Source organism: Hyperolius riggenbachi, chromosome 1 (genome assembly GCF_040937935.1).
Source record: "Hyperolius riggenbachi isolate aHypRig1 chromosome 1, aHypRig1.pri, whole genome shotgun sequence".
Lineage (NCBI taxonomy): Eukaryota > Metazoa > Chordata > Amphibia > Anura > Hyperoliidae > Hyperolius > Hyperolius riggenbachi.
Genome location: NC_090646.1, coordinates 111394907 through 111642442, shown reverse-complemented (window position 1 = coordinate 111642442; position 247536 = coordinate 111394907). Strand labels below are relative to the sequence as shown.

At 44.6% G+C, this 247536-nt stretch overlaps 4 protein-coding genes across 8 annotated transcripts in view; 2 read left to right on the top strand and 2 right to left on the bottom strand.

The window, feature by feature from the left end:
* LGI2 (leucine rich repeat LGI family member 2) overlaps positions 1-45552 on the top strand; it is a 73410-nt gene extending 27858 nt beyond the window's left edge. For both annotated transcript variants that reach the window (XM_068278211.1, XM_068278206.1), the window contains 7 exons: positions 6167-6238; positions 20221-20292; positions 27999-28070; positions 28169-28240; positions 39876-40045; positions 43275-43439; positions 44406-45552. In XM_068278211.1, coding sequence (XP_068134312.1) covers positions 6207-6238; positions 20221-20292; positions 27999-28070; positions 28169-28240; positions 39876-40045; positions 43275-43439; positions 44406-45223 — 1401 coding nt within the window. In that variant the 5' untranslated portion in view covers positions 6167-6206 and the 3' untranslated portion in view covers positions 45224-45552. The remainder of the gene's footprint in view (positions 1-6166; positions 6239-20220; positions 20293-27998; positions 28071-28168; positions 28241-39875; positions 40046-43274; positions 43440-44405) is intronic.
* Positions 45553-62387: 16835 nt separating this feature from the next.
* Positions 62388-175202, top strand: CCDC149 (coiled-coil domain containing 149). 3 transcript variants are annotated; one of them, XM_068278173.1, is made up of 13 exons: positions 62388-62581; positions 83998-84159; positions 100547-100585; positions 101955-102062; positions 106521-106637; positions 107851-108023; positions 116222-116294; positions 118082-118166; positions 140571-140715; positions 141756-141832; positions 145945-145977; positions 168237-168350; positions 172745-175202. In XM_068278173.1, exons 1-13 carry the CDS (start codon positions 62468-62470, stop codon positions 173269-173271), a joined length of 1767 nt encoding a protein of 588 aa, XP_068134274.1. In that variant the 5' UTR covers positions 62388-62467; the 3' UTR covers positions 173272-175202. The 3 variants fall into 3 exon arrangements, with proteins under 3 accessions (XP_068134274.1, XP_068134283.1, XP_068134293.1); XM_068278192.1 differs by lacking the exon at positions 62388-62581 and adding an exon at positions 72967-73579; XM_068278182.1 differs by lacking the exon at positions 145945-145977 and having other exon boundaries at positions 62389-62581.
* Positions 175203-182406: 7204 nt separating this feature from the next.
* LOC137564359 (extracellular superoxide dismutase [Cu-Zn]-like) lies at positions 182407-216707 on the bottom strand. 2 transcript variants are annotated; one of them, XM_068278149.1, is made up of 2 exons: positions 216616-216707; positions 182407-183604 (listed from the first exon to the last, which is right to left on the bottom strand). In XM_068278149.1, exon 2 carries the CDS (start codon positions 183589-183591, stop codon positions 182860-182862), a length of 732 nt encoding a protein of 243 aa, XP_068134250.1. In that variant the 5' UTR covers positions 183592-183604; positions 216616-216707; the 3' UTR covers positions 182407-182859. The 2 variants fall into 2 exon arrangements, with proteins under 2 accessions (XP_068134250.1, XP_068134242.1); XM_068278141.1 differs by lacking the exon at positions 216616-216707 and adding an exon at positions 193386-193754.
* Positions 210998-226944, bottom strand: SOD3 (superoxide dismutase 3). Its single transcript, XM_068278160.1, has 2 exons — positions 226839-226944; positions 210998-217064 (listed from the first exon to the last, which is right to left on the bottom strand). Exon 2 carries the CDS (start codon positions 217049-217051, stop codon positions 216368-216370), a length of 684 nt encoding a protein of 227 aa, XP_068134261.1. The 5' UTR covers positions 217052-217064; positions 226839-226944; the 3' UTR covers positions 210998-216367.
* Positions 226945-247536: the final 20592 nt, after the last annotated feature.

The window sequence follows — 247536 nt, the reverse complement described above, 5'->3', positions numbered from 1 at the left end:
ACTGCGGGCATGCTCAAAGCAATCCAAACCTGTTCGCAATCTTAATTCTGTGTTGAACCAATGACAAATAGTAAAACCAGGTAAAGGAAATTATGTACAATGGATGCAACAACCATAAGCATACTTCTTGCCAAAAAAAATCCTGGAGTGCATAGGCGTCACTTCCTCCGCATCCAATGCGGAAGAACAGCCACTCAACAGAACCAAACTAGAACACATAGATATACGCGTCCCTTCCTCCGTGGCAAAGGTGGAGAAACAGCCACGAGTGACCACTAAGGCGCATCAACATACGCGTCGCTACCTCTGCGTGTGACCCGCAAACAACCAACAGAACCAGACTGGAACGCATATAAACATACGCTTCACTTCCTATGCGTGTAATACGGAAAAACAGCCAAACGACCAATAATAGTGTATACATATATGTACATCTAGCTATAGATAAAGTCAGTATAAGCGCCCATATTTCCGCAATCCACACGGCAAAATGGACACATCTAGAGATAAAGAGCTGAAAATTAGAAAGCTGGGAAATAGAATAAAGAGCCATATGAGTTGCCCAGACCCTGTACCCCCAAAAAAGTGTGTTAAGAGGTAGAAAATGTTCCACACCAGTGAGATCAAAGGAGACTAAAAGAGAATGGAGAAAAGGAGAAACAATGATTAAAGCACTGATTTTACAGTAAATAACACAAAATAAATATTAACACAAAATAAATATTACAAATAAATATTTAAAGAGAACCCGAGGCGGGGTTCTTACATCGCACTCCTTATACAGAGGCTGGGTCTGCCTATAGAGCCCAGCCTCTGTTGCTAGTTAGTTTCCTCCAAAGACCCCCCTGCGCGCTGTCAGACCCCATAAATCACAGCCGTGCTATGCGGCTGTGTTTACCTCATGAATGTCAGTCTCAGCTGCTCCCCCGCCTCCTGAATCGCTCCGGTTCCCGCCCGCGTCCCTTCCCTCCAATCAGCGGGGAGGGAAGGGATGTGGCCGGGGACCGGAGCGATTCAGGAGGCGGGGGAGCGGCGAGACTGACATTAGTGAGATAAACACAGCCGGCTGCGACACGCTCCGTGTTTTATGGGGTCTGACAGCGCGCAGGGGGGTCTTTGGAGGAAACTAACTAGCAACAGAGGCTGGGCTCTATAGACAGACCCAGCCTCTGTATGCGGATTGCGACGTAAAAACCCCGCCTCGGGTTCTCTTTAAGGACAATATTCGATGTTCATGCCATGGCGGGTCAGTGTGTTCAGGTACCTTATCCAAAACCTTTCTCTCTTTAGAAGGTAAGCCTGTTGATCACCTCCTCGTCTAGACCTTTCCACAACCTCCAAAACTAAAAATCTAAGCTGGCCAGCGGAGTGTTTTGCTTTGCTAATTACAACAGAGAGAAAATGTGTGCATCAACCAAGTGGAACCTGATAATTCTGACTTTGCAAATTTGGCCTATTGGCTAATCACGAGACATTGCTCATGCAAATATGCATTTGCTTTTGCATGGCAAGTTATGCAGGGTCAAAAACCAATACTGCAAAGCGGTTGCCCTGCGGGAATTAGTTCATGCTACATAAGCACTATCCAGGAGCACCACGGGGAGGCTTCCCAATGCCCCCATACAACCGGGGGGCTGGGTCCCAAGCCAGCAGATTGATGGCCCATAGAGTTGCATTGGGTCTAATGGTCCAATAATGCACTTAGATCAATTTCCAATAGATTTCACTCTGAAATCTATTGGAAATCTGTTCCTAGTGTGTGGCACACATCAGATAGATTCCTGTCAGATTTGACTTGACAGGCATTTTTCAGAAATCTATCTGATGGTCGAGTCTGCTGCAAATCTATAAGGGCCCATTCACACTTGTAAAACGCAAAACGCTAGCTCTTTTGCTAGCGTTTTGCTCAGGCGATTTTTTGTGTTGAACTTGGCGATTTTTTGCGATCGCATTTAGTGCTTCTACAGCACTGAAACGCGATCACCGGGAAATCGCCTGATAATGGTGCAGGCTACACGTTTGCGTTTGACGATTTGCGTTAATCACCGGCGATTAACGCAAATCGCCCAAGTGAAAACAGGCCCATAGGGTACTATTGCACTAGCGCTTTAAAAAGCGCTAGCGCTTGAGCATTTTGCAGAAATCGCCAGCAAAACGCTGTAGTGTGAATGGGCCCTAACTGTATGGCCACCTATAGGCTTCCCAGTTCTCAGCCTATGCATATTGCTACACCACTGCTATGTCTACCTGTTGAGGAGATTTACCTCACTTCCTGTCTGGATGTTAACTAATGACAAACCTCCCAAAAGGGAACGAATACAGCAATGGTAACCCAAAAGAGGCACTGCCTCCTTTTCCATGCTGTGCAAATAATAAGAATCATTTACTGAATGTCATGTGAGGCAAAATTAGGGTACATGGAAGTGTAATAAGAAGCAGAGATCACTTTTCTTACATTGCTAGTTACATAAATATCTGTGGAAGATTACTGCTTACCGCTCTGTGCCTAGACACTGCACAATATTATTTAGAATGGCTGCATTCTGTATGATTATTTTAATTTGTTTTGCACTGTAACATTAAACCAGGCAATGACAGTCAGCGGAAAGAAGTTACTCTATCTAGTTATTGATTTCCTGCATGTCAAAGTGCTTTTTTGTGGGTGACAAATCCCCTCTAAGGATGAGCACTCATCTGTGACTAATCACCACTGTAATTTGATCTTTCGGCTGTGTCAGCTCAGGAATCTCTCTTTTGCCAAGGCATGGCAGCTAATCTGTACATAAGGGATGTTAACCCTATGTCTGCTTCCACGAAAGCAAGAAGTAGACACACTGCATATTTATTGCAGGATTTGTATCAGCTGTAACAAAGAAATGTTTTTCTTTGAAGGTTATTATGCTGTTGCTTATCTTTTAGTGCAGAAGTTCTTAGTTCAGGTCCCCTTTAACTGATGCTTTTATCAGTTAAAAAAAGAAATGACGTAATCAAAGTACATCATTTATATGAGAACAACTCCGCCCAGCGATGTGTGATGGTGGGTCACTGGAGTGGAGATGGGTTAGGGGATGACAAGTTATACTCACTGAAGACTTCACCACTTTTTTATGCCCTGTGTTCTGCTTAAGGGCCTGTCCACAATTATGTGTTTTGTCACTGTTTTTAGCAACGCAATGCTAGTGCGATCTGCAAGGACATCAGACAGTCCATAGACAGCGCTACATGATGTCTACACTCAAGTGCTGGAGCCACAATCGTACACAGACAAGAGCATGGCCACAAGAACATATTCGACAAGCTCTTGTTGAATATGTTCAGCTGATCCCGGGGCTGGAACGGCTATGCAAAGAATGGTGTTGTACCAATAAGTGCAAAAAGCACCTCAAGAATAGTGGATTACTGTGCATACAGTTATTAAATGACGTATTTGTGTCCTTTATTTTCATCAAAATGAAAGTTGTAGAATACTTTTTTCTGCGTTTTGATGCGTACACACAAAAATAAGTAGGGACAAACTCTGCCTATCATAATTTTCAAAATATAGCAAAGTCCCTAATATCTAGCACAGGAAAGGATATCCTGGTGGCAAAAAAGGGAAAACGCTGCACTCTTTCCGTCCAATAAAATCCACGTTATTATTAAATCATCTGTCACAAATTTGCGCTAAAGCATGACAGCATGCAAGCTGACGAGTTTCTGACCTTACCGGGTCCTTAGTCATAGCTCCTGGCTTCAGGATATCCTGATGCCAGGTATGTGTGCTTGCTGGTCGCATGAGCAACTGGCTAAAATATCACAAACCTCTCCCCATGCAGTCCGCCTAAAAGACGGTAAGTAGTTTATGCCCTAAAATCCCCCAAACATTGTGTCCCCATTATCCCCCTCAGGCATGACGATTAACAGGGACTTTGCTGTATGGTCAAACTTAAAGGAATACTGTAGGGGGGGGGGGGGGGGGGTTGGGGGGGAAATGAGTTAAACTTACCCGGGGCTTCTAATGGTCCCCCGCAGACATCCTGATGTCACCAGGAGCGTACTGCGCAGGCCCAGTATGGTCTGGGCCTGCGCAGTACACTCCTGGTGACATCAGTGGGAGCGAGGACACGGCAACACAGGTGCAGTGGTTTTCAGACTTTAAAGTCTGAAATTCCAGAAGTGAACCGGAGCATCAGTGAGTGGCTGCACGGGCACAGGATGTCTGCGGGAGACCATTAGAAGCCCCGGGTAACTTTTTCTGATGTCCTGGCTCTTCTGGGGTTGTGCAAACAAAGAATGGCGCTGTAATAATTAGTGCAAAAAATGGCCTGCAAAAAATCCATAGGCGCACCTTGAGAATAATGGATTGCTGTACATATAGTTTGTTATGAGGTATATGTGACCTTAAATGTGGTATATGTGACCTTATTTTAATCCAAATGAATTGTTTATGTGTTTTACAGCTTAGAACTGTCACATAAAAAATAGGTAGGGACAAACTCAATCCATTTTAAAAAAAATAATTTTCAAAATTATGATCAAACTTGGGAAAGTTTCAGCAAAACTACGAGTCAGTAGCTTACAAAACACCCAGTATTGAATAGATCTGGCTGTTAAAAAAAGGCCCGGCGGATCGCTCAAACTCACTCTTATCAAACGACCGATAGTCTGTACACACGCCCGATTTAGCGGGCGAACGACGGGACGTTCAAACGACCCGTCGTTCGCGGAAATCCGACATGTGTATGGGCCTTTATAGATAGCTGATGTCCTGACTGGTGGGCTATGAAAACAAAGAATGGCTCTAAAATACTTTGTGCAAAAAAACAAAAAAAAAAAAAATCGGTTTGTAAAAATCCACATGCACACTTTAGGGTTAATGAGATATCATTTTAACCGTGATAAGTTGTAGAACAGAGTTCCCCAACTCTGTCCTCAAGGCCCACCAACAGTACATGTTTTGCAGTAAACCACAAACATGCACAGGTGGGGTAATTAGTGTCTCAGCAGAGCTGATTAACTACCTCTGTGGATTTCCACAAAACATGCACTGTTGGTGGGCCTTGAGGACAGGGTTGGGGAACACTGTATGTAGAATAAATATTAAGGTGTTTTAGAATTGAGGTCTATGTCTTGTGATTTTTTTTAGTGACAAACTGAATCAAAAGCAACAACATTGTTATTTTCATATACTCTGTACCAAAACAGAACACTTGTTAAAAAGAACTAAAGTGAGGGAATGTGAAAAGAGAATACATAATTTGTTAGCTCAGGAACTCTAAATTTTCAATATGTATGTCATGAGGTCATGTTAATGTTATTTTTGCAAATAAGGGCTTGTGATTATCGATACCGTGCAATAAGAAAACAAAAACCACAACACAGAAAAGAAACAAAACCTGATTTTGAAATAATATATTGTCCTCATACATCGTACTAGGAACATAATTTAGATGTTGTGATAGCTAGGACAAATGGGCAAATAAAATGTGTGGGTTTTTATCTACAGTAGCATTGTTTATTTTTTCTGATTAATAATTCAGTGTACAACGACTACTGTTTACATTACAAAAATTAGTCAGCAGCAGTCTGTCTTCCATTCTCTTTTTTGTAGATATTTTCAGCACCTGAACAGCAGGATACTTCTGAGAGTACATAATTAACCCTGAACAAGCAGTAGAGAAAGAGTCAAACCCATTTTTCAATAATTCTTTCCAATCAAGAAAGTAAGCAAACCAAATCTTGCTGACCTTGGTCGTTTTTTAGTAATTTTTCACTGACCAACAGGATAATGTAATGAAAAAGGATTGGGTGATGGATACACCTTGGGAGAAAAAAAGGATAATGTTGGCTGTGTAAGCCCTGTCATTAGGCTTCTGACCATGGTTCCATCCCATGTTCTTCATGTCACTTCCTCTTGTGCTTAAGCATGTAGAAAGAGAGAGGTTTAGTTATTCACAGAAAGAAACGTCCACTTTTGTGCTCAATATAATAATGCTATTTGGTGATAATGACATATAGAAATCCCCGTTAAATCTGACACAGTGTGATTTTATTTATAGTTTCTGTTTGGTGAACAGCAGAATAGAGAAGTTCTTGATTTCCAGCATGTGAAAATATTCATACTGTTTTTCCCCCGACCCTGCGATGCATTACAGAATGTGACTTTTGTTTGTCTATACTTTTGTAGGAGTCTGGTGAATGGGACATTTTCTGAGATCAAGGATCGAATGTTTTCCCATCTGCCCTCCCTGCAGCTGCTGTGAGTACTACACTCCACAATACACTAACTAAAGCTCCTTTCATTGCAGCTGGCACTGGGCATCATTGCCATTCCAAACACATCACTGCAAGTAGTGTCTGAGGAAGCATGTTAGCTGCTTCATAATGTTCTCTCTAAACAGGCAGTCACTGTGGCATCACTGTAACTTGCAGCAGTAGTTTTCTGTTCCAGTAATATTTACTAGTGTATAATATATGCGACCAGGAATATGTGCAAAACTACAGTTAACCTATTCTCACATGCACACCATCTACAAGTTTATTCAACAAAGAAACATCATGATAGACAATGTTCAGTAACCCATAGCAACCAGTCTGATAGCAGTTTGTTTAAAGTCAGATTACACTCAAATTTCAACTATGGTCTAAAGGTGCGTAAACACGCACTACGGCCGCCAACGACTGGTCGGGGGGACTTTCAGGCGACAGTATCGCGTGTGTTTAAATTATTTAAATAAAAAACGGTTTTACACTATGTTGGCCATGTTTGAGTCTTAGGAATTTCGGTGTTGGAGGAACACGCTGATGGTGTCTGCAGAGCGTTACTTGCTGGTCTGTGCTGGGTCAGCCATGACCTGAGGTGAGAGGCTTTGAGTATATGGTGAAGTTGCACTGGGTGACAGTGTAACAACTGGGAGTACTGGAGAAGTTATTTATGCCCCAGACATGCAGTATCACACCAGTGCAGTGCCTTTCTGTTTTCTATGTTTGGAGTACTCGAGAGGAGAAAAGACCACATTGAAAAGAGCCTGTATACTGGCTAGGCCAGAAGCACTGTTTGCTGATCCTGAGAAGGGCAGCCCAAACATCTGGTGAGCGTATAGTGTAACCATTTACCACAGGAAGATTGGGAGAAGTTCCTTACACCCAAGGACTCTGGGAGGAATTTTATATGGACTTTGTGAATGTTTATGTATTAAGGGACATTGTTTTATGATTCTTCTGTATCTGTAGAGCGCCCTGTTATTACTCCCCTTTGATGAATACCACAGTCAAGGTGCTCATCTGTCTGGTGTCACATGACAAGTGTGGCCTTCATGACTACCGCACCCATACGATAACATGTGTGACCAGAACACCTGATCTAAAAGGAGGACCATGTATCTTAGTAACAGTAAGACGTTGGACCCCCTGCAGCTGTAGGGGCTGCTCCCCCAGTAGTTCCGTTACTAACATTTTTATGTAAAAGTGTAGTAAAGTGACTTATGTACCTGCTGTTTCAGGGCCTCAATTCACTAAGGTTAACTCCTGTCTTTAATAACTCTTCTGAGCTGTTTTACAGTTATCACCATGGTGATATAATTGTGATAACTGTAAAACAGCTCTGAAGAGTTATTAAAGACAGGAGTTAACCTTAGTGAATTGAGTTGCTGAGTGTAGTTAGCTCTATTTCAGTGTTAGCTATGAACACAGCCCAGTCCTCTCCTGGCTCTGCAGGAGATATTGGGTTGTTATATCTCTAGCCATTAATCTATCACTCCATTAGGGCTGCCTGCAGAGCCAGAACAAAGTAGAGGAGAGAAATGGATCCAAAGCTACAGCTTAGGAGGCTATGTTTTTTTTTCTTTTTAACAGCAGAAGAACCCCTGCCAAATTGACTTTGTCGCTTACAGGAAAACATGACCAAGATGATTCACGTAGTGAAGGTTGTGAAATTTTGCAGCCATCCCTTCTATTTCACAAAGTTTGGAAATGTTGTGCAGAAATAGTACGAAAAGTCTTCTAATAGTAAAACGTTTGATTACTTTAATTGCTGACTATGAGGTCTAATGGACCCTTTCACCAGTGTGAATTTTATTTGCCAAACGGCAGCTTTGTTTTATTGAGCAGAGACACCTGGCCCAAACCATCTGAGCAGAACTTTAGTCAGCTGTCTGCTGTTCATGGTCACGTAAAGCAAACCAGCCATGATAAACCGCAGCTGACTAGAGCTTATCAGTCGGTCAGGTGTGTTGTGAGGCCCATTTGAAAACACCGCAAGTTTAAACGGGCGCGCCTATCTTCCCTATTGATTTTAGTGGCTGTACACAAATCTTGGTGCAAACAGTATTAAACCGGCAACTGCTATAATAGCGGCAACAGATTGTAGCCGGTATTTGTAGCTGCTATTTTTTATGTGTAGCCACTACAAGTCGGGGCAATTTGTAGCCACAATTTGGGTGATCTTTTAAACAAGATGTTGGGATTAGGTGGGGGGTTAAGGTTAGTTGGGGGGTGTTAGGGGTTAGGCACTACTGGGGGGGGGGGGTCTTAGGGTTAAGCACCACCAGGTGGGTCTTAGGTTTAGGCACCACTGGGGGGGGGGGGGGGTTCTTAGGGTTAGGCACCACCAGGAGGGGTCTTAAAGTTAGGCACCACCAGGTGGGTCTTAGTGTTAGGCAGCACCGGGGGGGGGGGGGGGGGTCTTACGGTTAAGCACCACCAGGGGGGTGTTAGGGTTAGGCACCACCATGGAGGGAGCTTAGGGATATGCACCACCAGGGCGGGGGGTGTTAGGGTTAAGCACCACCAGGGGAGGGTTCTGTGTGAGAGTAGGGAGAGATTAGGTCATAGTGAAATTTCAGTAATTATTACTGATATTTTACTACATCAATGTTGTAGCATATCGGTAACATTACTGATATTCTACTAACGTTATCAACCTGTGGCTTTTTCAAATGTATACCTGTTGTGGAACAGCATACAGGATTTTTTTATTTGTGAGGGTTTTTTTTTTTTAATAAACTGAGTGCTTCTTAGCTAGGAACCCTGAAAACCTTTTATCCATCATTTAGAAAAAACAAAACAAAAACATTATTAAATGTTTGAATATACTTTTTCATTGTAGCAGTGATTATAACTATTCCCTGCATCTGACTTAGAACACATAGGGGCCTGATTCACTAAGTTGCGCTGCTGAGAGGAGAGAGTGTTTTAATGCCCTGCGCATGCTATTGCTGTGCACTTGACAGGCAGCCTACAGGGCCAAAGTGGCAGGCAGCCTATAGGGCCAATCAAAGTGCAGGAATCTTGTACTCTGAAGCTACGAGACCCACTGGGCTCTGGGTGGGTTCAGTGGAGTGCTCGTTAAGCGTAACAAAGCGCCCTTTACAATATCTGAGCACAGAGTAATTTCACTGCGCACGCTATGACTACATAGCGTGCGCAGGGCATTATAGCACTTTCTCCTCTCATTAAAGTGATCCTAAAGTCAACCAAAAAAAAGAGTTTTACTCACCTGGGGCTTCCAATAGCCCCCTGCAGCTGTCCGGTGCCCTCGCCGTGTCCCTCCAATCCTCCTGTCCCCGCCGGCAGCCACTTCCGGCTTTCGCCGTCAGGACCCGACAGGCTGGGAACGCGAGTGATTCTTCGCGTTCCCAGCCACAATAGTGACCTCTATGCTGCTATATGCTTGCTATAGCAGCATAGAGGGTCCTGTCGGCTCCTGACGGCGAAACCGGAAGTGGCTGCTGGCGGGGACAGGAGGATCGAAGGGACACGGCGAGGGCACCGGACAGCTGCAGGGGGCTATTGGAAGCCCCAGGTGAGTAAAACTCATTTTTTTGGTTGACTTAAGGTTCACTTTAAGCTGCCCTGCTGTAGCTGCTGTTAGTGAATCAAGCCCATAGGGCTAGGTTATTTTCACACCTTGGCCTTTATGCAATTAATGTTATTTTCACAGCAGTTTTTACCCTGGAGACAATTTTTTTATCTTTGATTTTTTGGTACTTTTTTGATTTGAGTGTTGAAAAGCTTTAACCTCTTGAGGACCATGGTGTTAAATCCCCCTAGTGACCAGGACATTTTTTGAGAAATTGGCCACTGCAGCTTTAAGGCCAAGCTGCAGGGCCACACGACACAGCACACTAGTGATTCTCCCCTCCCCCCTTTTCTCCCCACCAACAGAGCTCTCTGCTGGTGGGGTCTGATCGTCCCCGAGATGTTTGTTTGTGTATGTTTGTTTGTGTGTTTATTTTTAATAAAAAATGTTTTTTTTTTTAATATTTGATATACTCCCCCCTCCCTCCCTGCCCCCACCAGCCAATCCATGTGATCAGCTGTCATAGGCTTCAGCCTATGACAGCCGATCCCCCCTGTGCCTAAGGAGGGGACAGCCGCGTCACACGATTGTCCCCAGTACAGCGCTGCTGTAGATCGCATCGCTGTACCAGTACTTAGACGGCTATTGCCGCTCGGAGACTGAAGGCGGAGCTCAGCTCCGCCCACCAAGCAGGAGATGCGCGCACATCCTGCGCGCGATCTCCTGCAAACCAGAGCCCCAGGACTTTACGCCGATCGGCGTTAGGCGGTCCTGGGGCTGCCGCCGTGACGCGGTCGGCTACTGGTTAAAGAGAATATGAAGAAATATCTCCTAGGAGAAAACTCTGGAGAAAAAGTTTATTACATACAGCCCTAAATTTTAGAAATGAATAGAAAATAAATATAGATTTTGGATACTATGGGCCCAATCCAGTTCACTTTTTCTCCTAGGTTTTTCAGGAAGTGAACTTTTTGACCTGGAACTGAATCTATTCAATGTATATTGTATTGAAATGTGCTCACAAAATTGTTTATACAAGTGCTTTTCAAAGCACTTAGCGATTTTCTTCAACCTTCCATTGAAGCGCAAACGCTCTGAAAATGGTGCAGGAGCCGTGTTTATGATTGGAAAGAAAGCTCATCGCTCATGTGAGAATACTCACATTGGCTTTCATTGCACAATTGCTTTTAAAAAATGCCATCGCTTAAAATAATCTCAAAGCGGTCATAGTGTGAACAAGCCTTTAAGGTAGCTGGCCTGACAGAGAACCTGAATAAAAAAGTGGTAACTGCATGTTCTGCAAATGCACTGCTCAGAGTGTGTACAAAGATAACGTTGGGTGCACCATTTACCAAACAGCGTTCTGCTGTCATGGTTATAAGTAAAAATGCTATACAGCAGCAGCTCTGGATGTGCCTGGCTTTTCAGTTAAAGTGATGCATTATGGGAGGACCTTTTTCCTCATGTGAAGCTAAATATTAGCAAATGTCTCCTGTTTTAAGAAGGCACAATTTTTATTTAGCATAACTTGTTAGTGTGGTGTCTTTTTGGCTCCTTCTTGCTCTTGTGAACTGGGCTGTCAGGCTAGCAGGACAAGGACTAGGATGACAGGTTGTGGGATGGACTGACAGGCTGGCAGGACAGGGACAAGCATGACATGTTGTGGGATGGACTGGCAGGACAGGGACAATAATGACAGGTTGTGGGATCTGGGATGGGCTGTCAAGACAGGCATAAGGATGAAAGGTTTAGGGCAGAACAGGAACTAGGATGACAGGTTGTGAAGTAGACTGACAGGCTGGCAGGACAGGAACAAGGATGACAGGCGGTGAGGTAGACTGACAGGCTTGTTAACAGGACAGGCACAAGGATAACAGGTTGTAGACTGGACTGACAAGCTGGCAGGACAGGAACAAGGGCGACAGGTTTGAGGTAGACTGACAGACTGCCAGGACAGGGACAAGGATAACAGGTTGTAGACTGGACTGACAGGCTGGCAGGACAGGAACAAGGATGACAGGCTGTGAGGTAGACTGACAGGCTTGCTGACAGGACAGGCACAAGGATCTCAGGTTGTGGGATGGACTGAAAGGCTGGCAGGACAGGGACAAGGATCACGGGGTGTGAGGTAGACTGACAGGCTTGCTGGCAGGACAGGGACAAGGATCACGGGTTGTGAGGTAGACTGACAGGCTTGCTGGCAGGACAGAGACAAGTACCACAGGCTGTGAGGTAGACTGACAGGCTTGCTAGCAGGACAGGGACAAGGACCACAGGCTGTGAGGTAGACTGACAGGCTTGCTAGCAGGACAGGGACAAGGATCTCAGGTTGTGGGCTGGACTGACAGGGAGGACAGACTAACCAGATAAAGGAAAGAATTGTGCACTGTTTACCCAGGTTAAAAAAAAAAGAGCAGAATTCTGATTGGTTTTTAAATTTTGCTTACACCAGGGCCTAGATATCTGTAGAAAAAAAGAAAGAAACTGTTAATGGCCATTATGTTACAGTAAGAAAGTGCAACGTGCTTGAAATGTCACATATAATTTATAAGGGAACTGTCCAGCTGGTTCCTTTTCTAACCTCATTTATTACTGAGTGTAAATAGTAACCATAAATCCTATACTGTAGAAGCTGACTGTTGTGACTGGCATTTGCATGTTAACCTTCCAGCCTTTATCATACTCCATCTCCACAGTCCTAATCATATTCCGTACATACTTACTACACAAAGAGAAGTTTTTTTCCAATGGTGGCATTTTCACAAATCTGCAGTTAACATTTAATACAGCCCATAACAGTATAAAAAGAAAACTGCTCTATCCTATCCCGGCCCAATCTCATTAATCTCAGAAAACAATTCAGCGTTTGGCAAATATATGAGAGCGCTCTTAGCATTCATCATGAAGCCAGCATAGCAGGTAATTACACAGATACAGGCCCAGGCATAGCTTGCTAGTTTTAAAGTGTAAAAGTAATGTGTATTTATTTATTGCTGATGTTCTCAGCATCTGAATAAAACACTGGCGAAATGGCAACACACTTCGGTCTGTTTATATTTCTGCATAAAAACATATTTCAGGCAGAGGTCTCATTCATTTCTGTGTGTCTAGTTCCTATTGCCCTATTGATCTTCAAAGGGAAATCACTTTTAGTATGAAACTCACATGGTGGCTCATACATTTATGCGCAATTTAGTACAAATTATGTTTCAATCTGTAGAATTACAATCTATATCCTTTACTATTTATTCATATAGCGCCAACATCTTCAGTTGCGCTGTAAATAGTGAGAAACAAATATTGGGGAAAATATATTAATGAGAAGTCACTGTATGTTAAAGACATCCAGCAATACAAGTACAAATACATACATAGGTTTGTTTTTGTTTTTTTGAAAGAATATTTTAATTGATTTTTTCATTCAAAAGGCAGCGAACAACGCCACAACAAGAACAATACAACATTACAGTCCTAATAACAAATATCCAAACATGACACCATGGTCAAGGGATACAAACGTAGTTAACCTCCCTGCCGTTCTGGAAAGGTTTTTTTTGCATATTTTTTTTCTATCATGCAGCTAGCCTAGTGCTAGCTACATGATGCCCCCCTCCCTGCGGCGTCCCTCCCACCCCTCCGATCACCGCCGGTGCGTATGCCCATAAGGAAATCCCGTTCTGAACGGGATTTCCTTTAGGGCTTCCCCCGTCGTCATGGCGACGATCGCAATGACGTCACCGATGTCGTGACGTCAGCGGGAGTCCCGATCCACCCCTCAGCGCTGCCTGGCACTGATTGGCCAGGCTGCGCATGGAGTCTCGGCGGGGGCCCTCTAACGCAGTGGGTAGCAGCAAATCGGCGGCGAGCGGCGGCGATCGCGTGATACACACAGCTAGCAAAGTGCTAGCTGCGTGCAACAAAAAAAAAAATTATGTAAATTGGCCCACCAGGGCCTGAGAAATCCTCCACGGCGGGATAACCAGCAAGGAGGTTAATGTGTGGTTTGAGATATTACTGATATTGGAACATGTTCATACGATGAATTACAGCAAAAAAAAAAGAAACAATAGGAATAGGTCCCTGCCCTTGTGAGCACTAAGCAGGGACTCGCAGTAGCGATTGCAGCTGCTATGGGGCCCTGAAGCACAGGGGACCCAGGTGGCACTTGACATATTTATTATTAACTGTCTTGTGTTTCTCCACCCCCTGAGTCTCTGACTGTGTCTCAGTGTCCATGGACTACATGCAGTGTATATAAGAATGAAAATTGGCCACATATCCATAAATCTGATGACGCCATGAAAGTTATGCGGTGGGCCCCATAACCTCTAGCTACACCACTGCTTTTGAGCTTAAAATCTAGAGCAGTGATGGCTATCCTTGACACTCCAGCTGTGACAAAACTACAAATCCCATCATGCCTTTGCCTCCCTGAGTTATGCTTAGAGCTGTCAGAGTATTGCAATGCCTCATGGGACTAGTACGGTAGTTCCACCACAGCTGGAGTGCCAAGGTTAGCCATCTCTGATCTAGAGGGTAGTGGGGTGGAGACAATAGGGACGGAGACACAGGTGTTAACAGATGAATCTGGGAGCCTCCATTGATAGGATTGTCTGTAAAGGTGTGTTGTGAGTACAGGGACAGAGCGGGCCTAGGCTCTGAACACATGGAATGTGTACCTCAGGGCTACTTCAGTTGGGCTCGAGGGACTTCAGCATGTCATAGTCAATCCAACATAAAAAGTATTGAGATTTAAAGAAAACCTGGACTGAAAATAAACTCAATAGATAATTACATGCATTTTTAGTAGTAAAACTATATCAAATTGTCCCACTGTCTAATATTTATATTCCCATTATGAAGGAATGGTAAATGTGCACAGCAGCCATGTGACTTAAAGGGAACCTGAAGTGATGGCTATATATGGAGGCTTCCATATTTCCTTTTAAAAATGCCATACAATACTTTAATCAGAGCATTGAGCATCTGTTCTGCATGTTTAAGGGTCTATAGCTGAAAGTATTAGTGGCAGACGATCAGCAGGACAGCCAGGCAGTATGCATTACTTAAAAGGAAATAAATATGTCTGCCTCTATATCCCTCTCAATTTAAGTGTACATTAAAGAGGAATTTTAAGTCAGGTTTAAACTTCATCTCAATATTTAGCCAATACCCCTTTTCTCGAAAAGATCATCAGGATCATCTGTATGGCTGATATTGTGGTGTAATCCCTCCCACAATGTGATGTCAGGGCCATGGCCCTGACAGTTTGCTGGCTGTGAACCTCATTGCATTATGGGAAATAACGGCTATTTGCAACTGCCAAGGGAGCAGTATCTCCCTTCTGTGCATAGAACTCTCAGTAAGCAAACTTTCTGCACAGATCACCTAGCAGGACTAAAGATGCCACCATCTGTTATACATTTCGGGAATGTAAATCAGGAAGAGGAAACATTTTGCAATGGGCAAACAAAAATAATTTATAAATGAATTTTGTAAAAAAAAAAAAAAAAATGTTATTCATTATGTTACTGTTATCAGAGATATTCAAAATAACAGGTGAGGATCATACTTTCACTAGAAAAAATTACGGTATTTGTCAGACTATAAGACACACCTGACCATAAGACGCACCTAGGTTTAGAGGACAAAAACCAAGGGAAAAATATATATACTAAACCTGGTGCATGCATGGATTATTCCCCCTTTGTACCTCATGCCCCCCTTGTATCTCTTGTGTCTCACTGTGTCCTCCTCTGTCCCACTCGTGTCCTTCTGTCTCCCCATGTGTTCGCCTCTGGCCTCCTCTATGCCCTTTTGTGTCCTCCTCTATGCCCCTTTGTGTCCCCCTGTGTCCTCCTCTATGCTCCTTTGTGTCCCCGTGTCCTCTGTTTGTCCCCGTGTGTCCTCCTGTGCATGGGCACAGTACAGGGAGTCCCTGACATTGCGGCAGGTTGGAGGTTCGTATTGGCAGGCGTTCACAAGTTAGGGACTCCCTGCATTTGAATTATAAGGCGCAGTGACTTTTTTTGCCACTTTTGGGGGGCAAAAAGTGAGTCTTATAGTCCAAAAATTACAATTGTCAAACCATCTCTTACATTATGCGCTCTATTAGGAAAATAATTTTAATACCTTTGGTATTTTTTACGTTTTTAGCAATTTTTTGTGTTAAAAGGTGTAATTTTTAACAATAAAAGGAGTGATTTTTTTTTCGCATCAGAAAAAATGTATTCCATTGACCATATTGCGAAAATACAATATATTTTTGCAAACATGTTCTCAAAATCAAAAATAGCATTTTCCATGTGAAAATTGCTTCAGCGAAAATTTGCAAGCAACACTGAAAGCTGCACTGAACATGTATCAATAGACTGTCCACTTGCAGCCTGGTTATGTTTGTTCCCATTTGTGCTGAGAAAAGAAAGATTTAACTCTAGATGGTGATGTCCGCCCCCCTGCAACAGCTCATGGACATGAAAACGGTCATGGACATGAGTACGGTTGGGTAGTTCTGCATCTGTGCCTGTTTGTGCTGCAAAATTCAATTTGCTATCTCTAACAGTTTTTGAGTTATTAAAGGTTTTATAAGCGTCACCCAGTCCCCCCTACAACAATGTTTTGCTGGGTAAAATTCTGACCTTTATAAATTTATTTTCAGAATGAATGCAGCACTAACCTGTATGTGTGAGGCACAAATAGGCACAAACACAGCGCTAACCAAACATGATGGAATTTTTATTTGTGCTGATTGTAGGAAGAGGTAAGCTGCATGGCTGTTCAAATTAGTAGGTGAAGCTCTAAACAAATATCCTATTTTCATTTGAGATATGTGTTATTTTCCAGATTAAAAAAAAATAAGATACTTTTTACTTTACATTCATTTTAACCTTCCTGGCGGTATGGACGAGCTCAGCTCGTCCATAGCCGCCAAGGCTGATATCTCTGGCCCTGCTGGGCCGATTTGCACCAAATGAAGTGCGCCACACGCAGCTAGCACTTTGCTAGCTGCGTGTGATCTTCGATCGCCGCCGCTCAGCTGCGATCCGCCGCTTGCAGCGGCGGAAGAGGGCCCCCCCCCCCGCCAGAGCCCTGCGCTGCCTGGACCAATCACTTTCAGGCAGCGCAAGGGGCTGGATCGGAGGCGTCTGACGTCAGGACGTCGGCTGACGTCCATGACGTCATCCCGATCGTCGCCATGGCGACAGGGTAAGCCTAACAAGAAATCCCGCTACTTGTGATCGCCGACAGCGATCAGAAGGGCGCACCATGTGACGATGACGAAATGGCGAAAAAAAACCCTGTCGCCACCACCCTGGCAATTTAAATAGAATGCCAGGGTGGTGTACGCAATGGCTAATGTAGGCGTTTTCATTGTATCATATTCATTTTTTTTTTTTTTTTTTAGTTACACTGGAGGCAGCTCTCTTGTAAATGCATCATTAGCCTTTCATTTTTGTCATACTTTGGATGTATAAATGTCACACAGACAGATACGGAACTGCAGACATCATAAATAATCAACTTCTCTTTCAAAGCGAATTCATGAAACGGCAGATAATTAATTTATTAAAGCAAACCTGTGGGTGAAATAAGATCCAAGTTAGATACTTACCTCAGTAGAGTGTAGACTCTGGAACATCCAGTCTTCTCACCGGATGACCGCCTCTTCTTTGCCGCTGTGCAAGAGCAAGTACTGCCCGCACCAGCACAGTAGCACAAAGCTGATGTACGGAGGAAAAAGCTGTCCACAAGCGAATCCTGCACAGGCACGGGCCGTACTTGTGCCTGCACAGTGCACAGATGGGAGCGCGGCCGCGAGTGCGTATTCAGTATTCGGCTTACCTCTACTAAGGCAAGTATCTAACCTTCTGCCTCACATGTACACTTTAAGTGTCCAATACTCCAACCAAGAATTGAACTTTATTCCAATCAGTAGCTGATACCCCCCTTTTACATGAGAAATCTATTCCTTTTCACAAACAGACCATCAGGGGGCGCTGTATGACTGATATTGTGGTGAAACCTCTCCCACAAGAAACTCTGAGGACTGTGGTACTCCTGGCAGTTTCCTGTCTGGGAACCTTGCTGCATTGTGGGAAATAGCTGTTTACAGCTGTTTGCAACTGCCAAAAAAGCATGCAGCAGCTACATCACCTGCCAACAGTAAAAATGTCACCATGTAATAAATGTCAGAATGTAAATCGAATTTAAAAGATTTTACAATGGGCAAACACTGACTAAATCATTTATACATAATTATTGTAAAAATGAAGCACTTTTTTTATTACATTATTTTCACTGGAGTTCCTCTTTACAGGACCACTATCATGAAAAAGTAAGCAGTTAAAACCTGACAGAACCCGACAGGTTTTGGACCAGTGCATCTCCTCATGGGGGATTCTCAGGTTTTTCTTTGTTTTCAACAGCATTTCCTGAACAGCAGTTTAACTGCCAAAATAGTAAGATACCAGCCAGCCTCCCTACTAAGGGCCCGTTTCCACTATCGCGGAAATCGCCACGGTTCTGCCATAGGTGAGAATGGCGCCGCCTGCCAAATAGTGATGGCCCGAACCGTTCGCCTGGCGAACCTTTCTGGGCCTATAGTGATGGCCCGAACCGTTCGCCTGGCGAACCTTTCTGGGCCTCTTACTACTTCCGGGTCGCAATGACCCGGAGTAGTACGCCTGCGCTGCCCAGCGGGGCGCGTCCTAGATCGCGCTCCCGTTGCCGGGCACTTTCTGCGCATGTGCGTGACGTCATGAGTGACGTCACGCTCATGCGCAGAGAGTGCCCGGCAACAGGAGCGCGATCTAGGATGCGCTCCGCCGGGCAGCGCAGGCGTACTACTCCGGGTCATTGCGACCCGGAAGTAGTAAGAGGCCCAGAGTAGCAGAGCGGTTCGCCGGCGAACGGTTCGGGAACCGTTCGCTACATCTCTACTGCCAAATCGCTTGTGGTAGCGATTCGGCGGGAACCACCCCACAGAATTCGCGGCGGAGGCTGCGATTCCCATAGCCGTGCATGGCACGGCTCATGGGATTCGCCTGCGATCCCACCCACCCGCTCAGTGCAGTCTGCGAGACGCACGCCGCACAAGTGGAAACGAGGCCTAACTTGCACAGTATTTTGACAGTTAGACTTTGCAACTGCTGTTCATGAAATGCTGTTGAAAACAAATAAAACCCTGTGAATCTCCTATGAAGAGATGGACTGGCCCAAAACCTGTCAGTTCTGTCAGATTTTAACTGCCTACTTTTTTCGCGATAGTGGTCCTTTAATTGGCTGATCATGATCATGTGATCACATTTGCTTCCTATGTAGCCTGTCCATGACCGGCTAATCGGAGCTGTACAAGCCGATTACCTGACAAATCAATTGTGCGCTACACAGAGGATTCTTGGATGATCAGTTTATTTAGTGACTAATTTGTATGTCTCCAATTGGCAGGCCATTATCATGTGATCATTTTTGCTCCCTATGCAGCTTGATTATAACTGGCCAGTAAGAGAATTACAAGGCAGTCACCTGAAAACAGTTGTATGCAGGGCCGGATTTACCATAAGGCACTGTAGGCACGCGCCTACAGACGCCTGATGATGGAGGGGCAGCTCACTCTGCTTCACTAGCACCTCCCTCCTTCCCTATGCAGAGTCCTGAGCAGAGTGTAAAAGAGTTTAGTCACCTAACTCTTAGCATTCCGCTGATAAGATCTCCCTTCAGTCGTGGCCCCACTAGCAGGCTACCTAATGCTAAGGGACACCTGTAGCTACCTATGACTAGTAAGGGAGAAGTCACAGCTGGGTAAGCCAGCACACTTGTGGTGCGGTTCGGCGGGGGTTTGTGGGTTTCTGGAGGGCAAAGTCTAGGATGCCAGAACATCTCTGCCATAGGCTCCTGTAATGTAAATCCGGGCCTGGTTGTGTGCTTCTCTGTGAATTCTGCTAACAGGAGAAGTTCTCCTACGGAGCCAAACTCTATTGAGCCTCTGCCATGAGCACCAGAAATAGAACACAGACACACATGGATCAGAAGGCACTGCTTGGGTCCTCATCACTCCATTTGTTTGCTGTTACATCACATAAACACAACTGCTTGCTTCAGTAATCACTTATAAGGCTATTTAGTAAAGTATTATTTTCTGCATTTTCCTGGTGTAAAAAGTACTTGATAAGCAAAACTGTTCACATTCATCTAGATGACATTTTACATTTAGTGCGCCCTGTTACATCAGGAAGGTGAGGCTGGCTTATTTTCTGCTAAATAGCTTCCTAAAAGCTTTAATGGCCTGTGTCAGCTTGAAGCCACTGCAAGTTGACTCAGCAGCAGCTGAAAGGTAGAATATTGCAGGCATTGCATTGCTATAGCGGTCAATAGATTCAGCTTGACTAATTCTGAGCACCACAAAGTCTGGTTCACTTCTAACCTGCTGTCTTCATTTTCAGCTTGCTGAATTCTAACTCATTTACTGTCATTCGAGACGATGCCTTTGCTGGTCTCTTTCACCTCGAATACCTGTAAGTGCTACACTAAATGTCATGTGCTGCTTTTTTTATTTTTTTTAATCCTTATCTGGTCCTCATTCAATGACCTGTGCAATAATAAGGAGAAATTTTGCAGAGCTATCCAGTATTATTGCTGGTAGGTTCTATACATTGTTAAGTACCGCATGGTCACACAATTGTTTTATGTTATTGTATCCAGCGCACAGAGGCGTAGCTATGGGAGGGCAATGAGGGACATATGTCCCTGGACGCAGCACTGTGAGGGCCCCTAGCACGGCTGCTGTACCCCCACGTGCGGGAGAAGCAGCTCATTTGCTGCCCAAAGTACCCCTGTTTCTCTTCCTCCCTCTGCAGAGGAATGCAGAAGCATTAACGGCAGCAAAAAAAGCGGGACACATTTGTCTATCTAAACAGGGGGAAGGGGGGCACATTTGGCTATTTTAAAGGGGCATACAACTGGCTATCTGAACAGGGGAAGGGGGCACATCTGGCTATCTAAACAGCATTTGTACATTTGACTCCACCCATGACCACGACCACATTCTAATGTGTGGCCATGCCCATTTTGTCCAGAGGGGGTACAAAAACTGTGTTTGTCCCCGGGCGCTGAAAACCCTAGCTATACCACTGCCAGCACAAGTTCAAAAAACACTGTTTATCACTTTTAAAAAAATGCTTCAATATGTAGTTATTTTATTCAATACTTACATTTAATTTTATGCTGTAAGTAAAGATAAATAACCTTGACTAAAACCTGTATCGGTCTGTGATAAAATCAGAAAGACAGATCAGTCACTCTGGCTATTGCGTTTGTCAAACTGGATTGTTAACTGTAAGAGCTGCCACAAAGCAAGTAGCTGTTGTTGCTTTGAATGGTGACTAAAGCCTCATACAGACGGGCTAGAACTGTCGCCACAACCACGTGGCACGCGCGTGTTGCGGCGACAGGTCGCCCGTGTGTATGAGGCGTGCGTCACGAACCGTCGCTTGTCAGAGCTGTCGCCAGGCGATTGACTTGGCCAATCGCCGGCAACAACTGTCGCCGCAACTTCGACACAACTGTCGCTAGTCCATCGTGTGTATGCGGACTAGCTACAGCAACTCCATACACAATGTGTGGAGCTTACGGCGGGGGGGGGGGGGGAGGAACCTTCGGTGACAAATCTCTGTCCCTCTGTGCGCCGTGTGTACGGCTGTTGCACAGAGGGACCTGGTGACGAGCTGTGGCTTTTTAAAAAAAAAATATTGGCTCTTGCCACAGCGGTGGCTCGTGTGTATGAGCCAAAAGCCTGGCAGCTACTAAGATATAGGAGGTAGATATGAAAGATTCATATTTAATATTTATATTATTTTGACTAGAGTGAGAGTCAGGGGAGTTGCTAGGATCCTAAGAGACCCAGGGCACTTTTGGGCAATCCATCCAAAAAATGGGTATGGCCATCCACTCGAATGTGGGTGTGGCCATAGGTAGAGTCAAATTTACATGAACTTAACAGCGGTCTTAGTTGGCCTGCCCAGCAAAATGTTGGATGAAGCTCCCCTCTCCATTAATAAAAAAAACTTAAACATAATTTGGCTTCTGTGCTGGCTGGGCTGGTTTTCTGCTGGGTGGGCTGGCCTGCTGCCAGGTTGTCTGGCAGTCCCCCTATAGCATTTCTTTACCTTTTAGTGGACCGCCTCTCATGCTGCCACTCTCCAAGTCTGAAGACATCCTCTGAACTTGGCGATTCTCCCCTTATCGTCCTAGAAACAGATGCTAGGTGCTCTAGAATCTGATTCATTCTCAGACAATAGGGGGAGAAGCCCGGAAGAGAAGATGTCTGCAGAATCTTGAGACCAAGCAGCCGAAGGTGAGTACTGCCATCTGCTGCCTGCACCCCAGAATAGATCCGGGGCACGTGCCACTGATCTTTGGGGCTAGCAACGCCCCTGGTGAGAGTACATAATTATTATGGGAATTGAATTATAAAAATTGAAATATAAAATTATCAGTATACATTGCCTTTAAAGGATCCTGCAGTGTAAGGAGTATGAAAGCTGGCATCTTTATTCTCTTAAAAATACAATGTCTATTAATCTGGCCTGTCATCACGGTTATTGGCTTCAGAAGTGTTTCCCCAGCCAGTAAAGTCAGACTTGTACAGTTGACCAAAAAGGTAAAAAAGCATGTTTAGTTTGACTTTCTTCAAAGTAGCCCTGGAAAAAAATGTGAACTAAGCCATTAGTGGGCTAGGTTACCTGCTGCTGACACTCCTTATACTGCTCTTGGTCTTTGGGATCCCCTCTGCTCCCCATCCTTTTAATATTCAGCTGGCCCCCTCAGTTGAATTGTCCACGGGAAGTGGCAGCACGGTGGTGTAGGGGTTAACTCTCTCGCCTTGCCGCGATGGGTCTCCGGTTGGAATCTCAGCCAGGGCACTATCTGCACAGAGTTTGTATGCTCTTCTTGTGTCTGTGTGAGTTTCCTCTGGGTACTCCAGTTTCCTCCAACATCCCAAAAACATACGGATAAGTTAATTGGCTTCCCCCCAATTTGGCCCTTGACAAAGATGCACATATGACTATGGTCAGGTTTAGATTCAAGAGTTAGAAACTGTGGTCAGAATAAAAACGGTACTTATTGGATCTGTAAATGAAGTCATAAGTAGTTCCAAAAGCTTTACCATACTGTAGTATAAAGATTTACTTCCAGGCCATGCAAATTGTAGGACTCATTTGTATAACAAGCCTGGATTTTATAAGCCATCATATTGCACAGCTCTTAGAAAATGAGGACCATCAATGAGGACTTTCAGATTGTATTGTGACTCATTCATTACAAATGATGTGAAAGTCATGCTAAATCGAAAAACCTGCCATGCTTTTCCCTCCTAAACATATTTGTTATATCTTGTATGAATGATTCTTTCTGATGTCATTTACCAATAAATCCTCATCACAGTGTGTGAACTGTATGGTATTTCTGAGCAGTGATCTACAGCATCACATTGTAAACATTCAATAATCAGAGTCTATAGCCTGAAGTTAGTGGCTGCTGATGCTGAGCATTTGCTGTGGGATACTGTACACCATTGCTGTTTGCACTGATTATCAATAAGCCTTTTCTGTATATTTCTGTTAAAACATACTGTAGCTCTTGTAAAAATTCAAAAATGGGGGTGGGGGCGGGAGTGCACTGGGCAGGCGCTGCCTGGCAACGTGTGTCCTTGATCGCGCACCCACGGCCAGGAGCGCTCTGCGCATGCGCACTATACCTCTTGAAAGTGGGGTGTGATCAAGGATGCACGACGCCCCGACCAGGAAGTGGCTTCGGGGGGACATTACTCAGTACAGATGAGGACAGAGCAGAACAGGGGAGCAGTGGGCATGAGGACAGCCTACCACAGATGCCTGCTCCCCCCGTTTTTGAATTTTTACAAGGGCTACAGTATCCTTTAAGCTTACACCACAAACATTACTTTTAGTAAGGTCCCTGCAGACCTTGTCATACATCCCCAATATGCCTGCATAAAGCTTATTTCCAGGGTTTTTATTTATTTTAGATTTTAATAGTGTGGAAAGAGGGTTAAAGACAGGGGCGTAACTTCAAATCATGCCCTGCTAGCAAAACTTTGATAGGGCCCCCCACAGGGCCTCATTTGTACTCTTTACTGCCCTAGGCCACTGTCAGCAGCCTGCCCCCCCCTCAGTATAGGTAGCCAGATGACTCATCCCTCCCTCCAGTATGCATAGCCCATTGACCCTTCTCTCTAGTATAGGTAGCCAGATAACCCTCCCCCCCTCTCCAGTTTAGATAACCTGGTGACCCCCCTTCCCTCCAGTATAGGTAGCCTGATGACCCCTCCCCCTCCCTCTAGTATAAGAAGCCAGATGACCCTCCCCCTTCCTTATAGATAGCCAATTGATCCCCCTCCCTGCCCTTGATCCTGTAGTGCCCTAGGCCATGGCCTAGGCTATGTGGCCTTGGCTTAAACCCGGCCTTGGCCCCCCAATGTTCACAACCCTTCCCTTGCCTCCCATTGGTTACCCTCACAACATGGGGGTCCAACATACAAGGGTTATGAAACAAGTATGAGCATCAGGATCTTCATGCCCATAGCATATGTAGCCACAAAAACACCTGATCTGGAGTATCAGAGAGAGGGAAGGATAATAGTTGTGGCCTCTTCCACACCTCTGGGACACCCTGGTTAGAGTTCTTCCTGTCCATGGGACCTCAGTGGAGCATTGTGCATTTAATATGAAACTGGTAGCCCCAGGAACAGAAATTGAGGGACGGCAATAAAAACTAGTCAGTGATTCCAACTTTTCCTTTCTCTATAAAAAAAAAATAAGGAAAAAAGTGTTATTGGTTGCTGTCTCCGACCCTCTTAGAAAGACTGCATCACTTCCTGTTTGAACAGGAACAGGATGTGATTGAGGTTTTCACAGACTGGAATACAGGACAGTAATAAAAATCCAAAACAAACTCAAACCTCTACCACACTATCTAATAATAAAAATCCTGGAATTAGGGTGAAATAATTATTTTCTGCTTGCGAATTCTATGCATGGGCTTTGCTAACCTACGGCAATAGGTTCCAGCCAGGAAAAATACATACAATACTGCTGCTATGTACATCTCACTGAACAGAGCTCCGTGAAAATATCTCACAACTGTAGGCAGAACAATATTATTATCATTATTAATAAATATTTTATAAAGCACCAACATATTCTGTGATTATTGTATACTGCTATATGTACATGTTACTTCCTCCTAACCTAACTTGTCATGTAATGGTTGTCCCTTGTCACGTACAGCATCTCTGTGCAAAAACTACCTATGCCATGAATATATGGAAAGGCTAAAAGGGTTAATAATCCCCTTTGGACCATAAAAGCCAGAGGCTGAACCATATACACTATGTTCCATCCCTCATTCACATATACTATGAACATATTTAATATACAGTCGTGACAAACCAAAGTACACACTTCTATAGGTTTTGCTCATTAGGACATAATAAAAAAAGGCATAGGGTTAACATCCTGTGTTTACAAATTAGCAGCTCTGCTGTGGCAGATGAGATTCCTGAGCTGACACAACTGACGAGATCACATTACAGTGGTGATTAGTCACAGAGGAGGGGGTATTGGACAGGCTAAACTCCCTAAATACTTACAGGGTACATATTTTTTCTCTGTTTTCCTTCTGTCCACTTTAACGTCAGGGTCACACTTGGCAGAATTGCATGAGTTTTCCCCATAGCACATAGTGGAAAACATATGCAATTCTGCTAAGTGTGACCCTGGCCACAAAGTGCTCCAGCAAAGGCTAACTCATCACTAGAGTTACACACAAGATAAGAAAATGTGCACATCATATTTTTCTAGCAAGTAACAGTAATGACTATACACATAGCTCCCAACTGTCCCTCATTTGGAGGGTCAGCCCCTCTTTGGGAGCAATGTCCCTCTGTCCCCTTTTCTTCCTCATTAGCTTGTTATTGTTCTTATTTTCAAATGTTAATACTTAGGAAAATGAACCAGGATAGAAAGGACCAGTATGGTCTAAATTATAAAAAACATATTTTTCTCATGAAGTCTTTATAGTATGCATGACTAGGGGTGTGTAGGTTAGAGGTGTGTTAGGGATGTGGCTTAAGCGTCCCTCTTTCTGATCTCAAAAAGTTGGGAGGTATGACTATACATACATGTTTTAAACTGATCAGCAACCTGCCTAATATTGTGTAGGTCCCCCATGTGGTCTCACCTGCCAAGGCTTGAACCTCACAAGATGTCTGTGGGACCTGCCACCAAAATGTTAGCAGTAGAATCCTGTAAGTTATGAGGTGGGACCCTTGTGGGTGGATCAGACTTGGTTTTCAGGACATCCAGCAGATGCTTGATTAGCTTGAGATCTGGGAAACTCTGAGACCAAAGAAAACATAAGCCCAAGCCCACCTTCTTCCATCACTCCATGATTAAGTTCTCAAGAAAGAAATATACACTAATCACATCCACTTTGAAAAAAAAAATCATAAAAGCCCTAGTTCAGCCTTTTTTCAAATGCATATGACAGTGCAGTTTTATTGGAGAGACAGCTGTTAAAACCCCACCCCTTATCCCATCATCACCCACAGGAGGTAGTCAGAAGGAGCTGGGAGGGGCCAGCAACAAGTCTTTCACTGTGAATCCAGATTACCTGACTTCACCCATCTCCTCCCACTTCTGAAAGTTTAGCTTTTTGTGGCCACAACTGCAGCACTGAGTCGTATTTATTTGTGTGTAAAAAGAAAAAAAAAAAACCCTTAGTGGGTTTATGCTCCATTGTGCTTTCCATCTGTGGTTAATGTTCCCATTACAAGACTATATGCGTCACATTTATTATTTGGTGATTGTACTGGGTGTCAAGTCATTTTGCATAAACTGCCTATAAATAATGAATGGCACTAAATATAACCTTTGTTCCCTGAAGAAGTGGTGCAGCTACCAAAGCACTAGAATATAACATTTGCCCCCTGAAGAAGTACGGTAATGTAACTACCAAAGCACTAGAATATAAGCTTTGTCCCCTAAAAAGGGTTGTGTAGGTATCAAGGCACTAAATCTCTCATCAGGCATCCCTGGACAACATTTTTTGTACTCCTCGGGGGCTTTTTTCCTTCATTTTTTTTTAACTTTCCACCTCAATCGTACCCATTTTGCTATCATGGTCGCACTCTATATGCTATTTCATCACATTATATATCTCGTACATTATTTTGGTGTTTTTGGTTTTGTTTAATTACTAGATAGATAGATAGATAGATAGATAGATAGATAGATAGATAGATAGATAGATAGATAGATAGATAGATAGATATTATTTGGACACGCATTTATTTTTTCTCTAGGCTGCATTATAGAAACCTGAATTTCCTTCCAAGATGGATCATTCATGCCTTAGTTATAATTGTAAACTATTCGTACAATGCTTCATTTTTTGTTTATTTTTTTATTTATTTTGTATTTATAGAACACATTCATTATATAACAATGTGTTATATAATGAATGTGTTATATAAATACGAAATAAATAAAAAATAAATAACCAAAAATGAAGCATTGTACGAATAGTTTACAATTATAACTTAGAGTCATTTTTATGCTAGAGAGAAGCCAATTTTGGGAGAAGCCAATTATTGGTATGTTTTTTGGGGATGTGGGAGGGCGATAAAGTGCTCAGAGAAAGCCCACGTAGACATTGTGGGAACGTATAATCTCCATGCAGATAGTGTCCTTGCCCAAGTTTGAACCGGGGAGCCTGCACTGCAAGGCATGTGTGTTGTCCACATCACAGGAAATATCTTTTAGGTGTTTTTAAGAGTTATTATTATTTATTGCATTTATAAAGCGGGAAGGCCATCATAAAGAGGTGGGTTTTGATGGCTTGCTTGAATGTGTTGAAAGAGGGAGCAAGTCTGATGGGTGGTGGAAGGGCGTTCCAGAGGGTGGGGGCGGCTCTTGAGAAATCCTGCAGGCGGGCATGGGAGATGCGTGGGTTGGTGAGGCGAAGGTCGTTGGAGGATCGGAGTTATATTTTTTGTTGTCGCTGATATATTTAATGTTCTTCATTTTTGAGAAGTAACAGATATTAGAGGTTTAGCACTGACACTTATAGGGTGGTACAGACATATATTTATTCAAGTGATTTAAATAATCTCAGCAAATGAAGCATGTATTTTTCTCTCCAGGTTTATTGAAGGAAATAAAATAGAGACCATTTCTAGGAATTCTTTCCGCGGCCTCCGAGACCTCACTCACCTGTAAGTCCAGCCGCAGGAAATCTTCCTGTAGCTTTTTATTCTAGCAATTCATTTATTTCAAGAGCAGCCAATACTAAATAGTTCATGTCTGCTTCCAGCTCTTTGGCCAATAACCACATTAAGACTCTGCCAAGAGATATCTTCAGTGATCTGGATTCACTCATTGAACTGTAAGTATGAATATTTCAGTGAGTATGAAAAATGTGAGCATGCAGAAAATTAATATATTCTTTATCATTGTTATATATGTATTGTATTGTTCCACTTTGTCCGTTTTAAAAGCCAACCACTGATTGAGAGAAAACTATTTTACCCGCGTAAAGAGGCAGTATAGTCTATACTGAAAGGATTCTCAAGAGGACATAGTATTTGCATAAACTCATGAGTTGTTCAGAGGATCCTTCTTCTAGTTTATTGACTGGGAATATCTGACCACAGGCCTGCTAATTAGTTATCTTCAGATTTTCATCCTCTCCGAGTTAGCTCAGGCCTTTGGAAATAGTGATGTAATAAAAATGGTCCCCCTACTGTACTTTATTTTACACGCAGTGTATAAAGCTGTGCAGTAGTAAACTGTATTCAAAATGCAGCAAAATAAACTCACACCGATAAAAAGCAAGTGTTAGAAACTTTAAAGAGGACATGGGGGTGCAAAACAGGGGCTAGGCATATGAGTTTGCCAGTGTAGAGTTATAAGGAGAAGAGCATAGGTCTGAGGACTGAACCTTGGAGAACACCAACAGGAAGGGGAGTGGAAAAGGAAGTATTACCTTTGTTAGAGATTTGGAACAATATGTCAGCTAACCAGGAAGTACACAAAGAGAGGGCAGTGTCTCCAATACTAATAGACATCAGGGTTTGGAGAATAATAGTGATTCAAGAGAAGGAAGAGAGAGAAGATGCCTTGTGATGTGGTTCTGAAGAGGTAATTGGACACCTGAGACATGTGTTTTTGGCGTGCGCTCTCAGATGTGTAGCACCTGCTTTGGGCGCTGACATAGACCGTAATGTTATACAGTCTATAGCGGTGCAGAGAAATTTATTCCCAAATCACTGTAATTTTGGTGCTGGCAATAGAGTTTCTACAATTTGGAGGGGAATAATATTTTACATGGCCTCGGAGTTTCAGTGGAAGTGCCCAACTCAACAACAGCTGGACCAAACACATGCTTAAAGAGAACCAGAGGTGGGTTTGAAGAATGTTATCTGCATACAGAGGCTGGATCTGCCTATACAGCCCAGCCTCTGTTGCTATCCCAAACCCCCCTAAGCTCCCCCTGCACTCTGCAATCCCTCATAAATAACAGCCACGCTGCTGACAAACAGCTTGTCAGAGCTGGCTGTGTTTATCTCTATAGTGTCAGTCTGCTGCTCTCCCCGCCTCCTGCAGAACTCCGGTCCCCGCCTGCATCCCTTCCCTCCCTGCTGATTGGAGGAAAGGGATGGGGGCAGGGACCGGAGCTATGCAGGAGGCGGGGGAGCAGCCGAGACTGACACTACAGATGTAAACACAGCCTCACAGCACCGCTGTGATTTATGGGAAGTTGCAGAGTGCAGGGGGACCTTAGGGGGGTTTGGAATAGCAACAGAGGCTGGGCTGTATAGGCAGATCCAGCCTCTATATGCAGATAACATTCTTTAAACACACCTCGGGTTCTCTTTAAGCGCCTTTGTGAAGGTTGTTTTAGCGGAATGTGTGGCTTAAAATCCAGACTGCAAAGGGTTGAGTAGTAAGCTGATATTCTGTCTTTGGTACACAAAGTGCTATAATCCAGCATACTTCCATTACTTTCTATGTAACCTATTGCAAGTCCAGGCCTGCAACAAATTCCTTACATATTATTTTCCAGTTGCTCTATTAATAATGTTGTTGGTGAATGTAGAAAGTCATAGTGGGTAAAACATGCCCAGCCTCTATAAATACACCCTCCCCCCCCCCCCCCCCAATTAATATTAGCAGTACATTATTATCTGTGCATAGACTGTTGTTTACACCTGTGACTTTTCCCAGTAATCCCTGAACCTGCTTCTACAAACCCCTCACTGGCTTAAATTACAATTTTACTCAGAATGAACAGCTCACGTCAATATACTATTATTTTTTATGGAAATCTTGATGTAAGTGCAATGTGATGCTTTGACTAATGTACTTTTAATGTACTGCTTCCTGCAACATAAATAATGCAGTTTTCTGCCAAGACTGCCTGTCTTGTATCCTGTGTAGGGGAAATGTTTAGTTAAGGCTGAACACCAGGCAAGAATTACTGCAATATGCATGAGCTGTCATACCTACCATACCTGTAATTCTCTTCAGTCAGTCCTGGCGTACACCTAGGCCAGCCAAAGGGCATAGTCAGCAGTAACCTGACCTTGTTTGTCTCCACTCTAAACTGGCAAACAGGATCTGATGAATGAGTGGTGCATGCAGAGCAGCGGCACTCTGATGAGTCATCACAGTGGACTTTCCTCCTGTAAGCAAGTTACAGTGCAGATCTAGGCATACTCTGAGATTTAAAATAAAAATTCCTATGCGCTTAGGATATATAGGATAAAATTGCAAACGTGGTTCGCGTCTCACTATTGCTGTGTCCACAATAACAATAAATCAAATAAGTCCGCGCTCACAATCAAAGGCTAGCTAGATACACAATAGTCTCACTGTCCTTATTCAGGTTGTCCACAGACCGTCCCGATCAAAGTTCACACTGCATGTGTACTCCAAAATGTATCAGTCAAGATTCACGTTATATGCAAAATAGAAAAATAAAAACAAACATAGTGTAATACTGCATTGCACTGTAAAATCCTCCAACACCTCTCCAAAGTGTCAGCCTCCGTCACCCAGCACGCCACACCAACTGTGCCTGGACACCCCCCAAAGTGCCCGCACTCACCCTATTAACCTCCAAAATATCCGGAGGTGGGAATGAAAGCTTTTGGGGGTAGGGGTCATCCACAGTTCAGCTGTATCCACTGGGGTTCCATAAACAGCACTATAACTGAAAAATACTCTGATAGTGTAAAACCAAACGAGTTTAATAGCTTAAAAAGTAATGCACTCACAAGCGATGGAGGTATCAAGCGCATATAAGATACAGACAGTCCCCGGGCGGCTGTCCCGATCCACGCTGTCTCAGATCCACGCTCCTCCGCTCGTATCTCCGTGCGCTTCCGCTTTTCCATGACTGAGAAATGATCATCAAATGTTTTACCAATTTTCAGCATTTTATCGATCCGATATCAGCAGATATATGATTGCATATCGATTGGCACAGTGCCACTGGTAGCTTTATTCTGCTTAAGGGCTCGTTTCCACTATCGCGAATCCGCATGCGTCCAACGCATGCAGATTCGCACATGTAATGCAAGTGGATGGGCCTGTTTCCACTGTAGCGTTGTTGAGGTGCGGTTTTTTCAGCGGTGAAAAAACGCTCAAAAGAGCCACAGAATTCGCCTGCGAGTGGAATGCATGCGAATCGCATGCAATGTATTTAATAGGGAAATCGCATGCAGTTTCCCCATGCGTTTTTTGCCGCGAATTCGCATGCAAATTCGCATAGGTACCAATGTAAATTTACACAGGCAGTGACATGGTTAAAATCGCATATACCCTCACCTATGCGAATTCGCGGCAAAAAACGCATGGGGAATCGCATCCGCATGCGATTTCATCAGCAGTGGAGTCCAGGCGATTCTGCACCGCAATAATGGAAACGAGCCCTAATGCAGTATAAGGCTGTAGGAGCATAAACTGTCACTCTGATGAAAATGGGTGTGTATAATCAAATATTTCTATTTTTGACAGATAAAATGACCAAAAAAGATTTTCGTTATGTTAGATCTTTTCAAATTTTAACCAGTCTAACATAATGACTAGTGTATGCATGCTTTAGGATCTAATTGTATGCAAATGCATGCAGCTTAGAATTGTTCCAATCAGTGCTGTAGTGTAAGGCTGCATTTCCACTTGTGCGGTGGGAATCGTCGCGGGAAAAATTTGCATGCGGATGCGAATTTCGCATGCGGGTCTATGCAAATTTTTATGCGAATTCGCATGGATGACAATGTATGCGAATTTAACCATGGCAGTGCTGGTGTGATTTTCCATTGTTTCTATGCGAATTCGCATGCGAATTAGCATGAAAATTCGCATACCCAAACCGCATGCGAATTTCCTATTAAATACATTGTATGCGATTTGCATAGCGGTATGCGGTATGCAAATTCTGATGGCTCTGCAATGGGAATTTTTCTGCACAGAAAAACGCAAAGGAATCCTGACAAGTGGAAACAGTCCCATTCACTTGTATTGCTATGTGAATTCGCATGTGAAAAACGCATGCGAATTCGCGGTAGTGGAAATGGGCCCTCAATGTGCATACAGTTAGCACAAAATTAGCATCTGCGAATTATTAGCAAATGCGAATGTAGAAACATATTTTTTATGAAGTGACATTTAGGCATTCTGTGTACTAAGCTGTTAGTTGGTGTATTTGGAGGTTGATGTTGAGTTTTAGGTTTGGTTCACATTGAGCCGGATCATAAATCGCCCATTTGGAGTGGACAGTGCAGTGTCGGCTCCAATGGTGCAGTGCGGTTCATTTGGAGTCCAGAGCAGATGCATTTCTGGCACAGGCTTCACCGGCCACTGGCGAGTGCAGAGGCATTGTGGCGCGTGTGTGAGACCAGAACTGCCATCAGAAATATCTGGGCCCCATACTGGAAAAACTTACTGGGCTCCCCTCCCCCCCCCCCTATATTTAAGGTGCACCCCCTATATTTTAAGGTGGTCACCGGCAATCAGCAAAGAGCAGTGGCGCATGCAATCCTATGGGATTACTCTCACGGCAGTGCTTGAACTGTGCTTAAAAATCGCCAATGCACTGCACGCAGCATTTTCTTGGCGGTTGTGATGCAATTCTCATGCACTGAAATGAGGATGGCAAAGCTCAAGCATGGCAAAATCACAAAAAATCGCAACGCTAAATTGGCAGGTGAACACAGCCACACTCACTGCCAGTCTGTACATTCCGTGACAGACTTGCAGCTGGGGCCCATGTTTGTGGCATTGCTTTCTGGGCCCCAGACTCACTCGGGCCCCATACTGCAGTCTCACTTGTGATGACCTAAAGGCGGCCCTGTGGAAGACAATGCCAGGAACTACAAGATTTGTCAAATGTGGCCGGTCTGTGTGGAGAAAATGGCACATCTTATACAGGCCAAGTTACAGCGGAGCAGCACCCCATAGATAAGTAGCAAGACCTACCAACTCCCCCCCCCCCCCCCCCCCTCTCTCAACTGCACAAACCATTATGTAGTTACCTTGTGGGGAGTTTTTTTTTTTTTAAATGAATGCTGTGGGGGGGGGGGGGGGGTAGAATTGAACTTACCTGGGGCTTCTAATGGTCCCCCGCAGAAGTCTTGTGTCCGCGTAGCCAGATGCTCCACACCCCCCGCCACCAGTTCACTTGCAGAATTTGCAACTTTAAAGTCGCAAACCCACTATGCCTGTGCGTCCGCGTCCTCACTGCCGCTGATATCTCTGGGAGCGTACTGCTCAGACGCAGTGGGTTTGTGACTTTAAAGTTGCAAATTCCGGAATTAAACCAGCGTCGGGGACCGGAGCATCCGTGACTAGCAGCGCCGGCACAGGACGTCTGCAGGGGACCATTAGAAGCCCCAGGTAAGTTCAACTCTTTTTCCCCCATCCCCTACTGCATTCTGTTAAGGGAGAGTAAAGTCAGATTTCCCATTTAATTGACTTTTGTGAATGAGAAACATAAATGACATTTTCTGCCCATAGATTATCTTGTACACTGTATATAGTGCGGCTGCTTCTCCACACGGGAGTCACTACCTAAATAAGCACTGACAGCCCATTGTCATCATGACAGAACATTCATTATTTAGTTATCTTACTTTCCACCCAGATGAAAAGAAATCAGCACGCTGTCAGTCTCACCTCATAGGCTGATGCTGAATAGACTCCATTATGTGATATATCACCCGCTGTATGACACAAGCTGCAGCCAGGGTTTCCGTGAGATGTATTGTATGGAATTAATGAATGGGATGAAAAAAGTGTAATGAAGGGAAAACCAGTCTGAAAATCATCTCCCTCCAGTAAATGTCTAGGTTATGTCATTGCTATATCAACTGCAGAAATTATATTTGCTTTAGTCCAGTTATCACAATAGACCAAGGCTATGTGAGCTAATTGAAGATTTAAAGAAAACCTGCAATAAAAGCTAGATGCTCTTCATTCGGGTTAAGGCGGAAAACCCAATTGATCCATTCTACTGCGCAGCAAGAGTCCTTTTGCGTCTGCGCAGTAGAGTGAATACGATCGGGCTGGGCTATTTCTGCCTTACCCGAACGAAGAGCCGCTACTGCGCCAACGCAGGATCCCGGAGAGGTAAATATATCACAGCTTGTCGAGGAGGATTTGGGGGAGCCAGCGCTGGATTTCCTACAGGGGAGGGGGAAGCCTCATTGGGACCCTGAGGCTTCCCCTTACCGAGGTAAGTATCCCCCAGAGAGCTTTTTTTTTTAAAGTACAGAGTCTCTTTAAAGTCCCACCCCATAGCTTTTTAAGTGGGGCACCAAAAAATGAAGCTTCTTCAGTTACAATGTTGTTTTAAAGGTAACCTGAAGTGAGAGGGAAGTGGAGGCCGCCATTATTATTTCATTTATAAATAATAACAGTTGCCTGGCATCCTGCTGATCTTTCATACATCTGGTAAAGTCCGAATCACCCATATGAGACAAGCATGTGGCAAAGCCAGTCACAGATCTGATCTGCATGCTTGTTCACAATCTGTGACTTAAAGTATTATGCTAGATACACATGATACAATTTTCTGACAAATTTACTGCCAGATCGACTATTTCCAACATGTCCGATCTGATTTCAAATCAATTTTCCATAGAAGTGAACAGAAAATCAGATCGGACATGTTGTAAATAGTCTATCTGTCAGTAAATCTGTCAGAAAATTGCATAGTGTGTACCTAGAATTGGAGGTAGAGGATCAGCAGAATAGCCGGTCAACTTGTATTGTTTAAAAGGTACTAAATATGGCAGCCTCCCTATCCCTCTCACTTCAGGTGTCCTTTAAAAATCTGATCACATGATTTGAACTAGGTGAGTTGTAGAAGTTGATGGTATGCTCCAGAGGTAGAGCTGCTATTGCTTTCTGACTGGGCATCATCGTGCTGTTCAGACTAATTGACAAGATTGCAGCCTCGAGCTCTGGAAGTTTGTGACACAGGAAATGTCTGATAAGGGGGCTCCTGACCAGGTATTGGTTTGACATCAGCTAATTTATGAGCTTATACATACAGCGGTTTGCAAAAGTATTCGGCCCCCTTGAAGTTTTCCACATTTTGTCAAATTACTGCCACAAACATGAATCAATTTTATTGGAATTCCACGTGAAAGACCAATACAAAGTGGTGTACACATGAGAAGTGGAACGAAAATCATACATCATTCCAAACGTTTAAAAAAAAAAAATTAACTGCAAAGTGGGGTGTGCGTAATTATTCAGCCCCCTGAGTCAATACTTTGTAGAACCACCTTTTGCTGCAATTACAGCTGCCAGTCTTTTAGGGTATGTCTCTACCAGCTTTGCACATCTAGAGACTGAAATCCTTGCCCATTCTTCTTTGCAAAACAGCTCCAGCTCAGTCAGATTAGTTGGACAGCGTTTGTGAACAGCAGTTTACAGAGCTTGCCATAGATTCTCGATTGGATTTAGATCTGGACTTTGACTGGGCCATTCTAACACATGGATATGTTTTGTTTTAAACCATTCCATTGCTGCCCTGGCTTTATGTTTAGGGTCGTTGTCCTGCTGGAAGGTGAACCTCCGCCCCAGTCTCAAGTCTTTTGCAGACTCCAAGAGGTTTTCTTCCAAGATTTACCTGTATTTGGCTCCATCCATCTTCCCATCAACTCTGACCAGCTTCCCTATCCCTGCTGAAGAGAAGCACCCCAGAGCATGATGCTGCCACCACATTTGACAGTGGGGATGGTGTGTTCAGAGTGTTGTGCAGTGTTAGTTTTCCGCCACACATAGCATTTTGCATTTTGGCCAAAAAGTTCCATTTTGGTCTCATCTGACCAGAGCACCTTCTTCCACATGTTTGCTGTGTCCCCAACATGGCTTGTGGCAAACTGCAAATAGAACTTCTTATGCTTTTCTGTTAACAATGGCTTTCTTCTTGCCACTCTTCCATAAAGGCCAACTTTGTGCAGTGCACGACTAATAGTTGTCCTATGGACAGATTCCCCCACCTGAGCTGTAGATCTCTGCAGCTCGTCCAGAGTTACCATGGGCCTCTTGACTGCATTTCAGATCAGCGCTCTCCTTGTTCGGCCTGTAAGTTTAGGTGGACGACCTTGTCTTGGTAGGTTTACAATTGTGCCATACACCTTCCTTTCCTGAATGATCGCTTGAACAGTGCTCTGTGGGATGTTCAAGGCTTTGGAAATCTTTTTGTAGCCTAAGCCTGCTTTAAATTTCTCAATAACTTTATCCTTGACCTGTCTGGTATGTTCTTTGGACTTCATGGTGTTGTTGCTCCCAATATTCTCTTAGACAACCTCTGAGGCCATCACAGAGCAGCTGTATTTGTACTGACATTAGATTACACACAGGTGCACTCTATTTAGTCATTAGGACTCATCAGGCAATGTCTATGGGCAACTGACTGCACTCAGACCAAAGGGGGCTGAATAATTACGCACACCCCACTTTGCAGTTACCGGTATATATTTGTAAAAAATGTTTATGTATGATTTTCGTTCCACTTCTCACGTGTACACCACTTTGTATTGGTCTTTTACGTGGAATTCCAATAAAATTGATTCATGTTTGTGGAAGTAATATGACAAAATGTGGAAAACTTCAAGGGGGCCGAATACTTTTGCAAAGCACTGTAGATGAAATCAAGCTCTGCCACTGAATGCCTTCTTAGAACTATACAATATTTGTGCTTGACACTGGCTTGAAATGGAATCCGAGGTGAGAGGTATATGGAGGCTACCATATTTATTTCCTTTTTAACAATGCAAGTTGCCTGGCTGTTCCCTGATTAGAGCCAGCCCTGCCATTAAGGCAAAGGAAAAAGTTGCCCCAGACTGGTGCTGCTCAACCAACCCCTCCCCCCCCCCTTTCCCCTCCCCATGGGTCGTATCCCCGACTGCTCCCTGGGGCCTTGCACAATGGGTGACCGCATTGTAATAACTCACCTGCCCTAGCGCACTGCTCTGTCCGTGCTCCGTCTACATCCCCACTGCCTGCCTCTTCTTCATGAGATTATTTACATAACATGCGGCGCATGGAGAAGAGGCAGGCAGCAGGGCTGAATAGTGAGCATGGATGAAGCAGCGGGCAGGGACAGGTGAGTTATTACAATGCAGCCACACATTGTGCAGGGGCCCCTGGGGTGTGGTTGGGAGGAGACCATCCGGGGAAGGGGGTGTGGTAGCTGGTTCAGGGACCCTGGGGGCTGCCTTTGATGATTGGGGCCCAGGTGACTGTGCCGCTTAAACCGGCCCTACCCCGATCCTGTGTCTCTTAAGCTGGCCACTAACTGTCCAATTTCTAGTGAAAAATCGTTCGAGCGATCAGAAATTCTGATCGGATTGGTTGTAAATAATCTCCATTGGTGGACACAATCGATTATGAACGAGTGAAAAAAATGTCGCCCGAATGAATTTTCATCGAACGAAAATTTGGATTTTCTTGGTGGTCGTGATAGATAGGAAGCAATGATTGGTTAGTTGATGGTGTAGTGAACGATTTTTCGTCCGATCAGAATTTCTGATCGCTCAAACGATTTTTCGCTAGAAATTGGACCGTTAGTGGCCAGCTTAATACTTTTAGCCATAGACCCTGAACAAGCATGCAGATCAGGTGCTCTGACTCAAGTCTGACTGGATAAGCCACATGCCCGTTTCAGGGTTGTGACACTACTGATGACAAAAGATGAAAAGAACTGCAAGGCAACTAGTATTTTTTAAAAGGAAATACATATGGCAACTTACATATCACTCTCACCTCCAGTTTACTTTAAATTTGGGAGAAAGGCAAAATCAGAAAAACACAGCAGTCTAAACTAATAAAACTTGAGAAAATGATATTTACACTGGCTGCCCCAAGTGATCCATACAATATGTCAGAGGCTGCTGTGCAGGCATACAGCTGTTCACTCTCTAGCATTCAAGGCTGGATGAAGCTTTGTCTGTCACCCCACCTGTATAGCAGTATTACACTAAATATTTACTTTATGCAGGCTGATGTTGCAAGTCCACGTAGCATTCATTGGAAGCCTCCCCGTGGACAGAAACATGTGTAGAGCTCCAAGGCTCTATCAGCGATGACAGCAGTGCTGCCGCAGCAAAGTGATGTCATCACAATATTCATGTAATTATTTATTTGGCATCCATTCTGCTGAAGCAAGGTGCCCCTGGGCAGTGTGAAATCTACAATTGTTCTACATCTGGATGTAAGCAGAGCAACGCTTCACATTTCATTCTGCCATAGATCAATCTATGTGTTGTGTATTACATCTAATGGTCAAGCTCCATTCCGTGCTGTCCACAACATTTAAACTTCAACTCCAGGCTTGGAAGTTAAAGAGAAACTTCAACCTAGAATTGAACTTTATCCCAATCAGTAGCTGATACCCCCTTTTACATGAAAAATATAATGCTTTTCACAAACAGACCATCAGGGGGCGCTGTATGACTGATTTTGTGCTGAAACCCCTCCCACAAGAAGCTCTGAGTACCGCGGTACTCTGGGCAAACTGCCACAATGTAACAATGTTCACAGACAGGAATTAGCTGTTTACAGCTGTCTCTAACAGCCAAAACAGCTAGGAGCAGCTACATAACTTGCCCACAGTAAAAATGTCACCATGTAATAAATGTCAGAATGTAAATCGGGGAGAGGAAAGATTTTACATTGAGCAAACACTGACTAAATCATTTATACATAATTATGGTAAAAAATGAAGCACTTTTTTTACTACATTATTTTCACTGGAGTTCCTCTTTAAAATTGCTTACAGTGTGGCAGGCAATACAATATGCTTATCATTTTAGAAATTGCTGGCACCATGTGCTCAAATGTTAAGGCACACATTGCTGCATGAAGGTCCTCTCTTCTCTTGTCTGACCCAGTTTCCTGCATGCACAGACTCTTAGTGGAATAACTCAGGGCAACATCTCTCTAGATTAAACACTGAGTATTATCCCCAGGTCAAACAACTGTATTTATCTCGTTTTACTCAAGGCTGATTCCTCACTGTGCTGGTTCACACACTGCTTGTGAATAGGACTTGCTTAACCACTTCTGGACTGCGCTAATTGAAATCTACTCCCTGTTTGGGAGCGGTTATCCCTGCCAGGACGTAGATTTCAATTAGCACACTGCATGGACCTGCCATTACCGCCGATAGTGTCACTATCCCACCGCTACTGCCCACTCGTTCTGCTGTCGGTATGACGTGAACCAATCAGGAGCTGATTTCATTGGCTTCTGACCCCCCCATGATCACTGTGAGCCAATCTCATTGGCTCACATACTGATCACAGGGTCATGAGCCAATGAAATTGGCTCCTGACCTGCTCACAGAGCTCTGCTGTCATAGCAATGGCAGAGTGAGTGACCTTCAGCAACGGGAGAATGGCGTGATTGGCGGTAGCTGCGGGTCCTTGCAGCGTAATGTTAGTAGGCCACTGGTATGAAAGACTTACGGTATACTTAGTTGTCCTATTATTTTTATGGTCTAGTGATTTGCGGGGAAACAAGTTTGAGTGTGACTGCAAAGCCAAATGGCTGTTCTCCTGGCTGAAGATGACAAACTCCACCGTGTCTGATGTGCTGTGTTCTGGCCCTTCTGACTATCAAGGGAAGAAACTCAATGAAGTGCCAAGTTTTGACTCAGAATGTATAACAACAGGTGAGTCTAAGATAAAAACCTATTGTGATAGAAAGAGGTATGTTGTGGTTGTTCTGTGGGTAATGTGAAGGTTGTCCTCTCAGTCTAAGATCTCAAACCCACTAGCAGCCTTTTCTGAACGTTAGGGATTTTTATAAAATCACATTTCTCTAGTGGGATCACACCCATAGCATTCCATTAGCAAGAGTTTTTCAAATCACAAAGCGCTCAGAAAATCACTCCTAGTGGGTTCCAGGCCTCACTCTGCACAAATATATTGCGCTCTGGACAGTGTTCTAAAGACACATGCATAATTAAAATTGGCTGAGGCGGCCGATAACAACTAGTTATGCTTGTGTACCTGCAAGCGATCTGCCCGGCAGGTCATCTTGACCAATCGACCCAGGGGGCCGGGACGAGTGACAACATCCACTAACTCAAGAAACAACATCACTGCACCACTCGATCTTGCTCTGTGTATGTGGTGAAGTATGGAGAACGGGATGGGTGGGCAGAATGGGACTTCCCATGTAGCCCACCCATGCAGCTCTCTATGCTCCAGGAGCGGGAACCAGCGTGACACAGTGCCTAATGAGTTCCAACTGGCTAGCTGACTTCAGGTCAAAGGTCATACTTGCTAATTACACCAGAGAGAAAATGTGTGCATCAACCAAGTGAACCTGACAAATCTGGCTTTGCAAATTTGGCCTATTGGCTAATCACGAGACATTGCTCATGCAAATATGCATTTGCTTTCGCATGCCTAAATATGCAGGGTTAAAAACCAAAACCGCAAAACAATCGCCCTGCGGGAATTAGTTCATGCTACATAGCACTATCCAGGGGCGCCACGAGGAGGCTTCCCAATGCCCCAATATTTAGGCATGCGAAAGCAAATGCATATTTGCATGAGCAATGTCTCGTGATTAGCCAATAGGCCAAATTTGCAAAGCCAGATTTGTCAGGTTCACTTGGTTGATGCACACATTTTCTCTCTGGTGTAATTAGCATTGCATTTTCTTTCCTTTGGAGGCAAGTGGTGTAATTAGCAAAGGTCATACTTGCGCTAAGCTATCATCGGTCAGTTAGTTATCAACTTTTGCAAGCAAGCAAAATCCCTGCTGAAAGTCCAAAATACCCTTCATACTGGCTAGAAAACAGAATTCTGTAGATTAATTCCTCACAAAAGAGTGTAGAGCATTTTCAATGATTGCGCCCCCCCAAAAAATAAATAAAAAGGAATTAGGAAATTTCCCAAGCACCAATGAATTCACCATTTGTATAGTCAAACACCATACTAATGGTATTATGAGGTTAATAGTGATGGGCAATGTTTGTATGTACTGTTGTCAGAGTATTACAATTTTTTAAAGGGAAATTCCAGTTTTGTTGAAAATGTTACCTCTTTAGTTCTGTATATTACAAGGATAATTAGCAAAGTATACAGTAATTTCAGCTTGCTTTCATTGTTGACCTACATACAAAACAGCCATGCCATTCCGTTCCTCACAGAAACTGGCAGATGGTACTGTTGACGTCTGCTGCCAGGCAGTGGCTTGGGCCAGGTGCTGTAAAAGTGTCCGTTTTGGAAAAATTTACTCTAGAGCACTGTGTTGCCATAATTACAAAGCAGTGCATTTAGAGCTTACTGGTGTGTCTGACAATTTTTAGTGGTGATGAGTGTGAATTTTGCATAGGAGTAACTTTGCAGCAAAATTTGCACTTACAATGTGAATTTTTAAACGTATTACTTATTGCAAAATGAGTTCTTCACTTGAAGGAAATGTGAAGTGAGTTTAAAAAAAGGCCGATACTTACCTATAAACTGGGAAGGCTCTTGATCCTATAGAGCCTTCCCTTGCACCGCTCGGTCCAGCTTTGTCACCACTGGCATAACAATAGCCTGCCATCGCAGGATCTCCAGGACCTGGAGGCTAAGGGACTCGACAGTTGCAGCTCCTTGTGTGTGCTTGCTTCCACCTTCCGAACTCCTCTTCTCCCCCTGCACCTCCGAGACCATGGAGAGCAGCAGCAGAGCATATATAGTATTTTACCTAAGTCCGGTGGGACCGGTCCTCTTCACCACTCAGTGTAGCCATGCCATGCAGTCTATTAGCTCGTGACTTTCTATCACGACATGCATTGTCAGGAGAGCCGCAAGCTAATAGGCTGCACATCACGGCTACACTGAGTAGTGACGAGGACATGTCCTGCCAGAATTAGGTAAAGTATTATGCTGGGAATACACCATACAATATTCTGTTAGATTTACCTGCCAGATAGATAAAGTTCAACATGTTGGAAATTTGGAAATGTATCTATCTCACCATCTATCTGCCGAGCAATTAGGCATTGTTCTACTCCGCAGGAGATAAACAGAAGACAATGCACCAGAGATAATGACCATTCTCTACAGAAAATAATCTAATTATGCATTCTAACAGAAAATCTAACAGAAGAATCTAACAGAAAATTGTATGGTGTATTCCCAGCATTATGCTCCATTGCGGCTGTCTTTGCTCTAGGGAGAGGGGGGGGGGGGGGGGGAGAAGACGTGTTCGGAAAGCTTGTGTTCGGGAGGGGGTGGCCGTCTGCCGAATGTTGCTGGGGGGCCCGGGCTGTGCAAGACGCCCCTGGTTGTCACTCCCGTTATGTGAATTCAACAAACTGGTTGAATACACGTTCGCGAGCCCTTGGGAGGTTTCCAAAGCACTTGTGTCTTCAGTGCTTCTGAAGAGGTGCGGCTCTGTACTGCATATGTGTGAAAGTGCTCAGGCATGCACAGTCCAGAGCCGCCTGTCTCTGGAAGCTCTCAGGGACACAAGTACTTCTGAAGACGTGTGGCTCAGTACTGCATATGTGTGAAAGTGCTCAGGCATGCACAGTCCCGAGCCGCCTGTCTCTGGAAGCTCTCAGGGACACAAGTGCTTCCAAAGCCTCCTGAGGCAGCAAATTTATTTGCTACACAGTTCTGTGCTGTACTTGCATGCTTGAGGCTAAACTCGTACCACATTTCTTGACCTACCAGATATTAAATAGGATTGACTAGATGTGTGCACTGCAGCAGGTGCCAACTGCCAAGGATCATATTATGGCATGCCACAGTCATTCATAGTGTGGTCCATATCCCTATCCAGTGTTGACCTTACTATATTTGTTTGTTTATATTTACTGCTGGAATAACAGCATACACTACGCAACAGTCAGATACAAGATATTTTCATTACTATTGTTCTCTCTTTATTTATAGATTTTGTTGTCCACCAAATATTGACTTATCAGTCTGTGTCAGTGGACACATTTCAATATAAAAATGATGTTTTTGTGGCGATAGCACAGCCAAGCATGGAGAACTGCATGATTCTGGAATGGGATCACATTGAAATGAATTTCAGAAGCTATGACAATATAACAGGTACTGTAACACCATTCAGAACTAATATTTCAGTTTAGGTTTGAAAGGGTTTAAAAGATAATGGTCCATACGAAATTCACTTTTTCTCCTTGAAGATAGTTTTTCATCTTCTCTTTAAAATAACTTTTCAGCACATTGCTTGGTGAGTGTGCACCTAGAGAAGGAACAAAGAGCTTAGTAAGTGTGCACCTAGAGAAGGAGCAAAGGTCTCCGTGAGTGAGCTTGGTGAATGTGAAACCTACAGAAAGAGTAAAGGGCTTGGTGAGTGTGCACCTAGAGAAGGCGCAAACTGTAAGTGTGCACCTCGATAAGGAGCCAAGGTCCCAGTGAGTGTGCACCTAGAGAAGGAATAAAGGGCTTTGTAAGTGTGCATCTAGAGAAGGAGCAAAGGGCTTGGTGAGTGTGCACCTAGAGAAGGAGCAAAGGGCTTGGTGAGTGTGCACCTAGAGAAGGAGCAAAGGGCTTAGTAAGTGTGCACCTAGAGAAGGAGCAAAGGTCTCCGTGAGTGAGCTTGGTGAATGTGTTAGCGCCGGAGTAAAAAATAGTTTTCCGGCGCTAAGTCGGTTAGTGTGCCTTATCTGAGGATAGTGTGCCTTATCTGAGTTAGTGTGCCTTATCTGAACTTAGTGCCCCTAAAGTAGCTTTGTGCACACTAAATAGCTTTGTGCACAATAAAAGATGCACAAAGCTACATCGCACACTGCAGATAAGGCACACTAACCTCAGATAAGGCACACTAACCTCAGATAAGGCACAGTAACCTCAGATAAGGTTAGCGCTGTCGTTTGTGCCCACTAAGTGATAAGGCACACTAATCAGCTTAGTTCCGGGTTAGTGAATCAAGCCCTAAGTGTAAAAGGGCACTAAATCATACATATACTTTAACCGAAATAAAAATGTGTGAACTTGTAGCTGCTTACATTGCAATATCTTTAGGATGATTAACTTACACATTATTTTTGACAGGCCAGTCCATTGTTGGATGTAAAGCAATACTTATTGAAGACCAAATTTTCATGGTGGTGGCCCAGTTGTTTGGTGGCTCTCACATTTACAAGTATGACGAAAGTTGGGCTAAGTTCACAAAGTTTCAGGACATTGAGGTTTCACGCATATCCAAACCTAATGATATTGAGCTTTTTCAAATTGAGGGCGAAACATTTTTTGTGATTGCCGATAGCTCGAAGGCTGGTCTCACTACAGTGTACAAATGGAACGGTAAAGGATTTTATTCATACCAGTCTCTTCATGAATGGTTTCGAGATACTGATGCAGAACTAGTTGAAATCAACAATAAGCCTCATCTTGTGTTATCTAGTCGGTCTCAAGTACCTCTCATTTTACAGTGGGACAAAAGTACAAAGAAATTCACTCCACATAGTGACATCCCGAACATGGAAGATGTCCTAGCAGTCAAGAGCTTCAAGATGAAGGATGAACTTTACATTGCCTTGACCAGATTTATCGGTGACTCAAAAATAATGAAATGGAATGGCAAGCAATTTACTGAGATTCAGGCCCTGCCATCTCGTGGAGCTATGGCACTTCAACCGTTCACATTTAAGGATAGACATTACATGGCATTGGGCAGTGATTACACCTTTTCACAAATTTATCAGTGGGACCTCGAGAAGAAGACTTTTGAGAAGTTCAAGGAAATCTATATCCAAGCGCCTCGTTCTTTCACAGCAGTTTCAACTGACCGACGAGATTTTGTCTTTGCCTCTAGTTTTAAAGGCAACACACAGATTTTTGAACATGTCATTGTTGACCTGAGCTTGTAACATGTTTATTAATGTACACACAGGATGGACCAGATTGTCTGAAAAAGAGGAACAGAAAAAGACTGATGTATGTATGGCTGGGTTTCATATCTGAATGTATATCTAATCTGCATTTTGTTTGGGTGCATATTCTGGTTGTTGGCATGGCACCTTTGATTTACCACTTGTAATAGTTTCAAACCTTTTTTTATACAATACAGAGCACCCGTTATTACTGTATAGTGTCTGGCTTGCTGTAGTGTGGTCATAGCCCTTGAGCTATGGTCAGATTCCAAATTTAGACTAACAGACTAGATCCTGCACTCTCTGGGATCCATCATCTTGGAACTTGCAGCTTATACTGGGAGGTAGGACTGGTTCATATAACCTGCGGGGGGGGGGGGGATGTGAGTGTATCCATATAGCAATATAGCAGGAATATGTTGTGCAATCCATCAGTCCATGGCAGTTCCCACTGGACTTGGATGCAGATGTGTGCAATTCTATGGCAATGTTTCTTCTCTGCAAAAAATTGGGCAGCAGGTCGGGTTTCTATAGACATTGCAATAATTGAGCAAAAGATAGGGCATAATGGCCATCTTTGATTACTTTTTTAAAGTTTGGGTTTAGGGAAGTGAGTGTAAAAGTTCAGTTAATATTACAATGAGATTTGTGGCATTCCGGGTAGTATTAGTCAGGGCCGGCGCTACCATAGAGGCAAAGGAGGCAGCTGCCCCAGGGCCCCAGAGCTTGTAGGGGCCCCCAGTGGCTACAAGAGGGAAAAAAAAATTTCAAATCGGCCTTATAGTTTTTGAGAAAATCGATTTTAAAGTTTCAAAGGAAAAAAATACACATTTAAAAACCTGCTGACTTTAATGGTTAATAGCAAATCCACCTTCAATGCTAGAAACCCTAAATTTGCAGGATATGTTAAGGAAATCATTAGGAATAAGAGGAAAAAAACAATTTTTCAAAAAGACCTTATAGTTTTTGAGAAAATCGATTTTAAAGTTTCGAAGGGAAAAAATATACAGGATCGGTAAATGTCACTTTTAGTAGCAAACGGTAGTGTAATTTTACATGTATCAAACGAAAACCCAATAAATTTCCTGACGGGGTTTCCAGGGGGTCAGTACGCAGCCACAGCGCTTTGGCCAGGGATCACTATACAGCCGCAATATGGCTGCATGAAGATCCCTGGCATTTTTTCCTATTTTCACAATTTTTTTTTTATGTTTAAAGTGTGGGAGTTAAAAAAAAAAAAATTATGTGGGGTCCCCCCTCCTGAAACTTTTTAACCCCTTGTCCCCATGCAGGCTGGGATAGCCAGAATGTGGAGCTCCGACCGATTGGGACTTCACACCCTGACTATAACAGCTGCAAAAAAGGTGCCCTAATGCCGATTTTTGTTCCGGGGTATATGTTGGGGGGGCCCCCCAGGTTTATCTTGCCCTGGGGCCCCATTGTTGCTTAAACCGGCCCTGGTATTAGTGGAAATGTAAGGTAGAATAAATGCCTAAAAGTGTACCTGAACATAGGTACAAAAAATGAAATAAAGATAAGGCTGCATTAGTTCGGCCTTTCTTATCTCCTCCCCATTGGCTGATTAACTAAATTAGCCTGCTGGGACTTTTACCTGGCGAAGTAGTAATCAGTTGGCAGGGTGGGAGAACAATGATGAAGAATTGATGCAGGATTAGATAATTTTTGTAGACTTCAGGTCTTTAAATTAGTCTTTATGGTTTGGGCCTAGTTTTAGGCTTAAAGCGGAATATAACCCTGCATTTCAACTTTGCTCTAAAACATTATTTACAGTATGTTATATGCAACCAGCATTTTTCTTTTTACTAGACCAGCATTGGAAGGGTTACACACAGCTTTAAAGTTCCTGGAGATTTCTGCAGAGGCATCCGAAGCTGACAAAGATACATTTTGTTTACATAAATGTATCTAAGTGTTGAATGTGACTCACTCTCTCAGGACAGCCAAAGAGTGTGTAACATTTCTCAATAGATACATTTAACTAAATAGAATGTACCAATCTGAACTTCTGCATATCTCTCCACGGAACCTTAAACCTCTGTGTTTAACCCTTCCAATGCTGGTATAGTAAAAAAAAATGCTTTTTGCATATAATATGCTGTAAAGAGGTACACACCTCTCCAGTAAAGTTCTAGATGGTCCCTTGTCCTCCTCTTCTGTAATCTGGCCCTTCACCCTCTCCTCCCTCCACTGCCAACATGAATGTGACAGGAGTGTCCACACCTTCCCATGCCTCTTCTGTGGATGCAAGCACTGCCACTTCTGGCTGTTTGAAAGTACAGTGAAACCTTGGTTTGCCAGCATAATTTGTACCGGAAACATGCTTGTAATCCAAAGCACTCTTATATCAAAGTGAATTTCCTCATAAGAATTAATGGAAACTCAGGTCGCTCCACAATCCAAAAACAGTTATAGTACAATAGTGTAAAATAAAAATGTCACTACAACTAACAGCATCATTGCCATCTGTTGGGCTCACATCATCCATTTTTTTGTGTGGCTGTAACAAGGAACCTATCCATGGACAGTTGCTTTTGCATACCTTTGAGGATTTCATGGATATGTGACTTTGCACAGTCTCTACACTGAGATTAACCCTCCTGGCAGTGTATTAAAAACCGCCAGGGGGCAGCACAGCAGTTTTTAAAAAAATTTCTTTTTTACAAATCATGTAGCGAGCCCAGGGCTCGCTACATCATAGCCGCTGTGCAGCGGCATCCCCCACCCTCTTCGATCGCCTCCAACGATCTCCGATCAGGAAATCTCGTTCAAAGAATGGGATTTCCTGGAGGGCTTCCCCCGTCGCCATGGCGACAGGCGGCATGACGTCACCGACATCATCACGTCATTGGGAGTCCCGATCCACCCCTCAGCGCTGCCTGGCACTGATTGGCCAGGCAGCGCACGGGGTCTGGGGGTGGTGCGGCGGCTATTTGGCGGGTAGCGGCGGCGATCGGAATGCACACGCAGCTAGCAAAGTGCTAGCTGCATGTTGCAAAAAAAAAAACATTATGCAAATCGGCCCAGCAGGGCCTGAGAAATCCTCCTGCGCGGCATAGCCTACCGCCAGGGAGATTAAAGGACTACTGTAGGGGGTTGGGGAAAAAAAGAGTTAAACTTATCCAAGGCTTTGAATGGTCCCCCGCAGACATCCTGTGCCACGCAGCCACTCACTGATGCTCCTGTCCCCACCTCCGGTTCACTTCTGGAATGTCGGACTTTAAAGTCGGAAAACCACTGCGCCTGCACAGCCGCACCCTCGCTTCCGCTGACGTCACCAGGAGTGTATTGCGCAGGCCCAGTACAGTCTGCGCCTGCGCAGTATGCTCCTGGTGATGTCAGCAGGAGCGAGGACACGGCCGCACAGGCGCACTGGTTTTCTGACTTTTTTTTTTGCATGTACAGTGGGTTGCAAAAGTATTCGGCCCCCTTGAAGTTTTCCACATTTTGTCACATTACTGCCACAAACATGAATCAATTTTATTGGAATTCCACATGAAAGACCAATACAAAGGGGTGTACACGTGAGAAGTGGAACGAAACTCATACATGATTCCAAACATTTTTTACAAATAAATAACTACAAAGTAGGGTGTGCATAATTATTCAGCCCCCTGAGTCAATACTTCGTAGAACCACCTTTTGCTGCAATTACAGCTGCCAGTCTTTTAGGGTATGTCTCTACCAGCTTTGCACATCTAGAGACTAAAATACTTGCCCATTCTTCTTTGCAAAACAGCTCCAGCTCCGTCAGAGGACAGCATTTGTGAACAGCCGTTTTCAGATCTTGCCACGGATTCTCGATTAGCTTTAGATCTGGACTTTGACTGGGCCATTCTAACACATGGATATGTTTTGTTTTAAACCATTCCATTGTTGCCCTGGCTTTATTTTTAGGGTCGTTGTCCTGCTGGAAGGTGAACCTCCGCCCCAGTCTCAAGTCTTTTGCAGACTCCAAGAGCTTTTCTTCCAAGATTGCCCTGTATTTGGCTCCATCCATTTTCCCATCAACTTTGAACAGCTTCCCTGTCCCTGCTGAAGAGAAGCACCCCCAGAGCATGATGCTGCCACCCAGGGCCAGGCCGAGGCATAGGCTGGAGAGGCTCCAGCCTCATGGCGCAGTGTAGGAGGGGGCGCAGAATTCATTCAGCTGTCATTCCTAATTGTGTTTGAAGCAGAAAGAAATAGGAGAAGGGAATACATGGCAGTGACTGCAAGCCAGATAACTTGATATTAATGTGTTGGGGAGGGTGTGGGCCCTGTGGCGCATCTTAGTCTAATAGCAATCAGTGTGTGATGGCTGGGGTGGCAGGGATGGAGGGGTGCACTTTGGTGTCTCAGCCTTGGGTGCTGGAGGACCTTGTCCCGGCTCTGCTGCCACCACCATATTTGACAGTGGGGATGGTGTGTTCAGAGTGATGTGCAGTGTTAGTTTACCGCCACACATAGCGTTTTGCTGTCATCTGACCAGAGCACCTTCTTCCACATGGTTGCTGTGTCCCCCACATGGCTTGTGGCAAACTGCAAATGGGACTTCTTATGCTTTCTGTTAACCATGCCTTTCTTCTTGCCACTCTTCCATAAAGGCCAACTTTGTGCAGTGCACGACTAATAGTTGTCCTATGGACAGAGTCTCCCACCTGAGCTGTAGATCTCTGCACCTCGTCCAGAGTCACCATGGGCCTCTTGACTGCATTTCTGATCAGCGCTCTCCTTGTTCGGCCTGTGAGTTTAGGTGGACGGCCTTGTCTTGGTAGGTTTACAGTTGTGCCATACTCCTTCCATTTCTGAATGATCACTTGAACAGTGCTCCGTGGGATGTTCAAGGCTTTGGAAATCTTTTTGTAGCCTAAGCCTGCTTTAAATTTCTCAATAACTTTATCCCTGACCTGTCTGGTGTGTTCTTTGGACTTCATGGTGTTGTTGCTCCCAATATTCTCTTGGACAACCTCTGAGGCCGTCACAGAGCAGCTGTATTTGTACTGACATTAGATTACACACAGGTGCACTCTATTTAGTCATTAGCACTCATCAGGCAATGTCTATGGGCAACTGACTGCACTCAGACCGAAGGGGGCTGAATAATTATGCACACCCCACTTTGCAGTTATTTATTTGTAAATGTTTGGAATCCTGTATGATTTTCGTTCCACTTCTCACGTGTACACCACTTTGTATTGGTCTTTCATGTGGAACTCCAATAAAATTGATTCATGTTTGTGGCAGTAATGTGACAAAATGTGGAAAACTTCAAGGGGGCCGAATACTTTTGCAAGCCACTGTATATCAAGACATTGCTTGTATATCAAATCAAACTTTCACAATAATTTTTGCTTGTATCGCAAAGCGCTCCTAAACCAAGTAACTCTCAATCCAAGGTTGTACTTTATAGAAAACATAAGTAAGAGGGTAGAGGCCAGGTTAGTTAAAGTTACATACCTTACCTTTCCACAATTCCAGTTACCAGAGGAGGTGGGATGTGCGCTGCAAAAAAAGGATGGAAAATAATCAACATTGCCATTGTAGAGCTGAGGAAGAAAAAAAAATTGAAGCAGAAAAGAGAGGAACTGTAAACTATTGGGAACCTTACTAAGGCCTCTTGCACATTACGGGCTTGATTCACAAAAGCGTGATAACTGATAGCACAGAAGTTGTCACGCGATCTGCCGCACAAAGGTTTGCGCACGTAAAGGATTGTGTTTCACGTGTAAATGAAAGTTTGCGCAAACGCACGCTAACCCTCACTGATAAGAAATTCCCCTTTTGATCTCTTTCTTTCTCTCAGAAGCCATTTTCTGCTAGGAAAGTGTTTTATAGTTGGAATTTCTTATCAGTGAGGGTCACACTGTAGTCACTTCCTGTCTGAGTCAGGACTGAGTCAGCCACTTACATACCTGATATTTAACTCTTTCAGACAGTGAAAGAAAAAAAAAGGAACACAGCATTGTTATTTGTGTGCTAGGCACTGTACATACACATGTCTATCTCATCATGTCACATGTCACTTGACAGATCTACTCACCCTCAGTGATGCCAATCCCCCGCCGACCCCATTATTTGCGCTGCTCCCTCACCTGCCGCGTGACCTCACGCACGTGCAGCTCGTCATCCCTCCATTGTCCTCCCACCCCCCGCCCAAGCTGGGCTGCAGCTCTCTCAAGCTGCTCCACATCTTGTCTCAGAAATTTGACTATTTAAATACATTTGGGCATGGACAGGACCAAAATACAGAGGAATCCTATGCATCACCTCTCTGGCAACAACTACAGCTCATCAGAAATTATGGATCACTTTGGATGGCTGAGATTTAAACTGGATTAAAATTGGACTTGGACTGAAAATGCCTAGCCTGCTAGGAGCTGACCTCAAACTTTGAAATTCTTCAACTTTCTTCAACCCTCAGCTCCTGATCCTTCTGTAAGTAACGGAAATGGCAAAAAACACCTTGTGAGCTTTCTATGTTATGACTATCCTATTTCTACATTTATTCCAAACTTTTTAAATTGAAACAAGGAACTGTCTTAATTTGTTTTAATCTGGAGCATCTCCTTTTTTTCTGAGAAGTACAGCTTGCAAAAGACCCCTTCCCTTTGATCTCAGCAGGGTGTCTATCAGCTGTCCAAATGCCACCATTAAAATACTCAGCTGAGATGCTTATCTATATTGCAACCTCTGTTCCCAAGAAACTCTTACAAATAGATTCTGCTTTGATTACCCCTCTAAAATCCTTTGGGATTCTCAAGAAAACAAGGCGCGGGAAGAGGGGAGGAGGTGCAGGCACCCATAAATCAAAGCCAAAGCAATCATCACATATCTATAAATCAGCTGTATCAGTAAAGGACCCAGATAACAGAGACAGCTGCCACACTCCTGATTACAACCCCCAGCCAGGAGCTAGGAACACAGACCTCAAAGTTAAGGGAAACAACATTAAAGCAGTACTCTGCAATGCCAGGTCCATAAACAACAAAACAGCAGTTATTCATGATCTAATAGAGGCTTCAGATCTAGCTTTAATTAAGCAGCCCATACACTCAGCCGATTTTCTGGCCGACCGATCGATCGCGATCGATCGATCGATCGATCGCAAATCGGTTGGCCAATCGACCGATCGACGGCCGATTTCGATCGATTTCGATGGATTTCCATCGAACTAGCAGGGTGGAAAATTTAGGTCGATCTGATGAGATTGCTTATCAGTTTGCATTGACCTTAATGGAAATCTGATGGCAAAAAAATGCCATCAGATTGAATTTCAACAGATTTCAAACTGAAATCTATTGGAATTCTATCCTGGTAAAAAATGTTCTAAAAACGCATCAGATAGATCATCAGATGCATTTCTTATCTGTCTGCTGCCAATCTGACGAGTGTATGGGCACCTTTACAGAGACATGGTTGGATCAGAACTCAGGACCCACTCTCGCGGCTGTGGTACCAGACAATTACTCAGTTTTACACTGTGAAAGGCAAAACCGCAAGGGCGGAGGATTAGCTCTGTGCTTCAAATCCAGTTTGAATATTAAACCCCTTGCTGTAGCCCCCACCCACTCTTTTGAATGTCTAGCAGCCCAGCTCTCAGCTGGAAAAAAAATAAACATACTGCTTGTCTACCGACCCCTGACGCTGGCTCAGCTTTTCTCAAGGAAATAGCAGAACTTGTATCTTGCATAACACTGAAACACCCTAGGTGGATAATTCTTGGAGACTTTAACGCACGGGTCGATACACACTCTTCCCAATTTGGAACTAAGCTACTTCTCTCCATGAATGAACTGGGCTTCTCTCAAGCCGTCAACCTCCCTACCCACAAAAAAGGACACACTTTGGACCTCATTTTCCATTCAGAACTCCTAATATCCAATGTGGAAATTGATCCAGTAGTTTGGTCAGACCACCACACTGTCCACTTCTCCTTTACAGCACCGGCTACAAAACACTAAGTGAAAGAACTAATAAAATATCGTTCCTTGAAAGGTTTGACACCCCAACACCTTCAGAACAGCCTCAATCTAGGTGGACTGACAGATCACAACTTAGGCCTTGAATCCATGGTCCTTAAATATAACCACGATGTCTCAGCCGCTTTTGACGCCATAGCTCCCTTAAAGATTAAACGTTCCGCACCATTACATCACGCTCGCTGGTTTGACAACTCTATAAAGGAACTAAAGAAACAGGGACGCAGACTGAAACGAAGGTGGCGCAAACATCAGTCTCCTGATGACAAACTTTCCCTAATTGCTCACCTGAAAAAATATCAAACGATGATTAACAAAAAGAAGTCCTTATTCCTGTCTCACGAAATTGCAAATGCAGCCAACAGACCTGCCCAACTCTTCCGCACGGTTGACAGTCTCTGCAATCCATCTTGCAGGAAATCCAGCATCAGACCTTCACAGGAACTGTGCGAGAAATTTGCCCACTTCTTCTCAGACAAAGTCTCCTCCATACGATCTGCCATTCAATTCACAGCCCCAGAAACTCATGCAGAGCCATATAACAGGTGCAAAAATAGCCTACCACCATGGTCTGATTTTAAGGTAATCACTGAAGAAGACATCTTGGATATCCTCTCAAACCTTCGCCAGACTACCTGCGATCTGGACCCTGGCCCCACTAAGTTCATGTTGAAATGCCCTGAACTATTTACACCGGCATTCCACAAAATAGTCAACGGCTCCTTACAAGAAGGGTGGTTTCCCTCTACTCTGAAAGAAGCAATCGTCAGGCCTCTACTCAAGAAACCATCCTTAGACCCAGATGCTCTAAACAGCTACAGACCTGTCTCAAACCTCCCCTTTCTGGGAAAAGTTATTGAAAAGGCTGTCTACCTCCAACTTGAAGCCAGGCTCTCCAGAAACAACATCCTTGACCCTCTTCAATCTGGTTTCAGGAAATATCACAGCTGTGAAACAGCCCTCACCCAGATTTGCAATGATCTGCTCATTGCAAGAGACAAGGGTCAATGTTCCATCCTGATTTTGCTCGACCTCTCAGCGGCTTTTGACACAGTCGATCATGAAATCTTACTCAACAGGCTACAAGAGTACTGTGGCATAGATGGCATTGTTCTCCGGTGGTTCAACTCCTTCCTGGCTGGCAGAACACAAAGGGTAGCCTTAGGGCCCTTCCTCTCCAACCCTGTACCACTAAAATACGGTGTACCTCAGGGCGCAATATTATCCCCTTTACTGTTCACCATATACATGCTGCCACTTGGAGAAATCATACAAAAACATGGCCTGACATATCATTGCTATGCTGATGACACCCAGCTATATTTGTCATTCAAACCTGATGTCACAGACCCTACTCCACAAATAAACGCATGCTTAGCTGAACTTCAGGAGTGGATGAATAATAATTGGCTAAAACTTAATGCTGACAAAACTGAGGTTCTTGTTATCGAGGGCCAGGGCTCAACAGCAAAGCAGCTCCAGTCTCAACCAACACCGCTAAGGATAGGGAGCTCAGACCTGAACAACTCAGACTGTGTGCGCAGCCTGGGAGTACTGATTGATGGGAAATTAAGCTTCAGGAATCAAATCTCAGCTGTTGTGAAACATTCCTTCTTTCACCTAAGGAATATTGCAAGGATTAAACACCTAATTCCTTCAGAGGATCTTCCAACCCTAGTTCATGCCTTCGTCACATCAAGGTTAGACTACTGCAACGTCCTCTACACAGGCCTGCATAAGAAAGACTTACGCCGCCTGCAATTAGTACAGAATACCGCCGCAAGGCTGTTAACGAGCCAACCCCGCCATTGCCACATAACACCAACCCTGAGCTCACTCCACTGGCTACCGATAAAATGGAGAATTCTGTTTAAGATTGGCTTACTGACATTCAAATCCTTGCACAATCTGGGCCCTGGATACCTGAAGGACTTGTTGCAACTACATCACACCCCCCACAATCTTAGATCAAAAGGACGTAACACCTTGGTCACACCCAGAGTCCACCTCAAAACCTTTGGAGACAGAGCCTTTTGTCATGCTGCCCCTACACTTTGGAACTCCCTGCCACACCCAATCAGGACAGCCCCATCCCTGGAAGCATTTAAGTCTAAACTGAAAACCTACCTTTTCAGTCTGGCATTCATGAACATCTGACTATCTCCTCTGTAACACAACCCAGCCTGAAACCCTGTATTAATCTGAGACACAGCTATGCGCTTTGAGTCCTATGGGAGAAAAGCGCTTTACAAATGTTATTGTATTGTATTATTGTATTGTATAGCAACACAGCTGACACGGGTGTCTGCAGTCCAGCCTAGGGATGTTGTCATTTGTGATAAGGTCCTGAAACCCGACGGGCGACATCTGTCAAAGGTGTGCACATACATTTAAACATTGTCTTCAGCTTGTAACCCTGACCTTAATAATATATCATAACACGGTGAAAAATGCAACAACAACAAAAAAACCAGATACGTGAAATAATGGCCAGGGTTGGTTGAGACGGATGTCTGAACCAGCCACCCGCAGCAGCCCAGCATCTCACAGCAAATTGTTTGGCATTGGTTCCCTGCATTTTATGGTAGCACTTTGAGCCCTATAGGGGAGTACAGAACAACTCAAATGCAGCCATCGCATCCAAGACGAGACGACGGGTTCTACCGTGTCGTTTACGTGAATAACGCAAAAAGCTGTACCTGGCTTTAAAAAAAACAACCAAAAATACTTCCATTCATTTGAATGGAACAGCGGTTGGTCACATTAAATGTCGCTTTCGTCACCTTCTGAAAACGTTGCATTTACCGCCATGCAGAAGCCTGTGTGAACCAGCCCTTATAATCAGGGCCGTGCAGAGGGTCCTTAAGTGGGGCGTGCTCAAATTTAAAAAGGGGCCTCGCAATGAGTACTGGGTGCAATGTCTGGCCTGGGTGCAGGTACCTGAGGTCATATGAGCGTGAATACAGGGTGCCAGCTATGGGGGAATGGGGTGGATGTTTGGAGAAGTAGAGGTCAATGTGGGTGCTACAGGAAGGGGAAGTCAATGGGGATGCTGGGGAGGGGGAAGGTCACTTTAGGTGCTGGAGGAGGTCACTATGGGTGCTGCTGGGGACAGGAAGGGTGCTGTTGGGTGAGAGAAAAGTTAATGTAGGTGCAGGTGGAGGGAGGGGTCAGTGTGGGTGCTGGGGGAGGCAGGATCACTGCATTGCTAATGCTGGGGAGGGAGAGGTCAGTATGGGTGCAGCGTTAAGCACAGGTCACTGTGAATGCTGGGGGGGGGGGGGAGAGGTCACTGCTGTCAGAGAGACACTATCTTACCTGCTCCCACACCGCTGTGGAGATGGTTACACTAGGATTCCTGTATGGCACCTCTTTACTCCAAAGTGTCCCAGATGGGGGTGTGGGGGGACTTCCCGCAGGAAGGTGCAGAGCTTTGTTTTTACAGCCAAAGGGACCTTGTTATGGGAATTTAAAGAGGGGGAGGGGGTGCTTGGGCACCCAGAGCCAACACGTGCCCCCCACTTGACCGTGCCTGCTTATAATCGTGTATGTCACGGAGTGTGTACCGGACATGGAGTATATAATCAATGCTTTCTCTTATGCTGAACTGATTGTACTATGCAGACAACATCTTCCCATCTCAAGGATCAAAAAAAAAACAAAAAAAGATTTCCACCTTACAAAAATAAATTGTTACAGTTTATAAAATGCACTAATGTAAATGTAGTTTATATAAATATACTATTTAATACAGATTATAACCTAATAAAAAGATTTTGAGACTGTACATATATTTATCTTTTTTGCTATATTAATATGTTTCCAGTGATATGACGTTAGGAATCTATGCACTGATACAAATAAAATCATTAGAATTCAGTTCTGTTTGGATTATTTTTCCCTAATAAAATAATAATACAATTTTGTGTTGACAGTAATCATTTTAATACGATATTTACCGGCGCATATTACACAAATGTAATATCTTGTTATTTTTAAACAGTCCTCATTTATCTCTTTCCAAGTAACCCAATCAATGCTGAATTTTATGTCTAAAACACTGAAGGTAAGTTAATGCTGCCGTTTGCAACATGTCACAAGACATTCCAGCTGACATAATTCTAGTGAAAGCTATAAAGGGAACACTAAAACGCAATCAGATGTTATTGGCAATATCTCCAGCTTTCCCCGCTCTCAATTTCCTATCGACTGGTATTGCTATATATCTAACTATATCCAAATTCTATGTGGCTTATACTGTATTCCTGTTCTTTCTTCATAGGATATCTATCATACTGTCTTTAGAGTCTTGCACAGATGGGGCCTAATGGAATTCCAACAATTGGCTATGTTAAAGTGTCACTAAAGCGAAAACAAACTTATGATATAATGAATTGTATGTGTAGTGCGGATAATTCATAGAATATACTGTAAGTAGCAAATACAAGTTTCATATTTTTTAATTTCAGTTATATAGCTTTTCTTATTCTAACATTGATCATTCTCTAATATTTGCAATTTACAAACTACACTCTGCATTTTAAACTATGAAACAGAGCAGAGCTAATGATCCTTTGAGCTTCTCTGCAGTAAAATCTTATCTGAAGTGGTCTTTCACTGTTTCTTTGAGGTATAATTGCTTCAGAAAATAGCATTGCTCTCTGACATAGGCCCAGTGCACACCAAGCGGTTTTTGGAGCGATCCGCCGGCCGCATCCGCCTCTAAAAACGCTTGTCTAATGTATTGCAATGGGATGGTGCACACCGGCGGTTTGCGGTTTTTGCCAAGCCACAAACGCGCCTCCTGCTGCGCGTTTGCGGTTTTCGGAAGCGTTTCGTCCTCAATGTAAAGTATAGGAAAAACGCAAACCGCTCTGAAAAACGCTAGTTCAGAGCGGTTTGCCAGGCATTTTTGTTACAGTAGCTGTTCAGTAACAGCTTTTACTGTAACAATATGTGTAATCTGCTACACAAAAACGCACGCAAAACCGCTAGGTATGTTTAGAAAACCTCTCTAAACATACCTAGAATTGCTCTGAAATCAGCTCCCAAAACCGCTAGCGTATTGCGGATCTGCTAGCGGTTTTGGTGTGCACTGGGCCTAAGTTAGTCAGAGAGCTCAGAGAAGTTATTTTGTATAGATAACCAGTGAAGTTTATTAATTCTTCCTGTACTGAAAACAATATGAGATTCATATATTTGCTACTAATGTTCTATTTCTTAGCTGTACTACACATACAGATCATTATATTATAAGTATGGTTTCACTTAAGATTCCCTTTAAGAGAACCCGAGGCGGGGGGTTCTCACAATGAAATCCCCATACAGAGGCTGGGTTTGCCTATAGAGCCCAGCCTCTGTTGCTAATCAGATCCCCCCTAAATCAGCCCTGTGCTCAGCCAGACCCCATAAATCACAGCCGCGCTGTGCGGCTCTGTTTACCTTTGTAACGTCAGTCTCGCCGCTTCCCCCGCCTCCTGAATTGCTCCGGTCCCTGCCCACGACCCTTCCCTCCAATCAGCGGGGAGGGAAGGGACGCGGGCGGGACCGGAGCGATGCAGGAGGCGGGGGAGAGCAGAGACTGATGTTAGGAAGCTAAACACAGCCGCTGCTGACACGCTGTGTGTCGGCAGCGCGGCTGTCATTTATGGGGTCTTGCTGAGCGCAGGGGGGATTTAGGGGGGATCTGATTAGCAACAGAGGCTGGGCTCTATAGGCAGACCCAGTCTCTATATTGGGATTTCGTTGTCAGAACCCTGCCTCGGGTTCTCTTTAACCTCCCTTGCGGTTTGATTCCCGCGGCCGGAGCCCCGATCCACCCCTCAGAGCTGCCTGGCACTTATTGGCCAGGCAGCGCACGGGTCTCGGGGGGACACCCTCTGATGCGGCGGGTAGCGGGGAATCGGCGCGGGGCGGCGGCGATCGTGAGTAACACGCAGCTAGCAAAGTGCTAGCTGCGTATATAAAAAAAAAATTATGCAGATCGGCCCAGCGGGGCCTGAGAAATCCTCCTGCGCGGCTTACCCCGTGTCCAGCATGGGGTTACCGCTAAGGAGGTTAAAGGACAAGTACTGTGAAAAACTGTAAAATTAAAAAAATTAAAAACAAAAAATATATATATATCATACATATATGTCGGGAATCAGGCCCCCACAGCAAGCTTGCAGAGTGGAACAGTGCAGATAGAATATATATAAAAATAATATTTACAAAAACAAAAGTAAAAATGGCGGTGACACAACAAGACATTTGCTTATAAAATAAAAGGAAATAAAACAGAAATAGAACTTTACCCTGCCTGATGTATTTGTCTCTCCATTTTGTTTCAATCTGGAGAGTGATGGCAGCAAAATACCAGATTTCCAGCCCGAAATAAATGTTTTCCAATTGTACATACAAACCGAGATTGTATCACGTATGGGCACACACTGTGGCATAGTAGAATGGGATTGGCCGGTTAACAATTAGACTACTAGAGAAAGCTATAGGGGTGGGAGGGACCACTAGACTACCAGAGAAAGTTATAAGGGCTGGTGGGACCACTAATTAGACTACCAAAGAAAGCTATAGGGGCCAGGGGACAATTAGACGATCAGAGAAAGCTATAGGGGTGGGAGAGACCAGTAGAATACCAGAGAAAGTTATAAGAGCTGGTGGGACCACTAGACTACAAAATGAAGCTATAGAGGCCAGGGGACAATTAGAAAACCAGAGAAAGCTATAGGGGCGAGCGGGACCACTAGACTACTAGGTACCACAACCACAATTTTGGCCCAGTGATTTCTAGCTATGCCCCTGGTTTAAAGTCTGATTCACAGAAATATAATAGTGACCACAAGAGACATTTAGGGCATTATGTTAGAGGGGATCCAAGGAAACGCAGCATGATGCATATAGGCACTGTAAAACAAACAGAAAAGTGCAAATGTGACCATAAGTCCCCATTGCACATGCATTAACCCTTTAGCATCTTAAATAACGTTATCTCTTATGAGAGAAGTGTACTGCTTTTGACCTCAGTCAGAACTTGTGCTGTAAATTCTTGAAATGCTTTGATCTCTCTCTCTACTAGCAGAAAATATAGAAACTGATAGCAGTCTTCTGTTATTGTCTCACACTGCCCCCTGGTGACAAGTGACCATAAATACACCTTACAGCATTATTAATTAAATGCAAGGAAGTGTAACGAAGAAGAAATAAAAGTGTGCTAAAATAAATTGGCCTGGAGTCTCTAAATAACTTGGCTGCTAAAGGGTTAAAGAACACCTGAAGTGAGAGGAGTATGGAGACTGCCATATTTATGGCTGTTCCACTGATCCTCTGTAACGAATACATTTAGGCATAGACCCTGAACAAGCATGCAGATCAGGTATATGACTGGATTAGCCACATGCTTGTTTCAGGTGTGTGATTCAGACACTACCGATGCATGAAAGAGCAGCTGGACAGCCAGGCAACTGGTATTGTTTAAAAGGTAATAAATATGGCAGCCTCCACTTCCGGGATCCTTTAAAGAGAATCTATTAAAAAAAATGCCCCTGGGAGGTACTCACCTCGGGAGGGGGAAGCCTCTGGATCCTATCGAGGCTTCCCCCGTCCTCCTCCGTTCGACGGTGGTCTTGCAATTCCGCTCCGAAACAACGGCCATGTAAATATTTACCTTTACGGCTCCAGCGCAGGAGCGGCTCTCAGCTTGGAAATAGACGGAAATAGCTCGTCCCCGTTGGGTCCACTCTATTGCGCAGGCGCAAGTCTCCTATGCCTGCGCAGTAGAGCGAACCCGACTGGAATTGTCTATTTCCACCTATTTCCGAGCCGAGAGCCGCAACAGTGGCCCCACGTTAGCCAGAAAAGGTACATATTGCACAGCCTGACAAATTGTCGGCTGTGCATTCAGTGGGCTGCAGCAAGACCACCATGGGACGGAGAAGGCGGGAGAAGCCTCATTAGGATCCGGAGGCTTCCCCATCCCTAGGTGAGTACCTCCCAGGGGAACTTTTTTTTTTTTTTTTTTACAGAGTCTCTTTAAAATTCTTGGTTTAGACACCTGAAAATGCTAGACAGCACAATAAATACTTGAAAAGCACCTGGATAAGCATACTGTATTCATAAAGTTATTATTATTATTTATTGTATTTATATAGCGCCAACATATTACGCAGCGCTGCACAATAGATAAAAGGGTTAACATACAAGGTAGGACATACAGGAAACTCACAACAAAACAAGATCATGCAAATGATCTGATAATACAGTGTTATAGGTCAAAATAGAGACTGTTCTAGTCCACAAAAGGGGTGATTGTCAGTGAGATTGCATAATCAAGCTGGAAACACTAATGCTGGGAATACACGGTTCGTTTTTGCCTTCGTTTAAACCTTCGATTCGTTCGGTAAACGAATCGAGTGTTGAAAACGTATGTGAAAATAGTCATAATCTCATTATAGTTTCGATTAATAGACCCCAAAAACGAACGACTAGTGATCGAACATGTTTGATATTATCTCTCTTTATCCATCTAATCGAGCCATTGGTAGGCTTGATGGCTGTTCAGATCGATTATATATTCGTTTATGCTAGTCCGTCCCTGTAAAAAGGGATTTTCGCTTCGTTTCTTTGCAGCCTTCGATCATTGGAAAAACGAAACCATCAGAATCGAGAAAAAAAACGAAACCGTGGGTGGTGATATTAACCGTATGACCGATTATTTCGGGATCGAAAAGGACAAAAGGCACAATCGAAACGAAGGTTTAAACGAAGGCAAAAACGAACCGTGTATTCCCAGCATAAGGGAGATGGCCCTGCCAGAGGCTTACAATCTAAAGGGTGGGGGTGGAGACAATAGGTGCATCTGTTGAGAGGGTGTCTAACAGAACATATTATCGTGCTGGTGTAGGGGGGTATGTGAGCATGAAAGGGTGAGTCTTGAGAGCTTGTGTGAAGGTATTAAAAGTGGGGGCGAGTCTGGTGGCTGGAGAGAGCGATTTCCGGAGAGCAGCTAATTGCGGGTGGACCTGGCACAAGTTATAAGCATTTAAAAAACATTTGTGTAAACCCAGCCTAAGGCCGATGCAGCCATGATGCAGAGCAATAAGGAGGCCTGGCTGCAGACAGTGACACAGACTGATAAGTGTGGCAGGCAGTGTAACAGGTTTATCACCCATGCTGAGTGCACACCCCTTCCTCACTAGAACAGGTAAAGCTGACGTAGAATAAACATTGCAGGGAACATCAAGCAGGCTGAGGAAACTGCAGCTTATGGATGGCAGGAATATTACATGATAGCCGGGCTGCAATGCAGAATCCTACAGCGGCAGGGCTGTCAGTCATGCACAGTGACCGTGCAGAGAGTGACTGGCAAGGGCTGGTCAATGAGGTAAGTGTTCCACTCATGGATCCCAGGTTTTCTGTCATCTGCTTCCATATGCAAACACACCAGTCCTTATCTAGGACAGAATTACATATATACTAGGGTGTTGTAGTAGCAGATTCATCTCTCTAGTTTTCGGCCTAGTAGACACTAGGGGCTTGATTCACAAAAAAGTGCTAACTGTTAGCATGACCATTTTCGCGCAAATTTTCGCGTTTGCGCGCAAAACCGATAACAATTTAGTGCGAACATTTCACTGCGCGCGAAAATTCGTGATCGCACGCAAATGCGAAAACGCCCGTGCTAACAGTTAGCACTTTTTTGTGAATCAAGCCCTAGTAGTTGCTCTAAAGGTGCCCATACATCAGGCAATGTATGGGCAGATCGACCATCAGACAGATCTGTCTCTAATCAAACATGACCAGAGAGAGGATTGTTGCCTGTCCATACACTGCAGACCGGTTTCTGTGAACTAACAAGTGGCTAGCTAAGGAGCTGTGGGCCCCAATGCAAGTTTTACAATGGGGCCGCAAGCACTCTATACATAACAATTGAGACGGCGCACCAAAACCTGCCAATGGCAACTACAGTGTTAGAGGTGCAAGAAGGGGATGGAGAACAGTTCGTTAATGATTACCACTATTCAAAGCATCTATAGAAGTGATTATTATGAGCACCGGACCAATAGAGAGCTAATACTGTTAAGGGATGGCCCTTCAGGGCCCCTCTGGCCCAAGGGCCTAATGCAGTCACAACCTCTGCAACCCCTATTGCTACGCCCCTGGACCTAACGATGCCTGCCTTGGTGCTAAATGCCCCCCCTTCCCCCAGTGCCCGTGACCTGTATATTCTCACAGTGCCTGTACCACGCTAGAGATGGCTCGAACCTCCGATTTTAGGTTCGTGAACCTCGAACGCGAACTTCTGAAAAAAGTTTGCGTTCGCGCAAACTTTGCAAACCGCAATAGACTTTAATCGGCAGGCGAACTTTCAACACTTCAAACATTAATTCTGGCCACAAAAGTGATGGAAAAGATGTTTCAAGGGGTCTAACACCTGGCGGAGTGGGATACACACCAAAAGTCCCGGGGAAAAAAATCAGGATTTGACGCACAGCAGCGTTTTAAGGGCAGAAATCACATTGCATGCTAAATTGGAGGCATAGGGCTTGATTCACTATGCGGTGCTAACCTACTTAGCACGTCTAAAGTCTTTAGGCGCGCTAACCAGGGTGCTAAGTAGGTTAGCACCGGTTTTCTCAATCAGATCGCGCGGTACTTAGTTTTGCACGCTAAGTCCCATAGGCTTTAATGGGCACTTCGCGCGGAGCGCTCTGTGCAGTGCACGCGTAAAGTTTTGCGCGCATAACTTTGCGTGCGATGCGGTTCGCGTGCAAATTAGCGAGCGAAAAGCTCTTTTAGGCGTGCTAAGGGGGTTTTCACAGGCGTGCTAACAGTTAGCACCGCTTTGTGAATCAAGCCCCTAAAGTGCTTTAAAACATCTTGCATGTGTACACATCAATCAGGTAGTGTAATTAGTGTACTGCTTCACACTGACAGACCAAACTCACTGTGCAACGCACCGCACACAGCTGTTTGTGTAGTGACGGCCGTGCTGGACCGGTGCGCACCATGGCGAGATTGCAGGCGATGGTGGTTTTCAAGCCCACATGGTCGGTCGCCGGGCTGAGGTAGCTCAATGACAGAACAACAGTGACTGTCCAGCTGATCGAATTTGGTCTGTCCACAATAAAGCAACAACCTTTTTATCTTGGGTGTGCCCCCCAACACACTCATATAGCCGGCGGTCATTGCTTCATTGTGATACGCAAGCGCCTTCACCGCGGCAATGATCACGAAAGGGAATTGACACATGTACATGCCTTTTGTTTTGTTGTTGCAGCCGCAGTGCAGGCAGAAAAATTATACAGGCATGTACACGCACCAGAAAAAATTATTACTGGTTTTGTTAGCGGCCCCTGCCAGTAGCATCCTTAAAAATTTGGGAATCCATCTGGAGTCCTGGACCCTGTTAGTGGTGGCGGAGAAGGCAGTTAAGCGGCCCGCAGGCAAAGATGCTGTGTGGGGACCGACTTAGTCTTGGGGCAGGCAGTCACACGGCGCGCAGGCAGAGATGCTGTGTGTGGGGACTGACTTAGTCTTCGGCATGCCTGACCATGCTTTGCAGACTATGTGGTCAGATGGACCTTTGACCCAATGCTGTGTGCCAGAGATGACACCATTTGCCTTTCAACATCATGGTACAGTTTGGGTATCACCTTTTTTGAGAAATAGTTGCAACCTGGTATCTTCCACTGCGGTGTGTGGCTTTGCTTTTGTGTGATGCTTTTCCTCAGGTGGTTATCCCATTGCAGTTTGTGCTTTGTCATCATGTGCCTTCGTAAGGAAGTTGTCCCTACTTGGGTCTTGGTCTTTCCACGGCTCAATTTTCAGTGGTAGAGTGTAGAGATGGCATTGCTCTCATCTGAGGCAGACACACAAAAAAATGTCCACACCGCTGAGCCCTGGGTTGATGGCACTTTTGTGGCAACTGAGTGTTGAGTGGGGTGCCAGAATCAGAGCAGGAGGAGGAAGATATGTCACGGTTCCGTGCGGAAGCTGAGGAAGATGAGGTGTTCTGTGTTAAATAATCAACTATGCCTTGACAATCTTGGGGGTTGATGGCATATGCCTTCTGAACACTGTACTTTGGTCCAGGGCCACACAAAATCACGACAACACGACCTCGAACAGACCTGCCGGGTGGCCTGCCTCTTTTGTCTATATTGGGGGGGATGAAGTCAAAGGTATGCACTGACTTGACTAATACAATGTGCAGTCACATAGGTACACTGAACAGGTTTGAAGTGACTGGTATATAACACTGCATGCTGTCACGCAGGTGAAGTGAACATGAACAGGTATGCATGGACTGGTATTACAAATGTGCAGCTGTCACACACACAGGTAACACTGAACAGGTATGCAGTGACTGCTATATAACACTGCGTGCTGACACGCAGGTGCAGTGAACATGAACAGGTATGCAATGACTGGTATTACAAATGTGCAGCTGTCACACACACAGGTAGAATGAACAGGTATGCAGTGACTGGTATATAATACTGTGTGCTGCTGTCACGCAGGTGCAGTGAACATGAACAGGTATGCACAGACTGGTATTACAAATGTGTAGCTGTCACACACACAGGTACACTGAACAGGTATGCCATGACTGGTATATAACACTGCGTGCTGCTGTCACGCAGGTGCAGTGAACATGAACAGGTATGCACAGACTGGTATTACAAATGTGCAGCTGTCACACACAGGTGCAGTGAAAAGGTAGGCACTGAATGTGCTGGGCCTGGCATAGTATAGCAATTACTAAGGGCCAGCTGCGACTGACAGGGCTGTATATGTGGGCCACAAAAAAAACAACACAGATCACAAGAACATTAGCTCTCAAAAGAGCTGTTTTGGGGTGCTTTTTAGCAATAAGTATCAGCAAGGAGCAAGCTAACAAGCCTAACAACAGCCTAACTAAGCTTTCCCTAATCTCTGCAGCAACTCTCTCCCTTCTCTCACTAACTACGCAGCACACAGAGTGAGATGATGGCCGACGCAGCTGCCTTTTATACGGGGGGGGGGGGGGGCCTCCAGGAGGGGGTGCAGCCTGATTGGCTACCGTGTCTCTGCTGACTGTGATGTAGAGGTTCAAAGTTTAGTCCAACGATGTAGTATAGGGGCGGGTCGAACTCGCATAAAGTTCGCGTTCGGTCACGAATGTAAACCACCGATGTTCGCGCGAATAAGTTTGCATGCGAACCGTTCGGGCTATCTGTATAACCACGCACACACACAGTCACACACACGCCTGCTGTCATGTGATACATGCACTTGTGGTGTCAGTGAACGAGGTCAGGAGTCGCAACAGCGGTCAGGTGAAAATATACAAACCACATGCACCCGATCCATTACGTGAAACAGATTTTCAAGCATGTCCGAACGATGGATTCAACCAATTTAAACATCGATCAGGCGGATATGTTGTGGCACTGATTTTCTTCTGATTGGATAAAATTATTATATTTATGGTCGTTCAGGCCACAAAACTGATGGATGTATGGCCACCTTTAGGCCTTGTTCACATTATCACACGCAGATGGCCGATCGGAACCCAATGCATACGACCACATGCCATCTGTGTTTTCATGCGTTGAGTGGCTGTTCCCATTCACTTGTAGAGAATGGGTCAGCCGCTAAAAAATGCTTGCAGCATGCGTTCGCGCACCGCGCTGGTACGGAACGCATGCAGTGTGAATATCAGTCTGTGCAGTCTATGCACTTCTGATATTCATGCGTGTCTGCCACCTACACGCATTTCCGAAATACGGACGGCAACGCGTTAATGTGCACGAGCCTTAGTCTAGATTGCAAGCCAGCATTGAAAGGAAACTGAGATGAAAGACATATGAGGGCTGGCATATATATATTTCCTTTTAAACAATACTGGTTGCATGGCAGTCTTGCTCATCTTTCTGGTTACAAGTGCCTGAATCGCACTCCTGAAACAAGCATGCAACTAATCTCAGATTTTTGTCAGAAACATCTGATCTGCTGCATGCTTGTTCAGGGTCTACGGATAAAAGTATAAGAGGCAGAGGATCAGCAGGATAGCCAGGCATAGCTTAAAAGGTAAGAAATATGTCAGCCTCCATGCGTCTCTCACCTCAGGTTCCCTTTGAGTCAGAGTCAGCCTCTATTGTCCAACTAGCAGGCACTACACATTGGAAGTGTTCCTGTTGCTGAACCTGTGTCAGACTCTGCATGCAGTAAATCGGATGTGTTCTGAAAACAGGCAGATGGAGATGAATATAGTTCCTGGATCTAACACATAAAGAATCCATTTGTCAGTCTGAACATGTGACTGCAGGTACAGCTATGTAGGCGATCTGCGCTCACAGCAAAATAAAACTATGCAGCTTATGACTACAGTATATTACTAGCGGTAGTGTGCTCTTTTTCAGGAGGCAGGAAATATAACAAGAATGAGCTATAACTTTATGAGGCCAGACAGGCAAGAGAGGGAGAGAGAAAGGTAGTGAGAGACAGCCAACACAAGGAATGAACAAGTGAGAGAGACAGCCAAGAACGGGAGAGAAAGAATCGGCAAGACAGCCAGCAGCATACATGTAAAAAAAAAGGCGTCTGGAAAAAGGGCACAGGGGATTGCCGCTAGTAAAGTATCTCTAAACTTAGCGATATTCTGCTACTGCATTTTGATAGTAAAATATTGGTAATATTTACTGATATTTTACTATGGCTAAACCTAACCCTACTCTCACACAGAACCCTCCCCCTGGTGGTGCCTATGCCTAAGATTCCCCCTGGTGGTGCCTAACCTTAAGACCCCCCCTGGTGGTGGCTAACCCTAACTCCACCCCCCCCCCCCCCCCGGTGGTGCCTAAACCTCTGAACCCCCCCCCCCCCCCCCCCAGTGTTGCCTAAACCTAACTGCCCTGGTGGCACCTAACCCTAAATCCCCCTCCTAAAACTAACCTCCATGTTCCGCAAAGCCGCGATATGCAGCTATGAAGACAAATGTGGGCGTAAAAATTGCATGGTGTGTACCCAGCTTTATGCAGGAACCTGTAGGTGTATGAAGAATCGGCTTTAACTCATAGATTCTTCATGAATCCCCCCCCCCCCCCCCCAGTATGCAGAGGCGCCTGTTGCACCAGGCCGACCAGGCAGTCGCCTGGAGTGCTGTGCGGTGGAAGAAAGGCGTCGCTGCGGGGGGTGGGGGGATTGTGCTCACTACCTTGCCAGATTGTGGGACCCCCCAGGTCGTGAGTATGTAGTTTCCGGCAGGCAGAGTAGGGCTACGGAAAATGGCGCCCGAAGCCCTGCACTGGAGACTATTTGTGTCTCCAGTACAGGGCTTCGGGCGCCATCTTCCTGTAGCCCTGCTCTGCACCACGGGGGAAGGATACAGGTTTTCTCACCTGGAGTGACAACATGGCTACAGGTGACCCTTGCCAGTATGAGTAGCCAGATGTCCCCCACAGTGTAGGCAATCAGTTGTAGCTCCCTGAGAATAGGTAGCCAGACATACCCCTTCAGTGTAGGCAGATGTATCCCCTCTCCCCATCATGCAGAGAGTGCAGCAGAACACAGGACAAAGCTATACAAGGCAAACAGGGTACAAAATACATGATTGTGTGATTTTGGGCTGGTTAGGTAGGCCCAGTAATTCAAGTAAGAGGTGGTCATAGGAAAGGAGCTCAATGATGGGGGCACACGATCATGCAGAATACATTAGGGAAGGGAGAACCCTGTAAAAAGGCCTAGAATCAAAGGGGAGATTGGCAAACTAGGTAGGGTTGTAGAATAAGTATTCAGTAGAGAGTAGTGATGGGAATTCCGTCTCTTCTCAGAGAATCGGCTCTTCTGAATCGGCTCCCATTAAAGAGCCGGCTCTTACGGCTCTCAATCGGCTCTTCATTCAATATCACTAGACACCACTCAGAATCGGCGTAAAAGCTCCGCCCCAGTCTCCATGACAACTCCAGACTGCTTCTCTGACTAGGGCAATCCCTCCTGCTACTGCTCTGCTCCGCCCCATACACTCCTACAAGCTGCAAGAGGAGGACTACATCTCCCAGCATGCCTCAGCGCCCTTTATTACATAGCAAAGCAGGGCTATGTGGGGTGGCTGAGGCACCGGCTCTCCTCAAAGTGAGAGTCGGCTCTTATCGTTTGCAGCAAAGAGCCGGCTGTGTGGTAGAGGGTTGGTAGGCCATCCTGAAGAGGTGGATTTTGAGGGCTTGCTTGAATGTGTTGAAGGAGGGAGAAAGTTTGATAGGAGGCAGAAGAGGGTTCCAAAGGGTGGCAGGGAATCTTGAGAAATTCTTCAGGTGTGCATGAGAGTGGGAAATGCGTGGGCACTGGGCAGACTTAACCCTCTGGGCGATATAATTACATCGCCCAGGAGGGGGCGCAGCACTTTTTAAAAAAAATTTATTTTGTATATTATGTAGCGAGCCCTGGGCTTGCTACATGATAGCCGCTGCGCAGCGGCATCCCCCCACCTACTCCGATTGCCTTCGGCACGTCAGAGGGAGTCCCAATCCATCCCTCAGCGCTGCCTGGCACTGATTGGCCAGGCTGCGCAAGGGGTCGGGGAGAGGGGGGGCTGCGCGGCATGGCAGATCGGCGCTGATCGGAAGTTACACGCAGCTAGCAAAGTGCTAGCTGCGTGTAACAAAAAAAAATTACGCAAATCGGCCCACCAGGGCCTGAGAACTCCTCCTGCGCGACATACCCTGAGCTCAGCTCGGGATTATCGCCCAGGAGGTTAAATTATTGGGTCTTTAAGACATGCACTCCATCGCATGCTCTCATATCTTGTCTATTTTGCACCATATATGGCCTAGAACTTGTCTGTCGTCCCTCTTTATCTAATGTTTAACACTGCATAATATGCTGGCACTTTATGAATACAATAACTAATAATAATGAACATCATGTACATGTGACAGGGCAACATAAGTCCTTCTATTATACTAAGGAGCCCTCGTCACTCTGTGGTTAACATAATGAGACTTCCTGGTGTGGGGAGTGCCCTTGCTAGGAGGCTCCAAGGGACCCTAATTTATTAAGGAATGAAGAAAAGCAGTCGTTTTAGTGGTACACTGGATCTTGCCCCCATAACTTTTGGGAAGGCTTCTGTGACAGTGTACAAATTACTCCTCACCCAGTATCGTAGCTTAGGAGCTCTGGGCCCCAGCGCAGGTTTTACACTGGGCCCCCTCTATACATAGCAATTGGTATGGAGCACCAAAACCTGCCAATATCTGCTGCAGTGTCAGAGATAGACCATATATAGAGGTGATCATCACCAGCATAGAACCAATAAAGAGCTAATAAAGTGGTTGGACAATGCCCCTCTGATACAGGGGTCCTGATGCGGTCGCTTCTGTGACAGTGTGCAAATTACTCCTCACCCAGTATCGTAGCTTAGGAGCTCTGGGCCCCAGTGCAGGTTTTACACTGGGCCCCCTCTATACATAGCAATTGGTATGGAGCACCAAAACCTGCCAATATCTGCTGCAGTGTCAGAGATAGACCATATATAGAGGTGATCATCACCAGCATTAGCATAGAACCAATAAAGAGCTAATAAAGTGGTTGGACAATGCCCCTCTGATACAGGGGTCCTGATGCGGTCGCTACATCTGCACCTCCTATTACTACATTACTGTCCCCATTCCATTCACATGATATCTCTGGAATGGTGGGCTATACAGATATTTTACTGGTTATCCAGGGTTAGTTGTTAGGTTATCCAGGGTCAAGGTGCGTACACACATGCGACTATAGTCGTTTGTAACGATCGTTCCCCGATCTTTACCAACGACGATCGTTACAAAAAACGAACCACCGACTATTACTGTAAGTCTAACGACGAACGAGCCAAATCGCTACAAAAGAAAGTTCTGTCTCGGCGGATTTTAACCAACGACGATCGTTTGCAAAAGTAGTACATCGTTGGAAACGATCGTTTGTACCAGGCTGGACATGCGCATTTCACTTTTTCTCCAGGGAACTTTACAATTTTATGAGCAGGCGCATTGAGTGCTTTTACGTGGTGTAACGTTCGTTCTAACGATGTGATCGTTACACACTTTTTAGAACTAACTTTACTCCGGTCGTTCTTTCGTCAATTAAAAGATCGTTTGTCGTTAACAACGAACGATCGTAGTCGCATGTGTGTACGTAGCATTAGTTATCCCAAGGATAATTGCTTGCACAGCGATCGGATGGGTAAACAAAAACAAATCTCAGTATCCTGATGGGATTTTGTTCTGACATTTGGCATGCATGTAGGCATGGGGATCCCTCCATATCCCATCATTCTGGGGTCTGTAAAGTGTTGTCAAATCCCTCCAAAAACAATGGAGGCACCAGCTTCAGTGCCCTGATAAAACAAGTGCTTCTTTACATCTCCTGAAAATTTGGAGTACATGGGACCCTATGGGGTTTTTTAGGGACCCATAGAAGGCACATCCTAGTAATCACTATAGGACTACAAAAATGTCTGACATATTTTCCAGTGTATACCGAGTATACACTCTGGAGGCCATTTCTTTGTAGTCCTATAGTAAAAAAAGAACAGAGGGGGAGGCAGAGTGGTGACACAAGCTGGCCCTAAAAATTAATGCACGTGGCAACGCAGCAACGACCTACGGGCTGCATGTAATTAAAGGGCAACTAAAGCAAGAGTGATATGGAGGATGACATATTTATTTCCTTTTTAACAATGACTATTGTCTGACTCTCTTGCTGATCCTCTGCCTCCAATACTTTTAGCCATAGACCCTGAACAAGCATATTCAGATCAGGTGTTTCTGACATTATTGTCAGATCTGACAAAATTAGCTGCATATTTGTTTCTGGTGTGATTCAGACACTTCAGCAGCCAAATAGATCAGCAGGGCTGCCAGGCAATGTGTATTGTTTACAAGGAAATAAATATGGCAGCCTCCGTATTCTTCTCACTTCAGTTCCCCTTTAAAATGTCACAAGAGCTTAGAGGGCCACTGGAAAAGACTTGGTTGGCCACGTTTGACCCTCAGGCCAGACTTTGGACAACCCTGCTCTGAATAATCTTAATTTCGAAGATTGTTCTGGTCTGTGCTCCCCTTCATGTACGAGTGCAGACATAAATTACTCTCCGCACCTGCGCAGGCAGGAACCCACTGGCACCTGCGCAGTGTGGCTGCCAGGGCCATATTTACCATAAGGCACTGTAGGCATGTGCTTAATACAAGCGCTTGATGATGGAAAGGAGGCTCACTCCCTCCTTCTGGATGCAGAGTCCTGAGAAGAGCGTAAATGAGAGGTTACTCACCTGGGTCTCATCATTCAACTGACAAGATTTCCCTTCAGTCAGGAGCACCTCTCGCTATGTAATACTGAGGGTACCTCTGGCTACCTAAAATGTTAAGGGGCACCTGTAGCCACCTATGATGGGCAAGGGGAGTAATGGAGAAGAGACAGCTGGGACAGCCAGCATACGTGCAGTGCGGGTCAGCAGGTGTAAGTTTGTAGAGGGCAAAGTTTAGAGTGCCAGGACATCTGTGCCTATAACCCCCCTGGAGGGAACAATCCCCCTCCTAGGTCAATAGGATCTGTGGTGGTTGCAAAAAATTACAGGCGTGTTAACAGAGAGGAGCCACGCCTACACAGTCATACACTGTCCTCTATGGCAAGTTGCAAAATATGATGGGTAGCAAAATTTTTCACTACACCGGCCTGGTGGCCACGCTTGTAGACAACGGAGAAAACGGCCGCAAGAATGAACAGGGTCCCAGTCAGTGGCCAGTGCAACAGTTGCGGTGAATAGAGGAATCCCTCTCCTTTAGTCAATCGAACTTTTTCCTCCCCTTATTGCAGAACATTGGCTTGCATTAAAATTATATGCAGCAGCTTGGTACTGGGCCAATTAAAATCTATAGAAAGCTAATTTGTGCATTTCAGTTCCATGCAATACTATTTGCATGAACATTGCATGCAATTATTAATTAATTTTATAGACCATCTCTAGAAATCAACTGCATGGCGTAGTTTCCTTGAAATGCACACAGCCTGTACCCATAACCACCTAGTATGCAGAGGCAGTAACCATTCCGACTTATTTATATGATCCCCTCTGAAACGGTAGCCGTCCAATAATCGAACAGATAAGATATCAGAGCCCGCGTGCGCGGTGACGTCACCTATGCAGGGGAATCCTGCCTGGCTGGGGTTAACCCACGCACGTTTCCTGCTATTCTCCTTCCTATTGGCCGCAGCCTGATCCAACCCAGCTGGCAAACGTCGGCATGGAGAGAGTACGCATGCGTAGGCCCCGGGAACCGAAGGTGGGATGACAGGTGGCAGGTGTGGCGTCATGAGGAGTGGAGTGCTGGGTGATGCAGATGATGGCCGAGACTGGGAGGTGAGAATAGTAGTAGCGCCCGACCTCCTGCACGTCTCTCCATAGAGGCTGCCTGTGTGCTGCACCCTGTGCCATGTATATACACTGCATGCACGTCTCTCCATACAGGCTGCCTGTGTGCTGTGCCATGTGTATATACACACACTGCACACCTCTCCATACAGTCTGCACCCTGTGTGATGTACACACACTGATGGACACCGCTCTATACAGGCTGCCTGTGTGCTGCACCCTGTGCCATGTATATACACTGCATGCACACCTCTCTATACAGGCTGCCTGTGTGCTGTGCCATGTGTATATACACACACTGCACACCTCTCCATACAGTCTGCACCCTGTGTGATGTACACACACTGATGGACACCGCTCTATACAGGCTGCCTGTGTGCTGCACCCTGTGCCATGTATATACACTGCATGCACACCTCTCTATACAGGCTGCCTGTGTGCTGTGCCATGTGTATATACACACACTGCACATCTCTGCATACAGGCTGCACCCTGTGTGATGTTTACACACTGATGCACACCTCTCCATACAGTGCCTGTGTGCTGCACCCCAAGTGATGTATATACACAGCACATCTCCCCCTACAGGCTGCACCCTGTGCAACGTATATACACTGCACATCTCTCCACACAGGCTGCCTGTGTGATGTCTAAACACTGCACATCTTTCCATACAGACTGCCTGTGTGCTGCACCCCATGTGATGTATACACACACTGCACATCTCTACATTCTGAGGGGGATGTCCTCTGCTGCATCCTATGTCCTTATGTATACACACTGCACATCTCTCCCTACAAGCTGCCTGTGTGCTGCACCCCATGTGATGTATACACACACTGCACATCTCTCCATACAGGCTGCCTGTGTGATGTCTAAACACTGCACATCTTTCCATACAGACTGCCTGTGTGCTGCACCCCATGTGATGTATACACACACTGCACATCTCTACATTCTGAGGGGGATGTCCTCTGCTGCATCCTATGTCCTTATGTATACACACTGCACATCTCTCCCTACAAGCTGCCTGTGTGCCGCACCGTGTTATGTATACACACTGCACATCTCTCCATACAGGCTGCCTGTGTGCCGCACCGTGTTATGTATACACACTGCACATCTCTCCCTACAAGCTGCCTGTGTGCCGCACCGTGTTATGTATACACACTGCACATCTCTCCCTACAAGCTGCCTGTGTGCCGCACCGTGTTATGTATACACACTGCACATCTCTCCCTACAGGCTGCCTGTGTGCCGCACCGTGTTATGTATACACACTGCACATCTCTCCATACAGGCTGCCTGTGTGCCGCACCGTGTTATGTATACACACTGCACATCTCTCCATACAGGCTGCCTGTGTGCCGCACCGTGTTATGTATACACACTGCACATCTCTCCCTACAAGCTGCCTGTGTGCCGCACCGTGTTATGTATACACACTGCACATCTCTCCCTACAAGCTGCCTGTGTGCCGCACCGTGTTATGTATACACACTGCACATCTCTCCATACAGGCTGCCTGTGTGCCGCACCGTGTTATGTATACACACTGCACATCTCTCCCTACAAGCTGCCTGTGTGCCGCACCGTGTTATGTATACACACTGCACATCTCTCCATACAGGCTGCCTGTGTGCCGCACCGTGTTATGTATACACACTGCACATCTCTCCCTACAAGCTGCCTGTGTGCCGCACCGTGTTATGTATACACACTGCACATCTCTCCATACAGGCTGCCTGTGTGCCGCACCGTGTTATGTATACACACTGCACATCTCTCCATACAGGCTGCCTGTGTGCCGCACCGTGTTATGTATACACACTGCACATCTCTCCCTACAAGCTGCCTGTGTGCCGCACCGTGTTATGTATACACACTGCACATCTCTCCATACAGGCTGCCTGTGTGCCGCACCGTGTTATGTATACACACTGCACATCTCTCCATACAGGCTGCCTGTGTGCCGCACCGTGTTATGTATACACGCTGCACATCTCTCCCTACAAGCTGCCTGTGTGCCGCACCGTGTTATGTATACACACTGCACATCTCTCCCTACAAGCTGCCTGTGTGCCGCACCGTGTTATGTATACACGCTGCACATCTCTCCCTACAAGCTGCCTGTGTGCCGCACCGTGTTATGTATACACACTGCACATCTCTCCCTACAAGCTGCCTGTGTGCCGCACCGTGTTATGTATACACGCTGCACATCTCTCCCTACAAGGTGCCTGTGTGCCGCACCGTGTTATGTATACACACTGCACATGTCTCCATACAGGCTGCCTGTGTGCCGCACCGTGTTATGTATACACGCTGCACATCTCTCCATACAGGCTGCCTGTGTGCCGCACCGTGTTATGTATACACGCTGCACATCTCTCCATACAGGCTGCCTGTGTGCCGCACCGTGTTATGTATACACACTGCACATCTCTCCCTACAAGCTGCCTGTGTGCCGCACCGTGTTATGTATACACACTGCACATCTCTCCATACAGGCTGCCTGTGTGCCGCACCGTGTTATGTATACACACTGCACATCTCTCCCTACAAGCTGCCTGTGTGCCGCACCGTGTTATGTATACACACTGCACATCTCTCCCTACAAGCTGCCTGTGTGCCGCACCGTGTTATGTATACACACTGCACATCTCTCCCTACAGGCTGCCTGTGTGCCGCACCGTGTTATGTATACACACTGCACATCTCTCCATACAGGCTGCCTGTGTGCCGCACCGTGTTATGTATACACACTGCACATCTCTCCATACAGGCTGCCTGTGTGCCGCACCGTGTTATGTATACACACTGCACATCTCTCCCTACAAGCTGCCTGTGTGCCGCACCGTGTTATGTATACACACTGCACATCTCTCCCTACAAGCTGCCTGTGTGCCGCACCGTGTTATGTATACACACTGCACATCTCTCCATACAGGCTGCCTGTGTGCCGCACCGTGTTATGTATACACACTGCACATCTCTCCCTACAAGCTGCCTGTGTGCCGCACCGTGTTATGTATACACACTGCACATCTCTCCCTACAAGCTGCCTGTGTGCCGCACCGTGTTATATATACACGCTGCACATCTCTCCCTACAAGCTGCCTGTGTGCCGCACCGTGTTATGTATACACACTGCACATCTCTCCCTACAAGCTGCCTGTGTGCCGCACCGTGTTATGTATACACACTGCACATCTCTCCATACAGGCTGCCTGTGTGCCGCACCGTGTTATGTATACACACTGCACATCTCTCCCTACAAGCTGCCTGTGTGCCGCACCGTGTTATGTATACACACTGCACATCTCTCCCTACAAGCTGCCTGTGTGCCGCACCGTGTTATGTATACACACTGCACATCTCTCCCTACAAGCTGCCTGTGTGCCGCACCGTGTTATATATACACGCTGCACATCTCTCCCTACAAGCTGCCTGTGTGCCGCACCGTGTTATGTATACACACTGCACATCTCTCCCTACAAGCTGCCTGTGTGCCGCACCGTGTTATGTATACACGCTGCACATCTCTCCCTACAAGCTGCCTGTGTGCCGCACCGTGTTATGTATACACACTGCACATCTCTCCTTACAAGCTGCCTGTGTGCCGCACCGTGTTATGTATACACACTGCACATCTCTCCCTACAAGCTGCCTGTGTGCCGCACCGTGTTATGTATACACGCTGCACATCTCTCCCTACAAGGTGCCTGTGTGCCGCACCGTGTTATGTATACACACTGCACATCTCTCCATACAGGCTGCCTGTGTGCCGCACCGTGTTATGTATACACACTGCACATCTCTCCATACAGGCTGCACCCTGTGTGATGCGCACCGTGTTATGTATACACACTGCACATCTCTCCATACAGGCTGCCTGTGTGCCGCACCGTGTTATGTATACACGCTGCACATCTCTCCCTACAAGGTGCCTGTGTGCCGCACCGTGTTATGTATACACACTGCACATCTCTCCATACAGGCTGCCTGTGTGCCGCACCGTGTTATGTATACACACTGCACATCTCTCCATACAGGCTGCACCCTGTGTGATGCGCACCACATGTGATGTATATACACACACTGCACATCTCTCCATACAGGCTTGTCTGTGTGCTGTACCCCATGTTGTGATGTATATGCACTTCTCTCCATACTGAGGGGGATAATCTCTGCTGCATCCTATGACTGTCCTTATGTCATGTACTGTATATACATACTGCACATCTCTCCATACAGGCTGCACCCTGTGTGATGCGCACCCCATGTGATGTATATATACACACTGCACATCTCTCCATACAGGCTTGTCTGTGTGCTGTACCCCATGTTGTGATGTATATGCACTTCTCTCCATACTGAGGGGGATAACCTCTGCTGCATCCTATGACTGTCCTTATGTCATGTACTGTATATACATACTGCACATCTCTCCATACAGGCTGCACCCTGTGTGATGCGCACCCCATGTGATGTATATATACACACTGCACATCTCTCCATACAGGCTTGTCTGTGTGCTGTACCCCATGTTGTGATGTATATGCACTTCTCTCCATACTGAGGGGGATAACCTCTGCTGCATCCTATGACTGTCCTTATGTCATGTACTGTATATACATACTGCACATCTCTGCATACCAAGGGGATGTCCTCTGTGAGTACATTTGAAATCGTCGCCGGTAGACTTGGGCGCAGGATACAGCGGTATATGGCTGGTCCTGCTTCTGCACAAGTCCGGGCCGTTTTAATTACTATTCCCCCTCCAGGCCGCCATGAATAGTGGGGGAATGAAATAATTCGGCTTCCAGCGATTGCTGGAGGCCGAATTATTATGTTTTTCAGCAACCTCGGCTCTGTCTTCTGACGGAGCCGACGTTACTCACTGAGCGCTGCAATAGGAGTGATTCCTATTGAAGTCTATGGAGGCGCCGGCTGCGCCCAAATCTAGCAGCGCTGAAAAGCACTGCTCCGTCCTCTGTTGCTAATGCAGGTGTCCTTATGTATATACACACGCTGCACATCTCTCTATACATGGGGGGAAAGTCCTCTGCTGCTAATTCTGCAATCCTATGTCCTTATCTCATATGTATATATACAGTGCTTCCCATAATTATTCATACCCCTGGCAAATTTTGTCTTAGTTACTTTTGTTCAACCAGCAAGTAATTTTTTGACGGGAAATGACAAAGGTGTCTCCCAAAAGATAAGATAATGTACAAGAGGCATTATTGTGGGGAAAAAACATTTTAGATTTTTCCCAGAGACTGAAAAGTATGAATACTTTTGGACTGGACACTTTTTATTTAAATGTAAATAAAAGCTGAGAAATGTTTTTTTTTTTCCCCACAATAATGCCTCTAGTACTATTGTCTTATCTTTTGGAAGACACCTATGTTATTTCCTATCAAAAATCTACTTCCTGGTTAAAAAAAAAGTAACTTTAATTCCAAATTTGTCAGGGGCATGCATAATTATGGGCAACACTGTACGCACTAGTCTCAAAATTTAGCAGCAATACTATGGTATAACGTGTAATACTAAATAATGTTAATAGTACAAAAAGGTGACAACAAACATTGTTAAAAACATGAGCAAGTGGCAGGGTTCACACTAGCTGCATGTTGCTGGCCAGCGTCGCTACAATTTGTCGAAACCACATACATACTCTAAGCACTCTGCACATGCACCTAATGCTATTGTGGCAGCCAATAGCATATTGCATTGTTGCCCTTTAAGAACAAGTTCAGTTCATGTTCCTGATTTCAATACGTCCTAAACACCAGGGATACTGTGAGCTCAGACCGACAGATGATAGAACAAGCAGTGCAAGATATCAATATTGCTTGAAAGGGGATATGCATATATTGTTCCTTACTTGGCTGCAGCACAATCATAAACCGTTACTTACAATACATTTATATGATGTATAATCAGAAGCCCAGTTTCATGGTATATACCAGCAAGTGATAAACCAGACAATTCATCATTGCAATGTTAGTGGTTTAGTATAAGCATATCATTTTGTTTGGCTGCAATATTATCACAATTAATACCTTCACAGTCCTGTCACCCCACTGTACACACTGCACATCTATCTATCTATCTATCTATCTATCTATCTATCTATCTATCTATCTATCTATCTATCTATCTATCTTATATTATATTCCTTGGTGCTAGTCTACTTTAGGGGACCCAGCAGGAAACTGCATAGGGGACAGTTCTCCAATCACAGCACCATCTACAGCATGAAGCGTTGTGATTGGACAAATAGTGTGGATGGCCATAGTTTACTACAACCTATCTGAAACCTAAAACTTTGAGAGTGCCAACCACCCAATTATGTTAGCATAGTGCCCCGATGAGGTCTCCTAGAGTAGACTAGCGCCCTTATGTCATGTGTATATACACACTGCACATCTCTCCATACATAGGTGGGTGTTCTCTGATGCTAATGCTGCACTCTATGGCATTTACACAGTATTTCACACTGCACATATCTCCATATGGGGCGTGTATCCTGTACTGCTAATGCTGCACCCTATGTGATGTATACACTACTACAGTGATCTGCAAACTTGGCTCTCCTGCTGTTAAGGAACTACAAGTCCCACAATTCATTTGCCTTTATGAATCATGACTGTGGCTGTCATGCAAGGCATTGTGGGAATTGTAGTTCCTTAACAGCTGGAGAGCCAAGTTTGCAGATCACTGCACTATTAAAGAGACTCTGAAGCGAGTCTAAATTTACTTTAACGGCAGTATAACCCCTGCTAAAATGCCGCTATCCCGCGGCAAAACAAGGGGTTTATACCCCCCAAATCCCCTCTCCTACCTCCGGGGAGCGCTTCCTGATGAGGCAGAGCTTATGGCTGTAGCTCTGCCTCTCAGCGCGTCAATCACCGCTGATCGCCGCCTCTCCCTCTCCCAATCTGCCTTCACAGAGAGGGGCGGGGGAGAGGCGGAGATCCGTGCAGCGAGTGACGTGCATGGAGGCAGAGCTGCAGCTGAAAGCTCTGCCTCCATGAGCAGCAAAATCCACGACAAAGAAAGTCGTGGATTTTGCAGGGGGGGATTTGGGGGTATAAACGCCTCGTTTTGCTGCGGGATAGCGGCGTTATAGCAGCGGTTATACTAATTAATATGACTGCATATTAAAGTAAATTTATATTCGCTTCAGAGTCTCTTTAAACCCTGCGCATCTCTTCATATAGAGGGGGTATGCTGTACTGCTAATGCCGCACCCTGTGTCATGTATACAGTATTACAGTTTGCATTGTCTTGTCATGTATACTATACACTGCACACCTGCAGCCATCAGCCTGCTGTGACAGCTCACAAAGTAGAAGATTGGTGGCCGCAGAGTGACTGCATTGCTCCTCAGCATCTCGCGAGGAGCGAGATTTGACGGGAGCTTGCGTGAGCATCCATCTGTAAAAGCAGCAGGGAACAGCAATCGGCCTTCCAGCCCGTGAGTGGCGCTGGCAGGCTGTTTCGTTTATATCTATAATTTAAAAAAAAAAACATTTCTATAGCGCTGTGATCTTGCACAGCACTGTACAAAAGATTGCCTTGTCACTTAACTGTCCCTCTGAGGGGCTCACAATCTAATCCCTACCATAGTCATATGTCTATGTATGTATAGAGTGTAATGTATGTATCATAGTCTAGGGCCAAATTAAAGGGGCTGGGGGAATAAAAAAAATATACATTTTAAAAAATGCTACTTTTTTATTCATATAAAAAAAAAATACAAATAGCAGCAGCAATCAAATACCACCAAAAGAAATCCTATCTCTGAGAAGAAAAAGGGGTAAATTTAATTTGGGTTTTTAAGTTCATAGTGTTGGAGAGCTGCTCCAACACTATGGAACTCCCTACCTCCACCCATTAGGGCAGCCCCCTCTTTCAACATCTTCAAAAAAGCCCTCAAAACTCACTTTTTCTCTCTGGCCTACTACCCCTCAAAGGTCCTCTAAACCCACAGCTGAACTCTGGTCCCCTACCTTTCGTGTCCTTACCTCTCCCTCCACATTTGGGATCTACAAATAATAGGATTGGCTTGAATTTTGTGCATGGCCAACATTTAATGAAATGACAGTTTGTATAATTAACCATTAGCTTCATGCAATCTTCTAGCTCACCCTCCGCTAATTCTTGTTCCTACAAATTAAATTCAAAGCTACTGGAGAGGTATTGTCATAATCAAATCAATATCTCCATAGCTTGGCTTCACTTTTTCCCATATATGTAACTCCTGTTGACTTGCGTACATTTATGTTTGGATATGTGTATTGTTGATTTGTAGCCAATAGCTGTCAAAATAAAGAGATCAATAAATGTTTTTAAGACCAGAATAGACAGTAGATGGGTGATGAATGAAACAATCCTAGGAGTGCTCTAGCTGATTGTTTGGCACTAGTCTTCTTTAGGGGACCCAACAATCAGCTATAGGCGTCCGGGTAGCTACAAGTTCGTAGCTACTCGGAATTGAAATTGTAATCAAGTTTGATTACGCCAGATGTGACCACGGAAGACGGGGCTTAACTTACCCATATTAGTCCATGGGATCCTCTGCCTTCCATTCGCGTCACAGGCAAAGTGTTGTCCATGTTCCACGACTCACTACCGCGCTTCCTCCTTCCGTCTGGACATAAGTAAGCAACCATCAGGTGGCAATCTATAAGTACATGGGTACATTAAGGCTAAGTTCACAGTAGAACGTTGCTCTTTGGTGCGACGTTATAGGTGCAGCGCAGAATCGCAATGCAGAGTCGCACAAAACATATTGCTTTGACGCACTTTAAATCGCATTGCGGAATGGCATATATGGTTAGGTCATAATTAGGTACGGCAGATTTTTATCATTTACATTTTTAAACCACCAATGTTACGACCATAACAGCGCATGTGCTGTGCAGATAAAAAGCACACAGTAATTTGTGTAATTATGTAAAGAAGAGCGGCGAAAGAGAGAGAGCTCGCACTCAATGTTGGCTAAATGCAGTGTGACCTGGATTGCTCAGCTGCAGTGTGCTCCCAGCTTGCAAATTTCCAGTGTAGTAATAGAGAAGAAAGCGTTGTGCACCAAAGCGTATGCGTGCATATTTATTTCCACAGGATCACATACAGACAGCAGAAGCGCTGGGGTGGGGGGGGGGGGGGGACGGACGGACGGAACGGATGGCCTAACGGCTGTTTCGCAGGATAATCAGCCCGCTTCCTCAGAGACCTCTCTCTGAAGAAAAGGGCTGCTTATCCCGCGAAATGGCTGTTAGGCCATCAGTTATGCCCCCACTTGTGCTGTCTGTATGTGATCCTATGGAAATAAATTTGCAAGCATACGCTTTGGTGCACAGCGCTTTCTCTATTACTACATTGTCTATTTATGTGGTGTGTTTTTTATCTTATTTTTTTTTTTTGCTTACTTATGTCTTTTATTGTGCCTGTACTATTAAAACCACAAAAGTAATGGATGAGTGTTGATTATATTTTTAATTTCGGCACCTGCTATAGGCATTACTGTGCATGTGCAAACATTGTAAAGTCTGCAATAGATAGTTTTAATGCACTGCATGCACTACTTTAGCCTAAAGTAAGACAAAAGACTAACTTATATCGCGCTTTTCTCCTGGCGGACTCAAAGCGCCAGAGCTGCAGCCACTAGGGCGCGCTCTATAGGCAGTAGCAGTGTTTGTTAGACTTGCCTGAGGTCTACTGCTGAATAGGTGCTGGCTTACTGAACAGGCAGAGCCGAGATTCGAACACAGGTCTCCTGTGTCAGAGGCAGAGCCCTTAACCAGTACACTATCCAGCCAGCAAGTAGCAAGTTCAACGCAACATGTGCACTCTGGCGCATAGATTTTTCATTGCAGTGCGCAATTCTGGGTTATAAATATTTTTAAAGTTCAACTATAAAGTCCCACCATGAACCTAGCCTCAAGAGAAACTGAAGTAAGCTGAATATAGAGGATGAGATATTTATTTCCTTTAAACAATGCAGATTTGCTTGTCTGTCCTGTTTATTTTCTGCCTCTAATACTTATAGCCATAGACCCCGAACAAGCATGCAGAACCGATCTGATTAGCTGCATGCTTGTTTCAGGTGTGCGATTCAGCCACCACTGCAGCTAAAAAGATCGGCAGGACTGCTAAGCAACTGGTATTTTTTAAAAGGAAATAAATATGGCAGCACCTCCGTTTTAAGGCTACTAAAGCTAGGTTGGCAGTATTACGCACATCTGTAATACATACCATACCATACTATAGCAACATAAAAGAATTAGTGGTGTGGCTGACAAGGCTTCTTGTGAACAGTTGGAGTGTAAAGAAATGAAGTACATTTTGATGGATGTGTTAACCTGTCTCTCTCTGGTTTTCCACAGTACCTGGTGTATAAAAGGAAGCTGGAAAGCAAGAAAGAAGCATTACTTATCCTCTCCAAAGAACTGGACACATGTCAGCAGGAAAGGGATCAATTCAAGCTGATGGCAAACCAGCTGCGGGAGAGACACCAGTCCTTAAAGAAGAAGTACCAGGAGCTCATTGTATGTCACATGATTATTTACCTTATATAAAACAGAAATAATTGAAATATTCTATGTGTATGTTTTTATCAAAGCTGAATGATTCTTCAGATGTATGTCCTATATTGACTTAAAGAGAACCAGAGATAAAGCACCCTCATGTATTTTACCATATATATCAGTGGGAACATTAGAGAAAACACCTACCATGCTTTCTGTTTCATTCTGCACTGCACAGCTTGCTTCTTATAACATCCCTAAGGGCTGGTGCACACCAAAACCCGCTAGCAGATCCGCAAAACGCTAGCAGATTTTTAAACGCTTTTTTTTATTTTTATGAGGCGGTTTGCTAGCGTTTTGCGGATTGCTGCTGCGGTTTTCAGTATAGTAGATTTCATATATTGTTACAGTAAAGCTGTTACTGAACAGCTTCTGTAACAAAAACGCCTGCAAAACCGCTCTGAAGTGCCGTTTTTCAGAGCGGTTTGCGTTTTTCCTATACTTAACATTGAGGCAGAAACGCATCCGCAATCCAAAAAATGCCTCACCCAGGCATTTTTCGTTTCTGCAAAACGCCTGCCGCTCTGGTGTGCACCACCCCATTGAGATACATTGACCAAGCAGATCCGCAGCCGCAAGCGGATCTGAAAACGCCCAAAAAGCCGCTCGGTGTGCACCAGCCCTTTCTGAGCATTCAGTCTGGCTTTGCTCAGGAATATTTATAGCCCAGTCTGTCTTCTCCTATGTCTTTTCAAGCCCAAGCCTGCCCCCTGCTGTCTCTGCTCAGGAATCATTATAGCTGAGTCATTATAGCAAAGCCAGGCTGAATGCTCAGTCGGGGATTTTATCAGGGTTCATAAGAAGCAAGCTGTGCAGTGCAGAATGAAACAGAAAGCATGGTAGGTGTTTTCTCTAATGTTCCCACTGATATACAGTACATGGTAAAATACATGAGGGTGCTTCGTCTCTGGTTCACTTTAAAGGACCACTATCGCGAAAAATGTAGGCAGTTGAAGTCTGACAGAACTGACCGGTTTTGGGCCAGTCCATCTCCTCATGGGGGATGCTCAGGGTTTTCTTTGTTTTCAACAGCATTTCCTAAACAGCAATTTAACTGCCAAAATAGTAAGATACCAGCCAGCCTCCCTACTCACTTGCACATTTTGACAGTTAGACTTTGGACCTGCTGTTCAGGAAATTCTGTTGAAAACAAAGAAAACCATGAGAATCCCCCATGAGGAGATGGACTGGCCCAAAACCGGTCGTTTCTGTCAGATTTTAACTGCCTACTTTTTTCGCGATAGTGGTCCTAAGGAGTATTACAGTAAACATTACATCAGGTAAAGTCACTTACTGCTGCACCTGCATTTTTTTTTTTTTTTTTTTTTTTTTTTTTTGAATAGTCGTTTTTGGAAAAATATCTGTGACCCTGGGGTTAAAATGCTGCAGTTGTATCAACTCTCTACTTCTCATCAGAGAGGTGGTGAAGGGGCGGGGAGAGGCAGTGAAGGGGCACAGAGAGGTGTGAAAGGGGTGTGATAGAGGCTGGAAAGGGGCATTCCTAACCCCAGAGAGGGCGTTAGAGGACTTACGAGGCGGAATTAAGAAAAAAAGTGAATCACCTGCCTCATTTTTTAAGGCACGGAGGACGCCGTCCGCGCCCTCCGTGCCAATCCGCCGGGTCACCCCGCTCATTAGCCCCCCGGGTCGGGCTCTCCTGCCTCTCGTAAAATGGCCGCTTGCTCTGGCTGCGCAGTCCGCATAGCCGCGAGTGCGGCCATTTTACGAGAGGCAGGAGAGCCCGACCTGGGCCGTGGGGTCGGCAGCCGGCCCGGGGGACCCGGCGGATCGGCGCGGACGGCGTCCTCCGTGCCTTTAAAAGATGAGGCAGGTGATTAACTTTTTTCCTTAATTTCGCCTCGTAAGTCCTTTAAGTCAGACTGCTTCTCTTAAAGTGGACCCAAATTAAAAATACAAGATTTCAGAAATCTATTTTCTAAGTTATAATAATAAATAGCAGCCTTTTTTCAGCTGCATGATGTCAAATATAAAATATTTTACATTTATTGGAGGAACCCCTCCCTTCCTTTTCAAATTGCCGGGATTTTTCCGGCAAATTGGTGGAGTAGATGGTGTCTGGCAATGGAGGAATTGCTAATGGCTGCCCCCCAGTATAACCCTAGCTATGAAAAGAGAAGGGTGAAAAGCATGCACTGAAATGATCATAGGTTTGAAGGAGTGTTTATTTATCTTTGTATGTGTTAGAGTGGTGCAACTAAATATTTTTAATTAAAAAATGTTTGGTTTGGGTCCACTTTAAGAGCCCGTTTCCACTATCGCGAATCTGCATGAGTTTCCTGCATGCAGATTCGCATAGCCAATACAAGTGAATGGGCCTGTTTCCACTTGTCAGTTTTCCTGTGCAGGATTTTTCTGCACAGCAGAGCCATCAGAATTTGCTTGCGTGTGGAATGCAGGCGAATCGCCGCTAATGTATTTAATAGGGAATTTGCATGCTGTTTTGGTATGCGAATTTTCATGCGAATTCGCATGAAATCAATGGAAAAGCACACCGGCATTGCCATGGTTAAATTCGCATATATCGTCAGCCATGCGAATTTTCATGCGAATTCGCACGAAAATTCGCATGCACATGCGCGCGAAATTTGCATCCGCTTGCGAATTTTGCCGCAGCGATTTTGCAACGCAATAGTGGAAACGGGCCCTAAAAGGACAGCCCTTTCCCTATTAGGCTCCCAACAAGCTCAATGTCAGTATATATGTGTGTATGTGGGGAGGGCAGAGAGTGGCACCAAGAAGACACATAGGCATGTCATGGAGCAGGGAACATGCCTCTGTATCTCCATACACACGGTCTCCATACACACATTAGGCTCCATACACACGGTCGTCGGAAAACAACGATCCTTGGTGGTAAGGGAAAAGCAAATGTGTTGGCGCACATTTAAATGCAGCAACAGCACAATGAGGGTCTGCCAATGGGATCGCAGAAGCACCAAAATCAGGACCTGGTGCGAAATTCACCACACATAAATACTTTGAATGGATCGATTGTTATCATTTAGTATGAATGAATAACACTGGTATTCATCTGAACCGCAGCACACCAATGAAAATATCCCTGTGTGGTCTCCAGTAGTTCAAGGTGTGCCTAGCATTCTGTGATCTGATCATAATCGGATCATAAAACTTACTTGTTTTTTTTAATGTAAACATAAAAACAAAGTAAGAGAACAGAAATGAACCTCCTTAGCGGTAACCTCAGGCTCGGGACTTGGCTAATCCCAAGCTGGATCCATGAGAGGTGTGTAATGTGTAGGACTGCTGCTGATCTATCTAGCAGTATTATTTTTAGGGTATAAAAGCTTGAGAAATTAATTGCACTGCATTTAGACAATACAATCTGGAAATAATCATACCTCCAGGGAGGTTTTAAAGAGAACCTGAAATGGCACAAAAACAAAAATTCATACATACCTGGGGCTTCTTCCAGCCCCCTCTGGCCTAAACGCTCACTCAGCGCCATCCTCCGCATCCTGGATTTTCCGTAAATGCTCCCGGTATCTTCAGCAGACGGGGCTTACTGCACATGCGCGGCCCGTCCGCACGTGCCTGCCCGCCGCGCTCCCGTCGCCGTGAGCTTTCTGCACCTGTGCAGTACTATTGTGCAGGTGCAGAACTCTCCTGGCCGTGGGAGCGAGATAGGGGAGCACAAATGACCTCTCTGTGAATGCGCCGACTGGCCAAAGATACCGGGACCCCTTACAGAAGATCGAGGAGGCGGAGCACAGTGCCGAGGGGGCTGGAGGAAGCCCCACGTATGTATGAATTTAGGTTTTTTTTCCTCACCTCTGGTACACTTCAAGTTTCTTTTTGTTATCTCATCCACTTTCTCTTTGGGGATTGGCTGCTGGGCACAGAACTGAGCGACTATATTTGTGCAGGGGGGTCACTGAAAAGAATATCATCCGACGCAGTCACATCACCTATTCAGCTGACAGAGATATGTAATCTTTGTATGTGGCTAGATCAAGCAATAAATGCTTTGTGACAGAATGTCCAAGTAGCTCAGGGTGACCCAGAACCACTAGGTAAATATTGGAGACAAAAAAGAGACCAAGTGGTTCTGGGTCACCGTGAGCTACTTGTGTATTTTGTTGCACTTGTCCAAGCCCTATGCAACAGAGCCATATCAATCCCTGTCATGCACTGATGAGGTCCAACGGACTGAAAACAGACTGTATGCATGTTGGGCTGATGTGGTTCTGTAAATTTTATAAGCTATTGGCTTGTTATACACCACCGGCTCTGCACGTGAGCCTGGCTTAAAGAGACTCTGTATTAAAAAAAAAAAAAAAAAACCTCTGGGGGACACTTGCCTCGGGAGGGGGAAGCCTCAGGTCCCGTTCAGATCACAAATGCGGATGGCCATGCGTGCGGAACGCAACGCGTACGAACGCACGCCATCCGCGTTTGTGTGCGTTGCGTGGCTGATCCTATCACTGAAAAGTGAATGGGACAGCCGCGCGTTTTTACAAAATCTGCGTGCAGCATGCGTTCCCGGACCGCACAGGTCAGGGAACGCATGCAGTGTCAACATCAGACAGTGCACTCTATGCACTGTTTGATGTTGTGCGTGTCTGCCTCCTGCACGCGTTTCCAAAACGCGGCTGGAAACTCGTGCAGTGTGAACGGGCCCTTTTCTCTAAGTTTACTTGCTTAGGAGCGATGCATCGTGTAAAACCAAGTAGCTCCCCTTAAGCTGAATTATCACAAATACCTTTTGGTTTGGTTCACTCATAAATTTGTACATTTCTGGTCCAGTCTTGTCCTGTTAGTTTTGCATTCATTTTCTATCCTTTGTACCTGACAGGATTGGAACTGTACACCTTTTATGTGTGAACGCACCCACAGAAAACTGATACAAAACAGGACCGGACTGAATCAGAAATGTACAGATTTATGTGTGAACCAAGCCTAACTCACTCTTTGGCTGTAAGGCCCCTTTCAGACATGCGGCTGCTGCCCACCAGTGCAATGTGGGTGCAATTTAAATGCAGCCGAATCGCAGAGGTTGCAACACTACGTATGTCAAGTGTTCACACACTGTGGCATTACTGGGCTGTGGAGGAACGCGACATGTCGGCTGTTTTGGCAGCCCTCAGATCTCGCTCGGGGGGCAACCTGTACAGTGCCGGTACTGGGCTCTAACAAGCAGGAGAGCAGCTCCTATGTGAAAGGCCCCTTGAGTACGCCATACATCAGGTGACTTGGCAGCTGATCGACCATTTGATTCAAGAGTCTTCTGAAAATCTGTGCTGCCAAGTCATTCCCGATCGACAATGCGACCTATTTCGGCCTAAAATTGGTCGCATGTATCGATCAGATATGCTTCAAAATGTCGGGCCTGAAATGTTTGATTGGGTGCGCGGTGGTAACTGCGTGCGATATCCTTTTGCCCCGTGCATGAATAATTTACCTTCCTCAAGTACACTCGTCCCTTGTTTTTACCAATGTATTGTACATGGGCGCATGTGTGACACCTGCATATACGATGGCAACCACGTGGGACGCGTGTGTATGTGGGCAGAGGATATAGCACGGAGACACGGGGAATAGGGCACACTAGGGGGGACATCGCTGGAGGGGGCATCACTAGGCTGATTCCCAATAAATTTCATGTTGAAATTGATCGGGATCTGGTCCTAAGGAGTATTACAGTAAACATTACATCAGGTAAAGTCACTTACTGCTGCACCTGCATTTTTTTTTTATTTTTTTTTTTTTGAATAGTCGTTTTTGGAAAAATATCTGTGACCCTGGGGTTAAAATGCTGCAGTTGTATCAACTCTCTACTTCTCATCAGAGAGGTGGTGAAGGGGCGGGGAGAGGCAGTGAAGGGGCACAGAGAGGTGTGAAAGGGGTGTGATAGAGGCTGGAAAGGGGCATTCCTAACCCCAGAGAGGGCGTTAAAGGACTTACGAGGCGGAATTAAGAAAAAAAGTGAATCACCTGCCTCATCTTTTAAGGCACGGAGGGCGCCCTCCGTGCCAATCCGCCGGGTCCCCCCGCTCATTAGCCCCCCGGGCCGGCTGCCGACCCCACGGCCCGGGTCAGGCTCTCCTGCCTCTCGTAAAATGGCCGCTTGCTCTGGCTGCGCAGTCCGCATAGCCGCGAGTGCGGCCATTTTACGAGAGGCAGGAGAGGCCGACCTGGGCCGTGGGGTCGGCAGCCGGCCCGGGGGACCCGGCGGATCGGCGCGGACGGCGTCCTCCGTGCCTTTAAAAGATGAGGCAGGTGATTAACTTTTTTTCTTAATTTCGCCTCGTAAGTCCTTTAAGTCAGACTGCTTCTCTTAAAGTGGACCCAAATTAAGAATACAAGATTTCAGAAATCTATTTTCTAAGTTATAATAATAAATAGCAGCCTTTTTTCAGCTGCATGATGTCAAATATAAAATATTTTACATTTATTGGAGGAACCCCTCCCTTCCTTTTCAAATTGCCGGGATTTTTCCGGCAATCTGGTGGAGTAGATGGTGTCTGGCAATGGAGGAATTGCTAATGGCTGCCCCCAGTATAACCCTAGCTATGAAAAGAGAAGGGTGAAAAGCATGCACTGAAATGATCATAGGTTTGAAGGAGTGTTTATTTATCTTTGTATGTGTTAGAGTGGTGCAACTAAATATTTTTAATTAAAAAATGTTTGGTTTGGGTCCACTTTAAGAGCCCGTTTCCACTATCGCGAATCTGCATGAGTTTCCTGCATGCAGATTCGCATAGCCAATACAAGTGAATGGGCCTGTTTCCACTTGTCAGTTTTCCTGTGCGTTTTCCTGTGCAGGATTTTTCTGCACAGCAGAGCCATGAGAATTTGCTTGCGTGTGGAATGCAGGCGAATCGCCGCTAATGTATTTAATAGGGAATTCGCATGCTGTTTTGGTATGTGAATTTTCATGCGAATTCGCATGAAATCAATGGAAAAGCACACCGGCATTGCCATGGTTAAATTCGCATATATCGTCAGCCATGCGAATTTTCATGCGAATTCGCACGAAATTCGCATGCACATGCGCGCAAAATTTGCATCCGCTTGCGAATTTTGCCGCAGCGATTTTGCAACGCAATAGTGGAAACGGGCCCTAAAAGGACAGCCCTTCCCCTATTAGGCTCACAACAAGCTCAATGTCAGTATATATGTGTAGATGTGGGGAGGGCAGAGAGTGGCACCAAGAAGACACATAGGCATGTCATGGAGCAGGGAACATGCCTCTGCATCTCCATACACACATTAGGCTCCATACACACGGTCGTCGGAAAACAACGATCCTTGGTGGTAAGGGAAAAGCAAATGTGTTGGCGCACATTTAAATGCAGCAACAGCACAATGAGGGTCTGCCAATGGGATCGTTAGCAGAAGCACCAAAATCAGGACCTCGTGCGAAATTCACCACACATAAATACTTTGAATGGATCGATTGTTATCATTCAGTATGAATGAATAACACTGGTATTCATCTGAACCGCAGCACACCAATGAAAATATCCCTGTGTGGTCTCCAGTAGTTTAAGGTGTGCCTAGCATTCTGTGATCTGATCATAATCGGATCATAAAACTTACTTGTTTTTTTTAATGTAAACATAAAAACAAAGTAAGAGAACAGAAATGAACCTCCTTAGCGGTAACCTCAGGCTCGGGACTTGGCTAATCCCAAGCTGGATCCATGAGAGGTGTGTAAAGTGCAGGGCTGCTGCTGATCTATCTAGCAGTATTATTTTTAGGGTATAAAAGCTTGAGAAATTAATTGCACTGCATTTAGACAATACAATCTGGAAATAATCATACCTCCAGGGAGGTTTTAAAGAGAACCTGAGATGGCACAAAAACAAAAATTCATACATACCTGGGGCTTCTTCCAGCCCCCTCTGGCCTAAACGCTCACTCAGCGCCATCCTCCGCATCCTGGATTTTCCGTAAATGCTCCCGGTATCTTCAGCAGACAGGGCTTACTGCACATGCGCGGCCCGTCCGCACGTGCCTGCCCGCCGCGCTCCCGTCGCCGTGAGCTTTCTGCACCTGTGCAGTACTATTGTGCAGGTGCAGAACTCTCCTGGCCGTGGGAGCGAGATGGGGGAGCACAAATGACCTCTCTGTGAATGCGCCGACTGGCCAAAGATACCGGGACCCCTTACAGAAGATCGAGGAGGCGGAGCACAGTGCCGAGGGGGCTGGAGGAAGCCCCAGGTATGTATGAATTTAGGTTTTTTTTTTCCTCACCTCTGGTACACTTCGTTTCTTTTTGTTATCTCATCCACTTTCTCTTTGGGGATTGGCTGCTGGGCACAGAACTGAGCGACTATATATTTGCAGGGGGGTCACTGAAAAGAATATCATCCGACGCAATCACATCACCTATTCAGCTGACAGAGATATGTAATCTTTGTATGTTTCTAGATCAAGCAATAAATGCTTTGTGACAGAATGTCCAAGTAGCTCAGGTTGACCCAGAACCACTATGTAAATGTTGGAGACAAAAAAAAGAGACCAAGTGGTTCTGGGTCACCGTGAGCTACTTGTGTATTTTGTTGCACTTGTCCAAGCCCTATGCAACAGAGCCATATCAATCCCTGTCATGCACTGATGAGGTCCAACGGACTGAAAACAGACTGTATGCATGTTGGGTTGATGTGGTTCTGTAAATTTTATAAGCTATTGGCTTGTTATACACCACCGGCTCTGCACGTGAGCCTGGCTTAAAGAGACTCTGTATTAAAAAAAAAAAAAAAAAACCTCTGGGGGACACTTGCCTCGGGAGGGGGAAGCCTCAGGTCCCGTTCAGATCACAAATGCGGATGGCCATGCGTGCGGAACGCAACGCGTACGAACGCACGCCATCCGCGTTTGTGTGCGTTGCGTGGCTGATCCTATCACTGAAAAGTGAATGGGACAGCCGCGCGTTTTTACAAAATCTGCGTGCAGCATGCGTTTCCGGACCGCACAGGTCTGGAACGCGTGCAGTGTCAACATCAGACAGTGCACTCTATGCACTGTCTGATGTTGTGCGTGTCTGCCTCCTGCACGCGTTTCCAAAACGCGGCTGGAAACGCGTGCAGTGTGAACGGGCCCTTTTCTCTAAGTTTACTTGCTTAGGAGCGATGCATCGTGGGAAACCAAGTTGCTCCCCTTAAGCTGAATTATCACTAATACCTTTTAGTTTGGTTCACTCATAAATTTGTACATTTCTGGTCCAGTCTTGTCCTGTTAGTTTTGCATTCATTTTCTATCCTTTGTACCTGACAGGATTGGAACTGTACACCTTTTATGTGTGAACGCACCCACAGAAAACTGATACAAAACAGGACCGGACTGAATCAGAAATGTACAGATTTATGTGTGAACCAAGCCTAACTCACTCTTTGGCTGTAAGGCTCCTTTCAGACATGTGGCTGCTGCCCACCAGTGCAATGTGGGTGCAATTTAAATGCAGCCAAATCGCAGAGGTTGCAACACTACGTATGTCAAGTGTTCACACACTGTGGCATTACTGGGCTGTGGAGGAACGCAACATGTCGGCTGTTTTGGCAGCGCTCAGATCTCGCTCGGGGGGCAACCTGTACAGCGCCGGTACTGGGCTCTAACAAGCAGGAGAGCAGCTCCTATGTGAAAGGCCCCTTAAGTTGGCCATACATCAGGTGACTTGGCAGCTGATCGACCATTTGATTCAAGAGTCTTCTGAAAATCTGTGCTGCCAAGTCATTCCCGATCGACAATGCGACCTATTTCGGCCTAAAATTGGTCGCATGTATCGATCAGTTATGCTTCAAAATGTCGGGCCTGAAATGTTTGATTGGGTGCGCGGTGGTAACTGCGTGCGATATCCTTTTGCCCCGTGCATGAATAATTTACCTTCCTCAAGTACACTCGTCCCTTGTTTTTACCAATGTATTGTACATGGGCGCATGTGTGACACCTGCATATACGATGGCAACCACGTGGGACGCGTGTGTATGTGGGCAGAGGATATAGCACGGAGACACGGGGAATAGGGCACACTAGGGGGGACATCGCTGGAGGGGGCATCACTAGGCTGATCCCCAACACATTTCATGTTGAAATTGATCGGGATCTGGCCTGCGGGTTATGGCGCCCAGCAGATCTCTCTCCTATCCCATTCGCTCAGAGAGAGACCTGTCCCTTAGTCGACCTGCCCATACATCGTCTGATGTATGGGCAGCCTTCCACATCCGTGATCTCTGCTAGATCAGTTGTTGACTGTGTCTCCTATTGCTGTCTGGAATACACTTATTAAGTAGTCATAAAATCCATCTCTGAGACGCCTAACCTCTTTCAGCAGACCTAAACGCATTGTTTAGTGGGTCATTATTGTCCCCGGGTACAGCCTGGCACAGACCTATTGTTCCAGCTGATGTCATTGGTAGCTGTGGTGTCAGCTCAATCATTCTCACAGCTTGTCTGCTATGCCATGTGATAAGGCAACACAATAGCAGCCTGATTCTGAGGCTCATGCTTGAAAACAAGCTCCATATAATCCAGAACAGAATTGAGGATAATTAAGCTGCACAAGGGAGCTGTCACAATACGGATTGTAGGGTGTTATTCAGGGAGATATCTGTGGACAGCTGAGATTAGAGAGGTGAGGGAATGCATGCATCTCCATTACTAGTGCCTGATACTGCAGTTCAACACAACTGATCTTACTTTTTGGAAGAATAAAAATAACTGAAGTTTATGCTAAATATAACTACCACTGTATAAGATTCTCCGGAATACAAGATGCACCTAGGTTTAGAGGGCAAAAACCAGGGAAAAAAAATATATACTAAACCTAGTGGATCCATGTTCCTAGAGCATCTTGTACATGTTCTGGCCTAATTGCTGACCTCCTGTGTCCCCTTCTGTCCCCAGGGGGGCCCCCATCTGTTCCCCTTCTATCCCCATGTGTCCGTTCCCCCTCCATTTGTGGCCGCTCTCCTCCGTGTGTCCGCTCCCTCCCTTAAAGAGACTCTGTAACATCAAAAAGATCCCCTGGAGGGGTACTCACCTCTGGTGGGGGAAGCCTCGGGATCCCAATGAGGCTTCCCACGCCGTCCTCTGTCCCACGGGGGTCTCGCTGCAGCCCTCCGAACAGCCGGCGACAGACCCGACTGTCAATTCAATATTTATCTTTGCAGGCTCCAGCGGGGGCGCTGTGGCTGCTTTCGGCTCCGAACTAGACGGAAATACCCAATCTCCGTCGGGTCCGCTCTACTGCACAGGTGCCGGAAACTTGCGCCTGCGCAGTAGAGCAGACCCGACGGCGATCGGGTATTTCCGCCTACTTCGGAGCCGACAGCCACCAGAGCGGCTGCGCAGGAGCCGGGAAGGTAAATATTTACGTCGCCGCTGTACGGAGGGCTGCAGCGAGACCCCCAAGGGACAGAGGATGGCGTGGGAAGCCTCATTAGGACCCTGAGGCTTCCCCCACCCGAGGTGAGTACCCCCCAGGGGACATTTTGATGTTACAGATTCTCTTTAAGTCTCCTGCTCCCCCCGTATACAAGTAGAAGTGTAGGGGCAGCAGGGTGTCTTACCTAATGTAGCAGCTCCTGCGGGGATCGCAGACTTCTTCTCTTCCACACGTTTCCTGTAGTAACCGCTTCTGCTGATCCCGTCATCAGCAGGAAGCCGTCACTAGGGTGAACCGTGCGTGAAAGTCTGCAGTCCCTGTGGGAGCAGCTGGATTAGGTTTGACACCCTGCTGCCCCTACACTTGTATCCTATTCTATTTCATTGGAATTCTTCTCTCCAGAGTGTTTTGGGAGACCAGACATTCTTTTCACTGGCTTTGGAATCCTCAGTAAACACACATTCCACAGAGCTGCACCTGAGAGGACTAGATGTTGCCACCTGTGAAACAATTCAGAATGTAAATCGGGGTGTAAAAAGATTATATATGGGCAAACACTGACTAATTTTAAAATGAATATCGTAAAAAAAAAAAAACAAAAAAAAAAACTAACCAATCATACTCGCTGTATTATTTTCACCACAGTTCCACCTACAGTACGTGGAATAAGGAAGTTGGTGAGGTTTTGTACCTCTCCTGATTTTATTGCAGGTTTGACACTACCAACAAAAGCCAAACACAACAAGTCAATTTGCATCTCTGCCACAGGCAAACTGAGCACTCCTCCAACCAGCCATCATCTCCACCCCCTTCAGTGCCTCAGTATGTACACAACACAGCAGGCCAGACACAATCTGCTAACCTGTCCCCAGATGTGCATGCTCTAACAATATGCCAATCAGATGTAAATAGACTCTTTAAAAAACAAAACACCAGGAAAGCAATGGGACCAGACGCTGTGTCTGCGAAATGCTTGAATCTCTGTGCCGACCAATTAGCGCCTGTATTTACAGACATATTCAAAGCATCTCTAGAACTCTCAATTGTTCCTGCCTGTTTTAAAAGCTCAACTATTGTACCAATTAAAAAAAAAAAAAAAAAAAACCTACATGTTTGATTACAGGCCTGTTGCCCTGACATCACTGGTCATGAAAGCATTTGAAAAACTGATATTGGCCTCAATTCACTAAGGTTATCTCCTGTCTTTAATAACTCTTCTGAGCTGTTTGTACAGTTATCACAATTCTATCACCATGGTGATAACTGTAAAACAGCTCAGAAGAGTTATTAAAGACAGGAGTTAAGGTTAGTGAATTAAGGCCATAATGACTTAACTGAAATCCATCACAGATCCCCTGCTGGACTCTTTGCAATTTGCCTACAGGCCTAACAGATCCGCAGACGATGCCGTGAACATGTGTATGCATTATGTACTACAGCATTTAGATATCCCAGGAAGCTACACCAGGATTTTATTCATAGATTTCAGCTCTGCATTTAATACCATAATTCCATCACTGCTGCACAGCAAGCTCTCCCAGCTACACATACCTGAATCCCTCTGCAAATGGATAACCGACTTCTTAACCGACAGCGTGTTAGACTTGGTAAGCTCTCTGACAGTCAGTACTGGTGCACCCCAGGGCTGTGTGCTTTCCCCACTGCTGTACTCACTTTACACCAATGACTGCATCTCCACAGATCCATCTGTTAAGGTTCTGAAGTTTGCAGATGACACAACAGTTGTTGGTCTCATTCAAAACGGGGATGAGTCTGCATAGAGGCATATGGTGGGACAGCTTTCCTCCTGGTGCAGCAGCAAGAACTTGGAACTAAATGCTCTCAAAACCATCGAGATGATAATAGACTTTAGGAGATCTCCCCCCCAGCACCTCCCCTTAACCATAAATGGATCCACAATAACCCAAGTAGAGTCATTCAAGTTTCTTGGGTCCACGATCTCAAACGACTTAAAATGGGACAACAACACTGCCAATATTGTCAAGAAAGCACAACAGAGAATGTACCATCTACGGCAGCTGAAAAAGTTTGTCCTACCTCAAAATCTAATGGTGCAGTTCTACACTGCAATCATCGAATCCACCATAACATCATCTATGACTGTATAGTTCGGCTCCTGCTCAGCATTAGAAAACGGGAGGCTGCAGCGCATCATCCGATCAGCGGAAAGGATAATTGGCTGTAGCTTACCTTCCCTGCAGGATCTTTACACTAGCAGGTGCAGAAAGAGAGCAACCAAAATTGCCTTTGACCCCTCTCACCCAGCTCACTCCATCTTCCAGCTCATGCCTTTAGGAGTAAGATTCCGGTCAATCGCTACCAAAACCTCTAGACACAGGAACAGGTTTTTTCCTCAAGCGGTAGCCATACTTAATGCTGAACCACGTTAGAGCTGCTAGGACTGAAAGTAATCAGCACAGAACTAAACATGAACAATTCTCACATTGCTTACTACCACTATACTTATAATGTCCTTAACTTGTTCACACTGTCTGTCCTTGTATTGTTTTTGTTTGTGTTTGTTAAGCAACTGCCAAGACAAATTCCTTGTAGGTGCAAACTTGCTTGGCGAAAAATAAATTGATTCTGATTCTGATCTACATGTACCAGATGAGTACTAACACATGAGTGAAATAGTGCTCATCCCCTAAGGACTGCCTTGTACACATTACAAATCACCAGCTCTATCGAAAGCGCTGGTGATTTGGCAAATGCATTTCAAAGCGCTTTTCCCTGCACTTTTTGCTTAGAAAAGCGCATTTCTAAGCCATTTATCTTTTCACACAGAGGTGCCTGGCTCTTCTACTGACCACATATGCTATTGCTCCGTTGTTATTGCCTGATGAAGCGGGATCAAACCTGCGAAACGCGTTGCATATTTGGAGTTCATAAATAAAATATATTGACTGTAGTCCCATTGTAGTCCCTTACACACTCCAATGAGTTCTGGGTCACCATGAGCTTGCTGGTTAGTCTGTACCTCTCGGTGTTACAAGCCCTACTCCATAGAGCCAAATTAATCCATGCCATGCACTGATGAGGATCAAACAATCCGAAACAGCCTGTATGCATGTTGGATTATTATGGCTCTGTACAAATTAACAAGCTGACACATCATTGCATTCCAGCGGTTCTGGAGGTGTGTTTAGCTTCTAAGGGTAACAATGGTTAATTAGCATATTTTCAGCAGTGTTGCTCTGGAAGACATCTCAAGCTCACTCCAACCTGAATTATCACAAATTCTTTCTGTTTTAAGAAAGCAAACTTTGGATAGAGTGGGCCACAACCTATTTTTCATGTATTATTACTGTCCTGCATCCAGGGGTGCTGCTAAGGCTTTTTGGCCTTGAGCAGCCCAATACCTATAACAACTCCTCCCCCCCCTCCACTCCTGCTAAGAACATGTATCAATGCTGCACAAATTTAGGTTTTTCCTTTTTCGCAATTGACTGTAACCACAAACTGCACTTAACTTTCTAGCCTCTTTCAGTGGAGCCTGCCTTATTTCCTCTTTCTGCACGAGCAATCGACTGCACAAAGCAGGTAGTATTGGTAGTTAGTTTTAACACCTGCACTAACTGAATGACTGAGAGCACTAAGGACACTCCCAAATTAAAAGCCTGTTTTAGGATCATGGTGGAGGAGCTGGCCAAATCCATGTTCAGAATCTAGGTATGGCGTTGGAAATATCAGGCGGTGTTCATACTATCAATGTTTAGATTCGAGCTGCGGCTGTTGCATATTACTAAATAAAGGTGGAGTTTAATGGAGAACTGAAGTGAGAGGTATATGGAGGCTGACATATTTATTTAATTTTAAGCAATACCAGTTGCCTGGCAGCCCTGCTGATACTCTGCCTCTAATACTATTAGCCATAGCCCCTGAACAAGCATGCAGCACATCAGAGGTGTTTCTGACATTTTTGTCAGATCTGACAAGATTAGCTGCAAGCTTGTTTCTGGTGTGATTCACACTACTGCAGGCAGATAACTCAGGAGGGCTGTCAGGCAACTGGTATTGCTTAAAAGGAAATAAATATGGCAGCCTCAATATCTTTCACTACAGTTGTCCTTTAACTTTAAGGGCCACTATCTCACTGGACCAATATAGACAGTCACACAAGAATCAAATTGTCAGCCATATCCCATTGCTTTGGTTATACAGGTCAGTGTTGCCAACTCATCCCTTTAATTACTGACACATCTAAGTTATACAGGTTCTGGGGCTACTTTCACATAATCAGTACCTTAACTGCATCTACCTAGCCACAAACCTGTATAATTCATATGTGTCAGTAATTAAAGGGATGAGTTGGCAACACTGATACAGGTAGTCCCTGACTTACGAACTACCCGCCAACACAAACGGCATGGATTCTGTGTTTCCATGGGAACAAGTAAAAAAAAAAAAGTTTTCAAATTGGACTTGTAGTTTTTGAGAAAATTGATTTAAAAAAAAAAATCAAAGGAAAAATGGCTTTTAAACTTGTATAAGCAGGTGCAGAGGTGACACAGAGGGGGACACTGGGGGCACAGAGGAGGTATAGGGGACAGAGATAGCACAGTGTTCTAACTTAAGAACAAATTCAGGTTTAGAACGAACCCACAGTCCCTATCTCGTTTGTTAACCAGGGACTACCTGTACTGCTTGCTTGGCAGTTGGAAACAGCTATTACTCTCCCACAATGCAACAAGGTTCACAGTCTGGTAACTGTCAGTGCCATGGCCCTGACATCACACTGTGGGAGGGGTTTCCCCACAATACCTTTTCTCGAATAGATCAGAGATTTCTGTATGGCTGATAAAGTTTTCTTGTGTTAAAGTGGGTTATCCACTACTGATTGGGATAAAGTTCAATCTTGAGTTAAAGTTTTTCTTTCAGTGGGTCAGTTTGTCTTTTTTCATGCTTTTTTCTACTCTTGTGTTTTGAAGTGAAAGGGATGATTTTTGTTTCTTGCAGGATGGAGACCCGTCACTTCCACCAGAGAAACGGAGACAGGTACTGTTTTATTTATTTATTTTTTTTGCATGCTAGATTTTTGTCTTCACATATTGTTTTTCTATGTCTGCTACAAAACCTGTAAATGTCATTCCTGTATTACTATCGGAGAGGCTCCAAGTGACTACTTCAGACTTATTCATATAGTTCTATTTGGTGAGGCTGAAACTTACTCTAATATTATTAGTCATGGTATCTATTCGGTTCACATTCTGGGTTCGGCTCAAAACGTTTCATTTCACAGAGCAGACCGCCAATGGCCATATCAACAAATCTTATGTTGGTCATGGGATTGGGTCAGACCTGTGCCTACGTTTCCGTTGTGTCCAGTGCAGTGGCGCAGCTCTAAGTTGTCCCAACCTGTTTGATTTTCATTGACCTCCAGAAGGAAGTTGGACACTTACTAGATTACATGCTATCTAGTGTATTGAATGTGGGATTCAATCACTACTGATGCTAGAAAGGTTAGGGTTGCTAGGCAACTGTTGATGTATAAAAGGAAATAAATATAGCAGCTTCCAAGTCCCTCTCACTTCAGGTTCCCTTTAAAGTGTACCCGAGATAACATGTGACTTGATGAGAGGTGTATATACAGTAGCTAGAACACAGACACCTATGCTGTGCTCCTTTTCTCTTTTCCCTGCCTGAAAGCGTTAATATCCAGCTATGCATCTGATAGTTTTTCTCTAGTTGGGATCCAGTCAGGCCATAGTGTCCCTCACTGACAACAAATTACAGCTATAAAACACTTTGCTAAACAGATAACTGGACTTCTGAATGCAAGGGATAGATAAAAAGGTCAATAGCTCATGTATTTTCCCTCTGGGACTCTTTAGACACTGCAATTGAGCAGAGACAATAAAACATAAAATATACTTTGTAAATGTTTATACATAAAATAAAACCATGAGATGTCTAAAAAAAAAAAAAAAAAAGTTTTAGGAGTAGGAGGACAGATTGAATTGTTTCTCATCAGTTTAGTTTCACCTCGGGTTCACTTTAAAACTGTGCAAAATTCAAAGCACTGCTGGTTCCCTGTAATTGGATGGCAGCATCGACAGCAGGGGCATTGCTGGCTACAATTGTTTGGACTTCGATTTAATCCTGTCTTGCTGCTTTGATGATAGAATAGATGGTTACTCAGAAGCGTTGCAGTTTTGTGATAAAATAAAGACTTTCCATAAGTGATTATTTATGGTGTGTAGGCTGTAACCAAGAATAGCGCTACAAGCTTCCTTTAAGGGACCTGAGTAAACACAGATCTCTTCATTGTGTGGCACATAATGCTTTATTTCAGCAAACCATTCCATAGGTCTGTCAGCCTTTATCCTCCATCCAGCTCAGAGGATTACCTCTTCTGTCCACACAGGTGAATCTGGCGGAACTGCTGGGAGAATCTCGGGAAAGGAGTAAAAAGCTGGAGCAGGATGTGAAGGAGCTGCGGCAGAGACTGGGAGAAGTACAGGGAGATAATAAGGTGATTAATTATTATCTCTTGTTAATGGACACAGCTTTGTGCAGTTTGATTTACTGTAACCCAGCCTGCCTGTTAATTCTCTCTCGCTGTACAGAGCTAAGCCTCTTTCTGCAAATCCAGGTGCTCCGGGGATTAGAACACAAAGATGAGTGTCCCTGTGAATTATATTGGCCATTGGTCCCAGTGCAGCATCATTTGTCTGGTGGAAGGGTTATGTATTCTGCAGTGACAGCTTACTAAACATATCCACAGAAATGTTGTTTGCCCATGGCTTGTATAAATCACATCTAGAAGATTGAGGGGAATCTATTGAAGTTGCTCATTGGCTAAAAGTTTTTGCATTGGGAAAAACTTGTATAATTGGTCACACCTAGAAACTTTGCTGAGTGTGATTTGCCTTGAAACAGAAGGTATTTGCAATAATTTAGCTTTAAAGAGAGCCCGAGGTGGGCACCTAAAGTTATAAAAAAACAAAACCAAAAAAACCCCAAAAAACTATTCTATTCTACCTGATCCGGGAGGCTGTGCGGATCAGGTAGCCGCCTTCTCCGCTGCTCCGTTGGCCTGCAGCAAGTTGCTTTCACTTTCAGTGACCTCTGGGGTCACAATGCTGGAAGGAGAGAGAGATTCTCTCTCAGCGTGCAGTAAAGTGGGGGAGCTGCAGGGGGCGTGGCCAGGGAGAGACAGCTGCCCAATGGCAGCCGTGGAAAGCTTGCAGGAACTTTGAGCAGGGAATCCCTCTCCTTTCATTACCCTCCGAAATAGCGCAATAGTGCCTACAGTGCCTTATGGAAAGTCCAGCCCTGGAAATCAGTGCTGCAAGGCGAGAGTGCTAACCACTAAGCCACCGTGCTGCCCACAGGCCACTGCGCTGCTCACATTGATATAATCAATTCCATATTTTCACTGTGGCAGTTGTGGGATCATTTAGACATAATGCTCTTTCAGACAAAAAGATACCATGGGCAGTGGTAGGCATCTGTTGCCGTAGGAGGAAGAGGAATGCTGTGCTGCAAACAGAGGGGCTTCGGCAGGCAGGTTGAGGAGAAGAACCGGGCACTCAGAGGTCCGTCAGGTCAGGTGTGCCTATCTTTAGCAGAGCAGCTGGGATAGGGGATCCGGCTCACTGCTGTAAAGGTGAGTCATGTGACATCTGGTGCGTGTATAAAGATAAAAACATGTTCATCTCCTCCCTACCTACATAAGAATATGGAGACACTTGTGCCGGGAGTTGATGTCCATTTATTACAATCTCTGGACTGTTATGTGATTGTTGTAATAAAGTCATTGTTCTCTTGAAAGTGTTAATAATGCACCAATATTTTTGATAAGATTAACTACTGTAGTTAGCAACTGACAGTTGTTTCCCCTTTAGGACCAGAGCAATTTTCACCTTTCAGCACCCCCTTTCTTTCGCCAATTACTTTATCACTACTAATCACAACAAAATGATCTATGCATTTTCTTTTCTTCTCATCAATTAGGCTTTCTTTGGGTGGTGCATTATGTTAAGAATTATCTTATTCTAAATGCATTTTAACAGGAAAAATGAGGGGAAAAAACATTTTTTTCTCAGTTTTAGGCCATTTTAGTTTTAAAATTATACGTGCTAGCTTAATTGAAACCCACATATTTATGTAGTGGCTGGATGGTGTAATGGTTAAGGGCTCTGGCTCTGACGCAGGAGACCAGGGTTCAAATCTCAGCTCTGCCTTTTCAGTAAGCCAGCACCTATTCAGTAGGAGACCTTTGGCAAGTCTCCCTAACACTGCTACTGCCTATAGAGTGCGCCCTAGTGGCTGCAGCTCTGGCGCTTTGAGTCCACCAGGAGAAAAGCGGGATCTAAATGTTATTTGTCTTGTTCATTTGCCCATTTGTCCCAGTTATTGCACCGATTGAATTTTGTCCAATATTTTATTTGAAAATAAAGGTGTATTTTTTCAGTTTTGCGATAAAACAGTATACAATCTTGACATACACATTAAAAAAGTTTAGTCTCTAAGTTAACTATTTATGTAATTTTTTTAAAATGTTACTTTTTTTTCTTAATTTTATTAAAGAGAACCCGAGGCGAGGTTCTGAGAATAAAATCCCCATACAGAGGCTGGGTCTGTCTATAGAGCCCAGCCTCTGTTGCTATATAGATCGCTCCTAAGCCCCCCCCCCCCCCCCCCCTGCGCTCTGCAATACCCAATAACTCACAGCCGTGCTGCTGACACGCAGCTTGTCAGAGCGCGCTGTGTTTACCTCTCCTCTGTCAGTCTCGCCGATCCCCACCTCCTGCATCGCTCCGGTCCCCGCCCAGTCCCTTCCCTCGCCGCTGATTGGAGGGAAGGGACGCGGGCGGGACCGGAGCGATGCAGGAGGCGGAGGAGCAGCCGAGACTGACAGAGGAGAGGTAAACACAGCCGCACAGCACGGCTGTGAGTTATGGGGTATTGCAGAGCGCAGGGGGGGGGGGGGCTTAGGAGCGATCTATATAGCAACAGAGGCTGGGGTCTATAGACAGACCCAACCTCTGTATGGGGATTTCATTCCCAGAACCCCGCCTCGGGTTCTCTTTAAGTTTTATTTGGGTAACCATTGGAGGAGAGGTAATGAGTTAATCAATGCGATTTTAAATGTATTTAAAATAGCATTGAAGTTTTAAGGTGTAATTTTACATTTTAGCCACTAGATGTCCGCCACACTTTTTGATTGAACTTTTAGAAGGCATACACGCGGTACAGGAAGTAACGGGTGTGCGCAATATTTATTTTTGTCAATGAACGTCGGCATTTCATTGATGCCGGTATTCATTGATATCGGGCACTTAATACAGTGAATGGGAACTGTGTATGCTAATGGATTGCGACGAACGGCGCATGGGAGCTGACGGGAGCGCGCATAGCGACGATCGAGACAATAGACTAATATGTACATCCCTGGGACTTCAGATAAAGTCCTGTGTGACGTAGATATACCGCCTCCGGGTTGCGGTAACTAGTGGCAATCTTAATTGTCACAACCAATTTTAATGGTTATTTAACTGTAGACATAGTTGGTGACATTCAGACAATCTGTCCATACATCAATGATGTATGGGCAGATAAACCAAGAAACAGCTCACTCTCTGATCAATCTGATCAGAGAGAGATCTGTTGCCTGCCCTTACACCAGCAGACCGATTCCCGAGAGATTCGGGCTTGCAACGCAGCATCCGCCTCCTCCGTCGCTTCCCTCTAATGTAAATGTGCCCCCTGCCCATGCATTTAATACTTTATCTGTCTGCTGTCACCCCCATGCATCTTCTGCATTGCAGACTAGTTTCCCACATTAACTATTTAAGGACTGCACTAATTGAAATCTACACCCTGTTTTGGTGGGCTCCTGGCTGGCAGGGCGTAGATTTAAATTAGCCGCCGCTGCGCGCATCTGCTGCTGACCGCGCCGCTCAAACCCGACAAGTCTCGCAGCATCTCACAGGCTCTGCCTGTCCTATGACGGCAGAGCCATGTGAGCCAGTCAGGAGCCGTTTCATTTGCTCCTGGTCGTGTCTATCAATTTAAGCCGCTTACATTGATAGACACGGTCAGGAGCCAATGAAAGCGGCTCCTGACCAGCTCACATGGCTCTGCTGTCATAGAGACGGCAGAGTCTATGTCCTGGGGGTCACGGCATGCGGCGATGGCGGCGGGTATGTGCAGCGATTCGCCTGTATTTCGTCGGGATTCCACGTTCCTGTACAAGCGGTCTCTGGTCCTTAAGGGGGCAGAGACCGTTGGTACTTAAGTGGTTAAACATATGTGACACGTGTGTGGTATCACACACACGCGGTGCATGCTCTACGGAAGCCCAGCAGCAATGCGGACGATGCATATGGACCACGGCGAGAGACAGCGGACAGGTAAAGTGTTAAATGCATGGGCGGAAGGGAAAATTCACATCAGGGGAAATGCCACCAGGGGTTCTATCGTGTTTGTCACTCATCCCAATCGGCCTGACGTCTTGCAGCTTGTCTGATTTATACATTTAACCAATTTTGGGCTGAAATTGATTTTTTTTTAATTGTCGATCAGGCAGCTTGTGGCAGCAGCGATTTGCATCCAATCCGGTAATAATTATCTAATGGGATGCTCAATTATCCACCAAGTCGATTAAATAAGATTGATTGTATGCTTAAAGCAGACAGAGCAGTGGGCTTCTGCATGACAGACAATGATTGTAAGCAGGCAGCTGCAATTTTTCTTTCTGCACAGTTTTCTGGTTGAACTGGTTTTCATATTGCAATATAACATGGGTGCTTCCAGTGCTAGCTGTACTGTGAATGAGGAGAATCGTGATTATATTGTAGGTGACATTACACTGGACTAAAGGCAGGTAGGATAACTATATGCACAGTAATGACTTTGTAGGTGTTTTATATGTTGCGCCAGACTCCGTTGTATAGCTTTGTTTTATATTTATTTTTTATCCCAGTTGCTAAGAATGACCATTGCCAAACAGAGACTTGGAGATGATGACGTTGGAATTCGCCATTTTGCACCTCATGAACGTGAAGATCTTGTACAGCAGCTGGAGAAAGCGAGAGAGCAGGTAAATACTATCTTGCCTCTGAAGAAGCAGGTTATCCTGCGAAACGGCTGTAAGGCCTAAGATTGATCATGTTTGGAAGGTGTCGGGAACTTAATAAAGGGTGACTGCAAACCATTGGTGCCCGGAACCCTTGTTTTCTCTTGTGCACTTTAGCTTGCATCACAGAGGAGTTCCAGCTTTTGATCAGAAAAACGCAGTGCTTACATTTGGCTCTATACGTTGATATACCTGATTTCACCCTGTGTATTTTGTTTTTGTATGATTGCAGTAAAACATAAGAATTCCTCCATTCCTCTCATAGAAGCTAGTAGATAGAAGTGTTGGTGTTTTTAGCACTTCCTGGTGACAGATGCACCAACGCTACGGTTATCCAGAGTTCAGCTATACTGTAGCTGAACTCATGGCGTATTAACAGGCTGTACCGCCATTTGTAATAGCCAAACTCCCCACTAAGAATCTGATGCTGGAGTTTGGCGGGAGAGATGCCAGATAGCAGTGTTGAACTATGGGTAGCATAAAGGTTAGTTTTACAGATGGTCATTGAGATGCTAATTCCAGTTGCATGAAAAGTGTTTGCAGCCGAGATTTGAGACTCTCAGAATCGCCAGTCTCCATGTACAGCAGTCCTGCTCACAGGCATCACACAAACAAGAGAAGCAATACTCATCCTTTTGAGGTCCTAGGATTTAAATGGGAAAAGAGATGCTGAGGAGAGTGGTCAATTTAAGTATGAACAATGATTAACCTGGAACTCTAGTAATGAAAAAAATAACTCTCAGGAAATTTGCATTCAGTTGCACTAATTTGCATGAAATGTGTATTCAGTTGCACTAATGGAGGATATTCACTTCCAAAATGGTTTACATGCAAAAGCATTCCATGCTAGACCCTTCCACCAATGTTGAGGTACCATAGTTGCAAGGGTCCCTACTGTACCCTCACCAGTCTGCAGGCATCAGCTGCCACTGCTACCTCCACCCACTTGTTGTTCATAAAAAAAAAAAATGCATTATGTTAATTTGAGGTGAACTATAAAACATGGTGCACAGTATTTGCCATATAACTTTTATTTGTCAATATTTTTGAAATAAAAATCCAACAATGATGGTCATAAATATCAATGGGTTGTGCTTATGATTGCACATTCTGTCTATTGCTCTTCACTGGGGAGATTGTTGGGGGGGCAGATATTTGACAGTGTGATTTTGTTTAGTTTGAGACTCTGGAGCATGAACACCGAGCTGTGCTGGATGAGCTGGAGGACGTCAAACAGGAGCGCTCCTTCTTCCAAGACAAAGCTGATCGGCTCAACCAGGAGCTCAACCATGTCCTGGGTGGCCATGAGAAGAGGATCATAGATGTGGATGCGCTGTGCATGGAGAACAGGTGAGCACTGGAAATATAGATATCCAGAGCTGGAGGCAATCACTGTATTCAAATCTGGTAGAAATCAGTGCTGCAAAAGATGCCTGATTGAATTCCATCTGAAATGGATCGATTTGATCGCACAGGATGGAATTTTTTTTTTTCAATCGGTGGCTGGTCAGGAGCACATTGCTAGAAGCGTTCCATTTGACTACTATCAACGCAGAGCTAACTCTCACCTCTCTGCCAGCACACCTCCTTCCATGTCCAGTGTCTTCTGCCTTGGGGCTCCTCCTCCCTGTGTCTTCTCTCCCTGTCATGTGACAAAAGCTGTAGTTCAAACCATAGAGGTCCGGCATGTATGCTGCCAGCGTCTATGCTGCCGTACCTCTAGTATTTCAACTCCAGTTTTTGTCACGTGACCGGGAGAAAAGACATGGAGGAAGAGCTAAACGGCATAAAGTAAAATCACCAGACACAGGAGGATGCACTGGTGAGAGCTCTGCTGCCAGGGGGAGCACGGAAGGGAGAGACCTGGGGATCCAGGCAGGTGGTGGTGTCTCCATAGATTTTCAATCAATTTCGTACTGAAATTGATTGAAAATCTATGTACAGTGTGTGAGCAGCAATAGATCGATCAGAGAGGGTTCTATCTGATGGTCGATCTGGTGGCCATCTATAAGTGTATGGCCACTTTAGCGGTTGACATTCAGATAGATCTGATTCTCTGTGTTGTGGCAGCGACAGGATGAGACTCAAGGCTGCAGTCGTATGGCTGACCATATGCTACTTTCATTTCAGCATATGCTTTGTGGGAGTTAATGTTGTTGCAGGCAATGAGCTGTTAAGCCACATATATTACATTTCTGGTTTGTTTTCAATCTCTGTACTTTGTAATCACATAATTATCTGTTTCTTAATTAAGTGCTCCATTCCTATTTATAAGGCTTATGTGTTTTTTTTTTTCTTATAAAGCGGCATGCCGTACTCAGTTTGAGCAGTCCGGTGATTCAACTTAATATGTTGGTGCTTTATAAATAAATACAATAAATAATAATATTATGTTGTACATGTTGTTGCACGTGTTTTCTCATTTCAGCTTATGGTACATACACACTTGAGATAAAAGTCTTTGGAAAAGGCAAGATCCCAGACCAATGTTACCCCATTCCATGTAGTATGAGAGCCATACTCTACACAGTCTATTCTATTGAGCTGAACTCGCCATCAGATAAAAATCTTTGCAAGATGCTGCACACAAAGATGCTGTACACATTCAACAGATCAGTATCTGCAAAAGATCAGTTCCTGCAAAAGATCCATTCTTGCAAAATGCATTCGTAGTCTATGAAATTTGCAGATCTCTTACACACCTTGTTTAATGGACAATCATCTGCAGATCAGATCCACCAGGATGGATCTTCAGATCCACCAGGATGGATCTTCAGATCCACCAGGATGGATCTTCAGATCCACCAGGATGGATCTTCAGATCCACCAGGATGGATCTTCAGATCTGCTGATGATTGTCTGATCTGCAGATGAATGTCTGTTAAACAAGGTGTGTATGAGATCTGCAGATATCCTAGACTATGAATGCATTTTGCAGGAACGGATCTTTTGCAGGAACTGAGCTTTAGCAGACACTGATCTGTTGCATGTGTACAGCATCTTTGTGTGCAGGATCTTGCAGAGATTTTTATCTGATGGTGAGTTGAGCTCAATAGAATAGACTGTGTAGAGTATGCTCTCATACTACATGGAATGGGGTAAAAAGTGGTCTGTGATCTTGCCTTTTCCAAAGACTTTTATCTCAAGTGTGTATGTAGTATTTCTGTGTTAAGCCTGGTAAACTCCTTCAATTTTGATTGGCCAATGATTATGAATATACTATTAGCAGATTGTGTAAGCAAACTCTTGTACTACATGATGATGGTAAAATTGGTCAGTGATTGGCTTATAAAAAATGTTGAAGAGGTTTGTCGGGCTTTACCCCACCTACTACAGTAAACCATCACAATGAATACTCATAAGCACATAGGTGACACAGGAAGCAGGAAAGCATAAACTGGGAATCGTGGTGTTACCTGACTGTACGGGTTCTAGGTGTAACCTTCACTTTCGTAAACAATAGAATAGTTCTAAAACCAATTTTTGATAGGTTGAAACTCAATGGAGTCATTATTTGAAACACAAGTTGTAAATGTTATTGTGTTGAGTTGTTCAACTTGAACTGTTCAAACCAGTCTTTCTCCATTGATTTGTCCTTGACCTGTCAAACATCTAATTGTCCTTCTAGGCCTGAAGTGGTCCTCTCTTGACCTCATCCATGCCTTCACACTACTTGAACATCACCTTTACAAAAGAAGATACAGAAGTCTTTACAAGACTTACAAAATATCTCAACTGAAATGCTCTATGTGATGCTATTTCAGTCTGGCATTCAGCCAAAAAACTCTGAATTGGCTCTTAGGTGGTCAATGACCTTCTCAGAGCCAAGTCGCAGCTCTTCTCTTCTCATTCTCTTGGATCTCTCCTCTTGCTCTCGACACTGTATTATGATTATTGGAAATTCTACTTTCTCTGTTAGCTTCCTACTTATCCCACCACTTGTAGTAAATGCTTTTCATTGATTACTCAAAGAATAAGCACAAACTTTGAATATCCCTTTGCCAAAACAATTGCTTCCCATATTTTGTAGGATCCTCGTACATGCAGGTTTGTCATCTGCACCCCTGTTTAGATAGTTGCATATAGTTATTTAGGTTGCAAAAAAGATGAGTCCATCAGGCTCAGTCTTTGGAGCCTCCTGTACCTTGATCCAGAGGAATAAAAGCCATAAGGGCAGACACTACACTATTGATTAACCACTTTGAAACCCTTGCTACGCTTATCTACTCCCCACAGAACTTTACCTGGGGCTCAGGGGAGTAGATAGGCGTACTTGTGGTAAACAGTTTGCTGTATGCCCAATAAGCTATCTGATTATGTATATAGGGTATCATTTTAACCGTGACAAGTAAGAGAATAGATTTTGTGGTGTTTGACAACTGAGGGATAAGTCATGTGATTTTTTTTTTACCGGAAAACTGAATGAAAAGCAATAAAACTGTTATTTTCATGTACTCTATACCCCTAAATAAATACTTGTAAAAACAACAAAAGTGACAGCATTGAAAAGAGAATACATAGTTACCCTAGGGACTTAGCTTTTAAAATATGTATGCCATGAGAGTGTATTACTGTTAATCATGAAGGAAAGGGCTTTTAATTACTGATAGAGTACAATGAGAAAACAAAAAACACAAACCAGAAACTAATATATTATTTGCCATACATTGTACTAGGAACATTATTTAAATGTTGAGATAACCAGGACAAATTAGCAAATACAATGTGTGTGTTTTACCTATGGTAACATTGTTTATTTGAAAACTATAGTGGATGGAAATGGAGAAATAGTGTATTTTTTCTTTTTTTTTCTCATTTTTCCCTTTAAAATGCACAGATAATAACATAATTACTAAAAGCAATTATCACCCTCACAAAGCATAATTTGTGGCAAAAAAACAAGATATAGATCATTTACATCTGATGAGTAGCAATAAAGTTATTGGTGAATGAATGGGAGGAGCGCTAAAATGTGAAAATTGCTCTGGTTTTTAAGCAAAAAACCCTGTGGTGCTGAAGTGGTTAAAAGTGTGCCTCTTTCTGGCCCTCATGCCTCCCTCTGTCCCCCATTCCTCCTCCATTCCTATTGTGCCACTATCTGTCCCCATTCCTCTTCCTGCACTCCCCCAGCCCAATATGTAAATGCAAAAGCTGTGCTCTCACCTCCCCGCTGCAATCCAGTGCAACCATCCTTTATTTTTCCTGCTCCTTCTAGTGCTGGCATCTCACTCTCTCCTCGTGCTGCATGTAATCATGCTACATGTGATAGGACTAGGGCGAGTGGTAAATGGATAAGTGGAAGCACAGCACTGGACTCCAGCGGAGAGATGAGAGCACAGCTTCTTCTGCACTATACTCTGCATTTACACACTAAGCTGGTAGTGCAGGAAGGGGGTGTGCAAGGAAATGCGATAGGACAGGCGGGATGTTTGTATCTTGGGGACCCCCTGTATTAAGCATCCACCTGATACACCACATAGTTCAGATACTTTAGTGCATACGTTTTTAGTTTGTTTTTTTGTCTTTTTTTTGGGGGGGGGGGGGGGGAGGAGGCTGACACAGGCAGTGATGTAGCTAAGCGTCCAAGTGCAAATGCAACCTCTGCATCCCCTATTGCTACGCCACTGGACACAGGACTTCTTGCTTGGAGTGACAAAAAAGGCTAGAAGTAGCCCTGGATCTTATTCTAACATAGTGCTGAAGCTCATTTATTAGCTGAGAAATTGCTTGCTGAAGTTAATACTAAGAAAATAAATCCCCCCCCCCCCCCCCCCCCTCTCTCTCTGTCGGAAAGTGGAGCACCTGTGTGATAAAGTTTAGTTATAGCCATCATTTGCTGAATCATCCGTGACCAGTTCCCTTAAATGCCCTGAGAAGTTTGTGAGGTTTCCTTAGCAGCATAACTGCAGAAGAAGACAAACCACAAGTAGAGAGATATCATGCAGTGCTGTACACATGTGCAAATGAGCCTATACAAAAGGAGAAAGGAGTTCTGGGTAAATCTTCATTTTGCATAAAGAATCTTTGGGTAAATATGCAATCACTGGGCTTTTTAAAGCAATAAACGTTAGCTTTGCTGAAATAGAAGACTGATTTACTTGCAGTACTGTTAGAGCCTATTGGGCTTCAGTGACTGAGACCACCACGAGGAAACTGCAGTTATCTGGAAGTCCATTCCCCGTTAAGTCTTCTCTCTTTAGCAATGTGCAGAAGGCAGAATTGATTTCCTATGTGGGCAGATTGTTCTGTTCTGCAAACTGTCAAAATCAGTTATAAAACTTTTCCGAATATCTGAGATGTTTTTTGAAACTCTTTAATTACATTAGGCAACCTTCAGCGTCCTAGACATGAACTTCAAGCTTTATTCTTTCCCGGTATATTTATAACTCGCTCAAGTGGAGTCCATTAACATCCAATCTTCCATGCAAACAGCTGCAACCTCTCTGGCCTTGAGCTGCAGTGCAGCCTGATTTCTCTGAGGGCGAGGGATGAAATGCTGAAATAAACCTTTTTTTCTCTGCTCATGTTTGTCTATTTGACTTTCAAAAATCTTCTATTAAGGACTTTATGCTTTCAGTGGAATGTGTCTGTATTGCCCAATGTCCATCGTAACGAAATATTCTCTACTTTGATATTAAATGTTCTTCCTAATCTGGTTTCATTATTCATAATCAAGTCTGCTGTCTACTTTTCAGTCCATACAGAGCAGGAGGTCCATCACTGCCTCACAGTTCTCACTCTGAGGATAAACTAAAGGCTTTGACTATTTAAAGTATAACTCCACCTGCTTCTAAGAATTCATGTTATGGGTCATTCATACACAGGCACTTAATCATTTAAAGGGAACCTGGAGTGAGAGGATTATGGAGGCTGACCTATTTATTTTAAACAATACAGATTGCCTCTCTATCCTGCGGATCCTCTGCTCTGATACTTTTAGCCATAGCCCCTTAAAGAAACACTGAAGCGAAAAAAAATATATGATATAATGAATTGGCTGTGTACTATGAATAATTACTAGAAGATTAGCAGCAAAGAAAATATTCTCATATTTTTATTTTCAGGTATATAGTGTGTTTTCTAACATTGCATCATTCTCTAATATGTGCAGATTACACAACACTCTCTGCATTCAAAATGATTCTTTCAGAGCAGTCTGTGAACTAATGACCTCTCCTCTGGCAGAGAAAAAGAAAACTGTTCACTTACAGTTGAGATAATAAAAGTCAGACAGCCCTCTCCATGACTTTGAAAGTCGTAGAGATTAATGGCTTTTTTGCATAGAGATAACAACTGGAGTCTCTTAACTCTTCCTGTACTGGAAACAATTACACTGATGTATCTGATCTTAATGTTTTATTTCTTAGCTGTGCTACACATACAAATCAAATTATCATAATTTTTTTTTCGCTTCAGTGTCTCTTTAACAAGCATGCAGATCAGGTGCTCTGACTGGATTAGCCAAATGATTGTTTCAGCTGTGATTCAGACGCTGCAGCAGCTAAAGAGATCGGCAGGACAGCCAGGCAACTGGTATTGTTTAAAAATAAATATATATGGCAGCCTCCATAGCCTTCACACCTCAAATTCCCTTTAAAGTCCAGTTTTAGGGTTTTGTTTTGTTTTTTTTTGTTCTGTTTAAACATACCTTTTAAAGGGAACTTAAAGTGGTAGGAATACAAAGGCTCTCATCTTCTTTCTCTTATAAACCATGCCAGAGCTTTTTGTGTATTTGAGACACACAAACAAGCATGCAGCCATTGCAGTCACAAGAGTCACAGTATCTGATCTGTATGCTCTTTCCGGCATAAAGAGATTATTTGCATATTTGGGAGGGAAGCATCATGAGAAACCACAGTTGCTCACATACCGAGGAACTCCAGTGAAAATTATGTAATACAAAAAAGTGCTTAATTTCTACAATAATTATGTATAAATGATTTAGTCAGTGTTTGCTGATTATAAATGCTGTCCTCTCCCTGATTTACATTCTGACATTTGACATGGTGACATTTTTACTACTGGCAGGTGATGTCACTGGAAGGAGATGCTGCTTGCTTTTTTTGGCAGTTGGAATCAGCTGTTATTTCCCACAATGCAACAAGGCTCCCACAGTGTGATGTCAGCACCTCAATGCTGTGAGGTGCGACATCACATTGTGGGAGGGGTTTCACCACAAAATCAGCCATACAGAGCCCCCTGATGATCTGTTTGAGAAAAGGAATAGATTTCTCATGGGAAAGGGGGTATCAGCTACTGATTTGGATGAAGTTCAATTCTTGGTTACGGTTTCTCTTTAAGTTGAATTATTGTAAATACCTTCTGTCTTAAGAAGCAAAAATTATATTTAGCATCCCTTTTTTTTCTTTTTCTAATAAGAGGGCTTTTCATGGTCTTTTAGCCCCTTATTCTCTCAGTGGTTCTGCATCACCATGAGCTATCTGGGTACTCTGTACAAAGGGATAGATGCCCTATAAAAATCAGGTTTTCAAAGCCTCCTCACATCTTCTGCTGTCATATTTTGCCATCCAATCAGAAAGCTCCATTCACAGAGTTGCCCTGATTGGCCGTAGCAGATGTTCTAGCACAGAGTAGAAAGGACATCAGCAAGTACAGAAGTGGCGGTGGAAAATGTTAAAGGATACCTGAACCAAGCGGTATATGGAGGCTTCCATATTTATTGCAAGTGATTGGAAAGACGATTGGAAACCTGATTGGACCTGTCGGAAATGATTCATTTGACATGTTCTGACAGGAAATTGTGAGGTGTGTACCAGGCATTAGAGACAGAGGATCAGCAGGACAGCTAGACAATCTGCATAGTTTAAAAGGAAATGGGTATGTCAGCCTCCATATCCCTCTCAGTTCAAGTGTGTGCATTAAAGGACATCCGAGGTGAAAATACACTGATAAGATAAACAATTGTATCTATCCTCCATCTCCTAAATTTTTTTTTTGTTTTTTTTTGTTATCCAAGTTTTATTTCATATTTAAATCTAGTTTTTAAGTTTTGTTTTTTTTTTTTTTTCTTTTTACTGTTTCATTGTCTCTGCTCAATGACACCTTCATCGAAGTATGCTAGAGTTAAAATCTATGAACTATTGACCCTTTTTATCGCTTTCTTGCTCTCAGAAGCCATTTTCTGCCAGGAAAGTGTTTGACTGCAACTACTTATCAGTGAGTGTTACGCAATAGTCCGAATCAGTTCCGACTAAAAGAAACACTAGGAGAAGGTCCCTGCCCTTGTGAGCTTACAATCTACATTAGATTGCATGAGCTGAAAATATTTGAAATACTTGGAGAACGTTTAATTTGTTGCTATATATTAAGTTATGGTGTAGATGGGAATGAAAGTAATAAAGTAATAGAAGCTTCTCTTGTATAAGCATGCCTTTGCTTCCCTTGTGTTCAGTATCTCCTGCCTACATATTGCTGTCACATCTTGTCTGTTTCTCTCCCCTGCATATTGCTGTGATCATTCTATCACATCTTGCCTGTTTCTCTCCCCCCACAGTGCTGCTATGTAATACCAATTTGCTTTTCTCTAGGTATTTGCAGGAGAGGTTGAAACAACTGCAGGCGGAAGTTAACCTGCAGAAAAGCAACATCGTCAAATACAAAGTAAATGAAAAGCGTGTGTATTGATAAATAAAATGTCCGTGTCAGTTTTTGTTTTCAAATGAGAAGTGAATGTTGTGCTGGGGCAGAATGTGTTTCTCAGTGTTTATGAGCTCAGACGCAGGTGGGGAAGGGAAGATGGATTGCTGCAGGAGTGGACATGTAGTTTGTTTTGCTGTACAAAACTCCAAGGGGAAGCTGCGTGGGGTACTGCGATCAGGCCAGTTATTTCTTACCTTTAGGTTGGGATACGTTGAAGAAAAATTACTCTATTGTTGAGAAAAACTTCAATTCTTTCAGTTTGACTCTGTGTATTGAAAGCATATATTTACAAAACACATTGGACTGCTGTATCTCTCCTGTGCTAGCAAGATAGAATAAATGTAACAAATAAGTTATAAATAAGTTAATGCAAGAAATTTGTGAAAAGACAAATTTATGGATCAATACTACGGTTTATAAGTATTAAGAAACTATGTGCCCAGTAAAATAAAATGCCCTTATATACTCGCGTATAAGCCTAATTTTTCAGCACAAAGAAGGTGCTAAAAAGTTACTCCCCTTGGCTTATATGCGAGTCAGTTGAGCAGAATCGATGGTGGAGCAGGCTTTGTTACTGGCAGAGGAGCGTAAGGATCTTGCACTAGTGAACCTGCTTTTGCCAGCTTGCACCCTGCTGTGTCCTTGCCCCCCACCCACTGCAACATGATGTGCAGAGTGCACTGCTCAACACTACCTGTGGGCTTGTGGAGCAGAGCCTGCAAGCAACGTGTCAGCGGTGCAATGGGATTCTTCCTGTGTGGCAATCTGTGTCTCATATCTGATGCCATCTAGTGGCATCTTGAGACACCGCTGTATCATCCTTGGGGCACCCCTGGCTATGGGGAGAAGGAATGACTTGTACTGGGGGCACATCTGGCTACTGTGGAGGAGGCTATACTGGGGAGGGGGCTTATATGCAAGTCAATCACTTTTTCCTGAGAGAAAAGTGGGTACGTTTTTAACGTTGTATTAACCTAAAGCTATGTATAGGTTATTAGGGCTAGCTACACCCCATTTGCAGCATACAAATTGCACACAAATATAAGCAAAGAAACCCGCCTAACACAGCTTATTTCATATTTTGAAGCAGTTTTTAACTTTTAATTATTCTTATGTGTTTTTTTTAATACAAATTTTGTGCAATAAGGGGTAGTGATACATCTACCGTACCTAATAATCTGTACAAATAGGGTTTATCGAGTCAGACCATGACTTACGTGTTGCAAGGAAAAGTGGATACCTCGGCTTATACGCGGGTCGGATTATATGTGAGTATATACGGTACTACACCAATGGCTAATTAGTATAACCAACTTGCCCTAGTGTTCTTAAAGGACAACTGGCCTTAGAGAGATATGGAGTCTGCAATATTTTTACAAAACTTGGGTGGCGCAGCAGATACAAGATGCCTAATTTAAGCTATATACACCCCTTACTATAGACAAAATAAGGCACAGATCATTTATATCTAGACTCAAAGAGCCAGAGCTGCAGCCACTAGGACCAGCTCTATAGGCAGTAACCGTGTTGGGGAGCCTTGCCAAAGGTCTCCTACTGAATAGATACAGGCTTACTATACAGACATGCCTGACAGATCTGTGAGCATATAATCCTCTTCTATGTGGCTGACCCTGTTATTGTGAAGTGATGAGGAAAGATCAGCATGTAGACTTGGAAACAGCCATGCTTCTCTAGGCAGTGGCAGGAATTCCTTACTGTATGCTACTAAATTATATTTTATGTTTTAGAATGCTTTGGAGAGGAGGAAGAATTCCAAGTCAAGCAGCAAGGCAGACAGCAGTGCTCTAACCGGAGTGCTTTCAGCTAAACAAGGTACCTGCTAACATCTACTAGCTAAGCATTATGTGACCCTGGAACTTGCTTATTGTGAAAACAATGGCATGGCAGTATGGAGTGCAGTACAATGATTCAGGTGAAAACGCAACATTTTATACAACAGATTATGAGCAATGTATAAAGTATATTTCAGTAGGCTTTGCTTAATTGGAGAGGCACTTAGGATTTTTTATGAGGATCATGTACATTTACAGTGCCTCCGGAAAGCATTCACAGCACATTACTTTTATTTTATTTTATTTATTTATTGTATTTATAAAGCGCCAACATATTACGCAGCGCTGGACAATAAATACTTTTTCCACATTTTATGTTACAGCCTTATTCCAAAATGGACTAAATTCATTTTTTTCCTCGAATTCTACACACAACACCCCATAATGACAATGTGAAAAAAGTTTACTTGAGGTTTTGGCAAATGTATTAAAAATACAAATATTGAGAAAGCACATGTACATGGGTATTCACAGCCTTTGCCCTCAAAATTGAGCTCAGCTGCATCCGGTTTTCCCTGATCATCCCTGAGAGGTTTGTGCAACATAACTGGAGTCCACCTGTAGTTAATTTAGTTGTTTGGACACTATTTGGAAAGGCACACACCTGCCTATATAAGGTCTCAGAGTTGTCGATGTCAAAGCCCAAACCAAGCATGAAGTCAAAGGAATTGTTTGTAGACCTCCAAGACAGGATTTTCTCAAGGCACACATCTGGTTGCAGAACAATTTCTGCTGCTTTGAAGCTCACAATGAGTACATTCTCCTCCATCAACCATAAGTTGAAGAAGTTCAAAACCACCAGGACACTTCCTAGACCTGGCTGGCCATCTACACTGAGCGATCCCGGATGAAGGGCATCCCACTCGAGTTTGCCAAAACGGCTTATTTCTACTATTACATTTCTGGCAGCAAGTAAAGTGCAGAAAGAGAAAAACTGGTAGGACCTCCATTTCTGGAGTGTCTGCTAGCAATTGCTCCAGCCACGCCTAATGGAGGAATATAACCATAGTAGTATTCAAATAGCATAGCAGTTGTACTAGTGAGTCTGTTATTTTCAGTGTACCCAGTAGTGTGTCCCTTCTTTGCAGCCCTGGAGAAAGATAGACCATGGGAATCTATTTATTGAGAACACAACGGAGACAATACCAGGAGCCAGTAGTGCAATATATTGTAAACACCAGGATAAAGAATGTAGAGTCGCTCACAAATTTCAGGTTGCAAAAGAACTGCAACCACCAATCTGGCTTAGTGAAGAATTTCCACTGCCATTCAGGCTTGTGAGGATCCTCCGTGCTCGCGCTCCTGGTAATTAGGAAGGTCACAAGGGTATGTTGTATAGGGATATATCAGCTTAAGAGGGTCAAATATAGAGGCCGACTTAAACACAAGGTCGACTTATATTCGAGTATATACGAATCAAAAATGCACCGCAATACAGTTGATCAATCAACATTAACAAGGATTACAGCTGCGATAAGCATAACATCAATATAATTGCACCAACCATCAGGTTTGAATGACCTGATATAACCTCCAAATAGATGTACCATTGCTTTAGGATAGACCTGATAAGCGCTTGTAAAGAATGTGTAGGTCGGTGTTACCTGTATGCGGGGATCCGATTAGCCTGTTATTCACCTCTGGAGATGCAGGTGACCGCAGAATGCGTAATGCAGCCCTGGGAACTATACCTTAACCCTCCTGGCGGTTTGGCAAAATCCGCCAGGGGGCAGCAAATGCGTTTTTTTTTTAAATTTTTTTTTTTTCATGTAGCGAGACGAGGTCTTGCTACGTGATAGCCGCTGCTCAGCGGCATCCCCTCAGCCCCTCCGATCGCCGCCGGAGATCAGGAGATCCCGTTCAAAGAACGTGATCTCCTGGAGGGCTTCCCCCGTCGCCATGGCGACGGGGCGGGATGACGTCACCGACGTCGTGACGTCAAAGGGGACTCCGATCCACCCCACAGTGCTGCCTGGCACTGATTGGCCAGGCAGCGCACGGGGTCTGGGGGGGGGGGCGGCTGCGGCGACGCGTATAGCGGCGGATCGGCAGGTAGCGGCGGCGATCGGGCACTGCACGCAGCTAGCAAAGTGCGAGCTGCGTGCAGCAAAGAAAAAATTATGCAAATCGGCCCAGCGGGGCCTGAGCGGTGCCTCCCGGCAGCAGAGCCCGTGCTCAGCACAGGCTTACTGCCAGGGAGGTTAAGCATACAGGTAACACTGAGCTACATTTCACTCTTTACAAGCGCTGATCAGGTCTATCCTAAAGCGATGGTACATATGTTTGGAGGTCATATCTGGTCCAGGGTGCTACTTCAGTGCAGGTGTTGCAGAATTGGTGCAGGTGTTGAAAATGAGTAACAAAGCCCCCTGCCCTCTGCTGCTAATTACTTCTGCAGAAAGGTGAGAGTTCTGGAAAGTCTTTTATCAGCTGTACTCCAAACAAGAGAACACAGAATACTGTTGGTAAAGGCCCATACACACCATACACTGTTGATGTCTGAATCCATCTCTGCAGATTGTTTTGCTAGAACATTTTCATACCTCCCATCTTTTTGAAATGAGAAAGAGAGACACTTAAGCCACACCCCTGACCACGCCCCGTCACACCCCTAGTCACGCATACCATAAAGCTTTCATAAGAAAAATGTTGTTTTATAATTCAGACCACACTGGTAATTTCTATCCTAGTTCATTTTCCTTTGTTAACATTTTAAAATTAGAAATATATCAATTTTTAAAGGATGAGAATAAAGTTTAGAGTCAATCAGATTTCTTTTAGTAGAGAAATCTATATATTTACATAGAAAGAGGGACAAAGTCCTGAAAGAGGGACAAATAAAGAGGACAGAGGGACAGGGCTCCCACAGAGGGACTGTCCCTCCAAAAGAGGGACAGTTGGGAGCTATGCAGTTTGGATAAAGAAAACCTTGTTTGGGTCTGTAGAGAAGTGGGAGGGGCATGACCAGAAGTGAGCTGTGACAGAGGAAAACAATACCAATTGAACATGATTACTGGTGAGTTGTCAGCAGGCTTTTGGGCACTCCTGACTGTACATGCTTGGCTAATGCTGGGAATACACGGTTCGTTTCTGCCATGCGTTTCTGCTCTCGATCGTTTTTGCTGCTCGATTTTGCAGTGGATTCTCTTCCGCTCGTTTTTCTTATCTTTATCCATTCCCTTCTATCAGAAAACGAGCGGCCAAAGAATCGAAAGGGAGAACGGACATGTCGGAAATTATCTATCGAACCATCTAATCGCCTAAAAAACGAACCGTGTATTCCCAGCATAAGGCACCCAAATACTGATCAAATTATCACTTTTTTTTGTTTTTGATACAGCTCAAATGAATTGATGGGTCTGATTCAGGAAAGGTGTGGTCCATCAGGTAGAACACATTCCTTTCTTTTTCAGTCCATCCTAAACAATGGCAGGTATCTGGCCCTCCAGGCCTGGAGTTCGACATGTGATTTAGTCAGTGTTTGCCCATTGTAAAATATTTCCTCTCCCTTATTTGCATTCTTAAATTTATCACTGGTGGTGGCCTATTTAGTTCTGTTAGGTGATCTGTATGGAATGTTGATTACAGAGAGTTCTATGCACAGAGGGAGATGCTGCTTGCTTGGCAGTTGGAAAAAAGCTGTTATTTCCCACAATGCAATGAGATTCAAACAGCAAACTGTCAGGATCATGGTCATGACATCACACTGTGGGAGGGGTTTCACCACAATATCGGCCATACAGACCCGCCTGATCTATTTGAAAAAAGCTAAAGATCTGTTGTGTTAAAAGGGATATCCGCTACTGATTGGGATAGCGTTCAATCCTTGGTTAAAGTTCCTCTTTAAGGCTGCAAAGAAGAGGAATTGAGCTTACTGTCAGTTTGGAAATCCTTAGGCACAATATTTCTCCCAGTCCCATGTAGACAGCCCTGACAGAGATTTTGTGTACTAGATGCTTCATTTGCTCACACACAGTAAATCGGTACCTTGGTCTGGAACTTGTGCACCAGCCACCAGAATTTAAGCTGCAGAAACATTATTTCACACAAACCGTGACATTTGCCCACTGATTACAATGCTATTAGACTGTATATTTTGATCTGTCCATGTTTGAACCACTTAAGGACCAGGGGTGCTTTGCAGGATCTGTGCTGCGTGGGCCCTCCAGCCCACAGCCAGCACAGATCAGGCATAAGGCAGGGCGACCAGACTCCCCACCCCCACCCCCCCCTTTTTTTTTTCACTGCTGGGGGGGTCTGATCGCCGCCACGCTGTGTGGCCGAGCGGGGGGGGGCTCCTCAAAGCCCCCCTCCGCAGCGCGATTCCTTCCTCCCTCCCTCACCTTCGCTCCATGAGCAGCACAGGACGGCGATGCATCCTGCGCCGCCTCTAATAGGCTTCCGCCTATCACGCAGCGGCGATCCCCGGCCAATCAGATGCCGGGGATCGCCGATCTCCTTAGCGCCGTATTGATGTAAACAGCGAGGATTTCTTCACCATGTGTTTACAATTAGCCTGCGAGCTGCGATCGGAGGCTCGCAGACTGTTCACGGAGACACCCTCTGTGCCCCATGCGCCGCTCTCCTTCATGCATGAAGTACTATCTCCTCCTATAACAGCGCGTCTTGCGTCTGCTGTAAGGAGGGATGGAGGCGGGGCAGCGGTTCCCATGGTAGCGGCGATGCATATCGCCGCTGCCCCGCCTCCTTCCCTCCTTACAGCAGACGCAAGACTCGTTGCTGTTATAGGAGGAGAAAGTACTTCATGCATGAAGGAGAGCGGCGCATGGGGGAATCCGGAAGCGGCCTCCCGCCCGCTTATAAGGTAACAGAAGCGGCGGGGGCACCACCTACGTATACTGGGCACTATACTAGCCATGCTGGGGCACTATACTAGCTATAGCTGGGCACTATACTAGCCATGCTGGGCACTATACTAGCCATGCTGGGCACTATACTAGCCATGCTGGGCACTATACTAGCTATAGCTGGGCACTATACTAGCTATAGCTGGGCACTATACTAGCTATAGCTGGGCACTATACTAGCTATAGCTGGGCACTATACTAGCTATAGCTGGGCACTATACTAGCTATAGCTGGGCACTATACTAGCTATAGCTGGGCACTATACTAGCTATAGCTGGGCACTATACCAGCTATAGCTGGGCACTATACCAGCTATAGCTGGGCACTATACTAGCTATAGCTGGGCACTATACTAGCTATAGCTGGGCACTATACTAGCTATAGCTGGGCACTATACTAGCTATAGCTGGGCACTATACTAGCTATAGCTGGGCACTATACTAGCTATAGCTGGGCACTATACTAGCTATAGCTGGGCACTATACTAGCTATAGCTGGGCACTATACTAGCTATAGCTGGGCACTATACTAGCTATAGCTGGGCACTATACTAGCTATAGCTGGGCACTATACTAGCTATAGCTGGGCACTATACTAGCTATAGCTGGGCACTATACTAGCTATAGCTGGGCACTATACTAGCTATAGCTGGGCACTATACTAGCTATAGCTGGGCACTATACTAGCTATAGCTGGGCACTATGCTAGCTATAGCTGGGCACTATGCTAGCTATAGCTGGGCACTATGCTAGCTATAGCTGGGCACTATGCTAGCTATAGCTGGGCACTATGCTAGCTATAGCTGGGCACTGCACTGGCCATGCTGGGCACTATACTAGCCATGCTGGGCACTATACTAGCCATGCTGGGACACTATACTAGCCATGCTGGGCACTATACTAGCCATGCTGGGCACTATACTAGCCATCCTGGGGCACTATACTAGCTATAGTTGGGCACTATACTAGCTATAGCTGGGCACTATACTAACTATAGCTGGGCACTATACTAACTATAGCTGGGCACTATACTAGCTATAGCTGGGCACTATACTAGCTATAGCTGGGCACTATACTAGCTATAGCTGGGCACTATACCAGCTATAGCTGGGCACTATACTAGCTATAGCTGGGCACTATACCAGCTATAGCTGGGCACTATACTAGCTATAGCTGGGCACTATACTAGCTATAGCTGGGCACTATACTAGCTATAGCTGGGCACTATACTAGCTATAGCTGGGCACTATACTAGCTATAGCTGGGCACTATACTAGCTATAGCTGGGCACTATACTAGCTATAGCTGGGCACTATACTAGCTATAGCTGGGCACTATGCTAGCTATAGCTGGGCACTATGCTAGCTATAGCTGGGCACTATGCTAGCTATAGCTGGGCACTATGCTAGCTATAGCTGGGCACTATGCTAGCTATAGCTGGGCACTATGCTAGCTATAGCTGGGCACTATGCTAGCTATAGCTGGGCACTATGCTAGCTATAGCTGGGCACTATGCTAGCTATAGCTGGGCACTATGCTAGCTATAGCTGGGCACTATGCTAGCTATAGCTGGGCACTATGCTAGCTATAGCTGGGCACTATGCTAGCTATAGCTGGGCACTATGCTAGCTATAGCTGGGCACTATGCTAGCTATAGCTGGGCACTATGCTAGCTATAGCTGGGCACTATACTAGCTATAGCTGGGCACTATACTAGCTATAGCTGGGCACTATACTAGCTATAGCTGGGCACTGCACTGGCCATGCTGGGCACTATACTAGCCATGCTGGGCACTATACTAGCCATGCTGGGACACTATACTAGCCATGCTGGGCACTATACTAGCCATGCTGGGCACTATACTAGCCATCCTGGGGCACTATACTAGCTATAGCTGGGCACTATACTAGCTATAGCTGGGCACTATACTAACTATAGCTGGGCACTATACTAACTATAGCTGGGCACTATACTAGCTATAGCTGGGCACTATACTAGCTATAGCTGGGCACTATACTAGCTATAGCTGGGCACTATACTAGCTATAGCTGGGCACTATACTAGCTATAGCTGGGCACTATACTAGCTATAGCTGGGCACTATACTAGCTATAGCTGGGCACTATACTAGCTATAGCTGGGCACTATACTAGCTATAGCTGGGCACTATACTAGCTATAGCTGGGCACTATACTAGTCATGCTGGGCACTATACTAGCCATGCTGGGCACTATACTAGCCATGCTGGGCACTATACTAGCCATGCTGGGCACTATACTAGCCATGCTGGGCACTATACTAGCCATGCTGGGCACTATACTAGCCATGCTGGGCACTATACTAGCTATAGCTGGGCACTATACTATTAATGCTAGGCACTATACTAGCCATGCTGGGCACTATACTAGCCATGCTGGGCACTATACTAGCCATGCTGGGACACTATACTAGCCATGCTGGGCACTATACTAGCCATGCTGGGGCACTATACTAGCCATGCTGGGGCACTATACTAGCCATGCTGGGCACTATACTAGCCATCCTGGGGCACTATACTAGCCATCCTGGGGCACTATACTAGCCATCCTGGGGCACTATACTGGATATACTGGGGCACTATACTAGCTATAGCTGGGCACTATACTAGCTATACTGGGGCACTATACTAGCTATAGCTGGGCACTATACTAGCCATGCTGAGGCACTATATTAGCTATAGCTGGGCACTATACTAGCCATGCTGGGCACTATACTAGCCATGCTGGGCACTATACTAGCCATGCTGGGCACTATACTAGCCATGCTGGGCACTATACTAGCCATGCTGGGCACTATACTAGCCATGCTGGGGCACTATACTAGCCATGCTGGGCACTATACTAGCCATGCTGGGCACTATACTAGCCATCCTGGGGCACTATACTAGCCATCCTGGGGCACTATACTGGATATACTGGGGCACTATACTAGCTATAGCTGGGCACTATACTAGCCATGCTGAGGCACTATATTAGCTATAGCTGGGCACTATACTAGCCATGCTGGGCACTATACTAGCCATGCTGGGCACTATACTAGCCATGCTGGGCACTATACTAGCCATGCTGGGCACTATACTAGCCATGCTGGGCACTATACTAGCCATGCTGGGCACTATACTAGCCATGCTGGGCACTATACTAGCTATAGCTGGGCACTATACTAGCTATAGCTGGGCACTATACTAGCTATAGCTGGGCACTATACTAGCTATAGCTGGGCACTATACTAGCTATAGCTGGGCACTATACTAGCTATAGCTGGGCACTATACTAGCTATAGCTGGGCACTATACTAGCTATAGCTGGGCACTATACTAGCTATAGCTGGGCACTATACTAGCTATAGCTGGGCACTATACTAGCCATGCTGGGCACTATACTAGCCATGCTGGGCACTATACTAGCTATGCTGGGCACTATACTAGCTATGCTGGGCACTATACTAGCTATAGCTGGGCACTATACTAGCCATGCTGGGCACTATACTAGCCATGCTGGGCACTATACTAGCTATAGCTGGGCACTATACTAGCTATAGCTGGGCACTATACTAGCCATGCTGGGCACTATACTAGCCATGCTGGGCACTATACTAGCTATAGCTGGGCACTATACTAGCTATAGCTGGGCACTATACTAGCTATAGCTGGGCACTATACTAGCTATAGCTGGGCACTATACTAGCTATAGCTGGGCACTATACTAGCTATAGCTGGGCACTATACTAGCTATAGCTGGGCACTATACTAGCTATAGCTGGGCACTATACTAGCTATAGCTGGGCACTATACTAGCTATAGCTGGGCACTATACTAGCTATAGCTGGGCACTATACTAGCTATAGCTGGGCACTATACTAGCTATAGCTGGGCACTATACTAGCTATAGCTGGGCACTATACTAGCTATAGCTGGGCACTATACTAGCTATAGCTGGGCACTATACTAGCTATAGCTGGGCACTATACTAGCTATAGCTGGGCACTATACTAGCTATAGCTGGGCACTATACTAGTCATGCTGGGCACTATACTAGCTATAGCTGGGCACTATACTAGCTATAGCTGGGCACTATACTAGCCATGCTGGGCACTATACTAGCCATGCTGGGCACTATACTAGCCATGCTGGGCACTATACTAGCCATGCTGGGCACTATACTAGCTATAGCTGGGCACTATACTAGCTATAGCTGGGCACTATACTAGCTATAGCTGGGCACTATACTAGCTATAGCTGGGCACTATACTAGCTATAGCTGGGCACTATACTAGCTATAGCTGGGCACTATACTAGCTATAGCTGGGCACTATACTAGCTATAGCTGGGCACTATACTAGCTATAGCTGGGCACTATACTAGCTATAGCTGGGCACTATACTAGCCATGCTGGGCACTATACTGGCTATAGCTGGGCACTATACTAGCTATAGCTGGGCACTATACTAGCCATGCTGGGCACTATACTAGCTATGCTGGGCACTATACTAGCTATGCTGGGCACTATACTAGCTATAGCTGGGCACTATACTAGCCATGCTGGGCACTATACTAGCTATAGCTGGGCACTAGCTATAGCTGGGCACTATACTAGCTATAGCTGGGCACTATACTAGCTATAGCTGGGCACTATACTAGCTATAGCTGGGCACTATACTAGCTATAGCTGGGCACTATACTAGCTATAGCTGGGCACTATACTAGCCATGCGGGGCACTATACTAGCTATAGCTGGGCACTATACTAGCTATAGCTGGGCACTATACTAGCTATAGCTGGGCACTATACTAGCTATAGCTGGGCACTATACTAGCTATAGCTGGGCACTATACTAGCTATAGCTGGGCACTATACTAGCTATAGCTGGGCACTATACTAGCCATGCTGGGCACTATACTAGCCATGCTGGGCACTATACTAGCCATCCTGGGGCACTATACTAGCCATGCTGGGCACTATAGTAGCCATGCTGGGCACTATAGTAGCCATGCTGGGCACTATAGTAGCCATGCTGGGCACTATACTAGCCATGCTGGGCACTATACTAGCCATGCTGGGCACTATACTAGCTATAGCTGGGCACTATACTAGCTATAGCTAGGCACTATACTAGTCATGCTGGGCACTATACTAGCCATGCTGGGCACTATACTAGCCATGCTGGGGCACTATACTAGCTATAGCTGGGCACTATACTAGCTATAGCTGGGCACTATACTAGCTATAGCTGGGCACTATACTAGCTATAGCTGGGCACTATACTAGCTATAGCTGGGCACTATACTAGCCATGCTGGGCACTATACTAGCCATGCTGGGCACTATACTAGCCATGCTGGGCACTATACTAGCTATAGCTGGGCACTATACTAGCCATGCTGGGCACTATACTAGCCATGCTGGGCACTATACTAGCTATAGCTGGGCACTATACTAGCTATAGCTAGGCACTATACTAGTCATGCTGGGCACTATACTAGCCATGCTGGGCACTATACTAGCCATGCTGGGGCACTATACTAGCTATAGCTGGGCACTATACTAGCTATAGCTGGGCACTATACTAGCTATAGCTGGGCACTATACTAGCTATAGCTGGGCACTATACTAGCTATAGCTGGGCACTATACTAGCTATAGCTGGGCACTATACTAGCCATGCTGGGCACTATACTAGCTATAGCTGGGCACTATACTAGCTATAGCTGGGCACTATACCAGCTATAGCTGGGCACTATACTAGCCATGCTGGGCACTATACTAGCTATAGCTGGGCACTATACTAGCTATAGCTGGGCACTATACTAGCTATAGCTGGGCACTATACTAGCTATAGCTGGGCACTATACTAGCTATAGCTGGGCACTATACTAGCTATAGCTGGGCACTATACTAGCTATAGCTGGGCACTATACTAGCTATAGCTGGGCACTATACTAGCTATAGCTGGGCACTATACTAGCTATAGCTGGGCACTATACTAGCTATAGCTGGGCACTATACTAGCTATAGCTGGGCACTATACTAGCTATAGCTGGGCACTATACTAGCTATAGCTGGGCACTATACTAGCCATGCTGGGCACTATACTAGCTATAGCTGGGCACTATACTAGCTATAGCTGGGCACTATACTAGCTATAGCTGGGCACTATACTAGCCATGCTGGGCACTATACTAGCCATGCTGGGGCACTATACTAGCTATAGCTGGGCACTATACTAGCTATAGCTGGGCACTATACTAGCTATAGCTGGGCACTATACTAGCCATGCTGGGCACTATACTAGCCATGCTGGGCACTATACTAGCTATAGCTGGGCACTATACTAGCCATCCTGGGCACTATACTAGCCGTGCTGGGGCATTATATTAGCTATAGCTGGGCACTATACTAGCCATGCTGGGCACTATACTAGCCATGCTGGGCACTATACTAGCCATGCTGGGCACTATACTAGCCATGCTGGGCACACCATACTAGCCATACTGGGGTAACCACACTAGCCATGCTGGGCACTTTACTAGCTATAATGGGGTAACTATACTAGCCTAGCCATGCTGGGCACTTTACTAGCCATACTGGGGCACTATACTGGGCACTTTACTAGCTATACTGGAGCACTACCTACCCATACTGGACACTATATTAGCTATACTGGGGCACTACCTACCCATACTGGACACTATATTAGCTATACTGGGCGCTATACTAGGGCACTACCGACCCATACTGGGACTATACTAGCTATACTGGTCACAATACTAGCTACACTGGGGTAACTATACTAGCCATACTGGGGTAACTAAACTCCCTATACTGAGGCAACTATGCTAGCTATGCCGCCGCACCCCAGCCCCTCCCCCCGTAACACGCTGCGCACGACACTGTCCACTAGGTCGCGCGCACAATAACACCCCCCCCCCCCCCCCCTCCCGGGCCTCGGAGAAAGATTTGGTCAGTAAGTGGTCCCCGGGCCGGAAAAGGTTGGGGACCCCTGCTTTAAAGGACCACTATAGCAAAAAAAAAAAAGAAAAAAAAAAAAAAAAGTATGTAGTTAAAGGACAACTGTAACAAGAGGTATATGGAGGCTGCCATATTTCCTTTTAAGCAATATCAGTTGCCTGGCAATCCTGCTGCTCCTCTGCCTTTAATACTTTCAGCCATAGCCCCTGAACAAGCATGCAGCAGATCAGGTGTTTCTGACACTATTATCAGATCTGACAAGATTAGCTGCATGCTTGTTTCTGGTGTTGTTCAGACACTACTGCAGCCAAACAGATTAGCTGGACTGCCAGGGAACTGGTATTGTTTAGAGGAAATAATCATGGCAGCCTCCATATTCCTCATACTACAGCTGTCCTTTAAAAAATTGACAGAACCGACAGGTTATGGACTAGTCCATCTTCAGAATTCTCTGGGTTTTCTTTGTTTTCAAAAACATTCCCTGTATGGCAGTTGCTAAGTCTAACTGCCAAAATAGCAAAATACCAGCCCGCCTATCTACTCGCTTAGACTTAGCAACTGCCGTTCAGGAAATGTATTTGTAAACAAAGAAAACTGAGAATCCGCCATGAGGAGATGGACCAATACAAAACCTTAGCATTTAAACCACTTGCCGACCGCCCACAGCCGATGGGCGGCGGCAAAGTGGATGCCGAAAGGACCGCAATACGCCTATCGGCGTTGCGTCCTTTCGGCATGCCCAGGGAGTGATTGCGTCACTAGTGACACGCGCTTTCCCCCGGCAACTGGCTCCGCCCACCCGCGACGACAATCCGTCGGCCGTTCGGAAGCGCCGGCGGATTGTTAACCCCACGATCGTTGCATACAAAGTGTATAATACACTTTGTAATGTATACAAAGTGTATTATACAGGCTGCCTCCTGCTCTGGTGGTCCCAGTGTCCGAGGGACCACCAGGGCAGGCTGCAGCCACCCTAGTCTGCACCAAACACACTGATCCTGCCCCCTCTTCCCTCTGATCGCCCACAGCACCCCTCAGACCCCGCCCTGCCCACCCCCAGACCACTGTTTGCACCCAATCACTCCCCTAATCACCAATCAATCACTCCCTGTCACTATCTGTCAACGCTATTTTTTTATTTTAGGTCCTAACTGCCCCCTGGGGGCTCCTGATCACCTCCCCACCCCTCAGATTCTCCCCAGACCCCCCCCCCCCCCACCTCGTGAACTGTATGCACCTATCCCCCCTGTAATAACCCACTGATCACCTGTCAATCAACCATCAATCACCCCCTGTCACTGCCACCCATCAATCAGCCCCTAACCTTCCCCTTGCGGGCAATCTGATCACCCACCCACACCATCAGATCACCTCCCAAGTGCATTGTTTACATCTGTTCTCTCCTCTAAACACCCACTAATTACCCATCAATCACCCCCTGTCACCACCTGTCACTGCTATCCATCAGATCAGACCCCTATCTGCCCCTAGGGCACCCAATTACCCGCCCACACCCTCAGAACGCCCTCAGACCCCATCCCTGATCACTTCGCCAGTGCATTGTTTGCATCTATTCCCCCCTCTAATCACCCCTTGAGACACCCATCAATCACCTCCTGTCACCACCTGTCACCCACTAGCACCCCTACTCATCAGATCAGGCCCTAATTTGCCCCATGTGGGCTCATGATCACTCGGCCAAACCCTCAGATCCCCCTCAGACCCCCTTCCGATCACCTCCCCCAGTGCATTGATTGCATCTATTTTCCCCTCTAATCACCCCCTGAGACACCCATCAATCACCTCCTTTCACCCCCCCCCCCCCCTAGCACTCCTATCCATCAGATCAGGCCCAATACAACCTGTCATCTAAAAGGCCACCCTGCTTATGACCGTTTCCACAAAATTCGCCCCCTCATAGACCACCTGTCATCAAAATTTGCAGATGCTTATACCCCTGAACAGTCATTTTGAGGCACTTGGTTTCCAGATGACTACTCACGGTTTTGGGCCCCTAAAATGCCAGGGCAGTAGAGGAACCCCACAAGTGATCCCATTTTAGAAAAAAAGACACCCCAAGGTATTCAGTTAGGTGTATGACGAGTTCATAGAAGATTTTATTTTTTGTCACAAGTTGGCGGAAATTGATTTTTATTGTTTTTTTCACAAAGTGTCATTTTCTACTTACTTGTGACAAAACAATAAAATCTTCTATAAACTCAATATACACCTAACGGAATAACTTGGGGGTGTCTTCTTTCTAAAATGGGGTCACTTGTTGGGTTCCTATACTGCCCTGGCATTTTAGGGGCCCTAAACCGTGAGTAGTCGAGAAACCAAATGCCTCAAAATGACCCGTGAATAGGACGTTGGGCCCCTTAGCGCACCTAGGCTGCAAAAAAAGTGTCACACGTAGTATCGCCGTACTCGGGAGAAGTAGTACAATGTGTTTTGGGGTGTATTTTTACACATACCCATGCTGGGTGGGAGAAATATCTCTGTAAATGACAATTTTTTTGATTTTTTTACACACAATTGTCCATTTACAGAGGTATTTCTCCCACCCAGCATGAGTATGTGTAAAAATACACCCCAAAACACATTATACTACTTCTCCTGAGTACGGCGATACCACATGTGACACTTTTTTGCAGTCGCTAAGGGGCCCAACGTCCTATTCACAGGCCATTTTGAGGCATTTGCTTTCCAGACTACTCCTCACGGTTTAGGGCCCCTAAAATACCAGGGCAGTGTAGGAACCCCACAAGTGACCCCATTTTAGAAAGAAGACACCCCAAGGTATTCCGTTAGTAGTATGGTGAGCTCATAGAAGATTTTGTTTTATCACAAGTTAGTGGAAAATGACACTTTGTGGGAAAAAAAAATCAATTTCCGCTAACTTGTGACAAAAAATAAAATCTTCTATAAACTCACCATACACCTAAAGGAATACCTTGGGATGTCTTCTTTCTAAAATGGGGTCACTTGTGGGGTTCCTATACTGCCCTGGCATTTTAAGGGCCCTAAACCGTGAGGAGTAGTCTAGAAACCAAATGCCTCAAAATGACCTGTGAAATCCTAAAGGTACTCAAAGGATGTTGGGCCCCTTAGCGCAGTTAGGGTGCAAAAAAGTGCCACACATGTGGTATCGCCATACTCAGGAGAAGTAGTATAATGTGTTTTGTGGTGTATTTTTACACATACCCATGCTGGGTTGGAGAAATATCTCTGTAAATAGACAATAGTGTGTAAAAAAAAATAAAAATTGTCATTTACAGAGATATTTCTCCCACCCAGCATGGGTATGTGTAAAAATACACCACAAAACACATTATACTACTTCTCCTGAGTACGTCGGTACCACGTGTGGCACTTTTTTGCAGCCTAACTGCGCTAAGGGGTCCAAAGTCCAATGAGCACCTTTGGGCTTTACAGGGCTGCTTACAACTTAGCACCCCCCAAAATGCCAGGACAGTAAACACACCCCACAAATGACCCCATTTTGGAAAGTAGACACTTCAATGTATTCAGAGAGGGGCATGGTGAGTCCGTGGCAGATTTAAAAAAAATTTTTGTCACAAGTTAGAAATGGAAACTTTTTTTTTTTGGTCTCAGTGTCATTTTCTGCTAAATTGTGACAAAAAATAAAATCTTCTATGAACTCACCATGCCTCTCATTGAATACTTTGGGATGTCGGAGATGCTTCAAAATGGGAAAATTCACTTTTTGCACCATAGTTTGTAAACACTATAACTTTTACCCAAACCAATAAATATACACTGAATGTTTTTTTTTTTTTTATTTGGCCAAAAATGTATACAGAAATTTTTACATTATTTGACAAATTTTATCACAGAAAGTAAAAAAAAAATCATTTTTTTGACAAAATTCATGTCTTTTTTGATGAATATAATAAAAACTAAAAATCGCAGCAGCAATCAAATGGCACCAAAAGAAAGCTGTATTAGTGACAAGAAAAGGAGGAAAATTCATTTAGATAGTAGGTTGTATAACTGAGCAATAAACCGTTTAATCTGCATTGGTCTGAATGGAAAAAAAGGCTCTGGTCCTTAAGGGGTAGAAAGACTGTGGTCCTCAAGTGGTTAAACTCACTTTTTTTTTTTGCTGTAGTGGTCCTTTAAATGCAGGCATGTATCCTAAGCTGTGGCTTCCTTATTGGCAATCTCTGAAGCTGTGTGTATTATACTCTGAGCTGTCACTTCTCTGCTTGTCGCTGAAGTTCTGTGTTGACGCTCAGTTCCTGCCCAGACTTCCATTTCATGCTTCTGTAGTTTCACTTTTCTTTGATTCTGTAACATTTCATTCTGTGTTTTCTGCATCTTTTTCTTTCAAATGACTTTTTTTTCTGTGTGTTTTTCCCTTATATATTTTATTGCTACAATGATTTGAACTTGTTTCACATGGACAGAGGCAAGCATCATTTAAATGGAAAAGTATAGTTTGTTAAAGTTTTGTATTTTTAACTTTATTTTGCAAGTTTTATGAACTGATGTTTTGGGGATTTTCAATAAGTCACTTTGCTAACATGCTGTGTTTTCTAATAAGGAAGCCCAGCACTGCCTGCAGGCGAAGACCATTATTTTGGCTAGAAGATAAAGAAGCCTACTTGAATATGTTTAATGAAAAAATATATACTCTAACCCTTCCAACTCCAGGATAGTGTATTTATATGGACCCTGAGCAGAGGCACTGGGTATGCATTTAACCATACCCATGCTAAATGTGTCGTTACATTCATATCCTGTGTTAAACTCTCTGCCTCCCAATTTGCCCGTTCTAAATTACACTGCAGCGGCGACTCTGCCAAAAGTCGAGCTGTGACCTCAGAACATGAAGGATCCTCTCTGCGCATGCGCAGGCTTTCCCATACATGTATGACGCACGGCAAATGTGAGGGGAACAGAGGAGGAAGAAGCCAGGAAGACTGTGGGTCCTCTCTGCGCATGCGCAGGCTTCCTGTGTATGTATGACACAGAGGTGAGGGGAACAGAGGAGGAAGAAGCCAGGAAGCCTGTGGGTCCTCTATGCGCATGCGCAGGCTTCCCATACATGTATGACGCACAGCAGAGGTGAGGGGAACACAGGAGGAAGAAGCGAGGAAGCCTGTGAGGCCTCTCTGCGCATGCCCAGGTTTCCTGTGTATGTATGATGCACAGCAGAGGTGAGGGGAACAGAGGAGGAAGAAGCCAGGAAGCCTATGGGTTCTTTCTGCACATGCGCAGGTTTCCTGCGTATGTATGATGCACAGCAGAGGTGAGGGGAACACAGGAGGAAGAAGCCAGGAAGCCTGTGGGTCCTCTCTGCGCATGCGCAGGCTTCCCATACATGTATGACGCATGGCAGATGTGAGAGGAACAGAGGAGGAAGAAGCCAGGAAGCCTGTGGGTCCTCTCTGCACATGCGCAGGCTTCCCATACATGTATGACGCACGGCAGATGTGAGAGGAACAGAGGAGGAAGAAGCCAGGAAGCCTGTGGGTCTCTGCGCATGCCCAGGTTTCCTGTGTATGTATGACGCACAGCAGAGGTGAGGGGAACAGAGGAGGAAGAAGCCAGGAAGCCTGTGGGTCCTCTCTGCACATGCGCAGGCTTCCCATACATGTATGACGCACGGCAGATGTGAGAGGAACAGAGGAGGAAGAAGCCAGGAAGCCTGTGGGTCCTCTGCGCATGCCCAGGTTTCCTGTGTATGTATGACGCACAGCAGAGGTGAGGGGAACAGAGGAGGAAGAAGCCAGGAAGCCTGCGCAGAGAGGTCACATGCTCTGAGGTCACAGCGCGACTTGTGGCAGAGTAGCCGCTGCAATGTAATTTAGAACGGGCAAACTGGGAGCCAGAGATTTTAACACCGGTTATGGTGAGTGGATCAGCATTGCCAATTATACGTTGGTATGCTTAAATGCCTACCCAGTGCCCTCTGCTCATTGTCCCTTTATTTTTGTTTGTTACACTCCTGCCACCATGCCTCACTCATGCTAATATTTCCAGCAGTGTTTGCTGGCTTGTGGCTTTCCTGAGACTATAATACAGGCGGTGTTCCTAGTGGATCCGGGTGACTGAAGGAGGATGTTGCTGTATTTGCAGTTGCAGAAAACTAGTAAAACCAGTCGGTGAACTATTCATGCCATGTGCTCCGCTGCACAGCTGTACTCAGAAAGGGACCTTTAACTGAGGACTGAATGTCATCCCAATCAGTAGCGGATACCCCTTTTCCCATGCAAAATCTTTACCTTTCCTCTAATAGCTCATCAGGGGGGTCTGTATGGGTGTGTATTGACGTGAAACCCATCCCACAGTGTGATATCCTTGTTGCATTGTGGGAGATAACAGCTGTCTACTAAGTTTTTCTGTAGGTAGATACAGTGGGTTGCAAAAGTATTAGGCTCCCTTGAAGTTTTCCACATTTTGTCACATTACTGCCACAAGCATGCATTAATTTTTTTGGTATTCCACATGAAAGACCAATACAAAGTGGTGTACATGTGAGAAGTGGATCGAAAATCCTATATCATTCCAAACATTTTTTACAAATCAATAACTGCAAAGTGGGGTCTGCGTAAATTATTCGGCCCCCTAAGTCAATACTTTGTAGAACCACCTTTTGCTGCAATTACAGCTGCCAGTCTTTTAGGGTATGTCTCTACCAGCTTTGCACATCTAGAGACTGAAATCCTTGCCCATTCTTCTTTGCAAAACAGCTCCAGCTCAGTCAGATTAGATGGACAGCGTTTGTGAACAACAGTTTTCAGATCTTGCCACAGATTCTCGATTGGATTTAGATCTGGACTTTGACTGGGCCATTCTAACACATAGATATGTTATGTTTTAAACCAGTGGTGCTCAACCTTTTTTGGCCCGAGGGCCAAACTTCAAATCAAGAAAAATCTCGAGGGGGCGAAACACATGCATACAAAATTTCGATGTAAAACGTTTAACGTTTTTCTAGTAACAGTTAACATGGTGTTGGAAATGGAAAGAAAACAACAATATAAGAATTGTTGTACTCACCATTTGATGCACATTTTCTTAATGAGAAGTTTGTGGCTGTTTGGGTGTATGCACAGGGCAGATATATCATTCCAAACATTTTTACAAATACATAACTGCAAAGTGGGGTCTGCGTAATTATTCAGCCCCCTGAGTCAATATTTTGTAGAACCACCTTTTGCTGCAATTACAGCTGCCAGTCTTTTAGGGTATGTCTCTACCAGCTTTGCACATCTAGAGACTGAAATCCTTGCCCATTCTTCTTTGCAAAACAGCTCCAGCTCAGTCAGATTAGTTGGACAGCGTTTGTGAACAGCAGTTTTCAGATCTTGCCATAGATTCTCGATTGGATTTAGATCTGCACTTTGACTGGGCCATTCTAACACATAGATATATTATGTTTTAAATCTGACCTGGTGCACACCAGAGGAGTTTTTCTGAGCGTTTTGAGTTTTTAAATCTGCTGCTAATGTTATCCTATGTGTCTGTGTACACTGGAGCAATGAGGTTTTGTTTGGAATCATGTATGATTTTCGTTCCACTTCTCACAGGTACACCACTTTGTATTGGTCTTTCACGTGGAATTCCAATAAGATTGATTCATGTTTGTGGCAGTAATGTGACAAAATGTGGAAAACTTCAAGGGGCAGAATACTTTTGCATGCAAGCCACTGTATGTGACCCGGGTCTGGTGACATTGGTGACATGCTGGGAGCTGTACGAGGAGGCAGCACAGCAGCCGGTCACTGCAGCAGTGAAGAGGACCTGCACCCAAAGGTTTTGTAAGGTTCCACTGTGCACTGCTCTGCAACATTAGAAAGTAATGCCCCTCCCCTTCCCCCCCCCCCCCCCTCTTCATTTTTGCCAGTTGGTTGAGACTGCCGGATGGCTGAGGTTTGGATAGCTGGGGCTTTACAGTGTGATCTCTACCTTTTTTACCTACCCCATTGTTAGGAGCTCCAGGAAGTGGAAAAAGGTTTTCACCCTGCTTTGTGCAGACTCGTGTATCATTGAAACCAGGGGGTAATTTATCATAATTTTAATACCAAGTCAAATACTGCTACTGTGGTCTCCATCAAGTTGCTAAAAAAGTTGTTGCTGCAAATTTTAAAGGACCACTGCCACGGAAATCTTAAAACCTCAAAATATATATAAACGTATAGAGCAAAAAAGTGCATTTCTCCCAGAGTAAAATTAGCCATACATTACTTTTATCCTGTTACTGTCACTTACAGTAAGTAGTAGAAATCTTGCAGAACTGAGAAGTTTTGGACTAGTCCATCTCCTCATGGGGGATTCTCTGGGATTTCTTTATTTTCAAAAGCATTTAGTGAATGGTAGTTGCTCCATCCAACTGCCCAAAAAAGTGTGCTGCGAGCAGGGAGGCTGGCCAGCATCTTTGTATAAATCCTTTTCAGGGAGTGTATTTATAAAGAATAAAGGCCATGCTGAGAATCCCCTATGGAGAGAAGGACTTGCTCAAAACCTGTCGGTAATGTCAGATTTCCACTACTTACTGTAAGTGACAGCAACATAGGAGAAAAGTCATTTATGGCTCATTTTACTCTGGAAGAAACTTGCTTATTTATGTGTTTTTATATATTTAACAGTTTAAGATTTTCATGACCGTGATCCTTTAAAGTGAACCTCCGGACTAAAAATCGACTCAGCAGCACTGAAAAGGCCTGGTGTTTCTTTAACAGTTTCACAGCATCAGAACTTTGTTTCTCTTATACAAGCCTCATTTTTAGCTGTACAGAAAAAAACTGCCCGGGCTTTTTTTCCCTGATGCTGTGCAAAGCATGATGGGATTGCTGATGTTGTTGCTCTCATTCTGCTGTTTTGGTGCAATTTTTTTTTTTTTTACATTTTGAATTTGACATTTGAAGCCTAGCATGTGCAGCTGGGAGGGTTATCAGGACACAGGACAGTTGGAACTGTGTCTCCTGCTCCTTGTCACCTCCTTTCAACCAAAAAGATGGCTGCCCCCATGACAAAGATGGCAGCCCCCATGAATCACAAACATTTGCCTGTTCTTTTAAAACAGGGTGGGTAAAAAAATATATTACCTATCTATTCTAATTAACATAACTAATGTAACTTAATGACAGTATGTTTGTTTAGGCTGAAGTTCCCCTTTAAGTTGTAAGATCATATTGAATTGCACTCAGTCACAGGTTGTGTAGTGATCACATATGTTGTACCGTGTTGTGTGTTTTGTTTTTTGTTTTTTACTTTACTGGAGTAGCCTGAAGTCCCTTGTGACTGCTTGGCAGTTTAGTCCATCGGTTGACATTCTACTAGGAAAATATCCAAGGCTGTATCCGGTACAAGATTATTCCACGCTGTCACTGCCGGTAAAAAGGAAACAAATTTAAAAAAAGATACCTTCAGAATAATACTTTCCACAACCAATGGTTGCTTGAGGTTATTCTCATGTCATTTACAGTGACGACAGTTTTGCACAGGTGTTTCCTTGTGGTTCATTTTTTAGTGTTGTATGATGTGATCATATTCCTTTATATTTCCGTTTCCCTGTTTTGAATACATTTCATTTTTTAGTCTTTACTGTAGTTGAAGGCTCTCTATGCCTCTTAATAATTTAGTTATTAGCCAACACAACATTCAATTAGCAGGTGACAGGATAGTCCTACAATTACTTGTTGACTTTCAGACTTCAGACTTTGCACATAACCAACTATCCACATGCACCATGCCAACGATTCAGAGTATACCAACACAAGGTAAAGAATTGGCTCTTAGGGGCATGCAGAAGTATCAAAAAGTAATCTTTATTCAGAAATATCAAGAAGCTTTGAATCAGGATGATACCAATTATTGGCTAACTTGGAGGTAAATAAAAAGTAAGCCTTCTTCAGATTTTCTTCCTGTATATACAGGAACAGGATCTATCTATTGCTACCAATTGCATGTAACAGTGACATAGGAAAAAGGTAATTTGTAGTGCATTTTTTTGGGTCATCACTCTTCCAGCGGTGATCGCCGCCAGGAGACTGTTAGATGGCGAAACCACCATCTATTTACATTGTACATCGCTGCGATATACGACAGCGCTGTACTCGGGACAGCCATGTCACTCGGCTGTCCCCTGGGGAGGCACAAGAGCGATCAGCTCTCAAAGGCTGATGCCTATGACAGCCAGTTGCTGTCATTGGCTGGCCGAGGGAGGGAGGGAATAAATAAATGGGGGGGGGGGTGTAAGACTTCGGGCCTGAAGTGGTTAAGGAACTGCAGACTGGCATGTGTCCTTATAAATTTTTGGTAAGGCCTGGAGACTTTTGGGGTGTAGAAAAACATTAACCTGTAGTCATGCTCTGTTTCTGCTAAGCTGCCTGTAACGGTTCTCTTGTTAGTGTATGTTTTTCATAGTGACTGACTCGTGTTCTGTGTGTATGAGGTTCCCCTGGCTTTGCTGACTGAAGTATTAGATGGACTTGTCACCTCAGAGTACATCTGACAGCTGCTGTTTGTCTCTTCTCTGTAGTGCAGGAGTTATTATCGGAGGATCACGGCTGCAGTCTTCCCGCAACTCCACAGTCCATCTCTGATCTGAAGTCGCTGGCTACTGCGCTGCTAGAAACCATTCATGAGAAAAACATGGTCATTCAGCACCAGAGGCAAACTAACAAGTACGTGTGTTTTCCCCATGGTCCCCTGTTTATAATCGTTGCTGAGTTCAGCTGCTGCTTGCAGGAAAAACGGAGGAAATGGCTTTCATTCATCGCGCTCGGGGACAGAAAGCGCTAAGCGTTGTGTGTTCCATTTGGAGCTGTAGCTTCTGCAAAGTATTCAACACAGTGAGGTAGAAGGAATGGAAGATGGTTAATCTCTAAATTCTGTGTTTTTTCTTTGTTTTGTAAACTACTTTCGTTATAAATGGACTTTGTAAATTACAACTGTTCTAATACTTCGATCAGGCTCCAAAGGGGGTTGGGCATGAATAGTACAGTGTGCTGAACCTCTAAAAGCCCACACCCACTAAGTGATTTTTCATGATTTTCTTCGATATTGTGCAGCATCATTTAACAAAAATGAGTTAAATGATGTTGAAAGACACAAGCCACCCACAGCAATCGTTCGTTTTTGAATGACCAGCATGTCGGATTAAATCGTGGAGGACCGTTATGATCCTTTTTGACTTTTGCGGGTTTTGCTGTGATTGTGTAAACTATCGTTTACACGATCATTCGTTTACAATGGCGCAAACAACGCTTACAGATTTTATCGGGGAAAGATTGTTCGTCGGCGGTGATCCCCGATCCATCTGGTCGTCATTTGAAGCCAACCCAGCATATACAGCGCTTGTGCGGCAACCAGGTTAAAGGGTGCCGCCCCTCTTAGGATACTGGAGCCGTTTACAGGCAAACAGACGGGGACGCAGCCACAAGGGAGGTGCGGAAAGAGACTGCACACCTTCCCATGCACTAGCATAACGTCCCTGCGCAGTGCTATTCTCCGGGGGAGACAGAATGAGAGAGAACAGATCTCGGCTGTACAGAGTGCTCTCAACATCCTATCTTCATGTGTGAGTAGTTGTACATGCATTTGTCACTCTCTTAGCCTTTACACTGGCATTGTATTACATTTATGCAATTACCTTTGAGGAAATGATATGATTTTTATAGAAACCCTATTATCCCAAATGACAAGCCTACTTGTTTGGTTTCAGAATTTTAGGTAATCGAGTAGCGGAGTTGGAGAAAAAACTCCGGACATTAGAAGTTTCAGGATTATGGAGTCTTCCAGGTAAGCTTTGGTTTTCCATTTAGATTTCCATATATTAGAACTAATGTACAGTATATGAATCACTCAGCCACAACATTAACGCTTGACAGGCCATGTACATGAAATGGATTATTTTGTTACAGTAAGGTGGGGTATCTTAGACAGTGCATTAAAGAGTAACTGTTTAGCCCAAAAAATCAAATTTAAATTTCTATTGCAATGTGTTAAATAGTTTGTAAGGGAGCCAAAAAGGCAATGCTGAAGTTAGAAAGCAATCTAATTTTTGTACTGTGTGGCTATCATTCAGCCTTTTCTCCAAGCTCCTAAGGAGGACGCAAAGCCGCATAACAGATACTGCAGAGCATGCCCATGTCTGCCCGACCCCCCTCTCCCCCCCCAGGACCAGGTGCCGATGTCTGTCCGCTCCCCCCCCCCCCCCCAAGAGCCGATGTCTGTCCGACCCCCCAGGACCAGGTGCCGATATCTTCTCACCCCAAACAGCTGACACGGAGAGGGAGCGGAGTACATCTACACACTTCCAGCGCCGCCACCGCAGAGCAGCCGCCGCCGTGCATCTCTCTCCTGCTCGTGATTCTCTCACATTTGACTCGGCGGCGGCTGCTCTGCGGTGGCGGCGCTGGAAGTGTGTAGATGTACTCCGCTCCCGCTCTCTCTCCGTGTCAGCTATTTGGGGTGAGAAGATATCGGCACCTGGTCCTGGGGGGTCGGACAGACATCGGCTCTTGGGGGGGGGGGGGGGGGGCGGACAGACATCGGCACCTAGTCCTGGGGGGGGGCGGCGGACAGACATCGGCACCTGGTCCTGGGGGGGAGAGGGGGGTCGGGCAGACATGGGCATGCTCTGCATGCTCTGCAGTATCTGTTATGCGGCTTTGCGTCCTCCTTAGGAGCTTGGAGAAAAGGCTGAATGATAGCCACACAGTAAAAAAAATTAGATTGCTTTTTAACTTCAGCATTGCCTTTTTGGCTCCCTTACAAACTATTTAACACATTGCAATAGAGATTTAAATTTGATTTTTTGGGCTAACGGTTATTCTTTAACATTTTAGTTCTTTAAAGGGAACCGAAAGGACATTTAGGTGGCTAGTTAAACTAACTTGTGGTTTCTTCCACTCCCCGTAGTTCTTCTGCTCCCACATTGTCTTTCTGCTCTTCTCCCTTCAGCCACTGTGCAATCCAAAAGTTGGCCAGTCACAGGCTACTGTGCATGCATGTCCCGTGCCTCCTTGATCGCGCTTCGTGAGCGAAGTTAGGCATTGCAAGGGCCACGCAGGTGCAGTGGCTCACCACCTCCCAGTTGGTGTAAAATGATACTAAGCCGTGGCGGGAGAACGGAGGATGGACGGCTGCAGGGGGCAGGGAAAAGCCTCTTGTAAGAGCTTGTTCACACTGCAGGCTTTTTTGTTATTTTTTAAGCGCAGGCAATTTTTCTAAATCGCCCTGAAAGTGCTTACACAATGATTATCTATGAGATAGTTCATATCTAAGCGGTTTGTATCCATTTAGATAAGCGGTGCTTGAGCCATTTTTGAGGCGATTCCGTCTCAATAGAAGGTACAGGAAAAACGCAAAACGCTCACAAAACCGCTTTGTGCAGTGATTGCATTCACGTTTTTAAGAATAAATACATTGTATTCTTTTCCGGATCAAAAAGTTCACTTCCTGACTTGCGACAGGGAGGGAATTACCGAAATGCTCGGGAAAAACGCGTCGGAAACCGCTAATAACAAAAAGGAATCGCCCACCCAAGTGCCGGGAATCGGAAACAAAAAACGCCTCAAAATAAGCCCACCACGGACGGACACACGAGCCAAACGCTATGTGAACAAGGCCTTAGTGAATTTCTTTTTCATCAGTTGGTTTAGGTTTCCTTTAAGGGAGGAGAGCGGAACCACTGGGATGGACCGGGGGGGACTCCAGGGGCTGAAAGAAGCCTCAGGTGAGTTAAACTGGCCTCTTAAATGTCACTTTAGGTTCTCTTTAAGGTAATGTTTTGCAAGCAGGAAAAATGGGCAAGTGTGAGGATCTGAGTGAACTGACTTTTTTTTTCAAGGACCAAACTAAAAAAGTCAGTGTCTCCATGCCGGCAGATTTTGTGCATTGTTTCCGGTGTGCTGTGGTTAGTACCTACCAATAGTGATCAGATAGAGAACTGCGAGTAAACCAGCAATAGTGTTATATGGGTGCCCAATGATGTGCTTGTGGAGTAAAAGAGAGCCAGTCTCATCCCGTCCCGCACAAGAGCTACTGTAGTACAAATTACTTTGCAGCTTGCATAGCCATAGGCCAGTCACATGCTGACTCCTGCCTACCACTAATAACGCCTAAATTGGCATATAAGACAAAACTGGACCCTGAAAGAAAGGAAGAAGTTGGAATGATAGGATGACTCTCATTTTTTTTTTTTTTTAGGCCTACAAATTCCGCAGCTCTCAATCCAACTGAGCATCTCCTAGGTACAAGTTCAATGAAATGCTACTTTTTCCGACTTGCATGCATACTTATTGTAAACTGTATGCAGCTTGGAACTTTACAACCAAATGCATTTCCTGTCAATTTTGATTGGACCAATTCCAAGCTGGAGACAGTTTGCATCAAATGTGCATGCAAGCCAGAATATTTGCATCTTCACCTGCAAGTCAGGCTGGGTTCACATATGACATAGCGTGAAAAAGTAGAGTTTTAGGGTAGTGAGTTTGCGATTTTCGATTGCGTTTTTACCTTGTTTTTGGTGCTTTTGTGTTTTTTTACACAAATGCGTTTTTCAAGCATTTTGCATGCGTTTTAATGCGTTTGCAGTGGGCTAATGTAAAACGCATATGCGTTTTGTATGCATTTTTTTTATTTATGCAAATCATTAGGAAGACAACAGGAGGTGGAAACACATCAGATATCTTTAATTTGTAATTAAAAACGCAAAGCATATGCGTTACCATAGACTTTCATTATGTGCGTTTTGGCAGTCAGCCTGCATATTATGCGCAAAAAAAGTGGGATCAGCGCATAACCAGGCCGCCTCTGAATGGCCTCAGCTCAGAGATGCGCTGAGCCCCCCCAGAGACTACAAACGCACCTTGAACCCAAACAGAGGCTCTGCATATACACCAAAGAAAAACTATTAAGTGGGAGCAGCTGACCAGAAATAAATCAATCAAACATAGCAAAGAAATTAACAGCGCTACTTAAAAACAGATGAGTGCTTACCTGCAAAAAAGTGCACACCCCACTCATGGGATTCAAATACACACATCCTCCAAGTGGTAGACAGGTCATGTGTATGCTCATTGTGTATTTGAATCCCATGAGTGGGGTGTGCACTTTTTTGCAGGTAAGCACTCATCTATTTTTAAGTAGCGCTGTTCATTTCTTTGCTAAGCCTGCATATTATGCAACACTAGCAGCGTTTGAGAAACGCATACTGTACAAACGCAATCAAATGCAGCTTTTTCTGCGTCCCATAGACTAACATTGCCGCATAAAACGCAGCGTTTCCCGCTACTCTAGCGGTTCTGCTATGTGTGCACCCAGCCTAAGGCATTTTTCCTAAATGAAGGTGCAGATCAGGTACAATGCCTAGAGCAGGCATGGGCAAACTTGGCCCTCCAGCTGTTAAGGAACTACAAGTCCCACAATGCATTGCAGGAGTCTGACGGCCACAGTCATGCCTCATAAAGGCAAATTCATTGTGGGACTTGTAGTTCATTAACAGCTGGAGGGCCAGGTTTGCCCATGCCTGGCCTAGAGGGTGAGGGAGGTAGGACAGGAAATGGCAGGAGAGGTTACACATAAGAGAAGGGAGCAGATATTGTGAGTGTCCAGTGCCCAGGTTGTTGCATACATATTGGCTGAACACATGTAATACAGGCTAATAAATAGTGAATTTAGTTATGTGTTTGTTCATGTAAGCGGATTTGTATTTTTGCTGGGTTTTCTTTCCCTCTGCATTCTGTATTTGTTTTGTTTGTATGTCATACTGTGCCTGTTCAGTGAATGGAAAGTCATTTGGCAGGATAGGGGCAAATATCCTTCTGAAAATACTGATTTGCACAGCTTCAGCTGAAAAGTTAATTGTAATGAATTACTGTTTTCTTTCTCCTCTTCGCTCCACAAAGGCCTCAGCTACAATGTCTCTGTAGGAATCGGGCGTAGGTTCAACATTTTTATTTTATTTATTTTTTGTATTGAAGGAGAACTCCATTCATTGTCAAAGTAGCCTGTAAATTGCAAATGCACCTTCTATGAGCTTCAGAAGTATCTGTACTGAAGCAAAGCAAGGATTATGAAAGTGGCCGTTCCTGATCTCAATCTGAGAAATATGCTAAGTGCCCGGCCGTCATGCTGGTTTGGATTCAGCAGCGAGTCACACACCTGCCATGAGCATGCCGCCAGGCTAGGCAGAGCTTGCCATAGGACAGCCATATTTTTCTGCATACTTCTTTGTGTCACTGACTCACTGAGTATTAAAGGTAAAGGATCATTTTGTAGAATGAGGCCCACATTGCCTGATGTCGGTCTTCCGATGTCTGTTCAGGTTAACCTCTCTAGTGCTATGATTACTTCCTGATTTTAGGGTCTAAAAGTGATGCAATTTTTTTCACACGCATTAGACCCTGAAAGCAGGAAAAAAAATCATACCACTAAATAGATCTATGGAAGCCCTGCATATAACTTACCTCCCCTGGATCCAGCACACAGGCTCTGCATATACCTTCCGGCAGCTACCCCTGGTCAGGCTCAGGGCTTCCGGTCTGAGCTGCGGATTTCCAGCCCGAACCTGACTTGTGGCTACCGCTAATGAGATTAAAGAAGATCTGAGCCAAGAAATAACGGGCTATATTGCACCAGCAGCATTATAAATACAAAGAACATCCGTACTGCATTGCTTCACCTCACCCACTGTTAAAATATCTGGGTTTTTATATCATGTTTGGCCTACCACCGTCTTAAAATCGCAAAATGCAAACTCGGCCTAAGGCAGGGAGCACGCTTTGTTTTTGTGTGTGTTTTCTGCATAGAAAAGCACATTTAAACTGAGAACTCATGTTACTCAGTAGGCTAGTTCCCACTTGAATGCATTTTTCGCATGCAAAAAAACAAACAAACACAGAGGCATGTTCCCTGCCTCATGACATGCCTCTGTGTCCCCCCCCCCCCCACGCCTCTCTCTGCCCCCCTACCACTGAGCTATAACCCCCTGAAATTAGCATCAATAATTGTCGCTACTCTGGAGGGGTAATGGTAGGAGAGGGATTCCCTGCTCAAAACGCCCACAGGGGGCGTACTTTCAGGCTTTCCCCAGCTGCCATCGGGCAGCTCTCTCTCGCCCCGCTGCTCCCCCACCTCCCTGCATGCTAGGAGAGAATCTTTCTCTTTCCAAACGGAGTGGCGGAGAGCGACGGGGATGGCGGCTGCTTGATCCACCCAGCCCCCCGGATCAGGTAGCCCAGTTTTTTGGGTTTTTTAAATTTTATAACCCCACCTCGGGCTCTCTTTAAAGATCAGAATTGGTGAGTGAATTTGGGCCAGACAAACTGTAGTGGTGTAGCGATTTATTGTATCAGGGTAGATTGGACTAACTGGTCAAACTTGAATCCCAAAGAAACCTAAAAGTTAACAAGGCTCACTCTAATAGCAATTGGCATGATAAGTGAATCTAAACCGTGTACTGAAGCAAAGTGCTAAACACAATATCTGTTTTATGTAGAAGTGTGGTTTGAACTGCAGTATAACTTCCTCTCCTCTCTAGTCAATCAGGTGTAATTATTCTGAGAAAGGGCAACATTTATACACGCTACACATACAGGAGTTGGACAAAATAATGGAAACACCTTGAAAATCAACAAAATGTATTTCAATATGGTGTAAGTTCACCTTTTGCGGCAATTGCATCCTTAATTCTCCAAGGTATTCATTCATACAGATTGTGAATGGTTTCCAAAGGAATTTTACCCCATTCTTCAGTTAAAACACCCTCCAGTTTTTTTTAGAGAGACGATGGCAGTGGAAATCGACTTCTTACTTGAATCTCTAAAAACGACCATAAATGCTCAATAATGTTGATGTCTGGGGATTGTGGTGGCCAGATGAGATGCTCAACTTTATTAGAATGTTCCTCGTGCCATTTTTTTAACAATTCTAGCTGTATGGATTGGGGCATTATCCTCTTGAAATATGGTATTCCTTTCCGGAAACAGTTCTTTAACCATAGGATGAACTTGGTCACCCAAAATTCCTAAATAGTCTCGGCTGTTAATTCTTCCATGAAGGGAAATCATTGGCCTGGCAGATTTCCAAGAAATAGCACCCCAGATCATCACAGAACCCCCACCATGTTTTACAGTTGGGAGAAGGCAATCTGGATTAAATGCTTCTTTTGGCTGTCTCCAAACGTACACTCAGCCAGAGGTCGGAAATAAGGTAAACGATGATTCGTCAGAGAAAATCACATTTTTCCACTGCTCAAGGGACCAATTCTGGTGGTTTCTACACCACTCTAAACGTTTTGAAACATTTGTCTTTGAGAGCAGAGGTTTTCTAATTGCAGTTCTTCCGTGGAATCCAGATTTGTGCAGCTCCCAACGAACAGTTTTTGTGGAAATTGGGTTCTGTAGTTTTTCATTCAGCTCTGCAGTGATTTTAGGAGCTGTGGTCTTGCGAGCTTTTCTAACAATTCGATTTAGAGTCTGACGGTCTTTTTCAGACAACTTCGACTTTCGGCCACAACTGTGCATTGCTGAGGACGTTTTTCTTTCGCGTTTCAAAGGCAGTCATTACTTTTGAGACAATACCTCTTGAAATGCCAAGCATTCGGGCAGTTTCTGTTACACTAGCACCTGCCATATGAGCACCAACAAATTGGCCTCTGTTGAAAGTCTGAGAGATCTGCCATTTTTATAAATTATAACCAACTTTTGTTTAAAGGGACTTAGTAAAGGGAACTTACTTTCTCCAGCCCACTGTAGGTCGGGAGATTCCCGGCGTCCTCTTGGCTTCTCTCCAGGCCCTCCGCAGAAATCACGACTGGCGACACCGGGGCCGAGTGTCGGGCTGACACTTCCTGAACAATGACTCTCGTCGTCATCACGGCGGCCGGCGTGACAGTACTGCGCATGCGCGGTTTACAGTAGGAAAACCATGCATGCGCAGTGCTGTCACACTGGCAGCCGTGATGACGCGTAGCTCGGCGGCGTGATCGTTCAGGAAGTGTCAGTTCGGCCCCGGTGTCGCCGGTCAAGATTTCTGCGGAAGGACCAGGAGAGGTGCCAGGAGGACGCCGGGGGACCTCCCGACCTATGGTGGGCTGGAGAAAGCCCCAGGTAAGTCCCTTTAAATATCTGTAAAAAAACAAAAACAAAAAAAAAACTATTTTAATTAAACATAGCAAATAACAAAAATATTAAACAATAATTTTTTTTTTTACATATGTCAAGTTTTGATTGCTTAAAACATGTTCAAAGATTATGATGCCAAAATGTTAGGTGTTTCCATTATTTTGGCCAACCCCTGTATTTGTTTAGCTTGAAAATGGACCATTCAAATAAAGCAGAAACTGCATTTGATTGGTCCATTTTGAGCTGTATAAATTTGCATAAAATGTATATCAGCTATTGGCACCTCAATGACCATCCCTAAGGGTCCATCCACATTTGTGTGTTGGCAAGCAATGTAGGTGGCTGCACATTTTAGGGCCCGTTTCCACTATAGCGTTCAGAGTTAGCGTAGTTCTTCATTAAAGGGAACCCAAGGTGAGAGGAATAGGGAGGCTGCCATATTTATTTCCTTTTAAACAATAGCAGTTGCCTGGCTGTCCTGCTGATTCTGCATCTTAAATACTTCTAGCCATAGACCCTGAACAAGCATGCAGTAAATCAGGTACTCTGACTCCGCTTATTCAGATTTTACTGGATTAGCCATATGCTTGTTCCAGGGTTTTGACTGGGACACTACATATGCCGTAAGATCAACAGGACCTCCAGGCAACTAGCATTGTATACAAGGAAATCTATATGGCAGCCTCCCTATCACGCTCAACTCTATTCTTTCTAAGCAAGGCTACCACCTGAGGGAAGATGTTCCTGTGCATGGAAGTTTTCGTTAGAACTGACTGGTATTTCACTCATGAAGGTTGATGCCTCTGTGGATCACATTAGCGTTGCTTTGTTCAGTAAAGCAGAAGTGTGGGCAGCCCTTTATTCTTTTTTTTTTTTTCTCAATCACCATTAATTATTCACAAACCTGTGCAAGCAGTACTTTAAACCTACAGTATATGCTTGTTCCAAATCAGAGACTGATGAGTAAAATCAGCTGGGAAGTAGCAGTCATGACATCTCTGTTCTTTCTTTCTCAAAGCAATACTGAACTAGGCCAACAATGTAACTTTTACTTACCTGGGGATTCTTCCAGCACTAAGAACCTAACACCCCCCCCCCCCCCCCCCCCTTCCTGCATCCTTCTGGGTTTCTTCTGGTTTTCCGCTGCTGTCTGTAAAATATCCGCGACTAGAGATCCAGTCGTGCCGACTGCACCTGCGCGGTTTTCAGAAGAATGAACCGTGCATGTGTAGAACACTACTGTCGACATAGAGCATGTGCAGAAGGGACAGCACATGAGCAGTTGGCATGAGTGGAGCTCCAGTCACAGATATTTCAGAGCTGGCAGCAGGAGACCCAGGGACCCAGAGGATGCTGAGAGACCTGATGCACTATGGCGGGGTGGTTAGCAGGGGGGAAAGCCCCAGGTAAGTACAGCATTTACAGCAAATGCATGCATTTCACTTGCTGAAGACAAAACTGCAGGGAAAATTCCCCAAGAACAAGCCGGATCTGAAGACAGTTGCAGTAGAGGCCTGGCAGAGCATCACCAGGGATGAAACCCATTGCATGGTGATGTCTATGCGTTCTAAACTTCAGGCTGTAATTGGCTGCAAAGGATTTGCAACCAAGTATTAAAAGTGAAAGTTTGACAGGGGCGTTCCTAGGGTCCTTGGAGATTGGTGGCACCTGGGGGCACTAGGCGCACCGCGGCAAAAAAAATGGGCGTGGTCATGCAGTGAGTGGGCATGGCCATGGGTGGGGCCAATCGTACATTAGATTATGACAGCGGTGGCAAACTTTTTGGAGCCCCAAACTGCAACCCACAAGTCACTTATCTATCGCAAAATGGCAACTGCAATTTAAACCAAATACTATACAAACGTTTTAACACATACATGAACATTATGGAAAATCCAAGTTGAAAAACTGTGAAGATAAACAATTTCATCCATCCTACTGCTGAAAAAATATATTCATTTTTTTAGAACCTCCCAGTTTTATTTTCTGTTTTAAAAAGCTTTAAAAAAAGTAGGTTTAATGCTATTGTCTCATATGATGATGATTCAGCTTTTCCCATAGTCTCGCAGTTAGCAATCATGTGACCCCCAACAAGACAAATTCAGCAATCATGAGGCCCCTATCAAGACAAATTCAGCAATCATGAGGCCCCAACATGACAAAGTCAGCAAGCGTGAGGCCGCCAACAAGACAAATTCAGCAATCATGAGGCCCCCAACAAGACAAATTCAGCAATCATGAGGCCCCAACATGACAAAGTCATCAAGCGTGAGGCCCCCAACAAGACAAATTCAGCAGTCATGAGACACATAAATAGACAGCATTTCACATAAATAGGCAGAATGTCCCCTTAATATAGTAGACACCTCTCACCTGGCTTCTGAATTCTCCTCTACTGGCTGCTGTGCCTGGCAATACTGTTTTTGGCTGGATTGGGGATGTGTGAGCTTAAAGGCCTGGCAGTGATGCTGTGGCCTGGCTGGCGGTGATGCTGTGGCCGATGTTGTGGCTGGGTTGGCTGGCAGTGATGCTGGGCTGTTCTTGGCTGGTTGAAGTAAATGCTGGCCTGACTGGTGGTGATGCTGTGGCCTTTTTGACAGTGATTCTGGGCTGGTTGGCTGGTGGTGATGCTGGGCTGGCTGGCCTGGATAGTTTAGGTAGCGACAGGTGCCCCCTAGTTAAGGTAGGGACAGGAGTACCCCAGTTTAGGTAGTGACAGGATCCCCCCAGTTCAGGTAGGGACAGGAGCCCCCCAGCTCATTTAGTGACAGGAGCCCCCCAGTGTATGTAGTGACAGGCACCCCCCAGTTAGATAGTGAGTGACAGCAGGGACCCCCAGTTAGGTAGTGAGTGACAGCAGGGACCCCCAGTTAGGTAGTGAGTGACAGCAGGGACCCCCAGTTAGGTAGTGAGTGACAGCAGGGACCCCCAGTTAGGTAGTGAGTGACAGCAGGGACCCCCAGTTAGGTAGTGAGTGACAGCAGGGACCCCCAGTTAGGTAGTGAGTGACAGCAGGGACCCCCAGTTAGGTAGTGAGTGACAGTAGGGACCCCCGTTAGGTAGTGAGTGACAGCAGGGACCCCCATTAGGTAGTGAGTGACAGCAGGGACCCCCATTAGGTAGTGAGTGACAGCAGGGACCCCCATTAGGTAGTGAGTGACAGCAGGGACCCCCATTAGTTCCATTAGTGAGTGACAGCAGGGACCCCCATTAGTTAGTGAGTGACAGCAGGGACCCCCATTAGTTAGTGAGTGACAGCAGGGACCCCCATTAGTTAGTGAGTGACAGCAGGGACCCCCGTTAGTTACTGAGTGACAGCAGGGACCCCCGTTACTGAGTGACAGCAGGGACCCCCGTTAGTTACTGAGTGACAGCAGGGACTCACATTAGTTACTGAGTGACAGCAGGGACCCCCATTAGTTACTGAGTGACAGCAGGGACCCCCATTAGTTACTGAGTGACAGCAGGGACCCCCATTAGGTAGTAAGTGACAGCAGGGACCCCCATTAGGTAGTAAGTGACAGCAGGGACCCCCGTTAGGTAGTGAGTGACAGCAGGGACCCCCGTTAGGTAGTGAGTGACAGCAGGGACCCCGTTAGGTAGTGAGTGAGTGACAGCAGGGACCCCCGTTTAGTGCCAGGCGCTCTCCCCACCCCACCTACCTTGCCGGGTGTTCAGACGTGATATAAAGTGTTGGAGCACTGGCCGCGTCAGACCTCAGGATCAGCGGGCGACCCGACCAGATAGAGCGGGCACAAATATGCGGAAGTGATGTCACTTCCGCATATCAGCAGTGTCCGCTAGGTCCTAGCGCCCGCTCTATCTGTTCGCCCGGGGCTGATCGAGGTCTGACGCTGCTGTGTGGCAGTGGGGACAGCCGGGGGGCAGCGGCGGCCGGGAGATCCGTGGCACCCCAGGACAGATTGGGGGCACGGGCCCCCCCTAAAATAGGGCTAGCGACGCCCCTGAAGTTTGATTTATGATTATTTTTCTGTCCCATTGCTTTTACGCCCTTAACAAGTGGGAGGCACATATGCAAACTACTGTAATTCCTACACCGTTCACCTGATTTAGATGTAAATACATCAAATTAAAGGGAACCTAAACTGAAAAGGATATGAATTTTTCCTTTTAAAATAATTCCAGTTGCCTGACTTTCCTGCTGATCTTGTATCTCTAATGCTTTCAGCCACAGCCCCTCAACAAGCATGCAGATCAGGTGCTCTGACTGAAGTCAGACTGGATTAGCTGCATGCTTGTTTCAGGTGTGTGAGTCAGCCACTACTACAGCTAAAGAGATCCGCAGGACAGCCAGGCAACTGGTATTGTTTAAAAGGAAACATCCACATCCCTCTGTTTAGGTTCCCTTTAAGGCAGGGAACACACTAAGCAGAAACGTTAGTTTATGCGTATAATGTTAATCAATGGGCCGCATATAAAAAAAACCACATATGTGTTTTGTAATATGCAACAAAACCAGCGTTTTTAAAAACGCATATTTAAAAAAAAAAAAAGCATCAAAATCGCACATAATAAAACTCAGTGGAGACACAGAGGTATTGCGGTTTTAATGTGCTTTTTATTAAAACATTTCCGCTTCCTGTTGACATTCTAGTGATTTGCATAAAACGCAAATAAAAAATGCTTGCAAAATGCATATGCGTTTTGTATATGCGAACCACATAAAATGCACGCAAAACGCAAAAAAAAATGCATGTGCAATAAAACCGCTAACCGCAAATGCACTAAAAACGCAAAAAACAGAAAACGTTGACCTTTCATGCACTGACACAAGTGCACCCAGCCTTAAAGAGACTCTGTAACATCAAAAACGTCCCCTGGGGGGTACTCACCTCGGGTGGGGGAAGCCTCAGGATCCTAATACGGCTTCCCACGCCGTCCTCTGTCCCACGGAGGTCTCGCTGCAGCCCTCCGAACAGCCGGCGACAGGCCCGACTGTTCAATTCAATATTTACCTTCCCTGGCTCCAGCGGGGGCGCTGTGGCTGCTTTCGCTCCGAAGGAGGCGGAAATACCCGATCTCAGTCGGGTCTGCTCTACTACGCAGGCGCCGGAGACTTGCGCCTGCGCAGTAGAGCGGACCCGACGGCGATCGGGTATTTCCGCCTCCTTCGGAGCCGACAGCCGCCAGAGCGCCTGCGCAGGAGCCAGGAAGGTAAATATTACGTCACCGCTGTACGGAGGGCTACAGCGAGACCCCCGAGGGACGGCAGACGGCGTGGGAAGCCTCATTAGGATCCTGAGGCTTCCCCCATCCGAGGTGAGTACCCCCCAAGGGACGTTTTGTCGTTACAGATTCTCTTTAAGCTGACAGTCTGCAGTTAAAGCACATCATGTTCATTTCATTTCAAATCCATTGTGGTTGTGTATACAGCCAAACTGTTACAATTGAGTCAATGTCCCAATACCTGACTGTAAAAGTCACATTGGTAGGCCTTGTTTAGGTTTGCTTTTACGAGACAGATCTTGTCTATTCCAAAGCTGCAGCACAATGAAATTATCTGAGTGCAGGAAACCCAGTAGCATTGTTGCCCAGTAAGTGCAGTCTTTGAAGACACCAAAAGGTATTGCTATTAGAAGCAGCAGCTATATTGTGCCATGCTGGAAAGGAATCGCTTCATATATGTTATGTTTATCTTCATGTTACATACACTTCAATGAAAATTATCCATTTCTCCATGGAAACCTCCCTCTGATGCACCAGCGGACAACTGCAAATTTACTTGATGCTGAATTTTGACTTTTGACTGGAGTTCTCTTTCCCCCTGGCATTAATCACTATCACAGTGCTTGCTGCAGGTTTCACTATAAATACACAATTTAACAAATGCAGTCTTTATTTTTGCATGGAAACAGCTTGCATATGTATGTATTCTGTTTCTAATATTTACTTTATGTTGATTTAATCCTAAGGTAATATGAATGCTTGTACAGCCACCTACTCCTTCCCCATTCCCCTGTCCCGACTCTCAATATCCTGCCCCATTCCTAAAGCTCTCAGATTCATTGCATGCTTGTGTCCTACACTTTTGAACTCTGGTATGTTATATACACATGTATGTTGGTGCATATATAGAACATACTAGATGCCGACCTGGTGAGGTCGGCATCTGCAACGGAGGGGATCCCGGGACACCAGAGCTGCAGCGAGGGACAGATCGGTTACCAGGGGCTGGAAGAAGCCCCCCGGTAAGAGGAACTTGTTTTTTGTTTTTGCTCGGATCTTCCCTTTAAAGGGACACTTAAGTCAAACAAAAAAAATGAGTTTTACTCACCTGGGGCTTCCAATAGCCCCCTGCTGCTGTCCGGTGCCCTCGCTGTCTCCCTCCGATCCTCCTGGCCCCGCCGGCAGCCACTTCCTGTTTCGGTGACAGGAGCTGACAGGCTGGGGACGCGAGTGATTCTTCACGTTCCTGGCCACAATAGCGCCATCTATGCTACTATAGCATATATCCTATACCATATAGCAGCATAGAGGGTGCTATTGTGTCTGGGAACGCGAAGAATCACTCGCGTCCCCAGCCTGTCAGCTCCTGTCACCGAAACAGGAAGTGGCTGCCGGCGGGGCCAGGAGGATCGGAGGGAGACGGCGAGGGCACCGGACAGCTGCAGGGGGCTATTGGAAGCCCTAGGTGAGTAAAACTCTTTTTTTTTTTTTTTTTGTTTGACTTAAGTGTCCCTTTAACCACTTGAGGACCGCACTGTTAAACCTCCCTAAAGACCAGACCATTTTATGCTAAATTGGCCACTGCAGCTTTAAGGCCAAGCTGCAGGGCCACACGACACAGCACACAAGTTAATAAAAACGTGTTTGTTTGTTTTTTAAACTATTGTATTCCCCCCCGCCCCTCCCCCCACCAGCCAATCCCCGTGATCGACAGCTGATCACCTCTGTGCCTATGGAGGGGACAGCCGTGTCACACGGCTGTCCCCAGTACAGCGCTGCAGCAGATAGATTTCTGAAGCACTTCTGCCTCAGTGTTAAGTATAGGAAAGTGGAAAATTATTTTGGAAACGCTAGATCAGAGCGGTTTTCCAGGCGTTTTTGTTACAGAAGCTGTTTAGAAACAGCTTTTATTGTAAAAATATTTGTAATCTGCTACACAAAAATGTTCAAAAAAACGCTAGGCATGTTTAAAAAACCTCTCTAAACATGCCTAGAATAGCTCTGAAATCTGCTCCAAAAACCTCTAGCGTTTTGAGGATCTGCTAGCGGTTTTGGTGTGCACTGGGCCTCAGTGCTTCTTTGGGGGTTGTACATTGGTTTTTTAACTGCTCATCTCTTTATTTGAAAGTTCCGTACACTTTTTTTCTTTCTAGGAAACAAGTACTGGGTTCTGTGAGCTATCCGAGAATGCCAACAGTGACAGTTAGTCAGGAAGTAATGACAAGTCATTAGCAAGTTGTGTGCATTGGGCAGAGTATGTATTTTACGGGGTTGAAAACATAATATAGTTTAATATAATTAACTGCTGTTGTCCATGGCTGTGAAGGCCAGAAAGATATCACTAGTGACTGTAGCCATGTGTACATGTAAATAAGGCATCTGGAAAAAAGGACACCGGATTGCTGCTAGTAGAATATGGGTAAAATCATCAATATTCTACTACTTAAATCCAGTAGTAAGATATTGGTAATTTTTGCTGATACTTTACTATGTCTTAACCTTACCCTACTATCTCACAGAGCCCTAACCCTAAGACCTCCCTCTACCTATTGCCTAACCCTCAGGGCCCTTTCACACTGGGAAGTTGCGTTGCATAAATTGTACGCGTCTTGACGCTTGCCTAATGCAAGTCATTGGTGTCATTCATATTACCGGCGCCATGGTCCGCCGGAAGTCCTCGATCTGGCGCTGGTCCAGAACTGTTACATTGCGGCTCTACAGCGATGCATGGATTTTTAAATATTTTCCAATGTCACGGCGTGCATGCATGGAAGCGTATTTTTATGATACACTTCAGTGCACTTTCGCAAACCCCAAAGAAGGAAGTGACTGCAAGCATGCATCATTTCCTGCTTGGCTGGCGGCCACATAGGGAATACCACATACTAACGCGGTGTTCCTTGAAGGCCTGTTTCTGGCAATGCGGCGGGCGCGACACATCGCTGCTGACAGTTTGCAATATAAAACCAGCCTCAAACCTTCCTCTACTGATGCCTAACCCTAAGACCTCTCTCTACCAATGCCTTAGGGCTCCTTTACACTTAAAGTGGACCCAAACTAAAAATACAAGATTTCAGAAATAAAATCTATTTTCTAAATTATAATAATAAATAGCAGCCTTTTTTCAGCTGCATGATGACAAATATAAAATATTTTACATTTATTGGAGGAACCTCTCCCTTCCTTTCAAATTGCCGGGATTTTTCCGGCAAACTGGTGTAGTAGATGGTGTCTGGCAATGGAGGAATTGCTAATGGCTGCCACCTGTATAACCCTAGCTATGAAAAGAGAAGGGTGAAAAGCATGCACTGAAATGCTCATAGGCTTGAAGGAGTGTTTATTTATCTTTGTATGTGTCGGAGTGGTGCAACTAAATATTTTTAATTAAAAAAATGTTTGGTTTGGGTCCGCTTTAATCAGTTGCTCTCCGTTATAACTGAAAGACAACTGATTTTCAAAGTAATGCCCATCTTTCCCTATGGCTCAGTTCACACTTAACGTATTTTAACTGAAAGATTTTTCATAATGCACTGCTATGGAGAAGAAAAAAGTGTACTAACTGATTAAGTGTAAATGGGGCCTTACAGTTACCCCTCTCCTAACCTTAACCCCCCTGGCGGTTTGCAAAAAATCCACCAGGGGGCAGCAAATCTTTTTTTTAATTTTTTTTTTTTTTTTCTTTTCATGTAGCGAGACAAAGTCTCGCTACATGATAGCCGCTGCTCAGCGGCATCCCCCCAGCCCCTCCGATCGCCGGAGATCAGGAGATCCTGTTCATGACGTCATCGACGTCGTGACGTCATTGGGAGTCCCGGCCTACCCCTTAGCGCTGCCTGGCACTGATTGGCCAGGCAGCGTACGGGGTCTGGGGGGGGGGGGAGCCGGCGCGGCGAGCGGAGGCAAATAATCGCCGCAGGGCGGCGGCGATCAGACTGCACACGCAGCTAGCAAAGTGCTAGCTGCGTGTTGCAAACCAAAAAGTATCCAAAGCCTGAGAAATCCCCCTGCGCGGCATAGCCCGTGCTCAGCACGGGCTTACCGCCAGGGAGGTTAACCTACCTTTCTGCGGTTTGCTGCAAAGAAGGTAAATTTCAGTGTCCACTATTAAATGCCATAATTAGCATATCGAGTTTATCAAGTGCCTTTTGACTCCCTTTTTAATCTTCTTTGACGCAAATTGTGCTCATTATAAAAGCCCCGATTTGCGGCAAAGAAGGTACATTTCGGCGCCAAGGCATGGCGAGTGCCCAAATCTTCCTTCTTTGCCACAGACTGTGGCTTGTATAATTGGCGGCTATGGCGGCCAATTTCCTTTTTTTTAGCCACTGGTCTTTTAAACTAGCACAGCTGCTTTAAATCGTACCTGAACTTACATGTGGTATGCTGCAATAAAAAATAATAGGTAAAGAACCAAGGTTACTATAAACTTTACAAATCCTTGTTTTTCTTTTTCTTTTTTTTTTCCAGTTTAGGGGAGCATTATGTAAGCAAATTAGCCACTTGAACTGCAACCAAATGCAGTGGCAGCTCTCCTTATAAGTAACTGGAAACCAAAACTCATTTCTTTAGCTGAGTAATAAATCCAGATCACTACAGTGCTAAAAAGCTTAAAAGCGAATCATTTTTTCTTTTTGAGAGCTGAATGAGCCACACTGATATGGTAGGCCGTACACACTTCAAAGTTCAAATGTAGCTACTTAAATTCAGTCAACAACAACTACAACAAATAACATTTGTAAAGCGCTTTTCTCCTGTAGGACTCAAAGCGCGTAAGCATGGCTCAGACCAATAATTGGTTGATTGGTAAGTTATGGAACAGAGGAAGAATTCTATAAGTCGTGGAACAGAGGACGAATTCTATAAGTCTGGAAATGCCAGGCTAAACAGGTGACTTTTCAGTCTTGATTTGAATAACTCCAGGGATGGGGTTGTCTTTACTGGGTATGGTAGGGAATTCCAAAGAGTAGGGGCAGCATGACAGAAAGATCTGTCTCCAAAGGTTTTGAGGTGCACTCTGGGAAATTTCAGATGTAGTCAGCTGTGTAGCGTACCACACCCTTTGATGAAGGGTTTGAGCCTTTGACCAGGGTTCGAATCCCAGCTCAAGCCAGTACATAAAACAGTAATGCCCGGTACACACCATGCCCTTTCCCGTCAAATGAATAATTTTTCCGTTCTATTTTTTTTTTTTTTTTTTTTTTTTTTTACAGATTTTCCGATCACTTAAAGCGGTATCGTCACCATAAAAATCAAATTTCAACAGCAACTGGTCTGAGTGTATTAAGTGATAAAGATGCTAATCCTGCATTCAAAACTTTTTCTGCTGTTATGATTTGGAGTTATCACATACTTAAGGAACACTGGCCCTTTAGTAGTCGTGCCAAAGAATTGCATGCTGGGGGTTCCTTTTATCTATAATCTATTCCTCCTCTTCCCTTTATTTCCCTGCCAGCTTCTTATCTGAAACCTAATCCCCTACTCACTTATGTTTACAAGCAAGGCTGAGGCGACTCAGTGATTGGAGGAGACAAGAAAAAAAGTAAAGGGCAGAAATTACATCACGAGTTAGCCTTAAAGGGACACATAAGTCATACAAAAAAATGAGTTTTACTCACCTAGGGCTTCCAATAGCCCCCTGCAGCTGTCCGGTACTCTCGCCGTCTCCCTCCGATCCTCCTGTCCCCGCCAGCAGCCACTTCCTGTTTCGGTGACAGGAGCTGACAGGCTTGGGACGCGAGTGATTCTTCGCATTCCTGGCCACAATAGCGCTATCTATGCTGCTATAGCATATATCATATCCCATGTAGCAGCATAGAGGGTGCTAATGTGTCTGGGAACGCGAAGAATCACTCGCGTCCCCAGCCTGTCAGCTCCTGTCACCGAAACAGGAAGTGGCTGCCGGCGGGGCCAGGAGGATCGGAGGGAGATGGCGAGGGTACCGGACAGCTGCAGGGGGCTATTGGAAGCCCTAGGTGAGTAAAACTCTTTTTTTTTTTGTTTGACTTAAGTGTCCCTTTAACTGTGGGCAAAAGACATGGCCCCCCACCAGGAACAGAATTCTCGTAATTTACTATATAACATTCACTGAAATCAAAACGTGGACAGTATAATACATGTGTTATGTAAGTAGGTCAAGTATTTATCTACTTATATATGTGTTTTTATCCTGGCATAGTATGGCTGATCATCTTGCTTTAACAAAATCGATCAGAAACTGATCGGACTTGTCATAAATTATTGATTTGACCCATCGATATGACAGGAAATTGTATGGTGTGTACCATACGGAGTCTATGGGCAAGGCTCCCTTATTATCCTGGTTGAGTCCGCCAGGAGAAAAGCGTAATATACTGTGAATGTTATGTGTCTTGTTTTGACTGGATTGAAAAGATCAATGTGGGACTTCAGTTAAAGGGGCACTATGGCGAAATATTGTAAAATTTAAAATATGTGCAAACCTAGACAAATAAGTATGTTTTTGTTCCAGAGTAAAATGAGCCATAAATTACTTTTCTCTTATGTTGCTGTCACTTACAATAGGTAGTAGAAATCTGACAGAAGCGACAGGTTTTGGACCAGTCCATCTCTTTATAGGAGGATTCTCAGGTATTTATTTGCAAAAGCACTTAGTGAATGGCAGTTGCTCTGACCAGCTGCCAAAAAACTGAGTAGCGAGCAGGGAAGCTGGCCAGCATTCTGTTTAAATCCTTTTTAGGGAATATCTTTATAAAGAATAAAAGCCTTGCTGAGAATCCCCTATAAAGAGATGGACTAGTCCAAAACCTGTCGCTTCTGGCAGATTTCTACCACCTACTGTAAGTGACAGCAGCATAGGAAAAATGTAATTATGGCTTCTTTTCACTCTAGAAAAAAACGTACTTCTTATTAGTCTATGGTTGCACAGATTTTAAATTTTACAAATTTTCACCATATTGCCCCTTTAAGTTCTATATACTATTACTCCTACTCACGCAATTATCTCATGAGTTTATATTCAGTTCAGGTTTACTTTAAGGGCATTGCCCAAATCGTAATCCTGGAGAATGTTCTCACGTGTGTTTTCAATATCTGTACTACTGGAAGCTGACAATAGTTGTGTAACTGTGGCTTTCCAGCACAAACAGGAGATGGAAAATGCAGCACATTTCCTATTGCATAAATAAGGGAAATCCATGGCAGCTGTTATTTGGGACCAGGCATTGCTTAGGTGTATCCGGATTAGACCGTCACCATTCTGTAGTATTGCTACAAACCTTAGATTCATTTTGAGAACCCGTCTCTACATTGTACATTATACATGTATCTGACTACCAGCAGTTTAATGTTGAAATTTGAGCCATTTACTTGTGAGTTGAACAGAAAATATATGTTTCTCTTAGGGCCCTTTTCCACTAGCGCGTTTGCGCTAGCTGAATCGCAAAACCGCAAACCGCTAGCGATTTTACAATCGCTACGGTTTGCTTTTTAACATAGGAATCGCGGTAGGTCATTTCCACTACCGCGATTCGTTTTTTACTTGATCGCGATCGCGCCGCGGAGCGACTTTTGCCGCGATTTTGCTATGCAGTGCATAGCATAGCAAAATCGCGGCCGCAAACGTCGGGAAAACGGCAGAATTGCGATTCAGCAATCGCTAGCGTTCAGCGCGAACGCTAGCGACTGCTAGTGGAAAAGGGCCCTTACGGTATGAATGTAGTTTAAAGCTGAACTGAAACAAAGAAACTAAATGAATAAGTGCAATAATTGTAATTTCCTAGTGGTTCTGGGTCACCATGAGCTATATGGGTGCCTTGTAACATTTGACTGACCCGGTCCTACCTCATAGAGCCATATAATCCATGCCGTGCACATCTGATTGGTATGGCTTTCTAAAATAAGTACACCATATAGGCACACTGCAACACTCCAGTAGTTGTAGTAGAAATGTCTGGGTTCAGAGATGATTTGCATATTCAGCAGTGATGTATTTTTTTTCTCAAATAAAGCTGATAAATTGTGAATACCTTCTGTTTTAGGCTGCTTACACACTAAGACGTTACAGGTGCACGTTAGTGCGCCTGTAACGCTCCCCCGACGCACAGCAATGTAACACAAGTGGGCTGTTCACACAGCCCATGTTGCGTTACATGTAACGCTGCACGTTCTGCCGAAAGTGCAGCATGCTACGTCGTTAGAGCGGCTATAGCCACATTAGAGTGTTTGCACATGTTCAATGGGGGGCGGAGAGGAGGCGGGGAGATGCAGCTACAGTAGCCGCGCACATGGCTACTTAATATTCACTGCACTGGCTCCTGCTGATTGGTCGGCGGGACCACGTGATGCGGAGTGTCTCGCTCCGCATCACGTGGTCCCGCCGGCCAATCAGCGCCACTCTGGGAGACCTTATACGGATAGAGCCGCCTAACGCGGCTCACTCTACCATCCTCTCCCGCACCACCATACGTTGCATTAGGTGCACGTTATGCGACCTTAACGTAGCACCTAATGCAACGTCTTGGTATGCAAGTAGCCTTAAAGTATACCTGAAGTGAAGATGTTAGATGATTGCCTATGTAGAGGGAAGGCTCTGGGATATCAGAGACAGTTCCCAGTCCTTCGTCTATCTCATCATTCCAGAACTGGCCTCCGATTTAAAGTGTAACTGTTGGGCATAAAACCAAAAATCAATTCTTTTTATCTGGTAAACAAGTAATAAGGATGCTAATCAGGCAATCCAAAAGTTAAAAATCTCTTTCTTTTCTTGTTGCTAAATGATCATTATGTTATGGCTGGATGGTGTACTGGTTAAGGGCTCTGCCTCTGACATGGGAGACCTGGGTTCGAATCTCGGCTCTGCCTGTTCAGTAAGCCAGTAATTCAGTAAGGAGTTCATTGGGCAAGACTCCCTAACACTGCTACTGCCTACTGAGTGCGCTCTAGTGGCTGCCTTGCAAGCGCTTTGAGTCCGACAGGAGAAAGGCGCTATACAAATACTGCCATTATTATTATCATTCTCCAGTTACCTGACTCTTATTTGGTACACAAAGAGGAAGTTGCAGGGCATGCTGGGTTGTCCTTTTTTTGCTGCTCTATGTCCCCTCAGACTTAACTAATGCAGCCTGATTTGGCTGAAGCCTATTGCCCTCCTGTTTTCCCCTCCTGTTTTCTCCTCTCTGATTGGCCGATATTTCTCATACTGAGACAATGCACTTTCTATAGTGAAGGGCGGGCAATGCATACACAATTGAGCAGAGTAAGGGAGGAAATTACATCAGAATTGGCTTCAAAATAGACACAGTTAATATGCAAATTGTCTAGAATAGGATTCTCTGCTTTTCCTTAATTCACAGGAATCCTAACGTGCACAATGCAATACATCTGTTATGTGAGTAGAGCAAGTATTTATCTACTTATATATGTGTTTGTTTGTTTTTTTTTCTAAGATAGTATGGCTGACAGCTCCTCTTTAAGTTTTAGGGCCCGTTCACACTGCACGCGTTTCCAGCCGCGTTTTGGAAACGCGTGCAGGTGGCCGATACGCACAACATCAGACATTGCATAGAGTGCAATGTCTGATGTTCACACTGCATGCGTTCCGGACCTGTGCGGTCCGGGAACGCATGCTGCACGCAGATTTTGCTAAAACGCGTGGCTGTCCCATTCACTTTTCAGTGATGGGATCAGCCACGCACCGCACACAAACGCGGATGGCCATGCGTTCGTATGCGTTGCGGTCCGCACGCATGGCCATCCGCATTTGTGATCTGAACGGGCCCTAAGAGATCCAGTGCCTTTTCTTAATTGAGTTTTTAACTTTTTTTTTCTCACAGTGATTACATGTATCCTTTAATGGCACAGTGAACACAGTATGTCCAGAATTTAGTTTCTGGACAAATTCCCCATCTTATGGCCAAATTAATTAGATCCACAAGGCAAGAGGTTTTGTTGCTCCTTTTTCAACACCTGCACTAACCCAGTGACTAACTGGCAGCAAACTGTGACATTCATTTTTGCAGTTACTAGAGCCAGACTGAAAATACTAAGTATTTTTTTTAACAAAAGTTAATTTTCCATTTGACTAACCATTATCAGAATTTTCAGGAACAGTTGGCCATTTTGAAGGTAATGAGTTGATTACCGTACAGCCCTGTCTCTTTATTGATAGTTTTCTAATCTCACATTTCATGTAGAAGCTTTTTCCTGATCACAGGCTTTGTAAGAGTCGTCAGTGAAGGGCACATTGCAGTCACACATGACAGCGGGGCATGTCATGTGACTGGGGATGCTTCCTGCCTGCTGAGAGGCTACGCTAGTCCTCAGCAGGGATGTTTTCAAGCCCTCTGATCATTGTTTCTTCTTCTGAAATAGCCCTCAATTATAGCAAAAGTGCTTCACCCTCTCAACTGTCAATTATGGACATCCAGCATGGTTAACTGGCAGTTAGCTATCTCCGCAGTGCCGTGCTGCCCGTCACTGGGGTGAGTGGCATCTTCTGCAGCGGCTTATCTACTGGATTTTTAAAGGACCAAAATCATAAAGAAAAAAAGTTAAACTTTAAAATACATGTACATGTATAGAGTACATGTGTAGAGAAGTACATTTCAGTAAAATGTGCTATCACTTTCCTCCCATGTTGCGGTCACTTACAGCAGCAAGTAAAAATCTGACAGGTTTTGGACCAGCCCATCTCATCATGGGGCATTCTCAGCATTTCCTTGCTGCCAGTTTCACGCTAGAGCTATTTTCTTGCGTTACCACACGGTAACACTTGGCAATGAAAGTCTATGGGGCTTCACATACTATGCTGATGCCCCAGAAGTGATGTTTACACCGCACGGCCGACACGAAGGCATCTGCATGTTGGCGGCTACAAGTCATGCAAGTCAATGGCGATGCAGATTCTTTTAAATGATTTTTCGCAGCAGTGTTGCGGCACACATGCACCGACGCTTCCGCACACTTCTTTTTTGGGCCACAGGAAGTTAGCGCTAGAGGGCCACACTTCCTGTTTGGCTGTCAACCAGAAGGATTAACCCGGAAATCCCCAAAGGCTATTTTTAGCATTACAGTGCTATGTGCTCATCGGATTGTACCGCTACCACCGGTTTTCAGTGTGAAACTGGCCGGAGGCTGCTTTCACATTTTGCATCTACCATTGTGATAAGATTGCAACAGAGCCGAAATGTCACATTGTGGTGCGACCATACGGTGAGGCATACAGCACAATAAAAGCATGCTTCACTGCCACTGTAAACTCACATGTTACACAGCTAACGTAAAGCATGATGTATGTTACTCCGACCGAATGCCCTGTACTGAAATCGATGTGATATCTTTATAGGAATATCATTGATGATATTGTCCATTGCAATGGACATAGTGTGAAAGGACCCTTATTCTTTATTAAAAAAAAAACTCCCTGGAAAGGATCTACACAAAGATGCCAGCCAGACTCCCTACTAGTAGTTTGCACAGTATTTGGCCAGTTGGACTGCGCAACTGCTGTTCAGTAAGTGCTTTTAAAAATTAAAAAAAAAAAACATTCAGAATCCCCTAAGAGAAGGTGGACTAGTTCAAAACCTGGCAGATCTGTCACTTTTTTTTTTACTATCTAATGTAAATGACAGCAACATAGGACAAAAGTAATTTATAGTGCATGTTACTCCAGAACAAATGTATACTTTATATGTAAGCACACACATGTATTTTAATTTTTTTGTTTACAGTTTTTTCCCAATAGTGGATCTTTATGTGCTTATAATCACTGCCCTAACTCATTTTGCACTCAGAGCCAAACTAATATTATGGATCACGTTTGGGGAAGTGTGAGCCAGTGTGTGACAATCTTATGTTGGCCACACAGCATGCTATGATAGGCCAATCAGCAATAATTGTATAGCCATGGCAATCCCGCATTATCTTCACCCGCTGCTGGTACTAATCCACGTCTCCATATAATCCATCGTTTCAAAGATCTGACAGAGAGAACGTTTCAAACAGGATATATGCAGAGGTTGTCTCTTGGAAGAATCCCTCACATTACTGTGCAGGCTATCAGTGTTTCCACACCTGCAAGAGAATATTGATCATTTTATTCAATCCTGTTTAAATCCTCATAAAGCCAAAGTTCAGAAGTAAATGGGAATGAAAGCCGTGTGGTTTCCAAGAGATGCTGATCCAGAATCCTACTTCTATAGAGATGTCCCCCTGCTTGGTTGCCACATTGCTTCTGCCCCTGGCAGACATCGTACAATCAATAAACTGTTAACAAGCCAACCCCGCCATTGCCACATAACACAGATCCTTTACTCACTACACTGGCTACCCATACAATGGAGAATCCTTTTTCAAATTGGCGGGCTAACATTAAAATCTCTACATGACCTAGATCATGGATGCCTGAAGGATTTGTTGCACCTGCATCACACCTCCCACAACCTCAGATCAAAGGGATCCAATAACTTGACCACCCCCAGCATCCAACTACAAACCTTTGGAGCCAGAGCTTTTTGTCATGCTTCCCCTACCCTGTGGAAGGCCTTGCCAAACTGTAAAGAGAACCAAGGCGGTTCCTTGGGGGGCGGATGGGACACAGGCATGTGCTCTGCTTCATGACATGCCTCTGTGTCCCCACACCGCCGTGCTATAGCCCCCCTCAGAGGGCAATGGGAGGAGAGGGATTCCCTGCTCAAAACTCCCACTAGGGAAGTTCCTGCAGGCTTTCCAGAGCTGCGATTGAGCAGCTCTCTCTCCCGGGCCATGCCCACTGCCGCTCTCCCACTTCCCTGCACGCTGCTGTGAGAGAGATCTCTATCCTTCCAGCTTTGTTACCTGGAGGGCACGAAAGTGAAAATGGGCCAGTGCGGCCAACAGGAGCGGTAGTTTTGGTGGCTACCTGATGATCCAATAATTCAACTGGGATACTGATTGTTGTTGAATCGAAATAAAAAATCGATACGTGTTGCTACCTTATCTGTGAGTATGAGTGCTTATACACCTAATTGTTATACTGTGACCTGCTGACTTAAAAGGAACCCGAGTGGAAAGACATCTGAAGGCTGCCATATTGATTTCATTTTAAACCATACCTCTTGCCTGGCAGCTCTGCTGATCTTTCAGTACTGTCTTAGGGCTGGTGCACACCAAAAACCGCAAGCAGATCCGCAAAACGCTAGCAGATTTTGAAACACTTTTTTTTTTTCTATGGCGTTTTGCTAGCGTTTTGCGGATTGCTGCTGCGGTTTTCAGTATAGTAGATTTCATATATTGTTACAGTAAAGCTGTTACTGAACAGCTTCTGTAACAAAAACGCCTGCAAAACCGCTCTGAAGTGCCGTTTTTTTCAGAGCGGTTTGCGTTTTTCCTATACTTAACATTGAGGCAGAAACGCATCCGAAATCCAAAAAATGCCTCACCCAGGCATTTTTCGTTTCCGCAAAACGCCTCCCGCTCTGGTGTGCACCACCCCATTGAGATACATTGACCAAGCAGATCCGCAGCCGCAAGCGGATCTGAAAACGCCCAAAAAGCCGCCCGGTGTGCACCAGCCCTTACTGACACACCTAACACAAGCATGCCGATAATCTTGTCAGAAACATCTTATCTACATGCTTGTTCAGGGTCTATGGTTAAAAGAATTAGAGGCAGTGCGTCAGCAAGACAGCCAGGCAATGTGCATTGTTTAAAAGGAAAAAATGTCAGCCCCCGTATGTCTCTCACTGTGGGCGCCCTTTAAGTGCTGATACTAGAATTGTCACTCACTGGCAGTGCATGTCCCTCATTGGCTGCAACTTACAGATCTGAATGGTGTATATGTGTTTAGCGGTGTTGCTTTCACCCTGGATTTGTTCAACCAAACAACATACAACCATCTGCTAGTTTTACACCTGCTTTTGTATTCTTGGCAGGAGGACGAGATACGATCTCACTGAATGATCCGATTATTCCGACCCCGCAGCGTGCAAAGTCACCAATGATGGCGTTTACAGATGTCCCTTGCCACAAACCTCTGACTTATGAAGGTAATGCTGGAACCCAGGTGATCGGGAGGAACCTCTGCGTAAAATGCCCGTTGTCTTTCAGCAATCCATGTGCTGCTGAAAGAAGACGATAGAAAAAACAAGAAGTGTTTGGTTAGGAAGGTTTTACATTTGTATTGCATTGGTGATAACCGGTGGAGTGTCCACCCCTTTTCACAGCTGTATATTTAGTACTGTGTTAGGCCTCGATCGCACTGCACGCGTTGCTGTGTGTATTTCGGCAACCTGGGCAGGAGGCAGACATGGACGAACATCAGAAGTGCATAGACTGCACTGACTGATGCTCACACTGCATGCGTTCCGTACCAGTGCGGTCCGCAAACGCATGCTGCACGCACTTTTTTTAGCAAAACCCGTGGCTGACCCTTTCACTACAGTGAACGGGATCAGTCTCGCAAAAACATACCAACACGGATGGCGTGTAATCGTACGCATTGCATTCCGATTGCACGGCCATCTGCGTGTGATAATGTGAACAAGGCCTTACTGTGAACGTTTGATGTATCTTCCCTTATACCTGGTGCTTTGACTGTTGGCATCCCAGTATCAAGGGCTGCATTATAGAATACTACACAACTAAGCTGGATGCTGAATGTCTCTTTAAAATCTGTTTTTTTATATGAATGTTACCTAAAAGAGGAACTGTAGTGAAAATTACATCATGAATAAAATCAGGGCTGTGGAGTCAGAATCTTCCGACTCCAACTCCTCAGTTTATGAAACTCCGACTCCGGGTACCCAAAATGGCTCTGACTCCTTGACTCCGACTCCTTAGCCTAATATTTAACAGGTCTGTGGATTTTGTACAAAAATCATCCAACTCCGACTCCCAACTCTGACTCCTCAGTTTATGAAGTCAACGACTCCAACTCCGACTCCAGGTGCCCAAAATTGCCCCGACTCCAACTCCTCCAACTCCGACTCCACAGCTCTGAATAAAATTGCTTATTTTTATTTTATTTTTTTACAATAATAATTTATAGATGTAATGGATAGCAGAGATACCGCCACAGAGGCAGGCGGCATGGCGGCTATCTCCGCGTATCAGCCGGCGGCCTCTGCCACGCAGTTACATGCTGCTGCTCTGCCTGGTCCTTCTATTGCACATAGATTGAGGGCTATGCGCGCACGCGCGCCAGGACCGTTATGCGAATAGAAGGGGAGTCAGCTGATCTGCCAAGTCAGCTGACTCCAACGGTAATTTGGATTGGCTGAGTGATGGGGGCGGTGCTGCGGGGCTTCTCTTTATATATAGTACTAGTCTGTCAGTTGCCCCGTGTCTGCTGTTGCGAATGCTAACGTGTTAGCGCTCAGACCCTAGTCAGATCCCAAAGTGTGCTAGAACCAGCTGGAGCTGGGGATCCACACTTAGCCAGATTCTGTTGATAGCTTAAAGTACTTGTGTTGTGTTATCTGTTATGACCTTCTGCTTCCTTTGACTATTCTCCTGCTTGTTGGTTCTGTACCTCTGCCCATCTGATTCCTGTTGCCGACTTTGCCTGAACGTGACACTGAATCAGCCTTCTGTCTTCGTACTTTATCTGTCCGTATGTTGCCTACTCTGCTTGTCTGACCTTCCTGTCCTCACCGGTGGACCTAGCCACTGGTGAGGGATCTCTAGTAGCTTTCACCTACTCCTCAGGTGAAGCTCAGCTGCAGCACTGTCTGTAACACCTGCTCCTCAGGTGTCCGCTAGCTGCAGTATAGTCTGAATCACCTGCTCCTCAGGTGATCATTGGCTGCAGTACTGTCTGAGTCACCCACTCCTCAGGAGATCTCCTCTTACTCATTACTGTTGCACCAAACACTATCTCACATTGGTTGTCCTGTGTCTGGCTATACTAGCATTATTGGTGATTCTGCAGATCACCACATAATCAGGTAAAGTATCTGTATTATTGGTGATACTGCAGATCACCAATAATCAGAAAATCTGTTTTGCTGACACCAATCGTTACAATAGATTAGTTAGTTTGCCCATTGTAAATTCTTTCCTTTCCCTGATATACATTCTGGTGGCCACATCTTTAGTTCTGCCAGATGATGTGTATGGAATGTTTGTTACTGAGAGTTCTAAGCACAGAGGGAGATATTGCTTGCTTGGCAGATGGAGGAAGCTGTTATTTCCCACAATGCAATGAGTTTTACAGACCGCTTACTGTCAGAACCAGGGTCATGACATCACATTGTGGGAGGGGTTTCACCACAATATCAGCCACACAGACGCAACTATTAGAAAGTTAGACGTGTTAGATCATATTCATATACAAATCTAGACAATTTTAACCACTTCGCCATATCTGGACGCATATTTCCGTCCAGATAGGCAGTGGTGCTGCAGCCGTATGGTGCGCGCGATCAGGCGCGCGCGCGCGCTCCCGCTGCCCCCCCCCCCCGATCAGTGAATGGGAATATAATTCCCATTCACCGATCTAAGTCCCCGGCAGAAATACCGATGCTTTCTCATCAGAGAGCGTGGTATTTCTGCCCCCAGGAAACTTCTTCTCTTCATTTTAGCTCCTAGATGCGACATCATTCACATCCAGGAATTTTTTGAATGTGGCCAAATAGTAAACTGCACCCACATACCTGTATTGAATAAAAAAATACATTATATTACATCTAAAATTGGCTATTTACCTCCCAAACTAAAATTACCCAAATACATTTTTGTATTAAAAAAAAAATAAAAAAAATTACAATTAAAAAAAAAAAAAAACTACATAAATAGTTACCTAAGGGTCTGAACTTTTTAAATATACATGTCAAGAGAGTATCTTATTAATTTTTTTTTTAATTATAAGCTAGTAAATAGTGATGGACGCAAATTGAAAAAATGCACCTTTATTTCTAAATAAAATATCGGCGCCATAAATTGTGATAGGGACGTAATTTAAATGGTGTAATAAGCGGGACAAATGGGCACATAAAATGCATGGGTTTTAATTACTGTAGCATGTATTAATTTTAAACGATAATGGCCAAAAACTGAGAAATAATGATTTTTTTCCATTTCTATCTTAATCTTCCTGTTAAAATGTATTTACAGTAAAGTGGCTCTTAGCAAAATGTACTACCTAAAGAAAGCCTAATTAGTGGCGGAAAAAACGAGATATAGAACAATTAATTTTGATAAGTAGCGATAAAGTTATTAGCGAATGAATGGGAGGTGAACATTGCTCGGATGCATAAGATTTTCGAAGCTGTAGGCTGAAGTGGTTAAAGGCTTCCCTAACTTTCAAGCACCACCGTAGCTCCCAACTGTCCATCTTTTGGAGAGACAGTCCCTCATTGGGAGCCCTGTCCCTTTTTTACTCCTCATTTGTCCCTCTTTCAGGACTTTGTCCTTCTTTCTATGTAAATATATATATTTCTCTACTAAAAAATGTTTGACTCTAAACTTTATTCCCATCCTTTAAATTGATATATTACTAATTTTAAAATGTTAATATGAAGGCTAATGAACCAGGATAATAAGGACCAGTGTGGTTTGAATTAGAAAACAACATATTTTTCTTATGAAATCTTTATGGTATGTGCGACTAGGGGTGTGGTCAGGGGTGTGGCTTAAAGGGGAACTTCAGCTTAAACATACTGTCATCAAGTTACATTAGTTATGTTAATTAGAATAGATGGGTAATATAATCTTTTACACATCCTGTTTTAAAAGAACAGGCAAATTTTTGTGATATATGGGGGCTGCCATCTTTGTCATGGGGGCAGCCATCTTTTTGGTTGAAAGGAGGTGACAAGGAGCAGGAGACACAGTTCAAACTGTGCTGTGTCCTGATTACCCCTCCCAGCTGCACACGCTAGGCTTCAAATGTCAAATTAAAAATGTAAAAAAAATAAATTGCACCAAAACAGCAGAAAGAGAACAACATCAGAAATCCCATCATGCTTTGCACAGCATCAGGGGAAAAAAGCTTGGGCAGTTTTCTTCTGTGCAGCTAAAAATGAGGCTTGTATAAGAGAAAAAAAAGTGGTGATGATGTGAAACTGTTAAAGAAACACCAAGCCTTTTCAGTGCTGCTGAGTCGATTTTTAGTCCGGAGGTTCACTTTAAGTGTCCCTCTTTCTCATCTCAAAAAATTGGGAGGTATGCACCACTGTACCTATATACTGTGCTTTAGAGAAAAAATCAGTTCCTGCTACTGAATAGAGTAATGGAATGCTATTATTGTAGGCATAGGGATGTGCTTGCTAGGAGCATATAAACATAACTAATAGGTAACTATGCAGTTAAGTTTGATTCTTGTTTGTTTTTTGTTGTTGTTTTTTTTCCAACATGTCTTGTAGTTTGCTAAGTGGCTTACTTATGAAGCACCAATTTATTTCTATTATTTATTATTCACGTTCATCATTTGTTTCCACAGCTCACAGGCAACCAAGTGTTGACAACCGCTCTAGTAATTTGAGAAATAAAGCCAAGGAGCCCACGCAACCATTGGAAAACTCTCAAGATCCGCTTGGTAATACTTATGAAAATATGTACCTTCATCCTTTAATCCCCCTTTTGTGCTCAGAGAAAGAAGAGCTGGAGAAGAGAGGAAAGGAGATTATTGAACTAACGGAAGAACTGGCAGAAGTTGAGTTAGAAGATAACCACCTTATAAATTCAGTGACAAGACATGGTGCTGCAGATGTTTCACCTCCTCCTGATAGCTTTGAACCTCCTTTGTCCAGTCCAGGACCCACTGGCCAAACGGAGACCCAGGAGTCAGCTCCTGCTAGCCTAGATGAATCTCCAGAGTCTGCTGATGGAAGCTTTGAAGAAAGTATTGGACTCCTGAACTATGTGGACACAAAAGAGGGACAATCTGAGACCTCTGAGATAGACGAGACATTAAAGCTCAATGGTGAGGAAAGTGTTGACAAAGAAATGCAGAATGATGGATCGTGACCAAATACCCACAATTTCCAAAGATGTATTTTCTTCGTTTAAGAATCTATTTTATTTATTTCAACAATTGTCTGGTTAAGCATTTTGTGAAGCTCATTGTTAGACCAATGTAGAGTGAACCAGTTGCAAATATTAATTTGTAGTCTTTGAAATTTGGAAAGTTCAGTCATTCTGGTTGAGGGAAAAACTTTTGTCCCAGTTAGTGTGCACACATGTAAAATTACGGTCTCCTGTATGGATCGTGACTCGATCTCTTGGGTGACATTTCGGTGGCTGAGTGCAGTACAGACTCGTCTGTTTCGATAAGGTAGTGAGGAGGGATAAAGGCACAACAGGGAAGTAACCAGCAAGAGAGGTAAGGTGAAAAACAATGCGCTTTGAGGACATTGGTAAACACCCTCTTTTCTTGACTGAGGGCTGCCAGACACTGCATGCGTACCCACCTTTAGTCTCTTCTTCCATTAAAGTGGGACTCGTCTCAGAAAAGGCAGTTTTTACAGAGGTAGATTATATAAACACACTCAGATCGGGTACAGCAGAAGAAGTAGTCATAAAATTTCACATTGATTGCTATAAACCTAGATCAGAGTTGTATACAGTAGAATCCCATTATAGTAAACTTAGATATAGTGAACCTCTGGCTATATATAGTAAACTCTGTCCCCAGGACCTGACCGTGCATCCGAATGACTATACAATGTATGACCATTTCTGATGTAGTAAACTTATGATATAGTGAACTACTTGGCCAGGTCCCTTGAAGTTTACCGTAAGGGGATTTTACTGTAACTCCTTTAATATCATTTTACTAGACATTTAGACCCGTAACATAATGTGCACTGAATAGTAACACAGACTCATCTGCGACCTGCACCTGAGTATCCGCACGCGTCCTTCGCAGTGCAACACACACACACACACACACACACACACACACACACACACACACACACACACACACACACACACACACACACACACACACACACACACACACACACACACACACACACACACACACACACACACACACACACACACACCCTCTGACAGTGGCTCTTCTTTGCAACTTTCATAACTGGATTCTGTGTTTGGAGTACAGCTGCTAGAAAACAGTCAAACACCCAACCTTCTACATGAGTAGGTAGCTGCACAGATCATTGTTGCTCATTTTCAACACCTGGACTAGTCCATCGACTGGTAGAAAACCATGGACATGCTTATCTGCTAGGTTGGTAATAAACACTGTGCATTGGCTGTGTTTTTATATGTGTACCTCATAGCAAAGACAATAAGGAGAAAATTTCAGAAGGCGCAAGGCTGCACTGCTGGTGGAGGAGTGGCAGATTATTGTAAATACTCATTTGTGACTGGCTCCCTCTAACACATAAGTCGATGTTTCCAGAAGCACATGTAAGAAAATAAGATCATAGTGAAACCATATCTGCCATGAAGTGATGGTATGTGGGATAACATGTTCTCTTCCTTCAGCAATCGTTGTGGAAGGACATGGCGTCTCTCAGCCTCCCCTCAGCCAGAATCGTACTGGTGTTACTCCTCCACCAGAGTCAGCCACCACTGAAATAAAATTGTTTCCAGAACAGGGGCTTTCAAGCTGCTAGATTATATTCAAAACTGAAGCTTCTGTTTTGGGTGGACTCACTCTACTTCATGTTATTCCACTTATGTGTTAAGCCTGTTTGTTGTTTACATGTAAGCATTCCATCTGTAATTTCCACTGTTTCTTGTGTGTTAATATTTGAGGTATAATAGGACTGGATGTACTTTGTAGACTGGAAGGAATGTTTGTGTATTTCTGTAGGTTTGTCTGGTCTGACATATATTTGTGTATAGCCCTGAATGGTGGCTCAGTTATAAACAGTAAATCATGTTATGGATTCCAATAAATTCTCCAGATCTTGTCTGCTGAATGATGGGTTGGCGGCTGTCAGTGTTCATGGTGACAAGATCTCGCCATGTGACACAGGATGAGGTCTTCATAAATCTGTTTTATGTTCTGGAGAGCACAGCAAGGAGTGAGATGAGGTGATGGGAATTCTGACTGGGATATCTCAACACTGAAGTGCTCAAGATGTAACACTGAAGTGCTCAATATGTAACATGCTTGTAGTGAGTTAAAGGGAAGGTCCAAGCTGATGCATTTAAAAAAAATGTACTTACCTCCAGCCCCTGGCAGCTGTCCTGTGCCCTCGCTCCGCATCCAGCCGGTGGACCGTGGTACCCTCCTGTGTAGATGCCGACCTCGCTAGGTCGGCCTCTACTGCGCCTGCACAAGCACTGCTGTCAATCACGCTGATGTCGTCTGGAGTGTACTGCACAGTAGTTGTTTGGTGGCTGAGCAGAACACTCCAGATGACGCCAGCACGACTGAGAGCAGCTTTCGTGCAGGTGCAGTAGATGTGCGTCGGCATATACACCGGAGGGGACCCTGGGCCAGCGGCTGGAAGCGGAGCTGTGGCGAGGGCCGTATCGGCTGCTAGGGGCTGGATGAAGCCCTGGGTAAGTAGATTTTTTTTTTCTCTTTCTTCAAGCTTGGATCTGTCCTTTTTAGGACGATTAAAATTCCATATACATCACCATCATGGAGAGAGGTACAGGCAGAGAGAGAAAGGTCAACAGCCGTTTCGCGCCTATGTTCTGTGGCGCATCGTCAGGACAATTTGCCCCCAAACTAAATCTCCTTGCAGCCAGACCTTTGGGAAATTTTCGATGTCATCAGTGCTCCTGTTGCAACTTTATGGTTGGGGGTGGCCACTTTACCCACTGTGGGCGGACGTGCAGAATTAGGCAGTTTATAAATTGTAGAACAAAGGGACTTGTTTATGTCCTGATATGTCCATGTCAGCGTGTCTATGTGGGGGAGACCACCGGCATGCTGAAGGATCGTTATCAAGCTCACTGCAGGTCCATCCACATTGGGGTTGGTTCACCCCGAGTGATTGAACATATGCGGGACACTCATGGAGGGGATGTCACTAAATTAAGATTCCTAGGCCTAGAACAAGTGAAGAGGGATGTTAGAGGTGGATACTGGCATAAAAAGCAACGAGAAAGCTACTGGATATCATTTTTTGAGGCTACTGGCCCATTGGGCATGAATGAAAAGAACAACCTTGCAGTATTCATTTAAATATTTGACCATGATAGTCTAGGTGTTTATAATTTTTAACACTTAAGATTTGACTTAATATTTCTCTGACTTTGTAAATGTCTCTGAGTTTCTTAATTTTTCTAACATTTGTGATTTTTTTCATCGATAAGGACCATATCTCTGGACATATTGGGTCCTGTTGAATATTGTGGGGTGGTGAGTTATTAATAACAGATGTACAATTTATGTTTTGTTTCTTTTTTTATATACACCCCGCCATGACCTTCTATGTCTAGGATATGTTATGTTCCCTTTCTCTGTTGAGGTGGTTCTTTGATCCTAATGGAATTTTTCCCTTCACAAGTGTGAAGTTGATAATTAATTGTGAATTGCTAAATGGCCACTAGATGTCAGTCCAGCGCGGAGACGGCGTGGGTATGCGTGGAGATCGCAGCTTGGTAGATATGCATTTTTTGTAGCCACTAGATGGCAATGGGGCACATGGACTACAGATCCGTCGCCCTTATGACGCCGTGCGACGCTTGCGTTCCACCCTCTAGCCGCGACCCGGAAGTTGTATCCTCTGCTCCGGAAATACTCCGTAGAGGGGAAGTATACAGCATCTAATGACTGGCGTGCGCTCCACAGGGCGAATGGCCGCTAACTACATTAGGATCTGTTCGGACCGCCTCTATAGGTAAGAGGGGTATTTAAGGAGATTTACTTTGGGGGCAAATTGTCCTGACGATGCGCCACAGCACATAGGCGCGAAACGGCTGTTGACCTTTCTCTCTCTGCCTGTACCTCTCTCCATGATGGTGATGTATATGGAATTTTAATCGTCTTGGAATAAAGGCTATGTTTTACCTGATGTGCGCTTCCGCTTGTCCTTGGAATAGAGCTACTGTGATGATTACTGGGGAGTAGCACTCAGGTTGTACCCTTCAGCCCTGTGCATATATCCATTTCTTTTCTGTATATTGTATCTGTCCTTTTAAGGCCCATACCCACAATGCAAATTTTCGGAACGATTTTCCTACGATATTGCGCAACATTTAACAAAAATTCATCAAATGCTGTTTCAAGACTCGCCCCACCTGCAACGATTGTTTGTTTTGGAGCTAACGCCATACTGGATTAAATAGTGGAGGATCGCTCCGTTCCTAATTGATTTTGCAGGTTTTCACAAATGTTTGTCTACAACGCCGCCATTAATGCTGGCAGATTTGGGCAGATGGATCACGGAACAATTGTTCATCAGCATAGATCTGAGATTTATTCCTCTGGCTGTGGGTACTTGGCTTTAAAGTGTACCTGACCTGAGGCAAAGCTAGCCAAGGTAAGCACAGAGCTTTGTTCATGCTGGATCCACATACCTCTGTGTGTTGTTTGTTCCTCCTGATCACTTTAATCATGCCTTACTGCTAAAGTCACAATTTCAGACATGAAGAGACGGGCTTGCTGTGCTGTCACCCTTAAAGAGAACCTAAGGTGGTTCCTTGAGGGTGGGCAGATGGGACACAGAGGCATGTTCTGCGTAGTGGTGTTAAATAGCTCCCTGAAACAAAGGTATCACTGAGTGGCCAGGTGCGAGGCAGCAGGAAATTACTTCTTGTCAAAATGATGGTTCTTACTCTGAGGGCCCTTTCCCATGGGCAGCTGAACTGCGTGCTCAGTGAGCAGTTACCAAGCAGCAGCAAGCAGTTTCCAGGGAGCAGCAAGCAGTTGTGAGAGTTCGACAGTCTTTTGACTGCCTATCAACTGCTCGTGGTAAAGTGCCCCTAGGGCTATCCTACCAACAGCAACGTGGATTCATGTACTTCTATTGCAGCTGCTGCTACTGGCTAGCAGCAACTCCATTGGATAGAAATAGCAGCAATGACATTGAAGGGATTACATTAGGTACAACCATGTTACAGATTTGCTGGATATTTGATGCTGCTGAAAATCTCTGCATGTGGCACTGGTCTTCATGATAACCGGACTCCGGGTCTGTGAGACATTGAGAGTTGCAGTAACTGGAGGTCAAGCTTTGAGTAACTCCTACCTCTTCCATCTGATCTGATGTGAGGCCTTCTCCTCCTGCTTCTCAGTATGTTTTAGGATTTGCTCTTCATAAATTAACTCTGTTTTGTGTAGTGGAATTTGTAGGAAAACCAATAGTAAATTTAGAATTCAAAACCTGCCAATAATAACTGGGTAGAAATAAACCCCACCTGTGTGCATTTCAGGCTGGTTTCAGTTTCCGCTGCTCGATAAGTCACTCTAGGGAAGCTTTTGCTCGCTTGATTCTTGCTGCTACGGTTACAAATTAAGAAAACATGAATCCGATACGAGCAGCTCCTTTGCTCTCCATAAATATGACCGCAGTTCCCAGAAGACATATAATGCGATGGTCAGTGGAGATGGTGATCATTTCTGAGTTGACGCAAATGTGCACAGCTTGGAAATAGACCAAATAAAGCAGCTGCTTAATTTTTGTTTGTGATTTTCCAACGAGCTGCATGAGGTAAGCGTCAGCTTGGAACTATTGGAACTATTGACATCTCATTGACCATCCCTAATGCTGGGCATACACTGCTTGATTTTGCAGCTCGATTCTCCCGCTCGATCGATTCCCTGCTCAATGCTGGGGTGATTCTCTCATCTTCCGCTCGTTTTTCTTATCTTTTTCCATTGTGTTCAGTGTAAAATCGAACGGCGAAACGATCGGGCGTGAGATCGGACATGTCGGAAATTATCGATTGAGCCATCTAAATGGCTCAGAATCGAGCCGTGTATTCCCAGCATAATAAGGAACAGATTGACCCCAGGACTGGTGCAAAGCTGAGAGTCCCTGCCGAGCACTGTGGAAAGATATGTAAGCTGCTACCTTAGAATGGACTGCAGTGGTATTCGCATGTGTAGAGGCAGGTGGCTACAGCGCAGAAAGGCTGCTATCGCTCAGCTTACAGCGGTGCCCCTATGCAGGGACAAGATCAGCCATGCAGTATGTAAGTATATATCAGGCTATGTTAGAATGTAATTGCATTCTATACCCGCGGCATAACGAGAGGGGGAGCAGCAACTGCTATTGCAGGGGTCCCAGAGCTGTAGTGGCTGGATAGTGTACTGGTTAAGGTCTCTGCCTTTGATATAAGGCCAGGGTTCGAATTCTGGCCAGGGTCAGTTCCTATTTGGTAAGAAGTCCTTGGGCAAGAATTCCTAACACTGCAGCTTGGCCCCTTGAGAGTGCTCTTAGGGGATGCAGCTCTTGAGTGGTTTGAGTCAGACAGGATTGTCAGGATTATTATTAACTACTAACCTTCCCTCCCTCTGATACAGGGGACTATACTTCAGATCAGGTGTTTTTGTGGCTACACTTGTTATGGGTGTAAAGATCCTGTTGACCACACTTGTTGGAGACCCTTGTGAGATGGGCCATGAACGGCACCAAGGGGAAGCAAGGGAAGGGGTGTGAACATGGGGGCCCCGTCTAGTTTTGCTGGGGGGGGGCATGAATTTTTTAAAACTAAACTTAATTTTTTTATTTGCTTCTTTTTTTCACCACCTATGCCATAAACAGTACTTTTTATTATCAAAAATAAGCACTTTATTTAATGCTGGGCAGGGGCAGGTAATATGAATTCATTCAATTCTGATTCAAAGTACAGTTGTGTCTTATGCCTGGTACACACCATGCAATTTTTCTATTAGATTGACTGGAAAATTTCCATCGTTCCATAATTTCCAGCATGCTCGATCTGCTTCCGATTGAGAAAGGGATCGATTTTGTGCAGTACTGATCCATTTCTCGATCTTAAGCAGATCGGACATGCTGGAAATTATGAAAAAAAACGGTACATTTCCCATCAATCTGATGAGACAATTGCATGGTGTGTACCAGGCATTGAATTAAGGATAAGACACTGCCAGTTAGTGCATGTTTCATTTTCTGTATTTATTTCATCTTTGGTTACTTTGTGCATGTTACTTTAAACCTAGAACTCTGTGTGAATCTGTTCAGCTGTTTCCTTCCTTAGTTTACAGTGTAAATATAGACCACTCTGCACCACACACAATTACTCGTCTTTCAGTAATATACACTGGCAGATCTGATTTTATTTAAAGCAAACCTTTTATTTGGATTGGAATGCACTTGTGAATTTACAGCAAAATAAAATCTACATTGCAATGACCTCATGGTTTGATCTCTCTTCTATATGTAATTTTTATCAAAAAGCTGTGACGTGAACTGCCTGCCTCCCCATGCACATCTCCTTCAGAGAAGACGCAACCGCCATGGCTTGCATGGATTTGGCACAAGCGATAAATGGCCAATACTGGCCAACCGTGAGTGGATAGTTGGGGCTCAGACCTCTGGCTATTGTATAGCTGAAGCGCTGGCTTTCAAGATTTTTTTTTTCTTCTGGTGCTTGAATTTGATGCTTGGGGTTATAGATGAACTGAAATGTAAAATTGAACTTCATCCCAATCAGTAGCTGATGCCCCCTTTCCCACAAGAAAGCTTTACTTTTTCTTAAACAGATCATCAGGGACATCTGTGTAGCTGATAGTGTGGTGAAACCCCTCTCACAGTGTGATGTCATTGCCGTGACAGTTTCCTGTCTCTGAACCTCATTACATTGGCCTCAATTCACTAAGCAGTTTAGAGTAGTCTACTGATGGTTTGGTATAAATCAGGCGCATCAAAAGGGAATTCCTAAATAATTACCGAATGTTTTAGACCTGGTCTAAAACATTCAGTAATTGCACAATTCACAAAGACAAGGAGTAACCACGCCCACTTTTTCTGACAGATTAGACCAGCTGATTTATGTTGGTAAAGTACTTCTGTGAGGTATTTTAGATGTGAGGATGGAGCTTTTTGAATTAATTATGCAGAGGAGAGCTCGTCAGAGGAGAAGGATGTCAGTCATAGCTACTTGTATCTTTAGACCTCGTACGCTAATTAGACCTTTTGATGCGACTGATTGCTGGTTTACACCAAACCAGCAGTAGACTAAAACCATCAGTAGACTAGTCTAAACTGCTTAGTGAATTGAGGCCATTGTGGAAGATAATGACTTTTGCTAACTGCCAAGCAAGCAGTGCCTAAAGCTGGCCATACACTGGCCCGATTTGCCGCCTATTCGACAGCAGATTCGATCACTGGGATCGAATCTGCTGCCAATCGTTTGCGCTAAACGCACCCGCCGATCCGATTTACTCCGAAAATCGAATCGGTCCGTCGATCGCGCCATGGGGGTTACTTCCGTCGATCGCCCGCGGGTAGGGAGCGCGTCGCTAGCGGCGGCCGATCCGATACAGTTATACATTACCTGACGCTGGCTCCCTGGCATCTTCTCCGCGCTTCTCTCTTGCTTCCATCCCAGCGTACATTAACTTCCTGTGTCACTCCACTGACCAGGAAGTTCAAATAGAGGGCGCTCTATTTGAACTTCCTGGTCATGGAGTGACACAGTGTACACTGGGATGCGGTGCAGGGTGCAGCGCGGAGAAGAGGACCCGGAGCCAGCTTCAGGTAATGTATGTGGGGGGGGGGGGGGGGGGGGGACAGGCGGCGGCTCCACAGATTGTGATCGGTTTCAGGCTGAAATCGATTCACAATCTTTTCGCAGTAAAGGCAGCCATACGATCCCTCTCTGATCAGATTCGATCAGATAGTGATCTGTCAGCTGGTCGATCTAATGGCAAATCGACCAGTGTATGGCTACCTTTACTTTGTGCATAAATAAAGATATATTTTTTTAATAAAAACAACCTTTTAGCCTAGGTGTGTTTATAGATAAGCTGTTGACCTGCACACTCATGGAGGATCAAACAACATGAATGAACAATGAATGGCATGGCGAGTATGAAACATTTTGTGATCTAGCCTCTTTTTTTTTTTTTTTTTTGGAACGTCTCACTTTGCAATGTTTTGATTTTTTTTTCCTCCGACTAGTATCTTTCGGAGACAATCCTATTTAATGCAACATTGGTGCACTGGAGAGATTTTAGGAAACTCAGACTGATTCAGCTAGCTTTAGAATCTGTTTTTATTTTTGATATGTCCTATTTACAATTTGTAGTGGGGAGGGAGTCAGGGGGAAAACTGAAATACGGTCAATACACTTTAATATTACAGAGATAAAGCTTGCAGTTATTCATAAACTGATGGACAAGATAGACATGTGTTTAATGATATGAGGTATTTATTAACACACACATATCTAAAGCCTGGTAAACGCATCCAATTTTGATTGGCCAATTTTACCGTTACTATGTAGTATAAGGACCAACAAATGTTGAGTACTTATAAGCAGCTTGTGTAGGTAAGCTCTCATACTACATGGATGTGATACAATTGATCTGTAAATAATCGATCCAAATTGAAGGTGTGTACAAGGCTTCAAATGCTTGTAAACTGAAGCCATTGTTCTTGGCAGGAATAATGAATTGTAGGTTGCCTTACATTATTGCTAGAAAGACCATTATTTTGGTTTCCTCGATTGCCTCTTAGTGTGTCTTGCTACTTTTGGATGATTCTGTTTTTGATTTTCTTCCATATATTTATCCCAGCTATTTTTACTGATGGTCCCTATTACACAACAGGCAAGACGGGGACCAGCATTTCCGTTTTCCAAACTGGCCTTGTTGCCACCTTTGCCAAGGTCATCAGCCATCTTGTGCACAACAATTGATCTACCAATTACGCTGAATGGCCCGAAGAGGTAAGCGTTAATGTTTCTGAGATGTTGCTTGAGCTTTCCATTCTTGACACGGAAGTTTCCAAAATCACCTGGGTGTTGTGGGTGGTTCATGGAATGTGGATTGTAATGTCCACCAGCAGAATCGCAGCCACTGCTAAGATCACCAAAATCATGGATGTGAATGGCTCTGGCAGTCTGATTGGCATCCAGAGGAAAGCCCTCTATGGAGAGGACCACGTCTAACTTGCCATGAGGATAGGCTTGCTTGAAGAAAAGCTGGCCCGTAACTTGGATTTCACTGGCATTTAGCTTTGGATTAGGCTGGAGATTGCATGTAGCATAGACCGTTTTTTCTTCGGTGCTTTGGGCGGGAATGCCATTGAGTAATGTGTGCCACAATTCATTGATCTTCTGGGACATATCATTGAACTGATCTGATTGGCACGGCTGCTCATCTTCTGCTCCAGCTCCAAAAGAAATTGTAGCAACCAGGATGAGTATCGTGGTGATCATCTTGCAACGACAACTAAAAAGTAAAATATTGGGTTAAATGATCAGTTACATAATCGGCCTGCCGGGTTTATAAAAAATTGTACTAAGTGCTACCTAAAAGTATCAACCGAGCAGACTCTATGCTTGGTTCTTTCATTTCAGATTCAAGAATGAAAAGTGGCATATTTTAAAGAGTTGGTAATGGACAAGGGGGTATCTTAAAGTTTTTTAATCAACACCTATGATGGATGTCGCCCTTTGAAGATCAGCACCTGATCCCCTTGGGCGCCATTGCTGTGCTGGGCTGCACAGATTAGATTCAACTGTGTAGCAAACGCTCTGTGTTGCTATGCGGGGGTGTTGCACTGGGGAATACAGTACATATGAATTGGCCGCTGGGAGACTTGGGCGCAGGATACAGCCGGTTTGGCTTATCCTACTGCTGCACAAGTTCCCGGCGATGTTAAATGCTATTGCTGGAAGGCGAATTACACTGTTTTAGAAGCAACTTCAGCTCCGCCAAAGTTACTCACTGTGCGCCGCTATAGCCGTAATTCCTATTACAGCCTATGGTGAAGCCCAAATCTCCTGCGCTGGAATCGCAGCGCTCGGAGCTGGAGGTTAGTTCATTTGTTGGGCAGAACACTTGTGCGTCGAGGATCGGGCGCCTCTGTACACACGCTGAGGCAGTCATTATCGGTCGCCACAGCTGACTTTAGTCAAGCGTGTGTACAGGACTTAAAGAGGAACTGTAACCAAGTATTGAACTTCATTCCAATCAGTAGCTGACAATCCTTTCTCCATGTGAAATCTTTACCTTTTCTCAAATAGATAATCATAGCTCCCAACTGTCCCTCTTTTGGAAGGACAGTCCCTCTTTGGGAGCCCTGTCCCTCTTTCCTCCTCATTTGTCCCTCTTTCTATGTAAAAATCTATCTATCTCTACTAAAAATGTGTTTGATTGACTCTAAACTTTATTCCCATCCTTTAAATTGATATATTACTAATTTTAAAATGTTTCTATCCCGGTTCATTTTCCTTCATAGTAAGGACCAGTGTGGTTTGAATTATAAAACATATTTTTCCTATGAAATGTTTATGGTGTGCGTGACTAGGGGTGTAACAGGGGCGTTATCAGGGGTGTGGCAGGGGTGTGGCTTGTGTCCCTCTTTCTCATCTTAAAAAGTTGGGAGGTATGGATTATCAGGGGGTCTGTGTGGATGATATTGTGGTGAAACCCCTCCTAAAGTGTGATGTCATGACCATGGTTTTCTGTCTTCGAACATCATTACATTGTGGGAAATAACAGTTTTCCAACTGCCAAGCAAACAGTATCTCCCTCTGTGTATAGAGCTCTCAGTGACAAACACTCCGTACATATCTTCTGGCAGAACTAAAGCTGTAATGACCAGTGATACATTTCCAAAATTAAATCAGGGAGAGAAAAGATTTTACAATAGGCAAACACTGACTACATAATCTATAAATGAATATTTAAAAAAAACAAGCAATTTTATTAATTATGTTATTTTCATCTGAGGTGAGAGTTACAGTATTTTTGAGCAATATCGGTTGCCTGGCTGTCCTGATGATCCTTTGCCTCTAATACTGTTAGCGACAGACCCTGAACAAGCATGCAGATCACCTGATATCACCAATATTGTCAGAACTGAGCTGCATGCTTTCTGGTGTGATTAAGACATTACTGGAGCCAAATAGATCAGCAGGGCTGCCAGGCAACTGGTATTGTTTAACAGGGAATAAGTATGGCAGCTTCCTTATCACTCTCACCTCGAATTCTTTTTAAAGGACAACTGTAGCAAGAGGGCTATGGAGGCAGCTATATGTCTTTCCTTTAAGCAATATCAGTTACTTGGCTATCCTGCTAAAGGCTCATACACACACTCAACAAAAGTCTTTTAAATACACGATTATCAAACAACTTGAAGAAGTTGGATGATTTTTGTCAAGTAAAAGACATGCAAACGACAAGGCGTTATCACTGATAAGAGGTGTCCAACGACTGATAAGATGAAGCTCAAGTCAATCGATCTGTTGGATTGACTTGACAAATGACTGAGAGAAGTTGTTTTCAACATGGCAATGTGTACAGAAGTCTGCTACGACTTTTCAACAGCTTCCATTACTAACTAGAACATATTAGTCGTTCACCGGTTGAGTAACGATATGTAAATTCGTAGTTGTTCGTCGAGTCATTCCGTGTGTATAATAGTAGTTTGCATGCCAAGACGTATCTTTCCAACTTTTTAAATCGTAGTCTTTTGTAAAGTTGCTTAAAGGAAAAGACTTTTGTTGAGCGGGTGTATGTGGCTTAATACTCTTATCCATAGACCCTGAACAGGCATGGCGCAGATCAGGTGTTTCTGACGTTATTGTCAGATCTGATAAGATTAGCTGCATGCTTGTTTTTGGTGTGATTCAGACACTACTGCACCGGTATTGTTTAATAGGAAAGTAATATGGCAGCTTCCATCTCCCTTCAGTTGTCCCTTCATTCTTTTCCCTTCAGTTTAAGACAGGCTGCTGGGGCAACACGCCACCCTTTGGATGACTTTTGTTTTCTTGCCAAATTAAGATTTTTATACTCCTTAAAATGTTTATTTGTATTCACATCCCTAGCCCTAACAGTCATAGGCACCTGTGTCCTCTCCGGTGGTAAATGGGATAGATAGTGGAATGTTACCATGGTTAGATTATACAATAAAGGTTTATCTTTTCACTTGGATGAAGGGGAAACATACCCTGTAATTACAATGGTCGGGAACCGTAATCTGGGGACCATGACTCAAAAAATCCTAACCAGCTTCTACACTGCCACCATTGAGTCAATCCTCTGCTCCTCCATCTTGGTCTGGTATGCTGGGGCCACCGCCAATGACAAGGACAAACTTCAGAGGGTCATTAGGTCAGCAGAGAGGATCGTTGGGTGCCCCCTCCCCTCTCTTGCCCTGCTACACAACAACAGACTGAAATCCAGGGCTCGGAGGATTGCCAATGATCCTTCTCACCCAGGCCACCGCTACTTCAGCCTGCTGCCACTGGGCCGGAGGCTTCGGGCCATCTCCACAAAGACCACGAGGCACAGAAACTCATTCTTCCCCTTGGCGGTCAACCTCCTCAACGCCCTCCACATACTACCATCAATGCAAGCCCCGAAGAGCTGCGGGGCGGTCTGTGCCATGGCGGATCGTTCAACCAACCCTCCAGACTAACCATCTCGGTGTCACACTAGGGACTGTGATGCTAAGGATGTATAGGGTAATGCAATACTAGGTATAGTGGAATTCAATTGTATAGAGCAATGCAATGTGTAGTGGAATGAATTGAAATGTAACTAACTCACGCTAACCGATGCCTCTACGGCTCGCTGCTATCTATCTATGCCTCTACCTATGTCTTCTCTCTGAGCCAGATGTATTGTGCCAAAAACAATTCCGGGCATGACCCAGTCATGCTTGGCGAAATAAAGTTTTCTGATTTCTGATCAGAGAAGAACATGGAAGAATCCTTGGAATTCTGCTGTAATCACACCTAAAGGCGGAATTGGCTTGTGTAATTACATCCTCCCCATACACACCAAGGGGCAACTTGAAAAGAGGGCTGTGTTGGCCATTTTCAATGCTAAACATCAAAACTGAGATCTGTACCTTTCTGGTATTTTAAAAAGCTGTTACATAGTTATTTGGGTTGAAAAAAGACATACGTCCATCGAGTTCAACCAGAGAACAAAGTACAACACCAGCCTGCTCCCTCACATATCCCTGTTGATCCAGAGGAAGGCGAAAAACCCTTACAAGGCATGGTCCAATTAGCCCAAAAAGGGAAAAAAATCCTTCCTGACTCCAGGTGGCAATCGGATAAAATCCCTGGATCAACATCATTGGGCATTACCTAGTAATTGAAGCTATGGATGTCTTTCAATGCAAGGAAAGCATCTAAGCCCCCTTTAAATGCAGGTATAGAATTTGCCATAACTATTTCCTGTGAAAATGCATTCCACATTATAATCACTCTTACTGTAAAGAACCCTTTCCTAAATAAATGTCTAAAACGGTTTTCCTCCATGCGCAGATTATGTCCTCTAGTCCTTTGAGAAGGCCTAGGGACAAAAAGCTCATCCACCAAGCTTTTATATTGCCCTCTGATGTATTTATACATGTTAATTAGATCCCCTCTAAGGCGTCTTTTCTCTAGAATAAATAAACCCAGTTTATCTAACCTTTCTTGGTAAGTGAGACCTTCCATCCCACGTATCAATTTTGTTGCTCGTCTCTGCACCTGCTCTAAAACTGCAATATCTTTCCTGTAATGTGGTGCCCAGAAGAATAAGTAAGTTTTTTGTGAGTCAGCTCCCTTATGTCTAGTATCACTGTCGGCTGTAGCTGAGATGGGAGTGATTACAGGGAATCTAAATTGAGGAAACTCACTGATGGTTAGATACATGCCTATGTAGAGGGAAGGCTCTGGATACCTACAGCCTGTCCAGTCCTCAGTCTGTTCCATCGTTCCTGCACCATACCTGGTTGAAGTTATTCCACTTGCTAGGCCAAATACAGTGGGATGCTAAAGTTTGGGCTACCTTGTTAATCGTCATGATTTTCCTGTATAAATTGTTGGTTGTTATGATAAAAAATACCAGTTAAATATATCATATAGGAGACACACACAGTGATATTTGAGAAGTGAAATGAAGTTTATTGGATTTACAGCAAGTGTGCAATAATTGTTTAACCTCCTGAGCGTTACGCCGCTCAGGAGGGTTTGCAGCCAAGAGTCCCCAGTATAATTTTTAGAGATTGTATGGCTGTAATAGCTTCAGCTAGCACTAGGCTAGCTAGCAGTGGTGTCCGGCATCCAGCGATTATTTTTGATTCCCCCCGATCGCCCGCTAAATACATTACCCAGCCAGGATCCAGTCCAGGAATCGGCGCAGCCTCCCCGGACAGCTACGCTCTTCTCTATGGAGAGGATCGAACATGATGTCATGCGCCGAGCCGATCCTCCCCATAGAGAGGACCGTAAATGTGCAGGGAGGCTGTGCGATTGCTGGATCCAGGGGGGTAATGTATTTAGCGGGCGATCGGGGGGATCAAAAGTAATCGGGGGATGCTTGCCACCATTGCTAGCTAGCCTAGTGCTAGCTGAAGCTATTACAGCTATACAATCTCTCAAAATTATACTGGGGGACTCCTGGGGACAGCCGGCGGTATGCCCGACACATTGTCGGGCATGCTGCTAAGGAGGTTAAACAAAATTTAGACCGGTGCATAAATTTGGGCACTGTTGTCATTTTATTGATTCCAAAACCTTTAGAACTAATTATTGGAACTTAAATTGGCTTTTTAAGTTCAGTGACCCCTGACCTACATACACAGGTGAATCCAATTATGAGAAAGAGTATTTAAGGAGATCAATTTTAAGTTTCCCTCCTTTTACTTTTCTCTGAAGAGTAACAACATGGGGGTCTCAAAACAACTCTCAAATGACCTGAAGACAAAGATTGTGGTTTAGGGGAAGGATACAGAAAGCGGTCTCAGAGATTTCAGCTGTCCGTTTCCACAGTTAGGAACATATTGATGAAATGGAAGACCACAGGCTCAGTTCAAGTTAAGGCTCGAAGTGGCAGACAAAGAAAAATCTCGGATAAGCAGAAGTGACAAATGGTGAGAACAGTCATAGTCAACCCACAGACCAGCACCAAAGACCTACAACATCATCTTGCTGCAGATGGAGTCACTGTGCATCGTTCAACCATTCGGCGCACTTTACACAAGGAGATTCTGTATGCAGAGGAAGCCTTTTCTCCGTCCACAGCACAAACAGAGCCGCTTGAGGTATGCTAACGCACATTTGGACAAGCCAGCTTCATTTTGGAATAAGGTGCCGTGGACTGATGAAACTAAAACTAAAATTGAGTTATTTGGGCATAACAAGGGGCGTTATGCATGGAGGAAAGATCAGGTGTTTCTGACTGAAGTGTCATTGTAGGGCAGAATGGGAAGGAGGGAATTCTCATGCCACACATGCTTCCTTTCATGCCTCAAAATGTCAAATAAAAATGTTCATTCTACTAGTCGAGACCTGTATTGGAAAGCTGGGCACAGGTCACATGACCTCTGTTCAGTACAGATAGACCCTGACTTACGAACATCACGACAATGTGAAATTTGATTCTGTGGGAACACTGGAGGCACAGGGGGGCATAGGAGGTACAGAGATGGTGCAGTGTTTTGACTTATAGATAGATTCAGGTTTAGAAGAAACCTGCAGTCCCTATCTCGTTAAAGAGGCACTGAAGGGAAAAAAAAATATGATATAGTGAATTGGTTGTGTACTATGAATAATTACTAGAAGATTAGCAGCAAAGAAAATATTCTCATACTTTTATTTTCAGGTATATAGTGTTTTTTCTAACATTGCATCATTCTTTAATATGTGCAGATTACACAACACTCAGCATTCAAAATGAGTCTTTCAGAGCAGTCTGTGAAGTAATGACCTCTCCTCTAGCAGAGAAAAAGTAAACAGTTCACTTACAGTTGAGATAATAAAAGTCAGATAACCGCCCTCTCCACGACTAAAGCCCCGTCTACACCATAAGAGATTGCAGCGATCCGGCGGCTCGATTAGCCGCCGGATCGCCTCTTCCGCGTGCCCGCCGCATTCGATTCCCCGCTCGCCGCGTGTGCGCCGCATTCGATTCCCCGCTCGTGCCCGCTTGTCCCCACCGGCACCGCTTATCTTCCGCTCGATTCCCTGCCATTGTCCCCTCGCGGGGAGCGAGCAGGGAATCGGCGGTGTGGAGATCCGTTCTGTCGGATCTTATCAATCGAGTCGCATCAGCGGCTCGATTGATAAGGAGCATCGCGGCTGCATCTACTCGTGTAGATGCGGCTTAAGACTTAGTCGGAGAGTTAATGGCTTGTTTGCATAGAGATCACAACTGGAGTTTCTCAACTCTTCCTGTACTGGAAACAATTAGACTGATGTATCTGATCTTAATGTTTTATTTCTTAGCTGTACTACACATACAAATCATAATTTCATCATTTTTTTTTTTCGCTTCAGTGTCTCTTTAACTGGGGATTTCCTGTATATAACGTTATGTGTTTATTTTGGGGGGAAAAAATATACTGTCTGCAGTGGAAAGTGAAATAGATTTGCTTTTCATTTTGAATTGTCTATGCTTTTAAAATAATTTTTATTGCCTAGGGAAATTTTAAGGAACAAAAGAAAGGCTGATTAGAGACAGGAGCCAATGGACAAAAATACATACTAGAAATTTGTGACCGCTGTAGGTTATTACCGTATACTCTGTGCATCTTTGACGGCTTGTGTACACCCAAATGGAGTTATTGATTTGACTGCAGTGTTTTATGTAAAAGAAGAAATCCCTTCTTGCCAATGCGTAGTGCCAAGACACATCAACGTAGCCAAATTTCTCTGGCAAGGGGTAATCGGCAAATATTGACTCATTCGGTCATAGAGAAATTTTTTTATTTTTTTTTTAGAAGGGACAGAGAATGATCACTTTGTGAGAATACAGAGATGCACTTTCATTGGTAGATACTGTATAGAGCAGAAGCAGGAAAAGGCTAAATAAGTGTTTATGCAGAAATAACAGGACTGGCATACTGGTTAAATTCTTGCAGGAAGTAACCTTAGAATCTAAAGTATTATAAAACATTGAAAAGCTGAAACATGGAGATCTCTGTACATTAAGGCCTTGCTCACACTGCAAATGATTTATTTTGATCCAGTTTGTGCAAGTGGCAAAGCGGGTATTAATTGATCACCAACGTTCCAGCACTAGCCATATAAGGAGATCAGGAAGACTGTCAGGTAACTGGTATTGTTTAAAAAGAAATAAATATAGTGGCCTCCATATTGCTCAGTTCAGGTGTCCTTTAAAAACTTCAGCGCACCTGATTGGATGTTTGTTTTGATTTTCTTGCTACTTTTCAACGCATATTGCCTTCCATGTAAAAATGTAAATTGTCTCCATATCAAAGTTAGGCCGGATCCACACTATGGCCTGGTGAACACCAAAAACCGCTAGCAGATCCGCAAAATGCTAGCAGATTTTGAAACTCTCTTTCTTTTTCTGTAGCGTTTCAGCTAGCGTTTTGCGGTTTTGTGTAGCGGTTTAGATGTAGTAGATTTCATGTATTGTTACAGTAAAGCTGTTACTGAACAGCTACTGTAACAAAAAACGCCTGGCAAACCGCTCTGCAGTGCCGTTTTTCAGAGCGGTTTGCGTTTTTCCTATACTTAACATTGCGGCAGAAACGCCTCCGCAATCCAAAATCTGCAGCAGCCCGGGAGTATGCGTTTCTGCAAAACGCCTCCCGCTCTGGTGTGCACCAGCCCATTTAAATACATTACCCAAGCGTATCCGCAGCCGCAAGCGGATCGCAAAACGCAGCCGAACCGCTCTGGTGTGCACTAGGCCTCTAAGCGCTTTTCAGAGCGCTTTGTGATTGATTAGCGCTTTCTGATCGCTTTTTAAAAATTTCTCCCATTCACTTTCATTAAAATTGCGTTAAAAATCGCCACAATGGCATACATGAAAAATCATGGCAATTTTTACCAAGATGTTAATGAAAGTGAATGGGAAAAATTTTTAAAAAGCGCTAATCAATCACAAAGCGCTCAGAAAGGTGCTTATAATGTGGATCTGGCTTCAAAGTAGTTTTCCAAGGAAATAGGCATTATTCAATAACCAGTAATTTTTTTCCCATGATTAATTGCAAATGCTAATAATTTCAGATGATTTCTATAAATATCCCACTTACTTTTAACTGGCAATCAGCCAGAGAAGGAGGAAATGGGGGTGGTAGAGTGTTACAATTCAGAAAGACGTGTTTGCTATCAGTCCCTTACAATACCACTAATCTGCAAAAAAGAACAAAACCCACACACTTTAGCGGTGGTGTAGCATATGAGCACTGTGCGTGAAAGACCTTCTTACTTTGACCCAGGCTTTACAAAATAGAACAATTTTCTGTTTAGCCAGTCTTGCTTTTTGAAAGTAAATACTTTTTAACAACTTTAAATCACAAAAAAATGACTCCCCCCTGTCTCTCTCTTGTGGCTGGGAGCATTCTGCGTCTGCGAAGTACCGTAGTTACTGCACAGAATGCTCTTAGCTATTGAGATGCACATGCAGCCAGGCTGCGCATGCGCAACAAATGCAACTCGGGCAGAATACCGGGCCGTACAGGACAGGAGCAGCCCAAGAATATGGCAAGGGACTGAGTAGCCTCAACGGGGCTGGAGGAAACCCCAGGTAAGTATAAAACCTGAGTTTAGTACACGCTTTCAATTATGATTGGCCAATAACTGGCTACGGTAATTCTACCACCTCCCTATAGTATAAGGGACAACAGATTTTGAATACTATGAACAGAATGTGAAGGTATGTTCTCGTAATACATAGAGGTATTAAAATTGGTCTGTAATTGGACAATCAAAATTGAAGGTGTGTACCAGGCTTAACCCTTTAAACAAAGTTCTGATACTTTAAACTTTTTTAAACCAATAATAAAGTGCTGGGGCCTTTCTCTGTGTGATGTGAATTTGTTGCATGTTTGTATATTTCCAGATGCTGTGTGCAATCCTGTGACTGAAAATAATGCAATATCTGATTTCAGACAACAGGGAGCTGTGTTGAGGTACAGCTGAGGAAAAGTAATTCACAAAGTGCGGGTTTTAAAATAGTATTGATGTAATAGATGGCGCTGCGGTTCTAGCTGGCCAGCAGCGCACAGAGAGGTAAATAAAATCCTAATTACCTGTGCAGGAGAGGGCTCTGTGTCCAGTGAAGCAGGCAGCACAGATGAAAGCAATGCGCACAGCTAGCCTGGGGAACAAGCTGTATGTGCCCTGCTTTTGTAACCCAAGGCAGGGGGAGGGGTCGCACATTGGGATACACAGTTCATTATCTTTCCGTTATGTAAGCCACATTCAGCCAAGTTGCATCACCGATTTTATGTAACTTGCAATGTTTTCTCTCTGTCAAAAACTCAAAATATGTTCTGTCTACAGCAGCAGCTATACTGCAGAGCCATAAGAGGCAACAAGGAAGCCAAACATCTGGATCAAGGATTATATTCATTTCATCAGCTCTGCTGCATGACACTTTTATTATTATTTATTGCCAGTGGGGTAGCAATAGGGGGTGCAGAGGTTGCGACCACACTGGGGCCCATGGACAACCGCAGTATTAGCTCTCTATTGGTCCTGTGCTGGTAATAATCACTTCTATAGATGCTTTGAATAGTAGTAATCATTAATAAACCCCATCCCCTTCTTGAACATCTGACACTGTGGTTGTCCTTGGCAGGAGGTGTTGGTGCGTTATATCAATTATTATGTATAGAGTGCTTGAGGGGGCCCAATGTAAAACTTGCACTGGGGCCCATAGCTCTTTAGCTACGCCGCTGCTTATTGTATTACATTAAGAAGGCCTAGTGTATAAAGTACTACATTCAGTAATTGGGTACAATAGTAATGTAGAGCATTGATTCCTTAAAGAGGAACCCCATCCCAGGATTGATCTTCATCCTAATCAGTAGCTGATACCCCCTTTCTCATGAGAAATCTTTGCCTTTTCTCAAACGGATCGTCAGGAGGCTCTGTATGGCTGATTTTGTGGTGAAACCCCTCCCATAGTGTGATGTCATGACCATGGTGCTGACAGTTTGCGGTTTGTGAACCTTGTTGCATTATGAGAAATAATGTCTTTTTCCAACTGCCAAGCAAGCAGTATCTCCCTGCATAGAGCTCTCAGTAACGAATATTCCGCACAGATCACCTGGCAGAACTAAAGATGTCACCACTAGAGATACATTTCAAAGTGCATACCAGGGAGAGGAAAGATTTTACAATGGGCAAACACTGACAAAATAATCAATAAATGTAATACTAATTATTGTTAAATATAATCAATTTTTTTCATTGTTATTTTCACTACAGTTCCTCTTTAAAGTGAACCTTGTGTAAGTTAAAATGACTCCAGTGAACTATGCCTGAATGAATGTATAGATACCCCACCTTTCATTCCTAGCAGCTACTCCCAAACTCTAAGACCTCGTTCACATCTAACTGGCGCAGATGGCCGTGCGATCAGAACGCAATGTGTATGATCGCACACCATCTGCGTCGCTACCCGTTCCGCTGCTGATCCCATCCATTGACCGTGATGGGTCAGCTCTGCACTTGCGGACAAAATGCAGACAGCAGTACGCAAGTGCATCATAGCGAATCGTACTGCTGCGCAGCGCCTTTGAAGTGAATGGCAGAAGGGCTGTCTATACCCTTCTGTCATTCTTGTGTGTCACCACATCATACGCGCTTCCAAATGCGCACGGAAGCGCATATGATGTGAACGAGGCCTGAGCTCTCAGTGCACAAGGGAACCCCGGGGATAGCTGCTAGTTGAATATTGGTAATATTCTGCTGTTGGGCTTTATGTAATTCCAATAGTGATTAGCCCAAACCAGCCCCCTCTGCCGAGATTAGACTAGGATGTGTATGTAACCGTTAGTTGAGAGCTGATAACCTCTCAACAGGGATGATCCGCAATGTAGACAAGTTACATCAAGCAGGAAGCAGAGTAACAAGTTAAGCTTCGTACAAATATCAGCTGTTTTGTGGCTAGTCCAAGCTGCCTCTGATGAGAAACTAGTGTGTGGCAAAGGCAAAGGCACTGGTATAGCTTGTTCATATTGTGTTTTTAGACTTTCTGTTTTAAAGGAAAACTGATACTTAAAGAGAACCTGAACTGAAAATAACAAGTCAAAATAATCATACACAGGTCATACTTGCCTCCCATGTAGTCTACTCCTCAATCTCTTTCTCCTCTCCTGCATCCAATTTGTCCACTGTGATCAATGCATTTCTCCGTCCTCCATTGTGAAAATGGCCACTACACCATAACAGCTTCCTGGTCAGCACACTGTGAAACTGTAATATCACCCACTTGAGCCATAGGGAAACATGGACATTACCTTGCAGATTCAGTTGTAACTGACAGCTGCTGATCTATAACTGACAGCAACTGGTATGTTTCAGTTCTGACATAATATTGTCAGAACTGGAAGGGATCACTGTAAGAAGAAAATGGTTGGCCTCTGAGAGGAACTGACAGTGAGGTTAGTATGTAATCTTTATTTGCAGCTACGTCATGTGTTTATTTTAAATAATTTTACTCACTTCAGGTTCCCTTTAAACAGGAAAATGTATACTTACCTAGGGCCATGTGCTCTGTGGGCTCCCCCACCGTCCTCCCAGGCAGCTCAGCTCGCTTTCAGTCTCCTTCGTTATAAAGGTTTTAGTTGCGTCAGCCTGGCTGCACTGCGTATGTGTGGACCAGGCGCGTGTGTGCGCCTGTCACCAGGAGCGTACTGTGCCTGCACAAGTAGTGCTGTGCAGATGCAGAATGCTCCAGGTGATGGGAGGGTGTAGCTGTGCTGCCCTACTGGCGCAATTGAAGTCTTTCTAAATAGGAGGATTGAAGACAAACAGGGCCGTCTGATAGGATGCCGATGGAGCCCATAGAGTACACAGGGCAGTCGGAAGTCCCGGGTAAGTATAAATCCTTTTATTTAAGTAGTCTCAGGTACTCTTTAAAGAGAAACTATAACCTGGAATTGAACTTCATCCCAATCAGTAGCTGATACGCCCTTTCCCGTGAAATATCTTTTCCTTTTCACAAACCGATCATCAGGGGGCTCTGTATAGCTGATATTGTGGTGAAACCCCTCCCACAGTGTGATGTCAGGATCATGGTTCTGACATCACACTGTGGGAGCCTTGTTGCATTGTGGGAAATAACAGCTGTTTCCGACTGACAAAAAAGCAAGCAGCATCTCCTTCCACTGACCTCACCGGCCAGCAGTAAAAATGTCACCATGTGATAAATGTCAGAATGTAAATCAGAGAGAGGAAAGCTTTGGCAATGGGCAAACACTGACTAAATAATTTATACATAATTATTGTAAAAATGAAGCACTTTTTTTATTACATTATTTTCACTAGAGTTCCTAAATTAAGGATGGAGGACAGAGTCTCGCAGGTTTCTCTGCAACAGTTCTAGATGCACAGTGTACTAGTGTGGTTATCAAAGAAAAGAGGCACTGTAGTGACATAGTAGAATGCAGTAAACTATTCAGAATATTCACTTTTACGGCATATTTACCTGGTCTCTGCATCACAAATACTATAGCTACATATTTCTGTATATTGAATGTAGCTCCACCCTCCCAGTGATTAGATATGGGGAATTGTGGAATCCCCCCCCCCCCCCACACACACACACACACACCTGAGCATTCTGGGAGACCAGGTATATTTTGTACTGGCTTCAGAACTCTCAGTAAACAAACACTCGAATACAAGTCGACCTCATGTATACATTGACTCCAATATTCAACCCTCTTAAGCTGGAGGTTTTTATGGACTCAAGTATAAGTCTACCCAGCAAAGTTAATGGCTGCACTTGGGGACCAAGAGGGGTTAATGACTGCACTGCATACGGTATTGCAGCCATTAACCCCTCCTTTCCCTTAAGTGCAGCCAATATCTCCTTCAGGCCCCCAAGTGCAGCAATTATTCAATACCTTTTATGCAGCCCAGTATTTCCCCCCTGCCCTTGTTAATTATTATTTCAGACCTGTGTTTTCTTGGCATTTCCTTTCCTCAAAGTATCACTTACCACAGGGTAAGTTGCTGCAAATTGGAATGTCACTATTAGTACACACATTACTCAGTGTTGCCCGTGACTTGTGTATAAGTCGACCCTATACTTTTATGAAGTGAATGAGACCTAAATTTATAGACTTCTACTCGAGTATATACAGTATATGTTATTTTTAAATATTAATGAAAATGAAACCGGGTAGAAGGGTCCACTGCGGTTTGAATTATAAAACAACATATTGTTCTTATGAAAGCTTTATGGTAAGTGTGACTATGGGTGTGGCAAAGGCATAGAGGGCAGTAAAGCTAGTTTCCAGTCATCAAGGCTGGTGTATATCTGTTTGCAAAATAAGCATTTGTAATATTTTATGTTTCCAAATAAAAATAAATACCTAATAATTTAGTTTTTAGTGTTAACAAAAAAATAAATATGATAGTGTATGAGAAAAGCCAATGATGGGCACTACAATATACAGGATCTTCTCAAAAAATTAGCATATTGTGATAAACTTCATTATTTTCTGTAATATACTGATAAACATTAGACTTTCATATAGTTTAGATTCAAATACACACAACTGAAGTAGTTCAAGCCTTTTATTGTTTTAATATTGATGATTTTGGCGTACAGCTCATGAAAACCCAAATTTCCTATCTCAAAAAATTAGCATATTTCATCCAACCACTAAAAGAAAAGTGTTTTTAAAACAAAAAAGTCAACCTTCAAATAATTATGTTCAGTTATGCACTCAATACTTGGTCGGGAATCCTTTTGCAGAAATGACTGCTTCAATGCGGTGTGGCATGGAGGCAATCAGCCTGTGGCACTGCTCAGGTGTTATGGAGGCTCAGGATGCTTCGATAGCGGCCTTAAGCTCATCCAGAGTGTTGGGTCTTGCATCTCTCTACTTTCTCTTCACAATCTCCCACAGATTCTCTATGGGGTTCAGGCCAGGAGAGTTGGCAGGCCAATTGAGCACAGTAATACCATGGTCAGTAAACCATTTACCAGTGGTTTTGGCACTGTGAGCAGGTGCCAGGTCGTGCTGAAAAATGAAATCTTCATCTCCATAAAGCTTTTCAGCAGATGGAAGCATGAAGTGCTCCAAAATCTCCTGATAGCTAGCTGCATTGACCCTGCCCTTGATAAAACACAGTGGACCAACACCAGCATCTGACATGACACCCCAGACCATCACTGACTGTGGGTACTTGGCACTGGACTTCAGGCATTTTGGCATTTTCCTCTCCCCAGTCTTCCTCCAGACTCTGGCACCCTGATTTCCGATTCCGAATGACATGTAAAAGTTGCTTTCATCCGAAAAAAGTACTTTAGACCACTGAGCCAGGGTTGCCAACCGTCCGTCTGTGGACGGACAGTCAGTAAAAATCATGCCAAATTTAAGCTGTCCGTACTGCCCGTATTTTTAAGCCCTGTGTCCGTCAAAAAAGTTAAATTTTGCCATCCGCAGCAAATTGTTATCTGCGCATAACAATTTGCCCGAAGTACAGCAAGTCCGGGAACTGCAGAAGCTTCAGGCTACTGCCTCCTTCTCCTCCTCCAATCAAAAACCTTCATTTTCGGCTGGCACCTCTCTCCAGCCAATGAGAGAGAGGCAACCAAGTGTGCTCCGCCCCCACAACCCTGGCTTTCTGGTCCCGGCCAGAGCAGAATAGAGATGGGAAGTTCGGATCTTTTCAATGATCCGGATGATTCGAATCGGATCATTGAAAAGATCCGGATCTTTGATCCGAATCTCGGATCATTTTACTACCGAAGCATTCGGGGTGAGATGACTAGCAGGACAGGTCTTTCCCTGCTGTGGACAGGAGAAGGGGAGGGGGTGGACACACAGAGAAGGGGAGAAGATGGACAGAGGGCAGGGAGTGGACAGAGATGGGAGGAGAGACGAGCAGAGAGCAGAAATGTTTGTGCACACAATACCCACATGCTGCAATCATATGCTTTACATGTATTTATTTCACCTATATGCTCATCTGTGTACTTTCCATGCAAACGTCACACAGTGAAGGAAAGCATTCCCAGAAGATAAGTGCAGCTGTTTAGTGCCGAGTGCAGGAGGATCATATAATTGCCCAGCAATCACAGAGCCTGCAAAGTTACTGAGCTGTGCTGAGCCAAAAGCTTCCAATGTGTTCACTGTGTACAACTACGGAACAGCCAGCCTATAATGAGCAGCACGTTATAGCCAGTATGTGTGCTCTACACATATCTGGCAGTGGCACCCATGTCCCCTCTCTCTCATCTACCTGTCCCTGCAAGGCTGCCTCCCCTCCAACAGAGCGATCCATCTCAGCTCTGCTTCCAGGACCCCGCTGCCCGCTGAGAGGGGGCGTGTCGCTCCTGGCCCCACCCCTTTTGCGATCCGAATCGTTCATTTTGATGATTCGGATGATCGACTCATTAAATAGATTCGGATCAAAGATCCGAATCGTTCATGATCCGGACAACACTAGAGCAGAAGAGGAGACAGTTTGCTGCTGAGCACTGCTAGTAAGTAGTAAAGTCTGGTGTGCAATACTCCTCCTGCCTTTGCCATCTGCTGCTGAAGTTCTATTACTGGGTGAACCTTATCTTCTCTCCCTTCTCCGTGTCACTGATAACTGCAAAAGTGTGGTATGCATAGACACTTCAGCTGGAGGTGTGCTGAGTTGTAATTAGCTGGACAGCATTCATTGGAAACAGCGTGAGGTTGCAGGAGGGATGGGAGCAGGGAATCTTTTCTTCAGGCAAGGCATGGGTTTGAACCTGGCATTACAGTGTGACAAGCTGGAAAAGCAAGCAAGCAAGCACACTGTCATTCAGCAGATGAAACCCAAGCCAAGCTTTGTGTATTTAAAAATCACCTTCATGTAAAATAGCAGCCTTCTCTGCTGTGAAAAAATAAAGGCATTGTTTCTGTTTACAATGAGGTCTTGTGAGCTGCTCCAATGTACTTAGCAGCAATTCTGGATGTGTCTGCTGGGGAGGTTCACTTTCTGCTGTAGCCTGAGGAATTACTTATTTCCCTATGCAAGTCCCATCTTTATTTTTGTTAATTGTCACTTTTTTTGGTGATTATTTTTTTGTGTGTGATTATTATGGATGGATGGAGAGGCAGTGTGGGCCTCCAGCTAGACTTCTGAGTCCCCACAAAACACGAGGAAGTGTATATTATGGCTATATTTTATGTATTTAAATGTTCCTTTCCTACACGCTTTAATAGTACTGTATTATAAGGCTGTAAAAAAGAAAAGAATTATATATATGGTGACCATGCCTACATTTTAGCCCTACCCCCCAGAGAGTGCGCTGCTTACTCCGCCCCCTGTCCGTCCAAAAAGGTAGGTGTCCAGATTTTTTGGACCTGTTGTCCTGCAAAAAATTGGAATGAGGTTGGCAACCCTGCACTGAGCAACAGTCCAGTGCTGCTTCTCTGTAGCCCAGGTCAGGTGCTTCTGTCGCTGTTTCTGGTTCAAAAGTGGGTTCATGCTTCCATCTGCTGAAAAGCTTTATGGAGATGAAGATTTAATTTTTCAGCACGACCTGGCACCTGCTCACAGTGCCAAAACCACTGGTAAATGGTTTACTGACCATGGTATTACTGTGCTTAATTGGCCTGCCAACTCTCCTGACCTGAACCCCATAGAGAATCTGTGGGATATTGTGAAGCATCCTGGGCCTCCATAACACCTGAGCAGTGCCACAGGCTGATTGCCTCCATGCCACGCCGCATTAAAGCAGTCATTTCTGCAAAAGGATTCCCGACCAAGTATTGAGTGCGTAACTGAACATAATTATTTGAAGGTTGACTTTTTTTTTTTTGTTTTAAAAACACTTTTCTTTTATTGGTCGGATAAAATATGCTAATTTTTTGAGATAGGAATTTTGGGTTTTCATGAGCTGTATGCCAAAATCATCAATATTAAAACAATAAACATAATATTAAAACAATAAAAGGCTTGAACTACTTCAGTTGTGTGTATTTGAATCTAAAATATATGAAAGTCTAATGTTTATCAGTACATTACAGAAAATAATGAACTTTATCACAGTATGCTACTTTTTTGAGAAGATCCTGTAGTGGATAGCAGGTTTCCTCATCCACATCCCAAAACCATACAGATAAACAGTTGCGTAGCTAAGCAGCTATGGGCCCCGGTGCAAGTTTTACATGGGGCCTCCCCAAGCACTCTATACATAACAATTGATACGGTGCACCAAAACCTGCCAAGGACAACCACGTTATCCGAGTTGCAAGAAGCGGATGGGGAACAGTGTGTCAACCCTCCTGGCGGTCTATTAAAAACGCCAGGGGGCAGAGCTGCCGGGTTTTTTTTGTTGTTTTTTTTTTTTAAATCATGTAGCGAGCCTAGGGCTTGCTACATGATAGCCGCTGCTCAGCGGCATCCCCCTCAGCCCCTCCGATCGCCTCCGGCGATAGGTGATCAGGAAATCCAGTTCAAAGAACGGGATTTCCTGGAGGGCTTCCCCCGTCGCCATGGCGACGGGCTGCGATGGACGTCGTGACGTCTAAGGGAGACCCGATCTACCCCTTAGCGCTGCCTGGCGCTGATAGGCCAGGCAGCGCAGGGGTCTAGGGGGGGGGGGGACTCTGCGGCGGCGCGGATAGCGGCGAATCAGCGCGGGGCGGCGCCGATCGGTGTGCTGACGCAGCTAGCAAGGTGCTAGCTGCGTTCAGCAAAAAAAAAAAAATTACGCAGATCGGCCCAGCAGGGCCTGAGAAAACCTCCTGCGCGGCTTACCCTGAACTACGTTCGGGGTTACCGCCAGGAAGGTTAAGCATTACTACTATTTAAAGCATCTATAGACGTGATTATTACCAGCACAGGACCAATAGAGAGCTAATACTGTAGTTGGAGGGCCCTTCGGGGCCCCTCTACCCCAAGGACCCCAATGTGGTCGCTATCTCTGCACCCCCTATTGCTACGCCACTGCAGATAAATTAATCTGTCCTCCCAAAAATTGGCCTTACAGATACACGACTATCAGTGTTGCCAACCGTTCACGCTATTTTTTACTGACAAATACCTAAAAATTTACTGACAAAAGATTTTTTTTACTGACAAAACCACCTGCGCCGCGTGTAGAAAAAATGGGCGTGGCCACGCAACAGAATGTGGGCGTGGTCATGGGTGAAGCCAAATATACATGATTTTAATATTGCTGCGAAAGGTCTGCCAGGGAAGTTTGAGCTCTGCCATAGTGTGTCCCCCCCCCCCCCTCCCCCTTCCCCCAAAATACATGTAATCTTACAGCATTTCACCAAAAATCCACGTAATCTGGCAGAGGTTCTTCCAAAATACAGATAATTCGGCAGTGGTTCCCAAAAAATAGATGTAATCTGGCAGCAGTGATTCCCCCAACATACACATAATCTGGCAGCAGTTCCCCAAAATACATTTAATCTGACAGCAGTGGTTCCCCAAAAATAGGTAGCCCCAGGTCTATAGGTGTCACCAGAATAGGTGGCCAGGGGTATAGATGTCCCCAGAACAGGTAGCCAGGGGGAGAGATGTCCCCAGAACAGGTAGCCAGGGGTATATGTGCCCAGTATATGTAGGCAGGGGTACAGGGCCAGTTCTAGACTGGCACATATGAGGGGGCAGTCAAATGGGTAGGGGGCAACATGTTTGAGGAAATTTGCGGTGACTAAAGTGGGCATGGCAAGTAAATGCACATAATGAGAGACAGCGTTTCACCAGTAAATGCACATAAGACAGCCTTTCACCAGTAAATGCACGTAATGACAGACAGCTTTTCACCAGTAAATGCACATAAGAGACCGCTTTTCACCAGTAAATGCACATAAGAGACCGCCTTTTACCAGTAAATGCACGTAATGACAGACAGCTTTTCACCAGTGAATGCATGTAATGAGAGACAGATTTTCACCAGTAAATGCATGTAATGAGAGATAGCTTTTCACCAGTAAATGCACGTAATGAGAGACAGCTTTTCACCAGTAAATGCACGTAATGAGAGACAGCTTTTCACCAGTAAATGCACGTAATGAGAGACAGCTTTTCACCAGTAAATGCACATAATAAGAGACAGCTTTTCACCAGTAAATGCACATAATAAGAGACAGCTTTTCACCAGTAAATGCACATAATAAGAGACAGCTTTTCACCAGTAAATGCACATAAGAGACAGCTTTTCACCAGTAAATGCATATAAGAGACAGCTTTTCACCAGTAAATGCACATAAGAGACAGCTTTTCACCAGTAAATGCACATAATGGCAAACAGCCAGTGTCCTCAGTATATGTAGTCAGCAGATATATGTGCCCAGTATATGTAGCCAGAGGTATATGTCCCCAGTATATGTAGGCAGGGGTATATGTGCCCAGTATATGTAGCCAGAGGTATATGTCCCCAGTATATGTAGGCAGGGTTTTATGTGCCCAGTATATGTAGGCAGGGTTATATGTGCCCAGTATATGTAGCCAGGGTTATATGTGCCCAGTATATGTAGTCAGGGTTATATGTGCCCAGTATATGTAGCCAGAGGTATATGTGCCCAGTAGATGTAGCCAGGGTTATATGTGCCCAGTAGATGTAGCCAGGGTTATATGTGCCCAGTAGATGTAGCCAGAGGTATATGTGCCCATGGGTAGCCAGGGTTATATGTCCCCAGTATATGTAGCCAGGGTTATATGAGCCCAGTAGATGTAGCCAGGGTTATATGTGCCCAGTAGATGTAGCCAGGGTTATATGTGCCCAGTAGATGTAGCCAGAGGTATATGTGCCCATGGGTAGCCAGGGTTATATGTCCCCAGTAGATGTAGCCAGGGTTATATGTGCCCAGTAGATGTAGCCAGGGTTATATGTGCCCAGTAGATGTAGCCAGGGTTATATGTGCCCAGTAGATGTAGCCAGGGTTATATGTGCCCAGTAGATGTAGCCAGGGTTATATGTGCCCATGGGTAGCCAGGTGACCCCCCAAAGCAGGAGGGGAGCAGCTCGCTCTCCCCTCCTGAACTAAGTGAAGAGTGGCAGGCGGCAGCGAGCGGAACTTGCCTGCGTCTCGTCGCCGGCGCGGGATGATTTGCCGCTACTCTGGTTTGGTCCAGACCAGAGCAGCAGAACTTCCGGCGCAGGAGCGAGACGGAAGGTAAGTCCCGCCCGCTGCCAAACGCCACTGCCAGCCACTCGTCACTTAGATCAGGAGGGGGACAGTCAGCGAGGGAGGGAGAGCACTAAGGTGAGAGAAGGGGGGGGGGGGGGTTGCCCCCCTTCTCCACCGCTGCCCACAGCTCTTCCTCCACTGCGCTGCTGTCCTCCTGCAACAGAGCGGAGGAATTCACGGGCAGCTTAATTTGTAGCAAAAATTACGGGCTGCCCGTAAATTTACGGGCAGTTGGCAACACTGACGACTATGACTGTGGTAGCGATTCGATTGTGAGCTCTTAGGAGGAACAGGTAGGGGCTAGCCTATGGACTCGATCGAAAAAATAGATTGAAATTCAGATTAGACATGTTGGAAATCGATCTGGCAGGTAAATATGCCAGAATATTGTATGGTGCATTAAGCGCTGTGGAAGATGTCAGGTCTACATAAATTAAATAATAATAAGTAAAAACTCAGTGGTCTTTTCACTGAAAGTTCAGTCTTACCTAGCAGAGACCCCTGCTGGCCAGCTTTATATAGGCATTCAGGTCACACAATAGGGAAAACCAGTTGCATGATAGAATAAGCTGATTAATGCAAACCAGAAAAAGGAGACTTGGGATAATAGAAACATGTGTTGTGCCCATCGATCGCTAATTATATATATGTTGGGAAGTTTGGTCTAACTCAAAATTCACATGCCAATACATATGAATGTACACAAAAGTGAAAAAAAAAACATCAATGCATCTGCTCCCTTTTTGCACTAATGCACGCAATCATTTTCATGTATCTGCCGTACTAAACATTTTAAATGCTTACATTTTACCTTCATTTTGTTTAAATTTTACTTTCCATGCTTACAGCCAAGTATCACTATCCAGTTGTGAATTGCTCTGTGATTGCAAATATTGAATCTGTTACAAATGCTTCTTGACTTTAAAGTAACCCTCAGATATAGAAAAAAAGAAAAATGTATACATACCTCGGGCTTCCTCCAGCCCCCTTAAAGCTCAACACACACCATACAATTTTGGTTGTACAGATTTACCAAATCTATGTAGTATAAGGGCCAACAGATTGAAAATACTTTGAATGATTGATTGGATAAGCTTGTATGGTGTGTGTTGAGCCTTAAGCTACGTACACACATGCGACAACGATCGTTCGTTGTCAACGACGAACGAACTTTTAATTGATGAAAGAACGACCTAAGTAAAGTTAGTTTTAAAAGGTGTGTAACGATCAGATCGTTAGAACGAACGTTACATCACGTTAAAGTAACTATTGCGCCTGCGCATAAAAATGAAAAGTTCCATGGAGAAATAGTGAAATGCGCATGTCAAGCCTAGTTTCCAACGATGTACTACTTTTGCAAACTATCGTCGTTGGGAAAAATCCGCCAAGCTAGATCATTCGTTTTGAACGATCTAGCTCGTCCGTCGTTACACTTCATGGTCGTTGGCTGCTTTTTTTCAAACGATCGTCATTTGAAAGGATCGGGGAACGATCGTTTCAAACGACTATAGTTGCAAGGTGTACGCACCTTTAGGCTGATTGGTCCCTCACCGTCGTCCTTCAGCCCCTGGATCTTCCACTATGGGTCCCAGTACTTCGGGCCGGGCCGAGGCAAAAGGGGCTCCAGGCTCAGGGCGCGGTGTAGGAGGGGGTGCACAACTCGCTCAGCTATCATTCCTCTATTGTGTTTGTAGAGATTAAAAAAGGGGATACTTGGCAGTAACTGCAAACCAGATAACTAGAGATTCAGGTATTGAGGTCCTGGAGCGCCTCTTAGTCTAATAACAAACAATGTGTGATGGTTAGGGTGGGAGGGATGGAGGGGAGCACTTTGGTGTTTCAGCCTTGGGTGCTGAAGGACCTTATCCCGCCTCTGCTTTAGACAGTTGTGGCTGGAGGAAACCTTGGGTATGTCTACAGTTTCTTCTTTATCGCATGTACTCTTTTTAACGGTGGTGCAGGATAAATCTGGGCCACTACCTTCATAGAGTTTGCACGTCCTTCCCGTGTTTGTGTGTGTTTCCTCCAGGCACTCAGTGTCTTTCCACATCCCTATGGGGCTATCGCACTGAAAAATAGCCCCCCCTCCCCGCCAAAAAAAAGGCCTTTAAAGCAGGAGGATCAGCCATACTATGCCAGGGGAAAAAACACATGTATTAGTAGGTAAATACTTGATCTACTTACATAACACATGTATTTTACTGTCCACGTTTTGATTTCAGTGAATTATTTTATACAGTAAATGAAGAGAATTCTGTTCCTGGTGGGAATCATGTATGTTGCCGACAGTTTGAGGCTAAATGCTGATGTAATTTCTTCCCTTAACTTTTTTCTTTTCTCCTCCAATCACTCAAGGCTAAGTCATCTCAGCCTTGCTTGTAAACACAAGTGAACAGAGGATCATGTTTCAGCTAGGCAGCGAAATAAAGGGAAGAGGAGAAAAATGTTACAGATAAAAAGAACCCCCAGCATGCAACTGAATGGTAATGGCTATTGAAGGGCCAGTGCTCCTAAATTATGTGATAACTTCAAACCATAACAGCAGAAAAAGTTTTGAATGCAGGATTAGCATCTTTATCAATTAATACACTCAGACCAGTTGCTGTTAAAATTTTATTTTTATGGTGACAATTCCGCTTTAAAGGGAACCTGAAGCATAAGGGATAAGAGGCTGCCAAGTCTTGCCTTTAAACCAGGGGTCCGGGGTCCCCAACCTTTTTCGGCCTGGTGACCACTATCCAGATGAAACCGGGACCCGGGGGGGGGGGGGGGGTCTCTGGGTTGTGCCAGTTTTCAGGGAGTATAGCTGTCCCAATATAGCCAGTATAGCTGCCCCAGTATAGCTAGGATAGCTGCCCTAGTATAGCTAGTATAGCTGCCCTAGTATAGCTAGTATAGCTGCCCCAGTATAGCGAATATAGCTGCCCCAGTATAGCGAATATAGCTACCCCAGTATAGCGAATATAGCTGCCCCAGTATAGCGAATATAGCTGCCCCAGTATAGCTAGTATAGCTGCCTCAGTATAGAGAGTATAGTTGCCCCAATATAACGAGTATTGATGCCTCAGTATAGTTAATATAGCTGCCCCAATATAGCTAGTATAGCTGCCCCAATATAGCTAGTATAGATGCCTCAGTATAGTTATAGTTAGTAGCGTCTGCCGCTGTGTTATCTTAGCTGGCGGCCGCTTCCTCTTATACATCTTGCTCAGCCCCTCTCCTTCAATCCCGTCTTCTCTCACAGCTGCGTGTCTCCCGCCTGCTGTGAAGAGGCAGGAAGCTGGGCAGCGGTTCCCATGGTAACGGCGATATGCATCGCCGCTAGAAGGAAGCCACTCTCCTGCTTCTGCCTATTCACAGCAGCCGGGAGACGCACTGCTGTGAGAGAAGACGGGATTCAAGGAGAGGGGCTGAGCAAAATGTATAAGAGGAAGCGGCCGCCAGCTAAGATAACACAGTGCGGGGGGAGGGGGCGAGAAGACAGACCAGCGGCCCAGCTGCAAACGGCTCACGGACCAGCAGTGGGCCGCGGACCGGGGGTTGGGGACCCCTGCAAAACAATACCAGTCCTTCTGATCATTCTAATGTCAGTAGTTTCTTAATCACACACCTGAAACAAGCGTGGGGCTAATCCAGTTGGATTTTTGTCAGAAACACCTGATCTGCTTGCTTGTTCTGGATCTATAGCTTAACCTCCTTGGCGGTAACCCCGTGTGTGACACGGGGTAAGCCGCCGGAGGGTGCCGCTCAGGCCCTGCTGGGCCGATTTTAATAATTTTTTTTTTGCTGGACGCAGCTAGCACTTTGCTAGCTGCGCCAGCACTCTGATCGCCGCCGGCCCCTGCCCGATCGCCGCTATCTGCTGCGGCGCGGGCCCCCCCCCCCTCCAGACCCCAGCGCTGCCTGGCCAATCAGTGCCAGGCAGCGCCGAGGGGTGGCCCGGGACTCCCAATGACGTCCCGACGTCAGTGACGTCGGTGACGTCATCCCGCCCCGTCGCCATGGCGACGGGGGAAGCCCTCCAGGAAATCCCGTTCTATGAACGGGATTTCCTGATCGGAGATCGCCGAAGGCGATCGAAGCGGGCGGGGGGGGGGTGCCGCTCAGCAGCGGCTATCATGTAGCGAGCCCTCGGCTCGCTACATGATTAAAAAAATTTTTTTTTAAAAAAAAACTGCTGCGCTCCCTCCTGGCGGTATTTTTCATACCGCCAAGGAGGTTAAAGTATACTCGCATCCAGTTTTACCACCTCTGTGTACTGTGAAAGTCAACAGATTTTGAATACTATGTGCAGATTGTGTAAGTAAACTCTCATTCTACATGGAGGTGGTCAAATTGGCGGATTAAAATTTGATGTGTGTACCAGGCTTTAGAGGTAGAGAATCGGCAGGATTGCCAGTAAATTTGTATTGTTTTAAATTAAATATTTCCATTTCCTTTCTCACTTCAGGTTCCCTTTAACTATAAAAGGGAAATTAGTTGATGGCTGCCTCCCTATCATAAACCACAAATAACTATGGTATTGACATAACTACTCTGTAAAAGCACTGCAGAAGATGTCAACACTATATAAATGCACATAGTATATTGTCAGGGTTGTCAAACTCAAATACAAAGTGGGCCAAAATTGTACACTGGGACCTAGTCCCGGGCAAACCTCAATGCCTACTGGCCACCATCCTCCCCTTATAAAGTTCCCTGGTGTCTTATGGCCCCTCCTCCAACCCCTAAACAGTTCCCTGATGTCTAGTGGCCCCTCCCCTATACAGTTCCCTGGTGTTTAATGCTTCCCCCACCACCCCCATATGGCTTCCCTGGTGTTCTAGGGCTTCACCTCCAGTATACCTTCCCTGGTGATCTAGAGTGGGCCAAACCACTTGGGGCCAAAGTGGGGAAACCACTTGGGGCCAAAGTGAATGGCTCTGAGGGCCAGATTTGGCCCGCGGGCCGGAGTTTGACATGTATGGTATAGATGAAATTTAAACGAACGCCTTTTCTTTCATGAGGCATAACTGTAAAGGTGGCAACACAATTGTCGATAGGACCAACAGATAAATCCTACTAGATCTGATCAGAGAGAGAGGGATCCATCTGATTGAACCCCTCCACACAGATTTTCTGCATCTGACTCGGTCTCGGCTCTCCCCCACCGGCTGCTCCTTCTTCACTGCTGAGTCCTGGGCACCTGTGTGATGTGAAGACAGACACTAAGGGCAGCATGGCATGTACCTTATGTGACTACTAGAGGCCTCACACAGGAGGCACCTCAGGACAAGGAAGTGAAGAAAGAGGAACCGCGAACTGTGGACAGGTAAGAGTAGATTAGTCAACCGTCAAATCGAACGCCACTAGTGACACACTCCTGATTGACCAAATTTTCAAGCCTGCTCAATCGACTGAATGGACTGATTCCGTCTGATCAAATCTGCTAGGAATCGATGCTACAAACTACAGGTAGTACCCAGTTAACGAACGAGACAGGCACTGTAGGTTCGTTCTTAACCTGAATCTGTTCTTAAGTTGGAATATTGTGCCATCTCTGTCCCCTATACCTCCTCTGTGCCCCCCTGTGCCTCCAGTGTCCCCCTCTGTGTCACCTCTGCCCTCTGCACCTGCTTATACAAGTTTAAAAGCCATTTTTTCTTTGATTTTTTTTTTAAATCGATTTTCTCAAAAACTACAAGTCCGATTTGAAATTTTTTTTTTTACTTGTTGCCATGGAAATAGAGATTCCATGCCGTTCGTATCGTCGGGTCGTTCGTAAGTCGGACGTTCGTAAGTCGGGGACTACCAGTATTCCCGATCAATTAATTTCCAAATAATTGAATCGGCTGGATATCAATGCAAATAAAACAATAAATGTATGCCCACCTTTACATTGCTGTACATGAGGGTCTCCTGTACTACCCTATAGGATAATTATCCGTTACAATGCAATGGCTGTAGGGGTGCTGTGACAGCATGTACTGTTGTAGTCTTGCCCTGCCCTAGGGTAGCTTCATGCAACCCAACCCTCGCCCTAGAATTGCCACCTTCATATCCTCAATGCCTGAGGGAGGACCTACACGGGTAGTCATTTGGCAGTGATCATAAGAGGAATTAATCCTGTTAGGATTTTTGGCTGTAGTTACATAAACATCTCACTTTAAATGTAGCTCTATAGTTGTATAGCATCAAACAGACTGCTACATACCCCCTCACACATCATGGCGGTGCCAGGGAATCCCTCCACCGGGCAGCAGCACAGAAAAATGTAAAAAAGCCAGCAGCACACCAGATATCACTAAAATCCAGAGCTCTTTATTGGTACATCCACAAGACAGGCTGGTAGCTGACGCGTTTCAGACTCACAGGTCCTTAGTCAAAGCTATAACTAATCACCTGTGAGTCTGAAATGCGTCAGAACCAGCCTGTCTTGTGAATGTACCAATGAAGATATCTGGATTTTACTGATATATGATGTGTTGCAGGCATTTTTACAGACTTCATAGCTCCATAGTCATATTCCATACTAATATGAACTTTAAAGTAATGCATATAAAACTTTTAAGTGGAGGTCAAGCCAATCTTTATTTAAAATAAATCAAAAAAAAAAAAAGTATCCCATTCACTTTAAACACACAGGCTAATAAGAATTGTCAACTTCAATCTGAGCAGAAAAAGTTCTAGCTACAGCAATTTCTCAAAAATATTACTTTTCTTCTTCAGTGGACAGATAAAATAACAAATGCGGGGGTGTAACTTAACAAAGCCATGGATGAGTCGCCTAGCTAATCAAATATTCCAGGAATAAATCTGCATAATTACAAGGCGGTAACTAACAATGCAACATAATTGTGGATTTGGGGGAATTGGTTGGCCACAGTATCTGGAGTGTTTTTATGTAATGTTTCAGCTTGGGCGCACTGTTTTTGTTGTTGTTTTCAGTGTTTTTGACCTTGTTCTTCGCTTACCCTAACCAATTCACTTTCTAATGCCTAACCCTAATCTCTCACCTTAATTAAAACCTCCTTCTTGTTGTCTAAAGCTGGCCATACACTTTTAGATGTGGCCAAAAGATAGATCCCTCGATCAAAATCCGATCAGAGAGGGATCTATCTGGCCAAATCCTTCCACACACTGCACATACATTTTAAGCTGATTTCAGCATGTTCGATGCAATGCAACACTATGGGCAGTCGATCAGTATCTTCCGTCGGATGCAATCGACCGATTTGATTGATTTCAGCCAAAAATCCATAGGGCCTACATGTTGGGGCATCAACGAGAAAAATCAGTTAGAGCATAGCCACCGTAAGATTATACCCTTCCAGACCCGACACCTGGTCCTAACCTCTCTTATTAAAGTGGACCTGAACTCGTGCACAGGGCACAAGGAAAACACAGATTAACCCACCCTGTTTGTGTTTAGAATGAGGGCCCGTTTCCACTAGTGCAGTGCGATTTTTTTTTTTTTTGCGGAAAACACAAACTAATTTGCATGCGTATGTAAATTTTCATGCAAATTCGCATGCTTTTTCGTGTATTTTTGTAAGTATGTGATTTTAACCATGGCAGTGCCTGTGTGCTTTTACATTAATTTTACACGAAAATGTATGCAAATTTGCATGGAAAACTTGCATAGGGAAAACGCATGCGAATTTCCGATTAGATACATTACATGCGAATCGCACACTAGTCTTGCGGTGTGGGAATTCTGATGGCTCAGCTGTGCAGATTATTTTCTGCACAATCCTCCGCACAGATTTCCTGACAAATGGAAACAGTCCCATTGACTATTATTGGCTATGCAAATCTGCATGCAGAAAACGCATGCTGATTCGCTCTAGTGGAAACTGGCCCTGAAGAGCCTGTCTAATTCCCCCTCAGCCGCAAGTAATCACAATTGTAATTTGAGCTGTCAACCGTGTCAGCACAGCAATCTCGGCAGCCTCAGCTAATATGGAAACACAGGATGTTAACCCTTTGTCAGCTTCCATGAAAGCAAGAAGTAAACACACTGCAGATTTATTGCAGGAGTTCTGTGGGCTGCAACAAATAAATGGCATACAACTCTCATTTCCCACACCTGAACCGATTAAGGCACACCTGAAGTAAAAGGAACGTGGAGGCTGACATATTTGTAACCAATTAAACTACACAAATTGTCTGTCTGGGCTGCTGATCTTCTGCCTCTAATATCTTTTAGCCGTAGACCCTGAACAAGCAAGCAGATCAGCTGTTCTGACTGAAGTCTGGCCAGGTTAGCTGCATGTTTATTTCAGGTGTGATTCCCATACTACTGCAACCACAAAGACCAGCAGGACTGCCAGGTAACTGGTATTGTTTAAAAGGAAGTAAACATGGCAGCCTCCATATGCCTTTCAATTCAGGTTCTCTTTAACGTGAACCAGAGATGAAAATAAGCTAATGATATAAACCATTGGATCTGTCATTCTACTCCTAAAAATGACTCTCTTAAATATCTCAAGGTTTTATTTTATGTATAAACATTTACAAAGCAGATGTAATGTTTTATAGTGTCTGTTCAATTGCAGTGTCTCAAGAGTCCCAGAGTGAAAATACATGACCTATTGACCTTTTTATTTTTTCCCCTTACAGTAAAAAGCTCAGATATCTGCTTAGGAAAGTGTTTTCAGGCGGGTACACACGCCATATTTTTTCAAATGAGGGGTTCGTCAGACCCTCCCGCGGGGCGGTCGTTCTGCCGACAGTTGCACGTGAGTACAAGCTGTCGGCAGACCGTCTTTAGGTGCGTACACACGTCGGATTTGCGCAAATGACCCGTCGTTTGGACGTCCAAACGACCGGTCGTTCGGACGTCAAATCGGGCGTGTGTACAGTCTGTCGTAGTGATGGGAATCCCGGCTCTTCTCGGAGAATCGGCTCTTCTGAATCGGCTCCCATTAAAGAGCCGGCTCTTACGGCTCTCAATCGGCTCTTCATTAAATATTACTGGACACCACTCAGAAACGGAGGAAAAGTCCCGCCCCCGTCTCCATGACAACTCCTGACTGCTTCGCTGACTGGGGCAATCCCTCCTGCTACTGCTCTGCTCCGCCCCATACACTCCTACAAGCTGCAAGAGAAGGACTACATCTCCCAGCATGCCTCAGCGCCCTTTATTACACAGCAAATCAGAGCTGTGTGGGGCGGCTGAGGCATCGGCTCTTTCAAAACTGAGAGCCGGCTCTTGTCGTTCACAGCAAAGAGCCTGCTCTTAGAGCCGGCTCATTCGTGAACGACCCATCACTAGTCTGTCGTTCAGCTGATAAGAGCAGATTGCTCAAGTCCGCTCTTATCAGCTGAACGACAGACTGTGCACACGCCCGATTTAACGTCCGATTGACCAGTCGTTTGAACGTCCAAACGACGGGTCGTTTGTGCAAATCCGACGTGTGTATGTGCCTTTTGAGTGATCCGCTCTGCGTTTTAAGGTTCCCTTTAAAGGGACATAAACAGTGTATACAGTCAATTGATCTAAAATTATGTGCTTGTATATCCCATTATCTAGAAGGGCAGTAGAGGGTGTCTGTGATTTGTAATTCACAGCAGTTACATTATGGACAAGATCCATATCAGAATCCCTAATGGTTTTGTTGGCCTCATACAAAGTACATGGCTGGGCTCCTCTTGGGCCCTATACAAAAAAGTGTCATCCTTCTTTGGGACTTATCTTGGTGGCCCCCTGGGGATGGTTATGGCCCTAAGGAATCACTTGCTTATTATAGCTCTTCGAGACTACAGATGAAAATCTCCCTGCCAAATGTCCCCAGCTAACCATAAAATCTTAGTCCCCCTGCTCAAGTCTACATAATTTAATAAACAAATACATCCTTCAACATGGAGATTGTGCCTTCCTAGCTGCTACTGTGCGTGTTTTCACAACTAAAGTTCTCAAGAGATTTTAAGTTAAATTCAAGCTAAAATTGTATTGATACTGTGGGTAATGGTTTAAACCTTATTGGGTTTTTAATGCCGTCAGTGTCTCCATCTGGGAGAATTTCCCTCGCTTTATCTTGTGACAGGAAGTGGGCAAATCTCTATAACAAAGTCCGAGAACAGTAAGTAAACATTTTTCAATGGTTAAGCGTTAGATCCTTGTGTCACGTTTGTATTGCTGTTCGTCATTTTATCTTTCTAGTCTCCTCATCTTTGAGTTTGAAGACATGGAGGTTCCATGGACAGAAGTTGAGGAATGGCCTCTCAAGCAGACAACAACAAGAGCAACCTGATAGAACTTCATTTTTTACCCTCTGTATCCAATAGTAGCAAAATTATTTGGGATCTAAGAAGCAGGCAGATAGTACCAGCCTCAAACATCTACACATCTATGTGGAAACTAAAACATAAACATAAATCAAGTGTGAACCGACCCTTTAAAAGTGACCCTGTAATGAGACAGACATGTAGGCTGCCATATTCATTTCCTTTAAAACAATACATATTGGCTGGCTATCCTGATATTTTTCTTGCTCTAAATTACTTCAAGACACTTAGGTCTCTTTCAGATGGGAGGCTGAACTGTACATTTGCTGAGCAGTTCAGTATACCGTCTGCCCCTGTCAGAGGCGTATCTAGAGGGGTGCAGGTATGGCTCATGCCATGGGTGCCACAGCATCAAGGGCGTCCCTGTGCTGCACCCCCTTGCCTGCCCCATGCCTCCCTTTCACTCAGAAATTAGATCAGATTAATTCTGTGATCTCTGGAATATGGCTACTTAACTTTTGTATGTGGGGTGCACTTGGCTTTGCGTTAGAAAAGAGGACAGAGAGGGAATAAGAAGAGATAGTTAAAAAAGTAACTTTAGCAATATCCTGAGCCAAAAAACACAGGCAACCAAAATACATGCAAGTGAGAAAGGATGCTGTTTTTAGAGGGAAACGGGGGCTCTGATGGGAGGCAGGGGGCACAATTTCAGTGTTTGCCATAGGCTCTATATTACCCAGATACGCCCCTGCTGCCAGTACAATTTAAATGCAGCCAAATTGCAGTGGTTGTAACACCATGTGTGGCAAGCACTGACGCGGTGGTGTTAGAGAGCAGCAGAGAACTGGGACATGCCAAGTCTGAGTGCGGCTGCAGGCATGCTCAGATCTGACTCCATGGGGGGGGGGGGGAGGCACCTGTACAGCGCCAGTACCGAACGCTGATGAGCAGGAGAGGCAGTGAGTTCACAGCCTGTCTGCTGCCCGTCTGACAGAGGCCTAACTCGGAGGGAGTGTGTTGGTGTTCGAATTTGGGATCCTGCATTCAGAAAACCTGAATTATGCCGAGCACCACACTTCAGCACCCAAGCTAGTGGTCATGAGGGTCATGAGGTTACAGAATCCTTTCAAGGTGCATGCATCAGAGTCACATGACACAGGGCGGGAATGAGCCACCCCTGACCCTATCCCTAGCTGAAGTGCACTGTTCGGCATAATTCGGGATTCCAAATGCAGGATCCTGAATTTGAACATTCAACACTAGATCGGTTCCCCTACTGAAGTCTGACCATACTAACCCCATGCTTGTTTCATATGTGATGAAACAGCTCAACACGGCGCACACCGTATCCCTCGTAGTGCCTGGTATCGGCACCGCTATAGCTGCAATGCTGCAATGCTATAGTCTGCGGCAGCGTACCGGTGATTCGGGTGCCAACAATAGCTGGACCCCGAGTTACGTGTTCAAACAACCTCCCCGAGTTGCTACGACTCAGAGGGGGAATAGTGGAATTTCAGCGACAGCAGGGTGAGCCATCATTCAGCTCACCCAACTGCCCAGCGACGGTATAATATGTACGCTCTTTAGACTACTGAAGCTGGAGAGATCAGCCAATAAGTGCCAAAAGATGTCAGTCTCCATATCCCTCTCACTACAGGACCACCCTAACATATGTGTCATCGCCTGTCATACCTGTATCATGCAACATGATACTACTGATTACCAGGCCCTGACACCCACTTGACCCAGCTAGCATTAGTGGTAATTCCAATAATGCAACAAGCAAGACGTAGTCCAGCATTTCCATTCTCCAGGCTGGCCTGGTTATTGCCTTTGCCAAGGTCATCGGCGAGTTTGTGGACTACAACAGATCTACCAATCACAGAGAGCGGGCCAAATAGGTTAGCCTGGAGATTGTGGAGGTGCTGCTGAATATTCCCATTCTTCACTTGAAAATTACCAAAATCTCCAGGGTGATTCGGGTGGTTTACAGAATTAGGATTGTAATGTCCTCCAGTAGAGTCGCAGCCATTGCTCAAGTCGCCATAGGTGTGGATGTGAATGGCTCTTAAAGATCCATTTGGACTTGTTGGAAATCCTCGTATACAGAAGTGTGCCTCTAGCTTTCCGTCTGGATAGCACTGCTTGAATAAGACATCTCCAGTGATGTTGGGCTCCGTTGCGTTCAGCTTGGAATTTGGTTGTAGGTTACAGATGGCGTACAGCGTATCATCATTTTTCTGTAACCTATGTGGATTAACACACCAGTTCCATATGTCATCTATTTTTGTAAGCATGTCAGATAGAATACCTGCTTCGTTTTGATCATGGCTGCCAGCGTGGACATCGCAGGATGTGTAAGCAGAAAGGATAAATGCCAGGAAAAATAAACGCATGGTGAAATGACCCCTGAAAAAGAAGAAACGAGTTATGTACAGCAAACAAACAAGAAAACATAAATCACTGTTATCAAAATGATATCAATGCCTTTGCCTGAATATTCTTCAAGCCATGTAAAAGCCCTATCTGGGAATATGGATGCTTTGGCAATCCTTTTATCAGTTATCACTCTCCATCATGAAGTGTGGAAATACTTCATCCTCCCACATCCATGCCTTTTATTATCATAATCCAATATTTATAAAGCACCAATATATTATGCAATGCTGAATATAAGGGGTATGTTATATTTTCACCAAAGGATTGCCCTCAATATTCCCTCCAAATTCACAGTTCATGTACTTGTTGTTTGCTGTGCAAGGGACAGAGGCGTCTGAGCCATTAGGCAGCTATAAATTCTTGCCTAGGGCGACAGAAGGAGGGAAGGGCGACAGGAGGAGGGAAGGGCGCTGCTGAACTGAGTAGTGAGAGGAGAAATGCCTCTCAACTCACTCAGGTATCAGGTTACACAGCAGCATTGCCTGACTCATGACTAATTTACTGACTGATTCATTCATTTCCTTCAGCTCAATGATTCAAAGAACCACAGTAATGAATGAGTCAGTGAGAGAAGGCACTCATCCTAGTCAGGGATCCGAGTACAGCATCAGCTCCTGAGATTCATTCAGTCCCTCTCTCTGCTACTGGTAACTGCGTGGAAGTAGAGACTGTAGCAGACAGGCATTGACTGCCCCCCAGGCCGCCTTTCATTCAGTGATTTAAGGTTGGTCCTGTGTCTGCTGTATTCAGGTTTGTTGTTGTAAGGCATTGTAAAACACTAGGCTAGCTGATAAAAGTGCAATTAGAGGGCAGGCAAGCTGGTAAATATACAGAGCATGATGCAGAGGGGGGTCCATGGGAAAAAATCTGTCTGGTCTCTCCCCATTGTTAAAATGACTTCATGTGCAGATAAGGTGTTAAACAGGTTGAAAAGTTTTGACAGTCCCTAGACTCCAGGAGGGCTGCTTTCTGACTTGTGTGGGAGACTGGCAGGGACAGCAGTCCTATTACCAGCAACTAGCCTCTGTGTAATGTGGGACTGCAATACAGATAAGCTCTCTGCTCCATCTCAGGCTATTCTCAGTCTCACTCAACTCCTCCTATCTCGGCTAGTGCACGACAAAATCGCAATCGCTAGCAATTCGCAAATGCGACTTTGTGAAGCGATTTTTGAAAGAATCGCTCCAATAAATGCTACCTGCAGCATGTTTGCGATCACAACACTGCTGTGGGAACACCCTCTTAGGGTAACATTAGCCCAGCGCTTTTCAAATTGATGTAAATTTGAAAAGCGCTCTGAAGCCCTCTTGGTGTGCACCAGCCTTCTTCATTCACCTTTTGTTTCCCACTTTCCCTAGTGCTGGGTGTCTGTGTCTTCTTGTCATACAGGAAAGCTAAATAAAAGTGCAATCCTGGTGAGGCAAACATCTTCTTCTCTCTCTTTCAGCTTTTTTCTCCTCATTATTTCTCTGCATAAGGGAACAGACACACTATAAGGTAGTGAAAACCGGGATGTGTATAGTGTGTGTGTATAGTGTAGTGTGTGTGTGTGTACTGTGTATAGTGTGTATGTTGTGTGCGGTGTATATGTGTGTGTACTGTGTGTGTGTGTGTGGTGTGTGTGAGTGCATGCCGCAATAAGTATATTTTATGGTGAAACGCTCTGCTGCGTTACAACTATTTTCTGGTGAACCCATGCCGCAATAAGTGTATTTTCTGGTGAAACGCTGCTGCATTATGATTTTCGGGGGTGGGGTTCACCACAGGAGTGGGGGGGTATGGGGCTGGGGGCGGGGGGGGGGGGGTTGGCACCACAGGATTTCTCGCCTGGAGTGACAAAATGGCTAGAGACGCCCCTGGCAAGGGATGTATCTTTTGATTGGCTGATGCCTATCACAGCCAACCGCGGTGATTGGCTGCCGGGGGGGAGGGGGGGCTGGGAATAAAAAATATAGACAAATTAAAAAAAAAACAAAAAAAACCCAAATAAATAAATAATAAACAGAGCAGCAGCGATCCGAGCCCATCAACAAAAAGCTCTGCTGGTGGTCAGAAAAAAAGGGGGGCGGGCGGAAATCACTTGTTTGCTGAGTTATACGGCCCTGCAGCAAGCCCTTAAAGGACAACTTTCGCAAGATAGCAATGGAGGCCGCCATTTTTATTTACGTTTAAGCAATACCAGTTGCCTGGCTATCATGCTGATCCTCTGTATCTAATGCTTTTAGCCATAGACCCTGAACAAGCATGCAGCAGATCAGGTGTTTCATCTGACAAGATTAACGGCATGCTTGTTTCTGTTTAATTCAGACACTACTGCAGCCAAATAGACCTGCAGGGCAGCTAGGCAACTGGGATTGTTTAAAATGAAATGAATATGGCAGCCTCCATAGCCCTCTTGCTACAGTTTTCCTTTAGCCACTTCAGCCTACAGGGTTGAGAATTTTTTACATCTGAGCAACTTTCACCTCCCATTCATTTGCCAATAACTTTATCACTACTCATCACAATGAATTGATCTATATCTTGTTTTTTCCGCCACCAATTCGGCTTTCTGTGGGTGGTACATTTTGCTAAGAGCCACTTTACTGTAAATGCATTTTAACAGGAAGAATAAGAAAAAAATGGAAAAAAATTCATTATTTCTCAGTTTTCAGCCATTATAGTTTTAAAATAATACATGCCTCCATAATTAAAACTCACGTATTGTATTTGCCCATATGTCCCGGGTATTACACCATTAAAATTATGTCCCTATCACAATGTATGGCGACAATATTTTATTTGGAAATAAATGTGCTTTTTTTCAATTTGCGTCCATCACTATTTAGAAGCCCATAATTTAATAAATCGTATTGATATACTCCTTTGACATGAATATTTAAAAAGTTTAGACCTTTAGGTAACTATTTATGTTTTTTTTTTATCATTGTAATTTTTTATTTTATTTTTTATTAAAACTTGTATGTGGGTATTTTTTGGTGTGGGAGGTAAACAGGGGATTTTACATGTGTAAAAATGTATTTATTCAATGTAAAGTGATTTTTGGTGTAGTTTGCTATTTGGCCACAAGATGGCCACAGTCAAAAAGTCCTGGGAGCGATCGATCTCGCTCCCAGGAAGAAGATAGAAGCAGGGGAACTTTTTGATCTCAGAAAAGCCGCAGCGTCTGAAGAGACACTGTCGGCTTTTCTCCGGGGAAGGGGGGGGGGGGGGGGTCCGATCAGTGAAAGGGATTTATAATCCCTTTCATTGATCGCTGGGCTAACGGCCCCCAGCGGGAGCACGCACGGGGGGGAGGCCCGCGGGAGCGTGTGCGACCCGCGAGAGTGCGGGCAGCCTAACTGGACGAAAATTTTTGTCCAGTTAGGCTGAAGTGGTTAAAGCTGCAGTGGCCTAAATTGTAAAAAATAGCCTGGTCACTAGGGGGGTGTAAGCCTAGGGTCCTCAAGTGGTTAAAATGTGTATCTAAATCAAGATTGAAAAAAATCAAAATCCTTTTAACAACAACAGAATTTGTATTAGCTTTGGACTGTTCAGCAATTGCTTTTTTTGTTTAAACTGTTCCCTTTAATCCTGATGGAGCGTTTTTGTTTGGAGAAGGGATACAGCAAACGTGCTCAGGATGTATGCCCCATATGCTATTTGACATTTACCTTTCAGCAAGTCGTGCTACATTCTTATATTATCTGGGCAAAGACTGCAAAGACTTACAACCTTGCAACAGGCAGTATTTAAAGTTCTGGTTCAGTCTTCAATTTTTACATTCATACCAGTATTAAATATATTTACATTATCAGCAATGCGCACCATTTTGTATACTGCATATGCAGGGATTTGCATGCAATAATCACACAACATCTTGCACAAATAGCATAGGTCTCACCAGTTGAAGAAGGTACAGTACCTTCATTGTGCTTCTCTGTCCACATTTCTGTGCAGCCTGGATGATACTGTAGCATTGCAGCCATGCACAAGCAGTAATCAGGCAGCAGCTTACACAGAAAGCAGAGGTCTCACTGGCTAGTGCAGGCCCAGAGTAATGTGCAGATAGCGAGCAGACTACAAGTGGCTGCCAGCCTGCCCACCATCCACTGCTCACACATCTCAGACTGACGTATGACTCGTGCCCGCCCACTTTCCACTATAAACAGATACAGAATACCGTAGGGGCCAAAAAACAGGCTTACTTTAACAGAAATTCCATTATATTAGAGTTTTCTATATTAGGGTTGGCAGTGGCTGGATAGAGTAATGGTTAAGGGATCTGACACAGGAGACGTGGGTTCATGTCTCGAATCTTCCTGTTCAGTAAGCCAGCACCTATTCAGTAAGGAATCCTTGGGCTAGACTCCCTAACACTGCTACTGCCTATAGAGCGCGTCCTAGTGGCTGCAGCTCTGGCGCTTTGAGTCCGCCAGGAGAAAAGCGCGATATACAAATGTTCTGTGTCTACTATACCAGGCATTACTCTCATATACTTATAATGGGACTTGGCCGGGACCTGGACACAGAGGGCTTGATTCAGTAACCAGTGCTAACTGTTAGCACGCTTCTGAAAAGGCCATTATCACGCCTAAACACTCAGTTTGGGCATGTTAAACTCAGATCGCGCGCAAAGACACGCGTGCAAAACTGTGTGCACGCACAGCGTGGTGCGCGCAAAGTGCCCATTCACATCTATGCGACGTTTCGCGTGCACCAGACTTAACGGGACTTTGCGCCCGATCTGATTTTAGAAACGGTGCTAACCTACTTAGCACCCTGGTTAACACGCCTAACGTCTTTAGGCGTGCTAAGTAGGTTAGCACCGTTTACTGAATCAAGCCCATAGTTTACTATACTTGAATGTTTACTATATGTAAGTTCACTATAACGAGATTATACTGTAAATATATTGAAAGTACTTGTCATCTGGCTTCTAAAAGACAGCGTTCAGTAGCTCCATATTGTCAGTGGAGTGAGAATTCCTTCCCAAGCAAAAAGCAGATTACTTGCAGGGATCATACGTTAGTCTCCTTTTTTGGAAGACCACTTGATGCCATACACAAGCTTTTCATGAATTGCTTGTGACCAGTGAACAGATTTACTGCTCTGCCCATTCTGGAAGGGGAGAAATAGAAGTCCAGAGGCTCGGCAGTAAATTGTGTATTCAGGGCCAGTTCTAGACTTTTTGCTGCCTGTGGCAACCTGAAGCAAACTTGTAAGGATGCACCCCCCCCCCCTGATTTGGAGTAATCGCACAGCACCCAAAAACTTTCACCCACAGTATAGGTAGGTAGGTAGCCAGGTATAGGTGCCTCCAGTATAGCTAGCATAGTTGCCCCAGTATAGATAGTATAGTTGCCCCAGTATAGGTAGCTAATATAGTTGCCCCCAGTATAGGTAGTATAGTTGCTCCCAGTATAGGTAGTATAGTTGCCCCAGTAGAGTTCACTAGTATAGTTGCCCCAATATAGGTAGTACTGGGGCTCCAGTATAGGTAGTACTGGGGCAGGAAGGAGAACGGCAGCTCCCTGTAGCAGCGATGTATATCGCCGTTACCAAGGAAACTGCTGTCCTGCTACCTGCCTCTTCACAGCAGCCGCAGGATGCACTGCTGTGACAGAACAGAGGACAAAGCATGCACAGAGGAAGGGGGGGGGGTGCAGAATGCTGTTCCTTGTCCCATGCCCTCTGACGCAAATGCATCACTTGGCATCATGGGCCAACCGCCCCTGTGTGTATTGTGTGTATTATCCAATAGTGGTCAGCCACATATTATTCAACTCTGTGAATCAGTGAAGAGTAGGGTGCCAACATCTGGGTACACTTAATAACTCCCTACTAGCTTGTGCTCAACACAACAAAACAATTCATTTATACATATGACCCAGAGACCAAGCATCATGTATCAAAAATGATGTATTTTACAATAATGCAATAAATACACACAATGTACACCCTTGATCCCTAGGAATTGCACCACCCCTTAAAAATAGAAGGAATAGATCATGGAGCTCCTGGCAACTATATAATTTGCAATAAGGCACTATTGATCCTCCTCCTGAATTCACACCTACAACTAATCTGAAAAGTTCATGTGCCTGTCACACAGAGAACTCTTATGGTTTCCGGTTGGATGGCAACAAGACAGCAGTAAAACCTCCCAGTACTGCTGGGCACATCGAGCTACACCGCTGTTCAGATGTGATACAGTGCTGGAAATACACTACTCTGATACTATGCGCCATACTTTGCATATAACATTACCTGGCCAGGGATTACTCACATGTCCTTCCGTGATTGGTGAAATAAAAACATGTAGCACCGGCTCACCGTAATTGCAGCCTCTCCCTGTGATATACAGTATCAATTGATATGCCGTGTAACAAGGTCTATATAGGAAAGACGGGGAGGGATTTGGAAACACGGATAGGAGAACATATCAAAAATATTAAGGCTAAAAATGTAGATAGTGCGGGTGCACAACATTTTAACCTTTTCAGATTAGGTGTAGGTGTGAATTCAGGAGGAGGATTAATAGTGCCTTATTGCAAATTATATCATTGCCAGGAGCTCCATGATTTATTCCTTCTATGTTTAAAGGGGTGGTGCAATTCCTAGGGATCAAGGGTGTACATTGTGTGTATTTATTGCATTATTGTAAAATACATCATTTTTGATACATGGTGCTTGGTCTCTGGGTCATATGTATAAATGATCTGGGGACACTTGTCCATATGGTAGATTGTCCCCAAGAATGATTAAAAACTATAATTTCAGACAATGAAAATCTAGCATGTGTATATAACTTTCCATAGCATAGTACTAATCGTCTCAAGTCTGTGAACAAATTTGATATCAGGTCTGTTGTTTTTCAAATATGATTAGCAATAACAAAAACTCCGTTGTAGAGTAAGAATTTCAAAAGAATATGAAGATATTTCAGAATACATAACACCGCACCAAATTTTCTTTCTTTTGTTTTTAAGCATTTGCTGGTCCAAAAGACTCCTAAAAACCATGCTGACAATTTTAGAATCAAACCATAAAAAAGAAAGTATAAAAACAAAAATTTGGTTAAAAGTTCTTATTTTAGAGACTATTGGATGATGTGAAAATTGGGTTTTATTAGCTGTTATTTTACAACTTTGTTTTTATTAAAAAAAATAATTTAAAAAGATTGTTGGTAAAGTCAGCCACACACGAATGCTGATTGACCATATTCATGCAGTCCATTTTTTAAACAATCTAAAAAGAACGGAACAGAATCTAGAGTAAACAATCAAATTTACAGGGTAAATTTAGCTATTGATTTTCTTTTCAAATAGATTGTGAATACACTTTTGGCATTTACCAATCCTTCTAACTGATAATTTCATAACAACAGATACAAAAACATTATTTGCTTTGAGGTAGAATTTTTTTAGTTTTTAGGCCTCTTTCACAGTGCGACGTTAAAGTCGCACGTTATAAAATATTGTAACGCACAGCAATGCAAAGTCTGTGTGACATTCACAGTGCACACGTTGTGTTAGTGTGTAACGTGTAGCGTTAGTAGAAAGTGCTGCATGCTGTGCGTTTAGCAATGAATATGCTGCGTTACTTGTGTTGCACATGCTCAGAAATGTTTTTTTTTCTTTTTTAAAATGTTTCGCATGCGCCGTTTTCGTTCCATAGTAAATACATTTTCGAACGTGCGACTTTAACGTTGCACTGTGAAAGTGTATATGCGTTGCGTTAGTGCCGCATGTGCGACCTTAACGTCGCCTCAAACGCAACGTCCTACTGGGAAAGTAGCCTTATTGTTGCAACTGCAACTTGACAATAGTCAAGTGAATGGCATTTTCATATAGTAGTCTTATTTAATTTCACTGCTTCTCCTAAGTTTTCTCAGAGGAGATAATTTTTCTTCTTCTATTTAAAATAACTTTTCAGCACTCTGCAATTGAAAAAGTACCAACAAGTTGGTGAAAAGTACTGCCCAAATTATTTTAAGTATTTTCATACTTGCAGGTGGCTTAAAAGGCATTTTATTGATAAGGTGTAAAAATATCATCTAGGAGAAAACGTAGAAGAAAAAGGGAATTGAATAAGGCCCAGTGTGCGTGTCTGTGGCCAACATAAGATTTAGGCTAATTTCACACCAGGACGTTGTGTTAGAGGGGGCGTTAAGGTCGCATAACGTCCCCCTAACTCAACGCCTGGTGGTGCTGGATCTGGACGTCAGAGTGAGCCGCGTTGTGCAGCTCACTCTGGCGTCAGTGATGCCGTGATGCGCACTCTTCCTGCTCCAGGAAGTAAACACTGCACGTCATAACGTGCAGTGCATATTATTAGCCATGAGCCTGGCCGCTCTCCACTCCTCCCCAACATTACTGAGCATGTGCAAGCAGTCTAACGCGGCTCAGCCGCGTCCAAAGTACTGCATGCAGTACGTTGTCTTGTGACGCAGCGTTACAATGTAACGCAACGTCCGCACTGTGAACAGCCTCATTGATTTTTCATTACTGTGCGGTGTGCTGCGTTACAGGCTGCTCTAACGTGCGCCTGTAACGTCCCACTGTGAAACCAGCCTAAAACCATACAGACCTCAAGGAACGTCCTATGCCTCATACGTTACTCAAGACAATTCTATGATGGTAAATTGGGCCAACTGAAGCCCATATGCAATTAACCTTTTCTCCTAAGTTTTGAGATAATTGTCATATTATCTTTAAAATAACGTTTAAAGGACAACTGTAATGAGAGGCTGCCATATTTATTTCCTTTTTAACAATACCAGTTGCCTGGCTATCCTGCTGATCCTCTGCCTCTAAAGCCACATCTACATGGTTCAATTTTCCGTCAGACCGGATCCATTAGATACGGTAATTTCCAACCGTTCCATTTGGATTGAGTTCGATTTTGCAATAGATTTTGGGTACTTATCAATGCAAAATTGATCTGAAACAATTTGGACATCTACACATGATGCAATTTCTTATCTGATCACGAGTCGATCTGATAGAAAATTGTACCATGTAGATGAGGCTTTATACTTTTAGCCACAGACCCTGAACAAGCATGCAGCAAATCAGGTGTTTCTGCCATTATTGTCAGATCTGCCAAGATTTTCTTCATGCTTGTTTCTGGTGTGATTCAGACACTACTGCAGCCAAATAGACCAGCAGGGCTGCCAGGCAACTGGAATTGTTTAAAAGGAAATAAATATGGCAGCCTCCATATCCCTTTTGTTACAATTGTCCTTTAATCATTTTACAATTGAAAAAGTACCCAGAAGTTGGTAAAAAGTACTATCAAAATTATTTTGAGTATTTTCTCTTGCTGCTCATTTAAAAAGCATTTTATGACAAGGTGTGAAAATTATCTCCTAGGAGAAAACTCAGGAGAAAAAGTGAATTGCATATGGCCCCAAATAATTAGTCTTTAGCTTTCCTGTCTTCCCAAGAAAAAAAGAATGCTATTAATGCCACACCTGTCGTACAAAAAGGCATCCGAGCCAAGAGAAAAAGTCTCACTATAGTAAGCAGCCAACGATGGTTCAGCAACACCTTTGATTAAAAACTACAGTCTACCTGACTGAGCACAGGTGGATGTAATGCTATAACAAAGAATTAGCCCAAATATTTGCACTAGCAGACCAAGCAATGCAATAGCAACATGTGTGGTGTGTACAAATTTCACTGGTAACTTGCAGACAGCATAAAATCAGCCAGGAGGAAATGTTGGTAGCGTTCTAGCAGCCAGTGAGTGCTGAAATACCTGTGCAGTGAGGTGATTCCGGTGCCCAGTGAAGCAGGTATCAGTGTCACAGATGGAAGCAGACTGTGCAGGCAGCCTGGGATGAGCACTGGTTTTGTAACCTTGTGCAGTGGGAGGGCTCACTCTGGCTGCACATTCCAGTGTTCATCAAATCAGTGCCACTTCACTACCATCTATCTGACCTGAGGCACTGACTTGTTTATCAAGACAAAATATTCCAGTCACCCGGTGGAAGGTTCCATGGAACTGTTGCTGTAAACTATTAAGAATTGCAATTTAAGTAAATTTAAAATATATAATACCTTACCAATATTTCTAAAGCACCAGCAGCAGGGGCGTAGCAATAGGGGTTGCAGAGGTTGCGACCGCATCGGGGCCCTTGGGCAAGAGGGGCCCCAAAAGCCCTCCCTCAACTACAGTATTAGCTCTCTATTGGTCCTGTGCTCATAACAATCACTTCTATAGATACATTGAATAGTGGTTATCATTAACAGACTGTTTATCAAGACAAAATATTCCAGTCACCCCGTGGAAGGTTCCATGGAACTGTTGCTGTAAACTATTAAGAATTGCAATTTAAGTAAATTTAAAATATATAATACCTTACCAATATTTCTAAAGCACCAGCAGCAGGGGCATAGCAATAGGGGTTGCAGAGGTTGCGACCGCATCGGGGCCCTTGGGCAAGAGGGGCCCCAAAAGCCCTCCCTCAACTACAGTATTAGCTCTCTATTGGTCCTATGCTCATAACAATCACTTCTATAGATACATTGAATAGTGGTTATCATTAACAGACTGCTCCCCATCCCCTTCTTGCACCTCTGACACTGTAGTTGCCATTGGCAGGTTTTGGTGCGCCGTATCAATTGATACGTATAGAGTGCTTGGGGGGGCCCCATTGTAAAACTTGCATCGGGGCCCACAGCTCCTTAGCTACGCCACTGACCAGCAGGTATGTGGAAAGCATTCCATCTCCGACCTAAGCTATCGTGCCAATAGAGTTTGTGATTATGGTCTTACTACTGACTGACAGACAGACTGTGACCAGTCATGTAGAGATACAACCACACTCTTGCTACCTGAATGCTGATAAAACTGAGGTTCTTGTCCTTGGAGGTCAGTGCCTGGCAGTCAGCATCACTAATGATAGGGAGTTCAGACCTGAATAGCTATAACTGTGCTATTATCGCGATTTCAGCATAAGAAACACTTTCTATATTTATATATTGCTGTATTATGTAACCCCCTCCCAGAGATGCTTAGCCTAGCCTATGTTTTCATGAAGCCTTCTTCTTCCAGTGCATTCTGGGCGGTCAGGTGTTGTTTTGTACTTCGGAACGCACGTCAAACAAACATTGCAAGTGCGACACCATACACTTGTGGGTCGGGGAGGGGTTGGCAGCAGTAGGTGGCAGAAACTGGACATTTTGCAGTATATTCCATGCTGAAATCTATTGCAAATTGCTGTGCAGTATGTGGCCAGGCAATAGATCCCTCTCCGATCAGATTCAATCAGAGAGGTATCTATCTAAAGGTGGCCACAAAGGAAACAATAAAATGGTCCAATTTTACAGTAATTCGATAAATCCGATCGGATTTCCTGTTTTTTTTTCTATTTCAATCGATCCGGAATGCCAGATATTTCTCTTCAATTTCTACTAAAGATTGTATGGTGTGTGTTGGATTGTTAATTTATTAATATACACACCCTATCAATTTTGTCAGAGTTTCCAATCATTTTTATCATAATTGAGGAAAAAAATGAACATACATGTGTGGTACATTGGTCATATTTTTTAAATGTTACAATCAGTCAGAAAAATTGATTGCAATTCTTAAATTGAACAGATATTTAAAAAATGGTATAGTTTGTGGCCACCTTAATGGTCAATCTGCTACCAGATCGAACAACGTATGGGTGCCTTTACTTTAAGCTGCACACTATCTGTCCACTTCCAACATCCTCTATAATAATCCTCAAGTTTCTCTGCGTCCCATGTCTGTGTGCGTGTGTTTTTTTTGTTGTCCGCATGTGCAGGGAGGGAGGGGCCAGGAGGGGCGGTAGTGTGCACTCGCGGCGGGCATGTGCCCGTTTTTAAATGGGCTAAGGTCACTAGTACTATTATTTTGTGTGATGTAGCAAATGACTGCAAAAAAAAATAAAATACCAGTATGTAAATATGTATTATAAGCCTCGCCAACAGTCGGGCTGGTGCCAACTTCTGCAGCTTATTCTAAATGTAATCTGTATTTATCTAAAGAAAAAGTACAATAAGTACAAGTTCAACATCAGCAATAACAAACAAATTACATTAACGTGTACAAGAGATACAGTAGCAGGAAAAAGTATGTGAACCCTTTGGAATTATATGGATTTCTGCACAAATTGGTCATAAAATGTGAATCTGATCTTCATTTAAGCCACAACAAAAGACAATCACAGTCTGCTTAAACTAATACCACACAATGTTTCCATGTTTTTATTGAACACACCATGTAAACATTCACAGTACAGGTGGAAAAAGTATGCGAATCCCTAGACTAATGACATCATCAAGAGCAAATTGGAGTGAGGTGTTAGCTAGCTGGAGTCCAATCAATGAGATGAGATTGGAGGTGTTGGATACAGCTGTCCTGACCTAAAAAAAACACTCCAGTTTTGGGTTTGCTTTTCCAAAGAAGCATTGCCTGATGTGAATGATGCCTCGCACAAAAGAGCTCTCAGAAGATCTACGATTAAGAATTTTGACTTGCATAAAGCTGGAAAGGGTTATAAGAGTATCTCCAAAAGCCTTGCTGTTCATCAGTCCATGGTAAGACAAATTATCTATAAATGGAGAAATTCAGCACTGCTGCTACTCTCCCTAGGAGTGGACTTCCTGTAAAGATAACTGCAAGAGCACAGAGCAGATCCCACAGTGAGGTGAAGAACAATCGTAGAGTGTCAGCTAAAGACTTATAAAAGCCTCTCGCATATGCTAACATTTCTGTTAGGGAGTGGTGGGGGGGGCTGGAGGAAGCCCATCGTATGTATGAATTTTTTTTCCTATGTATTTCAGGTTCCCTTTAACTAACTAAATATAAGTAAAACATCACCACAACAAATTAAGCAGGTTAAATTGGTATCATAAGGCAAGCCAGGAACAGCAAACAGGGTTAAAAGACAAAAGAACAATGCAAAACAAACATCATTATTATGGTCAGGTCAGGTTAGTAATGGCATATGAAGCCATGAATCTTGGTAATTGGATTCAGGACCAGTTCTTCACACAGCACAGCAGCAAGAATATACTCATCGCCAGTTAAAACAATGGTTAAAGGACGTGAGGGGAGAGGTATATGGAGGCTGCCATATTTATTTCCTGTTAAGCAATACTAGTTGCCTGACATCCGGATGATCTATTTGGCTGCAGTATTGTTTGAATCACACCAGAAAAAAGCATGATCTGCTGCATGCTTGTTCAGGGTATGTGGTTAAAGGTATTAGAGAAAAAGGATCAGCAGAATGGCCAGTCAAATACTTTTGCTTAAAAGGAAATATTTATGGCGGCCCAATATACCTCTCACTCCAGTTGTCAGGGAATGCACAGCTGTTCTGCATGAGAGGGTCACCTGCTAGAGAAAAGAAAATGTCCAAAATAGTTCAGATACAAGATACCACCATCAGGTAAAGCAGGGATTTGCGGGATTCCTAACAATGTCACTGTTGGGCGCTAGAGATGGCTTGAACCTCCGATTTTAGGTTCGCGAACTTCCGCAAAAGTTCGGGTTTGTGTGAACTTTGCAAACAGCAATAGACTTCAATGGGCAAGCGACCTTTCAAAACTTCAAACATTAATTCTGGCCAGAAAAATGATGGAAAAGATGTTTCAAGGGTTCTAACACCTGGAGGGGGGCATGGCAGAGTGGGATACAGGCCAAAAGTCACGGGGAAAAATCAGAATTTGACGCACAGCAGCGGTTTAAGGGCAGAAATCACATTGCAATGCTAAATTGGAGCCATAAAGTACTTTAAAATATCTTGCATGTGTATACAGTACATCAATCAGGGAGTGCAATTAGTGTACTGCTTCACACTGACAGACTAAACTCACTGTGTAACGCACCGCACACAGTTGTTTGTGTAGTGACGGCCGTGCTGGACTGGTGCGCACCATGGCGAGAGTGCAGGAGATGGCGGTTTTCAAGATCATATGGTCGCCGGGCTGAGGTAGCTCAATGACAGAACAACAGTGACTGTCCAGCTGATCGAATTTGGTCTGTCCACAATGAAGCAACAACCTTATTATCTTGGGTGTGCCCCCCAACACACTCATATAGCCGGTGGTCATTGCTTCATTGTGATACGCAAGCCCCTTCAGCGCGGCAAGGTAACAATCACATGTACTGCAGGGTGCCCACTTGAGCGCGTCCCAGTGGCTGCAGCTCTTGAGCGCTTTGAGTCCGACAGGAGAAAAGCGCTATATAAATGTTCAGATTATTATTATTATTATGTACATGCCTTTTGTTTTGTTGTTGCAGCCGCAGTGCAGCCAGAAAAATTAGGCAGGCATGTACACGCACCAGAAAAAATTATTATTGGATTTGTTTGCGAGCAGCGGCCTTCAAAATTCAGGAATCCACCTGGAGTCCTGGACCCTGTTGGTGGTGGCGGAGAAGGCAGTCAAGCGGCCTGCAGGCAGAGATGCTATGTGGGGACCGACTTAGTCTTTAGGCAGGCAGTCACACGGCGTGCAGGCAGAGATGCTGTGTGTGGGGACTGACTTAGTCTTCGGGCAGGCCTGACCGTGCTTTGCAGACCACGTGGTCAGTTGGACCCTTGACCCAACGCTGTGTGCCAGAGATGACACCACTTGCCTTTCAACATCACGGTACAGTTTGGGTATCACCTTTTTTGAGAAATAATTGCGGCCTGGTATCTTCCACTGCGGTGTGTGGCTTTGCTTTTGTGTGCTGCTTTTGCTGCTTTTACTCAGGTTGTCAACCCATTGCAGTGTGCCTTCGTAAGGAAGTTGTCCCTACGCGGGTCTTGGTCTTTCCAATTTTCAGTGGCAGAGAGTACAGATGGCATTGCTCTCATCTGAGGCAGACACACAAAAAAATGTCCACACCACTGAGCCCTGGGATAATGGCACTTTAGTGGTGGCGGCCCACTGAGTGTTAAGTGGGGTGCCAGAATCAGAGCTGGAGGAGGAATATATGTCACGGTTCCATGCGGAAGCTGAGGAAGATTAGGTGTTCTGTGTTAGTCAACTACGTCCTGACAATCTTGGGGGTTGATAGCACATGCCTTCGGAACACTGTACTTTAGTCCAGGGCCGCACGAAATCACGACAGCACGACCTCGAACAGACCTGCCTGGTGGCCCGCCTCTGGCTCTGCCTCTGCCTGTTTTGTCCATATTGGGGGGGATGAAGTGAAAGGTATGCACTGACTTGACTAATACAATGTGCAGTCACAGAGGTACCGTGAACAGGTATGCAGTGACTGGTATATAAAACTGCGTGCTGTCACACAGGTGCAGTGAACAGGTATGCACGGACTGGTATCAATACAATGTGCAGCTGTCACACACACAGGTGCAATTAACAGGTATGCACGGACTGATATTACAAATGTGCAGCTGTCACACACACACAGGTACCATGAACAGGTATGCAGTGACTGGTATATAAAACTGCATGCTGTCACACAGGTGCAGTGAACAGGTATGCACGGACTGGTATCAATACAATGTGCAGCTGTCACACACACAGGTACCGTGAATAGGTATGCAGTGACTGGTATATAAAACTGTGTGCTGTCACGCAGGTGCAGTGAACAGGTATGCATGGAATGTGCAGCTGACACACACACACAGGTACCGTGAACAGGTATGTGCTGGGCCTGGCACAGTATAGCAATTAGCAAGGGCCAGCTGCGACAGGCAGGGCTGTATATGCAGTGTCAGTGGCACACACACAAAAAAGAAAAAAAACACATCACAAGAACATTAGCTCTCAAAAGAGCAGTTTTGGGGTGCTTTTTAGCAACAAATATCAGCAAGGAGCAACCTAACAGACCTCCTAACTATCGCTTTCCCGATCTCTCCAATGTCTCTCCCTTCTCTCAGTAATACTGCAGCCTGATTGGATTCCAAGTGTCTGCTGACTGTGATGTAGAGGGTCAAAGTTTAGCCCAATGATGTAGTACAGGGGGCGGGTCGAACTCGCATAAAGTTTGTGTTCGATAGCGAACGCGAACCACCGATGTTTGTGCAAATAAGTTTGCATGGAAACCGTTTGGGCCATCTCTAATTGGCGCTCTTCAAAGTCTAAAAAGGAGTTAGGCCTGGTTCACACATAAATCTGCACATTTCCACTTTGGGCCAGTACTGGCCTGTCCTGTCAGAAAACGGATGCAAAAAAGATGCATAACTATCAGTTTAACCTGACTGGACCAGAAATGTACACCTTTTCTGTGTGAACACATCCATAGAAACGCATACAAAACTGATACAAAACTGACAGGACTGGACCGGAATTGTACACCTTTTATGTATGCACACAGCCATTGAAACACAAACAAAACTGGTAGAAAACTGACAGGACTGTAAATGTACAGATTTATGAGTGAAAACAACATCCATAGAAACACAAACAAAACTGATGCCAACTGTCAAAAACTGACAGGACTGGACTGGTTTTTGTGTGAACCAAGCCTTAGAAGACTGAGAAATAGAGCTGTCAACAGAGAAGATTGGAAAGGAATTATTCAGGAAGTCAGGGCCTTCATCAGCTGTAGCGATAAGGCCTCGTTCACACCTAAAATCGCTAACCACTAGCGAATTGCGTTAGCGTTTTCCGTGGGTGATTTTTACACGATTTAACACGGAAAAATTAATGTACAAATTTGCGGTTTTGGAGCGATCGTGATTAGCGTTTCTATATATGCTAATGGCGATCGCTCCAAAATCGTCGGAAAAATGCTGCATGTAACACGTTTGTGATTAGCGAACGCTAGCGCTTTAGCGATTAGTGGGAATCGCACGATTCCTGCTTAGGTGTGAACAAGCCCTAAGGGCTGGAACCCACTAGAGCGATTTTTTGAGAGTTTAGGGAGTTATTCAAAACGCTAGAGATTTCCTTAAACGCTCTGCCAATGTTAATGGATGGGCCATATACCACTCGAGCGATTGCGATTAGCAAAATCAGCACTTTTGAGCATTAGCGTTTTGCGTTAGCGATTCTGAAATGTAAAGTATATAAACGTTGGTATAATCACTCATGAATACAGAGCGATTTTGCTAGCATTTTTAAATTACTGCACACTAAAAAAATTATCATTAATTGAAAGAACCAATCAAAATTAAAAACTCTAATCGCAAATCGCTGGCAAAACGCTTACACTTTTTAAAATCGCTACCAAAATCGCAAGAAAACGCTCATAAAATCACTTACAAAATGCTCATTAAAAATTGCGATTAGCGATAGCGCTTTGTAGTGGGTTCCAGGCCTAACAGTACTAATAGTAATCTGGATGGGTCACAATATAGGGTCTGATTGTTTGCTGTGTGTGAACCTCATTGCATTGTGGGAAATAACAGCTTTTTCCAACTGCCAAGCAGCCAGTATCTCTCTCTGTGCATAGAACTCTCAGTAACAAAAATTCCTTACAGATCATCCGGCAGGACTAAAACTGTCACCAACTGTGATAAATTTCAGAATGTAAATCAGAAAAAGGAAAGATTTTACAATGGCCAAACACTGATTAAATAATCTATAAATTAATATTGTAAACAATAAGCAATTGTATTCATTATGTTATTTTCACTACAGTTACACTTTAACCACTTGAAGACCACGGTGTTAAATCTTCCTAGTGACCAGGCCAATTTCTCCTAATTGGCCCACTGAAGCTTTAAGGCCAAGTTGCAGGGCTGTCCAACTCAGCACACAAGTGATTCCCCCCTTTCTCCCCACCAACAGAGCTTTCTGTTGGTGGGGTCAAATCGCCCCCAGGATTGTTTATGTATTTATTATAAATATTTAAGGTATTATTTTTTACATTTTATTATTTTTTTTTTAATTAATTTCTTAACCCTCTCTCCGTCAGCCTATCACAGCGGAAAGCTTCTGTGTCCCCCAGGTTGATGGGAAGATGGATGGAGCCAAATACAGGACAATCTTGGAAGAAAACCTCTTGGAGACTGCAAAAGACTTGAGACTGGGGCGGAGGTTCATCTTCCAGCAGGACAACGACCCTAAACATAAAGCCAGGGCAACAATGGAATGGTTTAAAACAAAACATTTCCAAGTGTTAGAATGGCCCAGCCAAAGACCAGATCTAAATCCAATCGAGAATCTGTGGCAAGATCTGAAAATTGCTGTTCACAAAAGCTGTCCATCTAATCTGACTGAGCTGGAGCTGTTTTGCAAAGAAGAATGGGCAAGGATTTCAGTCTCTAAATGTGCAAAACTGGTAGAGACATACCCTAAAAGACTGGCAGCTATAATTGCAGCAAAAGGTGGTTCTATAAAGTATTGACTCAGGGGGCTGAATAATTATGCACACCCCACTTTGAAGTTATTTATTTGTAAAAAATGTTTGGAATCATGTATGATTTTTGTTCCACTTCTCACGTGTACACCACTTTGTATTGGTCTTTCATGTGGAATTCCAATAATATTGATTCGAGTTTGTGGTAGAAATGTGCCAAAATGTGGAAAACTTCAAGGGGGCCGAATACTTTTGCAAGCCACTGTATGTGCATGCCTGGGGCTTATACAAATCATGGCCATAGGAAACATCACAGTTTGTACATTCATTTTGAGGGAAGGTAGAGGTGTACTGCAGACAAACAGTATGTCATAACACCTTATGGAACCTTCTGTAGTGTAGCATCCTTTTTTGGTGTTTGTTTTCCTCCCTCCAGGTTCACGTAAAGTAATTATAGAAGTTAGATGACAGTCACATGATCTGTGGTTCCCTACAGCTATGCAATCAGGGAAAAACATAATTGGTGAACCTTGCTTGACTGGTTTTGTTTTACCACTGGCAACCAGACACCAACGATGTACGCTATATCCGCATTTCATGTTTTAATTTGCAATAATACCACCATACACTATCAGATGGGCTTTAAATGAGGTAAAAGATTAACATCTGTCTTGTATTTATTGTTTTCCCTGGGTATTGTCAGGCACCAGTGAATAAAACTTCAGATTTTATCAGACATTGTCAGTCTATTGCAGGGGTGTCCGAGCTTCTTAGGCAGAGCCGGGACAAGGTCCTTCAGTACCCAAGGCTGAGACACCAAACTGCGCCCCTCCATTCCTCCCACCCCAGCCGTCACACCCTAATTGCTAATAGACTAAGAGGCGCCACAGGGCCCACAACCTCCCCAACACCTTAACCCCTTTGGCGGTATGAAAAATACCGCCAGGGGGCAGCGCAGCAGTTTTTTTTTTTTTTAAATCATGTAGCGAGCCCAGGGCTCGCTACATGATAGCCGCTGCTCAGCGGCATCCCCCCAGCCCCGCCGATCGCCTCCGGCGATAGGCGATCAGGAAATCCCGTTCAAAGAACGGGATTTCCTGGAGGGCTTCCCCCGTCGCCATGGCGACGGGGCGGGATGACGTCACCGACGTCAGCGACGTCGTGGGCGTCATTGGGAGACCCGATCCACCCCTTGGCGCTGCCTGGCACTGATTGGCCAGGCAGCGCAGGGGTCTGGGGGGGGGCCGCGCGCCGCACTGGATAGCGGCGATCGGGCGCGCGGCGGCGGCGATCGGGGTGCTGGCGCAGCTAGCAAAGTGCTAGCTGCGTCCAGCAAAAAAAAAAATTATTTAAATCGGCCCAGCAGGGCCTGAGCGGCACCCTCCGGCGGCTTACCCCGTGTCACACACGGGGTTACCGCTAAGGAGGTTAATATCAATTTATCTGGCTTGCAGTCACTGCCATGTATCCCCTTTTCTTATTTCTTTCTGCTTTAAACACAACAAGGAATGACAGCTGAATGAATTCTGTGCCCCCTCCTACACTGCGCCCTGAGGCTGGAGCCTCTCCAGCCTATGCCTCGGCCTGGCCCTGTTCTTAGGCCAAGGGCCATATCACTATTCTTGAGAGTGCTAGGGGGGCGAAATTAAACACATTGGCCTCAATTCACTAAGCTTATCTTCTGTCTTTAATAACTCTTCTAGAGTTATCACCATGGTGATAAGGCATGTAGTATTCTGGAAACATTTTACCTCAGGCAAACCTAAAGTTAACTCTTCTGTCTTTAAGTTAACTCTTCAATCCTTAAAATAACTCCAGAGTTAAAGACAGGCTGTTTATTAACTGCGTGTGAAAATAACTACAGAGGAGGTAAATTAACTACAGAGGAGGTAAATTAACTACAGAAGAGGTAACTTATGGAATGAAGAGATAAAATAACTCTCTCACTGTGTGGCGGTAAGTTATCTCTTGCCTTATTATCTCCAGCATGATCTTAGTGAATTGAGGCCAATTTTTCTGAAAGCCCGAGGTACATTATGACAGTGAAATTTTGTCAAACAAATCTTTTCCACAGGAATTTCAGGAAATAACCTATGCAGTATACCGTGTGCAGTTAGCACAGTGGCGGTTGCTAATCAGTGTCTGCTACTGCTACAGAGGTGGCTGACAAACTACAGGTAAACAAAGCAGGAGGCAGAGCGGTAAAAAATTCGGCCTCTGCATGCGGGCCACATGGAATTAAAAAATGTAGAGAGCTTTGGGGGCCGCCAGAAAAGGTTCAGAGAGCCATATTTGGCCCCACATCGGACTTTGGACACATCCAGTCTATTGTATTCATGCAGTACAAAGCTCTAGAAAATGCTACTAGAACACCATGTCCGTCCCACCCCCATGTGCCGTCCACAACTATTTTATAAAATAAAAGTTTTTTTTCCAGTCAATAATTTGATCGAATAGCAATTGAGAGGACTCTAGGTTTCTTAAACACCTCTACTAGTGCCTTTACACTAAATGAAGTGCTTGTCTTATATAAGATTTCCTGTATGTAAAACTACCAGTAGTAAAGGAAAGAGCTACCACATAGGATGGGCACATGTTGTGCAATTTTCTGTTTTGTTTACAAGCCCCGCCTCTTCAGCTCCTCAAATCTGGTTATTAGCCAGAGTCAACAACTTACATAATTGGCCCATATAGCAATGGACCAAACCAGAAAACAGCACATATAAATCAAGTAGTATACGTTACTACGGCTTCCTATGCACTTCCCCACAGCATGTGTGGGCCTGGGGACAGACAGAATATAAGGGGGCTTTTATTGATTTTTCAGTAAAGGAAAAAAACAAAACAAAAGTAAATACAGTAATAGAACACGAAAATCAATGGACAGCGCCGCGGTCTGCCTGCATTATGCGCAAAGCAAACGGTTGCACGCTAGTAGCACAGTACAATGTCACTGACTTAACTGAACCTGCCTGCACTAAGCACAGTAATCAGTAGTACACTCTCTCACTATGACTACACTCACTGACTACAGCTAACTGAAGTAAAAACTCACTAACAGGCTAGCTAACTAAAAACAACTATCAAGTACAGTGTATCAGAGCAATGTAAGGACTGAAAACGCTGGGTTTTGACACACAAAACGCTCTTGCTTTAGCAACAATGGCCTGGAGATGATCCTCTCAGTGCCACAGTCTAGCAAGGACGGAGTTGGCTTCAATGGCTGCTGCTTTATATACAGGAGGGGAGGGCATAGCCTCCCCTCCTATGATTGGTTGCTATGGCCTGGCTGGGGGCCTCTGATTGGCCCAGGGAAGTCATTTCCACCCATTTCCGCTAATCACGACCTAAAACCACGGCTTCCTCGCAGTGCAGGGCCGGAGCTACCATAGGAAAAAATGGGCAATTGCCCCAGGGCCCCAGAGCCTGTAGGGCCCCCCAAGGTGTCCCCCCCATCTTAGCGGTTGCTCCCAGGGGACTCTGCAGAGTCTGTTAAGTAGGGAGGTGATTTGGGAAGGGTCAGCAGCCAGCTCAGGGGCCCAGGAGGGAAATTTGGCTGCAACAAAGGGCCTCTAATGACGCTTTTTGGTCGGGGGTGTCTGTTGGGGGGCCCCCAGGCTAATTTTGCCCTAGGGCCCAATTGTTACTTGAACTGGCCCTGCTGCCGTGTTCATGATCGTGAACGGATCCAGATATACAAAATCACGGCCTGTCATGGCCGTGTTCCGTGGTTCCATTTCAATCCACGGGTCCGGATTTCGAAGCCGAATAGACAAAAAATGCTCGTGATTCACGGCTAATTCGTGATCACGAGTTCGTGGTGAACACCACTAGTGCTGATATCTTTATTTTCATGGCAGAACTCCAAAACAGAGGCTTGCATGGCTGAGAATATCTGGTTAGCAGTTTCAGCCCGTAACAGGTAAATCAAACTGCAGCTTCCATTATATCAGATAAATCTTTCTCCTCTCTCATTATTTCTGTCTCCTCTCTCAGAATTAAACAATCTTCAGCCATTTATTTTACTAAATTATGTTCTGAAAGGCCGGTAGAAGTAAAGTTAAGTGGCACTTAGCCTGCCATATTTATCTCTTGAAGATCATACTCATCATTTGTATTCGGATTCCACATTTCATGCTACAGCATGCTAATATTGTCCAGAAAACCTTTTTTTTTATATTAGAGCCTTAAGGAAGCCTAATATTTTTGCAAGACAGATAAACATTGGGAATTTGTGTGCCACTATTTCCGTTGCTTTCTGGCCCCCCCCCCCCCCCCCATCTCCCCTTTGCATAAGACTAACACCTCATCATGGGCGTCCGCAGAAAATTTTCCGGGGGGGGGGCAAAAAAGGGGCGTGGGAGGAAGAAGCGGGCGCCAAAAATTTGGGGCGGTGTTGAAAAAATGGGGTTACGCGGGTCGCGCTGAAAAGCGGGTGTGGTCATGAACCAGAATGTGGGTGTGGTCGCGGGTGGAGACAAGTTTACATGAACTTAGCAATGGTGGGACATTAGATTAGGACAGTGGTGGTGAACCTTTTGAAGGTCAAGTGCCCAAACTGCAACCCAAAAGTCACTTTACTATCGCAAAGTGCCAACAGCAATTTAAACTAAATACAAACATTTTAACATACATGAACATTATGGAAAATCCAAGTTGAAAATAAACTGTGAAGATAAACAATTTCATCCATCCGACTCCTGAAAAATGTGTTCATTTTTTTTTTAGAACCTCCCAGTTTCATTTTCGGTTTTAAAAAGCTGAAAAAGTAGGTTTAATGCTATTGTCTCATATGATGATGATCCAGCTTTTTCCATAGTCTCGCAGTCAGCATTCACGTGACCCCCAACAAGACAAATTCAGCAGTCATGAGGCCCCCCCATCAAGACAAATTCAGCAATCATGAGGCCCCCAACATGACCAACTCAGCAATTATGAGGCCCCCAACAAGACAAATTCAGCAATCATGAGGCCCCCAACAAGACAAATTCAGTGATCTTGAGGCCCCCAACAAATCATGAGGCCCCCAACAAGACAAATTCAGTAACCATGAGGCCCCCAACAAGACAAATTCAGCAGTCATGAGGCACATAAATAGACAGCATTTCACATAAATAGGCAGAATGCCCCCTTAATATGGTAGACACCTCACACCTGGCAGCAGTTCCCCAAAATACACTCAATCTGACAGCAGTGGTTCCCCAAAAATAGGTAGCCCCAGGTCTATAGGTGTCCCCAGAATAGGTGGCCAGCGGTATAGATGTCCCCAGAACAGGTAGCCAGGGGTAGAGATGTCCCCAGAACAGGTAGCCAGGGGTATATGTGCCCAGTATATGTAGGCAGGGGTATATGTGCCCAGTATATGTAGCCAGAGGTATATGTGCCCAGTATATGTAGGCAGGGGTATATGTGCCCAGTATATGTAGTCAGGGGTATATGTCCCCAGTATATGTAGCCAGGGGTATATGTCCCCAGTATACAGTATGTAGCCAGAGGTATAGATGACCCCAGTATATGTAGTCAGGGGTATATGTGCCCAGTATATGTAGGCAGGGGTATACGTGCCCAGTATATGTAGGCAGGGGTATATGTGCCCAGTATATGTAGGCAGGGGTATATGTGCCCAGTATATGTAGCCAGGGGTATATGTGCCCAGTATATGTAGCCAGGGGTATATGTGCCCAGTATATGAAGCCAGTGGTATATGTCCCAGTATATGTAGGCAGGGGTATATGTGCCCAGTATATGTAGCCAGGGGTATATGTGCCCAGTATATGTAGCCAGGGGTATATGTGCCCAGTATATGTAGCCAGGGGTATATGTGCCCAGTATATGTAGCCAGGGGTATATGTGCCCAGTATATGTAGCCAGGGGTATATGTGCCCAGTATATGTAGCCAGGGGTATATGTGCCTAGTATATGTAGCCAGGGGTATATGTGCCCAGTATATGTAGTCAGGGGTATATGTGCCCAGTATATGCAGCCAGGGGTATGTGTGCCCAGTATATGTAGCCAGAGGTATATGTGCCCAGTATATGTAGCCAGAGGTATATGTGCCCAATATATGTAGTCAGGGGTATATGTGCCAAGTATATGTAGCCAGGGGTATATGTGCCCAGTATATGTAGCCAGAGGTATATGTGCCCAGTATATGTAGTCAGGGGTATATGTGCCCAGTATATGTAGGCAGGGTTATATGTGCCCAGTATATGTAGGCAGGAGAGGGGTATATGTCCCCAGAATAGGTAGCCAGGTGTGCCCCTAGCAGGAGGGGAGCAGCGCAGAGAAGAAGGAGAGCTATGGGCACAGTGGGAAAGGGCGGACGTCTCCCCTCCCTTCCCTCACCTTAGGGGGCTCTCCCTCCCTCACTGTCCCCTCCGGAACGAAGTGTTGTGAAGCGCTGGGCAGCGGGCGGAACTTACCTCCGTCTCGTTCAGGCACCGGATGGATTTGCCGCTAGTCTGGTCTGGACCAGACAGCGGCACCAGAACATCCGGCGCTGGATCGAGACGGAGGTAAGTTCCGCCCGCTGCCCAGCGCTGCACAACACTTCGTTCCGGAGGGGACAGCGAGGGAAGAAGAGCCCCCTTAGGTGAGGGAAGGGGGGGGGGGGAGACATCCGCCCTTCTCCACTGTGCCCATAGCTCTCCCTCTTCTCTGCTCTGCTCCCCTTCTGCTGGCCGCACGGGCACGCGGCCGGGGGGGGGTCAGCGGGCGGCCAGGGTCGGGCAGATGCCCGAATTTGCCTTATGTGCGGACGCCCATGCACCTCACCTATGATGTAGACTGGGTGCACACATAGCAGAAACGCTAGCATAGCAGGAAACGCTGCATTTTATGCAGCAATGTTAGTCTATGGGACACAGAAGAAGCTGCGTTTCACTGTGTTTGTACAGTATGCGTTTCGCAAACGCTGGTAGTGTTGCATAATATGCAGGCTGGCTGCCAAAACGCACATAATGAAAGTCTATGGTAACGCATATGCATTGCGTTTTTAATGCGTTTTTTTTATGCGTTTTTAATTAAGAATTAAAGATCTCTGATGTGTTTCCGCTTCCTGTCATCTTCCTAGTGATTTCGATAAATAAAAAAAAAATGCATATAAAACGCATATGCGTTTTACATCAGTGGACTGCAAACGCATAAAAACTCATGAAAAACGCAAACGCAAAACGCACCAAAATCACAGTAAAAACGCAATCGCAAACGCACCATCGTAAATTGCTACTTTTTCCCGCTATGTCATAAGTGAACCCAGCCTCTTGCTAGCCACTAATGATACAATCTTTTTCATCCAATCTTACCATTTCTATGTAATATAAGGTAACTGCGTAAATTATCCATTCAAAATATTCACTCAGGTTACCCTTATACTACATAGATTTGGTAAAATTGGATGAAAAAGATTGTATCGTTAGTGGCCACCTTAGGGCTTCTTTCACAGTATACATGTGGCGTTGCAATAAAATGCTATGGAGTAAGAACACAACCATGTTACCGATGCGAGGTGACACATACAGTGAAGCCTACAGTACCATTTAAACTATGCTTCACTGCCACTGTAAACATGTATGTTATCCTGTAAATGCACCGCATGCGCAGCATCACAATCCATGTGATAGCCCCATAGGAATATCATTGTATCACATTGTGATGTGATGATATTGTCCATGGTGTTGCAACCCAATGGACACAGTGTGAAAGGAGCCTTACACTACCCCTCATCAACTGCATACCCAACTAACCTCCCCACTTACGCCTAACACTAACCCCCCCTACCTAGGCCTAACACTACCTCCTACATACTTACACCTAACACTTGCCTCCACACTGATGCCCAACACTAACCTCCCCTTACCTAGACCTAACACTATCCTCCCCACCTACGCCCAACACTAACCTCCCCCTACCTAGGCCTAACACTACCTCCCACATACTTACACCTAACACTTGCCTCCTCACTGATGCCCAACACTAGCCTCCCCCTACCTAGACCTAACACTACCTCCCCACCTAACCCAACCCTAACCTCCCCCCTACCTAGGCCTAACACTACCTCACACATACTTACACCTAACACTAGCTCCCCCCCACCTAGGCCTAACACTCCCTCCCACATACTTACACCTAACACTATCCTCCCCACCTACGCCCAACACTAACCTCCCCCTACCTAGACCTAACACTATTCTCCCCACCTATGCCTAACACTAACCGCCCCCTACTTAGGCCTAACACTACCTCCCACATACTTACACCTAACACTAACCTCCCCACCTACGCCCAACACTAACCGTTGCCTACCTAGGCCTAACACTACCTCCCACATACTCACACCTAACACCAGCCCCCCTCTACCTAGGCCTAACACTACCTCCCACATACTTACACCTAACACTAACCTCTCCACCTAAGTCCAAAATTAACCTCCCCATACCTAGGCCTAGCACTAACCTCCCACATACTTACACCTAACACTAATTTTCCCACCTACGCCCAACATTAACCTTCCCTACATAGTGGTAACACTACCTCCCACATACTTATAACTAACACTAACCTCCACACCTATGCACAACACTAACTTCACCCACCCTAGGCATAACACTAATCTCCAACATACCTGCATCTAACACTAGGGTTGCAACGGTATGAAAATCCACAGTATAACTGTCTAAAAAAATACCACGGTATGATAGTATCACGGTATACGGTATTATACAATTATTTGGACCTGTGCCTCGCGCTTACATTAAAAAATTTGCCCCCGCCCCCCCCCCACCAGTATGGTAGCCAGGTGTGCCCTACTCCCTCGGCATACATATGCTTAAGCCGCCAGGAGATTTGGATGCAGGGTAAATTTGTAAAATGGCTCACCCTTCTCCTGCAAAAGTCCTGGCGGCATTAAATACTATTCCCCCTCCGGGTCGCCATGGATAGTGGTGAAAGATGTTATTTGGCTTCCAGCTATTACTGGCAGCCGAATTACAATGTTTTTATAGTAATTTGTGCTCTGTCATTTGACGGCGCCCAAATTACTTACTGTGCTAAACGATGCTGGGGAAATTTCCAAACTGATGATTTGTCTCCTAGTAAGAGGAGACAAGGGCCACGGCAGATTGATGTACCCAAGGAGGTATTAATTATCAATATTATTTTGGCCCAGTAGCCTTTCACAACAGGACAAAACCTCCAAATATGGGAGAAGTCACTAGGCCAACTACAATTTTGAAAACAGAGATTAGACTTAGTGGGGTCAATGGACTGAAGTCTTGTGCAGTAATTTAATGGTAAGTGCATCCTTTGTATATTTCTAAACACAACACTCACATTTAGTCAAAGAAGAAAAAAATCCACTGAATTTACCAGTTTCACCCAATTTGTGAATTTACTTCAGGTGGCCATATGCAATGACACCAAAATGTTCGATTTACCCGTTTTTCAATAATAATAATAATAATAATATTAATAAAAACAATTGATTATATAGAATTTTTTTTATTGGAAAAAAAATTAATCTTGTAGAATTTTTCACAAATTTCCAACAGCCATGAAAAATTATCGATTGTTAGAAAAATTGATACTTATCCGTTAGCCGGGCGCATCCGGCAGGTGGCGCTAATTACTATTCCTCCTCCAGGCCGACATGGATAGTAGGGAAAGATGTAACTCTGGTGGAGTTTTGTCGCCACCTAGAGGATGTGCCCGGCTAACGGATAAGTACCGAAAAATTGAATGTGGAGGATTACGTGGACTTTTCAAGTAATACTATCAATCAAGAAAATTAATTGAATTTAAAAAATAAAAAAATATATATTACTAGTAGACCTAAGCCCATTTAACCCGCCTGGCGGTCTATTAGAAACTGCCAGGGGGCAGCGCAGCACTATTTAAAAAAAAAATTTAAATCCTATAGCGAGCCTAGGGCTAAAAAAACAGGATTTCCTGAAGGGCTTCCCACGTCGCCATGGTGACGGGGCGGGATGACGTCACCGACATCATGGACGTCGTGACGCCTAAGGGAGTCCGATCCACCCCTCAGCGCTGCCTGGCACTGATTGACCAGGCAGAGCACGGGGTCTGGGGGGGGGCGGCACGGCGCGGCGGCGAATGAGCGCAGAGCGGCGGCGATCGGAACGCACACGCAGCTAGCTATGCAAATCGGCCCAGCAGGGCCTGAGAACTCCTCCTGCGCGGCATAGCCCGAGCTTACCGCCAGGAAGGTTAAAAAACGGGCTCTAGGCCACTCTCATAACCCCTCTCCCTTCCCGCAACCGCCGTTACCGGCCACATGTCAGCACACACCCCTGCTCCGTGCATGCACACACTTCATGCCGCGTGCACACACACATCCGCCCGCACACACACTTGTCTGGCCCCGTCCTCCTCCTGTCCCAACGGCTGTCCGTGCTGCACATAAGCAGTAGCAAAAAAGCACAGACACAAGGACAAAGGAGGACGCAGGGACACAGGGGGATTATTATATAGGATGATATATAGATATATAAAAATAATTTTATGTGTGTGTGTATATATATATATATATATATATATATATATATATATATATATATATATATACACACATACATATATATATATATATATATATATATATACACATACACACACACATATATATATATATATATATACACACACATACATAAAATTATTTTTATATATCTATATATCATCCTATATAATAATCCCCCTGTGTCCCTGCCTCCTCCTTTGTCCTTATACACATACATATATATATATACATATATATATACATGCATACATACATATATATATACTGTACATACATATACAAATATATTTATATTAATTTTCTTTTCAAGTGTAGCTTTGTTTCTTTCAGTCTGTACTCAGTGACACGATCATATTTACCACAGTGGGCTGGTATTCTCTGCTTCTTCAGTAATGTGTTTTGGCCCTCTAGTGGTGAATCATAGATATAGAAAGATGAACTTTATGTTCAGTTATTTCATGACAGAATGATCTCCTATGGCTTCAACGGATAGAACAACGTTAGGCCTTTTTCAGACGGACTGAACTTCACGCTTGTCAAGCAGTTCAGCATCCTGTCTGCCACCCATGAGCGCCCATAGCCTCCCAACTTTTTGAGATGATAAAGAGGGACACTTTAAGACACGCCCCCCGCCACACCCCTAGGCATTCATACCACGAAAAATTCATACGCAAAAGATATAATATTACAATTCAAACTACACTGGTCTTTTCTATTATCACTAGCTTTTCTTCATAATAAAGTTTCTTTAATAAAACAAAAAGTGCCCCTGGGAGTACTTATCTCCGGAGGGGGAAGCCTCTGGATCCTAATGAGGCTTCCCTGTCCTCCTCTGTAGCCCCAATCCAGCGCTGGCCCACAAATCCACTGATGCGCGCAGGCACAAGCTGTTTTATGAGGCTTGTAAGATGGCCCTTTTTGGCCAGGGCTCTCTCCCCCTTAGGTCTGACAATGCTGAATAATGTGTGTGCATACTTCCCACCCCTGTGTAAAAATATGTAGTTGATTTGCTCACTGTATCACTGGTAATCCACCATTGTCTTGTATTAACTTTTGTATTTTTTTTTTTTACTTGTTATACCAGTGTTTCTCAAACCTGTACCCGTGACTCCCCAATGGTGCATGTTTTGCAGGCAGCCTCCCCTATGCACAGGTGGGGTAATTAGTGTCTCAGCTACTTTGAATTCACTTAGCTGAGACACTAATTACACAACCTATGCATGGGTGAGGTGCCTGCAAAACACGCACCATTGGGGAGTCACGAGGACAGGTTTGAGAAACACTGTGTTATACCCTGAATGCTGTTGTACAGCGTCACGGAAGATGCTGGCATTTTATAATTCAATAATGGCCCCCCAGGCTGTGAAGGTCACCAAGAAGAGGCAAAGGAAGGGCTGTGAACATTAAGGGGTCCCATCAAAGTTTTGCTGGGGGCCCCCATGAATTGTAGTTTCACCCCTGGGTGTGTGGGGGGTAGAGATGGTCCGAACGCTTTGCCGGTGAGCACTATTCGGCAAAGATCAGGTATTCATGCTTGCCGCGAGCGGTGAGCACATGGCGATATTCGACCCGCCCCCATACATCATCATTGGGCTAAACCTTGACCCATTACATCACAGTCAGCAGGCACATGGCGGCCAATCAACCTGCACTCCCTCACAGACCCCGCCCCCTATAAAAACG

Excerpts from the sequence above, each read along its gene's own strand:
- CCDC149 (XM_068278173.1), top strand. The coding sequence starts at position 62,468 with ATGGCAGGAATATTACATGATAGCCGGGCTGCAATGCAGAATCCTACA. Across the intron at positions 118,167-140,570 it reads AGTGCTTTCAGCTAAACAAG|TGCAGGAGTTATTATCGGAG; the intron begins GTACCTGCTAAC and ends TCTTCTCTGTAG. Across the intron at positions 140,716-141,755 it reads CACCAGAGGCAAACTAACAA|AATTTTAGGTAATCGAGTAG; the intron begins GTACGTGTGTTT and ends GTTTGGTTTCAG.
- LOC137564359 (XM_068278149.1), bottom strand. The coding sequence starts at position 183,591 with ATGATCACCACGATACTCATCCTGGTTGCTACAATTTCTTTTGGAGCT.
- SOD3 (XM_068278160.1), bottom strand. The coding sequence starts at position 217,051 with ATGCGTTTATTTTTCCTGGCATTTATCCTTTCTGCTTACACATCCTGC.